General features: G+C 47.9%; 6 protein-coding genes, 1 long non-coding RNA gene, 1 other non-coding gene and 1 pseudogene across 10 annotated transcripts in view; 6 read left to right on the top strand and 3 right to left on the bottom strand.

Moving 5' to 3' along the window:
• Window positions 1-7,130, bottom strand: part of LOC144158912 (uncharacterized) — a 19,057-nt gene extending 11,927 nt beyond the window's left edge. Inside the window, exons 1-2 of the long non-coding RNA XR_013320200.1 lie at window positions 6,849-7,130; window positions 6,720-6,755 (exon numbers count right to left, since the gene is read on the bottom strand). This is a non-coding gene — a long non-coding RNA (uncharacterized LOC144158912). The remainder of the gene's footprint in view (window positions 1-6,719; window positions 6,756-6,848) is intronic.
• Window positions 7,131-7,449: 319 nt separating this feature from the next.
• On the top strand, window positions 7,450-22,793 carry LOC144158909 (uncharacterized). Of its 2 annotated transcripts, XM_077690097.1 has the most exons (3): window positions 7,450-7,508; window positions 15,443-15,647; window positions 21,304-22,793. In XM_077690097.1, exon 3 carries the CDS (start codon window positions 21,349-21,351, stop codon window positions 22,555-22,557), a length of 1,209 nt encoding a protein of 402 aa, XP_077546223.1. In that variant the 5' UTR covers window positions 7,450-7,508; window positions 15,443-15,647; window positions 21,304-21,348; the 3' UTR covers window positions 22,558-22,793. The 2 variants fall into 2 exon arrangements, with proteins under 2 accessions (XP_077546223.1, XP_077546222.1); XM_077690096.1 differs by lacking the exon at window positions 7,450-7,508 and having other exon boundaries at window positions 15,434-15,647.
• A 12,656-nt stretch (window positions 22,794-35,449) lies between these two features.
• Window positions 35,450-35,531, top strand: Trnas-cga (transfer RNA serine (anticodon CGA)). The gene has a single exon. It is a non-coding gene; the product is annotated as a tRNA-Ser (tRNA).
• Window positions 35,532-42,781: 7,250 nt separating this feature from the next.
• On the top strand, window positions 42,782-141,083 carry Grip163 (gamma-tubulin complex component 6). Of its 2 annotated transcripts, XM_077690092.1 has the most exons (28): window positions 42,782-43,470; window positions 46,613-46,756; window positions 54,246-54,364; window positions 57,681-57,736; window positions 60,124-60,193; window positions 61,311-61,462; window positions 63,590-63,629; window positions 66,332-66,501; window positions 69,265-69,469; window positions 71,624-71,777; window positions 73,168-73,312; window positions 74,329-74,383; window positions 75,892-76,001; window positions 76,986-77,077; window positions 80,578-80,723; window positions 82,289-82,460; window positions 84,576-84,648; window positions 92,430-93,340; window positions 94,896-95,070; window positions 98,088-98,229; window positions 103,131-103,287; window positions 113,215-113,252; window positions 118,169-118,301; window positions 121,415-121,469; window positions 122,092-122,253; window positions 129,014-129,210; window positions 131,726-131,756; window positions 140,170-141,083. In XM_077690092.1, the coding sequence occupies exons 1-28, from the start codon at window positions 43,320-43,322 to the stop codon at window positions 140,255-140,257; spliced, it is 4,143 nt and encodes a 1,380-aa protein (XP_077546218.1). In that variant the 5' UTR covers window positions 42,782-43,319; the 3' UTR covers window positions 140,258-141,083. The 2 variants fall into 2 exon arrangements, with proteins under 2 accessions (XP_077546218.1, XP_077546217.1); XM_077690091.1 differs by lacking the exon at window positions 131,726-131,756.
• A 92-nt stretch (window positions 141,084-141,175) lies between these two features.
• Bisc (TM2 domain-containing protein 1 biscotti) lies at window positions 141,176-142,184 on the bottom strand. Its single transcript, XM_077690099.1, has one exon. The coding sequence runs from the start codon at window positions 141,962-141,964 to the stop codon at window positions 141,416-141,418; it is 549 nt and encodes a 182-aa protein (XP_077546225.1). The 5' UTR covers window positions 141,965-142,184; the 3' UTR covers window positions 141,176-141,415.
• Window positions 142,185-142,337: 153 nt separating this feature from the next.
• On the top strand, window positions 142,338-161,506 carry LOC144158905 (speckle-type POZ protein-like). Its single transcript, XM_077690093.1, has 3 exons — window positions 142,338-143,141; window positions 160,092-160,160; window positions 160,226-161,506. The coding sequence occupies exons 1-3, from the start codon at window positions 142,457-142,459 to the stop codon at window positions 161,437-161,439; spliced, it is 1,968 nt and encodes a 655-aa protein (XP_077546219.1). The 5' UTR covers window positions 142,338-142,456; the 3' UTR covers window positions 161,440-161,506.
• Window positions 161,507-174,612: 13,106 nt separating this feature from the next.
• LOC144158906 (uncharacterized) lies at window positions 174,613-198,833 on the top strand. Its single transcript, XM_077690094.1, has 6 exons — window positions 174,613-175,028; window positions 178,325-178,571; window positions 181,017-181,142; window positions 183,053-183,121; window positions 185,922-186,017; window positions 198,157-198,833. The coding sequence occupies exons 1-6, from the start codon at window positions 174,770-174,772 to the stop codon at window positions 198,605-198,607; spliced, it is 1,248 nt and encodes a 415-aa protein (XP_077546220.1). The 5' UTR covers window positions 174,613-174,769; the 3' UTR covers window positions 198,608-198,833.
• Window positions 198,834-211,615: 12,782 nt separating this feature from the next.
• LOC144159949 (speckle-type POZ protein pseudogene) lies at window positions 211,616-212,077 on the top strand (annotated as a pseudogene).
• Window positions 212,078-247,621: 35,544 nt separating this feature from the next.
• LOC144157845 (uncharacterized) lies at window positions 247,622-251,232 on the bottom strand. Its single transcript, XM_077688578.1, has one exon. It carries the CDS (start codon window positions 250,772-250,774, stop codon window positions 248,927-248,929), a length of 1,848 nt encoding a protein of 615 aa, XP_077544704.1. The 5' UTR covers window positions 250,775-251,232; the 3' UTR covers window positions 247,622-248,926.
• Window positions 251,233-268,040: the final 16,808 nt, after the last annotated feature.

The raw sequence follows: 268,040 nt of genomic DNA, 5'->3' as shown, positions 1-268,040 counted from the left end.
CTTGTCTTGAGAGAGAGAGAGAGAGAAACTTTATTTGAGCCCCATGGGGCTAGTCTGGGTGGCGGGTGACCGGCGGTGGTAACCGGCCGGTGACCATTGCAGCTCGCTGAATGACCTTAGCCTGGACCTCACGGTCCGAGCTGCACAACGCCTTCGTCCAGTGCTCTCCGTCTGTGAAAGGGGGGAATGGGTTTTGGGGGAACTGCCACATGCAGTGGTCTTGGGTATCGAGGGACCCGGAGTCGGGACACAAAGGGGTCGGGTACAAAGAAGGGTAGATTAGGTGAAGCCGATATCGGCAGGGGAGTGCGTGTGTCTGGGTGAGTCGCCATAGGCGTTCCTCTTCGTTGGAGAAGGTCTGAGCGGCTGGGGGTAGTTGGCGGCGGGAGAGGCGGTAATGCGAGGTTATGTCGTTGAATGTAACAAGTCTGTCGTGGGCTGATAGGGCTCCGTGGAAGGGCTCAAGGCCAGGACCAGCTCGGACGGTGAGCTCTCGAGCGGCCCTGTATGCTGCCTCGTTGCCCCCCACACCCATGTGGGCTGGAGTCCATACCAGCTCGACTGGGGTGGTGGGAGAATTTTGAAGAAGGATTTTGAGGGCCAAAGGCGAGATCATTTCTTTGGCGAACTTTTGAACGGCCGTTTTGGAATCGGAGATTACGATGGAGGGGGGCGGCCTGAGGGTGAAGGCTAGGGCTACTGCCGCCTCTTCCGCGGTCGCCGGGGAGTTAGTGTACAGAGTAAGCGAAGCAAGCGAAGGGGCGTCAGGGCCATTAATAAGCGCTACCGCATAAGCTTCACGGCTCCTGTATCTCGCAGCGTCGACGTAGACGGTGGAGGGGGTGATTGGGTACCGCTTGGTTAGCGTCCTCGCCCTGTGCTCCCTGCGCGCTCGATGAAACGTCGGGTGCATATTGCGCAGTATTGGGTCTCACGGTTATTAGCTCATGAATGTGGCTGGGAAGGGGAATGGGCACGTCGATAAGGAATAGGCTGTCAAGGCGCAGCCATCGGAGAAGCATTCTGCCTGAAAGCGTGGCTGTGAGAGCTGACTCAAGAGATGCGCCTCAATCAACTCTTCGACCCCAAGTGATTCAAGGCGGGCAGTGGATGTGCTCAGAGGTACCTGCCGCGCTGTTTTATAAATTTTTCTAACTAGACAATTAATTTTAGCTAATTCGGTGGGCGAAGGGAGCAAGTAGGGAAGAGAGTGAGTGATGCGACTGATAATGAAAGCCTGTATCAGCCGAAGGCGCTCTGCCTCTTTGAGCCCCTGATTTCGGGTAGCTATACGACGTTTGAGATTGATAGTTTGATTCACCTGAGAAATGAGGTGTGCTATGAACGTGGTGTTAGCACGGTTGCTCTGTATGTATAGGGCTAAGATCTTCTGGCATTGCACCTGGGGAATGGGTTGTTCGTGAACTCGGATTGTAATGTCCGGAGGAGAAGTGTCTCTGCTGGTACGTTTAGCAGGAAGGATTAGTAGCTGCGTTTTCTCCGGTGAGCATTCAAGTCCAATGCCACGAGCGTAGGCAGCGACGACATCTGCTCCCTGTTGAAGGGTATCCTCAATGTGCCCATCACTGCCCCCGGTCGTCCACAAGGCGATGTCGTCGGCATAAAGACTGTGATGAAGGGATGGTATGTTATTCAAGTACTGGGGGAGATTAATCATCACTATATTGAATAACAGTGGTGACAGGACAGCGCCCTGCGGGGTATCTATTGAGGGTAGGTGTATGATGTCAGAGCGTAGGTCGTTGATCTGAAGGACTGCAGTGCGATCGGTAAGGGAATCGCGAATGTAATTGTAAGCACGAGCCCCTGGGGCTAGGGCTGTCAGGTTTTGCAGAATGGCTTTGTGGGAGACTCGGTCGAAAGCCTTTCGCAAATCGAGGGCGAGTATCGCTGCAGAGTCTACACGAGACTGGGGAGTTATAATGTCGTGCTTTAGTTGGAGGTGAACGTCCTGAGTGGAGAGTCCGGCCCGAAAGACGAACATGGTGTGGGGGAATTGTCCTGTGTGGGTGAGATGCTGTACCAAGCGTGCGTGAATGACATGTTCAAGGACTTTTCCTACACAAGAGGTGAGGGAGATGGGCCGGAGATGCGTGAGGTCGAGAGGCTTGCCGGGTTTAGGAATGAGCGAGACCTTTGCGTGCTTCCATTCGAGGGGGATGGTACCGGCTTCCCAGTGATGATTGTAATAGCGCGTTAAGATCTCGATGGATTGATCATCCAGGTTGCGAAGGAGCTTGTTGGTAACACCGTCTTCCCCAGGTGCCGAGCCCGGGTGAATTTTGATTATGCGGCCCGAACCTCCGAAACCGTGATTGCGCGGTCCATGTCTGAGTTTTCAGAGCCCCCGTAAACAGGGAGGGGCTCCTGAGTCCCCTGTGCTTGGTATAGGTCCCGAAGTCTTGATAGAAGTTGCTCGTTAGTTCCGTCAAATTTGTGTGCGATTGTAGTTATACGATTTCCGCTAGTCGTCTTAGAGTGGGTTGGGTCGAGCATGTTCCTTAAAATAGCCCATGTACGACGCATGCCGAGGTTACCTCTCATGCTGTCGCAAAATTGCCCCCACTGAGCTCGGGCGAATTCGGCTGTGTTAGTCTCAATCGTTTTATTTAGGCGGGCTAGTTTTAGTCGTAGAGGGCGATTGTGTTTTTGTCGGCGCCATCGCGTTTTGAGGCTTGTGTAACCCTCCCATAGATGTTGCAAACGCGTGTCGACTGTTTCTGATGGAATGTCTGGGTCCAAAGGGACGTCATGAGTTTTCTTAATATCTATAAGGCGACTAAGCCAACTCTGGACCGACATGTCATCGTCGGGTGGCTCCTGCCCCTGACAGGTCTCCCTGAATGCTGTCCAGTGGGTGATGTGGGTCTGCCGTAACCGTGGGGCGAGTGATGTATCGAGTTGGAGAGTGGACTGAATAATAAAATGGCCACTGCCCAAAGTGTGAGGAGTGCAGTGCCATTTCAGTTCTTTGACTCGGTGCGAGAGCGTCACGTCCGGGGAGGTATCGTTTTGGGCACTGCTACCGATCCGAGTGGGGATGATGGGATCAGCTTCGACTGCGAGCCTTCGACTGCGGGGCAGACAACGGGGAATACATATATTCACCCTGAAGAAATTCAGTAACTTTGCGTATATTCTATAGATGCGTATATAAAAAAATCTTGAAGAAAGATAATCGCCCTTTTTTGCTCTGTTATACACCTGTCACACGCGTTAAATCACGATTGAATAAATTGGGATCAAGCTCAACCGGAATTTGGTGCAGCTACACGACACGTTTCATTCGCAATCAAGCCCGATGCCACCCGAACTGAATCCTATTGTCCCGAGCGTGATTGAAATTAACTTCAAGCGCAATCAGCAGGAAGCAGTGATAGTCTCGTCTCCGCTTAGTAACGCTATAGAAGGTGGCAACTTCAAATAACGCCACAAATTGTATCATATATCTTACCTCACATAGGCGTGCGATAAGTTTTATATAGTTAAGTATGCATACTTAAAAATTGCATTTCTGCACTCTCAACATGAAAACAAAATTGGCGTCGCCATGGCGGTATCGAGTACAGCAGTTTTCGGTTGTTCCCCTTGCAGTTTCGTGCGAATATGAAGAAAAAATGACTGCGGCTTAGCTCCGCTAACCTTGGATATGCAAAGCAAAAGCTTGGCTTAGTCTGATTGAGTCTTGGTTTCGCTTGGTTCACCTTCGATTTAGCTGTGTTGCCGACCACGTCTCAAAGCCGTTCGGTTCCGTGCAACGCTCACAGAAGGAGGCCGGGCGAACGCGTCGTTCAATAACGGCGAACGCACCGTTCCTCTTCCCCGGGCGTGAGACGAGTCACGTTGCCCGAAACGACCCAGCGCCGCATGGGAGGCTGCGGGGGTGGTTGGCTGCCTCGGCCGCAGCGACGGTGGCGACCGCTGTCGGCGCCCGCAGGCGCCAATAGCGGGCCCGACGAATCACGCGATGCGCTTCGAGGGGTGTGTCGCCGAGGGTGTGCCTCCGGTCAAAAGGTCACCTTGCGCCTCCTCCACGAAATCGCTGGACGAAAGTAGTAAGGCTGCCCTACCAAAAAACACCATATATGGGATCTTATGGGGCCCATATATATGGCATTATTGGATATGGGTATATGGTGATATGGGGGGAAACATATAGGGCTTCTTTCATATAGGGATTTCATATGGTGTCACAGACCCGTATATTTTACATCCCCATATAAAAAGCTCAAATAACTTTTGTTTCACTTGTTTACACGTGTGAACACAAATATTTGCTGTGGTGAATGTCCTAGCCGCGTTTTCCGGCTTCTCTTTGCAAGGAGACAGTGGGGTTTCTGCTTTGTAAGGCATTTATTGCCACATTTGTGTACAAAAACACACATGCAGAGCTGAATGATGAACAAATTTATTGCAGAGATGCGCTTTCATTTCAAGTCTTTACGCATCTCTGCAATAAACCAGTTCATCTTCAAGCGTCGGGTTTTTGCCGGCACGTCGGTGTCCACTTGACCTATGAAGTGGTCGAATGCACCTGAAAGTGTACCATGTTCACATTAATTTGGTAAGCTTAATTGCAATGAGGTGAAAACTGGTTAATATGCACTTAGCAAAAACAAGTATCCCAGCAAAGACACTCACTACCAACGGCGTGCAGCTGTGGTCGCTTAGGAATTACTACAGGCGCTAAGCGGACACTACAATGTCCGCACGTGCGCGCCGGTCGGCTAACGCACGGCGTTAACTAGACCGTTGACAACCAAACAAAAAACATTACACCATGGGGTAATACAGAGACACAGGGGCTTACATCCTAACACTATGCAACACAACAACAACAACAAAAAAGAAAAAAAACCTAGCAGCTAGGTCTGATCAAAAGCTGGGCGCGACACAGGAAAAACCAGGAGGAGGCATACGTGTTAACGCTAAGCGTGTCTATGGGTTACCGCGAGTCCAAGGACGGAAAGTCACGGTGAAGTCGAGTCGGCTTCGCCGGGAAGCCGCTTACGTTTTTCGGGGATCCGGTGTGCGAGGTCTGGTCGGCCTGATACCCACGACGACGAGGCGAACTCCTTCCCGTAGATTAGACGCTGGTCGTCCCGCCGTGGGCCTAACGACGGACAGCCGCGCCACCGCCGGACCCTTCCCAGCGTCTAGCACCTTGAAAAATCTCCAGCCCGACTGCCCCTAGCCCCCGCCGAGCCGCTCGCACCCCGATAAACTTCGCCCGATCGCCCGCGGCGGTGCCGCACCTTTGTCCCCCTTGTCCGGCACCTTTGTTTCCCTCTCTCCCTGGGCCCCCGCGACTCCGCCGCGTGCCCTCTTCGGAGCAGCGCCAACGAAAGGCAGGAGAAAGAAACAAACAAACAAACGCGGGAAAAGCGGACGGGGTGACTCGGGTCCAGAAGCGCGACGAAAAATGGCCGCTTCCGCTGAGGAAGCCGTCATGTTGGCCGCCCGAACGAGAAAATTGAGGGCCTGGCCGGCCGTTTGTGACAGGGAATCAGTTGGGTACGGTGCACATATTTAATGCGCTGTTTGCAATATCATTATGACAGTGAACAAAAATAAATGTATACTTTTAGTCCACAATTAATGCCCATGTAGAACAAGAATTTTAATTTGTGTTAAAACATTTACAACCTTACGGGCCCGATCTGCAACAGTGTGGTAACAACGTGGGTCTGTGTATAGCTTTATATCCCTCACAGAAAGTTCCACAGAAAGCTGCATGGTGCCCCGTATGCCCCCACATGAGTTCGCGAACCACATATAAACCTGAATGGTGGTTGAAACAAGCCCGTATAATTCGTATAGAGATCGATCCCTTATGGGACCATATAATATATGCCCGTAAGAATTCATATGGAGATTTCATATGGGCCCATAAGAATTCATATGGGGTTAGACTTCTTATGGGTCCGTATCATATGTGCCCGTAAGATGCCATATGGGAATCTAATATGGGCCCATAAGAATTCATATGTGGTTAGACTTCTTATGGGTCCGTATCATATGGGCCCATAAAAATTCATATGGGTCTCTATATGAATTCTTACGGGCCCATATGAATTTTATGGGGCCCATATAAAAATCATAAGGGTTTTTTCGATAGGGTGTGCTTTAAAAACATCGTGGAAGCCAGCCTTCGCAGCAAAAGGGCTTACAGAATGCCACACAAGGCGTTGAACACGTTGACACGAACAACCTCCCCGCAATGGATGGCCTTGGCACGGATGATAATTCCGCTGATTACGGCTGCGGCTGCGAAGAATTGCAACGCTGCCACCACAAAATTTCTTTTTTTTTTTGCACTTGTGGCGTACGTGCGCACCGCTACTGTAACTACTTAATCGGGATATAAACTTGCTGTGTAGCAGCACCAATGCATCGAGTGCACTAAAAAAACTCAGTAACGCTTCGCTTCAATACGGTTCGAAGATGCCATTGTGGCAGCGGTAATTACAAAAACAACGTATTTCAGTAATAGTTTTGATGCTTCGGGGATCAAGTGTATTTTAGAATTTTAGTGCTAAAAAAAAGATAGAGCAAATTTACAATATCAGACTTTTGCCTGCCACATATCCAATGATTTTTTTTAACTATAAAGATTATGTTTTAGTATTAGGTTTAATATCTCCCGGCTTAAGTGTATTTAATGAAAAAAGCGCAAAAATGGAGCAGAGTAAGCTTACCATTCACTGGCATCCACGCATCGTTGGCGTCTTGTTCTGTTCGCATGAACAATCAGTTTTAGTGGTGGGTTTGATATCTCAGAGCCTTAGTGCAATTTAAACATTTTTTTTAGTTGTAAAACCACTTACGGGATACTTCGCTTTCTCTTGGCGGCGATTTTGGTGAACCTTTAGAATCGCCCGCTTCAATTCCGAGAAGAGTTGAAAGGCCACAGGTAGCGAACACACACTGAAATATCCAGAATTGCATTGTTGCCACACGGAGATAATTTATGCCAAGTCAGTCTTTTATATACTGAAAACGTAGAAATTCAAATCAGGCTAATACACAGTGATAGCAAGTATCTGGTATGATGGCGGTCACTGCCTTCACCCTGACGTATCTTGGAACAAATCCTTAATATAAGTAAGAAGCCAACACAGGGTTCACATATGGCGGAGACTATAAAAACGGAAACGCCTTTGTGCGCCCAAAACAGTGCAAATCTATCACCTCAACTGACAGGCTTCAACCTATGCAACATTCAAACTTTTTTGTTGTTGTATCTCTTTCAAAGCCCGTGTGGCTCACTTGCGGGTTTATTTTAGTCCAGCGGGAATCTTGAATAGGCTAGCCAGCAGTCTTGCGCAATCTCTTTCTTCTAAGGCTCAACCGTGCCTATTGTTTTGATGTGTCAAAAACAAAAGAATCGAAGTGATGGATTACTACTGTCCCTTTCAAACTGCTGTCGTTCATTACAAATACATCGGTGCGCTGAGACGCTAACACGTCATGATTTAGTTTCCGAGGTAAGCAAACATTTCCTGTAAAAGGCTGAAAGAAACTAACTGCAAAATATCTGTAAGATAATAATATCTCGTTTAATTGATCACGTATATGTAATCAACAAGATATACCCACAGGTAGGCAACAATACTACACCTGCGTGTCGGCAAGCATCGTTTAGGCGTAAATCAGTCGGTTGCAACTCAGAAACCTAAACACGCTATTTACACAGCTATATGATTAATTGGAAACACCGCTCGACCGGGAAGTTAGGTGGGGAAAAAGGGGGAAAAAAAACAGTTGCCGCTTCATTTAACAGCTCATAGTAGTCTGACTGTTACCCCTGGAGAGACAATGCTGCCATACTTATCTTACGCTCTAAAAAGTCGCCTTAGTGTTTCTTCACCACACTGCTGCAGAATCACCAATCGGGGTGGCCCAGTGTGCGAATACGGCAAATGACGTTCTAGAGCATTCGATTTCAGTGAAAAACAAAATCTCCGCATGGGCATTGCGAAATGCCATACACCATTCACGCCTTGCGCGTTGTCCCTACTCCCAGTCATTTTTTTTTCAGTCAAATCATAACTTGAACTTCGCCATTGGCTGAATTTGAAAAGTTGGCCAATTCGATTTGTCATTCTTGGCTGTGTGGGGAAGACGAATTAAGGGAACTTCTTAACTCTTCCGCGGCCACGGAAAAAGGCCGGCCTTGACTGCTTCCAGAATTTTTTTTTTGTTTTGAGATACTGGACACATTCAGCATTGCTATGCATGAAATTATAGCTTATAAATTTCTCCTTCAACCTCATAACAGCAGTTCTGTGAAAAGTGTACTTTTTGACTGTTTTTTGGTGAACGAAACAAACAAATGCACAAGAAAAAGTACACAGAAAACACAAATAGGCGATTTTACGGAGCCTAAGAATTATTTTAGGATTCTAATAAATAGGAAATGTTTCTAAGTTCCTAAGCTATGATTCAGTATAGACATCGACGCTGTACAGAAAGTTCTCGATTTTGCGGTCCTACCAACTTAACGGCCCTGACGGATGTGTTCCTCCGCGAAGCCACTCGAGAGTACTAAGTCGGTCTCTCTAAAATACTCATCAAAGCATACGTGCTTGTGTTCTGACGTGGGGCAGACGGAGGCAGCCCTCGCCGAGGCATCAGCAAGTCCTCGTGAACAGAGCACAGGAAGCAGCGCGGGAACGCGGCCTCCTGGACGAACGACGTTGGACACACGCCCCTACTCTACAGTTCATGCCAATAAGTGTTTATTAAGCCTACTACCCCGACCCAAACTCACACGGACCCTCTTCCCCTTTCATATTCGCATGCCCACTTAGGGGGATTGGCAATGGAAAGCTTGCCTATGAACGTTCAGTACATTTTATTACGGGACACAAAATTGGCTAGGAAGTTTTAGTTGTGGCACTATGGCGTTATCTATGCAGACTGACGATCTTTAGTGGCAACTACGGAAAATGAACAAAAAGATGAGCAAAGCATAGGGACACGCAGAGGGACACGCTGTTGTTAAAAGTAGCCTGCTTGTGCAGTTTTAACGTGGTGTGGCTGCACCTTTGCTATGAGGTGCGTCGTAGTGGAGAGCTACGGATTAATTTTCGCCACCTGCGGTAGTTGTTTAACGTGCTTCGCCGAAATCTCGCACACTGGCCTGTTCGCTTTTTTTTTCCATCAGTAAAGCAGCCACAGTGGGCGGGATAGAACCCGCGTTTTGGGCTCAGCAGCACAACGCCTTAGCCACTGAACCACCGCGGCGTGTGTGTTAATAGTAGCATGATACGTACCCACACGCCTGCACATATCCCCTGTAAATAATTGGAAAACGCTTTGCAATAGACAGGAATGTATGCTGCTGCGAGCTCTTGCTGCAGAAGCTGGATAGGCTCGCTCGCTCGCTCACTCACTCACTCACTCACTCACTCACTCACTCACTCACTCACTCACTCACTCACTCACTCACTCAATCAATCAATCAATCAATCAATCAATCAATCAATCAATCAATCAATCAATCAATCAATCAATCAATCAATCAGTCAGTCAGTCAGTCAGTCAGTCAGTCAGTCACTCAGTCAGTCAGTCAGTCAGTCAATCAATCAATCACAGCGCAAGGTGGACAACAGTAACAGTGGCCCGTAGTAAGTCTGAACCCGTATTCTGTGTCCTCTATAAATATACTGTTAATCCAAGCAAAGGGTTTCACGAGTCGCGCATACCCGTATAGAGTGCGGTACCCGTTGTATTAAACGCACTTCAGGCTTTCGGGGTTTACCGGATTTACCGAACAGTTGCTGGGGTTTTTTGTAGCGAACGGCCGCTCCTACTTCTTCCAGTATCCACCATAGAAAAACTGCCGGTGGAAAAGGAAATCCTCCGTCGCGCCACGCGTGCTTTACTTCCACCGCGTGGAACTGACCTCTCCAGTGTCTCGCTCTTTGGGAGGAGGTCGTGCTGCGGAAGCTCCGGGTTGGGATGGCGTTATCCCCGGCAGTTACCCATGCTTGGCCTGCCCGTTATCACGCGCCGTTTGCGGGCACCTGCCTTTTGTGTGTGCTTCGGTCCCCAGCACCGGTCTATTCTTGGATTTCTCCGTGTAAGGGGTGCAGTGTTGTTCCTATGAAAGCTTTACCATCTTCCCGTAGGGGAACCCTGAGTAGTATGCGAAGCAGCCATGGGGTCGACTGCAGTTCCCATTAGTTTTCAGTTGGTCCTTTACGTTGACGTTCAGCTTCGCGTGCCTTCGTTGTATCAGTAGCTTCTTGACGTAGTTTGAATGAGTGAAGAACATAAGGCGCGTTCGTAGCACATGCTCCCGTCTCGGTTTGTAGCGCAGTGGGAAGAGCGCCGCGTACCTCCCGTTGCGGCCAGAGTCGTGGGATCGAAACCGGGCGCCGCCTAACTATTTATTTTTATAGTGGACTGCGCTGACGTCAGCCCATACGCTGACGGGGCTGAAGAGACGCGCATGCGCAATAGAGTGCGGACGGCGGACAACGACAACGAGGGAAGGAGGGAGGGACACAGCCCTGAGCAAGAGATGCTTCGCATCTAAAAAAAAGACTATACCCATGTTGCACGTACCCTCAGGGATAATTGAACAACGCTTTATTGACAGCATAGTGCGCTGTTGCAGCACTTGTTGATAGGGATGCTGCATGCGCGTCTGCCAAGCAATCAATGAATTAATCCCTCACATATACAGCGCAAGCAACATGAGTGTTGACCTCGCGAAATCTGTGCCCGTCGTCTGAATACTGGATGCACGTACACTATGAAGCCTAGCCAAGTGATGCACAGACAGAGCAGAACATACCCTCCACTGGAGTATTGGCGAAAGCTTTTGAAGCCGGGGCTATTCTCTCTTAATATGCCTGGCCAGACCAATTCCCACTGGTTCCTAAGCAGCCCTGAACTGCTCTTGCAATAGAAGTTCTATGGGCAAATATAGTAGAATGCTGCTTTGGAGCAATTCTGAGCAGTAAAAAAAAAAGAAATAAAAGAGACCTTGTGCTCCTTTCACCCAATACTCCGTGGTGGGCGCAGCCAAGCCGTTTTAACCGTTTATTCGAAGCATTTTAAAGCATTCCACGCGCTGCCCCAGGAACTGGAAGGGTCTTCTTGCACGTCGTTCCACCGAATCATATGCTGCTTTCAGTGAAACAGTATTGTCACGGAGAGAATACAAAGACGACACCGCTGCGCGCGTTGTGCGTGGTGTTGCTGGGTGCTGTGATGGCCGACATCGTGTAAATATATCGCTTCGCATTCAGCCATCGTTCCTGTCATTCGTCCTGCCGCCACGTAACAACATCGAAACAAAAAACTCTCATTAGACTAGGCCAGGACAAGCGGTGGACCACTAGCGTAATAAGGCGGATCTGAGAGAGAGAGAGAGAGAGAGAGAGAGAGAGAGAGAGAGAGAGAGAAACTTTATTTGAGCACTAGTTGGACTAACGACGATTGGTGACCAGCGCTTGGAGGGTACCGGTGATCTGAGCTGCTCGTTCAGCAAGTCCTTGCTGGACTTGAGGGTCTGAGCTGCGTAACGCCGCCTCCCTGTGCTCTTCAGAAGAGATCAGAGGGAATGAGTTGTGGGGAATTGCCAAATGATATGAGAGACTGTTTCGGGGGCTCCGCAGTAGGGGCATTGAGGAGAAGGAAATATTGAGGGATAAATTGCATGTAGTCTGGCGCGACAAGGGAAGGTATTGGCTTGGAGAAGGCGCCAGTATCGTTCCTCTGCGATAGAAAGCGACCAGTGAGGTGGAGGGTAGCGCCGGCGAGAGAGGCGGTAGTGACAGGTAATTTCCTGGAAAGTTAACAGGCTGTCACGGGCTGATTGGGCTCCATGGGAAGGGCTGCGACGAGACGGGTCTAGAAAAAGGGGAACACCAATAAATCGATGGAGGGACGAAACATGCACCGCTCCGTCTAACGACGACGATGGTTTGAACGCGAAGCTTTCGCGTGGTAGATTCCTCGGTTGGCCAATCCCACAATCCGATTAAGTGCTCCTCTGGAGGTACTCACAGCCACTCTCTGGTGCGGCCTCCATAGGCCTTACGTTTGGGCCACGGATGTACGGTGCGAATGAGTACCTGCTGCTTGGCGTTCGCTTCGACCATGTAGACAGAGTTCGAGGCAAGGCCATCGAAGCTTTTTGCAGCCTTCGAAAGGGAGAACTCGGCACGGAAAACTATCACGGAGGTCAAACATCCTGCAGGCATGGCAAGAAGCAATGAGGAAGTCGCCAGAGCTTTCGCTGACTATTATGCAGAACTATTCTCTCGACGGTCAGTCCTAGATGCAATCCCAGCTGAAGTGCTAAATCAAATTCCCAAAATACCTGAAGAAACCAAAGAGTTGATCAACACCCCCATAACAGAAGCGGAAATAGAGCGTACTATCAAGAGCCTACCGCGGCACAAATCTCCTGGACTGGATGGTATCATCTCAGAGTTCTATATGGCCTTTAGAAAGGAACTGAGCCCCATCCTAGCCATGCTCTACGAAAAAATAAGAAAACAGAAGCTCCTGCCATCCTCCATGCGGACAAGCCACCTGGCCTTAATCCCCAAAAAAGTACCCACCGATTCTATCCCCGACGTCGCCGATTACCGTCCGATCAGCCTCCTCTCAACAGACTACAAGATCCTGGCCCGAGTTCTCGCCGGACGGCTGGAGAGTGCACTGAGCGCTGTAGTTGGTCCTCACCAGACGTGCGGTTTCAAAGGGCGGTCCATCAATTCCAACCTACATCGCATGAGGATAGCCGTCGAGGCGGCTGAATCAGGTCTGCTACCTTTGGCCGTTGTTCAACTGGACCTGAGGAAAGCTTTTGATCAGGTGGACCCCAATGTTCTACTGGATCACCTCCAACACTGCGGAATCGGTGACACAATGATCGATTGGATCAAAACTTGCTACGAGGACATCTCTACCTGCGTAGTAACAAATAGGTCTGTGGGAACGCCCATAGACATCCGCAGGTCGGTGCGCCAGGGCTGCCCCATTTCACCCATCCTATTCTCCCTCTGTCTTGAGCCACTTTGCCGTATGGCCCTTGCATCCGAGGTCATCAATGGCCTGAAGATGGGAGACGGGGAGCTCCGTGTTCTCGCCTATGCGGACGACGTGGCCTTCATTTGCACTCGTGGATCACAAGTGGGCGAGGTAATTAAACTGGCAAACCAGTTTTGCCGCTTTTCGGGAGCAGAGCTAAACCTACTTAAGTCGAGGGGAGCCTGGTCGGGTGATTGGGCCTCCAAACCAAGTTGCCTATTTGGAATGGCCTGGGAAGAGAAGATGTCCAATTACTTGGGCGTCAACCTCAACCAAAGCGCCGCAGTCAAAAATCGGTGGAAACCCAAGCTGTCAGCTGCGGAAAGAAAGCTGCAACCATGGAGAAATAGAAACATCGCTCTGTTCACGAGGGCTCGTGTGTGCAATGCGATTGCATACCCCGCAGTGCTGTACGGGGCCCGCATAACTTCCATCGACGCAGACACCTTGAATAGGCTGCACCGGTCCTGGGCGGTATTTCTCTGGCATTCCACATTCGAACCCATGCGCCGCTCAAACCTCTTCTGGAGCCTAGAAAAGGGCGGGTTTGGGCTCGTCAACGCGGAGCTCAAACTCACTATCCAACGATTCTTGTACTTTCTGGGTCTACGCGATCCGTTCCTAGTGGCAGCCACGCAGTGCCTGGGCACCAGACATTTGGCCCCGTGGTTTGCCACGACAGCATCTCTCTGCTTTGACACGCGCGGAACGAGGTTCTACAAAGAAATCTCCCTAGCCTTAGCCCTGCTCGAGCAGCATTTCTCTTGGTATTATCTGCTCAGAACAAAACCTAGAAAACTGTACTGGGACCTCGTGGAGAAGGTCCTGCCGCCCCCTCTCTACCGAAAACCCCCAATACCTAACGATGTCTTGAAACGAGTAAGACGACTCCCTGTGCCCACCGCCTCAAAGGACTTTTTCTTCCACCTCCACATGGGGATGCTGCCCGCAAAGGCACGTCTGGAGTGTAAAGGTTTCTTTCTCCATGGCGGCGCGGGTTGTCTCCTCTGAGGAAAACGGGAAACGGCAGAAAACGTGCTCACAGATTGTAACGCCGCGGCCATCTTCTGGGACGAGCTTCAGACCGCGTACACCAAGCAATGGGACCTGTCATGGTCAGGCCTCCGGCACCTGAGTGCGCTTACAGAGAACAAGGCGCTCCGGGACTGCGTGCTCGTCCTGGGGCTCCACTCGCTGTGGAGGGCTCGAGTGGATGCAGTGGAGTGCGCCAGGAACCCCAGGCCTACCTGGCGGCCCTTCACGGCAAAGGCCGAATAGACAGTGAGCGTGTTGGGGGCATCAGATTCTGACACGGAGCTCCGCAACGCACTGAAAAAAGGATGCCAAGCACTGCATCGCTTTAAAGAAAAAGAGATGCATCGCCGGAAACGGCTGTGATGTTGCCCCACTAGTACGTTGTAGAGACGCTTCTCCCCTCTGAACAGGCGTTGTACATCCTTGCCCAGAGTTTACACTCATATGGGAACATGTTACCTTCACACGATTCTCAGTTCATGTACTCTGATATTACAGTGCCTCAGGATGTCATATTTTCCTGCTTGGTTGTTCTTTGTTGTCACCGCAGTCCCACTGCGTTGCTTACTCTGCGGCTCAAGTGAAGGCATGCCTAAAGGTGGTTGGAGTTCCTGTGACGACAGTATGTACGCGTACCAGCGTTGGTCACCGCATCTAGCGTGCCAGTGCATTATGTATATATGTATATTCTTGTAAATAAAAATTGTGTTTGAAAAAAAAAAACAAAAAAAAATGTCGAAATGGATCAATCGGATAGACGCCAGCTTTGTAACGCGAGGGACCCAGATTCGATCCCGGCTACGGGAAGCGTTTTTTTTTTTTTTTTTACCCCACCAACGATCATTCATCATCGTCGTCCGTACAAATTTGGCTTTACTGCAGGGCGTATTGCCGTACAACAGCTTCGCTTTCATGACGAAATTCGTAGGCAGTGGAGGGACTCGAGCAGTGCAAGACAGGAGCGGTTAAAAGTCGATTGGAGAGCCCTTTGTCCTGCAGCGGATCTGGGGAGGCTGTTGACGATGATGGTGACATTGAGTTAGGTTTGGGAAAATTTTAGGTTGCGTTTAGGTTAGGTTAGTTTGAGGTATAGTTAGGTTAGGTTATGTTGCAACAGCCTTTTAATTTGTGTAATACTGGTGAAAGACCTGCCAACAGACTTTGCCCCATGGCCTGCGTACGTGAAGTTGAAAGTCGGTATATATTCGTCTCGGTGGGCGACACTACGAATTACTGCTGTTTTGCCCCAGGAATTCCAGCTATTTTAATAGGTAAATCCTTGACATAATACCAAACATCGTGCACATTTCCCGCATTCCACTTTTTTCAGTACCCGAAGCACGCGGCACGCGTGGCCAGTGCCGAGGAGTTCGACGACGAGGAGGAGGCAGGCGGCCCGAGCGCAGAACACCGCCGGCCTGCGCGCGGAGGGGCCACGGTCACCAGCCTCCCGCTTCCCAGGCGCAGCGCTCGGGCCCTCGCCGTCCCGCCCCTAGCCGCTGGGGACGTGCGCCGCCCGCCCGCCGACGACGCCGGTAAGCGCGCCCGGCGTCAGCCGCGACGTTGCCGCAACGCTTAGCGTGGTGATTCTTGGCTCGCGCAGACGCGCCGCCGAGGCAAGCCGAGTTCGATCTAACCACTCGCGATGTTTTCGGTTGTTGTTCCGTGCGGGAATGTCGGTACTTTAAGTCCGCAAACCGCACTTTCTAAACCTAAGCCTGCGCACTTGTTTTTAATTTTCGGTTTGTCTTTTTACGCGTCAACGCCGTTCTCAGCACTAACCACCCCCCCCCCCCCCCCAACCCCACCACCCACCGCCTTTACATCAACCTTGCTTGAGGAGTAGGGCTCAGAAGGACTGGGTGGAACTGTCGCTGGACGCGTGAATTAGGCGGGATTAAAACGCGCGATTTTAGGTTGGTTTTCTATACCGCTCTATCTTTAGCATAGTAAGTACACTTTGGTACTTAGTCGTGTTCGTAGTGACACGCACACCGGCCGCCGCACCTTCCCCACCTTCCCGTAGTTACTCGCCCACATTTATGCGAGTGCCGTGTTAGTACCGCTCACAGCGTGAGTTTTGTAACCAATTTTTGTCAGTCCAATGCACTTTCAGGTGTTTCTCCGTCATGGGGAGTGTCTTATGGCGGTTGAGAATGGGGCGCAATTTCTTTCGTCGGACGCGTGATGCGGAAACGTTGGTGCGAAGCGAAGCCGCGTCGCAATTTTCTAGCGCTGCTCGAAGCAGACAGTATTTAATTACGTTTACTGGAGTCGCGCCGCAGTAACCGTGTGCGCAGCAGTGAAGCTATATTCTCGGAAGTCTGAACGTTGCAACTCGACGAAAAACTAGATTAAACGAAATTTAGTTTCATAAGGGTTGTGTTTTTGGGGTGCAAGTTGGTTAATTTAGGTGACTTTAGGTGTAGGCCAGATGAAGAGTGGCTCACAGAGTTAACGGTAATTGCTTTGATAACGAGTTGCTCGTAGCACCGTGTCCCGTTTACTTAGTGTGTCCCGTTTAATTAATTCCACTGAAGTTGTTCTCTTGATGACCGAAAACGGGCAACTACACTGATAGCAGTTCCCTCACTGCGCTCATGTTGCTTTATTGTATAAGGTTTGATGTAAATTCTTTCTTGTTTTGTTTTCAAGCGTTATGCCAATAAGTCTTCTATTATAACAATTAAATTTCACTAACTTTTCGGTGTACTATATAGGTATCTGCCCCATGGCCAGAAATAGGTGCCCAAATTGTCTGGTCGCACCGGATGCATTGTAAAATCCACACCCAACTTGGATGCCAACTGGGCAAAATTCAAAACATGTACAGTCATAGACAAATGAAATGAGAATACGGTAAAATAAACCAGAACACGAAAAATAAAAATATGGATAGCGTAGATAAAATCATGGCTCGCTGGTGAAATATTTGGAAAGACACATTTTCAATCATATCATGGGGCCTGTCTTGCTAGTACAGCCAGGCGACAATTTCACTTCCACGGAAAGAAATGGCGCTGTTTGTGTGCTGTGGTCTATATTTTCATGTTTTGTACTCAATCCTTCCTCGATTTAACTGTTCTGGACTTGATGCAGTAATTCACCCCTTTCGTTGGCCCCGTTAAATCCAGGTTAGATGGTGACTTCATCGGTTGTCCAACTTTGTGTGGTGGTGTGAAGATCTGGTAATATCGGCTGCAGCCTACAGCTTCATATTCGCGTGTTTCCTTATTTTGCGCATTTGTTTTCATGCATTCCATAGACCCCGACATTTCACCGGTTCTGAGTGCGTACTGCTCAATGGTAAATATTATGCATTAATAAGATGGTGGGCGATCGCGCAACTCCTAGCTCCCTGCGGGAGCTATATACAGGAACTCTAGGTAACGGCGGTACAGCCCATTATGGCGAATCACTGCTCTGCACTTTCGACAGCTTTCACGTTGAGTGGAACGGCTTTAAATTTTTGAAAAGGGAGCCGTTGTTTCAAAATGGGGTACTTGTTTAAATAATAAAAAAATAAAAGCTGCAATTGGAGGCAACGTCGGCAAAACACCTACATTATCCAGGACACTCCTAGAGAGCGCCAAGTCGGCTGTGCAATTTAGTTATAGCATAGTTCCGGTCGCAGCAAGGTTAAAGTGAGAGAAAAAATCCTACGCGTGTGTATTGGCATGGAGGTATTTATTAAAGGAAAATAAGGCGGACGCCCGGTAATTCGCTGGAAAACGTGGCTTAGATTCAAAAGCATTTTTCTGGTTAAGCCTCTCAGAAGAGAGTGAAATGATTATAGCATTTTTGTCACAACTTGGGCGTTAGCACATTCAAACACAGCACCCCAAATGTCTTGTATAGGGCAAATGAAAGGTCCCCCTTGCTACTGTGATATGTAACCGAAGAATAGACAGGACCGATTTGTAAAGACTACAAAACGGATTTGATTTAAATGGACACTGAAGTGAATTTGTGAAGCTCCAATTTTTGCTTGCACTGCGTAGACTGGCTCACATTAACACAGTTTTCATCGTTTATCCGGTTGATAAGTCGGTAATTGTTTTATAAAGCGCGAAAGAAAAACTACCATGCGCGGTCTGCGGCGGCCGCACCAAATAAAGGCTGTGACGACGGGAGGAGATGCAGCCGTGATTGGACGATGTCCATGATTACCATTCAAACAAGTTTCGGTTTCGGTTCTGTAAAACATGCTTGACATCCGACGTTTTCTGATGGGCATTCTAGATATCTCAGTAATCATCATAGCGCGCTTCTGCCATGTTATCGGCTGTAAAATGCGTGAGATAAGCCTCCCAGGACGGCTGGGAATCGTAGCAATCACTAGCCGAGGCCTACGCAGTAGATGAACGCCCTCCGCGTCATCGCAAACGCTCAAATGCCATACGCTTTTCCCCCATATTCGAAGCTTGCCTGACTAATGCCTGTATCGTAAAAAGCGCCTTCGCACCAGGCCAAGGGTCTGCTGATTCTGGCCTGTGCCCACTGCCCGCAAGCAGTCGGTGCTTATGGCAGTAGCACGCCAACGAGAACTCGCAAGCGCGTCAGTGTCAGTCTGCGCGCGTTCTGCCAACTCGCTCGTGGAGGAGCGAACGTTACGGCCCAGAAAAGGTGAGCTCAGTACAGAAAACATCGGCCGAAAACGAAGAAAATCAACTTACAAAAACAACAAATAATGTAACCTCGGGGATTCGAACTTGCGACCTGCAAAATAATAAGCCTAGCGCTCCAGACCACTCGGGCACAGGCCAGCGCTGCGGAAGCTGAAAAAATAAGGTATATAAAGTGTGACCAGTTTAAACTTCTATTTAGTTTTAGCATTTCAAGCAGCTTAGGTGACTGTTGTATAGCGCTCGTGCAGTAACCGTCCCCGAAATTTCTACAATATCTCACGTCTAGCAATTGAATTTCTTAGACGGAAAAGTGTTCGCAGATGTGTGGTCGTGCTGCTGACCGCTGTGCTTGTGCACCCAGCGCAGAAACGTGCTTCCTGCTCCCTAGTTTTACGCTGTACGGTAAAAAATGTTACTTCCTGAGTACCTATATTGACTTTGCTAACTCTTCTCCCGCCTTCAAGTGGCCTTAGATTTTCCTACTAGCGTGCCAGTCAGCGAAGTGTCGCATGTGCGCTTGTGCAGCGCTTGCGTGGAGCGACCTGGACTTGGAGCTTGATACAGTGTACAAACTAAAGAAAGGCGCATTCTTCCATTCACAAACGTGTCGTGGCTTAGTATCAACTGAGCCATAGCCTCAGGAGGCTATAACTGAACGAAAGAATGGCTACGACTCGGCGGCGGCCGTCGGACTAAGCGCTGGGCCGACTGACTGTGTCGGAAGGTCGGCGAGCCGTACAGTAGCGCAGTCAAGCCAATTCATCTGCTTCTGACGTCACACGAAAACGCCACAGAAAATGGGCGAGGATGCAGAGAGGATAGCATTTTCGAATTGATTTTTCTACTAAATAAATTCGTGTAAACGGATGCACTCAGAGTGGTCTAAAAGTGGCCTATGGACTGCGGACTACGATTTGCGCTAGTAATCCCGCTATGTTTACGAATCACTTCAGTGTTCCTTTAAATACACGGCCGCCCGTAGTACAGGTTGGGGCATACGAGGTGCAACCAAAATCACGAGAAAACAGGATTGGCCATCACAAATACGGCGCTACTCGGAAGCGTACCAAATTGCTCATACCCAGAGAGTAAGTAGCGTGTCACCGCAGTGGTGTAGTGACAGGGCTTCCTAACAAGGAATGTCCTTGCGTAACTGCATGATACTCCGTAGTTGGCGCTGCAAAGCTTCTGCCAATTCTTAGACTATAGTCTGTCCTGAGCGAAAATTTTGATGTGAACGTATACCTGGTGCGATTCAGCCGTCCTCTCAACACTTAGAATGAATTCTTAAAACAAGAAGCTTATATAGGCAAGGAATTTTCAATACACTAAATACAGAAACATGATCCATATTTGTCTGAACGGTTCAGCAGAAAGAAAACATGAGGCATATCTGATAAAAATCGTCAATACACAGCTCTTACTTGCAGCGTTTATTTCTTACTGCGATAGAAAACAATAAAATGCGTCCAAAACAATGTTTTCACCACAAAATATAAAAAGGCTCGCGTGAGAGCCTCTAGCACGTTGAACAAGCGGCATGCCCCACAGTACCAAAGGTTCCCTACAGATGGTGCGGCAGTTGCGAGAACGCGCGAAATTTGAATTCCAGCAAACCTCCGTCGAGCTTATCAAGAACGATCCAGAAGGGTAACAACGTACGAGGTATGCGGGGTATAAAAAGAAGACAGTTACGAGGCAGCGGTGCCAGAAGACTATCGTCTTTCGACGACATTGGCAGCAATGCGGCACATACACGGTTCTTTTTTTTTTTTTTTTTTTTTGTAAACCACTCCTTTAGGGTGTTTTGTAGCAGTATCTCTGAGAGTCGTAACTCCATAGCCGCGGTGTCGGCTATCTGCGACCCGCAGGCCGCATGTGACCCGGGGGGAAGTATTACGCGGCCCCCGGCACGCCAGAACCTCCCTCCCCTTGTCATTACCTATCTACACGAAGGCTTACATGGCGATTTTATCCTCAAATGAGGTTAGACAGCAACAAATCAAGATCGCTTCCAGTTGGCCTCGACCCCAATGTGCACACTTAGCCAGATAACGGCTACCTTCCTTTCATTCCTTTCAAGTAAAAAAGCTCTACTCTCCTTCTCACCCCCCCCCCCCCCCCTTGCCCCAATCTGCTTTCCGACCCTTGCCGTGCCGGCTTTGCGCAACTCCGCCCTCCACCTCGAAAGCTTGCCTACCCCTGCCACAGCCGGCCATCATATAATTTACAAGGGTTGCGTACGACGTTTGTCGGGATGTGCAAGGAATACACCTTTTTAAAAGTGGCCCCATACCTTAAGAATTTTCCGCCAGCCAAAAGTATTCTACATGATCTGCTACGGGAAGCCTTCTGTTGCGCCGACTATCAAACCATGGGGTGTCGTTCGTTTTTATCGTCCCGATCAGTGATATCGCTAAGAGGCGCATTGCGTTTCGAAAAACGGCTTTGCACGCGTCATCTGGGCCTTTTTCTATAAGCTAGTGAATTCACAGCTCCGCCTTAGAGCTTCTTTACTGAGTGACGTCTTTTGCTTTTAATTCTTGCATCTTTCACTTTTCAGGCGTGGAGCTTCTGATCGAGGCCGCAACGAAGCGAAGCCACAAAGATGCCGGAGTTGGAAGACGACGACAAGAAAGGAAAAAAGGGCGACAAGAAAGGCGGAGGCAAGGAAGATTCTAAGAAAGGAAAAAAGGATGAAGGCAAAGGCGGCAAAGGTGGAAAGGACAAGGGTGGGAAGCCCGGCAAGGATGAAGACGGGAAGGGCAAGTCTCCTAAGGGGGCGAAGCCCGCCCTAGAAATCGAAAAGGGATCTCCCAGTGGCGTGTCCCTAGCCGAAGACAAGACCGAAAAATCCGATAAGTCTGAAAAATCCAAAAAATCTGAGAAGTCCGAGAAGTCTGAAGGCAGCGAGGGGGCACCAGCCAAGAAGGGTCCCATGAAGCCTTCTGATAAAGGGAAGAAGGGTCTTCAGAAGATACCTCCTCCGTCCGAGTCGATGCTGAAGGCAATCGCCGACGACGGTCCCGTGTATGCCGAGCGATATTACAACGACGAGTACGAGGACGACCAAGAGCAGCGCACCTACGTCGAGGTCGAAATGTTCGAGCATCGGCTCTCCAACACGGGCTTCGGAAGTCCGCGCGGTCGGGGCCGTGGACGAGGCCGGGGTGGGCCAGTCATCTCCGCTCGGGGCGGTCGCACCGGTTCTCCGCCCCCATTGCACCACGAGTCTCGGTCTGTCCACGACGAATACTACTACGAGCAGTGCGACCCAGAGGCTCAGCAGCAGCTGCAGGGTCATGACCAGCAGCAGTTCTACGGGCGGGAACGTGAGGACCAGCGGCAGCAGCCTATGCGCAGGAGTGTGACTCAGGTGGACGCGTACTACGACGAGAGCAGCGGCTCGCACCACTTCGAAGGTTCCTACTGCGAGATCGCGGACGACGCCCCGCAAGGGGGCCGTCCAGCCCTGCAGAGAGTCCAGGCAGTGCCACGTCAATGTTCCCCGCTCCGCCAGGAGCCCATTGTAGCCGAGTCTTCCTGCGTCGCCATGGCCATGAACGTTGGGCATGCGGGCCCGGTGCTGATGCAGCAGCAGCGATCGCGCTCGCGCGGTCAACTGCCTCCGGCGGGTCCCACGACGGGACAGCGGTCTCGGCCGTCCTCTCGTCAGTCGTCTCGGCAGGCCAGTGCGACGTCCATCATTGTCCCTGTGGCGGCCATCATCGTGGCCACGGATAACGCGGACAGCCCGCCGCCTGCTGGCCGCAGAAGCCCCCGTGGCCAGCGAAGCCGCGACTGGATTGATCCTTAGAAGCACCGAACGTATCCTCGCAGCAGTCACCCGGGCGGCTATCAGGAAAGCTTTTTTTTTTTTATCGCGGGACGTCGTGCGTGTGGCGGTGCTTCTTCGTTCGAAGAGAAAAAAAAAATCAGTGGTAAGATCCGCGTGAGCGAGCCGCAACGCAGCCAAAAATATTTCGAGAACTGCGTTCGGAAGTGCGTTTTAAGAAACCGTCAAAATTCGGGCAAAGGCAGCGCGTTGTTTTCCATATGAACGTTTTGGTGGATGAGAAATTTGCCTCTTTGGGGACGCCCTGTGAAATAAATTGCTTCAAGGGCCTGAATACGTATGTTTCCATTATGTCGAGTGCGTGACTGCCACGGTTCACTTGTGTACGTGCCATGAATGCGAAAGTGCGCGTTGAGTATGTGCAGGGCAAAATCAGAGGTCCCTGCCGCGAACGTGTTGTTAATCAAGTTTCACATATACTTAAAAGCTAAACTACGTTAGGACTAATCGCTTTATTACGACATGGTAGTTGAAACAAATGACGGGTGTCCGCGTAGTGCTCTAAGTAATCGCGTGCGCCTTCGCGACGCATATTGGTCATGTCTTTATTTCATCGAAATCATAAGTAGGTATAACAGCTAGATGAAGTGTGGAAGACATTTTCAGTTAAATCGGAGTTCTTTTTAGGCTGCGTGTAATCTCACGGCAGCCGTGAGTATTAACTGCGGGAAATCCACGCGGCAGTTTCCGTAAAAGCTCGCAGGCCTAACATTATCTGAATATTATTACATCACGACCAGGGTGTCGAACCGGAACCGAACCGAACTGAAAACCCGAACTGAACCGGTATTTTTGCCGGAACTGAACCCGAACCCGAACCGTTATTTTTCGAGCACGCTGAACCCGAACCGGAACTGAACCGAAAAAAGAAATAACGGCTACCGGTTCATGCCGAAACGGTTCGACCCTCCGTTGTTGATATTGCACAATCAATGCAATTCAGGCCTTTTTACCTCTCACGTTCCATCAACTTCGTACCCACTCGCGCACTTTCCCCTCTAGGCAATTGAACACTATCACGCTCTATGTAACAGGGGTAATGAATGAGCACCAATGTAGCAATGGTCTGTTGCTGCTGGAAGCGCGAGCGCAGTGCAAGCTGACCAAACGAAATGTCATTCTCGGCAGCTTGCAGGGAATATGAAACGACTTTGCCCTTCCCTAGCTGCGACTTTATTGGAGCAATCAGGCTGCAGGAGTGCTCCACTGCACAACAGCGAAATCCTACACCCCTTGAGTGCAAACTTTTTGCATTTCATAAATTGTTTAAAAGGTCCGACGCCTGCTAATTGTTAATACTTAACAAATGTGACCGCAGGAGCTGCTCAGTGGCTAAGCCGTTTGCTGCTGACCACAAGTGGCCTCGATCTCCCTTCCCCACGACCGTTTTTCTGAAGTAAATGGAAATCGAGAACGTCCGTGTATCGACATTTTGATCCATGTTTAATTACACCAGCTGGTTAAAAAAGTCTGCCGGCCTGCAACATAAGCTGCGCCTCGGCGCAGAGATATAGCACGGGGCATCAAATGCGTCAGTTTTTTTTTTAATGTGTTTACACGGAAAACAACAAAAAAGAAAAGGCAAATCACGTTGTTTTAAAATATTACGCAAAAAGTAAGTAAAACCGAATAAGTAAAAGCACCAAAACGGGGATATTGCTCTACTTTTCTTTGTCCTGCCTTTCACAACCAAGCGTGTCATCAATACGAAGGAAGTGAGTCCCGTGGTCAGTTTTTGGGGACAGTACAGTACACACAGTTTTTACAGATACAAATAACAGATTTGTCAGGGAAAACTGTTAAGGTGCGCACTTAATCCCCTGGCAAGAAACTGCAGCCCTCGACCTTTTGAGGAAGCAGAAACAGTAATAAAGAAGATGACACGTGCAGAAAGGCAGGTCGGTACCTCAGTGCCCCATTCGCCCAGCGATTATCTTTTCTGCTTGTTCTGCAGTTTTGTCTCTTTCAGATCTGCTTTTTTCGAAGGTGCACTTGTACTGATTGCCCAACTCGCTACATTACTTCTACTGCTACTCGTTCCGGAGGGTAGTAGCCTAGTACTGCTGTGGACGAATTAAAGAGCGTCTACCCAAAATAGTCCCCTCTCATGCTGCCCGCGTCAAATTTCCATTTCATTTTGTAACAGCATAAGACACCGCCATGTAGCACTCGGAGCGATGGCCGGGGGTCAGGCGGTGCGATGACAGTATGTCATCGTACCGCCTGACCCCCGTCCACACACATCCGGTACACATCCGGCACACACCCGGTATAGCTATCGCAAAAGGAATTGAAGGGGTCAGAGCAATATTGCAGTGACTGAGCGTTAAGTAAAGCTTACTTTTAACAAAAGTTTGGCTAACGCATTCGATAAGGTGACATCTAAAAATTATTCAGGGTGACGAAATAATCCAATTCATTGGTAGTATTTATGTGCCTGTTGTAGGATTTTTGTTTTGTTACAAATATAAAAAATGTGCGCCATTGGTATTAAGCGCTGGTATTTGAACGCGCCAGTATGCAAACCTAAATTTAAGGCTTCAAGGTTAGCGTGATGGGCGATTCCATGGCGACGATTGCGATTTCAACAAAAAAAAAGGGCAGAAAATATATCCCACCGTCATATCTCTTGGTGGTGGCTTTATATGAATAGTCGCTAGGAGAACATAAAGTCTGGGCGAGAAAGTAGGTGGTAAATCGTCGCCACTTTATCTGTTTTTCTCTCGTAATTGTTTAAAGTTTGCTTTGCAATTGCGCCCCTGTCCTTGGGGAACAGCAGCATTTTGAATTTTTGTTGTATTTTGATGTGACTGTCGTTTTAAACTACGAAGTGTTTTTTTTTCTAATTTCAGTGATAATTAAACTCATCGAACCGGTTCGCGAACTGGTTCAAGCTCCCGAACCGGTTCGCGAACCGGTTCGGTGTGTCATTTTGTTGAATTGGAACTGAACCGGAACGAAATGATTTCGCCTGAACCAGAACCGAACCGGCGTTTTTTTTTTCGGTTCGACACACTGCTCACAACGAAACCTAACTTAGCCGAACCTCCCTGAACCTAACCTAACCTAACGTAGTCTGAGCATATCATAACCTAACCAAATATAGCCGGACTGTGACAAACCTAACCTTTCCCAACGACACAGAACACAACCTATATTAAACATAATCCAACAATGAGTCCTGTGAGACAATCTCTTCATATAGTAACCAGAATAAAAAAAAGCATTAGGAAAATAGCGATGACCAACAAAACTTTCGTTTACGATCATAGGACTAACAAAGTCGTGCTGCGCCCTTTAAACACATAGGCCCCAGTAGTACTAATCCAATAAGGAAATAATTCTCCTTTACACTAACATCAGAAGCATTATTCCGAAAGTTGATGACTTACAAAACCTAATTAGCTCATCAGAGTCAGATTTATTCATAATAATAACCCTTCAATAGCAGACTCAGAGTTGCTACAATATTTCCCGGACTTCAACATTTTTCGGCGGGACCGTACTAACAAACATGGAGGTGGAGTGCTCATAGGCAGTCATAAAAGCCTTCAATGTACAGAAATTAGTGTATCCTCATGCTTAGAAATTACGTCCATTCTCTGCAATGCTTCCTATCCCCCACAATAATTGGAGTTCGTTACCGCCCTCCCGGTATTGGCCCTCTTTTTGTACCCAATTTCCACGAGGCTATTCACTCCGTAACTAAAACTTTCCGTCGTTATCCGATACTTCTCTTCGGTGATTTTAATTTTCCAGCAATATCGTGGAACAATCTGGCAAGCACAGCCGCCAAACTTGGTCCTGAAAGCGATTTCGTCAACTCGTGCTTAACATTTGGACTAACACAACTCGTCACTGAACCCACACGTCAAAACGCTATCTCCTCAATACTCTTGATCACTTCCAAGCTTGACAAGGTTTCCAAGATGACGTTCTTGCCTGGTTTAAGTGACCATTCAGTGATCCATGGTACCTACCTCTTTCAACTAACACGCTCGTCTAAAATAACAAAAACGATAACATTGTATAACAAAGGAAACTATTCCTCCCTAAACAATGAATTCGCAGAATTCGCTAGTTGCCTGCTAGCCGATTTTTCGCAGCGCTCTGTCGAGACTAATTGGTTGCTCTTCACAAATAAAATCCATGACCTGATCATAAAATGCGTGCCCATCATTACCGTGACCGAAATAGACATCCTCATGGTTCACTGCCATGTTAAAAGTATTCAACAATAAAAATAAAATACTTTTTAGATCAGCAAAACGATCTAATGACATTTGTGCATGGAACAACTACTACGCTGCGGAAAAAGCATTCAGTGCGCAGGCTATGAAAGAAAACGTTCTTTTTATTCACAGACTTGGCCGGCTATGTTGACAAATAACCCGAAAAAAGTTTGGAGCGTTATCAACCCTCACAATTCCCAAACAGTAGCATTGTAACCTCCCGATTCCCGACAATGAAGCCGCCGAACTCAATCATTTTTTTCTTTCATGTTCACTATATATATATATATATATATATATATATATATATATATATATATATATATATATATATATATATTGTCACGGGACGTGGCGGACAATCCCCGTGGCGCCATAGCCCACCACCAAGGATGGTGACGACGAAGAGTTGGTGCGCCGCGCTGCCAGGCCGGGCCCCGTTTTGGCATTATGTAAATAGTTCTTTGACCATTATGTAAATACATCGCTTCACCGCTACATGGTCCGTATCATCTGCCGCCACGTAACATTTGGTGGAGCGTGCGGGTTCGTCATCCCCATCCTGGTCCCAGCATCGCATCGCATCGGTATGGACGTCGCCGCCAGGGATATCGAAGCCGCGCCGGGCAGCCCCAGCCCAGCAGAGACCACCACACGACGATGTCCCCCGCCTCGTGTCCCCAGCCCGAAAGACCCAAGTGACGACAAGCCGAAATGAGCCGTGCCCATACAAGCCGAAGATGGATTCCCCCGCCCTTCCGTCCGACGTGGCCTTAGGACCTTTGGCGCTTCGTCACGGCTGAAGCCATTGCTGTTGCTGGGCCAGGCATCAATCAACACCATCATCGTCATTCGTGGCGGCAAGCGATTCGTCTGCATTTCTCATCGCACACTCATCCGCATTGATTCGCCAACTGGCATCGGCGTCGACCGGGACGGCCGTCTTCGACCGGCGGGGGGATGTCACGGGACGTGGCGGACAATCCCCGTGGCGCCATAGCCCACCACCAAGGATGGTGACGACGAAGAAGAGTTGGTGCGCCGCGCTGCCAGGCCGGGCCCCGTTTTGGCATTATGTAAATAGTTATTTGACCATTATGTAACATCGCTTCATCGCTACATGGTCCGTGTCATCTGCCGCCACGTAACAATATATATATATATATATATATATATATATATATATATATATATATATATATATATATATATATATATATATATATATATATATATATATATATATATATATATATATATAAAGGTTAGTAGAGAGAGACAGAGACAAACGAGAAAGACGTAGAAAATAGAAATAAGTTTACTGACGTTTCAGGGAGAGGAGGGACTCTCCCTGAAACGTCAGTAAACTTATTTCTATTTTCTACGTCTTTCTCGTTTGTCTCTGTCTCTACTAACCTTATTTTTTTCGCGCTCTGTGTGAGTTATCTTTTCAGACTATATATATATATATATATATATATATATATATATATATATATATATATATATATATATATAGCTACAACGTACCCTCAAAAAAGTGGTGCAAGCGTCCATTCTTGCTAAGAGATGAACAAGTGTGTTGTTCAAGGAAAGCAAGAGATAGACTAGTGTGTTGTTCAAGAATTTCACCTCCGTATTCTTCCAAGCTATAAATGAAGAAACTTTCTTTGTATATTTTTAGCTCCTATACTTTGTGATGACTGCCATTTCACTGCATTCCTGTATCTGCTTCTTGCGCTGATATTTATGTGCCCCCCGCATGTACAATCTGTACGCCCACCTGATATGGTCCCGGAGAGAGACTGGCAGTATTGAAAATCAAAGCACAGTGCTGTCGAGCGCTGCTCCTGGAACGCCTAGATAGACGTAACCGCGCAGGCAGCAGCGTCATGAAAAGCATACGAGACCTTATTTAGCATTTTTATCGGTAATAGAGGGCTACGTCGAACCCTTTTGCGTTACTTTTTATAAGTACTCTTAAAATATACACTCTCGAAATGAGAATCTGATCTCGTTTGCTGTTTAACTAAGACAGCTTTCCGGTTTTTGTGGGAACGAGTTCTACAACGACTGGAATTGCTGCTTGTCACATGATTATAGCGCACGCCCTGGAATAAACGCTATGCCCCCCCCCCCCCGCTCTTTATTCAAGACAGATAAATTATAAAGGGCACCAGTTTAAGGCTACCATTTAAAGATGGCGTCATAGAATTGTGGTGCGCTGCGGGGGCCGTACCTCGCAACAGATATAAGGTTTAGGCCATAGAGTGTCTTAGTAAGTATACTCAAGAGGAAACTGCGCCTGGGAATCCATGTCGGCGGGGAGGGAGGGGGGGTGGTTATGGCCTTGTGGGAAGACCACAGCTGATGGCTTGACATATCTATCGAATTCTTAAGCGTCTTCTTGGGTTTGCTTTCTTCCATATGCGGTGATATATCTACAATGTATATAGCCGTTCCGGTCAAAACGGCCGCAACTCGCTTCGCTCCTCTCGTTTCGCTTGGGAACTCGACATTCGCTCCATTTGTTCATGTTGAGACAGCTGTGCCTCAATGGAAGGACTAGGGCCAGCGAGCGACCATCAGTACATACTTACATAAGTACGAGCCCACAATGTAGACACGTTAGTTTGCGGTAAAAAAAAAGTATGCATCCCGGTTCTTTTTTGCAGTGGCCGTACATGTTAATAGCGCCCGGACATCTTGAGTGGCCGGGTAATTTGCCGCTGCAAAAGTTGTAGCAGGCAGTCGGCTACAAAAACACCAACGAAAACACCACGAATGCGACGTGTTTGTTTTCATAAGTACGCGCATAAAAGCTTTCTGAGCTTTTCAAAGCGCTTATTATTTGAAATGATGGCAAAATAAGAATCTTTAATGAGTTTCTCCCGAAATTATACAGTTAACTACCAGCTTGGTCTGCAGAACAGTAGCCATAACCGTTCTGGCTGAGACTCTCAGTAAAAAGAACACGCTTTATTTTTACTTATTTAGCTTTAAAACAGCGTGTTTTATTTTGCAAGTATAAAGTTACACACTCTTTGCATTTTTGTGGCATTGTATTTGAATTTACGGTCACTGAAACGTTTTAATTCAAGCCAATGATGAAGCTAAGGCGAGCGCATAGTGTAATGGCGGCCCATGGATGACCACAGAGACGGCCTTTGTGTGAGCCGCATTTGACGCTAGCGCCACATTTCCCTCTAGTGTATATAGTAAGAAACTGTATGGTTTAGGGGGCACTTCCTGCGGTTCGATGTACCGGTCCCGCTGTGCACGAGATAACATCAGGCGTGATAACTGAGATTGAAAGAGAAACGGTTCCTTAGCACAGCTTTCGTGCCCCAAAATAAAATAAATGGGCAGATTTACTCATTCACACTTTCCTTTATCAGAAAACTGCGCAAACTGCCCAATCATCCATAGGAAGCAGACACTCTTTATACTCGCATGGTTTGTTAATTAGCAGGAAACTAAAGCCCGAGGCACAACGGAATCATATTTATGCAGAGCGCGCATACTGTAAGTGGAATAAATTTCAACACTCTTCGACGCAACACAATTACCAGAATGCAGTTTGCAAGTGTCGGGAAATGAGCGAAGGGAGGCTGATTGCTTGTTACAGTCGGCCAAATCTTTAACTAGCGTGCGCGAGCAGCTATTTTTCTGTCTTATGTGACCCTCTTACGAAGGAACAGCCTAGCAGACAACAGGCCCAGCTGAGCGTGGGTTCTGAGCCTGCATTTGTTCTCGACCAGTTTGCAACTTGGCTTCCGTAATACGGCGCAGACGCATAAAAAGTCGCCCCTCGCAAACGCCAGTTAAAGATTTGACCGACTGTACATTTGTTCAGAGGTCGCAGGGCCAAACGTACGGCAAGAGGACCTCATACGTTGACCAACACCGCACGTGAATTTTTGCATCTGCAACTGATTGGCGTAAGCTTCAGTGGTCATGGAAGCGGTACGAAGGGAATGTGGAATTCAAAGTAGCAAATCCTTTCTCGTTACGCATGGTTCAGATAAACGAATGAGTGTTTTGACGGCATAACTACCGACCCCCACATAAACAACTATCCAAAGAGCAGCTAAGAACGGCAGCTCGTTGCCCATCAAACAGCTTCGTTCATCTCATTGAACACTCTATAGTGTTTCCCACCATACTCTGCTCCTTGTCCGGAGACCCGGACACTCTTGTATGACATGGGGTTGCGCCTGTAACTACACTCTTAGCCAAAATGGACCAACGGGGTTCTGGAAATAGTCTTGTTGGGAATAAATGTGTTTCCACTAGCATTAATCATTTTTTGAACTAATGGCAAGGGTATATTAACTTGTAGTGCCTGTACACTTAGTCCCTTCGCGGTTCATGTGTTGGTCAACCATGAAGACTACCTGTTGCTCCCTTGCAGATCAACTGTTTGTCTCCCTGTTACTCCACTGGGGACCAACTGTTGTTCCTGTGCGGAGAAATCGTTAATTTTTTTTCCATTACTCATTGTAGACCGATTGCTGCTGTCAAGACTAAACGTTCATCCTTGCAAATGCTCCCCTCCAAATTAACCGTTTACGCTAAAAGACGACGTGTTAGTCCAAGCAAATTCTCCAAGGGGAGTGAATGGTGTTCGGTTGGACCGACAATCCAGGAAGAAAAAGTAAACATAAAAGACCAGCAACGATATTGCTTAGCCACCTAAAATAATCGCGACAATGAAAACGTCACTTTCAATCTTTTGTTGCAGCAGTGTGTAATCAACATACACAACAGAAGGAAACCGTACTTCGCTTTGACGTCGGAAAGTCTGTAATTTGAAAGCCTATTGGGCACACCTCATAAAGGCAATGCCCCCAGTATTGGGCTATTCCGGGTAACCAGGGCGGCCACCTGGTTGCTGTCCTGTACGTCGCTGTCGGCAAGGGGCGCATGTCGTCACGCTCCTGTAAAAAAAGAAATAGGGCAACAAAAAGTGTTAGGGAGGCAAATACATTTTAGGCAAGCAGAGACCTCCTGGCACAAAGGCACGAATGGGTGATGTGCGAAGAAAGCACTTGAACACGGGTTTTAGAATGCGGGTAAAAGGCAGCAAAACAGAAGCTGTCCTTTGTAATCTACCTTGCGCAGTGCTGTTCTCAGCTTAGAAAATTAAGCATTTGCAATACTGCGCGCTTTTAAGCTCGCTCTCCCTTGCTATTCGAACGATTTTCGAAACGAGGTTATTCGTGGTAGGACGTAAAAATGAGAAAGACGCAGCTTACAGCAGTCGTATAACAAGCATCCGCAAAAAATGCCCCCAAAATCAAGAAGATAGAAGTAAAATTACAGCTTTATGTAGCGCAGCCAAACGTTGCCTGTGACGTGCACTGAGTACGAGACTACGGATTGAATGAGACCCTGGTCATGGTCGTTAACATGCGAGGGAATCTTCTAAATTTAGTCATTGTTGCTTTTTCGACCTCAGAAGTAAATCCGCGACTCAAATCAGCAATAGAACTCCGGACTGATGCTCACTAACACAACGCATTGAATCGCTGTAGTAGGTGCACACAAAACCAAGGCGCTATAAAGGGTGCTCATTATTCGCATCCAGGGTCGCTATCGTGCTCACAGGCTTACGTAGCACGATACAAAGGCCTCTTTTCTCTCATTCGCGAGACATGTAAGGAAACAGACGCTTCCTGTCAGCACAACATGGTGTGACCACAAACAGAAATAAAAACGAAAATAATTATTTAGTTACTGGAATCAAAGCTCATTTCCTGCGTTATAGGGCGCGGGTGTATAGAAAAAAGCTCATTATTGATTTGTGGCTGTGATATTGCAGGATGCGTTTTCATATTTACAAAATATAATAAATGCGAAATTTTCGCAATGTTTAACCAAGTTTATTTATCCGCATTTTTCAGTTGAGTACATGTATGCCGTTATGATGATAAAGCAAGTTTTCCAGTATTCGGCCTCAGAGTAGAGTCAGCGCAGCACGCTTAGACGGCGTATAAGATCATTTTCCTGTAATTTTCTGCCCAACGTCTCATAATTTCTATTGTAATTTGGTATCACTGCATGCCCCTCTTGAAGCTCACCATTTGGCCGCTGTTATTTTTGGCCATGCTCGTTTGATGAGTCAGCTATAGCGCTGCAAGGGTCTTGGCTACAAGTTGAGGGCGCCTTTCACATTATGGGGGTGAAATTAAATAACACTGTATTCTGAAAAAAAAAAACAAAACAAAAATAAACTAGCCGTGAGGTGCAGAAAGATACTCGGTTTCAAGCCCCGCTTCAAGTTTGTTTTGTAGGCGCGCCACGCAAAAGTACCGTTCTTTTATTACTCAGCCAGTCTACTCTTCCTAATATACTCTAAAATGTTTTCTGTCACATGGCGAAATTTTTGAACCGCCGCCAGCATTACTTAAGTAAGAAAAATGACCGAGGAATTACCAAACAACTTTTGTCCAATCTCGCATATCTTAGCTAAGTAGCCTGAACCCATGCTTCTGTTTGAACATCACGGCCACTGTCAACTAAGACTGTACATTAATTGTATTCATTACCGCTTCCTGTTTAAATACTGCAGTTTGTGGCATTTTAGGACGCCTTGCCCTGCATTGCGCATGTTTTCTTGGTGCACAACGGGGAGGAAAAAGCTGACTCGTTTCGAGCATCGACCATAGCTCGAAGCTCATATTGGCTCTGTGCAACTGCCTACTTCTCCCTGTTTCCTGGTTGACCAAAGACCAGCCCGAGAAATCTTCAATTTCTCGTGTCCCTAACGAAAACTAGGTTTCTATGCGCCCTGGCCCCTATCCACACGGGAACCCCCCCCAAGCTCAAACTCTGAAAAGGGCTGCTTTGTCGTCTATAGCTTTAAAACCAGCTCTATGTACTCGCTGAACAATGGCAGTGCCCGCATACGTTAAAAATATATCATTTTATAATGTTTCAAACCAAAATAATGGGGCCTTACTATACTTCCTTCGTCAGATCTCACGACAAAATTCCAAACACAGCAAGATTTTCGTTAACTACATACCCACAAGAGCATGTTCAGCTGCCGCCGTCTTTGCAAAAGCTCGTTCATTCGAAATCAGTTAATTTCAACTTATAAAGGTGAAATGTATTCCTCTTGAACGACTTAGCGAAGAAACCACCACATGGCTTAGAGCTCGGTTAAACCAGCTTTCTAGCACGGCTTGAAAGAGTCCAAAACTGGATAATTAGTTTTTTTTTTTTTCTGGAATAGGCATAACTGATCATCAGTCAATTCCCCGAAACAGGCCGTAGCAGGCGAACTCTGTCCATATGGACTTTCGAACAGGTAAGTGCTCGTTGGAGTACTGGTTAGCTGCAACAACTTTTTGTCTGCCCGGGTCCAACGTAAGAGTGCTCACGTTATGGTATAGTTGAGCTCCTCGTAAAGGTCGCCGCTTAAGCCTAACCATTAACAAAAGGGAAGCTGTCCTGGTAGAACATTTCAAAATATTTAATTGTTCCGATCTATCCCTTTCAATGTTGCACAGCAATCGCAGTGCGAAGAATGTAGCCGTTCTTTCATCATCATTATCATCAACATCCGAGTAAGGGCACTGCAGGACAAATGGCCTCTTCCATCCTAGAGTTTCATACAATAACTCTATGTCTTCCATCGTCGACCTTCAACCGCTCCAGTTCTCTGAACTGATTGAAAGACGAAACGTCCTCCCTAACTAAAAATTCTTCGGCCGCCGTTTGCTCTGTCGGTGTTATCTGAACACAACAAAATTCACTTGAATGGCTCAAGCGGTTACTATTTTATTTTTACATTTGGCGTGCGGCGTGTTTCCAACAGCTCGGCGGACTTCAGTTCTGGCACGTAATGACGGCAGAGCATCGGTTAGACGTTGAGCCTAGCCCGCCGTGTAGTACTCCGCATTTTTAGGAACGCGCACCCGACGCAACGCGTAGGACGTCAAGAGCGCATGGCGTGAGGCGAGGATGATGATGATGATGAAGATGATGATGATGATGATGTCCTCAAAGATTTTGGCACGTACCCACAAGGAGGGATTAGCCAGGGCTAAATTGGTTGTTGAAATACGTGAGGACCTCCAAATACTAAACTATTTCCGGAAAGAGGCCGTAAAAGGAAACTTAGTGCGCTGGGCAGCGTAGCTTCGTTGTCGTCTTTGCACTCCCAAAACTCTGCACGGGTCAGCCGAGCCTATTGTTCCTCGTACTGTACACGGTAGATTATGAACCAAAATCTGTTTCTATGTTCCCCGCCCACCACAGAGCCCACACAAAACGAGACCATGCAGTAGAGTATCATGCTATTAGATGCTAGAGGGAAATCTGCCGCTGAAACGGCTTGCTGACGCGAACGCCGCCATAGCAGCTGGAAGAGTTTTCATCCTACTTGGCTTGGCTTGCAATGTGACTTAATTTCGTTCCACAAGTTTATGAGCGAGGCCAAGTAACGATGGAACACTTGTGTTCCCGGTACATAACGGCATGCTCGCTGAACCGCGGCTCGCCTATGCACTGGCGCCTCTAGCATACATTAGTATAAAAACCTTCTATGCATGCATTGTGAGCCGCACAATAAATCTCGGATGTCATCGCTCGTGAATAACCCCCACCGTCAAGCAGCCGTGGCCGAGCGGTTAAGGCGATGGACTCGAAATCCATTGGGGTCTCCCCGCACAGGTTCGAATCCTGTCGGCTGCGCTGAACTTTTTGTTTTCCTTTCTCAATGTTCGTTTTAAATGCAGAGCATTTCCGTAACTCACGATGTCACCCGCGTTGACGTCCGTAGTCGTAGTCCACACCCCTCCCCCTACACTATATAAAAGAAATACTATCCGGCGCCTGGTTTCAATCCCTCGACCCTGCGGGCGGAACGCAATGTACATGGTGCTCTACCCACTGCGCCACAAAGCCGACACAGAATGGGAGGCTACGAACGCGCCTTATATCCTTGACTCATTCAAACTACGTCAAGAAGCTGCTGATACAACGCATTCACTACCACCAACTCCCCAAACACTAAATGTTAACGCAATACACCCAGACCCTATGCGACGCATTTACTCGAGTCCCCCTTTACTGCTGACGAGCGCTCTCTCGTCAGCAGTTGCCACAAGTGCAACAACATTAACGTAACGCAAACTACTTAACGTCGTGCGCCCCCGGAAATGCTCTGCATTTGATCGTGCCCCTCGCGAGGGGGATGTTTTTGTTTTACAATAAACGTTGTTTTAAAACTCACTTTCTTTATGCTTGTCGACTGTTTCCTCAAAACACAAACACAATACAGTGCTTGTATCTTGTGTCCAGTCCCTGACGCTGCTCTCATTCCTTCGGTCATGTACCAATCAGCCCAAGTTTCAGCACTTTACAAGCTATCAATCTGCTGCATTGGCAGCTGTGCATACCGTAAGTGGCCAAGTGTGCAGGAACAAACGGGGGTGCTGCCCCTGCGGCTAGACTGACCGGACTTTCGAAGGGCCCGTCGTCCCGACCACAAGGAAGGTGCACGTCAAGCCGTTCGAAAGAAATGGGGCTCAGAACCTCGCACCTAATACCTGCTGGAAGTGGAGGTTTTCGGGCATGTCAAGCTGCTTAGTGCAGTTTGAGCCCGGGAGAGCATTCAGTGTTGCACCTGTGTGTCTGTGGTAGTGTAGACTTGACCTGACCGCATTACTTAGCGACCGTGGACACGACGGCAACAGTAACGCTTGTTTATGATCGAAGGGGCCGGCATGAGCTTGCAAGGCTAAGTTTGGACAAAGGGCCTTGCAGTTGAGCTAAAGATTCACAAGAATTGAATTCCAAGGCGGTCGCTTTTAGCTCATATTTGGTAGCAATGCTTACAATTCACGCTGAAGTTCAGCGCAGCTTCACTTGAGTAAGAGCTGGGGACCCGCACTTCTATTAGGGATGGATCCATATGCTCAGCCTGAAATTTTCAAGGCTCGGCCAGTTCCGTTTCCCTAGCTTCCACGAAGGGATTAGGCAATGAAGAAGCATCTCAGTCAAAGTATTATCGTGCAAGTCTGGCGCTGAAGGTGGACTACGCTTGTAGTGCCGGCGTGAAAAGGGTGGCACAGTGGCTATTTGAGAAGACTACAGAGGCACCGTAAATACTGTTGTCGACTCGGAGGCCTGTTATTTGCCTGCACCAGTGCGCTCTCGCCAAATGAGCCGGTTTCATCTGCATTTCTTTATTGCATCGGGATAAACCCTGCCAGCAGCTATCTGTTGACCGTGCACAGATGATTTACAAATGATTAATACTCACCAAGGACTGTTAAACGTAATTCGTACAACATTTGGAGTCGCTGTTTTCTGTTTCGCGTGCAAATTGTCCATTTCTGCATACTGGATATCCGATTTTAAATCTATTCAGTCTGTAAAAGCTCCCAGGTCTAATTAAGGACTGCGAAAAAGTTTCACAGGGCACCCTGTGTTTAGGGCTTAAAATGTAATACGCGATAGTGTTACATCACTGTCCAGTGAGCGTGTTGGAACGGAGCTCCTGCATTCACCGGCCATGCTGTCCAAGCGTTGAGGGTCAACTCAGAGAGCGATACTAGCAGCAACGGTTTTACATTCAGGGGCAGACGGAAAGAACGACTCATCAGCGCGACTGGTCAAAAAGTGTTGAATCAACCAACCTGTGAAGGTGCGGTGCGTGCTGAAACCACGTGTCCCCTCTTTATCATGTGCTGCACTGTCGTTGTGGGGTGGTTGTGATTTATTAAAAAAGGAGGAAAGAGAAAAGAACTGGGGATATCGCTGAACTCAACGGTGAGTTCACCCTCATACAACCCATCCAAGGAAGGGAACCTCCGCCCAGACTGTGAGGGCGAACCAACTTGGTGTGCCCGCCACTTTCAGTCTACTATAGACTACGCGCTTGTATCCCCAAGACTGGCCGCCCGAATCACCCAAATGCACATTGACGAGGACAGGCACTGCAGCCTTGGAAGTGACCACAATCGCCGGCCACTATCGTTCTCGGTCTATGCTCACAAGACAAACCGGATGCAGCCCCAGCGGCGACCCCACTAGCGCCTGCCAATCCGTTCAGTAGGACGAGCTGCCCAGGAGTTCGAGGAGTTCCCCCAAAGGAGGAAGGCGCACACGTATTGCAAATTTGTACACACTTTGCGCTCAGTCATGCCCACCCACGTGGTGCTGGATAGACAAGCAGCACATAAATCATGGAACCCATGGTGGGACAAAGAGGTTAAGGCGGCATGGAGGGTGCGTCGCCAAGCCAACCTCGAACACCGGAGGGCTGTGAGAGGTCTAGACGCTAAGACCAGTGTGGTTGCATAGGCACTGTGTCTGGAAGAAAAGCATAAGGTGCAGGCACTTGTGCAGAGCAAGATTGCGGATCATAGCCTTTGGAGTATGCAATCCATAAGGAGTGAAGGCAAATCCGCGGCCCAAAAGTTCTGGACATACGTCTGGTCCTTGGACAGAGCTGCCTCCCAGCCACCTCCTCTCATGGATGTGACAACGGGGCGAGAGGTCACTGAGCTCCGCGAATACCTTACACAGCATTTTTGTCTGGTCTTCGGGTCCGCAGCCTCTACTGGTCATACCCCCTGGTCGTTGAGACGGACAACCCCAATGATCCGTCCGCATCCGAAGGATCGCAAAGCCAGGATGGTCCACGTGGAACCCTGTCGACGCGCTCGGTTGATAGGGCTCTGGCTCGGATCAGTGCTCGCACGGCCCCAGGCCCCGACGACATGCCCGCTAGACTACTCAAGTGCTCGGGTGCTGACTCGAGGGAGCAACTTGCAGAGCTGTTTAAGCCATTATTGAGGGTGCACCTGTCCCCGATGACTGGCATCTGGGCAGTGGGTCTGGATTTAAAGCGGGGTGAGATGCAAGGAAGATACAGGACGTAGGCCCATCACCGTCACCAGCGTGATCTACCGCCTGTTTGCGGGAGTAATCAAGGAGTGGATCTGTGCATGGGCTGAGGCCAAAGGCCTGCTGATAGACCTCCAAAACGGTTTTCGACAAGGTAGGCGCCTAGATGACAACCTGTTCGTCGTTACGCAATGTGCCGAAATAGCACGGAAGGAAGGACGAACGCTGTTGGGCGGCTTTTTCGATCTATAGAAGGCGTATGATAGTGTTCCACATGCGTCCCTCTTCTCCTGCTTGTCTGCTCTCGGCCTGCTACCGCAGCTCTTGTCGACCGTTCAACAACTTACAGACGTAATGTCGTCGCTGCGCAGCTCGGCATCGCAGTGCCTGACCTCATTGTGGTCACGAAAGAAACCAAACAGGGATGCCCGCTCTCACCCGTGCTGTGCATTCTGTATGCGTCCAGACAGGAGTGGGCACTGCTGAAGTCCAACCTTGGATTCAGCCTGCGGTTCAGTACGACCAGTGCGAGTGAAAATCATCGCGTGCCCGCCTTGGCGTTTGCAGACGACCTGGTGGTAGTGGCAGAGAACAGCCAAGACCTACAGGCTCTTCGTGACATCTGCCAGGTGGAAATATCGTGCTTTGGCCTGCGCTTCGATGCGCGCAAATCGGCGGTAGTGCGTCTCGCCGGAGATGATGCTGATTCTACTGCGCTGACTCTGGGTGGATAGCCCGTGACTTCTTACGATGAGTATATAGGTACCTTGGGGTTACCCTCTGCTCCGAGGAAGCAAAGTATACAGCAGGCATGAAAGCGCGCTTCGGAGAGCCGATCACGGCGGATCATCCGCCGGCGGTGCATGTGGGGCTGTAGCCGCTTCCTAATGATCCGCGATCTCTGGAAGCCGGTTCGCGTACCAGGCCTCACATTCGCTAATGCAGTTGTCTGCATACCTCGGCAAAACTGGGCGCCACTTTCTAACACTCACACAGAAAAATATATTTTTCACGCACTCACTCACACTCACGCTCACCAGTCGCCCTCACCACTCGCGCTCATGCTCACTACGCGCCCTTCACCACTCGCACTCTCACGCTCACCACTCGCCATCACCACTCGCACTCACTCACGCTCACCACTCGCCGTCGCCAATCGCACTCACTCGCGCTCGCGCTCAGCAGTCGTCGTCTCCGAACAGTATTAGGGCATTACGACGTCAAAATGCCATTCAAATCATATTCCTCAATGAACACGCCACCAGAGAATTAATTCTATATGGTGCTCCATAGCAGAAGCTCATTGGTGACATATTTCCGAAGCTAAAAGCAATACCGCCATTAACAACCATCACAGCAAGCGGCTTCTGCGAGTACAAGCGCAATAGTGGCGCTCACCGCGGTAAGCCCCACAAATAACAAATAGCGTGAGTTCACTCGCGAGTGGGGAGCGGGACTCGCCGCGAGTGGTGCTCGCACTCGCGAGTGGAGAGCGGGGCTCACTGCTTTTGGGTATGGAGCATAAGTCCACCCTAGACTTGTACCGTCATCGCAAGCAAGAAATCTCCACTGTCGACCAGGGCCGTATACCCAGAGGGGGAAGGGGGGGGGGGCTCCCCCCCCCCCCCCAGAAATCTTTTCCAGGCAGCACGTAAGCAATACATACTGTTGCTTTCAGCAAAACTACCCCCTTCCCAAAATCCATAACACCGCCCCCCCCCACCCCCCCCGAAAAAAATTTCTGGCTACGGCCCTAATATGACAACAGCGTGGCCAGCAGCCTCCTGTTCGAGACGAGGGCAGGAGCACTTCGCACCTTCGTCTACCACAGCCGCTTCGACAACACCATATTGCGTGCACCATGTGCCGACTCTGCGGAGCGGAGGCGGAGACTCGAGAACACCTGGTCCTCCATTGTGCGACTCTCTGGACCACCCCGGTGGATGGCGTCACATTTCCAAGGGCACTAGTAAAAGATGGTTAGGAAGCTTAGTAAGAAAGGGTATCAAAAGAAGGTTATAATTTTGATGGGAAAAAAGAGCAGAGAACAATCTGGGAAGGCATGCAAACATTGACTAGCACAGAAATTCCATAACGTTTATTGTGGGGAGGCGAGGTGATTGTATAGTGGCGTTACGACTAAGGTCGCCGTGCAACGCCACCCCGTTACAAAGGGGAAGCCACTGGGAATCATCATCACTCGGTTTCCCTAAACGCCCGATGGAGGTGGTGACGAGCTAGACGTGAGGGAGAGTGGTGGAGTGGCGGGGCACGTCGCGACTGTGCGGCTAACAGCCACCAAACAGCGACTGACTCATGGTAGACCACTGTGCGCCGGGCCTGATTCAGGCCAGCAGTTTGGGTTGGTCGGTTGGTTGGGCGAGCTCAGATTGGATCGTGAACTCTCTCTCTCTCTCTCTCTCTATATATATATATATATATATATATATATATATATATATATATATATATATATATATATATATATATATATATATATATATATATATATATATATTGTGAGCACATGAGTCATCGTTCTCTCGTAACTGTTAGTCGACTGGCCAATCCCACCTAGCAACTCATCATCAGTGTGGCGCACGCGAGCACCACACCATCTTCTTCATCTTTCATCCTCGCGCCTTCTTGACCATCGCTTTTCGCAACGGCCTCTCGGCGAGGTTGCGTCGTCATTAAACGCGTCCTTCGAGTCGCCCGTGTCCGAGTCTTGCAATATATATATATATATATATATATATATCTGCGTGCGTGTGTGCGAATCGCGCACACACGCACGATCGCGATCACCGCGCGTTCACCGTGGAACACCTCCTTTCGATAACATTCTTGTTTTATGGTGTTAATATAGGCTAAAACCCCACTCCGGTGTCCACCCGCTACATAGGGCAAGCCACTACATCATCATCCTCATCATCATCATCATCAGCAGCAGCAGCAGCACATGAGCACCCTTGCGTGACTGAAGATGGCTTGCGTAACCAAAAGTACATTGACCAGAAGGAGAAGGAAGGGTGAATAAATGCCAGCAAGCACGTACTTTCAATAAAATGAATGCTGGCAGGCACCTGGCTACGCAGTATGAGCCCTCCTACTTTATCACTGAATGTTCACCGATGCGCTCACCCGCGCGCGCGAGGAATTTATGATTATGATATGAATTTTTTCTTGGATTTTTCGTAAGGCTGTATTTTCATTTTTTTTTTCACCTTCCGTTGCTCAACAGTGATAAACAGCGCGAAATTTCAATTGCGCAATAAGTTCAGCTTAATTTGTCGTAAACGGCGAACCATTGCTTAAAAGCCGACTAGCTAATGGAGAGAGAAAGAATAAATGTTTATTGAAAAGGAGAAGAGGTCGGCCTGAGAAATTGATCTTGGGCATGCTACTTCCCTCTGGGGGACCCGGTACTGGGGACAGAAAGATAAAGGAATGAATATGGAAGGTATGGGAATTGACAATAAAAGCGACAAATGAACTATGAACAAGCAGTAAAACCAGTAAACGTCTCACGTACAACGGGCGTTGAATCAGATAACTACAGTTCACTTTTCAGCTAATGGTTACAGTGTACTAGAATTGGATTCTAGTACACTGTATAATGGTTGTTATTCGGCACTTGTATGGCCGCCATTTGCTGTTCGTTTCTGTAGTTCAGACTGAAGTACACGCTCCTGGAAACTCCTCAAACTTGCAATGAAACGTGTTAGTTTTGTTTTGTGCGGTAATAGCTGAACACTTGTCACGTTTAACCTATGTGCGGCAATGTCACCTAATCTAAAAACGTTGGGCAATGTGTAAGGGGCCCCGCTCTGTTGCTTGAGGTGTCGCGCCACTAGAGCGTTTTGTTTTTCCCGCCAGGAAGAATGGTTGTCAGAGGAGAGAAATGGGCGTAACTGGCAGTGTTTTTGTGTAAAATGCCAAACAAACATTTTTTGAGCTCCACATTAGAATAATTCGTACTTATTTAGGCAAAGAAAACATTATCAACGTGCCTGTTATATTTAACTAAACGCACGCCGTAACTAGAACTGCTAGAACTATGCGAAAACAGATCCTGGCAACAGAGATGTCAACATGGCGGCAACTCAAAACCGAAGTGCCAAAAAGGGTGATCGCTTAGCACCTTTTTCGACATAAATTGCCAATTTCCCGTTCTCTACGAAGAATAACTCAAAGCTTCAGCGTATAACAGAGTCTACTGAGAAAAAAACACAAAAGTTTGTGCTGCGCATGCCACTGTCGGCGAACAGGAAGCTCGTTGTGACGGTGACGCGTGAGCGATGATGCGCGAAGCGAAAAATCGATGCACTTTCGGGAACCACGGTCAGGTCGCATGCTTGCGCAAATCCAGGCCATTGTCAGGCGTGATCGAAATTTTTGCGTGCGCAAAATGAGACTCTGGCGCTGTCCGCAACTCGGGTCGTAACACCGTAACCGCGCTGAACAAGAAACGGCCCCTGTGCGAGTGTTTACCGCCGGAATGCCAAGGAGTCTCTCTGAACTTCCGATGTTCTCCGGCGTTGTGTGTTCGTCGTGGAACTACTAGAGCGTGTGTTGTTTTGCGCCAGTGCCGCGCTGTGTGGTGAAACGCCCAAGTCGTGCGCTATGGAAGACGCGGACGATGTTCCGTCGCTCGTGACGAAACTGTGCGTGCTCGTGGCGAGTGGTGCGAAGTCGGATGTACCCGTCAAGAAGTTGAGAGGGCTGGCTTTTTCAATCTTGCTCAAGCTCGACAACCGACCGAAAACACCCAGTGGTTGGTTATTTTGCCTACCGCCGTTTACCAAAAAACGCATGTGTGCAACGGGCTGTACAGGTGCATGCCCCCAAAAGTAAACGGAGCACGGCTTCGTGAAACTAGAATAATTTCTATTTTATGCGGCATCTAGCATGAATAGAATATGTGTGGCCCGATTTTATTCTACGAAGACCTCCTTAAAAATCACTTAAGGCCCGTTCACACTCGCGACGAAAGCGACGGGAATTCCGTTGCATTGTCGCGCGACGATCGTTTTTGTCGAATGGTCTGGACCAATTGTTGTCGCCGCGCGACTGATCTTCTCCAAACGTTCTCCGTTTACTTTTTGGGGCACCTTTACTTCGTGTGTCGTGTGCCTGCATAAAAACTTATCCAGCTTAGCGCAGAGCTTGTCTGCATTACGCAGTCACCGGCATGATTTGTGTAACCTTGCAAAGTACTTCGTCTTGACTATATTCTCCTCTGAAAACCATGGTCTGGCGAAATTTTGGTTGTGATTGTTGTTACACTAAAAGCTATCTGTGACAGATGCTGACATTTTGATTTGACACTAAGAACTAGCTACGTTAGCATGTCAAGGGACTACCAAATCCAAATTCGAGCTTGGTTCATTTAAAAGGGTGCTTCGTTGAATAAAACCCACACCCTTTTTCGAAGCAAACTTCACTGATATAAGCTATTATGTTACAGCCCTGAGGACCATAACAATATTGCTCTAACCCGCCATCTTGCCTTGCGGGCCCTTTGTAAATAAACGCGCTTCTTGCCAACTCCACCCCCCTTATTTTACCATAACAATATGAGGAGAAAAACAGAGAATAGGCATGCAACCCACCAGCCACTTTCTCATGCCAGAATTATTGTGCAATACAGCACACTTGTGGGATTGGCCGAGGCCGACAAAATCAAATACAAATTAAACGGGGATTATAGGCTTACAGGCCAGCTATCAGTGCTCAAAATTCAGTGCATACCTTGGTAGCAGTCAGAAAAAGGGGTGAACAATAGAATTTCCAAGCGGACCGTATACTGAACTACCGTTGTCAAATGTTGTGAAATGCCACCATCGTGCAGACAATGTTCGGGCATACTGGGCACGTCTGGCACAGTACTGGCCAACTGCCATAAGTGAGCCTGTGGGAGCCTGTTTGTTGAGCCATGCCTAGCGTTTTATAAAGCAGTTGCTAAAACCATAACAAAAATATGGCAAGTACAGACCCGATCACAAGTAAACTGAGCACGGGTGCGGTGGGTGAGCGGCATCACTGCGCCACCTAAGCAGGCCAACAAAACCCGAGCGCATTTTGGCGTGGCCTCCTGTCAACCTAAGTTCCGGTTCCTGTTGCACTGCTGTGTTCTGGACACTACATGGAGTCCGAATACTAACCATCCATTTTATGCATCTCCCTCTAATGAATGATTGCTGATGTCGAGAAGCGTGATGCAGAGGGAGAATCAAAACTTTAAGTTAGACTGATTAATTTCTCAGTGTAAAAAGCATCGTTTGCTGCCAGACAAGCGTTGGGGGCCGTATTAAACACCCCTTTAACCCTCTCGGCCCTGGTATCCTGTATTTACGACATTAGGCGAAATTCTTCTAGCTATCTGAGAACAAAACCAAAACAGCTAGTTTTCTGGAAAATAGTTCTTCAAAAATTCCTCTTTCTATACTGGGTGCGCGAGGTATTTGAGAACGCTATTCCTTATCGCCATACACACCAGCAGCCTCATCGTATATATCTAAACGTACGGCTTCTTGTTCGTCGACCCCTTATCATTCATACTGCCCAGTTTGTTTAATTAAAGATGGAAGTGTACAAGTTGAAGCAGGAAATGAAACGCCATGCAGTCCTCGTTGCCCTGGCCGCGCACCACAGTGACTTGGAAGTCGGCAACTTTCTGAAAGTAGCGAAATTTTTCGTTTAATAGGTGCGGACCGAGCTGATATGTTGGGGCGGTGACGTGGCATCTATGGCGAAAAAGAAAAAGCACAGTCAGCAGTCAGACATCGTCAGAACCCCTTAATTTCTCCGGCGGTGGTGTTATCTGTTGTCCGCAATGAGGGTGTCGTCATGGCGCCACACATTTTTGCAGGACTCCGCATTAATGCTGCCACTGTTGTAAAGCCATAGATAGAGAGTGTTTCTAAAGGAAGACCATATGTCTTTCAGCAAGATTTGGTTCCTGCCCACACCGCCTGCGTCACCCAATAGTGGCATGGCTGACAACTTGTGTGACCCCATCACTGCCAACTTGTGGCCTCCTAGATCCCCAGGTTTAAATTCGCCAACTACTATGTCGGGGGTGTGAGAGAGACCGCCTTTCTCACTCATAGGCCAACATCTCTAAGGAGCACCTGATCCATGCATGCAGTCGTTTGCAAAGCCGAATCGAATCGCTTATTGCTGCCTATGGCAAATTCATTGAGTAGTCATGAAAATAAACCACATGAGAGGTACGTCGCAAAGTTTGGTGAAAATATGTCTGATTTTGCTGCAGATATTTTGTTGTGCCTGATGCCAACGTTCTGTTCTCAAATACCTCGCGCACCCGGTACATATCACCATTGTTCGTTTTTTGCAACAGCTGAATTCTAGAGAGAGGAAGGCATTGCAGTGAAGACCAAACTGACATCGGGGTGACCTCGGGGACCGAAGTCCTACTTTGATCACATGGCTGCAACTCAAAAAATACTGTCAACAGCAGCTTTATTTTTTGTATGTGGGCTCACTGATTTTTAAAATTTAAGCAAAGAAGCGATAAGCTTTTGTTGGATTTTAAAATTTAAAGTGCCTAATGACCTAATTAGATGTAGTGCCTCTAAATCGCTAGTTACTTGCACCACAAGCTCAATATTTCGTTTGTGAGTGTATAGGATCACAATAATAAGGAACGCAAAAAATCTTTTTGCTAAAAATAAAAAGTCAGGGTCTGCAGTACAACCAGGAAACAAAATATGTTTTCCCCTGGCTTTACACATTTTATATCAAAGTTGGGAATGTTGGGAAGTTGGTCAAACGTCTTCATTTGCAACAGCAAAACAATTTGGATGACTTTTTTGACAGGCGGCTTCGCTGCGTGTTTGTTTGGGTCTGCTACTCTCCTACCAGCCTGAAATTGAAATATCTTTGCACCACAGGGAGGGATGAAATCTGGAATGCAGCCATCGAAGATCGGGTTCTGGCCAAGGCCTTCGAAATGCAGCTGCATTCGAGGCACTACGAGGCATCGAGGCTCAGAGAGTGCCTCAGCCAGCTCACGGGACAGGACCAGCGTTGCTCACGTGAGTGCCATGCACGTACATCTACCAAATTGCCGTATTTTAGCGCATATAACCCGCCCCTGCATATGATCTGCACCCCCACTTTCAGCCCGCCGGAAAAGAAAAAAAAATCCTTGCGTATTGCCCGCACATTTGATACAGGAAAGGCTGCACCAAAGCTATATACTGCTCAAGCAACACATCACATACTATGTAGGCAGAAAAAGGGTATATTTAGCAAGTAGAATACACAAACTGCGAGGTGAAAGTCACAGTTCACTAATAAAATTCAGTTAGAGCGTGCTCGTCCTTGTTTTTTCTTCCTTGTCTTGTATGATTTGCGCAATCGCTGCCGTGGAAGGCTTAGTCAGTGTTACTGCGTAGGAGCTTCACGGCACAACGCGCATTGCCATGAAGCTGCACCAAAGAAAAAATCTAGTGTATTTTCCGCACCCCTACTTTGCGACTGAAATTTTCGCATTCCTGGTTCTGGTTATACGTGCGAAAATACGGTAATGTCTGAATTGTGGCCAGTTGGTGCATGCTGATCACGAAAACAGCACAAGGCGAAATGAAATTAACTGAATGAAATGAACCGAATTGACGTCGGAAGAGTTCATTTCATGCTAGCGGGGCTCTGTGTTTTCCTGCATCATCCTTAAAGGGAAGGTGAAGCGGTTTTAGAATTAAAAGAAAAGTTGACTAGCCGCAAGTACACATTGAATAGTTCATGTGTACGAAATATTTTCGCAATACATGCAATAGAAGCGGCGCAATGAGCAAACAAAAGTGGCCCGATGCCCCGCCCCCATCTCGCCGCGCGATGCCGGAAGACCGAAGAGCGCGGGCGAAAACCGCCTGAAAAACGTCATACCTGGACTTCCGGCCGGATCGGCCGCCTCGGCCATGCTCTTTTCGCCGTGTTTGCTTGTGAATGATACTTGTTGTTGTTGTCGTTGATAGCACTCATTTGTACAATTTTCGTGTTCAAAAAGTATGCACGAACGCCAAACGAGGCATACGTTATCATGCCGTATTCCTAAGCAGAATAATGCCACGCCGGGATGCTTGATAACATACGGAAGCGACAGCCGAGGTGGCTGTGCTTGATGACAGAGAATATACTATACTACGTTAAAGACTTTGTAAACCGCTCCAATGCGGGTTTTTTTTTTTTTTTTATGCGACGGACGTGAATGTTCACATTAGATTCTAGATTTAAGAAGGATGGGGAATACTGCTGAACTTTGGCCGGGGTTGTTTCGTTCCATTCCAGAAACCAAGTCACATTTGTTCAGGAAATACTTGTTTCGTTAAACGCGTCGGTTTTCTTTCCCTATGGGCTCAGGACAGTGTTAAAAAAAACAATTTTTTGGCGAAACTAAAACAAAGGGCCAATCCTGATAGAAGTTCTCTCCCGGCTAAGAGGTAATTAAACAGTATTCTTACAAAGTAAAAGAACCAAAACAACCAGATTACTTATTTTGCAAGTATGCATGTCACGATAAGGTGATGTTTGTCTGGAATTAAAAAAAAAAACACCACTCCGAACCACCACCGTGCCATAATTTGTGTTGACTGCGGGGGCCTAATTTTTCGTCCAAGATTCCGTGTGGCTGCATATTATAACCTGGCAAGCACTTGTTGTCACTGAACCTCAAGTGTGCTCCAGTGATAGTCGGTGATATATATATATATAATGATGATACTAAAAAAATTGGGAGCGAAGAGTAAATATACGGCCTCTGTCCGACTAGCGCGGTAAATGCTTAAATCTAGTAATGCTGAAACAGGCCAACGATTCATTATCACAAACGTTTGGTGATTGTTACATAAAGTAACGTAACTACAACGTAACTGCCTTGTCCGACTGGTCTGTTAATTATAACGAGGTGGCCGTAATATTGTAGCAGAATCCCAGCTGAAAAAAACCATTGGCCGACCAATTGGGCCAATTTGCCACCCAATGGGTCCAAATGGAAACCCAATTGGAGCGATCCGAAATGGGCCCATTGGCTCGATTAGGATGGCCAGTTGGCCCAATTGGACCCATTGGCTCCAACTATAAAGTTAATACTACTGACTGCTCCAACATGATGACCCCATCGGGGAGCCATTTTGGATAGTATCTGGATAGTATTCAATTACGACATCAATTGGCTGAAATTTAATTCTCTCTCTCACTCTTAATTTGAAACCTTCAGAAATGTTCAGAACTTCAACCTTTACAAATGTATATTTATGAGGCAATTAATTTTGATATTACAATCAGCCATTCAAGATAAAGTCCTTAAAAAAACATAACAAACAAACACTAATGAAAACTTTCCGACACGAGTAGCAAAATTGTTTTGAAATAAAACCCCGATCCGATCCAATCCAATCGAATCCAATCCATAGACGGACAGTGGACAAGTTGTATTCAACGTGGTGTTGGCGGTGTAGGTTGTAGGCGTGTTGGTCGGTTGCACATGCAGTCTTCTCTGACTGCATTGGAAATGTAGGGTGGTCTGCAAGAGTGTGAGAAGTGGCACGATGATGTCGCACACCCATAGCAGTGTGCTTCAAGATGCATCTTTACGCTGAACGCCGCTAAGCCTCGCACCGAAGGAAGCGTGTCTCTTTGTGAGTATACTGTTTATATGTGAGTTTTCCTTACCATTTTCACTCCTCATAGCGTGAGCGGTGTTATTAAGAATTAATTTGTCTGCCTAAATATATTTCAGGGCTGTTCATGTTACGATTGACGACATCGCCGCGCAACGCAGTTCGCCATGCACGGGACGTTGTTGAAGAGGTGAGCTCACGCCACGCAACATTTCAGTGCCTTGTTGTTTTAATGCGCGAAACTGCGGTTTATTATAAAGTTAACCCATTGTTCGCTTTTGCCACTCACTTTGTGAAGGTCCAGCCAGCCTGCGGCGAGCGGAGCGCGGCATGGACAATGGCCTGTGAAAAATTGCTTAAACGACGAACTGTCTGCATGCTGTGTATACAAACAGAGCAATAAAGATATTCATTCATTCCAAGAGTTCTTGTATTTGTGATACAGGTAACCAGCGCACTGCAGCGGCAGCTCAGATGGAGTGGCTGCGGCAGTGGGATGAACCAACTAAAAGTGCAACAAGTTGGCGGCCAATGGGAAGACCTATTGGCGTTCCAATAGGTCGGCCAATAGGTCGCCTAATTGGCCGGCCAATGGGTCGCCCAATTGGACGGCCAATGGGTACGCCAATGGGTGCCTAAAACATCATTGGCCGACCAAATGGTCGACCAACTGGCCGACCAATTGGTCGACCTATTGGAACGCCAATAGGTCGGCCAATGGTTTTTTTCGGCTGGGATGCGCAACGCACAAGCGAAAATCAAGCCCTGCTACAGCCAGTAATGCTGAGCAGGCACTAGTATGCTGCAGTGTTTTCAGAATAAATGCATGTGAAGCAGTAAGACGCCACTCATCGAAGTGCAGCTAGCAATCGCGGAGGCGCCGTAGCGCCGCTGCCGAAATGGCGCGCGCGTGTGGGTCTGTGTACGGGGATGAGTATGGTGGGCGACAACGAACAAAGGAAATGCGGAAGCAGAGTCTGCTTGTTGGTTTATGCGTGTACCGGCAAGATGTGTCTCGCATATACGTTTACAGCGCATGAACGCTATTTTTTCGCGCAGTGCAAGTACGTGCTTTTCGCTGGTACATTGTTTAGAAAACGCCCATTAATCTTCGGCATAAATGGTTTTGTGTATAATAAGAAACAGTTAAGGCAGTACCTAATATTAACATAAGGTATAAAATCCCCCCTATGCTGGTTGCCTAATTCAAAAATATTTTGATGGAACCCACTAGTCGACGTCACAGTCACTTCTTTGGGGTTGTCTGTCGTGTAAAGCAAATTTAAGCTCCAAGATAATTGAACCAACAGCACGGGAAAATATAAAACAAACTTCCAGTCATGTGCGAAAATTAAACTGCAAGCTAAACTGCTGCAAAGGCAACCGTGCGATCGTTCGCAATGCTTCTGACAACCCGCGCGGCCGAAGGGTGTCCTCCTCTGACGTCATGACTGGCGCAACCAATCAGGGGCGTCAAAAGACGAAAAGCGCGCGTCTTTCAAACGGGGCCGCGCTTTTTGCAAGATAAATGCCACTTGGACTCATGTACGATAAATTTAAATGTGATATTCGGAATCAGCGCGCAAGAAACTATATAACTGTTAATCTAACTCAAATTTTTTGGAAAGCGCTTCAGCTTCCCTTTAACCTCTGCTTTTGTGCCAGTGCTCGTCTCGCCGCTTTCCTGTTCATGTACTGGCGACCTAGCTTCACTCAGTGGCCAAAACTTGGCGCCTATGTTTTCATATGGAAGAGGGAAAGAAGCAATGGTTGTGGGTGAGCTTTTGGTTTGTTATGAGGAGCCTTATGGCAGATGATAAGTTTAAGCATAGTAGCCTGTTTATCGTTGCTGTCTTTTTGCCCCAGGATTACAGTAAGCCTCAGTCAGTTGCTGGCTATCGTGTGTTTTGGGAATATAGAAATGTGGCAGTCCAAGCCGGTGGTGGAGTCAAAAGTGCATTCGAGGGTTGGGGGGGGGGGGGGGGGGGGTGCTGAAATAGAAGCTGGGTAAGTGGGCAAGGTAGTAATCTTTTTGAAGAAAGGAGGAGGGCACTTCAGGAATCGTCGTTTCCTCTTAACAAAACAAAACAGAGTAATGCTGTTGGAATAAGTGTCCAATTAAAAATGCATTTGTGAGGTACCGAAGCACTCTTTTTTTTTTCCTTTTGGCAGAAAAAGGTGAATTCTGCCTGGTAGATTACGACAAAATATTGGCAGTCTCAACTGGCAGACAGTTGGTGGACAGTGACATTATGTCGGTATGCAACCCCACTAAGCCAGCAACTATCCAGTGAGGTTTGCACGAGCTTACACATAGATTGCAGTCTTTTTTTTGTCTTCGTTCCCCTTCGTTCCCCCGCATAAAGCTGTCGAGGATTGCTGGTGATAAAATCAGCACGAGATTTTTTTAAAGTCCGGGCTTGCTTCTGAGGGAAAGAACGCTGTTCAGCTGCCGCACTCCTTCGTATAACACCTCTGGTTAAAGGAGCCATGAAAACAAAATACAAGTTTGTGTTATTCGAACGATTTCGTTTTTGGTAGTGCCCCCAGCGCTTGTCTGTATGCAAACGATGCTTCATTCACTGAGAAATACTTAATTCAAGTTAGCATTTTGATTTTCCCGCTAAATCACGCGTTTTCGTGGTCTGCAATGACATCACGGCAACCGACCGCTCTGCAGCCGATTGGGAAGCCTTGTTTACCGTTAGTAAACCTAGATGGTGCCACCATACGGCAGCAAGCCGTTTTCTGTCTTTGGTTTGTTTTTGACCGTATTTAAACCTGGCTTGTTTTTGTTCAAGGAGAAAATAATCGTTTCGTGAAACATAGTGCTCGCTCGACAAATATGGTCACGTAAGACACTGTTGCTTGCGTCAATCGGCCAGCGTCGTCCTAGACAACACCGAAGCCCCACACTCCTGTGCAGCTAAACCAAGCATAGTGCGCGCAGTACCAACAGCAGTACGCATCGGTACTTGTATGTTTACGTGTGCTTTCGTAACTTCCACTATTTGTCCCACCATTCTTACGGCTTTAAAAAGAATGTGCCCTAAATTTAAGTGCAAATAGCTCGTTCGGCAGGCTTATAAGCTCTGCCTAATTTGCGTTTGCTTTTGCCGCCCTCCGCCAATCGCAGAGCTGGCTGGTACGACATCATAGGTTCCGTTGCGGGAAATGAGCTAGTGGGTCGCATGGCCATTCATTTTTTTTCTTAATTTAATTATGTAGCTTATTTGAGAGAAGTTTTCATTAAAAGTGGTGTCAGTATGATTCTAATGAGGCAATTTTTTGAATGAACCAAACTTGTGTTTTCTCTTCATTGCTCCTTTAAGGGGGGAGGTTGGAATTGGAGCAAAATTTTTTGCTTTTTGACATAGATTAATGAAACTTGGTAGGCACTTTGAAAAGCACTCTAAATGGTGAAATTTAGAATTTAATAATGATACCTTCAATAGTTTTTGTTACGAAGGTTTACATGTTGCCCGCTGGTGGAAAGCCTAGCAAGGTATTGGCACATGGCAGGAAGTTCGGAATACTTACCAGTTGTAGTCAAAGAACACTGCAGGGCCTGACATTCTTTGATTTTTTTTTTACACCCTTCATTTTTTTTACAGAGAACATTATTTTCACCCGTACCCAGTAGTATACAACTGACTTGGCCATAAATATCACATAACTGGGCCCTAAAATGAAAATCTGAGACTGTCATGCCCGCAGAACTCTTCAAGGATTGAAATAAAAAAAAAGGGTCAAAATCCCCAGTGGTTGCATGATATCCTTTCCACGAGCAACGAAGAACTCATAAAATGCACTTCTGAGAAAACGGCTCTTGAAGGTTACACAGACTTCGTAATTTTAAACCGCGCCAGCAGCATATTCCTTGCTGTCCTTGCTTGTGGGCAACCTCACAGACCTTTGCCCTTTGATTTGGTGCATCTGGGATGCCTTCCTGGCCCATTGGAAGTTTTCATGTGCAGGCCTTCAGATGGCAGAAGCACCAGTTTTACGCTTAAACTGTTTTCACCGGTTAGGTCGGCTCAGTGACAGTACAATCACGGTGTTAGATGTGCCACTTGCGAAGGGCTTGCGCTCAAGTGTCGAGAATACCTGTTACACCGGAGTCCTAGCCCCAAACAGCTCTTTGTTGAAACATGATACGTGTGGAAATATTACCCAAAATCATTTCACTCATTGCCCAGAACACTTGGTGAGCCCAAGGATGCGGGTTCGATTCCCGGCTGTGCCGGCCGCTTTTCTGATGGAGGCGAAAAGCGCAAGCGCCTGTGTGTTCGAGATTTTGGTGCACGTTAAAGATTTTCAGGCGGTCAAAATTAATCCGGAGCTCTCCACTACGGCGCGCCTCATCGCCTGTGTAGCATTGGCGCGTTAAACCCCAGAATCAATCAATCAATCACCCGCCGCGGTGGCTCAGTGGCTAAGGCGTTGCGCTGCTGAGCACGAGGTCGCGGGTTCGATTCCTGGCCGCGGCGGCCGCTTTTCTGATGGAGGCGAAAAGCAAAAACACCCGTGTGTACGAGATTTCGGTGCACGTTAAAGATCCCCAGGGGTCAAAATTAATCCGGAGCCCTCCACTACGGCGTGCCTCATCGGCTGGGTTGCGTCGGCGCGTTAAACTCTACAATCAATCAATCAATCAATCAATCAATCAATCAATCAGTCAGCCCAGAACAGTTTCACACTGTTACTACACGTAAGCAGTCAGTCTCAACTCTCTCTGCCGAATTTTTTTTTTTTTTTGTCCAGTTCTTCGTAATCATTGAGTCTTTCATGCCTATGTGTCAGCTGCTGCACCCTTGTACACCCACGTGGTGCCACTAATTCAACCACGAAGTCCATGGGGCTTACTCCTCTTTTGTGTTTCTTTTCCTCGTTTGACTTGCAGCGGAGGTGCGGGCATGCCTCGAATTCCTGCTCCACATGGCAGACAGTGGTCCCCCGCGCAGGCCACTGGAGAGGCCGCGGCTTTTCGAGCTCCCACCGATTGTGCCAGGGAGCACGCAGGTGAGGGTACAAGTGCACCATCTTGTTATTCTCAATGTGACCTTGCCTGATTCATGTCCGGAGGATGCTTAAAGGGGCCGTGCAGACAAAGTATGTTTTATTCCAAAGATTTGGTGTTTTTTACTGCCCCCAGCACTTGTCCGGTAGCAAACGATGATTTATTCACTGAGAAATTAATCAATTTAAGTTAAAATTTTGATTCTCCTGCCAAATGGTGTGTTTCGTGACGTTTGCAATGATGCAACAAGGACAGGTCCTCAAGCGAACGTTAGTCCGCCATTTAGTCTGCAGCGGTCTGCGGAAGGCCTTGTTTACCGTCAGTCCTCCTAGATGGCGCCACCATGCTGTGCAGGCCTGCTGTCCGCCCTCACTTTGTTTCTGACTGTGTTTGCACCTGGCTTGTTTTTGTTACGGTAGGTAGTAATCGTTTCATGAAACATGGAATATCCTCGACAAACAGGGTCACGTGAGACAGTGTCGCTTACACCAATCGGCCAGTGTTGTGGGAGGCAACCCCAAACCGACAGACTTCTGTGCAGTTAAAAAAGCATAGTGCGCGCAGCACCAACAGCAGTGCACACTGGTACTTCTATGTTTAGGTGTACTTTCATAGCTTCTATTGTTTGCCTTACTATTCTTACAGCTACAAAATGAATACGCGTTACATTCAAGCACAAAGAGCTCGTTCGGCAAGCTTATAAGGCCTGCCTAACTAGCATTTGCTTTTGCCGCCCTCAAGCACAGCTGTGCATGTTACGTCATAGGTTCTGTTGCGGGAAATGAGAAATTTCCCCGCATTTCCCCGAGGGGAAGAATGTGAAAGTGCGAATGCATGAGTTGAATTTGCGCGGTTCGGTAATGTTCGCGAAAGAGAGATCACACACACACACACAACTACAAAGAAAGAAAGATGCATTTATTCACAGACACCTATTTGTGTTGTCGTTGTACTTGATTGCTAGAGCGGATCTCAGCTTTGAAATTTCGTGTCAGTACTCCTTTAAGCGGGTGCATTAGCCCTTCTCACGCCCGATTCCTGGCCAATCCCCCACGTGGGTATGTGTCATGCACAGACACCTATTTGTGTTGTCGTTGTACTTGATTGCTAGAGCGGATCTCAGCTTTGAAATTTCGTGTCAGTACTCCTTTAAGCGGGTGCATTAGCCCTTCTCACGCCCGATTCCTGGCCAATCCCCCACGTGGGTATGTGCCATGTCAGCGGCCAGGCAGCGCGCGCCCATCTCCCCCCGTTGCCAAGGAAGACGAGGAGATTCCTGGCCAATCCCCCACGTGGGTATGTGCCATGTCAGCGACCAGGCAGCCAGGCCCATCTCCCCCCGTTGCCAAGGAAGACGAGGAGCGCGCGCACCCGCAGCTGTTGCTATGTGGACGGACGGCGGTCACCGGAATTCAGGGTCGCTTATAAAGTGCATTCGCACTTAATAGTGGGTCCCATGGCCATTCCCCTTTTTTCCTCATTATATGGCCTATTTGAGCGAAGTTTACCTTCAAAGTGGTGTCAGTATGATTCTAACGAGGCAATCGTTTGAATGACCCAAACTTGTGTTTTCTCTGCATAGCTCCTTTAATTAAGCAGCACGCCTTTTTGGGCAATTGCTGTCAAGTGCCAAGAGAATTCTCATTGGAACTGCGGAGGTAACAAGTCAAAAACACGGAATAAGGGAATTTAGGGTCAAGCTCTAAAGCTTCAAGAAAGTAGCCGCTTTGGACACATGAGTGGTACATGTGCGTGCATTTCCCCACTCGTCATCACTGAACCCATTAAAAGATGTGTTACTGCAGCTGGCGTAGACAAATAATCCAACACAATGATTTACTCTAGAGTTAAAATCGGAAGTCGCGGGGGGCACATTCATTCCTGAGCACCTCGCACTTCTAACCAGTAATTGCATCGTTTATTTATGCATCATCGTGCGCGCCTTGGATGCAGTTTTCATCAGAGTTCTTCAGTATAATACTGCAGTTTTAAAACTCCGCTTCAGAATCTGGGCCGCGCGAGCACTCCTGCTTCACTGAAGCTGAGGAGCAAAAGTATTGGTGCGCCACCTAGGGGACAAAAACCAAACTTTGCTAAACATGTACTGAATCATACGACTCAGTAGAATAAATAAAACAAAGCTTGCTTTTCAAAAGAGATAACATCAAATTAGGTATTGTTTACTTATGTTGCCGCGGTTTCCCTTTTACGAATTACAGCAGTAGCCCCAAGCACTTGGGTACTAGTTCAACTCTCGGTCAACAGATGGCAATGTGCCCTGTGCTTGCCCCTGCTTGCCCCAGTGCAGAGGGTGGTGTATGTTGAGCAACTCTGGTTGCTGTGCCATGTGTGATGCCATAGTAAAGAGCTGGCCGGCTTTGGCATAGGCCACAGCTGAGTGGCTTTGATACGCATTAATGCGTCATTCGTCACTGAAGAACAAAGTGTATGACAACCACATCTCACCGGTACTCACCTACGGGGCAGAAACTTGGGGGCTCACTAAGAGGGTGCTACTTAAATTGAGGATGACTCGGCGCGCAATGGAACGGAAGATGACAGGTGTAACATTAAGGGACAAGAAGAGAGCGGAGTGGGTCAGGGAACAAACGTGTATTAAGGACATATTAGTAGAGATTAAGAAGAAGAAATGGACGTGGGCAGGGCATGTAATGCGAAGGCAAGATAACCGTTGGTCATTAGGGGTAACAGAATGGATCCCCAGAGAAGGCAAGCGTGGCAGGGGGTGGCAGAAAGTTAGATGGGCAAATGAGATCAAGAAGCTTGCGGGGATAAATTGGTCGCAGTTAGCACAGGACCGGGGCAATTGGAGATCCATGGGAGAGGCCTTTTGCCTTGCAGTGGGCATAGATAGGATGATGATGATGACGGCAATGATGATGATGATGAATGCGTCATGAGTGTTAGAGTGTCGTTATTCCAACCTTGTCAGAGACCAACCAACCAGGCTCTTGTCGAACGCATCTCGTACTGTTTAAGTGAAGGCAAATTGACGTGGAATGTAGCTTGATATGAACACTCACATTGTGTTCCAAACAGTTTTGGCTCATTTGTGTGTGAAGTGCATTGCAGTTAGCCATCAGTGAAGTGCTCGTAGAGGTTCCCCTTACAAAAAAAAGGGGCACTTTTTTAGCTAAGAGTTATAATTCACAGCACCAGGCCAGTAACACTTGAGGTTGAGCATCCGTTATTACACATTCTCAGGGATGGCATTGAAAAAAAAGAAAAGAGGCCTTGCAAAAAGGTTCCTTAACAGCAATCACGCTCAGGATTTTTTTTTTGATCCACTGATTGCAGGCCCCAAAGCCAGTTTGCCTTGTGCCAGGCATCCCTGCATTTCCAGAATTCTCAAGGTAAGTTTTTTTTTTCTTTTTTAAAGATAACATGAGTCTCTGGGCCATTTGTTTTTTGTAAGGGCATTTGGGCCCTAAATTAGATATGTTCTAATTAGGTGCCAAGTATTAGTATTTAGCTTGTAGTTTGTAAGATTTTCGTCCAACCTTGCATGACTATTCAGGTTGTTGTCCAGAGAAAAAGAAGTGAAGAGACTGAGGTCTAGCATGCCAAACGGTTCTCTACCCTTCAGCGACAAGGAAGCAGGTCGCAGAAAAGTAGATTAGCCAGCAGAACTACAGTGTGTACCAAATGTGTCGCTCAGTGGCAAAAGGCATCATTGTGCTTCTGAGCACAACAACGCAGCACAGCGCTACAACCGAAGAACACAAAAAGCCCGATGTATAAGAAATGAAGCTCGCTAGTACGGATCCTTGAGCAAGTTGGTGTGGCGATTTTGACGAATTCATAGCTCAAAGAACGAGGACAAGAAAGAGGGCACTTAACACAGCGTTTTGCGCTGTGTCGTGTGTCCTCTTGTGCATTTTCTTTGCGCAATGAATTCGTCAAAATCGCCACACCAACTTGCCCAAGGATCCGTACAACAACGTAGGTTCAATCTTGTCTGTGGTGGCTGTTTTCCTGATGGAAAGGAAAAAAGTCTGTGCATATGTCTGTGTGTATGAGATTTTTGCACTAAAAAACTGGTGAATGTTAATTAAAGGGACCATGATGACAAAATACAAGTTTGATACATTAAAAGGACTGCTTTGTCCCGACAACAGTGATACCAATTTTATCGCAAACCTCAAACAGGTAAGGGAGATACATATTGAAGAAAAAGTGAAGGAAGCTCACACTAATGCGTAAGACTTGAAGGTAGTGAAGCGGTACGCAACCTTCACGGCCATCACGAAGGTTGAAGTTCGCGATTGTAGCTGATTTTCATTATCGCTGCTGCAACGACCTTTACTTCATTATTGTTTTTGTAAGTGTGAGCGTGTTTCATTTTTTGTGAAGTGATAATCATTGGACATCACCTTGAAGGGGCGGACGCTGTGACGTGTTACTCTCGTTCCGAGTAAGTGTTGGCACGATTACGGCAAACGCTCGAGTTTTTCTTTTTTATTTTTGGCCTGTCCAATCTCCCTAAGTGGGTATGCTTGGCTTGACAAACGGGCACTGGGGACGCAGGGCGGTCGTCACGAGGCACACACACTCAGTCACTCAGCATTTTCTTGGTTTTGTCAACTGCTGGGCGGCCGCCGCGAGGTGTGCACTCACAGGCACGCACTCGGCAATTACTTGGTATAAACTGCGGACACAAAAAATTACGATCTGCTAAACAGCTTCGCTGCTAAAACAAACGAAGCAGCGTCGTCCCCTAGCCACTTTCCGGCCATTTCTTTGTGACGTCATGTGATCTTGTTTATGCGACTGCCAGCGGCTGACCTATGCCACCGCCAAGAGACGTGACTGGGCGATTGTAGTGGGACGTTTCGTTCCTTTTGATTGTATCGTTTGAATGGTAACATGCAGTTAGCACACTGGGAACTATGCCTCTAGTGCTGTTACATTATTACATCACTGTAGCGGGAAATTTGAAATATTTACAACATTTCTTCAAGTTCTTCATTTAGAAAAAAAAAATCCCGGGCCATCTTCACTAACGCGGAACATAGGCAGGGGGCGAAGCATGCAGTGTATGAATGCATGCTTGGCACCTTGGCGTTTTTTTGCCCTCGGAGATGAAACCATTGGAGGGTAGAGGTATACAGCTTTGCTGTAAAAGTCTCGTATCTTTGACGTGCGCAGCTCTCTAGCGCGAGGCGTAGACGAGTGTGGCGGTGTTTTTCTAGTATGCATTGTATTGTAGCGCAAGGCGTAAACAAGTTTCCCGGTGTTTTAGAACCGTGACTACATGTGACGACGACGACGACGACAGGAGACACCAACAGCCCCAGCCCCGAAGGGGTTTCACCCCTAAAAAGCATCTTTTGTAACTGGAAAGGGAGCTGAATGGGTTACCAAAGGCTGGTTGTATTTTGTCTTCATGTCCCCTTAAACCAATGCTATGCAAATATCTAACAAGTATAGTGCATAGCTAGTTTTCGGGTAACTAGTAAATATGTACCCACTTATAAGACCGATTTTCTAGTTGTCTTGCGTCTGGCCCAAAGCCTCCTTTGGAGCAGTGGATAGAGAGAGAGACACGTTTTATTGAGCCTTTAACAAAGGCTCCGGAGGGGCTTGGCGACCGGCGTACTGGTGATCAAGATGTGATGGTAGCAACTCTTGCCATTTCTTATCCCACTGTCCGCAGTTGGTACGCTGCATTGCTGCACTCTCAAGTGCTTGTCTCCAAATAAAATTCACCCTCTCTCTCCCTCTCTTTTCACCGTCACAGGGAGCATTTCGAGCTGCTGGATGATGACCTGGAAAGCGCTGACAACCAAAACAGTTTTGTTCGTCCCAATGTGAGTGGTTTCTTCTTTTGTCAGATTATGGTTTGCTCCCAGGTCCACGTAGAGATATGTCTATTTATGTGTATGTACGCTCATATGGGCAATGCATGCACAAAAAACAAAAGCAGCTGATTGAGGAGGTGTACGTGCATACTAATTTTTATTTTGTAAGCAAAGCTTTTAATGTCGTCGTGATGGCGTCTGTGGACACCACAAACCGCATTGGAGGAGAGCCACCCTTCTGTAATGATGATGATGTTGGTGGGTGTAGTGAAGAAGACAACGTTCCTTGTGGTCGGAATTGAACCTGGGTCTCTCGCATTATGAAGCCACTGTCTATCTGATTGTGCCATTATGGCACGGTCGAAGAGAGGTCGAATTTGGAGAGGGGTGCGTGCTCATGCAAAATGCGACAAAGAAACCATGCACCCCTCCGTGTCACGACGACGATGGTTGAACGTGAAGCTTTCTTCATGCGAAATCAAATGGCGAAAGGTCAGAGTCAGAGTCGCTGCAGTCTACAGTCCGAACTGTGTGCGAGTCACAGAGTCACAAAGCTCAATGTCTCAAAGTCCAAACTGCCTGCGAGTCAGTCTAAACTCAGACGGCAACCAAGGATTCCTGCGAAAAAGCTTTGCATTCAACCGTCGTCGTCGTTAGAGGGAGGAGTGAATGATTTTTTATAGGCTGCATGATATGACACTGTATGTCAAGCTTTCTCTTTTCTTTTCTTTTTTTCATTTATATTTTTATGGCACATCAGAAGGCAGGGTCAGGGTTGTGGCTTGTTTCTACATGTTAGTGGTCGAAAAAGAAGTGCTTATGAATGGCTTTTTTTTTTTTTTTTCAGGCGTCGGTTTTTGTGCACATTTTGCAAATATGTACCCTACTATGGCACGCCCAAAATTCTTTCTGCAGTCAATTTGGGTAAAATGTTACGAGTTAAAAAGCTGCTGCGACATTGAGGTGTTTTGCTGCGCCCCCCTGAATGCTCCCCAGAGCATTGGTCTGAATGCCTGTACTTTTGGAAAAGACAAAAAAAGAACAGCAGAGGGCCCAGTTCTGGGCCTTGGCTTTCCTCTAGAAAACCGATGTGAACGAGTGACGATGCCATGTTTCGCCCTACCAGCGTTTCGCGTCGCAACCTGGATTCGACCCGAACGGCAATCCGTTGTTCAGCCTGAATGGCCAGAGGGGTCGGGGTGGCTCCGTGCCCCAACGTCCACTGTCCGCCGACATTTCGCTCAGGATTCCCCCACTCACTCCGTTCACAAGGGACCGGTAAGTCGGCCACTGTCACCCAGAAGATTTGAAAAATGCAGGTTTGGTATTTTTCAAAACTAATAGTATGGGGTGAATAACAATTTTGTCCTAATCATTTTGTTTAACGAGTACTACACTGATTTTCTTGTTGTTGTTGTTGTTGAGATGAACATATCACACGTGCAAAGGCCACGAGTAACCAAACTGCTAATGTCTGTAGATGCTTTCCTGAAAAAGAAAGAATTTGGTAGAGGTATTCTTCAAATAAACCATCTAGTAAGCACTGACAGTGCTCCTACACAAAGTTAGAGTTTTTAAAAAATGAATTGTACGGCAGGGCACGTAGTTACTTGCAGCGAAAAATAACGTCAGTGGCCAGTGGGCACTCACTTGTAGTATTGTTAGATTTAGTACCAGCTGTGGTAGATTTAGTTAAAATGCATTTTTCATTAAGCTAGGTTGCATATTTTTAATGCTGCGCTCACCCTCCCCCAGCACTGCTGCCACCATCTTGATGTGCGGGTCGGAGCACTGCACACGCCACGATTTCTAGGCCAAACCTGACCCGGCCTGGCATGGGCCTGACAAATTTTGAAAATGGGAGCCCGCGTCCGGCCAATCTTTAAAATTTCAGCCCAAGCCCGACCCGAGCCCGACCCGAGCCCGACCCAAGCCCGGCAGAATTCAATAAAATACGCCCGAGCCCGCAAGACTGTTGTTAAATATCATCCCTAGTCCAACAGGCTATAAACATGAACTCAAAAAAGTTTGCTGTTAACCTAAATATCATCCCTAGTCCAACAGGCTATAAATATGAACTCAAAAAAGTTTGCTGTTAACCTAAAAAGCATAAGCACGGAGCAACTATGACTACTTTGGATTTAAATTTACTTTAAACTTGGACCGAACTTTGTGCAACTTAAATATCCTGACTTTAGAAGCTGTATTTTCGGGAGTCGTGGAACTTCATTTGCCACTTCATTTGCCATCCTTTGAAATCGAGGCGCACCGAGGATACCTTAAATTATTCTGAGTAAGTGGTTAATTTTTTTTTTATTGTTGCAATTCTTCAACAGATATAGCACCTTTCGTCGTTCCATTCCTCGCTGAAATTTGAGCCGACGATGCATCCGGTTTCACTACTTCATTTTTGCCTTTCCCTCTAGTTGCGTTGGCAGCATTATTTTATCTGCGTATCTTTTCTTTCTTGCCTTTATTCGTGTTTTTGAAAAAAATTCTTACCCAAAAAAATCACGGGCTCTGCTTCGAAACTTGTTCCTTCGAACTCTGCACACAGTGCAGTGTCCAGGTCACATTTGTTCTGTTCATTTTAGTTCGAACAGCAGAGGGAGAAGACAATCATGTTGTACTCTGTGGTTGGAGTGCCCTCGTTTTCTGGCCCACTCTCTCCCACTATGTCGACGGGGCCCAGACGTTTTTTTTATTGATGTGAAGGTTTTCTAAGTGCAATCGTCTTTTTACCACATCTTTTAACAGTGCCACAGGGACTTTGCACTTTACTTTTTTTGTTTTCACTTAACCTGAAAGATCAACGAGAAAACTTTTTTGTTGTCAACAATTTAGGATTTGCGGCACACGATTTGGTTCAAGCCCAAACCCGGCCTAGGCCCAAGATAATGCGTGCTACCCGGCCAGAGCCTGGCCCGGCATTCGGGTTGGCCCGGAATCCATGCGGTGCACTAGTTTGGGTAGTTCCATTTGCAAATGCAAAAACCACAAATTTAGCTCGCTCTTTTTTCTTCTTTTCTTTTTAGCCTTGAAAACTTTCAGTGATGATTGTTTCCTTGCTCCACTTTTGCTACCTTATTTCTAGTTCCTGCATATTTCCTTTATTAAAAAATGTGGTCATGATGGTAACTAGATTACGTCCTAATGTTAACGGTGGTAACTAAATGGGGGTGAAGCGACCCACAGTGCAAAAAAAAATGCATATTGGATGAAATGTGACCAGATGGTGCTTGAAGTCTTCCCTTCAGTGGGGCTGTACAGACACAGTGCTCTTCAAAACCATTCCCCAAGCATCGACAGGCATGATAGCACTGAAGGGGTAACCTTGCCACACCTGATGTTGTTGAAAATTTTGGGGGTAATAAATGTGTGTGTTCTTACTTTTTGCCATGACAGGGTCCTGAACAAGTTCTCGAAGGGGGCGGCCAGGCTTGAGGTCAGTAGTGCAACCTTTGAGTTTGGGTGACTTATACCCCGGCTACACTAGCTTCCGAATGTCATTTGAACCAAATGTCATTCGACTCAAATGCCAATTTGTGCTGCTACACTAGGTTTTGAAATGCCATTCGGCTCAAACGAGCCAAACTGAGCACTGAGAGAGACATTTGGAATTTCAAATGCCATTTCTAGCACTCTCGCACTCGCATCTTCGATCGGCAATAAAAAATGTAATATTTACGTACGTAAAACAAATGAAATATTTTTGTTTGTGGAACTTTGTTCAGTGTTCATTTACTTAAAATATGAAATCAACATATTTAATTTTCATACTCTCAAAACCACTGGGTCAGTCGAAAAAAAAAAAAAAAAAAAACTACTCAAGACAGTCGTCACATTACAGTCAAAACTGGTGTCTCTTCTAGTTTGATATCATTTTACTGCCTTCGACTGCTCCTAAATTTGATTGTTGTGTTATTGTACGAAAACGGAACGGGGCGACAACAGTGCCACTGCAGCACGGCGAGCAGTTGTGAAAGCTTTCAAATACCATCAAAATTGTAGTGTAGCACGCGGATTCTGAATGTCATTCGAAGCACCCCATTTGAGTCAAATGGCATTTGGTTCAAATGACATTCGGACCCTAGTGTAGCCAGGGTATTAGCTTAGTCGCTTGCGCCAGATAAAAGCATTTCCCCTCCATTGTCCTTTTTATGTCATGAATTTCATGGGAATACCACCAGAACTCGTTAGCTTGGTGATCAAAACCTGAAATTACTACTGATCTGCCTTTGACTTCAAACGTATGGCCCCCCCTCCCTCCTCTTTGATCTTTTTCTTTTAAAGGGGCCACGCAGACTAAACACAAGTTTGGTTCATTCGAAAGATTGCCTCGCTAAAATCATACTGACACCACTTTTAATGCACACTTCGCTCAAATAAACTATGCAATTAGGAAAAAAGAGAATGGCCATGCGACCCAATAGCTCATTTCCCGCAACAGAACCTGTGATGTCATATGTGCCCAGCTGTGAGATTGGTTGAGGCCGGCAGAAGCAGACGGAAAATTAGGGAGGGCTTATAAGCTTGCCAAATGAGCTATTTGCGCTTAAATGTGATGCATATTCTTTTTATAGCAGTAAGAATGGTGCGGTAAGCAATGAAAGTTAACATATAAGTACCGATGCGCACTGCTGTTGGTACTGCGCGCACTATGCTTGTTTTAGCTTCACAGCGGTCTGCCACTTTGGAGTTGTCTTACACAACACTGGCCGGTTGGTGTAAGTGACGTTGTGTTATGGGACGCTGTCTGTCGAGGATACCCCATGTTTCACGAAATGATTAGTTTTTACAGTAACAAAAACAAGCTAGGTGCAGATACGGTCAAAAACAAGGCAATGGTGGGCAATGGACTGCGGCTGCCTACGGTAGCGCCATCTGGGAGGACTGATGGTAAGCAAGGCTGCAGAGCCTAATGACGCACTGGAAGTTCGTTTGAATACCCACCCTCATGACTTCATGGCAGACATCACGAAAACACTCGATATTGTGGGAGAATCACAATTTTAACCTAAATTGATTAAGGGGGGACATCTCAAGTAAAATGACTTTTTGATTTATGGACAAAATTGAATCAAATTAGGAGCATTTATGTAGCTAACCATTCTAACGGAAATACTGAAATCAGATTAAAGATACCTTCTATAATTCTAAGTTAGAAGACTAATTACCTCAAGCTTGCAATAAGCATAATTAACTAATTAGGCAAGAAGTCAACTAGATCTTTAAGTCAGTGTGATCAGGAAGGTCTGTTCTGTGCAAGGAGGCTATTAGATAATTGCATTATATCCTTTAGGAATAAATAAAGAACAAGAAAAGTTTCACCTTCCTTTCAAAATCGGAAAAATTCTCATGTGAAAAAGAAAGTGAATCTTCTGTCTTTATTTTTGGATACCTAAAGGAAATACAGCAATAATCAAATAGCTTTCTTGCACAGAATGGACCTTCCTGGTGATGCTGACATGAAAATCTTGTTGAGTTCTTGCCTAATTAGTTAATTAATCTTGCGATAGCTCTGTGAAGGTAATTAGTCTGGTAACTCAAAAAGTATAGAAGATATTTTCAAACTGATTTGAGTTTTGTTATAAGGTTAGTTAACTACATAAAATCTCCCAATATGGCTAAATTTGGTCCATAATTAACAAAAGTAGTTTTACTTGCCACGTTCCCCCTTAATTTCTTAGTGAATATGGCATCAATTGCTGCCGTACAAGCTCTGGGGGAACTTTCAAACGAATTGTTTTTAATAAAACAAATTTGTATTTTGTCTGCTTGGCCCCATTAAAGAACAGTGAATCTCCTGGCTACATTTCGCCTACTCTAAAATTGGCTAAGACGGTTCATAGTGCAGTTCTACGTCTTTGCTAGGTTAAAAACTGCGGTAAACCAGACGTGCTACCAAGGCAATACAGCGAAAAACGGGTCATAATTAATTGCAATATTGGCCGCTATTTGTCCAACATAGTGTTCAAACGTGCACGTAACAAACTTTTATTTTGATTTTGCCGTACATGGGATAATACAGTGTTTCGTCTCTTATTTTCCCCCATTCGTCCGACAATTTTTTCACTGCCACATGACTATTGCCAGCTTGGGATTCATCTTCGAGAGCGATCGACTTTGGATTTTGGTTTGTTTCAGCCTTTAACGGTGCCTCCGACAACTCAGGCGTCGAGGACAGTTCAGTCGCAAGCGCCCCATTCACAGCCGCAAAGCACGGCGCCAACTCATGTCGCACCGACGGCGGAAGACTGGGAGTACGCCATCCACGCAGAAAAGAGGAAACACTTCACGTGGGAAAGCGTGGGGTGGTGAGTTGAGTTGCTACCGTTTTCTTCTCCGTACCTTAAGCTTCCATTCCTGGAATGGCAACTGAGAAAATCAGTCATCGTCGCGTTGGGCTAGTTCTGCATACGAGGATGTTAAACGGTCAGCCAACCAATTCTTGTGGTTTGTATGCTGTCTGTAACAAACGAAAGGGCATCACTTAAAGCACCTTGAACCAAAACTGTTTCTCTGATGGGGCCCCTAGTACGTCTCAGAGCAGAATTTTCACATCTACCAGCCTTTTGTGTGCTGCCTAAATGAATTTTGGCAATCATCACAGGGAGCCGCACAGTAATATACATTTAACTGTACCAAGGGTGAAAGCAGGTAGTTAAAAAACTTTTCCCCAGATAAAACAATAATAATATGCAGTCTTTCTTATTAATGCGTTTGTTGGACCCCACATTGAAAGCAATGGAGTTGTTTATATGGTAGTGTCACATTCAGATGCTACACGGCGCCGCCTAGGAAATTTCAGAAAGCTTGGGCACCAAATTAAAGTTATTTCCACCAATTTATTTAGAAATTACTTCTGGTCACCCACTACGTCAAACGCTGGCTTTCGTATGAGCTAGAGGGCATGCATTCCGCAAAAATCGGCTGTCTGTTTTTTCAAGGCGGAAATGCCTTGTGGCACTGTGAAGATGGAGGAAGCTGGGGTTGTCGTGTCCTCTAGTAGCCATTCTGCCCACCATACTTGCCGTACTCACCAATTTCTCCCCAGAGGGCACTCTTTGCAGTGTTACAATGCGAGGGTATCCATCCAAATCTACATGCAGGAAATATTCGGCTTCCCGAAGCCCTAGGATTTAAGGGTAGCACAGAGGAAGTTAACTTCAAGGCTGTCGAGGCGACGAAAAGAAGTTTAGAATGCTGGTGGACGAAAAGCAGAGAGGGGAATGTTGCCAAGGACAGCTACCACCTGTAACAGGAAAAGAAAAGGTATTTTGTGCCTAATAAGCTTTTTGTGCCTGCCCTAAGCAGCGCTAGTATTAAACCAAGAGTATAAAACATGGGTATATTAGTCCTTTTTGGTTAGATGACATGTCATCACCCCGCTAGAAAGGGGAAACTATATCAATCATCATCACCATCATCAGGCAAGAAGCTTAGGCGTTGCACTCGCTGAATCGTTTGATCGGGTCATTGGACTGTTCATTCCACCACTCGTGCGTTATCACACACCAATTCAGCACTCGTTCTTCCTAAAATCTGTTTTCAAATGCAGACCTTTATACCAAATAGGGCATGAAAAGTCATTACGTAGAGATTTTTGCAAACCAAGACTCCATGAGATCGAGGTCAAAAATATGCGGCATGCATGCACTTGAAGGTGGAAAGATTTGTTTATTTCGTTACAATGGGGTTTTGGTACATAGAAGTTTGCTACATTGGGGGTTGACTAGATCAAGCAAAAATCCCTTTTTTAATTGAAGCGACGCTTTACAGTTGTTTGGTCCAGAAATAAGGGATGCCAACAAAAGAAAAGTCTTGGTGAACATAACTATATATCCGGGCAAGATTCAGGCCCCTTCATCCAAATAAAATGACGCCCTGTTGTTTATAACTGATGCTGTAGTCCTTACAAACGTCCCGTATCGGGTTTTAAACATTTCCACACCCCTCTGTCACTTCTTTTCTCGTTCCATTTAAACTCAACTATCAGGATGCATTCAATACGAACAATGGAGCGCATGTCTTTCAGCACTTGCTGCACATCCCTGCAACAGGCCACCTGTGCGCAGTAGAAATTCAAGGTAACGAGAGCTCATGTCCAACCTTGGTATGGAAAGACAGTCGTTTGGCATGTTAAAGTTCTGACTTGGACAACTGCTACATTTGGTGCCCATTCATGCTGCCATTGTAATCTTAACCTTGTCGCTGCGTAGGTTGAAAACTGCACGCCTTTATATTCTTTCAATTTCCAACTTCATGCCGAGAGTCCGACCAAAACGAAGCATCCTGGAACGTTCGCATGTTTGCCTGTGCAAGCGACAGTGTTGGTTTCTTGTCTTGGCAGTGAAGTTAGACAACAGATGCTGCGGTGGGCCAAATTGAAATTCTCACACACGGAGTGGTGCTTGCTCCATACCAAGGTTAGACACAACTCTTGTAACATCGGCCAGATTGGGGGGAAATCCCCAAGGTGGAGTAAGATTCTGCGAAGAAAAGTTTGATATCCACCTCAATGCAGCCAAACGGCTACAAAGGAAAGCTGTACAGCTTCCTTAGAAACTTCGCAGCTGAAGAAAAATTCATCCTTATCCAGGATTCGAACCCGTCGTTTGTACCGCGAGAGCGAATCGATCAACAATTCGAAGTAATGGACAGGTGTTAATCGACCAGATTTAGAGGAAGTCCCCAAGGTAGAGTAAGTTTCGGTGAAGGAAGTGAGTTGTTGATCAATTCGCTCTCGCGCTACAAACAGCTCGCCTCCTGGTTAGCTCAGTTGGAAGAGCGACTGCCCCGGTTAGGGCGGTGGTCACGGGTTTGAATCCTGGACCAGGATGAATTTTTCTTCAGCTGCGAAGTTTCTGAGGAAGCTGTACAGCTTTCCTTTGTAGCCATTTGGCTGCATTGAGGTGGATGTCAAATTTTCCTTTGCAGACTCTTGTAACATTGTCCTGTTGTGCACACACGGCCCGTCACCAGGATGCACCGTAAGCCGTGCACTCCATTGTTCGTATTTCAGTGCATCTCTGCTCTATTTTTATGTTTCCGTATTGTTGCTTTGGGTTGGCGTGCAGCATATCAAGCTCAAAGGAAAAGCCATTTCTGACAGAAGCCAGTACGGATGCTGCCGAGGCAGTGATCCAGTACCAGCTCACGAGCCTGGCGTCCCTGACCGACAGCGAGGTGGTGGGCTCTGCATTCGTTGAAGAGAGAGACCTGGTTCGCAAGACTTTGCTGCTGCTCACCGGCGTGCCATCGGACTGTTTTCCCTACGACGAGGCAAGTGGCACCGTGTCGTTTGACCCTTTGACTCTTTTTCTTTTTTACTTTTAAAGCACTGATGTCGAGGAAGGTCTAATAAACAAGCGCAGTTTGTGTTTAGCAACTTTTTGGGGAGTTTTGCTAAGGTAGTTTTTTGGGAGCTTTTGGGGGAGAGTTTTGGGGGAGTTTACTAAGGTAGTTTTGGGGAGTTTTTCTAAGGTAGTGGGACTGATTGATGGGTGATGGTGCCACAACTGGTGAAAATGGACTTGTTGAAGTAAAAAGCGGTTTCCTCAAACCTCCATCTCTCCCTTTTTTTTTGCATTGATACCCGTGCTCTGCTGGTGTTTCGAACACATCCTGAATGGGCATCACCATCAGACTTTAATGATAAACTTTGTATGCGTTCGGAATCCGCCACGCTCCACTACAATATTGTTAGCAGTTGGAAGGTTAATCATTCACTCACTATGGCGCTGCTGCCGAAAAGTTGTGTTTTCACACCACAGGGCAGCGTTTTAGATCAGAGGTGCACTGTAGCCCACTTATAGCGAACCCGCTTTTAACAAAATCCTGGAAAAAAAAGTTTGCATGCGAATCTGAGCACCCGTTTCTCTAAGCAGCCATAGCAAGGTGGATTTCCGACGTGTGGAAGCGGGTCCAAGTCGATGTTGTGGCCAAGTCATTTAGGAAGTGTTCAATGACAAGCCACTTTGACAGAACTGAAGAAGACCTGCTGTGGGATGCTGAGAGGGGCAGCTGTAGTAATGCGGTGTACTCGAGTGGTAGTGAGAGGGATTGAGTATCACATGTAAGCGGCTCACTCACTTTCTGTGCCTCTTGATCTTTTGAATGTCGGCCAAATAAAGCATTATTCCTTGCGTCCGTTTTGTCCAGGTACTGCCGCAAGAAAAGGTGGGAGGGGGGTGTTAATTTAGGTTTTTAGAGTCTAAGCACCCGCCCCCCTCACCTTAGGTGCCGCGACCGTGGAAAAAGGGGGTGCTTAGAATTAATATTAATTCATTGATTAATTTATTCATTAAATATTAATTCATTATTAATTAATTAATTTATTATTCTAATACGTAACACGCAAACCTCGCCAAAATGACTTGAGCCTCAAAAAGAGACAGGAGAATGCCTTTACAGCTAAACCTGGATGTAAGGAACCTCTATGTAACGAATTCCTGGATTTAACGAAGTTTTTCGATTCCCCATTTCGACCTTCATTGAAGCCCATGTGTTTGCGGTCTCTACGTAACGAAGGAGTTGCGACGGTTAACCTGGATGCAACGAATTTGTTACGCTGATGAGTCAAGGTTTCTTGCCCCTTTTTCTGAGAAATCGGCTGGCGAAATGCACTAATTTAGGGAATTTCGTCCGCACCGCAACCTCTCGGGCATTTCCACGTGTGAGTGCGGGGTCGGTTAGGTGCTAGGCCTGCCTGTCGGCGTGTAGTCGCGTGTGTCCCCTGATAGCTGTGGCGTGGGTTCGTGGATGATTTCTGCTGCCTGAATACGAAAAGATTTGTCTTTTCAAGACCAGCTCGCAATTTTAAATGCCGTCTCCACTGGCGAGAAAGAAGAACGTCACGGCCCGGTACAGTGTCCCAGCTAGCATCCCTTCAACAATTTTGACTGCAGAAAAGAGCATGAAGTTCGCCAAAAGGCACCCTTTCAGCATAAGTTTGGTTCTTGAAACGCGTTAAGGCACCGAAAAGCATCAAAAAGCAGAAGTGATACTTAGTTACGTTTGTGAATTCATCCCCTTGTTTTGTCAATCTCCTTGCATGGGTGCGCAGCAAACAAAGGGCTTCGCTGCATTTTCTTGCATGGCCATTGGCCATCGAGGTGTTGTTAGTCTGTTAGTTACCCCTTTATAAATGCCCCTGATTACTAAACAGATTTGCTTAACCCCCTGTTTTTTTAGCATGTTAAAAACTTGTGACTATCACAACGCATGGGCTAATAGTATTGACTGCAAAAGGCGTGTGATTTCTGGCGCTTTGCAGCTGAAGTTGCAGTATCGCCGTTTCTCAATTGTCTTTGTCGGCCAATTTTCAGAATTCATTCTGCCATGGGGGGGAGAGTGTAGTTTGGACTTTCTCTCTCTCTCTCTCACACATAGTGCTTACCCTTCCTGGTTTAAAAAAGCCTGTGAAAATCTTTTCAGGTGGAACGCAAGTTTAGCATCAAGGCTGGAACACGACTGAAGGGCTGTTCGTCCAAGGCACTCGCCACATCTCTGTCGGGTTTCATCCAGTGTGGGGAGGACGTCCGCTTCTTGGAAGACCTTGTCTCCCCCTCAACGCACATCATGCCCAGCAGTGAGTCCCTTCGGCGGGGCTGCACAATTCAATCTTGGAGGGAGAGTGGTAGTGCAGTAAAACTTGGTTGCATTAGACACTTAAGGGATCCCCAAAATGTGTCACTTGTCACTTGTAACCAAGGCCTCTTGTAACCAAAAAAATTTTAAAAACAAAAAAAAGTCAGGCTAGATTACTTTGTATTCACCAGCATCAAAGTGTGTTTGAACATGTCTGCGCGAAATTGCGCAGGATGTCCTGAAGAAGTCATTCATGCCAGTTTTAGTGTGTTCAGAGTGTATTAGCTTTTAGCTTCCATCTTAAATTTGGAGGTAAATCACTTCAATTTTCAAGCCTTGCTGTTGCTCCCAACATTGTTAAAGTGCTCTTAAATGTTCGTCAGCACCAACTGCCAACAACGTCTGCCCTGCAATGTCCCTGCTGTTGTCGTCCAGCTCTGGTTCATCGTGTAGGCACCATTTACTTGTGCAAGAATGACATAATCGCTAAGCTCTTCGAACCACATAAGGGTCCACATCTGTAGGGACAGACTCTTCACAAGATTCTCGAACTTCGGCAGTCTCCTGAATGCCAGTTACAGCTTCATCTTCAAAGCATTTTTCTGCATGGTCTGCCATATAATGCTCCTCAATCACCGTGTCTTTTCTTAATAGTGAAGAACGTACCGTATTTTCGCGCGTATGACCTGCCCGTGCATATAATTCGCACCCCCACTTTCAACCCACCGGATAAGAAAAAAAAAATCCTCGTGTATTGCCCGCACATTTGATATAGGAAAGGCTGCACCAAAGCTACTGCTCAAGCAACACATCACACACTGCGTAGACAGAAAAAGCGTATATTTAGCAAGTAGAATATACTGACTGCAAGGCGAAAGTCACAGTTCACTAATAAAATTCAGTTGTTAGAGCGCGCTCGTCCTTGTCTCTTTTGCGCAATCGCTGCCATGGAAGGCTTAGTCTGTGTTACTGCGTATGAGTTTAAACGGCACAACACGTATTGCCGTGAAGCTGCACTAAAGGAAAAACTCCGCGTATTATCCGCACCCCTACTTGGCTACTGAAATTTTTGCATTTTTGGTATGGGTTATACACGCAAAACTGCGGCGCTTGGGAACCTAAAAAAGTTGTTCTTAGTAACAGAGTGTCTCTTGTAACCATGTCTCTTGAATGCGATGTTGCTAACGTGGTGAACATAGGAAAACTAACCAAACTATATTCGATTGTCTCTTACAACCAAGTGTCTCTTGTAACAGTGTCTTTGTAATGAGGTTTCACTGCATTCCATTTCACTGACCAAAAGTCCTTTTCCATGTAAAGGGTGCAAACTTTATTAGGAAAGGAGTTGGAGGAGGGCATGAGCAACTTGGCTTTTGTCTCGTTTCTTCCAGCCCTGACGTGGCAGGCCTTTGTCGGTGGGCTGAGGCGCTACCTGCACTTCTTTTATGGCAACGTAATCCGCCTGGGAAATTCTGCCAACACGCTGACTGTTCTTCAGTTGGTGCACGCCGCAACTCATCTGATGGAACACATCAGGCAAGCACTGTTCCCTCTCTCTCTCTTTTTTTGTGATATGCACCAAATTGAAACAGTAACGAAAGAAAAAATGAAGGAAGCTCCCACTCACATGCAAGACTTGAAGGTAGCGAAACTGTACGCAACCTTCATGACCATCACGAAGGTTTCAGTCCACGATTGCAACCGATTTCTTCTTCTTCGCTGCCGCAACGACCTTTATTGCATCGTTGTTGCTACAAGTGTGAACTCCTTTCATTGTTTTTGAGGTATTAATCATTGGAGGTCACCTTAGAGGGGCGTACACTATGACATGTATTTCTTGTGCCGAGCAAGTATTGCCACAGTAATAATGAATGCTAGAGGCGTTTTGTGTGATTTCTTTTTTCTTTTTTTTGCCGTTCTTGGCCAATTTCTCTAAATGGGTATGCTTGGCTTGACAAATGTGGGCCAGGGACAGTGGGCGGTCATCGTGAGGCACGCACGCACGAGCGCTAGGCATTTTCTTGGTTTTGTTAACTGCCATACGGCCACTGCAACGCCTGCGCTCACATGTGCGTGCTCACGTGCACGCGCTCAGCAATTTCTGGGCATTTTTAACTGCGGACATGAAAAATACAATTTGCTAAATAGCTTCGCTGGTAAAAATAACTTTGGTTTGAACCCCCGCTTTTGCTACAACAGAGCTAGGAGCTAGAACTAGGGGCCCCACCACGATCACGCAGCCATGTTTCTGGCAGTACCTTTGGTTGGCGGTCACCAACCACACAAACAAAGTTCTGTTACATCCTAGAGACGTTGCCCAAAAGTGGCCTGGGAGTCGCTACTGCTTGGTGTGTTTTCTTTAATATCTTCCTTATTTGTTCAACGTTTGCAATGAAATTTGGATCATTCTAATTGGGACAAGGCAGTCTTTTTAATGATCCACAGTTGTATTTGGACTTTGTGGCCCCCTCGAGGTGTTTTGTGGATATGTCATTGTCTTGCAGCGTCGCATATAGCCAAACTGTCGTTGGTGACCTCTTTTGCCTGTGCAGGGGTGTAGCCAACTTTTGCCAAAGCCTGGTACGGAGCACCGCGGAAGGACTGCAGGTGCGTTGGGCGGCAAAGAAATCATTGCACAATATTTACTAACACAATCCTCAGAATCTTTGAACGTTAGCCAAGTTAGGATTTTTGGGTTGTAGTGTTGGGGGAAATGGGTTGGATACACTTGGAAGGTTGGATACACTTGGAAGGTTGGATACACTTTTAGTGAAAGTTTCGACGTACTTTTGATGCCTAATAGGTCAAAGCGTTTCATGCACAAGCTTATCTAAAGCAGGGATTTTCAGGCATGAACGTTGTCAGGAACAAAATATGAGCTTGTGTAACGAATGCGAAATTAATGCCTAGGGCAGACTGAGATGCGACATACCGTATTTGTTTGATTATAAGGCGAGGGTGCAGTTCGGAGAGTAAAAAAAATTGCCATATATATAGCGAATCAGAATAGGAAATGAGGGGCTCGTTGAAATAAGACAGAAAATAATAGTTGGCAGTCAAGAAAACCTCGGAAAGCAAAGGGGAGGATGTGGTAGGTCACTGAAACAGACAAGGAATTTGGAAAGAAAGAAGGAAAGTGGAGAAAAAATGCCCACTGGGTGGGATCCGAACCCACGACCTCCAGAATAGGTCTGGTGCGATCGCACCAGACCGGTATTTTGGAGGTCATGGAGTGTAAGGAAAAGGGGCGATGATGCAAGGAGCTGAGAAGCAGGTGTGGGGAGTTTGTGCCTCAAGAAAAAAATGAAGGAAGCTCACACTAACGCATAAAACTTGAAGGTAGCGAAGCTGTACGCAGCAGTAGCGTGTTTCCTCTTATTCGCCTCACGGCATTGTTTAAGCCTCACCACTGTATGAGCGACTGCAGCTGGATGTCTGTCTTCCTCTGGATGGATGTCTGTGTGTTTGTGCGCCGCACGTGACCTCCTGGCCTTCCTTGATGGCGTGCGCTTATTCTGTCGGGGTGGCCTCCTCGCCTTCTTTTGCCAGGTGGAGGCACGGGTCCCGTGCACGTCCCCGTTCCCTCCTCATCTCGCCCCAACATAGGGCCACTGCTTCGTGCCAGGCGTTTGCGGGAGGGGGTGTGGTTTGACCTCTAGCTCTCAAGGACAAAACTGGTCACCCCGCGAACACTGCCCGAGGTAGCGTAGTGTAGCTTGCGGTACAAAAAAAAAAAAAGAAAAAGAACGCTTCACATGGTCAGAATCGAACCTGGGTTTCTCACGTTACAAAACCGGCATCCATTCGATTGCGCTAATCGCATTCAGGGCACTCAGCATTTCCTTCGGGTTCGTAGCGCCGGCACTCGCTTCGGACTTTGTCAGTTTTTATTTTGAACTTTTAGAGGGTGGATTGTAGACTTTGACTTACTCATTTTACACAAAGAAAGCTTTGCTTTTTAACCGTCTTTGTCTTAAGAAAAAGGCAGGCCTAAGAAAAGCCAAGTTAAAGCTAGAGGGGGCCACCAGCTCCGCTGTTTACTCAGTCTTCGCATCTCAGTTGCAAAGGTGGCTGAATTTTTTTTTTTGGTTTGTTTGTTTCTGTTTCGTCTTCAGAGCATGCAACTTCTGTGCCATCTCCGTCGACACGTTGAAAGCTGCTGGGGACAGGAGCAGTCCTTTGTCATGGCGTCGCTGCTTCAAGAAGCCAGCAAGCCGTACCTGAGGTACGTATGTCACTGTTCGAACGTAACGAAGTCATTGTCGTGATACACGGGCACTTGAATAATCTTTAATTGGGTGCAGCAGAATGTCGATAATACAGTCACTTCCAGTACGGCTTTCAGGATGATATGAATTCGACAGAGGTTTCTCATTGAAGCGCATTGTGTTTGTTGGGTTGACTTTAAGGTTTTCGGAATGCATTTTGACACTGAAACAGTTGATACCACAATAAAACCTCATTATAAGAAATACTCAGGGGACCCGGGAAAGTTGTCTCTTGTAACCGAGGTCTCTTGTATGCGAAGTTGCTAACATGGCGATCTTTGGAAAAATCAACCAAATCGTTTTCATTCAAACGTCTCTTATAACCAGTTGTCTCTTGTAACAGTGTCGCTTGTAATGAGGTTTTACTGTAATCTGATGGGGCTTCAGTGGCAGTAAGGTGGTCTGAAAAAATTGCTTCGACACATGTTCTAGTTCTGGGGCCTCAAAATAAATTGCACTGCGTTTGATGGCTAAGGTAACTCTATGATGTCATTCGTCACCGTGGGCAATTATCCATCAATGTTTCAAAAAACGAATAATGTGACGTCACGACGTCCGTAGCATGACCGATGACCTGATTCGGAGCCTAATTTTTGCTAAACTATGTGGGTAGGAAAGTTGTTCTTCGAATATTCCCGATATAAAACTAGCGAATGTAGTACGATATCGCAGCGCCTTTGGTACTATATGAAAGCGGCAAGCGCAAGGCGGTACAAAGCAGCCACTGTTTTATGGCATGGGCACTTTGCAGCGTAAAACCGCAGAATGGCGCACAATGTAGTAACCATAGCCTACAACAGCGGTGCTGCACAAAATTGTGAAGAGAGCCCCAAAGCACCACTGGTGGTGCACTAGTGCATTTTTCTGATGCACCTAGTGCCATAGCAGTGCACTTTCAAGCCCCTGGTGCATTGTCTTTCGCTCTATTCCGCTTGTTGCAGGTTTCTGAAGGAATGGCTCTACGACGGGCGTTACAATGACCCCTATGGCGAGTTCCCTATGCGGCTGAATGAGAGGGAGGTGCAGATGCGTGGTAAGTGACGACGTGTGTGGTTGCGCATTATGGTAGATGAAACTGGCTCAGAGGGGCAGTTGTGATGTCACTTTACATTACCCATTACATTTTTTTTATAACTTGACGTTTGTTGTCATGCCGGACTTGTATTCAGCTCGCTGAGTGGTTTGAAGTGGGATTTTAGAGGGTCTTGTGGTATGAGCATTAGTTGTGAGTAGGGGCGTGCAAATACCGAATACTTTCAAATCGAATTTCGAATTTAATTGGGAAAAAAAGGCGAATATCGAATCGAATATCAAATATCAATTTTTTTACAGGCCTTGATTTTTCATAGGTTTTCACGCAAGAACTGAAGCTAGTTTGCATGTTCAGGAGTCATGACATTCTTTTTCAACCCAGAGAACACGCTTTTTCAACTCTCATTCGCAGCAGTCCAGTCACCAAACCACTGCAGTTAAACATGGACGTAACGAAGTTGATAAAAATTTGCAATTTTTTGTTACATGCAAGAGGCGAGATGGCGTTGAGTGGCTAGCGATGATGGGAAAGTCACATCCTCGAATCTAAGCCGACCCCCGACTTTCATAAACGACTTTTTAAAAAAAAGTATCGGCCTAGAGTCGAGTAAATATGGTAGTTGCTGTGCTGCAATCATAGGCAATGACTAGACGGCGCCTTGTAACTTCGAAGCGAGCACTTTCACCACAATCACAGAGCACAGTAAATCACTTCTTCGGAAGCACATGGGGAGCGTGAAGCGTGAACGATACTTTGTGGAAGGAAAGCTCGCACTACAGTCGCCATGTACCAGCCTACGCTAGCCCCTGAAGTCTAAAAAGCAGCAACAAAGAAATCATACACCAACTGCATTAACAAAAGCCAGAACCACCTTTGATTTTAAATTAACGAAAACACTGTCACAAACACAACAAAAGCAATGCCACTTGCGTTACCAGAAGCTGCCCTGACATGTAAACATCTGGTCGCCAAAGTTGAAATGGCGGCAAGGAAAGATCTTATTCACGCAATCGCAAATTACTTTGTGCTGTGGGATAAAATTTACGGCCTGTGCAAGGCACGCTCGTCGAAAGCGCGACTTGGGTGAAACTTGCAAAGCAGACGATGTACCAATAGTGTGTTAGTGTGAATGGATACCTCTCGCTTTTGCAGAGCCGGGCACGTTCGAAATACTGGACTATTCGAAAAATCGAATAGTGGACATTGGAATTGTGAATCAAATTATTTGCGGAGGTACTATTCGATTGGTATTCGAATATTCCCAGTATTCGCACACCACTAGTTGTGAGCACTAAAAAAAAGCCTGCTTTGACAAAATATTGATCTTATGTGATGGCCGTTCGCACAGCAGGTTTTACACTTACATTTGCCATGCAACAGTGGTCTTATACCCCTGTCACATGCAAATCTAACATCATTCGGAACAAATGACATTACTTAGCTTTAAATGACATTTGGTTTAGCTTTGCAGGCCTACACAGTGAAGAAAATGTCATTTGATGATAGCAGGGATAATTCGCAAACTCGTGGAATTGCACGATACTAATTTAAATACATCTAAACTGCTTTTACACCTTTTAAATACTTGTAAAACAAAACAAATCAAACTTTTTTATGTGTAACAAAGGCTGTGAATAGTGACACCAGTAGGCATCACAAGCTGAGGCATTGTATTTAAGTAACAACATGTTGGAGCTTTGCAAAGGTGTTTGCTGCCTCCTTTTCAATGTAAAATAACAGTCAAAGGAAAATGCTGATTTTGTGGCAGTTTTTACTCACATTGTTCTTCAGTTTATCATTAACCTTCCTTGCTTGGTGACTTGCCGCTGCTGTCAAGGCCACTCACTCAGCTCGGAAGCTAATGCAAATGTGTTCCCCAAACTCAATCACCCGAGAAATGCCACTTGCATTGAACGTCATTCGATGTTCCTGCATGTGTAGCACCGACCTAATTATGTTCATTTGATTTGCCGTGTCACAGGGGTATTGGTTACTACTACAGTGGAACCCCGATAATACGACTTTCAAGAGACCGTGAGAAAGCATCGTATGACCAGGGTGTCGTATGACCAGGGTGTGGGTAAATGCCGGCATAGTAGACGGTCTCACGCGACAGGTGGGCCAACAACTTATTTAAGCTGCTATATTTAGCGCGTTCTCGTGTGATATGCGAACCTTTACCCCAAGTTTAAAATAAAGCAACGCCTATGTTGCACCCCCCTCCCCTATGGCGTCTGGCTAGCCCGTTCGGCAATTGCAGCGGGCTACATGACACCCGTGCGGTCCGGAGCTATTCATAGCCTGCCAGCCCCACGCCTTGCGCACACGAGAGAAGGCCGACGGTGTCGAGCAAATGGAGAGGGGAAAAAGCGAGTGCGAAACTCTTAAGGCCAAGTGAAACGAATGATAGTACAAGGCAGAGATGAACAAAAAACGGCATTGCAATATGTGGTGGAGACACCCTTTGAACGGTCCCGTGCTGTCGCTGTTGGGTCATAGTGGTCAACACATAGCTGTTTTCGTTTCCCACCAGACCCAGCAATGCGAAATAGATAAGATGATTCAAACTTCGCGAGTAAACTGTATTCCGGCGAAAATTATGCTGCAGTCTTGCTACAGTGACTTGCTGCGGCGGCCAGCAAGTGACTCGAAATGGCGGTGCCAACGGGTGTGTGTCTCCACTTTCGCGGCAGATGCGCGGGAATAGAGGCACTCTAGCAAAGAAAGGGGCAGAGTGACAATCGGGTTTGAAAGACACTGATAAGCAGAGGGCAGAGATATAGGGAGAAAGAGTGACGTGAGAGGAGAAACTTGGATCAAGCGGGCGGGGAAAGCGGCTGTTCGGTCATTGCCGTGGGTTTGCGTCATATGTGTTTTCGCGTTCGTCAACAGCTAGACGGAAGCTTCAAATTCACGGTCCACCTGCCACCTGAACTTCAACTTCTCACGGTTGGCGCATTGGCATACTGTTGCAGCGTGGGGCCGTTGCAGGTTAACTCCCGCTCCCTGCTTGCTTGCTTGCATCTGATCAGTAAGTGGTCTGGCCCGCCTGTGGACCTTAGACATCAAGCAGCGTGAAACGAGGGTTAAGAATAAAGAAGGTCGGGGCGAGGCACCGAAGCGGTGTAAAAGATGAGAAAAGCGCCGATTTATCTCCCCTAGGGTACGTCGTATGAAGCGGTTCGCGTGCACCCGAGCTTCATATCATCGGGGGTTGTAACGCATTGTTTCAATGAGGAGTTTGCTGGAACTGCGGTGATCCGTCGTAAGAAGCGGGTCGTCGTAAGTGCGGGGGACGTATCAGCGGGGTTCCACTGTATTTCAAAAGATTCACTTTGGGCAAAGTTAGTCCTAGTGCTCAAAGTTAGTCCTAGTACTCAATCGTCCGTGACAGGAGCTAGGGTGTAAAGCGTGCTTTGCGGCGCTTGTCTCGACCATCCCAGTTTTTTCTTTCAAAACATCCTCCCTTTTCGTTTTCTTTTCTTTTTTTTTCCCCCAAGACGAGGGTTTCTGGGAGCACGGCTTCACGCTCCTGTCTGTGGGAGACAGTGGCACCGCCTCGGAGGCTCCCTTCCTGGGCGAGTTTTTGGCCGACATCTTCACCAGTGCCAAGGCGGCCATGTTGCTCAAGGTCTGCAAGCCACAGGTGAGCAAAAGCTCTTTCTTTCAGTTCAGCTCTGCTGAGTCCAGTTGGTTCAATCCCGTGGGCGTCAATTTCCGCTTTTTAATTAAAGAGTTTCGTGATTGATGAAAACCTATTTCATACTGTTGAAGCTTCCCAGCTTGTTTTTTTATATCGTCTGTGGAGACAAAATACAGCCTTGTTCATTTCGACAGAACTAGCTTTTGATAACTCACGAAAGACGTTTTGCGATGGAAGTGTAGATTTTGTTCATGTGCAGTAAAACATCAATTTTTGACACTATCTCATCTTCTGTGTTCTGTGGTTCGCTTTGGGACGATGACTGCTGTCGCTTCTTCTTGGCTGTGTCGCCAGTGTTGTGTGAGACAACCCCAAACCTCCAGACTGCTTTGCAGTTAAAAAAAGCATAGTGTGCGCAGTACCAACAACAGTACGCACTGGTACTTCTATGTTTAGGTGTACTTTCATAACTTCCATTGTTTTCCTTACTATTCTGACAGCTATAAAACGAATATGCGTTACATTCAAGCTCAAAGAGCTCGTTCGGCAAGCTTATAAGGCCTGCCTAACTAGCGTTTGCTTTTGCCGCCCTCAAGCACAGCTGTGCATGTTACGTCATAGGTTCTGTTGCGGGAAATGAGCTAGTGGGTCGCATGGCCATTCCCTTTTTTCCTAATTATATAGCTTATTTGAGCGAAGTGTGTGTTAAAAGGTGTGTCAGTATGGTTCTAACGAGGCAATCTTTCGAATGAACCAAACTTGTGTTTTGTCTGCATGGCCCCTTTAATACCTCCATTGCAAATTGTTTGAAGTTTGTGAAAAAAAATTGGTCACATTGCTACTGGGACAAAGCAGACTTTTTAACGAACTGCGCATCTACTTTGTATCCATGGGCACTTTAAAGGGCAGGACGAGAATGTGTGAGAAAGTGAGATTAGGCCATCCATGTTTCTGCTTTTCTTTTTTTTGCTCGATATAGTGGCTCACCTTGCTCTGACATGCATTTAAAAGAAAAAGTGGGTTTTTTGTCACATCCTAAACTTGTGCAATGTGCAATATTGTGTTCATTCACGCAACTTCATTAACTTCTCTTTACTAAAAGTGGGAACATTGCAAATTCATTTTTATTTTTAATAATCTCCAGTTAGTACTTTTAAATTAACCACACGTGTAAAAAAAATTATATCGCTGCTCTCATCTTCTTACCCGAAGCACGTCACTATGTGCCACCGTAAAATGAAAATCCATTCCCTGCACTTTCTTCCTGTGTAATAAGGACCAGTGTAGCTGCCATGACTGTAGACTTGCTGGAGACTTTAAAACATTCAGCATAATTGTGAAGGCGTTTCGTAAGGGAGTTGCAACTTTAAAGGCTTGTAAAAAGCGTGCTGTATACCCTGAACAAAGTTTTGACCAGTGCTTGTCTGAGATAAGCTGAAGCCTCTACTGCTTCAAATGCACAGCCATTTCAGTGTGCTGCGAGTGCAAGTTTCAAATGGGTGCTAAAAAAATTGGCACTGGCTTTGGCTGTGGCTGTCTTTTTGCTTATTACTGCACCGTGGTGGCAGAGCCCAGTGCTGTGGGCGAAGCAGCCGCGTCCTACGCTGACCCTGGCCTTCGACCGGCAACAACTGGATGAGGTCAAAGCCTCGTCCGAGCGCTACGCCGACGCCATGGAGAAAGAGCTGGACTTGGGCCCTCTGCCCGAACTCTGCCTTGGACTTATCCCCAGCGTCGAAGGTGAGCACAGATTGGAGATTCCTCTGAAAGCAAGAATAGAGCGTGTGGGGATCCGCGTGATCCCCTTTCCTCCTCCCGCGAGCGCGATGTTCCCGTAGCTAGGCCCATTATGCCCACAAGCGCAAACAATCTACGAGCCAAGACCAACTCAGCCAGCACAGAATTCTATTGCAGATTGATTTGTATACACGGTTACAAGCTAAGAACAGCAACGGAGGTCGCCCCTGCGCCTTATCTATGCAACAGGTCCTTTGAAGCGCGCAAAGAGCCCGTTAGTGTAACTATTCTGGGAAGCACAAAGTAAAAGCACATGCAGAAAGGAAACTAGTGCCCACAATGTTCTTGCAACCGTAAATTTTTTAAGTCGAATTGAGAGAAGCTGATAATCTCACCCATTAGACACAACCTTCTTTGAAAGGCTGCGTATGTTGGCGTCACCGATTCATGCTTCAGTGTACTGTGGTACACTACATGTGGTATTGCTGCTCTCCGCTTGTACCCAACTATATATATGCTGTTGGGCCTAAGGACGCGAGCTCGATTTCCAGCCGCGGCGGCCGCTTTTCTGATGGAGGCGAAAAGCAAGAACGCCTGTGGGTTGGAGATTTCAGTGCGTGTTGAAGATCCCCAGGTGGTCAAAATTAGTCCGGAGCCGTCCACCACGGCGCTTCATCGCCTGTGAAGTGTCGGCGCGTTAAACCCCATAATCAATCAATACCGAACCATATATCTATCAATAACTGTCGGCTGTTTGTAAGGTATAGCGGACACTGACGGTGACTATCGTTTCGTAGCATCAGTGTCTTGGAGCACTTGCAGAATCCAGGGTAGCCATCGGGCCGTTTGCACAAAGTCATAATTTGTCTACACTTGTAGAGGGAAGAATGGTAAAAACAGCTGGCTTTTGGATGGTGGCAGGAACCGTGGAGTTGCTCGCGAAAATTTGCTCGACAGGAAACTGGCGCTGCAATTACCTGCCATCGTAGGAATTGCAGCAAGAGCAACGGATTCGGATTAGATTTGTGATTTGTTCGGCTTGGAACTCATTGGGAGATTGTTGCACAGTGGCTTTCAATGGGCTGATAAAAATGGCGGTGGTTATGGTATCAGATGATGGTGGTGGTGATGATGATGATGATTTGGCAGGCCTGGCTGAAAATTTCAAGAGCCTTTAGTCAATGGTTTTTAAAAGTGGCTAGAAGCCAAAATGGTCAAGTGTGAGACCGTAAACTGCGACGGTTCTAAGTGCAGTTCTGACTGGTCGACACACTTTATGTGCTGAATTACACCTCGATTGTCTGAATTTGCTGCACCCTGCATTTTTCTTTTTTGTAGGAATTTTGGTTAATTGTGTATTGCACCTAAGTGTCTAGGCAACATATTATTTTATATTTCAGCCAGTTGCTTTAGGTGTGTGGTAATGCTTATCATTCACCGTCATAGATCTTGAACGATGTTTCGAGACGTCTTAGAAGTTCGCTTCCCCTTTAAGAGTGATGGGCTTCAAGTGCCTTGAAACTTGCTGACAGAATTTTTGTCAGTAACTTCCCCTGGGCTGTCCTTGGTTAGTTTCTTCTCTATTTTATTCCGTGGCATTTATCAATGCTGGCGTACCACCCCAAAAAATAATAATAAGCAATCACGCTTAGAATCACTTTTTTAGGAATTAGAAATTTTTGCCAGCCCTTGCTGGCACAATCAGCACTTCATAGCTGCTTACATCATAAAGTAAAAAAACAATGCACAGCCAAAATGTGCAGTAATGTGAACATCTTCAACAGAACTCTGTCTGGTTGGGTTAAATTTGAGGAAGAGGCAAATACCCCAACCAAGGGCGTTTATTAAAAGCGGTCCCGCTTTTAATAAGCGCCCTTGGTTGGTGTATTTGGTTGGTGGTTGGTGTAATAAATAAACAGGAACTGCTTTTCATAAACGCCCTTGGTTGGTGTACTTCCCCCTTCCTTGATATGTACATTAGATTGCACTGCACAGATCGTACAGTTCAGACGTGGGGCTAAAACCTGTGCCGCTGCTTTGATTGTCTATTCAGAAAATCTGGTGACTTGCATTCTGTATGCTGAGTGATACTTTGTCCTCCTTTCCCTTTTTTACCAGTGCCGGACGAATGGATCAAGGCTCAAGAGGACCGAGCGGACGCCAAGAGCCGCCTCCTATACGCCATTCCTCGGTAAGCATCCCCACAGATCGAACCAGAAGGAAAAACCGGAGCTCTCATTACTGGTCCCGGTAGCACTTTTGCTTACCACTGTCTATTATAAAACCGAAAGCTTTCTCATTGGGACCAATGGCGTCCTGTCAAAAAACTACTGCATTTCCCCAGAGACAAATTCGCCGACCGAAAAGCTCTGATAAGGTCTCTACCCACGGCGCGCGCCTGGAAAATGTGCTTTCATTGCGCCAAAAAGGTTTGCTTGAAAGTCACGAAAAAGGGATTGTGCTAGATAAGACAATACACGCATCGATCATGAAGGAGTACAGTAGTATACCTTCGTCTCGTAAACCACTTATCGGTATACATTTAGATCGTTTGTAGATGCGTATACTACTTAGTGCAGGAAAAAGTCGTACGTGTTCGTTCTTCGTTTGCGATTTGGATGTTTGAATCAGGTTTGACAATTGATTGGACGCACTTTGAGCGAAAGTTGAATTGGACGCACTTTTAGCGAACGTTTTGACGCACCTTTGACAGTTTTGGTGTGGGAAAGCTTTCGCGCTTCTGTCAACTTTCTTTAGGTAGTGATGGTAAATTTATTTTTCTCATGGGAGGGAAGAGAATAAATGCGTTTATTTTCTGCTAGCCGTGTTCACCATTAGCTTCACTGCTTAAAGGGGAGCCATGAAGAGAAAATACAACTTCGTTTAATTTGGAAGAACTAGGATTCAGTATCTCACTCAGCTCCATTACAGCCCCAAAAGATGTTTTCTAAAAAAAAAAAAGCAAGAAGTATTTAAAAACTTTCAAATTTTGCGCCACAGGGACGTGTTATGAGCAAGAATGACGTCATACGGGCCAACAATAAAACATAATTTTCAGTGCATTAACTGCACGTTAGCATTCAAGTGATGCGGTCAAATGGACCTAGAGGCCCCATTACAGACGTCCAGTCATGTGTCGTCGCGACACGTCAGTTAGGCGGCCGCCAATCACGCAAAGAAGGTTCCGTGACGTCATAGAAAAGTTGCGGGAAATTGGCTAGGGGGTCGCGACGGCTTCACACGTTTTCTTTAATATCTCCGTTATTTGTTCGAAGATTGTGATGATATTGGTATCATTGTTATCGGGACTAAGCAGTCTTTCTAATAAACCCAACTTGCATTTTGTCTTCATGGCTTCTTTAAGCGGAAGCGATGTCAGAAAGGTTGGTCTCTTTTCTGCACTGTTTGAGCAAAGGTGGTGGTGACATTGTACATGCTGTGCATAACTGTGCAACTGTTTTCAAAGTTTAACATATCACACTTGATTTACGTCCTCTGTTTAATGCCAGTTTCAATCACTTGTTTGAAGCAAACATCACCTGCGATATGATAACGAGTTTAAAGCAGGTCCACCAAAATTGTGCGAGAAATTTAACCAATCAAGCTATGGTGAACAGATGGCAGAAAAGCTGGAATTGCTATTGGCCAGAAATTTGATGTGGCAATTTATTTTTCGCTGTTTCTTTTTTTTTTTTTTTTTTTTTTTGTCTAGAACAACTAATCGAACAAAAATATTCACTTTCCTGCTTCTGTTGTTTTGTTTTTTTTTTTTTAATGAAAGACCCAAGTTATGTATTTGATGCAAATAACTGCCATGAATTATTTTAAGTCAGCATTTTACAAGTGACTCCTCGTTTTTGGATCTTTTTAGCTGAACCACATTGCTTGCTGTAAAGACAATTTTCATGATGACGTACTTGTATTCTGCAAATCGCTCTCATCTCACAAAAACAAGTCTCGCAAAAAAATTTGTAGAATCTCGCAATAAGAAGGGTGCAAAAATGTAGCAGGTCACCCCCGTGAAACCTGATTTTCCCTATCGTATCATAGCAACCTGCTCACTTCACATTGTGTCTTTACATTTCTCAAGGAACTTCGCATAAGCTCAGAAGCTCACTTTTTTTACAGTTCCTTTTGTGGGGCCTTTCACAGTCTCCTCTGCCTTTTAGGGGGAAAGCTAATCTTAAGCTACAAAAACTTTTTGTTGTAGTTATGATGATTAAAACTGGGAGGCATATGTGGTTTGGCTTTCCGATTGTAGATATGAATTTGTTTTTGTGTAGAACAACCATTTTCGAATTTAATCATATTTTCAGATTTAATTCTGCGTCAGCTTTTTTGGGCCCGTAGAGACATAGCTGAACATGGTACCAGTGAACTGTGCACACGTCAAAGAGTGCGAGTGCAATAAGTCTAACGTAGTCCTTCTTTCAGTGTTGCAGCAGAAGTTAGGGCCATTTGAAATTCAGGTTTGAAAGACAGAACCAGTTTTCCCGTTTACCACTTTTCTAGTGCGAAAGTTCCAGGGGTTTCCCCAGGCATCGAATCAAGGGGGGGTGTCTCAATGGCTCTGGGGAGGGGGGGGGGGGTTCATGCACTAGAAAAGCTGTTTTTTTATCCCACTAGTTAAATAATAGACGTCTGTTAACCAAACACTCATCCCCGTGACGTACGTTTTTCCTTTTCTATATATATATATATATATATATATATATATATATATATATATATATATATATACAGAAATAAGGATTGGCAGTCAAGAAGACCTCGGAAAGCAAAGGGGAGGTTGTGGTAGGCCATTGAAACAGATCAAGAATTTGGAAAGAAAGAAAGAAAGCGAAGAAAAAATGCCCGCCAGGTGGGATCCGAACCCACGACCTCCAGAATACCGGTCTGGTGCGATAACCACTACGCTACCGGCGGGGCGATTTTCTCCCCCGCTTTCTGGGGTATTTATGTCAATGTAATTTTGCTCCTGTGCTTGGGGGTGGTAGCCAGCGCCACTCTGACTTCTCGGGGTGAAGGGGACCTTCTTTTTAATCCCCGCGCCGTGACTCGAGTGTCTACGACATGTCGAGAGTGGTCAACCAGCGTTGAACCCTCTTAAGCTTCCTATGGCACCAAGACTGCCAGAACAGAGGCCCTCGCTATGCATGTAGCGAATCAGAATAGGAAATGAGGGACTCGTAGAAACAACACAGAAATAAGGATTGGCAGTCAAGAAGACCTCGGAAAGCAAAGGGGAGGTTGTGGTAGGCCATTGAAACAGATCAAGAATTTGGAAAGAAAGAAAGAAAGCGAAGAAAAAATGCCCGCCAGGTGGGATCCGAACCCACGACCTCCAGAATACCGGTCTGGTGCGATAACCACTACGCTACCGGCGGGGCGATTTTCTCCCCCGCTTTCTGGGGTATTTATGTCAATGTAATTTTGCTCCTGTGCTTGGGGGTGGTAGCCAGCGCCACTCTGACTTCTCGGGGTGAAGGGGACCTTCTTTTTAATCCCCGCGCCGTGACTCGAGTGTCTACGACATGTCGAGAGTGGTCAACCAGCGTTGAACCCTCTTAAGCTTCCTATGGCACCAAGACTGCCAGAACAGAGGCCCTCGCTATGCATGTAGCGAATCAGAATAGGAAATGAGGGACTCGTAGAAACAACACAGAAATAAGGATTGGCAGTCAAGAAGACCTCGGAAAGCAAAGGGGAGGTTGTGGTAGGCCATTGAAACAGATCAAGAATTTGGAAAGAAAGAAAGAAAGCGAAGAAAAAATGCCCGCCAGGTGGGATCCGAACCCACGACCTCCAGAATACCGGTCTGGTGGGTTCGGTTCGGATCGTGGGTTCGGATCCCACCTGGCGGGCATTTTTTCTTCGCTTTCTTTCTTTCTTTCCAAATTCTTGATCTGTTTCAATGGCCTACCACAACCTCCCCTTTGCTTTCCGAGGTCTTCTTGACTGCCAATCCTTATTTCTGTGTTGTTTCTACGAGTCCCTCATTTCCTATTCTGATTCGCTATATATATATATATATATATATATATATATATATATATATATATATACACACACACACACACACACACACACACACACACACACACACACACACACCTGAGAGGCGGTGCTTTCTATTCAATCTAAGAAAAAAACAAATTTAGAGAAATTCATTTTTTACAATGAAAGGTCCGCATTCCGTTTTTTTTTTTTAATTTCTCGCCATTTTTCAACGTATGAGGACATTTTGAATTTGTTACCAGGGCCAGTGACGAAATTTGAGTTCTTGAAACAATGTTGAGGTAGTACACGAATTATGCAGCACTTATAAATCAGGCACCGATTGTACGCTCCCGATTTATTAAAACGCCAGGATTAGCTTCCGTAGCGCTTTTCGCTACTCCCTGGCTGGTAGCAATGTGCTCGCAGCAAGGTCAGCCTCAAACCACTTTTCCCCTTTCCTTTAAAAGGCTTTTTTGTGTGCACATACGAACTTGCCACGAGCTGTCTCAAAAAAGGAAATAAATACGTGCAACGCTAACAGCAAGCTTGGGGGGCGCACTTTTGTTTATTTTGCCCGAGGCTACTGCCAAGAGTAGCAGACGGGCAGCCCGCGCATGCGCAGATCGATACTGAAAAAGGTCCATACAAGGACTGACAAGAGTGAAATTTGGGGATTCAAGGGGGGGTGTCCAGAAAAACTAGGGGGGGTCTACACACCCCCTAGGGGGGGTGTAGGGAAATCACTGTGCGAAACTCAAACGAATGTAACAGCATGTAACAAAATATTGGGAACACCGGGCTTTCGTTATAACTGCGGCCGTTATAAGTGGGCTCGACTGTACCAAGAGCCGTGTGAACTGCCGTCTTTACTTGTACAGTAGAACCCCGATAATGCAGCTTTCAAGGGACCATGTGAAAGCGTTGTGTGACCGAGGTGTTGTATGATCGGGGCACGGTTAAATGCCGACCTAGTAGATGGTCTTACGCGACAGCTGGGCTAACAACTTATTTAACCTACTATATTTAGTGCGTTTTCGTGGAATATGCAATCTCCTGACTGAAATTTAAAGTTTCTGAAAATAAATTGCCTATTTTGTGCCCCCTCCCCTCTACGGGAGTCTACACTAACCCGCCAGCCTTGCACCGCGCACTACGCGACACCCGTGCCATCCGGCGCTATTTATAGCCCGCCAGCTCTGCACCCCGTGCACACGAGATAAGGTCAGGCAAATTGAGAGGGGAGAAGGTGAGAGTGTGAAACTGCCAAAGCTAAGCAAAATGAATAAGGCGGCGATGGAAAAGAGTTAACGAAGAAAGGAGCGAAGCGACTGCTGGAGCAACAATGCAGCTTTTAAAAGCATTGATGAGCTGAGAACAGAGAGAGGGGGGGAGAGAACGCCACAAAAGGAAGAAACTCGAATCGAGCGGGTGAGGAAAGCGGGTGTTGGGTTGCGTCGTATGTGTTTTCACGTTAATGGGCTCGATGGTAGCTTCGAATTCGTGGCTCCATGAAGCACTTTTATGGACTTTGATTTCTCGCGGTTGGCGCGTTAGCGTCCTGCTGCGGACCTTTGCACATAAAGCAGCGTCAAACGAAGGTTAAAAATAAAAAGAACACTGGTTTATCTCCGCCAGGGTCCATCGTATGAAGCAGGGCACGTTCACCCAAGCGTCGTATCATCAGGGTTTTTTATGCATTGTTACTATGGGGAGGTTGCCGGCACCCCGGTGATCTGTTGTAAGAAGCGGATCGTCAAAGTGGGTCATCGGGTCGGCGGGGGTCTTATCAGCAGGGTTCCACTGTATTAATAAACGAGAAGACGGTCTTTTAAAAATTGTGTGAGATTTCAATTTCGTTCTATTCAAGGGTGTCTGTAAATACTATCTCCTCTTACATTTGTTCGTGGCATATTTTGTGACGAAAAACACGGTTCATTAAAAAGAACACACTGAAATGCTTTCTTGAAACTGCTTTTTTTGTTCCACCACTTGTGTGATTTGTAGCTGTAAGTATCCCAAACTACTTCTTATTGTTTTTGTTTTTCATTTAATAACAGGGTACCAAAACAAAACTTATGGTAGTCAGAGCATTATTCTGCTCCTCAGCATGCTAGTTGATAATTTTAGTGCTTGAATTGTGCACAGAATAAATGATTTCCAAGGATTAGCGGATATAATCGAAACTGGTTAAATGTCATATTTTGAATCAACTATTTCAACAATTAAAACTTTTTATATTACCCTGAAACCTTCCCCAGATTAGTGTTTTGAGATTTGTATTTTATGTTGCTTTTTGCAATATGTGAAAAATGCTCCGCCCAACAGTGATTACATATTCATTGTCTAATTTACAGCCTAGTGACATCCCTTTTTCATTTTCTTAGGGTTAAATAATCTGCAAATACTCCTCGCTTCTTTTACCTTTTTTTTTTAATTAAGGTTTCTGTAAGTACTTTTTGCTCTCATATGTATTTTTATGTCAAAAATCGTGGGAAAACAAAACTATGGGCATAACATGACCGTACTGTAACGGTGCTCTTGGCACTGTTGACTGCATTGTTAATCAAAAAGTTGGTTTAAGGTTGAAAGCAGTGAGGTAATTGTAAGAACATTTCTAAAGTTAAATGTTTAAAAAAGCACAAAGGACATGAATATAACGAAATAATCACTTTTCATAATCACTTTTCGATAAGCGCATGGAGAGTGATGTGTATGACTAGCTTCAACCCAGAATTTGTTCTTACCAACTTACTACATTGCCATTTCTCATCATAATAGCAATGCTAGTTTTGTGCTATTTACCAGTTTCTCATTATAAAGACAAAAAAACTCTTTGTGCTAAACAAAAACAAAGAATATAGAATGTTTTTCATAGTTCAGTGAAGTAAAATGAGCAAAAAACTATCACAGCAGTCTGGAATTTACTGCTTTCTCATCACAAAGTACAAAACTACAAGCAGGGCACTGAAGAAATTCTCATCAGATGAACACAGGACTTTGTGACAACGAAACGCAAACATGATAAAGCGATAGCATTCTTTACGGACTCTCATTGTTACCACAGCGGTGAGGACCACTTAAAGGAGTACTGACTCGAAATTTGCGTGTTACGTTTTTTTTTTGCTGCTATGGGTGCCTATTAGCACACTAATCGTAGAATGACACATTAGATGGTCGATCGCAGCGTAAAAAATCATTTACGGCGTCATTTATTCGTGTCAGTTTCGGTTTCGACAAAACAAATGCCGAGCGGCCGCCATGACAGGAGGGTGCACGTGACGTCACCAGTTTTGCCGCACGCGCGCGCCCAGATCGGCCGAGGTGTTCACCATCCCGACATGCCCGGGCAGCTTGACGTCAGTCCAAAAACCATGACGTGATATACATAGCGTAGCAGCGCGTGCCGACCGCAGCCAGTGCGTCGGCTACGTCACGGGAGCCCCGATGTTGGCGGTTTCGGGCAAGGAGCAGATGATGTCATGCTGGCCTGCTCTGGGCTTTCTCGTGCGGGCAAGGATTAAAATGGATTTAAAATATGTTATACTGAACGGTTACTGTTGAAACTTGCTGGGAGATACCGCCTGATAAGAGGGAAGTGCTTTACATAGTTATCTCAGCTTTGAAATTTCGTGTCACTACTCCTTTAATAAGGGCCATAAACCATACAAACTGACGGAAGAAAGCGAAAACAGTTGTTTTTTTTAAGGTCCTCAAACTCGCCCCAAAAAACCAGTTTCCTTTCCTCACTCCAAGCACTAATTGGTCCATTCATACACAGCACACACAAACCATGAGGTGTCGTAACCACCATCATCATCATTACTTGCTCCTAACTTACATGACTGGATTGACGAGTGGGATCATGGTTCCGTCTCTTGTATCATCATGTTTTGCATCCTCGCTGATTCCTTCAAAGGAGGCACTAACCCTAAATTCTTCCATCTCTTTCTTCACACCCACTTTGCCGTTCAGGTCACCAAGTTCAAGCGGCGCCAAGTCGCTGCCTTCGCCTAGCACAGCCACTGCTCCCCGACTCGAAAGTTCAACCACGAGGACGACCGCACCCGACGAAACCAACAACAGGGAGCAGCGGGATGACTTGCTGTACTCGATTCCAACCGACACACACATGAAGATGAGTGGGAAGTCGACGGGGCGCGTGGTCGAAGAGACGGAGCAGATCTCCGGCCTGGGTCTCTTCTGCGAGGCGTCCGGAACGTACGGCAAGACCACCCAACGCAACCTCTTCGGTCATGCCTCTGACTCCCAGCTTCAAGGTATCCTTTACCCTGGAGTTCCTAGTCAGTCGTCGAGCGAGAAGCTTGAAGCAGAAGCAGAAACGGAGGCTGCAGGAGACGGGAAAGTCGAGGTCCCGCAAACAGTTGGTGAAGGCAAGTTGCATCCAGATTCAGCAGTCGAGTCGGCCTTAAACCCAAACAAGAGCAAAGGTGCGACGTCGGAGGATGTCAATGAAGTGGCGTCGGTGACAGTTTCTGACGTTTTGTTGGCACAAAGCGGACAACGGGAGAACTTATTTGCTCAGGAAGCGTCGTCTGCCGCTGGTGGCGATCACTTGTCTGCTCTCGCGGCAGGGCGGCTTTCTGATAAGGATGAAGAGGAAGATGATGGTGGAAGTGATGAAAGCGAAGCAGAGGGGGCAGGGGACAAGTCCCAAGAACTGTTGGACTGTGGTGACATGGGAGACGCGCTTGAAAACTGGATTGCACGGCGCCGCTCCAGCATTCTGCCGATAGTTGAGGAGGGTGGCGGAGATGTCAGCATCGTTGCTGATGAAGAAGGAGCAGAACTTCCCGTTTCTGCAGACCAGCCCTCTGGGTCCCAGTACATTGCTGAGCCTTACCCCACGTACTACGGCGTGATGAGTAAGTTTCCCCAAGCAACCTGGTCTTGCACTGGCTAAGGGGGAACACTGGTCTTGAGGACCTTTTTTTTTATTTTTAACCTATGTGCTTGATATTCGCACATTGAGTGTATTTTAACATCCTGAGCACAAATATGCAGTCAGTTTTCGTCTATGGGGTGTAAGTGTAGAGTCGTGCAACATGTTAATGCACTCCGTTTCGGGCAATTTCGTCATTATGTACCTACAGAATACTCGAATAGCTTTTATCCCTTCACGCTGTAGAAGGACCAGGGAGTGCAACTATACCACAGCAGTAATTTTAGCGTTGTTTCTGCGAACGCTGTAAACTCCATAAATGTCGGGTCATCAATTGCCAATGTTTTTGTAAAACTAGGTGCATAAAATCTTGTGCCAGGAAAAAGAAATTCTGTATTTTTGTAGTTTTATTGCACTGTTCTGTTCGTAAGCTTTCAAATGCAGCAAAAATGATACAAATCTGACCAGTACATCCCAAGATATTGTACCCGACAGCTGACCTCGTGGGAAAAAAAAATGGTTCTGAGAAAGCAGGGTACGAAGTGTGGAAACTTAGGCAAAAATGGTCATTTAGGCGACTTCAAAGGGTGACAGCTTTGTAAATACGTATGGTGCAGCAGGGTACGAAGTGTGGAAACTTAGGCAAAAATGGTCATTTAGGCGACTTCAAAGGGTGACAGCTTTGTAAATACTTATGGTGCAGCTATGATATTTTGCAGGTACATTCTTTGGGACGTGTAGACTGAAAATACAAGAAATTGATACAAGAAATTGACTTTTTGGCGAATCTTCAGTCCTCAAGACCAGTGTCCCTCCTTAAGTGTCTTAACATCTTTTGTGCAAACCTTGTTTGTTGGAGAGTCGTCTGTGCCACTCCTTGGCTCACTCCTGGAATAAGTATAATCGGTGCGACGCTTAACGGTAAAAAGTGAGACTAGTGGATTAGAAGAACAGGTCTGTCCGGGAAAATTTTCTGGCTAAAACATTTAAAACGAAAAAAAATGAAAATTGGGCCATACATGTTATGTGGAAGGTGGAACAGTAGGGGCAGGCAATCATGCAGTGAAGAACTAGCGTACAAGTATGCGCTGCCGAAGAATGACTTTGGATAGCAAAGGATTAGAATGGTTAGTGGGCACTGGGTAATCACGGTGGCAATGACGGTGGTTATCACAAAGGCGGCAGCAGCAACCACAGTGATGGTGACAAAGAAGCAAGATAATCCACTCTGCCCCACTGGAACCACAGTCTTCAGTGCACGCTGCCGTTGTATTGCTCATCTTATATCACAGGCTCTCTTTGAAATCAAATCCCCACTGGCACAGTTACTGCATCACATTAAACAAAAGAAAAAATATCTCTCCCATTGCCTAGTGTAGATGCAAAGTAGATTGCATGCAAATCGCCTCTATGGCGTAGCGCTTGTTCTAGTTTAGATCAAACGATGCAGTTGTATATAATAGCAGCTGTCAATGACATGTGCAACATTGCGTTGCAGTACATTCAAGACGTGCATCTGTTTCGGCTTTCTGTTTTAGCGCAAGAGCCACTGGCGTCTTCAAGACTGGCGTTTTTCTCACCTGGAAACTGCGACGGTAGCAGTGGTGACAGTGACAGCAATTACTCGTGGGACTGGAATAAGGTCAACGGACTGTGCCAATATCCTCTGGAAGTCGTCTTGAAGCGCTCCCTGCTTCCACCATTGATGGCTCAGTGAGTTCCACCTTGTCTCATCATAGCATTGGGCTGAATCGACATGCTTTCTTTTAACAAGGTGTTCACAGGATCGAAAACGCATGTTAGGTCATTAATGCGACGCATTATGTGCCCCATAAGGTGAAAACCTTCGCGTTATAGCACCAGATGGCCACAAATTTTGTGTACCTGTAATTAAAATGAAAAAAAAAGTCAAACCTTCTTTTTTAAGAGGAAGCTGTTTAAAATGCAAAGTTTTCTCTCATACAACTTAAGTCAAAGTCCAAAATCCAAACTGCTTCGTCTTTGTTGGAAGGGCGCAGTCGGATAGGTGTCGGTTACATTACGCGAGGTACCCAGGTTCAATTCCGACCACGGGAAGCGTTTTTTTTTCTTAATTAAGGTGCTTGGTGTGCCGTTGTGGAAACCCATAGTGTAAGTTGGCATTTCTGCGGTGCATTTTGGGCGTAACTATTGGATTTTGGACCTTGACTTTGGACTTTGAAGACGTCTTTCAACCACCTTTCGCTTCACCCACAATCATTGTCATCATCATCAGAGAAAGTTGGCTTTCCTGCAGTGCATTTTGGGCGTAACAATTTGGATTTTGGACTTTGACGTTGGACTTAAGAGACTTTGGCTTTCAACTACCTTTCACTTAGCCTTATTCGCGCTAAAAAACAGCGCAGAGACGAGGACGGAAGAATTGACAAACGAGAGCGCTGACGAACAACTGAAGTACGATTTATTACACGACATTAAATACACGGAGAACCACTAGCTGCAAGCATGCACCCATTCAAGGATAAGATATCACTCCAAATATGTAACAGAAGCTTACATCAAGGATAAAACAATCAGACTTGAAGTGTCAAGCTTGCTGTCTAGTACAAGTTAGATTCGACTGGCTAGATATGCTACACCTCTCGTTCCAAAAGGGCAATCGATGGCGTGCTCACCCATTGTTCCCCCCGAATGCCAATCAGTGAGGCCTCCAACATTTCCCGGGAGCGAGCGTCTGGATAGCACTTCGTCTTTCAATTTTGGGTGGCAATCACTTTTCTCGCATTTCTTGCAATGTATTTCTTACAAAAAAGGCATACTGCCATTCAACTCGGCCCACTCAAAAGTGGTAAAACGTGGCATTGCTGTTGCGGCTATAACGAACTCAGTAGTAAGATCCTGTCCACACACCATGACGAAGAGCTTAGGCACCCAAATCAAGAGACTTAGTGAAGCAGGATACCCAGTTCCTATGTTGCGTAGCTCCGCAGGAAACGTTCTGCAAAGAGTCAACACTAACATGGTAAAAAAACCGGTCCCAAGAAGAAAGATCCAAGAACCGCTTAAGCATCATACCCTACGTGCATGGGGTATCACATCCTTTGAAGAAGATCGGGGATAAGGCAGGAGTAAGGATGGTTTCTTCAACAACAGCCCAAGCAAACTACAACGACAGCCCAAGAGCCTTATGTGAGAAGAAGCATGAAACCCAGTTTGTGAAATGTGCGGAAAATGCGGTGTACGAAATCCTACTTTCATGCGGATGAGTTTGCATAGGCCAGACTGGTACTATATGCCTAAATGATCGCCTTAGAGAACATGCTTACACCATGCGCACAGGTACAGGCAGCAATCTTGTAGTACATTGCAAAAAATGTGAGAAAAGTGATTGCCACCCAAAGTTGAAAGAAACGCAAGTTTTGAAACGCTATTGAGACACTCGCTCCCGGGAAATATTGTAGGCCTCACTGATTGGCATTCGGGGGGGAACAATGGGTGAGCATGCCATCAATTGCCCTTTTGGAATGAGAGGTAGCATATCTAGCCAGTTGAATCTGACTTGTACTAGATAGCAAGCTTGACACTTCAAGTCTGATTGTTTTATCCTTGATGTAAGCTTCTGTTGCATATTTGGAGGGATATCTTATCCTTGAACGGGCACATGCTTGCAGCTAGTGATTTTCCATGTATTTAATGTCGTGTAATAAATCGTATTTCAGTTGTTCGTCAGCGCTCTCGTTTGCCACTTCTTCCGTCCTCGTCTCTGCACTGTTTTTTAGCATAAATAATGTGAACCCAACTAGCCCAACGTCAAGCCTTAGTAAATTACACTTCACCCACGACGATCGTCATTATCAGAGAAAGTTGGCTTTCCTGCAGTGCATTTTGGGCGTAACAATTTGGATTTTGGACCTTGACTTTGGACTTTGAAGACGTCTTTCAACCACCCTTCATTTCACCCACGATCATCGTCATCATCAGAGAAAGTTGGCTTTCCTGCAGTGTGTCTTGGGGCAATGTCGCCATCAGTGAAGTACACGAAGCTTCGCTTTAGAACGTGTCAGAAGCAGGAATCAAGCCGAGGCACAAGCAGTGATAGTCAAGTGCCATTAACCACTACTGTACAAATGCGTAAGATTTGATGACTAGCGAAACTGTAACAAGGACAAAAAAAAAAGACACTTGACGGTGCTAGACTTCTATTAAATATTATTGCATGAACACATAAACATACAACCCACTCACCTATTCACACTTGCACACTATAACACATTAGTATTGTGCGCAAAAATCACACTCAATGTGCCAGCCTACTTTGAGATAATCAAGATCCTTGTCTGATAGGACCAGTGAATGTGTGCTAATTCGGGCAGCCGCATATTGTTTTTTTTTTTTTTTTTTTTTTAATTGAAGTGGCTTCGAAGATTTTGCCCTCATTGCATTGCAAACCAGCAAAGCACTCTGGTCTTTTCACGGGGCTCTTTGGGGAGTGCTATGAAACTATGGGTTTCTACAGTATCACATCGCTTACACAAATGAAGAACCTAATGTCGAAAGCATTACAAAGTCATTGCACTGTTGGGATGAGAGCAATGTTTGAAAAGCATGGGCGCAAGTAGTGGACCTTGGGGAACGCCATAGTTGGCAGCCTCTTACCCTCTGCTGATGTCCCACATGCAGACGCGACACAGATGTTGCAGTGGACCAAGCTTTCTGTTTGTCACCAATTTTTTTCACAAATTTGCTTGCAGGATGGCACTGGTGAACCGTGTGTGCGTGTCGTACCTGGTGACAGAGATGCGACTCTACGACCACCTGGAGGCCCTGACCAACTACTTCTGCTTCCAAGATGGCGAGTTCGGACAGGCCCTCTGCGACGCCGTCTGCCACAAGGTGTGCATGGCCCTCCGGGGGTGTTAATCAACTCGTTCCGTCGTTAGAAATAGAGGTCTGCGGCTGCAGCCTCGAGGAAAGGAGATAAAAGAGGAGGTTGGCAGGAAGCACAATCTCGTGAAAAATTTCATTTTACAAAAAAGTGTTCTCGAAAAGCTGAGAGACAGGACCGTAATCAGCCAGTTGATAATGTCGTTTGCTTACAGTTCAGCATCCCATAAGCACATAAATGCTTTCTCTTTGGTGAGATCTGAACACTGGAGCTTTGAGCGACTACATGTTGTGTCAGTTTGACGCCTTGTCAAACATTTTGTTATTACTGTTATTATCTTTTTTTTTTTTTTTGTTCTAGGGGGTACAAGATAGAAAGTAGTCATTGTATAAATGTGTGTAAGACCACTGTTATGCGGACACTTGCAATGGCCGTAGGCACTGAACAGTGGTGGCTGTACTCACATGGCACCTTCCATATATAGTTCTGCTTGGATAAATTATCATTTCTCTTAAAGGGGTCCTGAAATACCTTCCGCCGATGCGTGGATGTACATGTAACCAAATAAAGCAATGTATTAGCAATCTCCTCCTGCAAGAATTTTGTTAAAGCGATGAGTATTAGCTGAGAAATCGTAAATCAAAAACCGCGCATTATCGCCGAGCCGCGTTTCCTCCTCGTTTCAACGTACTCTCCCCTGTTGACGGCGCGCGAGGCTTCCCTCCCATGATGCTGCGCTCCTCGGCGGTGACGTACTTCCGCTATTGCGCTGCTCACACTGCATGCCGTCTGCTACGGGCAAGCTTTGTTGACACCATGAATCCCGTACTACGCTAAAGGCTGGAAAAGCGAACGAAAAATCTGGCCGCATGTGTGCGGCGGCCTGGCCTTGCCCTTTCGCGGTGTACGTTGCTGCAGAACTTTACTATCGGCGGCACGTGACTTTTTATCGGCGGCGAACTCGCAGCCGCACGGGGGGATCGTGCGCTCGCTCCCTTGGATGCACAGCGCACTGTTTATCCAAAAAGCGTCGTATCAGATGTGGCCCCGCTGGTGCCGGGTCTTATTTTGTGGCGGCGGTAATTCCTGACGGCGGCATGTGAAAAAGACATTTTAACCCGATACAGAACCCGTGCACAAAACGCCAGTTCAGCTTGGGGCGACGCGTGGTGGAGAGCGGCAACGTTGGCAAAACATGCTCTGCCGCAGCTCTGAGCTTTTTAGCGCTGGAGCGAGCGCCATTTCTTTGACAATATCAAACATCGGTTGCCCTGGCAACAAGGCACAAATCGCTCTAGAAGTCAGTTACGGTTGCGTGATCCCGGTTCAGCTTGCGGCACCACCTCGCGGCATATGGGCACTGCAGGCATACTACTCACTCTCATTTGGAAGTGCGAGATGCGTTTGGCATTACAGGAGGCGATGGTGTGTGTGTTGTGGACGCCTTTGTTTCGCGATGAAATGCGACGTTGTGCTTCTGCGGGTGGATAGTGCTTCCCATGGTTTGGATTATCTTTCTCGAGCGGCGTACGACTCAACCTCCTATGTAGTATGTGCAGTGTGCGTGGCTAAAAGCCATCTCGGCTTCGTCCCCGCAAACCGCGCGCGAGGTGAGTGCCGAATTTACGACGGGCAGGAGGAGGCAACCTATCGTCTGTCAATCGCGGTTCAGACTAGCAACGCATGTTGTGACGTTGTGTTCGTTCGAAACACATCTCTGGATTGTTTTGAAGTGGAATAAAATGTATCCGTCAAACCCGGGCATCCGGCTCAGAGCGTTCTCTGCGATTGCACGAAAGAAGTGCCACGGGGCTTCAACGCTTTCTTTACGGAACGTACTCAGGTAAGAGAATATCCATGTCGTGTTATGGCCGTGTTGCATTCAATACGAACGGTTAAGCGTTTGTTTACACTTGTTTCGTTTGTCGTAAAATGCCCAAGCACTCCGACACTCCGCTGGCAGATCAGCCAGCGAGCCGACGCTGAGCAGACGACTCATCTCTTTGCCGGAAGTGCGTGAAAAAGCCGCCCAATAGCAGGATGTCTAGCTCATGACGAACATCTGGGAATCGATGATGTAGACATGTGAAGATGGCGGTGTCCAAAAACACGAAGGAAAGGGTGAGAAAAAAGCGACAAACTTTGCAACGAAAGTGTGAGCTTTCCACTGCGCGTAAAAGAGTAATACTTGGCCCAGATGACCTTGACGACCCAATCTAACGATTGCGCTACTTCATTTAGTGTGCTCAAAATGCCTTTCAGGGCCCCTTTAAAATTTCACCTCGCGAGCACCGAAAAAAAATTCTTTTTCTAATTAGTTTTTGCGCTGCATGGGGCACAGTGTATTCCTTTTATTCTTCACAAAAATTTTTTGTAACAGCAACTGTAACTGGAGAATCTCATTCAGCCAATCCAATCAGGTTCATGGTGTTGCAAATGGTTGCATTTGTTGTGGTTTCAGGTGAAGCATGGCATTTCACGATCCATCGCTTGTTCTATATGCAGCACCACTGTCCTGCAACAAGTTAATTAGCAAATGTGTTAGCAACAATGTCCACATGAAGCGTTTTTGCAGCAGTGTGCTCGCCTGCAGCAGGGACATGTTGTTGCCGGGGGCAGCCATCTTGCCTACCTGCCGATGGAACGGGTGGAAACAGCGGCGGAACAGAGACCTCCGTTTTCCGGAGACTAACGGCCTCCATTGGCGCCGATCGCCGTTGGGTTTCCAACGACACTCGCGCAGTGACTTTAGCTCGCGCTGCCTTGTAACTCTGCCTAACGGCCGTTAAGGCCAGCTGCCGTTTTTCTTAACTGCCGTTGAAGTGCCAGTGTAAAGGTATAAGGGCCACACCCTTTAAATTTTGGACTCGATATGTAAAAAAAAAATTACGCCCACCTCCCCTCGCGGGAACCCTGGTGTGATGCGACGCTGAAGGGGGTTCCATTATGCGTTTCCGTTGGGTCGATTACTCGAATTGCGTGAGCAATCGTCTGGTAATGAGAGAGAGAGAGAGAGAGCGCAAGCGTAGCGCGGACGACCGTCGACTGAGGGACCGGCCGGAGCGCGGCACTCCACTTATATGCGCAGCGCGCCCGAAGGAGAGGAGACCGCGGAGAAAGAGGGCGCTGCACATGCGCACAGCGCGCTTGGGTCGACCGTCGACTGAGGGACCGGCCGGAGCGCGGCACTCCGCTTATATGCGCAGCGCGCCCGAAGGAGAGGAGACCGCGGAGAAAGAGGGCGCTGCACATGCGCACAGCGTGCTTGGGTCGATTACTCGAATTGCGTGAGCAATCGTCGGGTAATGAGAGAGAGAGAGAGAGAGCGCAAGCGTAGCGCGGACGACCGTCGACTGAGGGACCGGCCGGAGCGCGGCACTCCCCTTATATGCGCAGCGCGCCCGAAGGAGAGGAGACCGCGGAGAAAGAGGGCGCTGCACATGCGCACAGCGTGCTTGCGCCGCGCGCAGCGCCACCCACCAGCGGAGTGAGAGAGCGCGGCGCACTGTGCGCGCCACAGATGTTGGGGGGGAGGGCGCGCTATCACGGCGAGAGGAGAGGGGGTGAGCGGAGGAGAGACGCAGCTGTGCGGACGCGGACAACGACGACGCAGGAAGGACAGGGCCGCCGGCAAGAGATGCTCCTCTCAGCGTCGCATCTAAAAAAGCATATAAAGAAATATTCCTGTATAGGTTGCACTCCAAGTTTAAAGGCATGCTGACCGCTCACTGGGCACTTTTGAAACCTTCCAGAACCTGCCTTGAAACATTTAATCTTCATAAAAAAGGGAGTACTGCATATTTAGTTGCGTTTATTTAGGTAACGAATGTACCATTTTTCTAATAAAGAAAATGCCGCCTAGCAGGCATACTGTTGTACGACGAGGCACATTCTGAGCTGATTGCTTGTAGATAACTGCTAAGTATGGCAAGTGCACTGGTGGTAAAGGTCGGCAACGCCGTGACCTAGAATGAACATTACAACTTTGCTTCTTTTTGCATCTAACATTGCACTGGCCAAAAAATCCAATGCTAGCTGTTGCAATGCATGCATCCCGGCGTGGCAGGCATTGTGGTGAAGTTGCACTTTGGGGCGAAGTCTGCGTGTCACCATCACATCAGCGTACTTTTTTAAATTTATCAGTATTAGTGCAGGTTACACACGTGAAAATACGGCATGCTCATTTACCACATCCACAATGCTGGTAATACGCAGGAAATTCGCGCCCTGTATTTTCGTCATCTTTACCCTGGAACACTGTAGGAGCGCTTCAGGCCGGAACTTGGATGTCGACGATAAATGTGTCCGTTGTTGCTGCAGCAGTGGTACACTTGATGTCATACACAACTAGAAGAAGGGCCCCCCTCAACAACCACCGGTTTTTAAAGCGACAGCTTTATTAGTGGGACCAATGGTGTCCCATCAAAAAATCGAAGGCATTTCCCCATAAACCGGTTGGTCGACCGGAAAGCCCTGATAAGATATCTGGACACACGGTGTGTGTGTGAAACCGGGTTTCCAGTGTGCCAAAACGGTTACTTGGAAATCGCGAAAAAGGAACCGTTCTAGATAAAACAATGCACTCATCGATCATGAAGAGGGAGTGCAATTGTATGCCCTTATCTCACGAACCACGTGTCGGTGTCCATTTAGACCACTCGTAGATGCGTTAGTGCGCGAAAAGTCGTCGCATGGGTTCATTCTCCGTTTTCAATTTGGGTCTTTGAAAGTTTGACGATCGATTCGACGCCCCTTCAGCGAAAGTTGGACGCACTTTTAACTTTCGTGCTTCTCTCAACGTTCTCTAAAAAGAGATGGTGGAGTTTCTTTCTCCTAAGCGCACTCTTTTCTTCCATCCGTGCTGTGGTCTTAGAGGGGCGTGACGTGTGTTCCCTGTTGTCTTGTGCAGCTGAAGGCACCCATGCGTTCCCCTGCGGACTTTCTCAACGTGCGGACGCTGAACTGGATCCTGGCTCAGGCCCTGAGCTCCTCTCTGCGGGGAGAGTGCCCCGAAGCATCCAACCTGACCCTCGACGCTCGCCGCATTCCATCGGAAATCCTCCCCGGTACGCAGGCGCTTCGTTTTGCCAAACTCTGGCGCCTTTTCTGCAGGCTTCATGTGGGTCCTTATAAAAACCTTGAAAACCCTCGAATTCAAAACGATTGTTTTCGAGGCCTTGAAAGTCATGGAATGCTTACGGACCCTTGAAGGTCCTTGAATTTCTTAAATTTGCCTCTTTAATAAGCACAAAATAAACGTGAAGCTATATAAAGACTGAGGGGATGTTTGTTGCTTGGTTGTTCTTTTTTAGAAAGTGAAAGTTTGCACTTTGCTGCACCCTAAAAGTGTTTATTCGTGTGACTCTTAGGATAAATTGTCGAAAAAGGAGTTGGACAAAATTGCTAAAAGTTGCTAAAAAATTGGCAAAAGTTTGCCATTACTACGAAAAGGAGTCTTGCTTGGCAACTAGCCCCCTTGTCGAGCACCAGAAATGTTGGCTCCAGCAAGTTAGGTATTTTCTTTACGATTTCTAATCATTTCGAGCCTCCATCTTTGCCTGAACATCGTTCTTAATTAGATTTCTCACAGTGTGGTCCTGATAAGTGTACACACAGAGCCCTGAAAGTCCTTGAAAATCATTGGAATATTTGTCGTATAAACGAGCGTGGACCCTGTACTAGTGAATATCCCAGAACCTTCTCCCGACTGCCTTTTTTGTGAGCGCCTGTCAGCAACTCGACGAGGGTTGTTGAGCTTGACTCGGGCCATAAATAGTATACCGCAATACTGTGACTTTGATTTTAACGCGCACCAGTCTCTGCAACTGTATTTTTAGAAACTGTCAGACAGTTGGTGCGCGTAGCAAGCAGGGTTTAAGCTTGAACGTTCTCTTGTTTGGAATAGTAGAAACGTCCGTAAGTAACAAGGTGTATCACCATCTCATCTTCCTTACCATTCATTGTTTGTTGAAGGCCTGATGTGGCATGACAGACAGGATTTCATCTTTATTTCTTTCTTTCTTTCTTTTTATTTTTTTTTTACTCGGTGCTGTATCCGTGAAAAGGTTTTCAAGTGCCAGAAGTTGTGCACTGTGCATTTTTCTCGTGATGTGCATTTTTTGCCTGTTCTTGGTTTGATCAGATTTGCTTAGACGAGTGAAAAAGTACACCTCGCAAAGTCGCCAAAACACTGCAGAGACTGGTTGTTTGGTTTCCAAATTTCCGTAGTCACCTTAAAAGACCCCTGCAATGCTTTTTTTAAAGTACTTTTTGGGCTTTACGTCCGTGCTTCATGTCATGCAGAAATCAACACAAAAATAATTATCAAGGAAGGTCAGAAAAATAATTACAGTAGAATCTCGATGATACTGTCACGAAGCCAAGGACGACGCAGTTGTCTTGCAGGAGAAACAAGTTTATTGGAGCGAACTTGTGCTCCCCTAACAACTCAAAAGAATACAGAGGCGGCGAAGCAGCGGTCAACAAAGTGACTTGCGTCAGCGAGCGTCGCAGAATCGAATGCTCCGGCGTCCGCACTGCAGGCTTTTTATCTTTCGGCGCGCGTGGTTCTCGAAACGTCGATTCGCATCGAGAACATAGTAGATCCAAGAAGATTATTCTGGGCTGTTCACGTTAGATCGGAATGCTCTCCCTATCACGACAGATAACACATGCGGCACAGAAAGAAAGAATGGAACACGCGCTTCCCTTGGCGCAGAGATAACACAGACCGGCGCAGCCGGGCGGTAAAAGCAAAACACAAATAAACAAACCCAATGTATGGTTCGCGGCATTACCCCCCCTCTAAGAGTGCATCGACCCGATGCTAACATAAGCGACAGTCCGAACAAATGAAAATAAAAGTTCGTCATCGTCCGTAGAAAGGTTTTAAGCGAACCACGTGGACGACTTCAGGCCGCGTGCGTCGTCGTGATGTGCCGGAGTCACCATCGGGGATCACTTCGTAGGTAAGTTGGCCAACACGTCGTAGAATCTTGTAGGGTCCAAAATACCGTCGCAGGAGCTTCTCACTGAGTCCGCGTCGTCGGATGGGAGTCCAAACCCACACACGATCCCCTGGTTGGTACTCGGCGTCTCGGCGTCGGAGGTTGTAGCGGCCCGCATCCACCAGCTGCTGGTCCGTTATACGAACTCGAGCGAGCTGGCGGGCCTCCTCCGCACGTTGAAGATATCCGTGGACGTCGGCGTTGAGGTCGTCGTCTTCTACGTGCAGAAGCATGGCGTCGAGCATCGTAGTTGGCCTTCTACCGTAGACAAGCTCGAACGGCGTCAGCTGCGTCGTCTCCTGGATAGCCGTGTTGTACGCAAACGTGACATACGGGAGCACTTCGTCCCAAGTCTTATGTTCAACGTCAACGTACATTGACAGCATATCTGCGATTGTCTTGTTCAGACGTTCTGTAAGTCCGTTCGTTTGGGGGTGGTACGCCGTCGTTCTTCGGTGATCCGTGTTGCTGTAGCGTAATACTCCTTGCATCAGCTCCGCAGTAAATGCCGTTCCGCGGTCGGTGATTAGGACTTCCGGGGCTCCGTGTCGCAGCACAACTTGGCTTATAAAGAACTTTGCCACTTCTTGTGCAGTCCCCCTCGGAAGAGCGGCGGTCTCTGCGTAGCGCGTCATGTAGTCTGTCGCTACGACAATCCACTTGTTCTGTGATCGTGACGTAGGGAACGGGCCTAAAAGGTCCATTCCAATCTGTTGAAATGGTCTCGATGGGACGGCGATCGGTTGCAGAAGTCCGGCGGGTCTTGTCGGCGGCGTTTTTCGTCGCTGGCAGTCACGGCAGCTCCGGACGTAGTGGGTGACGTCAGAGGTAAGGCCGGGCCAGTAGTACCTCGCCTTGATTTTTCCAATAGTGCGGGCTGTGCCGAGATGTCCGGAAGACGGGTCGTCGTGGCACGCTTCCAAAATTTCGTCACGAAGGTCCGCGGGGATGACGAGAAGGTAATTCGCTCTTGTTCCGGGGCTGAAATTCTTCTTCACGAGGACGGAGTTTCTCAGGCTGAATGCTGGTAAGCTGCGTTTGAAGGTCCTAGGAACGGCAACGTTGCATCCCTCGAGGTACTCGATTATGACGCGTAAGTCGGGGTCGGCACGCTGCTGGGCGGCTAGGTCGCTCTCCGTCACGATCCCGAAGAACGCGCTGTCTTCGTCAGCGTCTTGTGGTGGTGGGTCGACGGGGGCGCGGGACAGGCAGTCGGCGTCGGAGTGTTTCCTGCCGGATTTATAAACGACTGTAACGTCGAACTCCTGCAGGCGCAAGCTCCACCGCGCAAGACGGCCAGAGGGGTCCTTCAAATTGGCGAGCCAACACAGCGCATGGTGGTCTGTTACAACCTTGAATGGCCTTCCATACACGTATGGGCGAAATTTTGAAATCGCCCATATAATAGCCAGGCACTCTTTCTCAGAGGCAGAATAGTTTTTCTCCTCCTTCGACAGACCCCGGCTGGCATAGGCGATTACCCTTTCGCAGCCGCTTTGCTTTTGGACAAGGACGGCACCCAAGCCTATATCACTGGCGTCCGTGTGCATTTCCGTTTCGGCATTTTCGTCGAAATGAGCGAGCACGGGCGGTCTTTGCAGGCGTTTTTGCAGCTCGCAGAATGCTTTTTCTTGGTCGTTTTCCCAGCTAAAAGGGGTGCTATCTTTCGTCAAGCGCGTGAGTGGCTCTGCAATGCGTGCGAAGTTTGCGACGAAGCGCCGGTAGTATGCGCACAGCCCGAGAAATCTTCGCACGCCCTTCTTGTCTTTCGGCCTTGGGAAGTTCGCAATGGCTGACGTTTTTGCCGGGTCAGGTAGGACTCCCGCGGCGTTGACGACGTGGCCCAAGAACTTGAGTTCCCCGTATGCGAAACGGCACTTTTCAGGCTTCAGTGTCAACCCCGACGTCCGAATGGCCTCGAGTACAGACTCCAACCTTGCAAGGTGTTCGTCGAAAGTCCGGGCGAATACCACTACGTCGTCGAGGTATACGAGGCAGGTGTGCCACTTAAGGCCAGCTAGCACAGTGTCCATGACTCTTTGAAACGTCGCTGGTGCTGTGCAGAGCCCAAACGGCATCACCTTGAACTCGTATAGGCCGTCTGGGGTTATAAATGCAGTCTTCTCTCGATCTCTCTCGTCCACTTCAATTTGCCAGTAGCCGGTCTTCAGGTCCATCGATGAGAAGTACTTCGCGTGGCAGAGGTGGTCGAGGGCGTCGTCGATTCGGGGGAGAGGGTACACGTCCTTTTTCGTGATTTTGTTCAGTCGCCGGTAGTCAACACAAAACCTTAATGTGCCGTCTTTTTTCTTTACGAGTACGACGGGCGCAGCCCAGGGGCTTTTCGAGGGCTGTATAATGTCGTCGCTGAGCATGTCGTCGACTTGAGTCCGGATGGCTTCCCGTTCGTGTGAAGAGACGCGGTACGGTGACTGTCGGGTGGGTCGGGCTCCATCTTCGGTTATTATTCGGTGCTTCGCTAGAGGGGTCTGACGTAGTTTTGCGCTCGACGAAAAACATTCGCTATAGCGACGCAGCAAAGCCGATAACTTGTTCCGTTGTTCTTGCGGTAGCGCCGGATTCACGTCGAAAGGCTGCGGGAGCTTGAAGGTTTCAACGGGTGTGCGCTCAAAGTCGGCGACCGCGATCATGTCACTTGCTTCTTGCGCTTCTTCGAGGAATGCAATTGCCGCGCCCTTGTTTAAATGCTGGTACTCCTCGGTGAAATTCGTAACCAAAATGTGGGATTGGTGTTCCTTGAAGCGCGCAATGCCTCTTGCGACCGACACACCACGGTTGAGAAGCACCCTTTGATCGGTGTCTACGATAGCGTCGACGTCAGGAGCAGCATCTTCACAGTAGACTGCGACCATCAAGCTTGCGCGGGGTGGCAGGGTGACGTGATCATCGGCGATCCTTACAGCTGCACGGATTTCGGGGTTCGATTCCGGCGTCATGGAGTGGTCGGAGGAAAAAGTTATCGACTTCGTCTGCAGATCGATTATTGCGCCGTTGTCCGTCAAAAAGTCCATTCCGAGAATTACGTCGCGGGAGCAGTTGGGCAAAACGACGAACACCGCAGGGTACGTCGTGCCGTCTATGGTGACGCGCGATGTGCACGTTCCACTTGGCGTCACGAGGTGGCCTCCTGCTGTGCGTATGTGCGGACCGTCCCATCTGGTCATAACTTTCTTCAGTTTAGACGCAAATGGTCCGCTCAACACGGAGTAGTCGGCTCCCGTGTCTACGAGGGCGACTACATCAAAGCCGTCGATGGACACCTTGACGTCGGATGCCGCCTTCCTCGAGTTCCGGGTGCGTCGGGGCGTCGCATCTCGGCTTGTGCGTGTTGACGGTCGGGCACTGTGCGTCGTCGTTGTCATCGTCTTCTCAGCGGACGTCTCGGTCCGGTCGGGTGCGCGTCGCGGCGTATAGCTGTCGTCGTGTACGGGAGTCTCGTCAGGTCTGGGTCGGGTCGTCGGGATGAGGGCATGTTGTGAGGCGAGTCGTTGCGTCGTTGGAGGGTTTTCATTTTTCCGCGATCGTGCAACTTTACCTCCAGAAGTTGCATCTTTTAGTTTCCCCCGCGTGGGCTGGGGGACCTTCCACGTGAGAACTCAGCATTGCTACGGCGGTTCGGCGACTGGTATGGGTAGGGTGACGGCGAACGGTTGAAACGGGCTGGTCGACGGCTGGTGTTGGACAGGTACTCTTCGATCTCCGATGGGCGCTGGCCAGTTCGGGGGCGGGGTGCGTCGACGGAGAACCCTCGCAAACCGAGCCTCCTGTAGGGGCAGCGACGGTAGACGTGGTCGGCCTCTCCGCAGTGGTAGCACAGCGGACGATTGTCGGACGTTCGCCACACGTCGGTCTTCCTTGGGGCAGGGGGTTGCGCCGCAGGTGGTCGGGCCGGCGAGAGGGGACGACGGTACGGAGCCTCGTGACGATAGGGTGCAGGTGGGCGAGGGCGATGTACAGCAGCCGCGTAGGTCATGGCTTGCGGCTCGCGAGGTGCTACTGGCGTCGTTGAAGTTCCCAGCGCTTGCTGCACTTCTTCTCTAATGACGTCGGTAAGAGAAGCGACTTGTGGTTGCGGCGGCGTCGGGAGCAGTTTCCGCAGCTCCTCCCTCACTATTTCGCGGATAGTGTCGCGTAGTGAGTCGGAGTTGATAGCGCTGGCACCAAGCGTCTCCGAAACCAGCGCATTGATTGGGCGGTCGTACTGCCTCGTTCGGATTTCGAGCGTCTTCTCCATCGCGGCGGCCTCAGACGCGAATTCGGACACGGTCTTGGGGGGGTTGCGAACAAGGCACGCGAAGAGCTCTTGCTTCACACCTCGCATCAGAAACCGTAGTTTCTTTTCTTCCGTCATTCCTGGGTCCGCACGGCGGAAAAGTCGCTTCATTTCCTCGACGAAGATTACGACTCCTTCGTTCGGGTGTTGCGTTCGAGTTTCCAGTAAAATCGCAGCTCGTTCTTTTCTCACCACGGTCGTGAAGGTCTTAAGGAACTCGCTTTTGAATTGCGTCCAGTCGGTCAAGGCGCTCTCGTGGTTTTCAAACCAAGTTCGGGCTGCATCCTCCAAGTAAAAGAAAACATGCCGGAAGGTTTCTTCATCGTCCCACCTGTTGAAGATCCGCACGCGCTCCAGCTTCTCCAACCATTCCTCTGGATCTTCAGCGGGGGCTCCCCGGAACGATGGCGGTTCCCGGGGCTGCTGCAGCATGATTGGCGACGTTGTTTCTTGTACCATGGTGTTGGTAGCAGCGTTCCTTTTCTTGGGCCCTTCTGGCATCAAACCGAACTCGGGCGGTAAATCTTGCAGGCGGGGGCTGGCTCTTGTTGGACTGGCTTGGCGGCTTTTCGAGGTTGTAGTGGGCATGAAGGGTGCGTACCCAGCACCTCCACCAGATGTCACGAAGCCAAGGACGACGCAGTTGTCTTGCAGGAGAAACAAGTTTATTGGAGCGAACTTGTGCTCCCCTAACAACTCAAAAGAATACAGAGGCGGCGAAGCAGCGGTCAACAAAGTGACTTGCGTCAGCGAGCGTCGCAGAATCGAATGCTCCGGCGTCCGCACTGCAGGCTTTTTATCTTTCGGCGCGCGTGGTTCTCGAAACGTCGATTCGCATCGAGAACATAGTAGATCCAAGAAGATTATTCTGGGCTGTTCACGTTAGATCGGAATGCTCTCCCTATCACGACAGATAACACATGCGGCACAGAAAGAAAGAATGGAACACGCGCTTCCCTTGGCGCAGAGATAACACAGACCGGCGCAGCCGGGCGGTAAAAGCAAAACACAAATAAACAAACCCAATGTATGGTTCGCGGCAATACGATTCTGGGTGATACGAATTTCGGGATGATACGAATTTCTGAAAAGTCCCGGCAAAATTGCATTGTTTGCAATGGGAAAAATTTCGGCTGTTACGAACGGACCTGTGCGGCCCGGCGGATGATACGAACGAGCCGGCGAGGCGCCCGACTGCCGAACAAGCAAGTGACGGCTCTCTCTCTCCATTTGTAACTCTTTTTTCTCCAGAAACGGCCGGGCTGTTGTTTTCTGCTCGCGAAAACGCGCCCCGCACGCCCCATGCGCGCCGCGAAACCTCTCGCACGCTGCGCGCGCCGCGGCTGGCGGCGGCAACATGGCGGCGGCTTCGGCCGTGAAGTGGCACGGCCGCTTGAGCGACTGCTTCTAGCCGCTCTTTAAAATGCTGCTCAAGGCAGACACAAAGTTTCTTGTGCAGTAAAGGAGCTGATCACGTTGGCGAAAACGGTACTATAAAACACCATCCGCGCCGCTAGTGAAAGCGCCCATAAAATATCTGCCGGAGTGCTAAGCCTAAACATCTCGGGCGGAGCCAGCGGGCTGTCTCGAGCGTTTCGCAAGTCATAGCGTCAGCGTCTTTTTCCGACCGAGGTAGGAGATACCGCGGGCGCGAAATCGTCAATGTGGCCGTGAAAATACAGCGCGCGCAAAGCCGAGGCGTGCGAATCGCGTGCAAAAAAGCACCATGCGGTTCACGCTTGACTGTTGCGGCGTGTAGCGAGCTTGGACACTGGGAGTGAGGAGACAAGCGCGAAGCTAGGCGAAGCGTTACGCGCGCCAGAAAGGACTGCTTTGTGACGTGGGGGTTTAAAAAAAGCAGAAAAAATCACAGATTTGTTCACGCGAAAGTAAGAAAAGAAATAAACGAAAACTTTTTTCAGCGCTCAATTTTTTGGTCTGTGTTGGTTCATACGAATTTCGGATGATACGAATATTTTTCGCGGTCCCGCGAGATTCGTATCATCGAGATTCTACTGTATCAAAATCGGAAATAATTATCAACAGAAGTAGGGCACAAAAAGTACCTATAAGAAAAGCATTGTGGAAGTCCTTAAAGTTGAGGGCCAACCGTCAATGCTAAGTGTGAGATCATGTGTATTTTCCCATTTGTTCAGCTTTATCATTCATCCAGCACCCCACTAGGACTGGACGTCAGATCTCTTGACTCATTCTGTGCTCCACTTGCGAGCTCGTAATCACTTAAGCTCTAAGCTGGCCGACAACAAATAGCCTTCTCTGTTTCAGCGTGGAATCATTTTCAAGGTTATTTTTCGAGCTTCACGGATTGGCACAACACTGGCCCCCTAGTCCATGAGTGACCACAAAGTGGAGAGTTTTCTTTTTTCACATTTCATGTTATCTTTGCTATCAACATTTAAAGCTAGCAGCAGGCAAACGGGGGAGGGGGGGGGGGGGGGAATTTATACATTTATGGTACCAGCATGGGCCTCCAGAAAAACTATCCAAGTAAGGAGGTCGCCTGAAAACTTAACACTAAGAATTCCACAGCTTTAAAGGGGCCATGAGGACAAAATACAAGTTTGTTTTATTCGAAAGATTTCGTGTATTATAGTGCCCCTAGCACTTGTCCGGCAGCAAGTGATGCCGTATTCACTGAGAAATTGATCAACTTAGGTTCAAATTTTGATTCTCCCGCCTAATCGTGCGTTTTTGAGACGTCAGCAATGAAGTCATAAGGGCACGTATACAAACGAACTTGCACTGTGTGATTTAGCTTCAGCGCTGCTTGCTGTCAGCCTTTCCAGATGGTGCTACCATACTCATGCACGGTCCATTGTCTGCCGTTGCTTTGTTTTCTGACCGTATTTGCACCTGGCTTGTTTTTTTTACTGTAGAAAGTGATCGTTTCGTGAAACATGGAATATCCTCGACAAACAGGGTCACATAAGACATTGCTACTTACGCCAATCGGCCAGTGCATGTAAGACAACTCAAAGCAGCAAACTGCTGTGCACCTAAAACAAGCGTAGTGCGCGCAGTACCAGCAACAGTACGCATCGGTACTTCTATGTTTACGCGTGCTTTCGTAACTTCCACTGTTTATCCTCCCATTCTTAGGGCTTTAAAAATAATGTGCCCTAAATTGAAGCGCAAATACCTCGTTTGGCAAGCTTATAAGCTGTGCCTAAATTGCGTTTGCTTTCACCGGCCTCCGCCTATCGCAGGGCTGGCAGGTATGGCATCATAGGTTCTGTTGCGGGAAATGAGCTAGTGGGTTGCATAGCCATTCCCTTTTTTCCTAATTATACAGCTTATTTGAGCGAAGTGTGCATTAAATGTGGTGTCAGTATGATTCTATCAAAGCAATCTTTCGAATGAACTAAACATATGTTCGGTCTTCATGGCCCCTTTAAGGCGTGTTCAAAACACAGCTAACATTCGATCAGTGTCTGCGCTGATCTTAATGGGAAAGCTAAAGTTCCTTATAGCTTTGAATATGAGACCTACGAAGGGTTGGGATTGTCCCTTTGGTGCCCTCCTGCGGACGTCGTCACTTTCAAAACCTTAAATAGAGGTCTGGCTCATGGTTTAATTATTCCCGCCGGAAATGTAGTTGCACTTCACAATAATCGGTATTTACAGCACACCCATTTTATCCATATTTTTTCTGTCTTTGTTCTCTCACACAGGCCAGAACATCCTGAGCTGCGTTATACTAACCTACAAGGTAAGCATTGATTAAGGGGCCCTTTTTATATTGGGCCTCCTCGATTTAGCAGTCCTGGACGATCCGCGGGCAGTCCGAGGACTGCGTTTGGATCGGAAGTCCCATAGGAATACACGGGGAAATCGAGCACCTGATCGCGTCTCGGGCAGTCTCGGGCAAAAGGATGTATCCTCGGGGATTCAAACTTGCAACTTGCAAAATAACATACCCAGTGGTCCAGACCACTTGGCTACAAGCCAGCGCTATATAATATATAACCAGCCTACATTTTTATTTAGTTTTAGCATTTCAAGATGCTTAGATGACTATTTGCTGTATAGCACTCGTGCAGTAAGCGTCCCCCAAATTTCCACAATATCTCTCGTCTAACAATTGCATTTCTTTGACGGAAAAGCGTTCGCAGATGTGCGGTCGTGCTGCTAACCGCTGTGCTTGTTCACCCAGCGCAAAAAAGTGCTTCCTGCTCCCTAGTTTTGTGCTGTACGGTAAAAGTTTCAGTTTATTTTATTTCCTTAGTACCAATATAGGTGACCGGTAAAAAGCACAAAGGCTCATGGGTACATTGCCTGCTGCCGTGGAGCACCGCCACTTCCGGTTCGAGAGCTCTCCTGGCCCCCCGTAGGTTGGCGGCTTTCACGTGCGCGTTCGCGTGTTGTTTGCCTGTTTCCACCTAAAAAATGAACGCTCATGCATCGCACATTCAATGAATAACAAGGATGAATCCTACTAGGGACTCCTCTGAAAGGTAAGCACTCTGTGACAAATAAACAAAACGCAAACACGCGCGTGAAAGCCGCCAGCTTACGGGAGGCCAGGCGAGATCTCGAACCGGAAGTTGCGGGAGCAGACGACGTACCCATGGGCCTTTGCGCTTTTTACCGGTCACGTATTGACTTCGTTGACTCTTCTCCCGCCTTCAAGTGGCCTTAGATTTTCCTACTAGCGTAAAGTCAGCGAAGCGTCCCGTGTGCCCTTGTGCAGCGCTTGTGTGAGGCGACCTTGACTCGACTTGAAGCTAGATACAGTGTACAAACTAAAAAACTAAAGAAAGGCACATTCTTCCATTCACAAACGTGTCATGGCTTAGTTTCAACTGAGTGAATGAAATTGACGACCGGTCGGTTCCCGGCGGACTAAATGCTGAGTCGACTGACTCTGTCGGAAGGTCAACGAGCCGTGCAGTAGCACAGTCAAGCGAAGCCATTTTTTTTTCTGACATCATACAAAACGCCACCGAAAATGGCCGAGGACGCAGAGAGAAAGACAGCATGTTCGAATTGATTTTTCTGGTGAATAATGTCGCGTAAACGCAGCGAGAGCGGTCGAAACATGGCCTACAGACTCCGAACTACAACTTGCGCTCGTAATCCCCCAATGTTTATAACTAGGGGTGTGCGAATATCAATTTTTTTAATTTCGAAGCGAATTCGAATAATAAAAACAAAGTTCGAATCGAATCGAATATTTTTCGAATATTTTTCGAATACGAATACTTATTGTTTTTTGTAAAATCGAAGTTTTCACCATCTAGAGACACAATAACTGCAACTTTATTGCACAACAAATCACACAAAGTAAAATTAGGAATTACACAATACCATTGTACTCAACAGGTTAAGGTCTGCACTCACTTAAATGTGAACATGGAGAAAGGTTAACTGCTCGACATGTCCGGGGAGCAGTGGCAACCTCCTGCTCGTCACGACTCCACCAGATACCGCAAACAGCCGCTCACTTGAGACACTAGTGGCTGGCATGCCCGAGCCCGTGCACATTGCCGGGCGCTGATACAGTAAAATCTCGATGATACTAATCTCGTGGGACGGCGAAAAATATTCTTATCATCCGAAATTCGTATAAACTAACACAGAACAAAAAATTGAGCGCTGGAAAAAGTTTTCGTTTATTTCTTTTCTTACTTTCGCGTGAAAAAATTCGCGATTTTTTCTTCTTTTTTTTAACCCCCGTGTCGCAAAGCAGTCCTTTCTGGAGCACGTAAAGCCGTAAAGCTTCGTGCTCGTCTCCTCACTCGCTGTGCCCAAGCTCACTACACGCCGCAACAGCCAAGCGTGAAACGCATGGTGCGTTTTTGCACGCGATTCCCTCACCTCGGCTCTGCGAGCGCTGTATTTTTACGCCCGCATTGACGATTTCGCGCCCGCGGTAGCGCCTACCTCGGTCAGAAAATGACGCACGACGCACGCAGCAGAATGGAGGTGCCCGACTACTTGCGATGGAATCGAGACAGCCGGCCAGCTTGGCTCCGCCGGAGATGGTTAGGCTTAGCACCCCGGCAAATATTTTATGGGCGCTTTCACTAGCGGCGCGGATGATATTTTATAGTATCGTTTTCGCATGCATTATCAGCTCCTTTACCGCACAAGCAACTTCGTGTCACCATTGAGCTGCATTTTAAAGAGCGGTTAGAAGCGGTCGCTCGAGTGCCCGCGCCACTTCGCGGCTGGAGCCGACGCCATATTGACGCCGCCGGCCGCGCCGCGCGCAGCGGGGGGGTGATTTCGCGGCGGTGTCAGCGCGCCTTAGGCGTGCGCAGAGCGTTTTCGCGAGCAGAAAACAACAGCCCGGCCGTTTCTGGAGAAAGAGTGACAAACGGGAGCGAGAGCCGTCACTTGCTCGCTCGGCAGTTTGGTGCCTCGCCGGCTCGTTCGTTTCTTCCGCCGGGCCGCGCAGGTCCGTTCGTAACAGCCGAAATTTTTCCCATTGCAAACAATGCAATTTCACCGGGGCTTTTCGGAAATTCGTATCATCCCGAAATTCGCACCCCCAGAATCGTATCATCGAGAGTCCACTGTAACTACGAATAAACACCGATACAGTCTGCGAATGCACGTACCGTTCGCCGTGTATATGCTCCGCGACTTTGCTGCTGAGACACGCTCTGAATTTTTTTTTTTTTTAGTTTTGGGTGGTTCGAATATTTCGAACAATAAAAGTGTCGTTCGAATCGAATCGAATACAAAAAATTCGAATCGAATATTCGAAGTTTCGAATATTCGCACACCCCTACACATCAGCGTCCCTTTAAGAAGTGCTCCATAAGAAATTTCCCAGACTGCAGCAAGAATGACTTGCTGGTGTGGGAGCCAGACTGAGGCAGTCGTCCAACAAGATTTCATGTTGAATTCCAATGGCAGATCACTTTCAGGAGCACTTTCAGGGCAATTTTTTGCTCTGTTTGGAGCAAACACATTTCCAAAGCCAGTTCGGGAGCAACTAAACCCTATTCCAATGGCAGATTGAGAGCGCCGATGCAGCTGAGATTGCTCCGTGGAGCAAGAAAAGTTGCTCCGCCGAAATCGGCAGGGGTGGGCAGAACGTGCGGGGGGCGTTGTCTTCTCTCGTGACATCGTCGCCGTCTGCTTCCGCTGTACTCCTTTTTTCGAATCGCCGTGGCGCCCGCTCTGGGAAATACGTGCAACAGCCACAGTCACAACGGAAAAATAAATACCGCATGCCGTGTCGCATTCATGCTTGTTACTTAAAGAAAGTAAGTGCGAGAGCTGAAACTCGGAATAAAGTGGCGAGGAGCCCAGCTCGAACGACGACTGGGTAAACACGCGCCTTTGGCTTTTCTTTTTTTCGCCTGCCTGCAAAAAAAACGACGAAACTTTCATCACGGCTGCCATTGGACACTGTTGAGGCTACGGAAGTCCCTTCCTCAGCAAGAAAGAAAGGCGAAGAAGGGACTTTAGCTGAGACCCAACAACAACAAAAAAAAAACACTTGCAGCAAAGCAGACGTTTTTGGGAGGGCCCGACATAGAGGCTGCCAGGAAATTCCTATCCCCGTCATGCTTCGGCACTTGCTTAAAGGCAGTTCTGGGGCACCTGATCTTCGAGGGAGAGGCGTGCTCTGCAATGGAGCCCAGTGACTGCTCCCAATCTTCCATTTGAATTCAACTTCTGACAGCTGTAATGAGTAACCTTAGACAAAACAAGTTCTTATGACCTTGATAAAACTGTATAATGTACCCTTTTTTTTTTTTTCTATTTCTCGGGAGCAAGGTAAGGGACCCATATTCCAACTTCTGCGGTATACCTCTATCTCATAAACAATGTATCGGTAAACATTTAGATTGTTCGTAGATGCATTTACCTAGTGCGCTAAAAATCATCGCATGAGTTCGTTTTTCCTTTGCGATTTGGCTGTTTGGACGTTTGACAATCGATCGGATGCACTTTCAGTCAAGCTTTGGCGCACTGTTGATGCAGTGCTGATGCCAGAAAGCCTTCACGCCTCTCTCACCTTTTTTTCAGAAGGGATAGTAGAGTTTTCCTGCTCAAAATTACTGCAGCCACATCTATGGGTATTGCGAACTCAGTAGCCAAGTCTAGACTCCACGTAGCAGCTGCAGTTAGTGTATCCTCTCACCCGCCGCGGTGGCTCAGTGGCTAGGGCGTTGTGCTGCTGAGCCCAAGGACGCGGGTTTGATTCCCGGCTGCGGCGGCTGCTTTTCTGATGGAGGCGAAAAGCAAAAACACCCGTGTGTTCAAGATTTGGGCGCACTTTTTGAAGATCCGCTGGTGGTCAAAATTGATCCGGAGCCCTCCACTACGGCACACCTCATCGCCTGCGTTGCATCAGTGCGTTAACCCTCATAACCAATCAATAGTGTATCTTCTCATTATATTAAGACAGAACACCTTTCCAGCAAAAGTGGGCACAATTTCTTCCTGGTCACACGTAAAGCGCTGCATTTCGGTCACGCTGCCGAGTTTTGTTGTGAGGGCTTATAATCTAGGTAAGGTTGCAAAAAGTCCCAGGTATTGGGAGCAAGCTATTTTCCGTATGCCTTCGGAGCATTGCTGGCTTCGGCTGTTCTCCTGTGCTTGCAAAGTGAGCAGCGCATTCCACTGGATCTGTGCCCTGCATTGTTGCCCTGTATTACATCGCAGGTGGAGTGGCCCCTGAACGTGGTGATAACATCAGCGTGCCTTCAGCGCTACAACAAGATCTTTGGCTTTATCCTCTCTCTCAGGCGGGCCCTCTGGGCTCTCTCAGACATCTGGAGTCGGCTCAAGCCGTCTGGTATGTATCCTGCTCCAGAGGCTGTCCCCCCTACTGCTTTTAAGGGCGATAGTCTTTCTTCGGCTACTTAAACGCAAAAATTTTGGTCTGTCTGTCTGTGACTCGATTTAGCCAGCCGGCCAAAATGAAGCAGAGTTTGCGCAAGCCGGCCAAAATGAAGCGGAGTTTGCGCAATAGTTTTATATACCCACAGTCAAATCTAGGCGTCTAAGTCCGGTGGCAGTGTTCATACTTGTCAAAGCTGTTGAACAAGAACAAGACATTACGCAAATATAAGGCAGAAAATCAATACATGAATGATATTTGCAGTGTTCCTTTATTAAAACATTCATAGATGCTTCGTTTTTGCGATAGCAAATGAAATACTACATCAACTGCAGAAAACCATTGCCTGCTGTTGCCTGCGCTACTATAGATCATGGCGGCGCTGAAGAAATCAAATTGCAACAGCAACGAAAGGTTCCACTAGATAGGTTCCACATTCCGCTTGGGAAGCTTGTAAAATAGGGCAGCGTGGTTCTATAAACATTGTAATAGGGCGCCTTGATTCACTCGCGTCTCCGCCATACGGCAGCAGCGCTGGCATCGAGGCACCCGACTTGGAGCAGTGGAACGCGGCATATTTAAATTTTCTTGAGCAAACCTCTAGCGTGTTCATCTTGGGAGGAACGAGATGGGAGAGGAATAGGATAAGAGGTGGGCGGGAAAGCGAAGTGAGGCATTTAACTGGCAAATATCGACGAAAAACTATCGTCTTTTTCGACATTTGCAATGAAAGGAGGAGATATACGGCCAATTTTTTTTTTTTTCGGTAAAACATTTAGGCGATACAGTTGAACCCCACTACAACAAACTCCGCTTCAACAAAATTTCCGCTTCAACGAAACATTTCAGATTCCCCGCCAGCTAGCCATACAAGTCAATGCAACATAGTCCTCGCCACAACGAACCGTTTGCCTGGCTTGCTTTCGCTTCAATGAAATTTTCGCTCAGTGTAGCTGGGTTTGAACATTTATTTTAAGGGAGGACACTTGATCTTGAAGACATTTTTGTTATTTTTTAACCTATGTGCTTGAGATTTACACATTGAGTGTATTTCAACATCCTGAGCACAAATATGCAGTCAGTTTTCGTCTATGGGGTGTAAGTTTAGAGTTGTGCGACATGCTATGTCACTCCGTTTCGGGCAATTTTTTCATTATGTACCTATGAAGTACTCAAATAGCTTTTATCCCTTTGTGCCCTAGAAGGACTAGGGAGTGCAACTATACCACTACAGTAATTTTAGCATGGTTTCTGCAAATGCTGTAAAATTCATAAATGTCAGGTCATCAATTTACAATGTTTTTTTAAAACTAACTGCATAAAATCTTGTGCCAGCAAAAAGAAATTCTGTAATTTTGTAGTTTTATTGCACTGTTCATTTTATAAGCTTTCGAATGCAGCAAAAATGATGTAAATCGAACCAGTACATCCCAAGATATTGCACCCAACAGCTGACCATGTGGGAAAAAAATTGGTCCTGAGAAAACAGGGCACGAAGTTTGCAAAAATAGGCAAAAATGGTCATTTAGGCGACTTCAAAGGGCCACAGCTTTGTGAATACTTATGATACAGCTATGATATTTTGCAGGTACATTCTTTGGGACCTGTAGACTGCAAATAAAATTAATACAGAAAATTGATTTTTTGGCAAATTTTTGATCCTCAAGACCAGTGTCCCCCCTTAAGATAAAATAAGCATAATGCTAGCTATCTAGTCTCATAAACAAAAACAAACTTGTAGATAGATGCCATTGTTTGGTGGGAATAACGATCTGGCCGTCTTTACATGAGTTGCAGGCCCGATTTGCCAAGCCGGAGCTACAGCCAATCCGTATCCAGTTGAATCGCGTGAATGTGCCAAAGTCCAAAGCAGACATATTGTTTTCATGTTTAGTCTTTAGCCTGCATCACCATACCTTAATCGTGTGTGCGTGGGCACGATAAATGCAAGCGCGCCTAGATTTCCTGCCAAGGTCAGTCGCTGGCGTGCCCAGTGAGAGGATCAGATAATGGCACCGGCTTTGCTACAAGTGAGAGGGGGGCTTTCGACGGCCTAGCAGCTATGTGCAACTACCTAATCAGCTTAGTAGATACCCCTTGTTGTAGAGCAGAATGTTTTGCGACTGCATTTCTTCCCCCCCCCCCCCCCCCCCCTTTTAGATAACCGTTGGTACGGTTGTTATCCGTATAAACACGGCATAATTGCACGCCACTCATTTTTCTAAACATTGTAATATGTGGTCAATGATGCAGATAATATCCTGAGCTATTTTTTCTTGCCCTCCCAGGGTGTGTTAGGGCAGATTTTGCCTCAACAAATTTCTGCTTCAAAGATATCTTTCACACATCCCGTCAATTTTGTTGTAGCAAGGCTCGACTGTACTTCCTTTGAAACAAGCACAAATGTTTTAGCTTGAAACCTTTATCACAAGTTTGTCACAAAAGAAGTTGTTGCTGTGGTTTATTTGCTGCGTGTTCAACACTCCAAAGGTTGCTGTCACGTGCTTTATTTAATTTAAGCCGTGCGTGGTATGCGTGCAAATTGTGTGTGAGGAGGGACATAGAAATTTATTACTTTGAATGCCAGTGGGTCTTGATTGTTCCTGTCTGCCTACAAAAGTACCTTTGTCCACACCGAAAATCTAGCCAAATTACCCTTCCTTCAGGTCTGAAAAATTATTTATTGCGCAGTTTGGTGCAATTGCGAAGCCTTTCGTTGATGAAGTCTCTGTGTCAACACTGCAAATTCTGGCTATAAAACTTGCGCGGCAGTGCTTCATCATGCATTCTTCTGGGTAATCTTCGTTGTATTGTTCTTCGTTTTCTTCTGTCTTCTCTCTTTCTCTCATTCTGAGCATAATGGTGTATGGGCATGCACAGTAAACTGCGAACACACTTCAGTTATCGCTGCTTTTTACGTTTCCACAAAAAAAGAGAAAAAAAGAAATGTACATTCAAGGTTGGAAGCTTCTCCCGGAAAAGTATGCAATAATGTTTTGTTATTGTCATGGTGTGGTTGTTCAGAAATTCAGTACTCATATTCTCTTTTTTTTTTTTTTGTTAACCAGCACTGCCTAGGAAGCCAGACGCATCGCCCGAGTTCAGACTGCTTCAACTCATGAGGTGAGCTCTCCACAAGTTACCAACCAATCGTTTCGTGTGGAAGTTTAGAATTTTGTTTTAAAAAAATGGAGGTTACAGTTATCAACGTGGTGGCACACTTAACACTAAAATTTTTGCTCGGAGGGAGGTGCAAGTCATATTCTGCAACAAAGCAAAGATCGCCATGCTTTAGGTCTTCACTTTTTGATCACCAAGTTGTGCCGAGCTTAATGTTGCATTGATGCTGTTTTTTTTTTTTCCAGTACACGACGTGTTTCTTTTCTGTGCACGCCTGTTCTCTCATCTGTTGCGCGTGCTGCAAGTTTGTATTGCGCGAGTTCCACCTATGTAATCCCCCTTGGGGCCTCTAGGGCATGTAAATAAATAAATCACTGAAATGAACCAATGAATTCATTTGAAGAAAACACAAACAGTCTGTCTCTCCCAACTCTCACTGCCGTAACTATACAGTGGTAAAAATCTGGGTTGAAGCACTTTTACCCTTCGTCGAGTCGTAATCAACTAGCTCGGCACCAGGAACTGCTTTTGAGTGCTCAGCTGTAGGGGTAGTGAAATTACCCTTCCTCCTCCCTCCCTCCCTCTCCTCCTCCTCCTCCTCTCTTCTTCAACGGTGATGTTGCAGGCACGAGATGCTGCACTTTGTGCAGTTGGTGCAGTCGTACGTGTGCGACCAGGTGATGCAAACGTCGTTGGCCGAGCTGAGGGCCGAGCTCGGCGGCAAGGCCTGCACCGTCGACGGCCTGCGCAACGCTCACATGGCGTTCCTCAAACGACTCTGCCAGCGGTAACGCTCCAACGCGCGTCAGACATTGTGGGAAAAGACACCGCCGCATCGCCAAAATCATGTTTGTTCACAGAGCAGTAGGGACCAGGATTCTCACACGCACCCCTTTGAAAGCAGTCGAGTACAGTAAAACCTCGTTACAAGAGACACTCAAGGGACCCAGAAAGACACGTCTCTTGTCACCAAGGTCTCTTGTAGGCAAAGTTGCTAATACCCCTGTCACACGGGCACTTTCGATCGCGGTTGAAGTGAATCGCGATCGAGTTTTCGAGCGCGCTTGACGCACTGCCACTGCTACACGGCACGTTTCAATCGCGATCGCAAGTTGCACCGGTTGCACTCGTGTACGCCAGATGGCGCTAACGATGTACTTGCGGCCAGCGTCTGGTAACTTCGCGCGGTCGTAGGTATACATAACTATGTAAATATTACCTCACGCTTATGTGGGTCAAGTTATTTGACACAATTTGTGGCGTTAGTTGAAGTTGTCACCTTCTGTGCCATTACTGAGCGGGGACGAGAGTATCGCCGCTTTCGTTCGATCGCGCTTGGAAGCCTCGATCGCGCTTGAAAAACCAGGATTGAGTTCGAGTGGGATACAGCTCGATCGCGATTGAAACTGCCGTGTAGCAGCGCCCGATCCGGATTGAGCTGGGTCCGGATCAACTCAATCGCGATTGAAAGTGCCCGTGTGACAGGGGTATAACATGGCGAACATAGGAAAGCCAACCAAACAGTTTTCATTCGAATGTCTCTTATAACCAAGTGTCTCTTGTAAACGAGGTTTTACTGTCTCTGGTACTTAGTCACAGTTTGATGGGGCCCTTGAAACTACCCAAGTGGGTAACGCTCACTTTTACCAAGGTGTACTGATTTGATGTTTGCATTTTCGTTGCTCACTGAGTATAGTATGCAAGCATGCTGGTGACAGTTAGAGTGCTTGGCTTGGCGGATGGCAAAGTTTATATGGGACATGCTAAAAGTGCAGTTATTATCATGGTAATTAGCAGCACTATCAAAGCTGTTTGCCGCTAAACCCTGTACGCGTCCCCCGCATGCATTCCCAGAAGGGTACCAGAGCTCGAAAATGTTTGCGAACAGTAATTTGGATAGGGAGAGATACAGTCGAACACGGATATATCGAACACGGGTATATCGAATTATTGTCTATATCGAACTCATAAATTATCCCCTTGAAAATTCTGTGTAAAAGTATAGGAATTCGTACTTCTATATCGAACCGCATTTTCCCCGACATTGGTTATATCGAACGCCGTGTGAGCTGGAAGGTGCTCTTCGGCGGTCGCTGCACCCCCGATTGAGGTTGAGGAGGATATAAAGGAATGCGCGGGCATGGCAAAGGCTGGCTCGCAAAACTAATCCCCCCTACCGGAACGAATTTGTGCTTGCCCAGTCGGCCGCCGTAGCGTTAGCGGACGGAGCCCGGCATGCTAAATCTCTCTAGACACACAAGCCCGAACGCTCGGAAAATGTGACAGTGCGAGGTAGGGATGCCCCGAATGCGCACGTCCTTTTTTTTTTTTTTTTGCGGCTGCGTACGTTCCCCGGCTTGCCGAAAAAGAGTTTTATCTCTCTCTCTGGGTCTGTCTTCCCCCAACACCGTATCTAGTCGGTGTTGCTTCCCCCGATGTCGTCTCGGGAAAGGGAAGAGGGAACGAAGGCGCTGGCGGCCTCCTCCTTCTTTTGCATTTTGCTGCTGTTGCTGCTGTTTGGCGAGTTGTCCCGCACTTTTCGGAGATCACTGTTTCTCTCGGAGATGACCATCGCGAGCGCTTGGAATTGTTACCTTCAAAGTTCTTGTGGTACGTGCACGCTGTTCTTCTTTTGCGTGCGTGTTGTGCGTGGTGTGCGAAGGCGCAGCGTACTGCTGGAATTTTCTAGTTGTGCCGCCTCGAGAAGATCGAGACCAGCGTCTTTAATTTCATTTCCAGGACGAAGAAACAGGCGATTTTTTTTCACGGAAATAAAGCGTCCTGTTGCGTCCTGAGTGCGGAATTAGTTGTCATTCTTGAATGCGACGATCGGCAAGTGATCGTCCGCCATAGGTGAGGTCTCAGAGCCCATATTTTTTATATCGAATTTTTCATATATCGAACTATTTCGCGATCCCCTTGGAGTTCGATATATCCGTGTTCGACTGTAGTCCAGCAAGAAGGTACAATGCATTCTGTGGTGCAAGCCACCACTCGGCAGTAGTGAGAGGTGGTAGCAACTGTGGGAAAATTATAGGGGCACACTGGTAAACCAAAGATGTTTATTTTTACAGTTATGATGATAAATATTGGAGGACTTGCGTAATTTTTCATTCCGATTGCAGATATAAAATTTATTTTTGTGTGTAAAACAACTGCATTAAAATTTATTTAGATTTTTATATTTGATTTTTTGACAGCATTTGTAAAAAAACTGCTGGAGGGATGCAGCTGAACAAGGTACTAGTGATTTGTGCACAAATCAAGGAGTGCAATAAGGCTAACATCATCATTCTGTGTGGTCTGTAGGAGAAGTTACGACCATTTGAAGTTTGGGCTTGGAAGGCAAAGGCAGTTTTTCTGGTTCCCACCTTCCAAGCCCAATTGTCAAATGGTCATAACTTCTGCTACAGACCACATAGAATGATACTGTTAGTGTTATTGCACTCCTTTATTTGTGCACAGTTCACTCGTACCTTGTTTAGCTGCATCCCTCCAGCAGTTTTTTACAAAAGCTGTCAAAAAATCTAATAAAAAGTCCGAGTCAATTCGAATGTAGTCGTTTTACACAAAAACAAATTTTATATCTACAATCAGGATGAAAAACTACGTATGTCCTCCAATTTTTATTATCATAACTAAAAATAAAGTTTGTGATCAAAGACCCATGTGCCCCCCCCCCCCCCCCCCCCCCCCTAAACCATACTAAGTGAATGAAGGCCAGGTGTGCACCTAATCTTCATATAAAGCAGGGTGTGAAAGTTTTGTTGGTTTGTGCGCAGTGTTGCCAGTCTTGTTACCTTCCTGTCACACCCCATACTGTAAGGGGAAGGTGAGCTCTTTTTGAAGTCTTCGCTTATGAGAACATCCTTGGCTTTCAACTGAGACACATTGGTCAATGTACACATCGGTTGCCATTGAGAGATTCGTTATGATTATTGCCATTATTCTCTCGAGCGACCGCTATTCACAGCGAGCTCGACATGTAGGTGGCGACAGCGTCGCGCTGCTAGTGTGGATGCTCCGCTGAGCGGCCCGTAAGAATGCACACTGTGGGCGCGCTTCGTGCCGTTTTCCCGCCGTATGTGTGCACGAAAGGTGCAAACAAGAGTGGTATGCTGTAGTTCGGTTCCTCAACGTTCAATGTATAGCATGGAAGCGGCAGTCAGTTTTCATTACTACGCCAAAAAAAGCAACGACTCATCGGGAATCTCAGAATGGCCGTAATTGTGACAATGAACTTGTACACTGTGGCGCGTAGCAAGCTCGATCTTTCCAGACTACGGCTTTGAGCATTCAATAAAAGCATACATAGAAACAAATCAGGAAGCATCGATCTCTGAAATTCAGTTTACAACGGCAATCTCAATCGCTTTCACTGGTAGCATGACGTATTCTTGCATTTGTGGGATGCCCTGAAATGGTAACACTACTTAACTGCCCCGAAATTCTTTCTAAGAGCTTACGATATTTTGTGTGTGTTGAAAAGGCAACATAAAATTACTGAATTTTGACCAGCGCAGAAATATACATGTAACCGCTCTAACGGGTCTTTTAAATGAAATTTTAACGACTCTGAAGGAAGGTTTGATGAATAACGGTTTCGGATCACCTATTTAAAGCTTTCGTCGCAAGTGAACTTGCGAATTGAATTGTCAACGCACGTATTACAATCAACATCTCATGTTTAGCTAGGTTTTCGCAAAGTGACAAGCAGGTTTACAGTGTGCAAACCAAGCTTCTGGGACCTCACAGTGAGCACAAGTTTCCTGTTACGGCGGCTCTGTTGAGGTGCCTGCAACAGGTGCCTGCAACAGCCAGATGTGTTTGCATTCTTGCGTATAAGGTCGCTTACGAACCCTAAAGATGGAAATAAATGAAGTTGCGCTGTTGCAGATGTAGTAAAATATTTCCTTTTTATTTCTCGTTGCGAATCAGCGCAACGGGTTCCTGGTAACTACTTTGTTTTGTAAACTGAATATCGCCTTTGTCTTGGCATTTAATTCTTGAGAATTGGTTAAAAAATGAGATTCTGTGCGTCTAGTTTTTTTTTTTTTTTTTTTTTTCGCGAAAGGGGGGGGGGGGGGGGGGGGGGGGGGGGTGGGGGGGGGGGTAGGGGGTCCTGCCAATGTTGCAAGAGCAGCGAGAAGAGAACGCATGTAACACGAAAAGCCAAACTATGGTTATCAGTATTACTTACAATCGAAACTACACTAGGCGTCGTGTTCTGTAGCGGTGAAAAAGCAGTACGTATTTCAAAACTGATTAATCCCCCTTTGGTCCGGGATTGTCCAGGAATTGTGGCTCGCCTTTTTCAAAATTGTATTGAAAGCAAGCATTGTGGTAAAAAAATTTAAAAAAAAAACAGCGAGTCATGGCGTACACTCCTCACACATGTGGGCAACAACGTGCATTATATATTACGCGTTTTCTCCTCTTTCTTTAAACTTAGGTCCACCTTAAGAGGTTAAGACGTGACCAAATTAGGCATTTGGTTATGCTGAGTGAGACACGTTTCTGGACAAGGTGATTCATTCATGTCGGATTTGAAAATGATATATATGAAAATGCCACACGAAATGCCACACGACAGACGCAAACTCACAACTGCTTAATTTTACCGAAAAATCCCCCCTAAATACTCTTGCGCATCCATAGAAACGTATTTTAAATAATACGTAAAGTTAGCAACTCGATACAGTTGAATACATGTTTATTCCTCCTCCTCAATATAAACAACGACTGTCCAAAAATGGTATTTATTTTAGAAAAGGTACGGGAAGGACACGATCACACAGGCGCTTGCGGGTGTAAAATACGTGTCTGGTAATGTATGGGCGATAGCGCACGGGTCGTGTGTAGAGTAAATGTTTTTGTGTGTTTCTTCTTTCTATAAAGACACAGCGCAATTTTACAAGGGTGTAGAATTTGCACGCGTATGCACAGATCTTGCCGCTTCTTACCCATTTCGCGTACTAAACTTTTATCCTTTAAATAATCACCACGCCACCTTCAAAAAGCACCCTTCGACGTTCCCGAAACGGCAGACGACTGCACTCAATAAAATAAGAAAAGTGCAATGTGTGGAAGCAATGTTTATAACACGTTTCACCCTCAAGCGGTGACCACAGCGAAGATGTTTTCTGGAATTAAACCAGCGCATTAACCCGCAACGGCCGCTGATTATTGCGTTTCTAGAAGAAATGCGCACGCAGAGCTAACTATGTCATTGCTTACTGCCAAACGAGCACACATATTGGTTGTTTTGTCGTGTGCAGCACGCGTCTTGCGCCGCACGCAACGTGAAAAAGCAGACGACGCGAGAGCCCCATCCACACTAGGAGCGGTTCGTCCCGCCGCCGCCAGGGGCCGACTGTGTTCGCGCTCGGGGCGAATAACGGACTTTCCGCACAGCCCCTATGGCTTGGGGCGTACAGTCTGCAAATCCAGCGCTTCGTCATAAATTCCCCACAAAGTTTAGGTTTCTTTTTTTGGTCAGATGACCCACCGCAGTGGCTCAGTGGCTAAGGCATTGTGCTGCTGAGCACGAGGTCGCGGGTTCAATTCCCGGTCATGGCGGCCGCTTTTCTGATGGAGTCGAAAAACAAAAACGACCGCGCAAACGAGATTTCGGCGCACGTTAAAGATCATCAAGTGGTCAAAATTGATCCGGAGCCCTCCACTACGGCACGCCTCATCGCCTGCATTGCGTTGGCGCGTTAAACCCTACAAACAATCAATCAATCAATCAATCTTTGGTCAGACCTTCCTTTTGATGAAGATGTTCTCCTGCATTGATTCGACACATTTGTCCGTAAATAAGGATGGTTCAGTATCTTTTAGCCTATTTTAGGCACAGCATACATTCATCTCACATCGTTGTAAAAGTTTTTCGCTGTGCCGGAAATGTCAGTTCTGAACAGTCCCAAACATGTTCTCTCGCTGCGGTTCATTCCCTATCCCACATTGTATTCTGTCCTTTTCTTGTGCCTGCTGTCACTTTCCTGGTTTTTGTCGCCCTTTTTCTTCACGGTCTTTCACCCAAGGTCTTTATCCTGCAATAACGCTGCCATCAATCATGCAGCAACTTATGTACTAGAACTGCTGCTATGTGCTGCAATCAGAGAAAAGGGGTGTTAACTTAGATCTACCTGCTGGCCGTTCCTCCCCACTCTCAGGATACATTTGCACATGATGATGTTGCCACCGTATCAACTCCTTCATTGATTGATTGATTGTAGGGTTTAACGCGCCGACGCAATGGTGGCGATGAGGCGTGCCGTAGTGGGGGGCTCTGGATTAATTTTGACCACCTGGGGATCTTTAACGTGCGCCAAAATCTTGTACATGCGGGCGTTTTTGCTTTTCGCCTTCATCAGAAAAGCGGCTGCCACGGCCGGGAATCAAACCCGCATCCTCGTGCTCAACAGCACAACGCCTTAGCCACTGAGCCACCGCGGCGAGGGTACCAACTATGTCAGGCCCCCTTTGAGTTTCTGCGAAATGGTTGCTCTCATTACAGTTCTTTACCTTGTCGATGTCTGCAGGTTGCTTCTGGGACGCAGAGCGGTGCCTGTCTACAAGCTGCTGCGCGAAGCGCTCAAGACGGTGCTGTTCTTCCAAGCCGAGCTCGCGGGGTACTCGTGGCGTGTTGAGGCGGACGGCCAGCTGAGCCACCCGTCTTTCGCCAAGCTGGCCAACGCTCATGCCAAGTTTCACCAGACTGTGGCCACCCTGTGCACAGGTATAACCTTTTCCACGTTCGCTGTGGGTTTTCTTTGTTTTGTTTTTTGAGGAATTCAATCTTTCGTCTATCTACTGAACTTTATTGGAAGCGAATCAAGTACAGTGGAACCCCGATAATACAACTTTCAAGGGAACGTGAAAAAGCATCGTATGGCCAACGTGTCGTACGATCATATGTCACATGATACAGTCCCACGCGAAGCATGGGCTAAGAACATATTTAAATTGCTATATTTAATGCATTCTCGCATAATTTTCTGACTCCTAACTGAAGTCCCGAGTTTCTAAAAAAAAGTCCCGGGCCATCTCTACTAACTTGAAACCTGGGCAGGGGCGAAGCATGCAGCGTAAAAATGTATTCTTGGCGCCTTGGCGTTTTTTCCAGCGGAGATGAAACCATTGGGAAGTACAGGTATACAGCTTTGCTGTAAAAGTATCTTGTCTTTGAAGTACACAGTGCTCAACGCGAGGCGTAAACGAGTGTCCCGGTGCTTTAGTACCGTGACTACATGAGACGAATGACGATTACGACGACGATGACGACAGGAGACGCCAACAGCCCCAGCCCCTAAAGGGCTTCGCCCCTAAAACCACCTATTTTCCGACCTCCTCACCCCTGCAGCGTCTGCACTAGCCTGCAAGCTTTGCGCCTCGCGTGAGAGATATGCTGGGAAGGCAGATGCAGCCAAGCAAATTGAGAAGGGGTGAAGTCGAGAGTGTGAAACTGCCAAGGCCGCAAGCGAGACAAATGATAGTATGGGGCGGCGATGGAAGAAAATACGGGAAAGAGGAACGAAGCTATGATCTCTGTGGAATACGTACGTGTTCTCACGTTCGGCGGCTCGATGAGAGCTTCAAATTGGCGGTCCGCCAGCCACCTAGACTTCGACTTCTCGCTGTTGACGCGTTGCACTGCCGCGTGGGGCCATCGAAGGTTAGCTCCCACCCACCAGTACCCCCCTGCTTGCTTGAGACTGTTCAGCAAGTGTTCAGGCCCACTGCGGACTGTTCACTGTTGCACATCAAGCAGCGTCAAATGGGGTTTAAGAAATAATAAAGGTTGCAATGAGGTGGCGAAGCAGCGTAAAAGGTGGAGAAAAGGCCAGTATATCCCTGCCAGCATTTATCGTATGAAGTGGACCACATGGCACCTGCAAGCCTCGCATAATCGGGGTTCTTAGTGCATTGTTTCTATGGAGAGTTTGCCGGGACCTCAGTGGTCTGGCGTAAGAAGCAGGTCGTCGTAAAACTGGGGGAGCATAGTCGGGGTTTCCTCTGTATCTGAAAAAGACCTGATGTAAACGAGCTCTGGAAACGTAAGTGCACTTCGTCTGTAGCTGTGCTAGGCTTAGCAAGTTGATGGATTTTGCGTTAGTTTACAAATACTAGAATGGTGGAGGCAAAGCTATGAACAGGATTTTATTTCCAAAGGAAAGGCTTTATTCAAAACAGAGTGATCGGGAACCATGCATTGAGCAGCGGCACTTGTAGTGTGCTATAATACTCGGCCTAGTTGGGCAGAGCAGTAAAATGAACCCACAGTACATTTATATTTGTTCTGAGCATTAGATGGGAACATGTAATGTGCGCCACTCAACAGGGACTGCGGTCGAATTTCAGCTTCTTTGCCGCCCTGACATTAAGGGGACACAGTGGTCTTAAACCAAAAATTTTTATTTTTACCGTTATCATAATGAAAATTAGGGGCCATACGTAGTTTTTTCATTCTGATTGTAGATATAAAATTTGTTTTTGTTTAAAACGACCACATTCAGATTTATTTGGATTTTTATATTTGACTTTCTGGCAGCTTTTGTAAAAAAACTGCTGGAGGGATGCATATGAACAAGGTACCAGTGAACTGTGCACGAATCAAGGAGTGCAATTAGACTAACATCATCATTCTATCTGGTCCGTAGCAGAAGTTACAACCGTTTGAAGTATGGGCCTGGAAGGTGGGAACCAGAAAAACCGGTTTTGCCTTCCAAACCCAAACTTCAAATGCATTATTCACAGTTAATGCATTGTTCTCCTAACGATAAACACACATGGAGATACATTCCAAAAAAGGGTGACTGTGCCATGGTAGAGTGCTTGCCTTACTGTTTATAGCATGTAATCTTGTCATAAATAATGGCTATGTTCAAATTAATGTTAATCCCATAATTACGATATAATGGATTAATTACCTGGTACTTAATTTCTATGGCACACAGGTAAGCATCCCTTTTTTTCAAGCTGTGCATTTCTTTATGTCATCACTAATCCCATGTCACTAACAACTTTCCACCTCTCTCTGTGTTTTGTTTCTCTTTTGTCTGCTCTGACACTTCTCCTCTTCTTCCGCCTTTCCACCTCCTCTTTTATTCCCCCCTCCCTCCTTTCACTTCCCTTTCTGGTCTCTCTCTCTCTCTCTCTTGTGGATTGAACCCCTGCTGGAAAAAAAAAAACAATAAACCCACGCAATCTGCACCGCAACAATCGCACACACTCTCGTCTGCCCACCGTTGCAGCCTGGCTGTCTGATGCCATGGGAGCCCCAAGGTATACAGCTTTTTCCTTTGGTTTTGCTTTCCTTTTTGCTTGGAATGCCTTTGTCTGCTTTTTGTTTGTTTGTTTGTTTGTTTGCTTTTGCTTCGCATCCTGTCTCACGCTTTCACACCCTGCCGTCCCTATTTGCCGTCGCAGATGTCTTCTTTCTGCCTTCACTTTTGCCTCGCTACGAAAACCGTGCTGTATCGGCATGGTAGCACATGACGCTTTCTCCACACCTTACTAACATCTTCAGAGCAACGTTAGCCGCTGCCAAGTTTAGGGCGAGTGCATTCTTCGTAGGCACTTGGCGGCCAATTTTCATTCTAACAAAGGTGGCAACAAATCTGTGAAATTCTACTTTTAGCAGTAGCAGGCGGTTCTATGCCAGTACTAGTAAACTTTCGACCATTGTTGCTTCTATCCTTTCGTAACAAAGCAACCTTTCATAACAAAGCAACCAAGTTTCCGCTGCTTTGTTTCGCCGGCTTAGAGCCGTAAGTGAAATGAACGTCACTGTCGTCTACTCAGAAATGTGATAGTAGAGGACTTTTCTTATGCGTTCTCCTACTTATGCTATCTACCCAGACAGCCTTGTTTGGTTGTAACGAAAGTGATGGCTAACATTTGGGATAAACTGCGTGCAGCAGTGTTTGCTATTTTGCTTGCCTCTGCTTAGGTTATGTGGCCAGCATAGCTTCATCACCACTGTGGCTATAATACCCCTGTCACATGGCAGATGTAATGACATTTCGAGCAAATGTCATTTGCTCTAAATGTCACTAGTTTGGTGCTACATGGGAATAGCGAATGACATTCGAGGGAAATGGCATTTAGCGGCCAAATGAGGTTGGGGAGCTCATTCAGTGGCCAAATGAGTGGCCTCAACAGCAGTGGCATGTCACTACACAAGAAAGGTTAGTTAGGAGGAGGAGGAATAAAGTTTTATTGAATCCCAGTCCGACTCTGTATGTGAAGGCAGACCAGTGAGGGAACTCCTCAGTTCAGGAGTCCCTGGCTCTGGCTGGCCATCTGGCCATCCAGGCTGGCCAGAGCTGGACTGTGAAGGGGAAGGGTGGGGATTGGGAGGCAGGTCAGGTGTGTGGGAGCATTCCCATACGATGTGGTAAAGGGTACCTCTTTCGGGGCAAAACTTGCACAGGGGGAGTCAGAGGTGGGGGAGATCAAATGCCAAAGTGTATTGTGAGGGAAGGTCCGGGTTTGAAGTTGGCGGAGAGCGATTTCGTCAGCCTTTGTTAGAGAGGGGTGAGGTGTCGGGAAGTTGCGGCGAGACAGCTTATAATGTGTGAGAATGTCGTTGTAGGTGAGTAGGGGGTGGGCATCCAGGGTGGGAGGAGGGGGGTCTGGGGCAATGACCCGGTGTATCACTTCTCGGGCTGCGTCGTGCGCCGCTTCATTGCCTGCCAACCCACAATGGCCAGGAGTCCATAGAATGTGGCACTCCTCGGAGAAATAAGTGGAGTGTTCGATGATGTGTAGGGCAGTGCGAGGAAACAGACCTTTTTGAAGATGCTGACAGGCTTCCTGTGAAGGAAAGTTTGACATCCACCTGTATGCAGCCGTACGGCTACAAAGGATAGCTATACAGCTTTCTCAGAAACTTCGCAGTTGAAGGAAAATTCATCCTGGTCCAGGACGATGTTGGTAGAGCGACTGCTGGTAGAGCGACTGCTCCAGTTAAGCAGTGGTCCCGGGTTCGAATCCTGGACCAGGACGAATTTTTCTTCAACTGCGAAGTTTGTGAGAAAGCTGTATAGCTTTCCTTTGTAGCCGTACGGCTGCATACAGGTGGATGTCAAACTTTCCTTCACAGAAACTTGCTCCACCTTGGGGATTTCCCCTAAATCTGGTCGATTAACACAGGCTTCCTGCGAGTCCGTGATTACTGTCACGTAGTCGCGACAGTAATAAACCAAAGAATACTGCATCTAAAAAGCGCCAGCAAACGTATGTTTTCCCCTACATATTTTTTTTTTTTTCAAACAAAGAAAGACAAACAAGTACTTACAAAACAAAATCTCGTCCCCAATGCGCACGCTACCCTGACACGGATTTTTTGCAGACTTGTTTCGACTTGCGATGTCTACATATGGCACCTAAAAACAGCGCCTTCTTTTTAATTTAAAAAAAAAATAATTATTCTTTGTTTTGTTTTAGAAAAATATTGTGTATGAAAAGATTCTACACGCACTTGGGACTGTAATTTTGTGAGCTTGCTAATTGTCACCGCTATCAATATCAAATGACATTAGTTTCGCCGTGTGGACGTGCACGGCCAAACTGAATGTCATTAGCAGCTAATGTCATTCACTCTGAATGACATTAGATTTGCCGTGTGACAGGGGTATAAAGGACCTACACTACAAGCAGAACTGATCATCCTGTCCGCATTGTTTTATGGTTTAAGGGGTCACGAAGGAAACATAATACGTAGGTTGGTTCATGAAAAAGACTCTTTTGTCCCAATAACAGTAACTCCAATTTTATCAGAAACTTGAAAGAAATAATTGAGATATTTCAGAAAACAGATGTCGCAGTGGCAACTCTGTGGCCTCTCTACGGCGAAATCTCCATGTCGTCACAGGATCTTGTTTGAGCGATTAGCTGCAGGCGACTTAAGAAGGACTGAATTGTTATGAGACTTACCACTTTATGACTTGTGGACTTAAAAACCACCATGCACCGATATGAAAAGCTTTACAGATACATATCAATGCTCACTATGGCCTAGTTTGCTTATTTCAGAGATGTGTCGCTTCTCAGGACTTTAATAAATAATAAAACTCTTGCTTGCTAGACAGCTAGTGACATCCAGTGGAATCAGGATAAACCAAAATGCATTTCTTGTTTATTCTTTATCTCAGTAAAGAAGTGATACATTTCTAAACGAAGCGAACTAGGCCATTAGGAATGTTTCTACGAATTTGTAGGCCCTTTCATATCTGCACGCTATTCTTTTTAAAAGCCCGTTGGTCACGAATTAGCAAGTCCTATAGCAATGTGATCACGTGATTAAAGGAGCCACGAAGAAAAAATGCAAGTTTGGTTCATTCAAAAGATTGTCTCATTAGAATTATACTGACGCCTCTTTTAACGTAAACTTCGCTTAAATAAGCTATGCAATTAAGAATAAAGGGCAAGGCCATGTGACCCACTCGCTCATTTCCCGCCTCAGAACCTATGATGTCATACCAGCCAGCTCTGCAATTGGCGGTGGCCGGCGAAAGCAAACGCAAATTAGGCAGAGCTTATATAAGCTTGCCGAACGAGCTATTTTTGCTTAAATTTAGGGCACATTCTTTTTATAGCAGTAAGAATGGCTGGGCAAACAATGGAAGTTATGAAAGCACACATAAACATAGAAGTACCGATGCGTACTGCTGTTGGTACTATGCGCACTATGCTTGTTTTAGCTGCACAGCGGGCCTTTGGTGTTGTCTTTGACGACACTGGCCGATTGATGCAAGCAACGGTGTCTTACGTGACCATATTTGTCGAGCGAGTACACTGTTTCACGAAATGATTATTTTCCTCCTGAACAAAAACAAGCCAGGTTTAAATACGGTCAAAAACAAACCAAAGGCAGAAAACAGCTTGCCACAGTATGGTGGCACCATCTAGGTTCACTAACGGTAAACAAGGCTTCCCAATCGGCTGCAGAGCGGCTGGTTCCTGTGACGTCATTCCAGAACTTGAAAACGCACGATTTAGTGGGAAAATCAAAATTTTAACTTAAATTAATTAATTTCTCACTGAATAAAGCATCGTTTGCATTCAGACAAGTGCTGGGGGCACTGTAAAACACAAATTTTTTCGAATAACACCAACTTGTATTTTGTGTTCATGACTCCTTTAAGCCACTGCTGGGAAGCATGAGTGGGCAATTGTAGTGAAGCCTCTAGCTATGGTTCATCGTATCACTTGAATGCTGACGTGCACTTCACACACTGATCAAAATGTTTTTAGTGCTGGGCCATATCACTTCACTCCTGCCCATATTATGTTGCTGTCAATTAAAAAATGTTCACTATTTTTCTTTTCTTTTTTCGGTTTAAAAAATATCTTTTGTGGCTAGAATGGAGCTGAGTGAGTTTGGCCACCAAGGGCTAGTTCTCTGAAATTGAATGAAGTTTTATTAGTCTTCACAGTCCCCTTAAAAATTATTGGATTTATTTACTTTATTTGCCCTCCGTGTGAAAGGAATTACAAAGGGGAGTGGTTATAAAATGAAATAAAAACTAAAAATTGCAGTGTAATGTTAAGGGCACAGGGTAAGCCCTATACTTCCCATGCATTTTTGGCCATATTGAGGTACATTTTTCTCGGGATCTAATAAAGGTATCTACATAACTTATATATCATTTTCTTTCAAATGTTGTGCTCTTTTAACTGTACTAGGAGTGTGAACATTCTTAAAAAATTCAATTTTTTATAATTTTTTGTCCGTTAGTACCTAAATTTTGGCATTATTTTAGTATTAAAATTTGTGTACCAAAAAAACTGTTACGTGCATATTTTCAATTCTAGTACAGCATGTGTGAAAAGTTATGTAGATGACAGGAAAAAAAAATCAGCTCGTTGTCTTGGAAGATATAGGAAATAATGGTACCTATGTAAGAAAAAACGTTGTTTTGAGATAATTGAGTTTAAAGTAAAAAAAGAGGTGAAAAACCATACTTTTTTGCCATAAACACCACTGGAGCCATTTATTTAAAAAGCACCAGCTTCATAATCACTGTCAAAGTCATTTTTTTGCTTTTCACCCGGTCGTCTGTCCTTCCTTGACTATTTTGTGCACCATCGTACAGATCTGTTCACAAAGTATTTTGCTTGTGGTCAACCTCTTTATGCTACTTGATGGTGGTATTGCGCCCAGGTTTTGGTCTAAATGATTTCAAAATGCCAGCTCATGTATTGCTTCTTCATTTAATGAAAGAACAGCATCTAATGTTGCAATCATTAGAGTGTGAAGCCCAAAAAAGATGTTTTTTGTGCGCAGCTTCGGAGGGCAAATGTGGAAAAAACGTGCAACAGGGTCTTTGGATTGCCCTCACTAAAAAATCAGCTATGCAATGGCTGCTAAGCAATTTCCTAATACAGCTGGTTCCAGAAAAGCATTTTGATCTGAAACTGGAAGTTTTTTGATGAAAAAAAATGACAATAAACCCTGAGAACATTCTTAAGAGGATGTGGGCACTTATCACTTGCTTACGGGAAAACTGCTTTTTAGTGAGAAATAAGACTTTTTAAGGCAAGTGTGAATATGGAAAATGTTCACAAGGAATTGAACTTTCCTAATTGCAAAGAAAAACAAAAAGTCATTTTTTTCAAAATTTCGCCTTACCCTGTGCCCTTAAGGTAGGTAAATAAAATACATAATATTGTTCTGGAACATGCAGGGTTATGCAAATTTGTGCATAATGGTTGGTCTCTAATTGTCCCAATTGTCATAATACATATAATGCAAAATACATAATATTGTTCTGGAACATGCATGGTTATGCAAATTTGTGCATAATGGTTGGTCTCTAATTGTCCCAATTTACAATTGTCCCAATAAAGACAACTGTGTGTTACTTGGATGGGAGCTTTATGGCAGCGGTCGGTGCTATTGAAAACTGCAGAACTTGAGGACTAGTTCATTGCACGCATGTCGATGGTGACGAGGTGTAAGAAACAATTATGAGTAAAAACAATCTTGCAACAGGATGATAGGGGTAGGAAACAATTTTCGCTTTATAGCGGTTATTCTTGAACCTCGGTTGTAGCAATGCAAAAGAGACAAAGTTTTTTCCCCACTATTCATATGTTTTAAGTAAATTTTTGTAATTAGGGCCCCAAACAGGTTTAGCATGCTCCAGTTCCAACTGTTTATAATGTTTTTTGAGGGACTAATTCTAACAGTAACAGCCTGTTAGAAAGGTTTCATCATACGTACGCTAGCGTAAGCCGTTCGTGTTGTTGATTAGTACATGTTGAATGTGAAGTTCAGGTTGGTCGTTATGTGGACTCATGTAAGTAATCGTGTGTGGACAAGAAACGCTATTTAATTTAAGTAGATGTTTAGTTTCATGAGCCACGGATTACACCACGTAGGAATGACTTCAAAAGCACACTACAGAGCGTTAGCTGCTTCCCAAGCAGCTGCTGCTTTCCAACAGCTTGCTGAAGTTTGTGGGTACACGCGCACAAAAAAAAAGCTCACAAAGAAAAGGGGCAAAGCTTACAAAACAAAGGAAAGTTGCTGCCCACGCTGCAAGCACACAGTACTGGTGAGCGCGTCACAAAAATGGGAAAAATGGCGCTTAAAAAACGGCACCTCACCCACTGCAGATTTTAGTTAGTCACGGTAATGTGAATGCGCTTTCTTGGCTTTCATGCGAAAGAAACGGGTGGGTGGCGGAGGGATGCTAGGGCGGTGATTTTCCTCTGCAAGATGTGTGGTCATACTAGGATGCTTCGAATAGCAAGGACTTCTCTCCGCAACACTGTAACACATCATTGCTGTGCTCTCTATTTGTTTAGCTCAAAGCTCTCTCTCTCTCTCTAGCTCAAAGCTCTCTCTCTAGCTCTCTCTATTTGTTTAGCTCAAAGAATTTTGAGCATACCTGGCTGACCATCATTATGCTTCACCTACCACTGCCATGAACTTTGAACTTCCCATGGTATTTTGAGGTCACGCCAAGCTGTAGCAGGTAGCATACCGTCTGCTGGCATGTGCACCACAGATAGTACCGGCTGATAGCGTCAAGTCATGCTGCATGCCCAGAAACATTTTTTTCGTTGTTTTTGGCTCGGAAGTGCAGCAAGCGATGTATTCAGCTTGCGTAATTTCATTTGTCAACTCAATTTTATCCAGTCGCGTTTTTTTTTAAGTGTGAAAGCAGTAGATGCCCCATTATGTCACAGTCCAGCGTTGGTATGACCAGAGTCGTTCAATGCTTCTCTGGTCATGAAACTCCCGGCCAAGTTGCGTTTGGGGACAAAGGCTACCGCGAGTGGCGCCACCGCAGATCAGAGGGCATCGGGCGGCCGCCGCTGCTCTGTAGCCAGACCGGCAGGCAGGAACACAGTAGCAGCATGCCCGTTCGCACCAAATTTTTTCGCCACTTACAAAATGATAAGTCCCTTTGAGCGGCCCACGACACGTAAAGCGAAAGCGCTCTGCTGATAAGGCGGCGAGCGTCTGTTTTATCTTACTCCGTGCTCCGTTCCCTGCCAAACACGCTCTCTGTCCACGCCCCCGGCTGCCCTCCGATCAACACCAGCGCCACGGCGCGGCAGCGTACGAAGCTCTCCCATAGCGTGATGGTGAAGTTTCATGACCAGAAAGGCATTGAAGGACTCTGGTATGACCAAGCAGTGGTTCTAAAAACGGCCAACAGCACAAAGAGAATACAAGTAAAGAAAACAAAATGAGGTGAATTTGCGCCTCAGTGAGCAGCTTTTAATGCGCATTGTTGTGATGTTACGACTTTTGTTGTAATACGTTTGCTTTGTTGCTTGTCGCGTTTGATATGCGACTATATAGTTCGCCTCCCTCTCGCTGGGGTTGTTTGAGTGGCCTTTGCTTCCTTCTAATAAAAAAAAAGCACCACGGCTACTCCTTGGCTTTAGCTTACTAAACGGGGACCTAGTGAATGCATTGTGGCATTCAACAGAAAGACGAATGTGCATTGACACCTTCGTAATGATGCAAGCGCTTCCCTGGAGGCTTCAAAACTTTTTAGGGGGAAAGCCTTATGTGCCCCATTTTGCACAAAAAACGACGATGTCCAGTCAAGAAAATGACTGCCGCCGTAAATAGTAAAATAACAAACACGCGTGATCTGACAGAATATGAACTGAGGTCTTTGCAACAGAAGCATGCAGTAGCCCAATGCGCTGACACTGCAATTTCTAGCATTACACGGTAGTTTTGCTTCAACTTGCAGTGCAAAAAAGAAAAGTGCACTACAAAGTATCCCCCATGGTGTGTTGCCTGCAATTACGATCATTTTGCTTAGGGAAGCAGTTTACTCAAAACAAAAAGCTTGATGATGCTCATTTATTGCCTTAACACCTCGTGCAGCCTTAATGCAGAGCTGCTTCTGACTTGCATGACCACGGCCGTGACAGTTTTTTTTTTCGATGCAGCATGTGTATTCAGTGAAGTCTTTCCCTCCCATTTGAACGTGGAGTAAATCAGGTACTGGTCCATTATTCATATCGTAAATCAACTCAGCTCACCTTTATTAAAATTTTTATTGGAAGGTCCACTCTCTCCCAATCCCGTCCCCAGTTGATAGTGACCGAAATCGGTCATTTTGCATAATACGACCACTGCATTATGCGTTCCTTTGATACCAGTTTTTCTGAAGCCTTGTGTATTTCTTCTGTATTTCCTCTTTGCTTTTCATTTCAGTGTCGAGGAATGTGCCTCTGTCCAAGTACCAGATGAACTGTCCCAAGCTCTGCGAGGCGCTAGACTTCAACGCTTTCCACTGGCCTGACCCGACCCAAGATGAACTCCGGAAGAGCCGTGCATCTTCCAAGTTCAGTAGCCGAAGCAGCGTTACAAGCGATACTTCGGCGGATACCTCAGGAACCTAAGCAATCTGACCTAACCTAGCACAACAGCTGCAGGTTTCAAAATGCCAAACCCACTCGTGCACTCCTGTTCAGATCTCGCTTAACTGTTAAACCAGGTTGGTTTAATAGTTAAATCTAGGTTGTTTCAGGCCCGGTTAATAATTCAGGCAGTGTGAAAGGCATTTGTTACGTTCAGCTGGGTCAGAAATGGCATTTTTTACTGTTCCGTGCCCTGTAAACAAGTTATTCTTTTTATTATCTTGTTATTTATCATTGCTCTGTAGTTACTGCTGTGTCAGCTCACAGAATTCAAAGTTTGACCATGCATTTCAAGTTAAAGCCCCAGCCAAATGGGTTATGTTTATCTTTGTGAGTATTTTTGTAATCTACTGCTTTGCGTGGTTGCCTGCGTCGGTGAGAAGGAACCATACTATTGCATTTGAAGTGCAAGCTTATTGCGAGCGTTGAATGTTATAAGAAAAGCAGTCGTCTTCCACTTGTAAACATTGCCTGCCAATGGGAGAGCAGATGTTATTAAAACGTGTCCCTTTTTTGCATAGTGGAGCTTTGTTTCTACGTCACCACATCGTTGCGGGTTTCCTGGTCGGTGATATGACTGTCACTTTGCTAGCATTTGTTGCGCAAATACAAATTGATGTTAAGGATGCTTTAAAGGGAAGAAATAGTGTGTGGCGACATCTGTACTCAAGACATCGTTTCTGCTATGAATAAACTGCGGCAAAGCAAGTGTTTGTTACTCCACTTTCTTAGTTACGGTTACATCCATAATAGGAGGTATGTCAAAACAAAAAATATCAATGCTTAATTTATGCCACGAATAAATGAGACTGAAAGAACACCTCTCTTTTATTCTGAGCACTGAAGACTGAATATAATCAAAACTACACTACGTAGAACAACACAGTTGTAGCGGAACATTTACCGATGGCACCAGTAGTAACAACCTAAACTAACATACAGGTCGTCCAACAGATCTACGACACGGCATCAGTTCTCGTCGCATTATTAACCGTCCCTCGCGAAGACCACAGGTGGCGTAGATTCCGGCCGTTGTGGATTTACCAATCCTCCTGCGGCAAAACAAAGGTCTCGTTGTCGATTCCGAGAAATCGGAGGCCGGGACCGAAGTAACTGATCACGTAGTGCGAACCATCGGCGGGTCCCACGACTTGCATTGAGATCAAGATGATGTCCACTAGCTGGCCGAGGAACATGAAGCCCAGGGTGCAAAACTTGGCCAGCCCTAGGGCGGGGTATCCCAAATAAAAGCGGTCTACGCCGAACATGCCCAGAAACACGGAAAGCAGGAGAGCCGTCTCGAAGGAGTAGCCATTGGTGTATCGGCACGGAATCGGCCTCTCGAAGGTGTCCCGACCGATGCCGGTGCCGTTCTTGCAAACGATGCCTTCGGCCGTGGTGCACACGACGCGAGCTTGGTCGTCGGGACCGCAGGTCTTGGGCTGCTGAGTGGCCGGGTCGATCTCGGGGGCCGCGCACCAGTACTGGCCCATCAGGAGGTTGCTGCAGTTCGCTTCGTAGGTGGCCAACGCCGAGCATGTTGCAGCGACGCTCAGGAGAGCGACGAGCGTTGCCCTCGGCTGGCGCATTATCGTGTGGAAACCGGGTTTCACGGTGTTCTCCGCAACACCCGAGTTCGTCCGCGCAACACAGATTGGACTCTCATTGCCGACACTTTCTGACGCGACGGAAAAGTTCAACTACGATTTCTAGCTACCATAGTTTGGGATGATACAATCGGAAGCAGTCGGAAGCGTAAATTAGCGTAAACTGCGTAAACGCGTAAACATCAACTTCGCATCATCATCGGTAGTAGCTGCAGCATTCATAAACTGTAAATGGCAAACTATCAAATCAAATGGCATTATAAAATATAATTATAATACCACGGAGAGCTTTTGTTATTTATATTTTCCCATTGACCCGCTTATTGTGGTAATTGAGAAGATACCGTTCTTGTTTCTGCTTCTCACAAGTGCCGTGACGAGGCAGCAGATGTCTTATGGCCGCCCGCTTGTAAGCGCGCCGGAACGAGCGCATTTTGAGTTTTTGGTGACTGTCTCTAGATTTCGTTTACAAATATGGGCAAGAAGTGCTTCGTGCCGCGCTGCAACACCGGCTACGACTCATGCCAAGAAAAACTTTCCCTGTTCAGCGTCCCGAAGAACCCAGCGCGCCTGCAGGCGTGGCGAGACGCCATACCTCGCAAGGATCGCGTCTTGAAACCCACGGACTACGTGTGCGAGAAGCACTTCGAGCCGGCGTACGTGATAAAGACGTGGACCGCAATTCACAACGGCGTAGTGTTGGCCAGTACGTTCAGGCGGGCGCAACTGTCGGCCGATGCTGTGCCGACGATTTTCCCGAAGGGCCCGTGCAATCGGTCCGAAGAAAGCAAAACAGCGTCGGTCTCTCGCAGGCCGTACGTTATCTCTATGCGCGCAGCAAGAAACGATCCTCGCGAGACTACAGTTTCCAAAAGCGGCGAGAAAATGGGTCCCGAGCCAGCTGCGCTTGACTCTGACGACAGCGTTGACGCCGCCCAAGGGCTCGTCATCGCCTGCGAAAGTGAGCACGGATTGTCTGCGGACGAAGACCATGCGCGCATCGATTTCGACCGCCTGTTCCATCACCCGTGCCTCGCAAAGTTGCCGTCACTGTATTGGTCGTGGAGCAGAGTGGCCGTCTGTGAGGCGAGAGTGCTAGCTTTCCATCGAATGCAAGCGACGTCAACTGTTCCCAACGAGCCGACAGGTCTATACGTGAGTAAGTGTCTCGAACTTGACGAGCGCTTGAACGCTAGAGCGGTCGTTACGGGCAGAAAAATAGCCTTGGAACAACTGGGACTTCCTAGCCAGTTGTTAACGTTGGAAGAACTCCGAAATGCTTTGCAGAGGCTCGACAACGTTGTTGTGACTGGACTGGAACCCGAAGACGCTGCCCTGTTTTTGCGGAGTGACCGTCAAAATGACAGCCATTGCGCTGGTTTTTTGTGAGTGCGATTTTCTGTCAGCGCCTTGTGTTTTACGGGTTGAGGTAATGAAAACACTTGCTCTTTTACTTTTTAAGTCTTTCTGTTCGCTGTTGCTAAGAGGCTTCTGACTCCCATAAGCCCCGGGTACATGGTTTCAATGAGAAAGGGTCGAGTCGACTGGTGGGTTCTGCTTACCTCGACCCGTCCGATGTTTATACGAATTTCATAAAAAGAATCGTGGTGAGGGAACCGGAGGGGTTCCCACAAAAGGAGCTATTCAGCGCCTTACGGCCCACTGACTCAGCACAATGAGCGAATGAATCCACCCTCTGCCTGCAAGTGAAATGGACTCATTGCGTTTAATCATGGATAGATGCGGGTCGAAAAAATCTGTTTTCCATGTGTAGGAGGCTATCGAAGCACAATGCTGTCACGTACTATTCACTTGTAAGGAACAGTGATGACTCGAGTGCACTTTCGTTTCCTTTTTGTTTACTTTTTTGACACGCCAGCTGACGCGAAAGAGCACTGCACGAGCGACACTAAGAGCTTCACTGTTACGTCCTTCCACATTGAGCCGAAGATATGGTCTCTCATCGACCAACTCGCCTGTCACTAATACAATCGTGGCAGTTCCTAACAATTGTGCAGGGCACTCGAGTCTGCTAACGTTGTTTGAACGCATCAGCTTCATAGCTTCCCCTGGCAATACTTATCAGACTACTTTACAGCTACGCTGTGTGTGCATCTTTATCTTCGCTTTCTTTTCATTGCCTTCATTGGTTACCAGACCAAAGACTATGCTGTACCTAGTATCTACGAACTTGTATTATGGTAGCTTCGTTGAGCTATTCGCACAACACACACAGTGCGTAGAAGTAAGGTATCACCAAGGGAAGTCAATTTTGCACTCAAGCAGATACATTTACTTAAGTACCCTGAGGAACTGTTTAGTTCGTAGTTACAGTACCTAGAAAATGGTGTTCTACGTGGCGTCGGCCTAGAGTACTTGTGAAAAGGGCCAAGAAGACAATATACAAGTTTGGGCAATTAAAAGCCCTGCTTTGTCGTGATAATACGGTCAATTTTATAACAAATTTCAAACAAATAATTGCGAACTTGAGGAAGTCGGACGATGCATTGGCCAGGCCCTTTCTGGCAACGCCTTTTAATGTTTCAGAATCTTGTTTATGTGGCGAGTGGCTACCGGTCAAAATCACCGCCAAGAAATGTTACTGATCTGCTGTTACGATTGGTCGTATCACTTTAATGCTAGTGTGCAGTTAACATGCAGATAACTACCGCATTTGCACGATTCTAACGCGCACCTTTTTTTGCTAAGAATAGCCTTCCAATTGGTAGCCTTCCCATAGCCTTCACCTATCAGGCTCAAAGCCGAAATCGGTGCATAAGCGGCCAGCAGCATTGCCATTGACACGAACTCCTCCCAAAATCCAACACAATCCAATCCAAATTGACCGATCTAAATTTTATTAATTGTCTTCAGTTGCCTGCGCGTGGATTTTTAGCCGTAATACTACAGTTAAACCTGGGTATAATGAAGTTGACAAGAATTCGCAATTTTTCGTTACATGCAGGTTTTCGTTACACGCAGAATGAAGTAGAAGCGAAACCAAAATGCTAGACATCAGTGCTGGTAAACTCACCCTTCAAGTATTTATTTCACAGTTGAAAATCTGCGCGATTTCCTTCTGCTGCTTTCCCACGAGTCTAATCGCTGCACGGCACTTCCAAGGAAGCAACGTCACTCACCACCGTATTAACGAACGCAACTTATGCATCACTAGTGCTTTCGACACTTTAATTCCGGCGCTCTAAAGCGTTTGAAGCACCAAACTTAGCCCGAAAGGACGCCTTTTCGCAAACTTGATGCTCTTTTCCGAACTCGACCTTGGTGAGAGGGTGCTATACTCGGTTACAACTCAAGAACAGCACCACCTCATGTAATGTATCACTCCGCCAAAGCGCCGGACCCGTGACGTCAGTAAGCGCGCGTTTTTAAAGGGGTTTGCTATGAATGCGTGATATCGTCTGCCTTGTCTCACGCAGTTTGTTTGTCGTCACTGGAGTCGTTTAAAAGCATATTAAGTCCAAAAAATCACGGGAACGGCTCACCCCATGTTCAAAACATTCCCAGTAACGCCCTACTTGCGCCGCGCAGAGAAACATCCGGCTACGGTGATAAGGCACAGCGGCAACTTCTGGTGCTGTTCTTATAGTTGCAATACTGTACCGGGCGGCGACGTTCTTCTTTCTCGCCCGTGGAGACGCCATTTAAAATTGCAAGCTTGTCTTGGAAAGACAAAACTTTGCGTTTTCTGGCAGCAGAAATCATCACCGACGAACCGACACCACAGATAACAGTGGAGACGCGCAACTACGCGCCGACAGGCAGGCCTAGCACCTAATCGACACCGCACTATACGCCTCGAGCTTTGCGATCGCTGCGCCGCCTGCCGCCGCTTCTCCGCGGCGTTGACGGGATGTGCGCGTCTGCGTGGCTGATAGGGGCTCGTGCAGTGTTTTGGTTCTCTTTCGCTTCTCTTTGCCTTTCCGCGCAATAAACAACTTGTTATGGTGACGTCTGTAAGCTAACTGCACGTATAGGGCACTTAAAAAAAACAGCTGCGTCTTGGTAGAGCGCTCTAACGCCAACAAGAGCTACCCGCGGGGAGGCGGTTCTGCGCGCTTCTTGGCCGCTCTTGCGGGCGTCGGCGACGGCAGCAGCATATCACCCATGTCACCTTCGAACACGTCAGCACAAGTGAATTCTATTTATTGTCGCCTCGTTTAGACATCATATTGGCACTGTAAGAGGTTGGTTCGTTTTGCAGCTCAGACAACAATGCGGCTTTGCTTCTATGTACGTCGTAGAAAAATATGATTCGGGGATGTGATAACCCAATAGCTGACAAAAACTTGTGCCTTTTATGGGAATATAAGCCACGCGAAAATGTTAAGTACACTCAAAGGATGTGCAGTGTCATATATGTGCCCCCTCATGCCTTATAGTAAGAACCAAGGTATATGTTAATGAAACCACGGGAAAATGAATGGTCTGCAAGTCAGGAATAAATATAATAGTCGTACGGGAATGAAAAAAAAAAAAACCGAGTGCAGCTTCTGACATGCTAAAGACGTTTGTTTGAGCAAGCTAGTATTCACCAGACCAACTAGATGCGAAATGCAGTGATATATCGCTAGACGTGTGGGGTGGGGGGGGGGGGGGGGGTTGAGGAGGAGGACGCTCAACTATCGTTGTTTAAAAATGCGGAGCGAAATCAACGAATGAACGTTTTAGTAATCACACACACAATTGCTGCCTTTTCACTTTTCGTTTGTTTTTCGCCTTCAACGAACGGCTGATCACTCGGCGGACGCATTTTTTGAAGAATACAGGGTAGGCAGTTCACAAGCGATACGAGGTGTCGTTGGAAGAGTTGATTGATTGATTGCAGGGTTTAACGCGCCGACGAAACGGAGACGATGAGTCATGCCGTAGTGGAGGGCTCCGGATTAATTTTGACCACCTAGAGATCCTTAACGTGCGCCGAAATCTCGTACACACGGGCTTGTTGGAAGAGTGTCGTATCTGATAAGGGTTCTGATTTCGGTTTATGCTAGATTCTGCAGTCTCCCTGTGTCATATGACGATGTTTCGAAGAGTTTGGTCGGGGACGCGGATTACTCTATAAACCCGTCTTCGCGCTTCTCGTGGAGGATAAATGTAACAGATGAATCTTTGCGAGCGCTCACCTCGGGACAAGACGATCCACATTAAATTTGTCGTCGTGTGCTGACTCCGGAGTGTAATTTTCCATTATCCATCGTACTTCTTTGGTACAATGTTTGTGAAATTTATGCCGCATTGGCTTTTTCATGGTACTGATCAATATCTGCTATGTGATATCGGCAGGAGTAACTTGCGTGCTGTCAGGCATGAGTGTTCCGCTGGATTTTGTAAGTGCACACACAAAGTCGATTTACATCATAGTGTGTATGGCCGCAACATGACCATCGGAGGAAACACTGCTTACGGAGACACTGCCACTAAATTTCAGGGCTGCGGAATTGCAATCAGCTGCATGCAAATGCTGGCTTCGGGACGCGGGCCTGTGACACACGCCCGGCGCTTATATAGATCTCACTAAGATCGCGTCATAAACGTTTATCCTCTCGTGAACACACCACGCTTGCAAACAGAGTGCCTGCTCCACGTTATTCGGTATTTGTAACGCGGACAAACGGTAAATCGCTGTCTTGAACGAGCCCCAAAAGCAACGGCGACAGGGGGGACCGAGCCGGGGACTCCCGCGCCTGCTTTCGAAACGGGCCGCTAGGGGGATTTCAGTGGCGCCCCTACAGGCCGCGCTCGAGGCGTATACGCCTCGAGCTTTGCGATCGCTGCGCCGCCTGCCGCCGCTTCTCCGCGGCGTTGACGGGATGTGCGCGTCTGCGTGGCTGATAGGGGCTCGTGCAGTGTTTTGGTTCTGTTTCGCTTCTTTTCGCCTTTCCGCGCCCTAAAAGAAACTTATGGTGATGTCTGTAAGCAAAGAGTACGTTTAGGTCACTTAAAAAGCAGCTGCATCTTCGTAGAGCACGCGATCGCCTGCAAGAGCTACGGGAGGACGCGGTTCTGCGCGCATCGTCGCCGCTCTTCCGGTCGTCGGCGACGGCAGCAACATATCACCCATGTCACCTCGAAAATATCAGGCACAAATGAATTCTACTGTCGCCTCGTTTAGACCTGATACTGGCACCGGGAGAGGTTGACTTCATTTTGCAGCGTGGACAACGAATGCGGCTTCGTTTCGAATATATACGTCGCATAAAAATATTTTTCGGGGATGTGATTAGCCAACCCCGAACAATAACTTATACCTTTTTTAAGAATATAAACCATGCAAAACTATTAAGTATATTCCAAGCCTGTAAGTCGTTAAATACGTGCCCACACACGCCTTATAGCAAGAACCAAGGCAATCTAATATGAAACCACAGAAAAATACATGCTGTGCAAGTGCGGAAGAAACATAATAGCTCTAACGGAAATGAAAAAAAAAAAAATACGGTGCAGCTTCCTACATGCTAATGACGTCTGTCGAAACTTAAGCCAGGTAGGGCTCACCAGACCAACTATACGCAAAATGCACTGATATTTCGCGAGACATAGAGGGGGGGGGGGGTAGGGGAGGCGGACGCTGTGTACAAATGTGGGGCGGAATCAAGCAATGAACGTTTGAGTAATCACACACACAAATCTCGCGTTCACTGTTGTTTTGTTTTTCGACTTCAACAAACAGCTGATCGTTCGGCGGACGCATTTTTTTGAAGTATACAGGGTAGGCAGTTCACAAGCGATGAAAGCTGTGGTTGGAAGAGTGTGGTACGTAATAAGGCCGTCTGATTTCAGCTTCTCCTTTATTCTGCAGGCTCCTTGTGCCATGTGACGATATTTCGAAGAGGCGTTTAGTTGCGGACTCCGATTATATTCTAAGTTCGTCTGCGCGCTGCTCGCAGAGGATATATGTAGCAGATGAATGTTTGCGGGCGCTCACCTCACGACAAGACGACTACTCTTTGTCTTGTGCTGATTCCCGAGTATAATCCTGCATTATCCGTCGTACTTACGTTGAATATTCCTGAAATTAACACACACTGGCTTGTAAATGGTGGTGATCGTAATGTAAGGTATATTATTGGCAAAAGTAACTGGCGTGCTGTCAGGTATGAGTGTTCCGCTGAATATGTAAGCGCACGAAACTGATTTACATGGTAGTGTATACCCGTAGCATGAACATCTGAGGAACCGGTGGTTACGGAGGCGCTGCTAGTAAATTCAGGGCAGTGTAACTACAATCAGGTCCATGCATACGCCGGTTCCGCGACGCTGGCCTGTGAAACACACCTTGCGCTTATACAGACCAAATATACCACACTAAGATCGCGTCAGAAACCTTTACACTCTCGGAAAGACACCCCATTTGCGAACGGAGTGACTGCGCCACATAAACATGGAGTTCCAACGCCCGCAAACGCTAAATCTCAGTCGTGAACATGCCGCAAAAGCAGCGGCGACAGTGGGGAGCAGGACGGAGACTCCCGCGCCTGCTTTCGAAACGGGCCACTAGGGGGATTTCAGTGGCGCCCCTACAGGCCGCGCTCGAGGCGTATAGTGAACTAGTAACCGCACTCACACATGGAAACGCACGGTTTCGCAGTGTGGGTAGAATTGGCTAAATTATTGCCTTTCTCTAGCCGATTTTTCATAAAAAGGGTAAAAAAACAATGGCTCATCAGTGTACTTAATTCGTTGCATCAGCGTTAACCGCCGTGACGCCTTCGTTACAGAGAGATTAAAAGCATGGGTTTCAATGGGCTGACAATGGGGAATTGAAAAAGTTTGTTAAATCCAGGAATTCGTTGCATAGAGGTTCGTTTCATCCAGGTTTAACTGTACTGTGTTTGTAGTGATTCCCTGAAACGACTTCTAGATACTACAGATTTTCTAACCGAGCGCCGGTGGCTACTACACTGCCTTCACAAGTAGTCCGGGCTGACCCTGTGGTCGGGTTCTTTGTGCTTCATACGCGAAGCGGCGGGCTCAAACGAATACGGTGGTGCCCCATGCGAGTTCCTGATTCATTAATATAAGGGGCTTAGAAAATTTAGGGCACCGCAATGCTCTTGGTTCCCAAACGTCTTGCTCATTTTCCCGATCAACATTGTGGGCTACAACGATAGTGTAGTGAAGTATGTAGATTTTGCGCGTCTTTAGCAAGCAATCAATGAAGTTGGAACGCATGAAGTGTTTTCCGCACGTACGCCGGCTGTGCATGCCCGTTCAAGTATTCTAGTTTACTATACCTGTACGGCCCATGAAGCGGATTGGTCCGGGTCAGGCCGTGGCTGCAACCGTTTGTCTCTGCTGGCCAGAATCACGAAAAAAAAAAGGCAAACATCAAGAGAGTGGGTGAAAGCACGGTAAACAGTTGTGCTAGGGATTGTCATCCGAGGTGATTTTGAAAGTGGTGATTTAATTTGCGCCGCGATGCGAAGCCTACACTTCTCTACGCCGGGCGGCTGCAAATGCCGGTGGGTGACGTGTGATGGCCGCAGCAGTGCACGATGATGCGAGGGGCCGAATGATGGCCCTGCCTGCGGGCAAGACTCAACACAGCACCGATCACTAAAATGGCGATCACCGAGAAAATAAAGTTCCACATGCGAGAAAGGGGATGATAGTGTGGTGAAAAACGGTGTTCAGTACTCATTCGCAATTGTAGTGATAGCAGTGACAAAAATTCCCCCGCACCTCCCCGAGGGGGATTGTGAGGATGCAGAAATGCGAACGTCGAACGCAACGTCCTCGGGTACCATGCGAGGAAGGCACCGCATAACCTTCGATACGTCGATGGGCACGTTCACCGCCTGTCCCTTGATTCCAAACTGCCCGTTGCCTCGAGTCAGCCGCCTGATGCTCATGAAGGGGAGTCGAGGCGCGATGAGCCGCTCTTCGACCGGGTTCAGATCGGGAAGATGCGCCGGCCGAGGAGGATAACGGTAGCCAAAAGCCAAAACTCACGCAGCCCTCCTCTTCGCAGCTTTGTCTTCTTCTCCTTCTTCTTCTTCAGCAGTTCCCTTACGGGAAGATGACGATGGTGGTTGAACGCGAAGCTATCTCGTGATGGATTGTTTGGTTGGCCAATCCCTAGGAGCATCATGCCACAATCATCATCAGACGCGCTGCGGACGCCGGCCAAGGGACGCACGACAACCCCCACTATAATGCATTTCTGCATAAAATATCTGCCTCGATGCTAAGCCTCAAGTTCCCAACATCCGATCCGTTGAGGAGGACGATCTTCTATGCCGCAGTGCCAATCCTAACGTTCTACGCTAACCGCCCATGGAGCGACTTGCCACCTCCGCACGACGCGGCGACCGGCAGCCTGATTGCTGCTGCCAGTGTGCATAAATCGACGCAGGCTGCTGGCTGCACACAGCTTGTGGCCCCCTTCCAAATGTGAATACAAAGTTACACATGCGGGAAAGGGGATGATGCTGAGGGTTTATCCGGAATTTTGATTTTGGAGGGTGCTGGAGTCCTCCTGCGGGGGAGGGGGGGGGGGGGGTTATAAATCCCTGGATGATGGGGTTCTGAAAAATTGTGCTAGAAATTGTGATTAGCGCTGGTAGTGAAGGCGCCGATCCAATATCTTTACAAGTTAATCCGAGAAACTCAAGTCGGCCGCGAGTCGTTGCGGGAAAATCCCTGGGCTTCCTAAAGCTCGCAGCAAGCAGACCAGTGTCGTTTATGCTTCCCCCAAGCTCTCCTATTTCAGGAGGAAACGTGCGCGCCTTCCATTCTCCAGAATAATTTCTGTCCGTGCCTGAGCGGGGAGAAAATCAGCGCTTCAGGCCGGAAGCGGCCACCGAAGCGCCGGCACTTCCGAATATGACGTCATCTAGCTGCTGCCGGCCAATCGCGAAAGGCAGAGCCCTCGGACAGCGGTCGCTTGTTTTGGCACGGCCGGACTCGACACTCCCGTCTCGCGCTCTTCGGCCTCTTGCTGCCTGCCGCCGCCGCCAAGCGCGTTCACAGGCGCAGTGTGCAGCCCACATGTGTGGCAATTTGTGACGCGGAAGGTACATGGTTGACATCCTCCGATGAATATGCACTGTTTGTCTGGCAAGCTGCCAGCATCTAACCTATAGTAACGTTGGCCAGCAATGCTGGCGCCATGAAAAGATGTCCTGAAGATCGACCGCATTGTTGGTGTTTTGCAGGTTCAATTCAAGGGCCTAAATCGCTCATTGACATAGTGACCGCTGTATGGTAGTGCTGTTGCCTTTAAACTAGGAACTCTGCTTCAAACAAGCTAGCATTATTTGGTCAGTTGAAGCCTCATCGTTGAACTTCTATCCACTCAACAATCGGATTTACGGTTTGCCAAGGAGGAATGCTGCAGGCTTCAATTTTCCCGAGAAATCAACCGGAAAAACTCGCACAGCGGGGTAGGAACACAGGTCACAAGGAATATATTTTTTTTGAATCTGTAAACGACAGCTGGAATCATTATAGTTGCAGCAAACTGGACAACTAGTCTGCCTTTGTATTTTCCGACCCTGTTTAATTTGGTGTTTCATACTTCGCAGCCCGATGGACTGCATTGTGCATATTTGGGCGGACTTCTGGGAAAGATTGTATTGCATCGTAGACCTACCATGCTACAAATACGTAGGGCAGACATCGCGATGGTGAACGTGCGCTTGCGCGAGCACCTGCGGGACATGAAGAATGCGCACACTGCCACTCAGTACACATTGCCGGAAATGCGCATGCACGCCTCTCTTTACCGACAATTTTGTCGCCTGACAGCTGGTTATATATATACACTGCGGAAACTAATTTGCGCATTTTTCTTTTTATAATATATGAGCGTTTTTACGAATAAATGCTGACTGGTTGATTGTGAGGTTAAATGCACCGATTCTACACAGGCGATTAGGCGCACCGGAGTGGATAAGCTCCGGATTAATTTTGACCACCTAGGTATCTTAAACGCCCGCCGAAATCTCAAACACCGACGGTTTCGCTTTTCGCCTCCATCAGAAAAGCAGCCGCCGTGGCCGGAAATCGAACCCCCATCCCTGAGCTACGAATAAATGCAAGTTGGAAGTAGGGCTTAATTGTTCCTGTCGTCCTCCTTTGTCCTTGGTGTAATTTTTTGCGTTTTACACGTCTACATTATGCAGTTCTTGTGGGGTTTGTTGCTTTATTGTTATTCAGGTATAGTCATACGGGACATGCTTCTTTCCCAAAATTGTATAAAGCTGGGCATCGGAATACAAACTATGTGTTACAGTGTACTAGAACTAGTACACTGTATATGTGTCATGGTGAGCCTGAAGTCAGGAATGCTGCACGCAAATATAGTATATACGCGAACAACTTTCGCTCTGATCTTATGGCGTAAACAATTATACCAGAACAAAAAAAAATCTGGGCCATGTCAGATGTCAAAACGGGGACCAACTGCCCCGTTTCATGCGGAAATGCCACCGCGAAAGCTCACTGGTTATGTTGTCCACGCTCAAGCTGCCTTGCTCTTGCCTTGCGCGGCGACGCGGAGCTTGCGGGGAGGTGGTGCTGCCCTCGTGCAGTCAGCCCCCCCCCCCCCAACTACGCGTCAGAAAAAATCCCATGCGCCGAGCCGATTCACACGACGGAGAAACCCTCTCTTTCTGACCCGGGACCCGCTCACGTGACCGGTTTTAGGCTCCGTCCCTCGGTGGGGATCGCCCGCGGATGCTCCGGGAAAGAAAATGCCTCCACATGTTTTCGCTTGGAGGCGGCGGCCTTCCGCAGGGAATGGAACCTGTTTTTCGCACATAGGCCGGCACTGAGTCTGGCAGCGCGTGGTCATTGCGGTCACGTGGTTTTATGTCGAAGCGGGTGGAAGGGCGGTTTTTTCGACGTGGTGTGGTCGACTCGTGGTGAAGTGACAGGTGCGGGCACCGCTTGTAATATCGCTATTACTGCAGGCTGTTGTCGGGAAAACAGGGAGAAGAAGGCAAAAAAAAAACGGTCCCGCAGGGTGCCTCGCCGAGAATCCCCTCGCTTCCTCCGCGCTGTCGTCTGCTAGTCACTCCGCGTAGCTCTGCACGTGTGGATGCGCCGCCAAGCCGGAATATCCGGTCACGCCTCCTCCCCCGCCGCTCTAGTCGTGTGAATCCCGGATGAGGAGGCGGACGGATATGTGACGTCAACAGCACGTGACCGGACTGTCCGGCTTTGCGGGTGCATCCACACGTGCGGAGCTACGCGGAGTGACTATACTCGGTTACAACTCAAGAACGGCACCACCTCATGTAGTGTATCACTCCGCCAAAGCGCTGGACCTGTGACGTCAGTGCGCGCGCGTTTTGAAAGGGGTTTGCTATGAATGCGTGATATCGTCTGCCTTGTCTCACGCAGTTTGTTTGTCGTCACTGGAGTCGTTCATAAGCATATTAAGTCCAAAAAATAACGGTAACGACTCACGCCATGTTCAAAATATTCCAAGTAACGCCCTACTTGCGCCGCGCGGAGAAACATCCGGCTACGGTGATAAGGCACAGCGGCAACTTCTGGTGCCGTTCTTAAGTTGTCACCGAGTATAGCAGACGACAGCGCGGAGGAAGCGAGGGGATTCTCGGCGAGGCACCCTGCGGGACCGTTTTTTTCCCCTTGCTCTCGTTCGCCCATAGCGCCCCCAAACGCCACGGCTCTCTTCTCCAGCTAGGCCTGTTTTGCCGATAACAGCACCGCGCCCGCACCTGTCACTTCACCACGTGTCGACCACATCACGTCGAGAAAAAATTACACCATCTTCCCACGTGGGAACCCTGAGGGGATGCAAAGCCGTGGAGTAGTAGCGTGTTAATTGGTTCTTAGAGTAAAGACACGTGTAGTAGCGTATTAAATGTCTTCTTTATTTATCGAGTAGTGGGGAACGTTTTGTGGCGTCTCGTTCTCCAAGCGAGGAATCCGCTGTTCGACGCTGGCGTTTCGAAGCGTTGTCACGTTGCCGAACGCCATCTCGATCAGCTACTCGCCGCTGGCGTTTCAAAGCGGCTTCTCGTTCTCGAAGCGAGGAATCCGCTGCTCGACGCTGCCGTTTACGTTCGGCGTCGCGAGCTCTCCTCTGTGCAGCCTTGTCTTCGGAGGTGCTCGCGGTTCTGACAGTGTGCTGGCTGGCGCTAGTTGAAGGCGTGCCAGCCAGTTCGCTGACGGAATCGTTGGCGTCCATTTGCAGTCATCGGACGGCGCAGTACCGAAGAAGCAACTGAGTGGAGCGCGGACGGGTTTATTAGATGCAGAGCATCTGATTCACTCGCCTTGTCCCTCCGGCGTCGCCGTCGTCGTTGTCCACCCCTCCCCCATTCTCCTCGCCGCGCCAGCTGCGCTCTCCGCCGCTCACCCCCTCTCCTCTCCTATAGCGAACACTCTCTCGCGAGGGGTATTGGATTCGATTCGATTGGCTTGGATCGGATTGGCTTGGATTGTGTTGCGTCATAGCCGCGGCAGACGCGCTGGGGCCGGCGCATGTGCAGTACTACACTGTAGCAGTACTCTCTTCCGCGGTTTCCTCTCCTTCGGGCGCGCTGCGCATATAACCGTTGTGCTGTTCTCCGGCGAAGCAACATCCACGCTTGGCTCAAACACCTACAGTCCACGCCGCTTTACAAGTATGCCAACGTCGTCGACTGGGACCGGCTTACGCAGTCCCCTCAACGTTATGCGCGCTATAAAACGCGGTCCCTTCGCCGCTGGGTTCCCGGGTTCCCACAGGGGTTCCCGCGAGGGGAGGTGGGAGTTTTTTGCAGAGCAGAGGGAGTGAAGAGGAGGAGCAGCGCGCGCCAGCGTACAGGTGGTGTGGAGAGGAGAAGGGAGAGAGAGCGGCGTTATCACGGCTGTTGTGGAGAGGAGGAGAGGTGCGGACGACGGAGGGTCGAGAGGCTTTGCATCTAAAAGCCACCCTTCCACCCGCTTCGACATAAAACTACGTGACCGCAATGACCACGCGCTGCCAGACTCATTGCCGGCCTATGTGCGAAAAACAGGTTCCAATCCCTGCTGAGGGCCGCCGCCTCCAAGCGAAAACATGCGGAGGCATTTTCTTTCCCGGAGCATCCGCGGGCGATCCCCACCGAGGGGTGGAGCCTAAACCGGCCGTGCTTTTGGCAAGAAAGAGTGGTTTGGGTGTGTTTACACAAGAAACAGACATGTTTTTGTAACGCCCCCGACAAACTTCTTTAAAGGTCTTTCCACTTTTCGCTTTGATAGCATCTACGAACTTGCATGACTGCATCTACGAACAAAACTCATTCGCACAAGTATACTGTTTTTCCAAAATATTTGGGATGTCTTATTTATAAGGGCATAAATTATTCCCTCTTTACCATAGCAATAAAAAATACAGAAACCAAGGGAGAACTGTTTGCTTCACCTCTCATAAAATAAATATTACAAGGCCCCTTCCTCACACTACACTACCTCCAAGAACAATCCTATCGAAACAGCTGAACATTTCTAGCCTTTAGCACCCACATTTAAGTACAATGTGAATACAACCATGCCGTTATTCTAAATTGATATAGATTTCGGACTAGCATTTAAACGAAAATCGACAGATGACTTACCAATCCAAGGGTTGATGCGGTTTGCACACTTTTATTGCATTTTGCACCTGATGCAACGACCGCAGCAATTGACAACGAATAACGACATTTGAAGTAGAACAATGATTCAATGCTGCAACGCCTAGCGTTCATTTTGTTCAGGCTTAAGGATTGCCACTGTCGGCCACAAGCGCACAGAAAGAAGGCTTCTGCGACGAGGTGCGGATTCTCGTCTGCCATCACCTCCTAGCCGTACGTCTCCACGACACCAGAACCACGAACCTTGATGAACCAAAGCGCGTTAGCCTTTAGCTGGTCAGTATTGTGCGTGTCGGCGAGTACTAACATATCGGCAGCCGTTCCCACGGAAAGCCTCGAGCACATCACGTTTTCGCACACCGCTTTCAGCCTCGCCAGATCGTACTTGTTGGCTGCGACGAGGACTTCGGCCATCTCATTCAGTTTGGGCGCGCGTCCAGTGTACATGAACTCGACCACCTCCCGGAAGACCTCGAAGTCGCAGTCCGTAATCTCCACTCGACCTTGAGCACTCTCCTTCATGTTATGCTCGAACGTGCGCGCGAATCTCATGTCCTTCAATCCTCAAGATGACGTCAGACGATACTCCGGATTCCAGCAGATGGCCGAAGTCTTGCGATAGGCGGCATTCTGGAACTTTCACTGCGACTGCTCCCATACGCTGCGAAACGTTCATAGAGTCGACAAAAGCAAGCATCACGCAATGTATGGTGAGTATGTCGTTCGGCAGCAGGAACGAACAACACCGCAGCAAGGCGTCTCTTTTGATGAATTTTGCGAAGCCCCAAGTGCCGCTTGGAGGAAAGCGAGAAGTCTTTTGTCGCGGGTTCATTTCCTGGTTTTCGCCATCAAGAACGGCGAATTTGTACTCGGCAAGGAAATCGGACTTCTCGTTGGAGACACGTCGCAGGAAAATGGACACGTAGTCGTAATTGCTCTCCTCGGGCAGGCACCAGATGACCTTGCTCCGCACCGGCGTCGAAAACGTCGAACTCTCAATCTTTCTTCCGGGCTCTTCGCGACGCAGGCTGAAGTCGTGAAGGATCCACGTGTAGGAGAGTTAGTTGAAGCTTTTATTTGAAAGGAAGGTCATAGCCAATGAGGGGGTGGGAAGGGGGATATATGGAATATGATCTTAGTTCGCACTCACAGTTCACACTTAGTTCACACTCAGTTCACATTTCACACTTAATTCACATTTCAAACTTATTCACACTTCACAGTTTTTGAGTCAGTGTGACGGATTAGGCGTCGCCCTGCTAGACGACTCGCGCCAGACCACTCTTAATTGCGAAGCTAGCAAGCTCCGAAAGAAGCTCACCGCGGTCTATGTTGTCTGATATATCGGGGAGGGAAGGTAAACGGGGTGTGACGTGATAGCAGCTGAGTTCGATGCTTTTGGAAGTATACGCATGACCAAATTAGATGGTGTAAATCAGATTTGACGCCCATATTGCAATAAGGGCAATGTTCCCGTTCTTCAGGTCTGCGCGGGTCTGCGGGTCCATTTCTGAATTATATGTGGAGTATACGCAGCGTCAGCACAAAACTTATTTATGAACACTTCAGCCGCCCTTGGTTGCGTGCCGACAACGGATGGCCTCCCCGACGGATGGCCTCCCCGACAGGGGAGGCCATCCGTTGTTCCTCTTGTCGGGCCATCTTAAGTCGGAGCAGGAGAAGGGGACGTGGAAGAGGACAACGAGGAGTTCGGTGGAGAGGAACGAGCGATGCTCTCCTGCGCTGCCTCGATGGCAGCCCGATTTCCTGTGTTCGTGTCCTCATGGCCCGGCGTCCAGTCAATTCGGCCTTGTACACCCTGTCCTCTGAGGAGTTCCATTTGCAGCAAAATAGAGTTGACTATTGGGTTGGATGAGAAAGGCTTCCGGAGTTCTTGTACAGTCTCAAACGAATCTGTAATGATACGCACGTGTCCAGGGGGCCGGGTGTCGAGATCGTAGCATAGATTACTAAGTGCATTATTTATAGCGTACAATTCACCTTCCAGACTTGTGGCATTATTATATTTGAGTGCAGAGCTGCCATTTAAAGATGTTTGTTCCGGGCATATCCATGCAGTGCCAACAGTACTCGGTGTAATGCTTGCTGGTAAACGAAGCGCCGTCGCTTCTGGTGCTCTCTGCTGCGGGTTCGGGTCCTTCTTTTTTAGTTTTTAGGTTTTCGATGTGTATTTACACGCGGTGCCCCAAAAAATTCCTCACGTCCTCACCCAACATTATCTACAAGAGTGACGACTTGCATAAACATCACGGTAGGTTTTTTTTTTTTCTGCCGCGGTTTTTTAATGCAGATTAAACCGCACCGGTGCACACCAGGGCACACCGGTGCGCACCATCTGTCCTTGATAAACTGGGGCGCACCGTCGCGGGGCAGTTTTTCGTTGTCCCGTCGCGTACCATGAGAGTCGACGGTGCGACGCAGTGCAATCCCGAGATGCATCGCGGACGACGCCGGCGCAGCGGCTTCCTCCGCCGTCTGCTGCAGCGACGGGTAGCCTCGGCGCACTCGTGTGAAGGCGGAACGGGCTGTATATTGTTGCTGACAAGCATGAATTGCTTGCGAATTCATCAGACAACGATGCGACGGGCTCATAACAGGTGTTAATAACGGCCGGAGATTGGAAATGAGGACGCGAACTGCACAGAAGGCTGAATGCATGGCCAGCCAGTTAGAGCTTTGCATATCGTTTCGTTAGATTGAATTACACGAACATTAACTGGAGTGCCTAGACCACGAAGACCGACATGCTTTAATTGCTGTAGCGGAAGGGCGGAACATAACAGACACTCGCGTTATGGCCCTCAGAACGATGAGAAGCAGCTTGTAGGTATAGCTGCTTACTGGAAGCATGTACGTTGTCGCGCATGTGTGGAGGATATGGCTTGTGTGCACATATGATCATTGGCTTTCAATAAATATCACTTTATTGGGGCGCTGTGTCATGTTACGCTGCTTTTTAGCCACTTGTGAGCGTTTTAATGAGTTGTTGTCGAAGCTTAAGAGATGGCGCTAGGGTTGAACCGCTCATAGGGTGCCTTGATGCTCGCGCGCTCCGCGCGCATCGAGGCACTCTAACCGCTCAGTTTGTCCGTGATCAACGCTCCGGCTCCGTACCGGTGCGTACCGTCGTGGGGCACTGTGCACCGCGTCTGTTTTGTGGGCAACACCGGTGCGTGTTTATCGAGGTCACTATTAGAAAATCGTAAGTATGCAATTCCGACCCCCTGTCCATTAAAGTTCCTCTATAAAGCTCCCTGCGAAACTCTAGTGTCCATTGCAGTGCAGTGCCAATGAGTATTTGCGAGCAATTTGCGAACTAAAAATTATAGTGCATATGCGTGGTAGTTAAAAAAAGCTACTCATGGTCTGTAAACACTACACGTACGATACATCATACCATATGAAGTTGCACAATTATCGCGTGATGTGCGACTTATTTGTCAGTGTTTGCCATTGAGAATGCTCTTTGCAATTGTTGCGATACTGACCTGCAGGTGGCGCCACTTCACGGCATGCCGGCGTTAGGCGCGCCGTACCAGCCGCCGTACTAGCGACCAGTGCTGGTGAGTCAGAGCAGGTGACGGGTGGCTGCACGACTGCGCGTTCGCATGGTGATTATTTGTCGCAGACGAGCACTCCCTGGAACTGGAACGCTACTATCGAGGCCTGTCGCCGCCTGCAGCTCATCGCAGGCACAGCCACACTTCGCGAGCTCACAAGTCTGCTGCATTCGGCACCGAACGTCCCCCCGCACGTGTTGTGAGATTCGTCCCCGCAATGGCGGCGCCTTCCATGTGCGAAGAAAACTTGGTGACGGACGGCGTTGTGTGCGAAACGCGTCCAAAGGTGATCAAGGCCACCTTCACGTGGATAGTGCACGACTTCAGCCTGCGCCGGGAAGAGACTGGGCAGGCCATGGAAAGTTCGGCCTTTCGTGCGTCAGACCACAACGGCACCCAGTGGTGTCTGGTTCTCTACCCGAATGGCGAGAGTGAGAGGTGCAAGGACTACGTCTCCGTCTTCCTGCGACGTATGTATAGCAACTGTAGTAGCTTCCTTGCTCAGTACGAAATCGCAGTGCTTGCTGAAGGAGGGCAGAAGGTCGGCGCCGTACGAGCACCACCTTCCCGCTTTACTTGCAGCAGTGCTTGCAGCGGCTTTCACTCGTTTATCAAGCGAGATCGGCTTTTGAAGGGTACGGAGCACCTCCTGCCAAACGACAGACTCACCATCCGGTGTGAGGTGCTTGCTTTCGTGGACTCCGTGAACATTGTGCCTGCGGTGAATGTTCCCGATTGTAGGCTCTCGCAAGACCTTGGCCGTTTGCTGGAATCCCGCCGGTGCTGTGACGTCATCATACGCGCCGCCGGGCGAGAGATACACGCACACAAAGGTATTTTGGCTGCCCGTAGCTCTGTTTTCGCCGCCATGTTCGAGCATGAAATGACCGAGCGGAAGGAAGGTCGAGTGGAGGTGACCGACTGTGACTTCGAGGTCCTCCGGGAAGTGGTGGAGTACATCTACACTGGCCGTGCGCGCAAGCTACACAAGATGGCGGAAAAAGTCCTCGTCGCAGCGGACAAGTACGACCTATCGAGGCTGAAATCGATGTGCGAAAGCGTCCTGTGCGCGAAGCTGTCTGTGAAAACTGCGCCCGAGATGTTGGCCCTTGCCGACATGCACAACGCGGGCCAACTTAGAGCCAAGGCAGTCCGATGCATCAAAGAGAATGCCACGCGTGTGTTGGAGAGTGACGACTGGATGGCGGTGGCGCGCACCAAACCGCACCTCGTCGCAGAAGTCATGCGTGCTCTGGAGGCGAAAAAAAATGGCAGCAAATGAACAGTACACGAAATGACGCGCCGCTGCATGCACCTGTGTTCCTCAAGGTGTCTGCATTCTCCACAGCAAGTGTCGTTGTTTCCAATTAAATAAAATTTGTAAAAAAAAAGTAAATCGTTTTCCTTGCTTTTTCTTAACTTGCAAATCACGATGAAGTCGTTTTAGGCTAAAGCAAGTGCATGCGTTTGCGTTTGGTCCTCCTCTTGTTTTGCAGGCATTAACTCGCCATTTTCTTCTCTACTGAACTTGCAGTTATAATGCACGGACTGCCACCGTTTATTGAGAAATAACACTAAGAATAGTTTCGGGACACCGAGGTCTGGTTGCATGCTTTGAATGCGAAAGTAACGTGGAAATTGATTGTAGGGTTTAAAGGCCCGTTCGCACTTGCGACGGAAATTTCTGTCGCTTTCGTCGCGCGACGAGAGAGATCGGTCTCGACCAATTTCTTTCGCCTCCGTCGGACCGTCGCTTTTGAAGCGGAAGCCGGAGGCGGGACTTCCTTACGTCATATCCTGCCAGAGCACCCGGATGCTGTGTCTCTACAAGCGGCGAAACCATAGCCTCCTTTATACTTTATGGCGAAACTCCCGTGAAGTCTCACTTCGAGCGCGAGACAATAACAAGAAAAGCAAAAGATCGCCGTCGCTCGATGTAGCGTGCTAGTGTGAACAGCAAGGGTGGCGATCGCTTTCACCCACGACCGAAGCCGGTTGTGCTTTCGCCTTCGTCGCAAGTGTGAACGGGCCTTCACGCGCCGACGCAACGCAGGCGATGAGGCGCGCCGTAGTGGAGGGCTCCGGATTTATTTCGACCACCCGGGAATCTTTGACGTGCGCCGAAATCTCGTACACACGGGCGTTTTTGCTTTTCGCCTACACCAGAAAAGCGGCCGCCGCTGCCGGGAATGCGCAAATCGAAGGATCGACCTTGCGCCGCTGACGTCAGCCTTATTTTCACTGGCTAATTTCCCTGAGCAACATGGGAATTCTGGTTAGGTACGTCAATGGCGCAGCTGAATGGGAATTGGCCTTGTGCTTCTCACGAAAGCACCATAACATCGGTACACATTCCCACACGTTACCACGAATGAACCTTCCTTAGCGATCAGCAAATGTGCGAGCTGCCGGTCCGCCATTCTGTCAGGTCGCCCCGGGGCAAAAGAAACACTTGGCGCATTATCGCCGTGCTCCTGGGAGAGTATTTGTCAATGCATAAATGTGGGCTAGTTGGTTGGTGCCGTGAAACATTTGAAAACAGCGCTTGTCTTTACCGCTCTGTTTTTAACAGGTGTCAGGGATGGTATGGGAGTTACTAATTTCTAGCGCTGCAGCCCTTTTGGACAGTTCACGGTGAGTTTGACGTACACGCACAAAAAAAAAAAAACGTAAACACATGGCTGCCAGTGTGGGAGCCATAAAAACTAAAAAAAAATTCCCGCGCCTTCCCGCGAGGGGAACACGAGTAAATGCAGAGCATTGGGGCCTCAGTACTGATTGAAGGCAGTGTTGCTTCCATCGCTTCTTCCGTGATGCTGGAGTAGCAGACACGAGTAAACGTGGGCACGAGCGTCAACCAAGGAAGGAAGGAGCAACGCAGTGACTGAAACACGAGCGACCGCTAGCCGCTTATTTGCAGCGCGCGCAGTAGAGGGAGAGCAGTACGGGGGGGGAGAGCGCGCATGCGCAAGCAGCGCGCGCCCTTCCACGACCCACCGCGCTGCTATCACGCACCTGTTACGCCGAGACCGCGACGGAGCGAACGGGCTGACTACGACGCATGCGCGCGCCAGCTGCTGTTGAGAGAGAGGAGGGAAGGAGAGGCGCACCTGCTGCGGACGCGGAGCTGTTGACACCGTCCGACGCAGGAATAGGCGAGGCTAAGAAATGCTCTGCATTTAAAAAAGTTAACGAAACGGCTGTTCGCCCACTGCAGGTTCACTGCCCGTTCACACTTGCGACGAAAGCGACGGGAATTCCGTCGCTTTGTCGCGCGAGCTCGTTTTTGGCGAATGGTCGGGACCAGTTTTCGTGGCGCGACAGAATTCCCGTCGCTCTCGCTCCCTTTCGTCGCAAGTGGGAACGCCAGTCGCGAAGCAAGAATAGTTCTTTCTCCGTGGTCTCAGTAATGTGCAGCCTGCGTCCCTGCCTTTCGTCGAAAAGGAACGAGTGACGGGTGAGGGGGCGTAGCGGGCGACGAGGATGTTTCGTGCACAAGTAAATTTTGACACCGGGAGCTTTCCTGCCGAATGCTTAGTTCGCCGCGGAGGCCGTCTGGGCGACCTGTATAAAAAAGGCTCCGAGAGAAACCTGAGAACCATATGCATGATAAGCGGCGATACATTTATCCCACGGATGACTACGTCCTCCCAGAAAGCAAAGGGTTGCCAACGACGAGACATTCCGCCTTGCCAACAGTATCGGTTGGTTTCACGCTTGTGCACATAGAGAGAGAGAGAAAGAGATAAACGTTTAGTTATCTTAAAGGGAAAGGAGTAAGAGCGGAAGCGGTCAGCCTCCCAAAGTCCAGGGGGCCGCGAGCCCGCGCTGATTTCAGTGCCCGGTCACGGTCGCTCGATGGAAACAATCCATCGAGCGGCCGTGGCCATGTCGACCAGAGCTTGTTGTTGCTCCGAGCTGCTCAGCGCAAACTCCCCCTGCTAAGGTTATGGGTTGAAGGCACATATGATTTTTTTTTTTCATTTGTGCTGTAGGATATTTGTTCGGAATGACGAATTATATCATTGCTTGTTGCGGTGTCCTTGAGGTGATCATCCCCGGTCTCTAGTACGGGATGCCATCATCACCTCTCTCCCTCACCTATTGGGGACAAATGAACCTACTTGCAGCGACGCCGCGCAGAAAGACGTCAGCCCAGTCGGTGCGCGTATGAAGGAGCGTTCCCATGCGCTGTGTGAATGTCCCAATTACCCCCTCTCCCCTCACTTCACCTCTGGGGGCAGTGGTTGAACGCCACGTAGAGTAGGCGCACCAGTCAAGAGCCCTGGCCAACGCCTCAGGAGCCCTGGCGGTCGCGGATACCCTCTGGGTCTCCGCCGCCAAAGGTCATAATAAAGTCTCTCTCTCTCTCTCTCTCTCTCTCTCTCTCTCTCTCTCTCTCTCTCTCTCTCTCTCTCTCTCAGTGATGATGATCAGCTGATGGCCGGCCGGTGCACTTTGGTCAGAAGCTCGTGGGCGTTGGACGTATCGCTTGCTCCGTTTACCGCTCATGCCTTTGCATCCTTCCCATTTCACGTTGGTTGTTGTTGTTCCTCTTATAGTGGCACATACCCACGTGGGGGATTGGCCAAAAAACGGGGTGGCTTTTTGGGGCTAAAGCGCCCACCTCATGGCCCTATATAATCAGCCTGTAGGAATTGGAGAAACGGTTACGGAATTATGAGTGAATGATGTCATTTTTGGGAGAAAGGCTAAAAAATTTTGACCGGGTTAGCAGGACAAGCGTCTGGATATATGTACGCGTGAATGACCGCAATAATCCCTCTATGACAAAACCCCAGGGATGTGGCCCCGAACGAAAGAAGCACCGGCATCGAGTGGCCCACATGCGTCTGGTCTCTGATATGTACGCGTGAATGGCCGCAATAATCCCTCTATGACAAAACCCCAGGGATGTGGCCCCGAACGAAAGAAGCACCGGCATCGAGTGGCCCAAAGCGCGCGTGCTCGTTAGGCTGATGATTACGAAATACGAAAACAACGTAGTTACCCATCGTAGTTTTATACTGGTGTTGGCACACCATTCGCCGCGAGTGCGCGACCTGAGCGACAGATTCGCTTGCCTTGCACCGGAATCTCGGATACCTGTGAATTTCGCTTTTATATATTAAAGAAACACCGCAAGTAAAAGCAGCGACCGTATGCTGGGCGTCGCATTCATCCACCACTAGAGTTATATAGAGACACTCTATCCGCTCCGCCTTGACTGCAGGCCTCCTGTTAACCTAGACCGCCTATAGGGATCTGTAACACGCGCCCAAATTTCCCCAGACTGACGTTTTCGCTTTTCGCCTCCATCTGAAAAGCATGCCACCGCGGCCGGGTTCGAACCCGCGTCCTTTGGCTCAGCAGTAAAATGCCATTGAGCCACCGCATTCAGTGGTTGGAACTAAAGCGCCTCCATAATGCTCTCGTCGCGGCCCTGTCCGCGATGGAGAGGCTTTAGTTGCAACCAATTACGTTAATATGCAACGCGTCAGCGCGCCGCTGTTGCTTGAGAAAGAGGCAATAATCAATCAATCAATCAATCAATCAATCAATCAATCAATCAATCAATCAATCAATCAATCAATCAATCAATCAATCAATCAATAATTAATCAATCAATCAATATTAGTGTGCCCAGGAACAGCCAGCCGGGCCTTTGTGCTGGCGCGCGAGAAAAAACAAAAGAGAACAGGCGACGCAAGACGAGCATATCTCACACACACAAAAAAGAAAATACCATGGGTTACACTGAACAATTAGATGCTTTGACACACACACACACACACACACACACACATATATATATGTGTATATATTTATATATATATATATACGCACAAAGTAGGAGTACGCTCTTCGCAGACTTTATTTCCAACGTTTCGACCTGAGACAGGTCTTCCTCAGCAATGAAAGATTTGGGTGAAATCGTACGAACTCAGAGTGGGGGCGGCGCCCCGAAACACAAGCCACATGGGAAACAAACACACAAACGACCACACACACCATGCAGAGCTTATTCTGCCAAAGTCAAGCGACAAACAGCAAAAAAAAAAAAGAAGTTCCTCCCAAGGTTCTTGTTCCACCTTGTTCCTCCCTCTTCCTTTCGTATTTTTTTTTCTTTTTTTTTGCTGTTTGTCGCTTGACTTTGGCAGAATAAGCTCTGCATGGTGTGCGTGGTCGGTTGTGTGTTTGTTTCCCATGTGGCTTGTGTTTCGGGGCGCCGCCCCCACTCTGAGTTCGTACGATTTCACCCAAATCTTTCATTGCTGAGGAAGACCTGTCTCAGGTCGAAACGTTGGAAATAAAGTCTGCGAAGAGCGTACTCCTACTTTGTGCGTATTCCTGCAGCAACTAAGGACTCTACTTCACGACTATGATGATGATGGTTAGTATTTAATGGCGCAAGGCCAACGAGGGCAAAGAGCGCCAGAGAAGACGTTATTTAATGAAGAGAAGTGATTACCATACAAAGGTAGGTATAAAAAAGTTTAAACCGAACATAGTAAAATCAATTAAAGAAAATGGTGATGGCTGGTGTATAGGGCCAGATTTTATTATGCGTGATAGGAAATGAGGTTTAAAAACTTGACCTTTGACAAATACTCAAACACACGTTTCATGGAAACCATGGCATCGTCACCTAGAAACAACGATAGATGTAGGGGAATATGTTGTCTGTAGAGTTCTCTGAAGTGTTTGTGCCGTGTTGTGTGAAGTGCCTTGCATGTGATTAGGATGTGCGCTACGGATAGGGTCTCTCCGCACCTGCTGCACTGGGGTCTAGAAGATCCCGTCAGCAGATACGAGTGCGTCGTATGGGTGTGCCCTATCCGCAGCCTACACAAGGCGACTTCCGTGTGTCTGTTGTGTGAGTCAGCTGTGTACCGTCCCAAGTGTGGAGTTTGTTGTCTGTCTGTTCGTCCCAGTGTGTTTGCCATGTTCTGCGCAGGTGTTGTCTTATGTGTGGCTTGAGGTCTGTGTAGGGTATCGTTGTAATGTCTACAGTGTTCCTGAGTGCAGCAGCAGTGGCCCTCTCGTCTGCCAACTTATTCCCAGCGATCCCTGCGTGTCCTGGGACCCAGCAGAGGACCAGCTCATGCTTTTGTGCATACACGGACATGATAGTGTTGAATACAAGATTAACTATGTGGTTTTTGGGGGGGCTTGAGCGATGACAGTGCGCGAACAACACTCAAAGAATCTGTATAGATGATGGAATTGGGAATTTGAGTTTCAAGAATGTGTCGTACAATCAGTAAAATTCCATACGCTTCTGCTGAAAAAATTGTTGTGTGCACGCTCATGGTTCTGGCTGCATTGAAATTTGGACCATGAGCAGCGCACGACACCATAGTGGAGGTTTTAGAAGCGTCACTATAAAATTCTGCACATGTGTATTTAAACTGCAAAGACAGAAAGTGCTGCAGTATTGCAGCTCGTGGTACACGATTTTTGTCAAGTCTCATAAAAGAAAGTACGCACGACACAGGGCGAACTTGCCAAGGCGGTAAACTGTTAGAAAACGATGACCTGTACACATCTAAAAACAAAGCACTGAGATCCGAGGCTCGCTCTCTCACTCTAAGTGAAAAGGGCAGAGGAAGGGATGGGCGATTTACAAAGAGCAGAGATGTTGATGTATCGTTAAAGACAGGATAAAAGGATGATTATTCAGCGACGAAATTTTAAAAGCATAAAGCAAGTCCATGTACGTTCGTTGGTTCTCAAGGCTCCACTTATCACACTCGACATAAAGACTCTCGGCAGGGCTAGTGCGAAAAGCACCCGAAGCAAGACGAAGGCCCAAGTGTAGCACTGGGTCCAGAATTCGCAAGGCTGTCCTGGTCGCCGACCCATACACCACACTGCCATAGTCTAAACGAGACCCAACCAAAGCAGTATACAAGCGAAGCAGGAGTTCTTTGTCGGAACCGTAGGATTGGTGGGAGAGAACCTTAAGTATATTCATTGTTTTGAGACATTTATTTTTAAGTTCCTTGATGTGGGGAATGAATGTGAGTTTGTGGTCAAACACAACACTTAAGAACTTGTGCTCCTTGTTCACAGGAAGCGACACGCCATTAAGATGAATGTCTGGGTCCGGATGGACCCCGCGCTTCCTGGAGAACACAACGCAGGAGATTTTTACAAGATTCAATTTAAAACCATTCCTGTCTGCCCAGCCGGCAAGTTTCTTTATACCAAGCTGGACTTGACGTTCGCAGATTGACATATTGCATGATTTATAGGATACCTGGACATCATCTACATACATGGAATAAGAGATTGTAGATGGCAGTGCCTTACCAAGAAAGTTCATTTTTACTATGAAGAGAGTGCAGCTCAACACGCCACCTTGTGGCACGCCATTTTCTTGCACGTGAACCTTTGAGAGTGCACCACCGACTCTTACTCGGAACGTTCTGTCTGACAAGTAACTGACAAGAGCGTTCAACATGTTACCCGAAACACCGAATGACTTGGGGTCACTAAGGATCCCATAACGCCAAGCGGTGTCGTATGCCTTCTCAAGGTCGAAAAACACAGTTAAACAATACTGCTTATGTGCGAAGGCATCCTTGATGTACGAGTCAAGAGCTAACAGTTGATCGTTCGTCGATCGCCCCACCCTGAAGCCTGCCTGGCAGCTCTCGAGAAGACCGTTGTACTCAAGGAAGTACACGAGCCTGCGATTTATCATCTTCTCGAAGAGCTTGCACAGGCAGCTCGTCAGGGCAATAGGACGGTAACTTGAGGGGGATGATGGGTCCTTTCCCTCCTTCAGGAAAGCTACAACTATAGCCTCCTTCCAAGAGTTTGGAATGTGCCCCGAAAGCCATATCTTGTTATATAGGTGTAAGAGTGTTAGAAGAGTGTCTGCGTGCAGGTGTTGTATCATTGTGTATGTGATGTTGTCTGAGCCTGGAGCTGAGGGTTTACACGTGCTCAAAGCAGCCCTCACCTCATGCAGTGAAAACTCTGAGTTATAAGAAGATGTTGACCTATTGTTATCTAGTATGGGCTTCTTTTCGGCCATTTGCTTGTGTTTCATGAAAGTGTTTGTGTAGTGTGCTGAACTAGAAGCGTGTTGGAAGTGTTGCGCAAGTGTGTCAGCTTGGTCTTCGAGTGTGTCCCCTGTAGTGCTGACCAGAGGCAGGCTGTGTGTTTGTTGTCCCTTGAGTTTGCGTATTCGTGTCCATACTTTCCGTGTGTCTGTGTAGGAGTTTATTGATGTTATGAATGTACGCCAACTCTCTCGTTTTGCCTCACGGCGCACACGTTTTCCTAATGCCTTGGCCCGTTTGAACAAGACGAGGTTTCCCGTCGTGGGGTACCGACGAAGGATACCCCACGCCTTGTTCTGGGCCTCTCGCGCCCGCCTACAGTCCTCATTCCACCACGGTCTCCGCTGGTTGCGCGGGGCACCAGAGGCGTAGGGAATGGACTTTTCGGCGGCGTCGAGGATGTGCGCCGTGAGGAGTTGGGTAGCTTCTTCAACGTGTAGGTGTCCTATGGATGTGTGGTGTAGTTTGGATGTTTCTGTAAATGTATTCCAGTTAGCTCGTGCTTCATTGAACCTATTATGGGAAGATGAACTGCTTGGGCCTTTACCTATATATGTAAGTGAGGTGGGGAAGTGGTCACTGCCGTATGGGTCAGTTCCCACACCCCACTCGAGAAGAGGAAAGAGAACTGCGGTGCCAATATCCAAGTCAAGACATGAGTATGTGTTGTGTCCTATGTTATGATATGTAGGCTGTTTATTGTTGAAAAGGCATGCTCCAGAGGATGTAAGAAACCTCTCTATCAGGCGAGCCCGGGCATCCATACGAGAAGAGCCACAAAGAGAATTGTGAGCATTAAGGTCGCCTGTTAGAATGTACGGTTCGGGCAGCTGGTCAACCAGCGCCTCGAAGTCAGAGCTCAAAAGTGTAACATCAGGAGGAATGTATATGGAACATACCGTTATCAACCTATTAAATATTATTAAGCGTATTGCTACAGCCTCAAGGACGGTATTCAAGGTGACAGGGTGGCATGCTAAGGATTTTCGGGCGATTATGGCCACACCGCCAGAAGAGTGTGTGCAGCCATCCCTATCTTTCCTGCATACGAGGTAACTATTCAAGAAATTTGTGTGTTTAGAATTCAAATGTGTTTCCTGAACACACATTACACTAGGCTGATTGGTATGCAGAATCTCATACACGTCATCAAGATTACTCAGAAGGCCTCTGCAGAACAATATTTTCTCTTCCCATTATTTAGTGTGAGAGCTACTGGAGTGTATATGTTTATGTGTCGTCTTTCGGGGCTGTGACTCTTGGATTGGGCTTTCTGGGCCTTTCTGTAGGCTTGGACGTCGGAGGCCGATCCTTGCGCTGCGTTTCAGGCAAGAATGGCACGACGTCCATCTCGTCGTCCGATGTCCTGGGTGTGCCCGTCGAACCGGGCCCCCCGGACTTGGCTCCCCTTCGAGGGCCCTTCGTTTGACCCGCCACCGCCGCAGGTATCGGGAGGCACCAGAGGTGGCGCGGGCGGTGCGGTGGCGGTGGGAGCCGATGCGGGGCCCGTGGTGTCCATGGCACCCTCCAACGCACTGGACGATGGGGAGGCAGGGACGGGAGCGGCACCGGTCCCGACGGAAGAGGTTGCCACCACAACCGCTGCTGGCTCAGCGAGCGGTGCGGAAGCGGGTTGGGCTGCCAGAGGCAACCCAGGGGGGGGGGGGGGGGGGGCGGGACCAAGTCCGACTCGCGGTACTGGGTCCCCGCCGAAACCAGACGCCGCTCCGCCCCCCGGCGAGCTGCGTCGGCGTACCTCCCCAGGGGGAAAGAGGCGAACCTCTTTCGCGCCTCTGGGAAGGTAAGGTTCTCAGTGACTTTCACCCTGATGATTTCCTTCTCCTGCTTGAATTTCTCGCATGTTCTAGAGTAGGCCCCGTGGGGTCCCTGGCAGTTAGCACAGATGAGGGTTTGCGATGGGCAGTTGTCAGATGCATGATCATGTTGTGCACACTTGGCGCATGTTAGTTGACCACGGCAGGCGGTAGTGCCATGCCCGAACCGTTGGCACTTGAAACAGCGCCGCGGGTTCGGGATGTACGGCTGGACAGAACAATGAATGAAACCCGCTTTGATGGATTCGGGGAGTGTGGAACGGTCAAATGTCAAGATTATATGCTTTGTCATGATTTGCTTATCATCTCGCCGCATGGTGATGCGCCTCACTGCCGTCACGCCCTCGCCTTTCAGACCTTGGAGCAGATCGGCTTCCGTCTCATTTATCAGATCTGGCTCAGAAATCACACCCTGAGAGCTATTGAGGCTACGGTGGGGTGTGACTCTGATGTCCAGATCTGCCATGCGATTCTGGGTAAGGAGGCTTGTGGCTTGCTGGTGAGTGTTCAGCTCGACCAGAACTTCGCCGGTTCTCAGTTTCTTGGCTTGGAAAGACTTGCCTAGGATGCCTTCAAGGAATTTGGTGATAAGGAACACTGACTGGGACGAGATAGGATTTGACTTGTCAAGAGATTCAACAATCAAGAAGCGCGGATAGTTATCTGGCTTTTGGGATGCGATTGTTGGCAAGGGTGGGAATGAAGCTTCGGTGCGGCCCCTTTTCTGGGGCCGATCACGTTTGGGGGGGGGGGGGGGGGGGTTTGGAAAATGCCATATGATACATTGGAAAGCAGGGAGACGGGGGTACTTTCTCCTTTGACCTTACCCTGGTAGTCAGAGAGGTCCCGGAGCTCCCTGCCTGGTAGACAGACAGGGAGCCCATCGGCCGGAGCTTGACCAAGGCTCCGACGGCCACCGTTAGAGGTTTCTACCCTTCACCTTAAAAACACATCACCACGGTAGGTCACAGCTTATGTTGGGAGGCTCGGGGTCCGCGGTATCGCCAGTACCGTCACCAAGATTACTCAAGGTGCCCCGTGCGGGGTACTTCACGACTATATATCCATATATATATATATATATATATATATATATATATATATATATATATATATATATATATATATATAATGGGAAATGAGGGGCTCGGTTAAATAAGACAGAAAATAAGAGTTTGCAGTCAAGAAAACCTCGGAAAGCAAAGAGGAGGTTGTGGTGGGTCATAGAAACAGAAAACGAATTTTTTGAGTCAGAAAGAAAGTGGGGAAAAAATGCCCGCCAAGTGGGATCCAACCCACGACCTCCAGAATACCGCACGAGACCGGTATCGCACCAGCCCGGTATTCTGGAGGTCGTGGGTTCGGATCCCACCCGGCGGACATTTTTTTCACAACCTCCTCTTTGCTTTCCGAGGTTTTCTTGACTGCCAACCTTTATTTCCTCTCTCTCTCTCTCTCTCTCTCTCTATATATATATATATATATATATATATATATATATATATATATATATATATATATATAAAGACAGAAAATAAGGGTTGGCAGTCAAGAAAACCTCAGAAAGCAAAGGGGAGGTTGTGGTGGGTCATAGAACGAGATGAAGAATTTTTTGAGTCAGAAAGAAAGTGGTGAAAAAATGCCCGCCGGGTGGGGTCCGAACCCACGACCCCGCACCAGACCGGTATTCTGGAGGTCGTGGGTTCGGATCCCACCCGGCGGGCATTTTTTCACCACTTTCTTTCTGACTAAAAAAAATTCTTCATCTCGTTCTATGACCCACGACAACCTCCCCTTTGCTTTCTGAGGTTTTCTTGACTGCCAACCCTTATTTTCTGTCTTATTTCACCGAGCCCCTCATTTTCAATTTTCTCATTCGCTATATATATAAATATATACGTATGAGAGAGAGAGAGAGAGAGAGAGAGAGAGAGAGAGAGAGAGAGAGAGAGAGAGAGAGAGAGAGAGAGAGAGAGAGAGAGAGAGAGAGATAAATTGTAGTGTCACCCGAACGGTTATTGGGCATGCACACATGTTGGCAAGAGAAATATGCAGAATATAGTACAAAAACGGAGTGATCTAAGATGGATTCCACTTGAGATAAACAGCATAAAACGAATGTTTACATTGAAAGATACGGGAAAATAAAAAGAAGCAATTGATAAGAGAGAAGGAAAAAGGAAAAAGATGGATAATAATTAGTAGTAATAATAATAATAATAACAATAACAATAGTAATAATGACAACAACATCCGCACCACGTTTGTCCTTTCTTCCACGATTTTTTCAAGCGCGCTTTCATAAGCGGTGAAGGCATTCCCGCCCAACCACTAAAACAACAACAAATAAACGCTTTCGCAGTCCACACGGTTGCACCCATTGCAAAGAGACACACAGAGAGAGGGAAAACATGACGGACAACGAAATGAACATGACCGCGTCCTTTTGTTTTTCCGCCCCGATTTTTTTTTTTGCTTCGTGTTTTTGCCATGCGGCATATGAGAGGAAATTAAAAGAAAGGAAGAGCGAAGAAAGTAGGAAAGCAAGAAAGAGGGGCTGCAAAAGGCACAGTAGTCACGAAACCGATAAGTTTTCGAGTGTAGAGGTATGCATGAAGTCCTGTTACGTGCAGCAAGTCCACATAAGCGACCTGCGCGGTATCCATCTTCCTGCACCCAGCGGTTGTAGTCACACAGTTTGTATTCTCACTCAGCCATCACTAATCTGCCACCAATGAAGCCCATTTGTATTGTTTGTATTCGAAGTCAACCGTCAATGCGTTACGTGCATAACGGAGCGTTACACAAACATGAATGTCCTCTCAAACATCATGAACTCTTACGCAAGTGCCGTCTTTTCCGCTCATCAGGGCCACTGAAACAAACAAACAAAAAACTTTGATTTTCATCAAAATATTACACGCTTTTCCAGCTTTCCGGACGTGCACTGCCGTTGGCGAGATCCTACAGAAACCATTGCACATGATTCGGCGTTTTGTCAATGTGGAGCCCATAACCGCTAGCGATCTAGCGATAACGCAGCCTACAGGGACGAAGAAACCGTTATGAGACGCTGCAACGAAACAATCTCTACCGATCGAGGGCAACTAGGGTTACTACATGAGGTTTTGTTTTGTTTCGTCTTGACTGCGCAGCGCGAGAGTTACCGCGTACGGTAACTTGCTGGCACAGGCTTCACCGTCGCCAGCGGCTTCCGGTAACACGGTAAACGGTAACGCAAACACGGTAACGATATGCTAAAACTGCCGGGACAACGTTTTTGGACGCCGACGAATAACGTCACTTCAAATTTAGCGCCTTCACCAGTCTAGGGACAGTTCGGTTAAACGAAGGACGCCCCTAGGGAAAATTCCTCCCTGCTTCGGATACGACAGACGCACAAAGAAGGATTCCCACCGTAAAAAAAACGTTTTCAGAAAAATCACAAATGTTGCGCCGCGAATCTGCGCGCACCGGACATTTTAGTTGTTTTGCATATTATTTTCCGACTTCGCCCAAGAATTCGGAGTTGCGAATAGTCGCCCTGCGACTCGCCGCAGTGAGACGAAAGCGCGGGGGAGGGAAACCGGTTGAGAGTGTACGAACGGTCGCGGCCGCGCACGCGTCGTGCCGCGTTCACGCGTTCACTCCGGCCCGCCGCACAGCTGATGCGCGTTCGGTCGTCGTCGCATTCGCCGCCATCATGTTGCAACCGCTACAGCCGCTGCAACCGGGAAATTACACCGTCATCTTCACCAATGATGCGATGACAACGGTGCCGCGAGTTGTGCCGCAGCAGGAGCCGCAGCGCCGCTACCGCGAATTCAAGTTTCCCGCGGACGAGTTCATCGAAGCCGTGCGGGAGCACAAGTTCCTCTACGACCACAACGAGCCCGATTTCAAGAACACTGCCAAGAAAGAGGCCCTCTGGGAAGTCATCGGGGACCAGTTCGGCTTGTCAGGTATACCCCGCGTCGCGTCGCGGCACAGCCACAGAACAGGGGCACAGCTCACCGACGCGGCGGTGGCTGACGCAGGAGGCCGCGCTTTGCGAAGACGGCGGTGACTCCGCCATTGCGGAAGTTTTTTTTCCGACCGCCGCCACCGCAATCTATAGTTCATCTCACAAGCTACCTGCAGCACTGTGGAGGCTACATTGTTATCAATAGTGCGCCCACTGAGGGCGCCTAATCCGCCGTGAAGGGGGCCCTGAAAGGACACTCCCTTCTCCCCTCTCGGCAAGTGGCACCGCACGGCCCCAGCGCCTTTTGTCGCTTCCTTCGCGGTGAGTTAGGCGACCAGAGGGGGACAACAATGTAGCCTCCACAGTGCTGCAGCTAGCTTCTGAGATGAACTATAGTAACGTTGGCCACCGCCGCCTCGCCGCCTGCCTGGCTCGCGCCTTCCTCCTCTCAGCTTCATCCGCTCTCTCCTCTCGAGCAGGAAAGGGACGGGTCGCATCTGCCCTCCTCGTGTGCGAACGGACGTACCCGCTCCACTGTGTGACCGCTGCTCCGTTTTAGCGTTTTTTTTTAGGGCGACGCCCCTTAGGGGCTTAGGCTGTTGGTGTCTCCTGTCGTCGTCGAGCGTCGTCTCATGTAGTCACGGCACTAAATCACCGAAAAACTCGTTTACGCTTCGCGTTAGGACGTAATGCGTACTAAAACAACGCCGGGACACTCGTTTACGCGCCTCGCGCTAGAGAGCTTCGTGCTTCAAAGACTTTTACAGCAAAGCTGTATACCTCTACCCCCCCAATGGATCTCAGTTGGAAGCAGTCACTTATACACTGCATGCTTCGCCCCTCCCAGGTTTCTGTTAGTAGACATGGCCCGGAATTTTTTTTTGCTAAGAGACCGTTATCCCCGCGTTCTTTCCTCTTTGTCTGTACTTTTAACAACAGCGGAGCTGTTGTTACTGGCCGTAAGGTCAGTGTTGCAGGGAAGGAACGTCGGAAGGAAGGATGTAGAAGAAAGGCAGGAAAGTTAACCTGGCTAGAGCCTAGTTTGCTATCCTGCACATGGGATATGAAAAATGGGCAAAAAAGAGAAAGCAGAGAATGGAGAAAAGTTGGAGCATGCAGGTATGCCCCGCTATGAAGCACTAAAACATAACAAGTTCTGTGATTGTCACGGCAGTCTTTCAGTCTATAGTCTGGTGTTAAAGTTCATCACCCGTAGGAAGCGTAAAGCAGTAACCACATGGAGCGATTTTTGCGAGTGACGCGATGAGTGATGCAACAAGGACCCACAATCGCTCGTCCCAATCGCTCGCTAAGGCAGCCACATGAAAGCGATCGCGCGAGCGACGCGACGAGCGATCCTAATATTGCCGCACAGCGCCCAATAGAATTATTGGGCCTTCAATAGAAGTTGAAGGCCGCAAGGTTTTTTTATGTGTGCATTTGTCACAACTACTGGAAATGAACGTATTTCAGTGAGCAGAGGGTCATACTTTTCTAGAATGCACTGTGCCGCCACTCGCCCCTGCTCCTTTGTTCTCTCCCTAAGCCAGAAGCTGCACCCCTTAAGGCTCTCCTATTGGCTTGTCGCTCAGGCCACTTCCGGGAGGTGAGAGACTTATTCTGGCGACCCAGAACTGAGTGATTCGATGAGCAATTTGGTCCGTGGTGAAAAGTAGTTCGTCGCTGGTCGCGTCGCTCCCCAAATCGCTTGCAAAATCGCTCCATGTGGTTAGTGCTTAAGAGTTCCTTAGTCGCCTTGTGAGCTGATGACAGAGAAGGCCAGTGACATGATAAAATGGTAGCTGAGAGTCCAGGTTCCGTAGTGCTGACGACAGCTTCTTTCTTTCAGGCGAGTGGCGGGGGCACTCGCATAAAACGTAGCGTGTCGTCTCCGGCGCGCTGCACGTTTCACACGCCTCACTTGCTGCCATTCGTATCAAATATGTGTAAGCATTTGTGAATGCCACCCCCAGCCAGAGATGGCAAGGAAGATATGTGTCACACGGTGGGAGGCTTAGTGGAAGGGGACGCTGCAGAAAGAAATACCAAAAAAATGCCGAGCGCTCGTGAGCGCGCGCGCCTCGCGGTGACCACCGGGTCCTCGGGTTGCGCAGTGGCTTTAGCAAAAAAAAAAAAAAAAAAAACAATACAAAACAAAACAAAAAACAGCGTTTGTTATTGTAGCAGCACTTGCTTGGAACGAGAAAGACTTGTCATAGCATACGCCTCTCTTTCGTTCATCCTGGTGTCGTGTGCGTGCGCTCAGTACCGTAGAAGAGCCCTTGCGCACGGCAGTGTCTCAAAGACACCCTGGTTGGGAGAAGTCACTGCGTTTCGCCCGTCATCCAGCTTCACAGAGTGGAGTGGCTCCTTATTTCATCGAGGTAGAACTACCCTGTGTTTGTACCTGTAATCGTTGCTAATTTATAAGATTTATAAGAGGTGTGTAAGTATCGAGTCTGGGAACATAGTGTTGGTGAGGCCTTTAGTGTGCCTTCAATACATCTGAGAATGTTTAGGAGTTTATATAGTTGATCCAGTTGATTTTTTAAAAGATGTTAGAAATGAAAGGCAAAAATTAAAATGTTCTTGAAAAAAACATTCCAAACTATCGAAAAGCAAGAAAAAAAACCACAGACATTTTATTTTCTGTGAGGCGGTGGTTTCAAAGAGCAGGTTTTTTATTGCTTCCCCAAAAAGGGGAAGAAAAGGCTATGGTTGCTCTGTCTTTCGATGAAATCTGTGAAAGCAGAATAGTATGACAAGGGCTGAATGCACACACACTGAATGCATTCGTGACATGAGCTGAACGACATCGCTGTCTCACTTTGAGAGGTATCGCTGCACCTTTCGTCAAGAGGGATGATGTCCACATAATTCTACAGTACAGTGGGTTCTGTTCCCATTCAACCAATTCTCGTTCCGCAAATTTCTCCTTTGCCATCTTTTATCATGTCATGTAGCTTCCAGCTTCTTTGACTAAGGCCCAATGCTGGCCGAACTGTCAGTAAACCTTGTTCAGCATAAACCTAGTCGAAGAGAGGTTGAAAGAGAGAGGGTAGAGATTAGCGTCTACGTTGCATCAGAATTTACAGACAGGTGCAGTTAAGGTTACTGGTCTACAGACTGTACATGCAAGCCAACCTCACGCTATTGCATTTGACGGAAGCAAGCAAAGTTTCTAGAACCTCTTTGATTCTGTAGAATTGTATTGTGGAACGGCCTAGCCCGTTGTATCATTTCTCACAGCTGTCATTCGTAAAATTTTCTGTCAATGCTGTGTCGTACGTGCAGGCAGCAAGGCGATGAGCAAGTGGCGGAACTTGCGCGACACGTACTTCAAGATCCACAGGCAGAAGATGGTCGACCGGCGCCTGAAGGTGACACCGCAGACCGGCAGGCCGGTCAAGGTGTGGGCCTTGTACCACAAGATGCGCCAGATCTTCGGGGTGAAGCAGACCGCATCGTCTAGTGCCTCGGCAGCCAGTGGCGCCACCGGTGGCGAACCGCCTTCTTCTGAAAGCGTACCGCTTGACTCGCAGTAAGTCTGTCATCGACACCCATCTTCTTCCGATGCTATATACAGTGGCAGCCGCATTGGCAATGTCTTGCAGCACTGGCAGTGATGCAGTCATGCGCACACATAGATGCGGAGTTTTAGGCAAAGCTTATACGGCTATCGTTTTATGTATTTTTAATGCATGGGAACTAAAAGTTATGCATCTTTGAAGTGTGAGGCATCCGATACCATGGCGCATCGGGAAAGGCCCGTCCTGGTGTGCAATCTGTAAGCACACTGTCACCATTAAAGTTGCATGCCATTCGAAACATTGATTCAAACTTCAAGCTAGAAGCCTCCTGGTTACGCCGTGACAACAGAACGCTGTGTGGCTGTACTTGGGTCCAGCAAGCGAGCTACGATGACAAGGCGAGCCCCTGAAGTGCTCTGCACTTAAAATCGCAGGGCCGGCCATATGACACAATTACGAAGGCAACATTACTGTACATTGGACAGTGAACGCAGTATTTAGGTACATTAGACGAAGGATGGCCTAGACAAACAGGGAGTTAAGAGACTCTGATTAGGCCCAGGGCACAAGCAGTCATCAGTGTCCTGGGAATAAGTGCGAAAAAGACGACACGTAGAAAGGAACACACACAACAGTGCACTTATGCGCTCCAACGTTGTCAATTTCGTTGAAAAAATTTGAAATCATCACCGTTATGTTGTAACGCCGTTTAATGAACGCTGCCATCATCGAACAAGATTTGGCAGGTCTCTTCCTCCGACACAAGAAATTTGCGCCACTTAGCAGCCGTCATCCTGCGAGCCTAAAGCTGCAGTTTGAAAAGACAAGAGGGCTAACTCACCTAAACGCACAGAAAAAGACGAAACTACCATTCAATTTTTTTCTCAGCATTTTTTAAGCCTCTTTTAGCACGTATTCCCGGAATGTATCGCCAACTTTCCCAACTTTTAATTGTGTTAAACTCATCAGTGGCTGTCTGCCAATTGTAATGTCCAGTCATGTCCAGTGCACACCTCCGTGCCAGTAGTCGAAGAAGTGAGTCGAAATATAAATGCAGTTTTCATTGCTTGGGAAGGCTTCACCAACATGTGCAGCTAGGAGGATGTGTGGAACAGCTGCGTTGGACTCTCGGTATTTGAAACATTTTGCCTTGGCACACCCAAATGACGCCGTTTTTTTTAAGCATGAAATATACTTGGACCTATTGGTGACACTGACCTTCATCGACTAGTTGTTCTGCTGCTAACTGCAGCAATAATAGAGTGCAAATAATGTGTAATACGCAACCATGGTCAAGTGCGGAAGATAACGTCTGCACTGTCAATGAAGAAGCCAACCCAAATAGTGCAGGTATATGCACTCTATACGTCAGTTGCTGCTCCACCAACACCACCACCACCAGCCTATCTACGCCCACTGCAGGGCAAATACCTCTCCTGTTAATCTCCAGTTACCCCGGTCCTCTGCCAACTGTGACCAATTTATCCCCGCAAACTTCTAGATCTCATCGGCCCATCTAACTTTCTGCCGCCCCCTGCCACGCTTGCCTTCTCTAGGGATCCACTCTGTTACCCTTGACCAACGGTTATCTTGCTTTCGCATTACATGCCCTGCCCGCATCCATTTCTTCTTCTTTATCTCTACTAATACGTCCTTAACACGCGCTTGTTAGCTGACCCACTCCGCTCTCTTCTTTTGCCTTAATGTTATGCCTATCATCTTCCGTTCCATTGCTCGCTGAGTCTTCCCCAATTTATGCTGAACCCCCTTAGTGAGCTTTCAAGTATCTGCCCCGTGGGTGAGTACCGGTAAGATGCAGCTGTCATACACATTCTTCTTCAGGGACAATGGTAGGCTGCCATTCATTATCTGAGAATGCCTGCCGAGTGCACTCCACCCCATTCTTATCCTTCTCATTATCTCTGCCTCATGCTGCTCACGACTGGGCTAAGTTGGGACTAAAGGTCTGCTGTTATTCTCTCGCTCTACTACCCAAAACATTCAACACTCGTTCCCCACCTCTTGTGTGAATGAGTTATACTGCAAATGCTCCTACATCGCATCAAGTTTTTGTTTTTTTAATTTGACATTTATTTCAAGGTAAGGCAACTGTTGGTCAGCACTCCCCATGGGGCATACATTTTTTTCCCGGGGTTTATTTCGTAAAATATAGCTCTTCAGAGCTTGACGTAAAAGTGTGTTTTTGTCACAGTGTCGGTAGCAGGGTGCAAAGCTATGTATGAAAGTTATTGTGCTAGCAAAAATTGAACAGGACTAAGCAAAGAAGAGACGAAACACACTGCACCTATTCGTTTGACAAAACTCACTTCATTTAGTCCTGTTCAATGTTCGCTAGCACGATGAATTCCTTAGTTGGCTACCAACTTGCCCGCCTTTCTGCCTTAGCTATCTGTGGAATGAGATGTGCGGCTTTTTTGGCTTGTTGCACTTTGTAGGGGTGCGGCCTCCAGCCAGAAGGAAGTGGTGACTCTCACCTGGACGCCAACCACCAATGGTGCTGAGGTGCTTGGTCCGGAACTTCCATTGAACAATGTGGATGCCACACTGCACTTGGACAACAGGTAGTAAAAATGTCCACAGCTTACTTGAACATCTTTTTCAAGGTCTGCTCTATGCTTCTAGGTGAATACTCTTCTGTCTAGCGGACCGATGACTGATGAAAAAGAGAACTGATTTTGAGCACATTTATCTTCTTGTCTTTATCCACTTCATTCATATCAATCAGTTAAATGTTTGACACAAGCACTTGTCAGGCCTACCATGCTCATTTTGGATTCAAGACAGCCAAGAATCAGGTTCATCCAAAAATTCTGGAACCGGTTAAAAATAAAACAAAAACATAGGTGGTAATTCGTAGTGCTACTGTTAGCAGCATCCACTGCAGGTGATTTGTTCATCCCTGTATTGCAAACAATGTTTCTAGATGAAACAGTTAGTCTCTGGTATCTCCGTACCCAATGAAATTCACAAATTTTCAGAGACTTTGATTGGGCCCAGGGTACAAACACTCATCAGTGGCTGATGAGTGTTTGTGCCCTGTGTCCAAGGTCAAACAAAGTGCAGATGGCGAGACTAGCACCGTAACAATCTTCTTTTAAATTGAAGCTTTCTCTGTTTCACTAGCGGCATATTTCGCGTCGAAAACGCACTGCAGAAAAGCCAACTTTTTATGACAATGATGATAATCATGGGGGAAAGTGAAAGAAGAGAATGTTTCCCGTAGTTGGAATCGAATCTGGGTCCCTTGCGTTATGAAGCCGACATATATGTGACTGCACCATTCTGTCATAGCTGAAGCAGTCTGGATTTGGAGAGGGGTACAGGAACACGCAAAATTAGACTGAAAAATCATGCACCCCTCCCTCTAACGATGGTGATGGTTGAGCACCAAGCTTTCTTCACGCGAAATCAAATGGTGAAAGATCGAAGTCAAAGCCGGTGCAATGAAAAGACCAAAGATCCGAGTCAAAGTCAAAGTTCAGCAAAGTTCCCGGCCGCGGCGGCCGCTTTTCTGATGGAGGCGAAAAGCAAAAACGCCCGTGCGTACGAGATTTCGGCGCACGTTAAAGATCCCCGGGTGGTCAAAATTAATCCAGAGCCCTCCACTACGGCGGGCCTCATCGCCTGCCTTGCGTCGGCGCGTTAAACCCTACAATCAATCAATCAATCAATCAATCAAAGTTCAGCAAGTCAAAGACCAAACCCAGACGACAACCAAGGAATCCCTCACGAGAAAGCTTCACGTTCCAGCATCGTCGTCGTTAGACGGTGGTGTGCATAATTTTTTTTGGAGCTGCGGACTCCGATCGCATGTGCTGCTGCTGTGAAAGGAGGGGGCCTTTTCAGTTTTGCATAAGCAGTCTCACGGCACCTGCTTAGATAGTTCTCAGATTTGGGGAACCAACGAATCACTCGCCGTCGCTTTTTTAAAGCCAGCACAGTGGAATGTGAATTGATTGCTCATTCTTGAGAAAGACAACTGACATCTGTTTGCTGGCTTGCATTTGCGCGTAATAAGCACTCGCTAGCACTCCAGACTGCACTCTTCTCCGCGTGGACAGATTACCTTTGGCGAAGCCGTCTGGGGCAAGGCAGTAAGCAAGGCAGTGAGCAAGGCAGTAAGCGTGCTTCTCTCCTTTATATGTAATCTCCAGCCGCAGAATGCCTACGCACATTTCCCGGCACAATTGCGGTAAAGCCATCGCATCCGGGTTTGTTAATCAAATACAACCACGTTGGCTATGATGTTCTCTTGACTTGCATCTAATGCAGTCTCCTAGGAAAAGGGGGGAGTCATTTATTTCATGTTTTTTGTGCCCACACTTGAGGATTGGTAGAGTTATCTTATTTGTGTAATGACGTGCTGCAATCTGGGAAGCTTGGAAAAATCCTTACAACGATGTTTCTTGTCATGCACCCGTATTGATTAGGAATGTGTGTTTTTTGATTTCACTGTGATCGATCTGCGCAGCCCCGCAGTTTCTGTTAAACAAGAGCCCACGGAGGAGATGGAGATTACCATATCGGAGCACGAAGCGAGGTGAGCAATCTGTCAAATCTTCGTCTGCTTTTATAATTACTAGTCAAACACCTAAGTTTTTTCCCCCTCTCTTATTGCATAGAACTTCGTTAAACCCAGTCCTAAAGTACTTTCACTGCATGGGAATGGGGAATAGGCGGGGCTATCCTTGTTCAAGAAGAACCATTCATAACAGAACAAATCTTTCGTACGCTGAAAACACCCATTCAAAACAGGTAACTAAGCTGGTCATTAAAGGCCCTGATGTGTGTCGTAGCGGATGGCTGCAGATTTAGCTGGAATGAATTACCGGAGCAGTTGCATTAATTTTTTTGTGTTTTTTTTTTCTTTGCTTATTTTTATCGTGTACCTATCTTTTGCCTGAAGCTTCCCAAGGCCTGTGCATTGGGAAAAGCATGTATAAACCTCATCACTGACAATTGTGCGTGTGATAACTCGGCTGTTACAATTTGAGGTGCACTTTGACCGAAAATGTGATGATGACTGAAAGCCTTGGAACGGGGTTGGCTTGCTTACAAATGTTTCACTCAGGGTCCTTCTTCACAAGCTGTTTGTTATTGCAAAGGCTATATATGGCCCAGTGAGTGAAAAGGGTGCAGTCTGGCGTCTGCAGCGGAATAACTGCTTCCAACGCGACATTCGGTTCTCAGAATAAGTACAAGCCTCGCACTCCTTGCATGCCCAGTGCTCAGAAGAATCCTTGTATCCTTTTGCACAAGCTGATGAAAAAAACTCCGATGTTTGTGCCAGTAGCTTAGGGGTAGAGTCATAAGTTTTGAAGTGAACAGCGTGCATTGAAGCCCCAGCAGTTGAAAAATTTGTTTTCTAGGACTGCAGAATTTTTTTTGTACTATATTCTCTTGGCTCAATTCTGCATGTTCTTTTCATAAATAAAAGTAATTTAGTATTTGTTATGTTGCCTGAGAGGTGAGATAACGGAATATTGCATCTCGCTGATAGGACAGTGTTACGAACCCACGGAGAAGCTCGTATGTGCAGAGGTAGATTGGTCAACCAATGGGACCCTCAGCCGAGTGGAGACGCACAGCGCAGTGCTTAGAACTACGGCCACTGCCTCACCAAGTGGCGCAGCAGTCACAAGCAAAGGCTAGGGGCTCAGCTTAGAATGCCCGTTTTGCAATCACGCAGTGACGCTTTTGCATTGACAGCTCATAAAAAGTGCTGAGGTGTCCTTGGAGTTTTTTGTGAGCGCAGAGCCCTTTAGGGGCTTGTCTCGTCATTGTAGCTCGCTCGCTGGACCCAAGTAGAGCCACATGGCGTTCCGTCATAGCGGCTGTCGTCGCGGTGTAACTCAAAGGCTTTGAAAGCCAAGCAGTTTACATAGTCATAAGCGTTCGAAACTCGTGAACCACTGGCGCTTGTCATACATCTCCCCATGGTTTAGTGCAAAGAAAACTGTAGGTACACTTGAGGCAAAATATACGTAATTAACCGGCAGCGCCCGCGTTGATTTAGTTGGGAGCGCTTGTTGGGTTGGTTTTCACGATAGTAAGCAAAAAAGAAATTGGAGTAGAACGCCGGCACGTGCGGGAGAAAAAGCAAGCACAAAAAGAAAAGAACTCCTGCTGGCGCAGTTTCAGGCAGGGGGCGTGCGAGCACTGCGAAGGCGGGAAATTCGAATTGCACTGGGTGGTAGAAGTGAGCGGATAATGGCGTTACAGCCCATTATGGCAAATCACTGCTCTGCGCTTCCGACAGCTTTCACATTGAGCGGAACGGCTTTAATTTTTTAACAAGCTCCAACAATTCGCTTACCCAGTCCACGAAGTCTCAAATTCGAGTCCTGAGAATTGCATGCCCTAAGCTTTCTGAACTTAATCGAATAGCAGCAGTGCAGGTGAGTGTGGTATTGTACGATGCACTTGGTTGTCGCTAGATTGCTGTGAGCAGTTTTCTCGTCGCTGTTGCTGACTTTTAACTTGCAATGAGCGCTCTCCGTGCGTGCCATGGCCAGGTGTGCTATGGTAACCACAGCCCTAATTGCAACAGATTTGTAGAAACTGCCATTTGGGAATTGACAGGTAGTGCAGAAGCGTCTTTTTCAGAGTCTCCCTTCCAACACACACCTCGTTGCAGGTTTTTCTGGAGGGGCTAGGGCCTTTCGTTAAAAGGTCGTTTAATTTATTAAATGCCCTAGGGCCGTTCCTCAAACAGCCTATGTTGCCCATGCCTCATAAAGTGCATCGTATTGTGAGTTGCGGACAGGCTGACAGATAGACTCCAGGGGGAGTCACCAAAGAATGCTTATGCAAAAATAACCCCAGAAGAAAATGAAGTCATGCCTCCAAGTCACATAGACGCAACATGCCTGACAGGACTGAGCGCAGATGGATGGAGTCACGAAACTATTTATCACTTGGTCTGGTCCTGGTTGGCCCCTAAGGGGACATTGAAGTTAGTTGGTGACATCATACAATACTCTGTCAGGTTCAAGCTTTGAGTGTATCGCCAGCATTCTCAACTTTTTCAACTGATTTTCGGAACAGTACGCCCAATGTAGGCGAGGCAACATATCTGCACAAATTTGGCCTGAGCAGGAGCAATTTCCGCCGTAATCAAAACGAAACCTCAACAAACTTACTTTAGTTTCTTTCTGTGATAACTGTTCTAAGTTTTCTCGACAATGTGCCTTCGAACAGCCAATCGTCCACTAGGCATAACTGACAAGAGCTTCCTGTGCTTTGTGGTGGGGACCTGCATTGTGCCTACTCACATGCATTGTGCCTACTCACATGGGTGCGGCGTGAAGTGACGTGACGAGTTTCATGTGCGTTTGCAGTGATGCGTCTGACTGCGAGAACTCGGAGCACGAGGATGAAACCACGATAGCGTCGATGCAGCACAGCATAAGCGTGGCCCGGTCCCTCTTTAAATTGTGAGTCCTTGCTCTACTATGTACGCGCATGCATTTGTGGGAGATGGGACCGTGCACATTACTTGAACTGTAGTGGGGTTTTCGCTTGGGAAAAAGTTGCAGGTGCCTTGATGCTGGGTGCTTCCCATGTGCTACACAGTGCCATGAATAGACCATAAAGAGCTAGAGCTGAGTAGAGAACTGGTTTGGTGCTACACCTGGTACACAATCAGCACACCTGCACATGTGCACCAGTGCTGGCTATAGGAAATTTCGGGGCCCTGGGCTGTGATGATTTACGATGTGATTCTCTATAAGCTCACGTGCACACTCAGTAATCAGTGATAAAATAGACATCATTCTCTTGGGTTTTGAAGCTCATTCCTTAACTTTATTTCTAATACCTATTGGATGGTCATTACCTGACATACACCTTGGCATGCTTTAATTGGCCTTGTCCTGTTGTAAACACCGTTACGTCAAGAAATGTGTGTGCGCGACTGGGGTGCCCATTGGCATCCGCGAAATGAGGTGATGGTTGGCAAAACGAGCCTGCGCCGATGGCCCGCCCAGCTATTCACCGCCTGAAAGGAACGATGTGCTGTTGTTCGGACCGTCGCTGGCCGCCTAAATGAAAAGAGAGTGAGTCTAGCTAGCCTAGCTGCTACGGCAGCACCTGCATATGGCTTTCTGCAGTTAAAACCTCTACAACAGCACCGTGTACCATATACAGTCAACTGACGACTGGGGTATACACACTATCGAATAATGAGTGCGTGAACGGAATAGCCTAAGTGGGTCATTATGAAGGTTGCTTCTCTCGCAAAGCGTTCAGAAATGTTTTTGAGGGTGCTTTGCGTCGGCTACATACCAAGGGATGCTCATTTATTTTTGTTTTCGACGTCTGCTCAGGCTGTGTGCTGCTTTTGACCATTGTTTGGCCTTTGCGTCACCCGGAGACCGTGGCGCACATATCAAAAGGGAAAACACGAAGTGAGAAAAAAGTAAAAGAAAACAACAGGAAAAACAAAAAATAAAAAGTCGAAGCAGAAAAAAAAATTATGCCCACCTCCCCTCGCGGAAACCCTGGTGTGATGCGACGCTGAAGGGGGTTCCATTGTGCGTTTCCGTTGGGTCGATTACTCGAATTGCGTGAGCAATCGTCGGGTAATGCGAGAGAGAGAGAGAGAGAGAGAGAGAGAGAGAGCAAGCGTAGCGCAGACGACCGTCGACTGGGAGACCGGCCGGAGCGCGGCACTCCGCGTATATGCGCAGCGCACCCGAAGGAGAGGAGATCGCGGGAGAGAGAGTACTGCACATGCGCACAGCGCCGCCCACCGGTGAAGTGAGAGTGCACTGTGCCACGCGCCCGCAGATTTTGAGAGAGAGAGCGTTCGCTATCGGAGAGAGCAGAGGGGGGGAGCGGAGGAGAGACGCAGCTGTGCGGACGCGGATGCCGACGCACGCAGGACAGGGCCGCTGGCAAGAGATGCTCCTCTCAGTGTCGCATCTAAAAGCTGATGGTTACTGTACTCCCTAATGCGAAATTTGTGCGCAGTGCAAACTGCAGCCTTCTCAGTCATGGCGCATAGTTGCTGTGTCTCAGCAAGTGATCGTGGGATCAGCGAATTCACATCAATGTGCATAACCCTGCCATTATCTTGCAGGGCATTGCCGTCGCTGAGCATGTTTCTGTAAATCGTGTTTGAACCTCCCGCACATTTGTCACGTGTTTCGAATGACCCACGCAACGAGGAGGACGTGAAAAACATCCACCGGTTGCCTCACTCGTTGTTCAATACTCACTCCAAAGTGCTGTGGTGGGCTGAGGCAGCACTTACTCGTGGGTTCTGTCAATGGCAGCGATAGTAAGCCTCTGCGTCGGCGGTGCGAACTGCGTCTCAGGGAGGGACCGCAAACTGCGTCTCAGAAAGTTGAAGGACCCTCCTTCCAGTGGGAAAGGTTCGCGAGCTTGACCCCGCCCGAGGAAGCGACGCCGACACACAAGGAATAGAAATCACCGGTTTATTCCGGGCAACAGAAAGACATGTGGGAAAAACACCCACATAGAAAGAATGGTCATGGGAGCATCGCGACATAGGAAAGCCAGCTGCCGCCACTGTGCAAAAAATAAGGCGTGGCTCCCCCAACACTCACAAATCATGTTTCCGAGTACATTGTCCTAAGCCACACCATCCACGCTCACCAGATGCGCTGCTTAGTCCCGGATGGCCAAGGGTCGTGGTTGCAGTTCACAACCTCGTTCCGCTCCCATCCCGACGATCCGCCACGGTCGGGATTCATCGTCCAACTCCCCCCCCACTGCTCTTGTAAGCAGTGCTTTTAAGCCACTGGGTTGGTTGTGCGCATGTTCCTGGTTTTACGCGCACTGCACGTGTTTGTTGCGGCTCACTATTCGTCGCACACGAGTGCACGAGCACATGGCACACTGACGTCACTATCGGCATTCGACACACGCTCACTGCACCGTAAATTACGGTGATTACGGTAATCACCCTTTGCGGGCGCACGTAGGGGCTGCATCCCTACAAAGTGAACGAATGTTATCATTGAACTCACGATGGCGCCTTCTGCTATGGTGTCATCTCAGAGCGCACCACGACTGCCCAGTTTGTCTCACTGCCTCCCCCTCACACTTTCGCCAAGCATCGCCGCTGAGGAGCATCCCATGCAGGCTCAGAATGCTGCCCTCCCGCTCACACTTTTGCCACACTTTCCTCCGCCGTTTCCTTTCTGTCTTCGTTCGCTCGGTTACGACGCTGATGCCGATGTCAAACCACCGTAGCAGCCACCAAAGTGCTGCACACTAAAAGTTACTCAAACAAAAAATAAACAAGCTATCATGATGATGTCACACCCTGCACAAGTTTCTGATTCTTTGTTAATTTTTTTCCCCAGTGAAATCGCAAAATGGTTCATCGCCTGGGTGAGAGTACACATAGCAGCCACATACGGTTAGTGCGTAGCTAGCGACCCTAAAACAATTATCGGTAGTCATTATTTTGTGACAGTCAAAGTGGCTTTGTCTGTCTGTTTGTCCCTCCCTGCCTTCCCTTCCGGGGACGCCGGTGCCTGGAGACCATGACAGAAGGATGCATTCGCTTAGCTCGTTCGCTTACAGCGAACTCATTTTTCGAGCTGAGTGTGCAGAAACACAGACGCATAAGTAGCCAATTTCGTCCTGAATAGGCACGATGCTGAGTGCGGGCGTGGAAAGCATCGCTTCATCGTGGTTTCAAGGAATAATATTATTTACCAAGCTCCGCCAATAAGTTTGTTGCACTTCAAGTGTGCGTTCCTCTTGAACAGATTTCTTCTGCTTTCCATACGACCTAATTATTTGCGGTCAATCTGGTGATAGGCTGTTATCGCGGATTGCTCCATTAAATATTTATTACATGTCGTCTGTGCAGGTTAGACATGCAGTGTATTTTTAATAGTGAAGGAAAGTTTGGCATCCACCTCAATGCCGCCATACGGCTACAAAGGAAAGCTAAACAGCTTTCTCAGCAACTTCACAGTTGAAAAACAATTCGCGCTGGTCCAGGATTCGAACCCAGGACCACCGCTTAACCGGAGAAGTTGCTCTGCCAACTGAGCTAACCAGGAGGGTAGTCGTTTGTAGCGTGAGAGCAAATTGATCGACAACTCGAAGTGAGGACAGGTGTTAATCGACCAGATTTAAGGGAAATCCCCAAGGTGGAGTAAGTTTTTGTGAAGGAAAGTTTGGCATCCACCTCAATGCAGCCATACAACTACAAAGGAAAGCTAAACAGCTTTCTCAGAAACTTCAGTTCAAGAAAAAAAAAATACTGCGTTTTTTCAGCCGCCCCTTTCCATAGGGGCGATTTCCCGTGCAAGCCGGGTGAACTTCCCAAGTGTTGTAGTCCCACACAAGGGCCGAGCGGCAGGCCGTGGAGTCACTTGTACCTATTTTACCGGTAGGTTCCCGGCGCCACCAAGGCACACGAATGCACATGGTGCCTTCCGCAGCCACGGTGGACGCTCAGCTCGCAACTGCCTGTGACAGGACATGCCGCCACTCTTTTACCCCCGGCAATGGCGCAGCTCGGCATGATGGCCGGGAGTCCCGCTAGAGGGACAAGGGTCAGGGGCCCCTCGCAAGGGTAAAGGAAGCTTTCCAGATGTGAATTCCCCTTTCAAGGGTCCACACTCAACCAGGGATGCCTGTACCCATTAAAGAAACTGGTGGGTGCCCGGCGGTACACGCATTCGAACCCGTTACCTTCCGCATATGAGGCGAGTGCTGTACCTCTGAGCCATCGCTGCGGTACGTGTCCAGGACGAATTTTTCTTCAACTGCAAAGTTTCTGAGAAAGCTGTTTAGCTTTCCTTTGTAGCTATACGGCTGCACTGAGGTGGATGTCAAACTATCCTTGCGCCAACGGACTCCCACTCTAACCCCAAATACCAATCCTACATATGAGCAGTGGGTGGAGCAGCTGACCAGCTCCGAGCTCTCGGACCAGCGCTGACTGGTGGAACGGGCCCGGACGGCCAGCCAGCGCCAAGGCATCTTGGAATAAGGATGCCTCTCACTGGGTGGATGCCCTAAGAACATCCTCCTGCTCATTACTAAAATAAATGTTTGTCTCTCTCTCTCTCTCGCAGAAACCTACTCCACCTTGGGGATTTCTCCTAAATCTGGTCGAATTTTAATTGTGCACTCTACCTAGCCCAAACACGGGAATATTTGCAGCACGAAAATAACTTCCCTTCCTCCCCGCACAATTTTCATTTAACGTTCAATACTGCCCTATTTCATGGGACAAAATTTCTACTTGTGGTGATTACACGGGATGAACAAACAAGGTTGTTTTGTGGCACCTAATCGGCACGGACCGCCAATGTAGAGGTTGCACCTGTGCTTCGAGAAACAGCGGAAGTTCGACAATGGATAATATTACTCTGAGCTAAAGCAGCCAATGTCGTTTCTTTGGCGGCCATCCTTTGTGGTGCTCTGTGCGCATCCACAATGCCCAGCGAATTTCCCTTTTTTGGGAAGTGAAAGAGGCCGATGTGGCTGCCTCTCCTCGCACGATTTGAGTATCTGAGTCCGCAGCAGCCCATTGCCATCAGAAAGCTTACAGGCGACATAAAAACTCCACTTTTGCACGTGTCCAGAGCAGCCACACTGCATATGCATCGAATGTTGATCTGGATGTTTTGTCAACCACGTGCTTGGCCGCAGTGAGCATGTGCGCTGGCTGTGACGTCTGGACCACTGTGTGACACGCCGCCCCGGGAGCGATCCATTTTCACTTCATCATAAATTCACAGTCAATTGAAGTTCCTCATCGGCACACTGCAGAGGGCGAGGAACAGAGTAGCGTTTTCTTGAAAACAAGGAGCACATTTTACTAAGTATTTTAGCTTCATGTTATGAATGCATAAAATCCAGCGAAACAAATGTACAGTTGCAACCTATAAACATTAGAATAACCATACCAAACGGAATATGAAATGAGGTCACTCTTAAAGGAGTACTGACACCAATTTTCGGCGCTAATATTATTGTACAGTTCGCTTCCTTTACTCAACAGAAGGGCGATTCCACGAGAGAACGAACATGCGTGTACACGACCATTTTTTGTTCATTCTGGTTTTTTTATTATATATGCGCGCAATATGGAAACCCCCGAAAATCAAGTTTGTTTTCTCCTTAGGTGCGTAGTTCGGGAGAAAAAAATGTTTGAATGTGCCCGGAGCGCAGCGGTGGTTTCGGCAACTGCAGATTTTTCCAAGTTTGCGTCTCTGTGTACGTCAAGGAGTACAAGGGGTGTGTATAAAATGTTTCGGGCCATAAACTAGACCAGAATGCTAATCTGTATAACGCAAAATCAGCGTCCTGCAGCGAACAAAAAATTAAAAAAAAAAATCGTGAAATCGGCCCAGACGATAATTTGTTAGTGTTTTTGACGCCCCCTATCTACATTTCTTCTTTTCTGAAAAACTTGTAAGTCGGCCATTTTATTGGCCATACGTATCTGAACGCATAAACAAAAGATAGTGTTTGTAGAAAATTTAGAAGTACTAAAAAAAATTGAATAACTTCGGCTCTTTTTCAGAAATTGCGCAAATTCAAAACTCAATATAAAAAAAACCCCATACTCGATTTTCTCCAAAATTGCGAAAATAAGACTCCTTTACTTGGACAACAAAACTGTGGAAAAACATGTTGCATCATTTTGTTGAGAACAAAGTTATAAGGGGCCAAACTTGGGGCTCGCGCGACGCGTCTTGGCGCGCCGCGGTAAGTTCCGGCCGCTGTTGCCGGACGTTGCGCGGGTGTACACGGGCGGTAATTCATATTCCACTGCCACATGCCGGCACGGTCAATCTCTCTCCAGTATTCCCAAACGAAAAAAACTATTCTGGAGATTCTTGTTTTTTTTTTTGTTTTTTTTGCCCGCCTCTGTTTCCCTAATTTGTTCTTTAACGAGCTGACTTTCTGGCCGATACCAGCTCGAAAGCGCTCCTTTGCGAACGACACTCTTCTTATAGGGAAAGGAAAGAAGGATTCGAAACAACAGGAAAAGTTTTTCCGGTGGTTATATCGGGTAGAAGTGGTAGGAGTGGTCGAAATTTTCTATTATTATGGCGCTTCGGTCACAGCACGAGTAAATTACTGAAGGTATTTCAGTTTTTTCTCAAGAATATTTATTCAAGCAAAAAGACACAAGTTTGGAAATTGGCTGTCAGACTATCGTGATTAATTATTTACAGTCAGGAACACAGCAAAAGGCATACGTGTGGGAATACAACTCAAGTAAAATATTTATAATATCTGCACCACAGCTTCCTCGGGCGCTCATACAGTCAAGCACAGCCACTTCGCAGACGTGTAGTTTGCTCTGGAACGTTCGTACAGCTGATATTTCTTCTTGAAATGGCTGGCTGCACCGTCACTAACGTAAACAACGTAGCTGTACACAGGGGCACTTTCTTCCAGGCATTCGTGCACCTTGTGGAGCGAGCGCATAGCATGCATGTGCGGTATCGTGTTGCATGTGATCGCTAACTACTGCGAAGCTCTGAACTGATTTTCTTGTAGTTACAACGCACGTAAACAGTGAAACATGTGTTTTGTGCCAGTGGTACGACTGGACTTCATTTGGCAGAATAACTGTCCAATTTTCAGAGAAGTCGAAGTGCAGTACAATGCTTGATCGCCGTTCGCATCTTTTCGCTTCGTTTATGGCAATGGCCTGGGTCCGCCTAATAGAGTCATGGGAAATCCACTTGGTGACCCATTTGCCTAGCTCCTTCACGAATGCAGCTGGCGGTAGACTCTTTTTTATCAGAGAAACAATTTCCCATACAGCGTATGTGACGTCTTCTTCGTCCGAAACGCTCAAAGCGGACATGGTAAGGTTGTCGGACATTGGGAATTGCCGGCACGCGCCCAAGAAACACTGCGTCGATGGTGAGGTGCAAAGACAAAGCTCCTTTAAGTTGCTCATTCTTCGGTCAACCCCTGTAACATTTTGCAGGGCCAAAGCAGACAGGTCGGCATTCGCACAATAAACGCAGACGCACACTTCATGCTGGGGTGAGTGCAAGACTTGGGCGGGAATGAACTGTGGGTGGGTGAACGGGTCACACTTTTTTTTTTCAGAACAACATCCGCTAGGCTTCCCCTGCCACATCTATCAGGATAAGAGTGTGCGGGTAGTCGAGCAAGCAAACACGCGCACAAATCCACGTGCAAACACTTAGGCACAAACGAAAGCATCCACCCATGAAAAAAAAAAAAAAAACTTTTAAGGGGAGGAGTCAAAAGCAAACAAAAATATGGCAAGAGTAAAGCAAAGGGAAGCATCCGTTGAGGGCCCATCAACCAGTGAGTTGAAGGACAGAAAAGGACGGGGCAGTAGCCTCCCCTTACTGCAATTTTCGTACGCAAGCGTATCAAAATCGCTAGTAATACTGTAATGTACGCTTTGCCTTTGTGATATGTGACTAATACGGCAATAATATGACAACAGACCGGAATTTAATAATACGTCAAGAAGCCAGGTACCCGACCGCACCTGATTCTCATTCCAGTAAAATAGGTTCGCGTGCACGTGGCGTCTCCGAAGAGCCTCCTACGGCCTCGTAAGCCGTGGTGCAGGTGTTTGTTTCCTGGTTAGTTATTTTTAAGGTCGTTCTCTCATGTTTGCCTCAAAGAATGCGGTGGGATACCCTGTACTGACGCCAGCGCACCATGCACCACCAGCGGAAATGCGCCCGTCGTGGTGGGGAACTGATTAGGGTCTGAAGGTCAATCCATTCCCTCCCTTGTAACCGCCCGAGCGCCATCTGTTTCGGTTGCCTGCGCATCGGAGGAAGCTTTGTTTTTTTTTTTTTGTTTTGCATCCCGCAAAATACTGGCGCCGCAAAGGAGCGCTTTCGAGCTGATATCGGCCAGAAAGTTAGCTCGTTAAAGAACACATTAGGGAAACGGGCGGAAAAAAAACAAAAAAAAAACAGAAGAATCTCCAGAATAGTTTTTTTCGTTTGGGAATACTGGAGAGAGATTGACCGTGCCGGCATGTGGCAGTGGAATATGAATTACCGCCCGTGTACACCCGCGCAACGTCCGGCAACAGCGGCCGGAACTTACCGCGGCGCGCCAGGACGCGTCGCGCGAGCCCCAAGTTTGGCCCCTTATAACTTTGTTCTCAACAAAATGATGCAACATGTTTTTCCACAGTTTTGTTGTCCAAGTAAAGGAGTCTTATTTTCGCAATTTTGAAGAAAATCGAGTATGGGGTTTTTTTTATATTGAGTTTGGAATTTGCGCAATTTCTGAAAAAGAGCCGAAGTTATTCAATTTTTTTTAGTACTTCTAAATTTTCTACAAACACCATCTTTACTTTATGCGTTCAGATACGTATGGCCAATAAAATGGCCGACTTACAAGTTTTTCAGAAAAGATGAAATGTAGATAGGGGGCGTCAAAAACACTAACAAATTATCGTCTGGGCCGATTTCACGATTTTTTTTTTAATTTTTTGTTCGCTGCAGGACGCTGATTTTGAGTTATACAGATTAGCATTCTGGTCTAGTTTATGGCCCGAAACATTTTATACACTCCCCTTGTACTCCTTGACGTACACAGAGACGCAAACTTGGAAAAATCTGCAGTTGCCGAAACCACCGCTGCGCTCCGGGCACATTCAAACATTTTTTTCTCCCGAACTACGCACCTCAGGAGAAAACAAACTTGACTTTCGGGGTTTCCATATTGCGCGCATATATAATAAAAAAACCAGAATGAACAAAAAATGGTCGTGTACACGCATGTTCGTTCTCTCGTGGAATCGCCCAGAATACCCTGGCGGAAATATGAGCGGCCTGCGACGCGAAGAACATACTTCAATTGGATCTCATTTATCGTGCTGACGGAGCAGCCCGCTGAGCGGCACTCAGCAAATGGACATCAGCGTGACATCATCCCGTGATACGTAAAAGAAGTGACGCGACAGTGTTCATCAAAAACTCGTGACGTCACTTCACGCGCGGTGCCCTGCGAGCGGCGAGCAGGTGCCGGCGCATTCACAAACGGGTGGATGTAGCCAGAGCTACAGGCATAACCGCTTCCCAGAAAGGCACTGTTGGCAAAAATAAAGTTCCACACTAGGGAAAGGAAGTGATAATATAGATCGCAATAGAAGTCGCCATCACGACTTTTATTGAAAGCGGTCATCGAATTTCCACCGCAGTGGTAGGCCTAGCACCTTCAGGCAGCACAGCCGTTCAGCTCCGGTGGCGGCGCGGTCGAAAGAACGCCCCCACCGGCCTCTGCAGTGTTTTGACGTCCGCACAAAGCGGTGAAGTCATGCCGGGATTCTGTCATATGCGCCTTTTGGGATGAAAGCGCAGGAATTTGAAACAAATGATTTTCAGGCCGTTCAATGTAATTAATCATCGCGCGATGAAGTATTTAAAGTTATGTTTCGGCTTCGCCAGACCATTAAGCATCGATAAAAGCAATAAAAGTGGAACATAAAATTTTTGTGTCAGTACTCCTTTAAAACAATATGGAGATTCTTGCAATAAGGAGAAGCAGTCATGTTGTGACAAAATTAGAATGACTTCTTTCACGCTGTACATTGATAAAAAAAATCGAATGAGAGATGCCGCTTAAGGGGGGACATGGGTCTTAAAACAACTTCTTTTAATTTTCAAGTAAACTTTGTGAAACTTCTCAGTCTTGCTACTTCTTTCCCACTGATTTCAAATATGGCATTATTTTTTTACTTGGTAAATTAGTTCCGAAGATAATTAGAGATCATTAGCCATTTTTGGAGGAACAATGGACAAAACAGTGTCAGTCATAAAACTGTAATCATATTTTCCAATACTTTGAACCCTGGTGAGTGCAATAATCAAACCAGTTTTCTGATGCACCGCTTAAACTAATTTTACAGCTGTATTGTTCAAATTAAATGTGGCACGGGCAGTAGTGTTCAAATTAACCGTGGCATGCGTTTCAAGTTCGAATTAGTGAGGGTTTTCCCTCGTTCAAATACATGTCACATTGCTGCGACCAATGAACCAGTTGGAATTATCCAGATGTTGGTTCGAATTAGGCGACTTCGATTTAGCGAGGTTCGACTGTATACTGTAAGCTGATAACTGTGTGGATTGAGAGATACACGGCAAAATGCAATCGCTCTAAGTTTTGAGATTGTCCAGCCATAAGAATACTCTACAAGCCGATGACTACAATGAATTTTTAAAATTTTTGACGGGTACAGTGACAATCTGTGGTTACAGACCACCCAAAGTTACTGCATGTTTGCCAGTGCACTTGATTAGGCTGGAAATATTGCCACAATGCTACAAAACTTCCATGCCCAGCATGGTAAGGGCTGGTTCAAGCTGCAAGCACAACCTTTTCTCCTTAGCTCTGTGGCTGTCTTTGCAATGGTTCGCAAAGGGCTGTGCAGCGGGTGGCACATTCCAAGCAGCTGACATGGATGTTTAGAAAAAGGTATTCTTTTACGTGCTAATTGACAAGAATAATAGAAACAGGTAATCATTCATACATAGTTAAGCAAATATATTTAAAGAACACTGAAGTGTTCTTGGCTAGGCTGCGGATAAACCACACACATGTAATGCACTCCCACCTGCTCACTGGATCTTTGCGACTAATGTGTAGTCCACATACTAATCACATGCAAGGCACTTGACACAACACGACACAAACATATCCCTGAATTATATAGACGACACATTCCACTGCACCCATCATACTTTTTAGCCGACGAAGCAATGTTTTCTAGTCAACGTGTTCAAATGTTTGTAGCCGAGATAAAATTTCTGCTGCTCTTGTCATAGTATTTCGCGTAATCATCCTGGCCCTATACACCAGTCATCGGAATCGTCTTTTGTTTCGTTCCACTTTGTTTAGACACAAGTTTTAGTATTTACGCTTGTATTACTTATTAAATAACTTGTTCTTTGGCGCTCTTTGCCCATGTTGGCCTTTGCCATTAAAAATCAACCACCACCACCACCACCACCACCACCATCATCATCATCATCATCAGATTGAAAGAACACCTTATATTCGGCTACACGACTGCCAAAAACACACGGCTGGCGAGAGTTCTTAGTTTTTTTTTTTTTTTTTTTTTTCAAACATGTTTTATTCTGCATGACACTATCCCTCGTGAAAACAGGAAGAGCATTTCTAGCAAGAAATTATAATTTGCAGCTTAATTTCTGACTAGATTTTAGATTCTAGCTAGAATTGACAGCTTCTAACTAGAAAATTTCTCAGTCTAGCTAGAGACGATTATTTCCAGCTTGCTGGTTTTTTTTTCTTCCAGTTGGACTGACAAATGCTAGCTGGGAGTAAATCTCAATTCAGCTAGACGTGAGCTAGAAACTGAATTTCTAGCTAGAAATTCTGCTATTTCTAGCTAGAAGAAATTTCTGGTTCAAGAATCCAGCTGGAAAAAACGTATATTTTCACCTGGGATGAACGCACATGTGTACACAGCTTTTTTGCCGCCATCTAAACCACAGCAAAGAACCACTCTCACTAGGGCCCATCTGCAATCTGAGCACGCAGATAAACATACAGAGACTTGGTAAAGCAACATCGATCTTCTTGCAGGCGACGCAAGGAGTTCAAAAACGCAGTCAAGGACTTCGAAGCACTGCAGCAGCACCCCACTGTCATCATGTGCTCATCATCGTTACCCTCTGAAGCATCATCTATACCGCTAAGTGAGCCGGGAAATATGTGCACCATTGCTAAAGTGACACCTCCAGCAGAAATGGTGAACACAAACCCTGTGCGCTGTGAAGCAGAGACGCAGACTTCACACCAACAGGATCAGGTTGGTAGCAGTTCTGGAAGTGCCAGTGATGTTACCAAGCCCACCCCTTCCCCTTCGCCGGCACCCACGAGACTCTCTACGCCGTCTGCGACAGTTGGAAATGCAGACGGCCTTGACAACTTCGGCCTGTTCGTGGCACAGAGACTGCGGATGACAGACGCCGCTACCCAAGCACGTCTCATGTCCACCATTTTGAATATAGTCCTGGAGACACCTTCTGGGTAAAAGTTTCCGTGCCGCTGGCCTGCGTGGAGTGCTCTGTTTGTTATTACGTTGCCAGACAATGAATTCTCTGCTCGGTTTCTGACTGAAAAGAACAGTGTGCATAAGGTTATGTATGTGTGTGTGTGTGGGTTGGTGCTTTGCAGCCAAAGATGTGGCTGTTTTGTTACCGTTCAAATGAACAACAATGCAAAGATTGCTGTAAATAAAAGATCAATTACTGCCGTGTCTTCTGCCTGTCAGTAGCTCCTGCTGCTTCCTCGGGCTGTGCTAAACATGCACAGACATGCACAAGCACGCCTCTACACCCACCGAACCTATTTCTCCAACTTTCCTAGAAAAGAGGTGCTAGTGTTAAATGTGACAACTGAGTGCGATGATGTTAAGCAATGCTGCACAGCAACATACAAAATACTACACCACTTGCAATGCAAGAACGAGCACAGGGGCTCCTAGAGATCTCAGACAATCGGCATGTGCACATGTGTTTGCTGTCTTCAAGCTCTCTCAAGCAAAACCAATGTAGGCAAGATGTGTGGAGCGCAACTTCCGATAGAAATAGTGTATTATTTTTTGACAGTAAAGTTTCGCTACCCAATGCATGTGGCGGCAATTGTAGAGAAGTTGTGCTCAAAGTAAATGAATATTTAATTGCTGTATATGTAAAATGCAACCTGTGACCAGCCAAACGTGCGACTTGGGGTTCTGCCCTACTACGAAGCGCCTCGTATGGGAGTTCCCGGGTCTTGAGGGTCTGTACACGCAGTGCCCAAGTGCGAGGACTGGATAATGCCACCATAGTGCAGCAATGCCGCCCGTGTTGTGCGTCCCCTGTGGGATTTCGCCCGCAGGGCTAACATCGTGAGATGGACTTACTTTGACCCCTCCTCTTCCCTCTCCACCATCCCTCTAGGCCTGTGCACCACCCCTTCCTAATAGTTTCATCTGTCTAATTGTTGTTCAGTGTAATCTCGTTAAACCGTACCCGCATAAGCCGTAGTTCCTTTTTATACGTAGTTTAAGCCGAATCCCTGACTCGGTTCCTTTTTAACCTAATGCATTCAGATAAGCTGTAGTGCCGGTAGTGTGTACTTTCTTCACGTCCCCGTCAGGTATGGTTTAACGAGGTTTCACTGTATCCTTCTCTTCTCTTGAATTTACCTATGTTATAGAATTATGTTTGTACCCCCCGCAGTGGCTCAGTGGCTAAGGCATTGCGCTGCTGAGCACGAGGTCGCGGATTCGATTCCTAGCCGCGGTGGCCGCTTTTCTGATGGAGGCGAAAAGCAAGAACGCCCGTGTGTACGAGATTTCGACACACGTTAAAGATCCCCAGGTGGTCAAAATTAATCCGGGGCCCTCCACTACGGCGCACCTCATCGCCTGCGTTGCATCGGCGCATTAAACCCTACAATCAATAAATCAATCAATCAATCAATCAGAATTATGATTTTGCTATATGGCAACTTTCAATTGGCAGTCGAACACTCACTTACTGTAGGCCCTATGTTCTGAGGGGGGGGATTCAATAGACAAATGGTTCAATGGCCTTCAGACGGCATTTGAAATGGCCGTGTAGCACAGGTATTAGTTTTGAATCGCGCTGTCCAAATTTCGTCTTTAGCCCTTGCAAGCTAGTATTTCAGATCCAGGGCCGTATTCTTGACTTTCATAACATTTTCGCAATTCAGCATATTGCTAAATATAACATCAGTGACGTCATGCAATTTGATGCTTACTTTACCAAAATTATGCTGAAGCACTTTGATATTGTGCACAAAAAATATGAAACTGGTTCATGTGTGTTCTGATAATTAAAGGCAGATATTAAACTAACAAAATAAACACTTTTTAGTTGACGTAAGCATGAATACCGCAAGTTGATCCGTTAATGCAGGCCAAGACGCGAGCAAAAGCCTCTTGGTGGACTTAGAATCTCGCAATCATTTTATTTGTAGCCATTTATTTTAATTGCTTTTTTGGAGCTCAGTGTTTCGAGGTTTACTTGAAATTGTATTTGCGTTACACTTTATTAGCCATTACCGACTTCACACTGATTGGGTGCTGATGTCCGTGATGCGACATCAGCTTTGTGATGCGGAACTGAGGGCGAACGTTTTTGCAGAAACGAAAGTTATATTAATGGAGCTGATTCACTCTGCAAGCTCCAATTTATCCGGCATGGTGATACATAAAATCATGTTTTTTTATTTTTCTTGTTCTCGAGCATATGACACAACATTTAAAGGGGCCATTAATATAAAATAGAAGTTTGTTTTATTCAAAAGATTGTTTTTTTATATCACCCTAAACGCTTTTCCAGCGACAAGCATTGCTTCATTCACTGAGAAATAGACCATCGAAAACAGAATTTCAATTCTCCCACTAAATCGTAGAGTTCGCTACGTCAGTGATGACATAATGTAGGGAGGTACCTAGAACGATAGTTTAGTGCATTGACTAAGGCTATCTGCAAACTGTGTTTTTGGCAACTTTAATTACATTCTCCCGTCCTAGAGGGCGCAGCACTACCTTTCAAGGACCGCTGTTTGGACTTGATTTGCTCCTGACCTGCCGTCTTTTTGTTACAGGTAGCAGTATTTGTGTAGTAAAACATTAGCTATGTTTTGATAAACAGGGTAACATAAGTAGCAGTGTCACTCAGGTCAGTTGGCCAATGTTGTGTCAGAAAAGCCCAGCATGATCGAACTACTGGGTTAGGAAGCAGCAGCTGGCATATTGTTCCATACTCACTGTTTCTGTGTTTACGTACTTCTTGGCAACTTCAAAAATAGTTTGCACTAAAAACAGCACAAATAGCCCGTTCTGAAAACTTACAATGTCTGTTAAATATGCGTTTCATTTAGTTGGCCTCAGTCAGTCGCAAGAGGCGGCCCATACCACGTCATGAGTTCAGTGCGAAAAAGCCGCTCGTGAGTTGATTGTGCATTCTCTGTTTTCTTCTTTACATAGCTTATTAATTAAAGTTTACGTTGAAAGTGGCGTTAGTGTTATTCTAATGGGCAATCTTTTGACTGAAGCAAACTTGAATTTTGTATGGAAAATACAAATTCTGTGTATAAAGTACAAGTTTCTTTTTTTAGAAAGATTTGGTGTTTTGTACAAGTGCACCCAGCGCTTGTCCGGCAGGAAATGGTGCTTTACCCGCAGAAATTAGACAATTTGAGCCAAAATTTTAATTCTCCTACTGCATTGTGTGTTTTGTGACGTCAGCGATGACGCATCCAGGCCACGTAACTAAATCAAGTGTTAGTTTGTTCACTAAGGCAGCAGCAAACAGTGAAACATCATTTGTTGCCTTGTTTACCGCCCGTTCATGGCATTATACAGTCGAACACGGGTATATCGAATTATTGTCTATATCGAACTCATAAATTATCCCCTTGAAAATTCTGTGTAAAAGTATAGGCATTCGTACGTTTATATCGAACCGTATTTTTCCCGAGATTGGGTATATCGAACGCCGCGCGAGCTGGAAGGTGCTCTTCGGCGGTCGCTGCACCCCCGATTGAGGTTGAGGAGGATGTGGAGGAATGCGCGGGCATGGCGAAGACTGGCTCGCGGAACTAATCCCCCCTACCGGAACGAATTTGCGCTTGCCCAGTCGGGCCCCGCTACCGGCCGCCGTAGCGTTAGCGGACGGAGCCCGGTATGCTAAATCTCTCTAGGCACACAAGCCCGAACGCTCAGAAAATGTGACAGTGCGAGGTAGGGATGCCCCGACCGCGCACGTCCTTTTTTTTTTTCGGCTGCGTACGTTCCCGGCTTGCCGAAAAAGAGTTTTTTTTTTCTCTCTCTCTGGGTCTGTCTTGCCCCGATGTCGTCTCGGGAAAGGGAAGAGGGAACGAAGGCGCTGACGGCATCCTCCTTCTTTTGCATTTTGCTGCTGTTGCTGCTGTTTGGCGAGTTGTCCCGCACCTTTCGGAGATCACTGTTTCTCTCGGAGATGACCATCGCGAGCGCTTTGTTGGTGTCCGTTCAGAGAGCCTTGGAATTGTTACCTTCAAAGTTCTTGTGGTACGTGCGCGCTGTTCTTCTTTTGCGTGCGTGTTGTGCATGCTGTGCGAAGGCGCAGCGTACTGCTGGAATTTTCTAGTTGTGCAGCCTCGAGAAGATCGAGACCAGCGTCTTTAATTTCATTTCCAGGACGAAGAAGCAGGCCAAGATCAGCGATTTTTTTTCACGCGGAAATAAAGCGTCCTGTTGCGTCGTGAGTGCAGAATTAGTTGTCATTCTTGAATGCGATGATCGGTAAGTGATCGTCCGCCATAGGTGAGGTCTCAGAGCCCATATTTTTATATCGAATTTTTCATATATCGAACTATTTCGCGATCCCCTTGGAGTTCGATATATCTGTGTTCGACTGTATACGATTCCGCTCAGTGCCGCCGTCCGCACTTGCTTTGTTGTTGACTGAATTTCTGGGCCTTAGTTTTGTTACGATTGATACCAATCGTTTCGTGGAACGTTGGGTATAAACCTGGCCACTCAAGACAATGTTGCTTATGCCAGTTGGCCACGGTCGTGTCAGACAAGCCCAACGCACTGGACGGCTGTGCAGCTATGGGCAGCATAATGCTCACCGTTTGTACTGTGCTTCAATGTTTACATGGTCGCTCTAATTTCCATTATTTACCCCAATGCTCTTACTGCTATAGGGAGGCGAAGCTAAAGTTTGCCGGGCGAGGGCAGCGCTGATTCTATCGCGAAGCGGCGTCCTTTTCGTTGCGGGGGAGTGAGGGGCGTTCCCGCCGCCCTTTGTACGTGCTGGCTTAAAGGGACCCCGAAAAGCTTTGTGAAGGTGGCAATCAAATGCATTCAGGTGGTAGAACACACAACGGGGGATTTTTGAGCCAAGTGTGAGCCCCATACGTTGTACGGATAATTTGTAAACAACTTTTGAAGATCGCCTGTCTCAGCCGATGAGCGCGACGCCGCAGCGAGCCGACCGCGGCTGACGCAACGACGAAGGCGCCCCCTGATTCGCCCAATCGCCGGCGAGGTCGGCCGCCGGCGGCGTCACTGCCATTGGCTTGCGGCTGCTCTTCCTCCTTCCTGCGCGATCCCGAGGCAAAGGCGGCAAAGGCGGGTCCACAGCGATTGACGCGTGCCAGGAGCAGGAATGTAGCTAGCACAGAACGGAAGTCGAGCGTCGTGATGTCACATGGCTATTCCCAGCGTTTCCAGCTGCTTTGAAGGAAGCAGAGAGGGAGGAGGAGTCGATCGGCAAGTGGGGAGAGGCGCATTTAATTGCTTCTGGCGCAGCTAATACTGAACGTAGATCAATAATTCCAACGGCATTGCATCGCTATATTGGTGCTACGCGACAATACAGGCCTTTTGTAACTTTTACAAAAGGCTTTTCTGGGTCCCTTTAAGTGGCTCGTGCAGCCGGCGATCGCTTTGTTCGCATTCCGGAGTAGGGGGGATGGGTACTTCGAGTGGTCGGGGAAGGCGGAAATGGATCCGGGAGTGCGACAGCGTGCACAGCGAGCTAGCTGTACGTGCGGTTGTAAGACGGACCGCGCGGGCCGGCGAGCGTCTCTCTCGGATCGGTTGCGCGGGGCGAAAGAGCGGACGCTCCCGCAGTCGTTTCGCGATGTCTAAGGTGGTAAAACTGAAAGCCAAGCAAACTCCTGATATTGTTGCACGGTCAGCTGCCACGACATTAACAAGAAGGCGAAAGAAAAGAATCCATCCGTTAAATTCAACGAATTCCCGGCGAAAGCGCGCCAAAAGGAAAGACGGTAAGCACTGCGTGGTTCGAAAGGTGAAATAAATTGGCCCATTTTTGTTTGTATGTGTGCACTTTCAGTTTACATTTCCCGGATTTGAAAATGCGAACTAGTGTTCAAACGAGTCCTCCCCTCAACTATTTTTTTAGATGCGTGTTGCCAATGATTGTTTTCCGCTATAATAAAACAACTTGGGATTTGTTTAGCTGGTGCCGTTCGATACCGTCCATATATGGCACAATAGGTTGATATTTTGCATGGGTGAAAAAGAAAAATAGTTTCTAGCAATTTGACTGGCTGTAGTAGCTCCGTTCATTCTTGTTGTTATAATTTCTGTTCTCGACGGGACTGCGTGTTGTTCGTTTTTTTGGTTTCTCCCACATTTACAAATACTGGTAATTAAGAGTTATACACCAAATTCTGCGTATTAATAGTAATTAAAAGTTATACACCACAAGCTGTTCTGTTGTTTCCGCGAACTGTTACTCTAACCCATAGTTGTACTCCAAGCGGGTGACAAACATTGCATCAGGGACAACTGAAATGGAAATGCGCCCCTTAATTAGCATGTGCCTTTTTAATGCATTTTTATAAGATGCAGCTGATTGTTTCAAGAGTAAGAAATAACCTATTAACCATAATCATTCACGTTTACCTTACATTTCTTGCGAGCCTCAGTGTTGCTGCAGTCCATAAAATCCGAATGTCCGAAGCGCGAACACGCGAAAAAAGTAACAATCAAGAGAAAACTACGCTGTGACAAGCTGAACAGCTGTCGCCTTGCAGACGAAAAGACAGCAGCCGCCGAACAACGCGCTTCCCCCTTTGAAATCGTCGGGGCAGTCTGCCGGTCGAGCGGCGGGTAGCAGACGACAAGACAAACGCCGACAAAAATGAACTCACTATATACTCTACGTTTAAACCGAACTTTCTGGACATGTGCCGACGCGTACGGTTTCATAAGTCGAAAGAAAATTTTACCCAGCCCTCTTCCTAGCGCGAGAAATGCAGCACGCGCGCAGCGAAAAAAGCACGTGCCGAAACGGCGGCCGCCCCGGCGTACTCCCGCGGAGGGTAGAGTTCCTGTATATAGCTGGAGCTATATAGAGGAACTCTAGCGGAGGGGAGAGTGCAGCGCCAGCCGGCGATCGTTCCGGAGCCTATAAGAAGAGTATGCTCTATATGAAAGCACAAAGAGCTCGTTTTGCAAGCGTATATTCTCTTTTCTATTTGCATTGGATTTTTATGCAAGTTTTCCCCCGCACACGGCGCGAAAAAAAGAGGACCCATCTGTAGCGATCGTGATCTGTCCGTGTTGCTTTAATCAAGTCTGTCCTTCCTTGACCAGCCGAAACAGTGTTCAACAACCAACATGAAACATTCACTCTGTGTGCACTGTAACAAATTTAACCTTCGTTCCTATTTCGTAACGAGTTCATGGTGAGCCTGTCCAAAAGTTCCGAAATTTAAACCGTGTTTTTTAGTTGCGGAGTACCTTAAGGCCGCACAATGTCCGTCCGCGTCCGCACGCACAGCATTTACAATCGCAAAAAAACACACAGGCGCCGGCAGGATTCGAGCCTGTGTTTGGTAGACCAGACAGAGTTAGTGTCAGTCGTCTTACCAATTGAGCTACGACCGTGAGTTTAGTGCCCGAGAGTCAAACGGCTTACTCCCTCACCTGTAACGGTGCGGATTACCTTAGGACCGCCCAATGTTTGTCTGCGTCCATCCGTGCGCACACCACCATCAAGCAAAAATCAAGCGAAATTCGATTGGAGCCGTGAGTTGCAGTTTCATTTAAGGAATAATCAAGGTGCAACTCACAGCTCAAATCGAATGACGGTCGGGGATGTCAATCGGATGTCACTCGGGGCTCAACTTGGATGTCATTTCGCGTTCCCGTACTCTGCACCCTTGCCATCATACACGAAGTGGAGATGCTGCCATTTTTGTTTTCTTTTTTTATCATATTTTTGTTGGGAGTATTGATGACTAGAGATGGGCGGCCAGAGTGCTACGGTATCTTTACATGAAAAGCGTGAACCAGAGCTGAAAAATAGAATAAGAAGGCCCAGAACAAAGTATATGAAACTGGGAAGCACAAGGGAAACGACCAAGGCAATAAAAAAAAAAAACGTGAAAGCATCACAGGGCATTGAAAATTAGTACGGACGAAAAGATGTCCTTAGACATCTACAGAATCGGGAAGCGGGAGATCGCGAGGGAAAAGTTCTTTGATACCAAAACGAGCGCATTGCTCTGAAAGCCCGGGCGTGTTGCTTGCGAACAAAAATGCTTATACGCAAACAGGTGCAGGTAGAACTGCGCGCGGGTTGCAGCAGGTCGTCAGAAACCATGCAACTATTAATATATATTGTAATGGCGTGGAAAGGTATCCGCCTAGTCCTTGGTGAGGGAGACATCCAGCTTCAGGAAGCCCTTGGCTTTAAGGTTAACGGAAAATTGAATTGTACATGTAGACGTTGGCAAAAGGAGGTTAGAATGTCGGTTGGAAAAGAGCAGAGAACAATCTGGGCAGACATAGTTCAAGTTTATTCAAGGCAATATTACAAAACATTGCCTTGGGGGGCATGGCTAGAGGCAAACCAATTTAGCGAACAAAGTCAGTTTAGCGAGAAAGTTCCATAAAAAGGCTTCCTTTTTTCGTGGCGAGGTCATTGTACAGTGGCGTTAAGACTAGGTCGCTGTGCCACGCCACTCCGTTACTGGAGGAGAAGCAAGCCACTTAGCATCATCAGCATCACCATGGATGCGAGTGGGGCACCAACGAAGCGCGGGTGACCAGTAGCGACACAATGAATCCAGTTGGCACTACGAAGCGTCGACTGGATGAAAGAAAGCTTAAGAGAAATGCACCAGGATGCTGGCCACCGGCGCATTGGGACAAGTGTGGAAGAAGTTTACGTAAATTTTTCATGTCAATTGGAGACCGCTGGCAACCGCGTCCTAGGAACGGCGCCGAAGGCCGCAGGTGCTAAACAGACGACATTGGAGCGAACGAAAGCGGAGGAGGTGGTGCGAGCGCGCAAAATACAAGCAAAAAAAGGGCGTCCTACAAAAATGGCGTTTCTGGTTTCAGCAGAAGTGACGTCAGGGCCTGTCCTGAGCTTTTCTTTCTTCCATGGCTGGAGGAATGGTGAAGACGCGCACGTTATAGTGACGACGAGCAACGACGAACAAAACTCTTGCTACTAGGACGTCCTGGCTATTATAAATATCCAGGGGCGTCCCCCCGTTACAAAGGGGCAGCCGCCGAGGCATCATCATCATCACCACCTCGCCTATCGGCGGCGTTCGCCGCTTTATGTTGCATTAGGGTCCCTAGAAATTGTGCTAGTCTGCCGTCCGCCGGCCGCGAAGGGGGCTCCTCCGTGATGCATGCAGCGGCGGCGCTGCGGTCAATCGGAGCGCGGTGGCCGGCCGGCGCGATGGGCAGCGGCGGACGGCGCTCTGCCGTGCCGCTGCTGCCTTCGTAGTTCTGCCGTATTTCTGGGCGGGTTCAGCCCATTTTAACTGCCCCCTTTCGAACCCTATCCGTTTCTGTCGACAAACCAGATTAGCCAAATAAGTTGGTTCTTACCAGTACGAAGTGTTTTAACCGGAGCGTGAAGTGACAGGAGTACGTTTTCGCGTATTATGAAGGATCGAGCCTTGTAAAAACCGCGGAATCGTGTCGCTATGCTAGCCCCCGAGTATGTGTCGAACCGATTTCGACACATACTCGGGGGCTTCGTGAACACTGCCGGCAAGGCATCGTTTTCCAGCTTGGAAATATCATGCGGGACTTCAGCTAGCAAACAACCGTTCTTTGTGAATACCCCCGCCGTTGTTAACTGATGGATTAGACAGCGCGTGAAAATGTGTGTGGTGTGTGGCGGCGCCCCGATTTTTTCTATGGCTCTTTGGAACCGTCTTTCTTTGCAAGTTTCCCAAGATGTTGTCCCCTGTACGTGTCTGTAAATAAAGCAGCTCAAACCGGTGCCTCCTGACCTTTCGCATCGTTGATCTGGATACTGGAGGCCCTTAAGCGCACGTCTTCGCGGCCCCCTCAGTTACGTCCAGTCAGCTGGGAATCTGTTAAATGTAAATGCCGAATAAAAAAAACAAGACGTGTGCACATGCATACGAAGTTTTATCACCTTCAGTCATCAGATACAGTGATTTCTCCATAACTCGAACTCGGATATCTCGAAATATCGGTTAAGTCGAAACCTTTTTTTGCCGTGCATATACCTGCCATAGGCGACATTTTCCACCCTTTGTCTCGAAACGTCTTTTCGGGGATCGCGGATATCTCGAAATGTTGACAATAGGACGCAATGCAACATCCGCTGCAGGCAGCTGATAAGCTCTCGGTTAAAGCTTAGCTCCCATTACGCGCCGAACACCGTCGCGAACGGCAAATTTGCACGGGGTACGCACTGTGCGCGGCCGATGTCCCGTTAGCGGAGTGCTGTCCGGCGCCTACATCGTTGATATAGCTGGGGAAGACGCTTCTGATCATGTGGACGACGACGTGTCTCAAAAAGTCCCAAAAACGGCAGGAACAAGAAAAACATATGCTTTGCCTGCTTCACAGCAAAGATAGAATATAGCTTTGGCGACCAACAGTTGATGCGGCATTGAGAAGCTCGAGAACACTTTTTTGGGACCAGATGCGAACGCGAAACAGGCGAGCATCACGCAGTTCTTTTTCCGCAATACCTAAAAAAAATGTTTTTTCTGCAAATTATTTTTGCCTGTATTCCGGAAGCGTCCCTGTGCATTGGAGCGTTTGTTACCAGCACTAGCTCTTATTCCAGTGATCTGGCCATACATTTTTCGCATTTCGCTTAACCCAACACTCCGCTTACCTCGAAATTTTCAAAAATTTGGGTACTATCAAACCTCTTCTGCGTGCCGTGAATACCGTGAATACCGTGAATTTTCGTGAATACCACGATTTGCAACATTCGCCAGCATTGGGTACGTGAAACTGATTTTTAATAAAACCCGGCTGCAAATCAGTAACTTCGCTTGCAAGTCATTACACAGGTTCTTTTTGATCACCCACACACTCGGAGAGAATTGCGAGACGCACGCGGGGAAAGCAAAACGGGAGAATATTTGTGTTATGGCCAATCATATAATCGTGGCTGTTTGAAACCAAGGAGTAAAAATATTGAGGTTTATTTATGCTGTCATGACCATATATACCTTGCTTTATCCCCCCTCCCCCCGCACTCTGCCCAAAGTATATAGGAACAAGTTTTTGCTTGCACAACATTTTACTCAAGCTTTCGCTTCTCTTCTTGTCAGCCTACCAGCCGGCTGCGTGCTTGTCACCGTCAATGACGTTCGGGAATGACCCGGTAGTTTCGATGCGGAACAAACACAGCTTCTGGTGCCGCAGGGAGTTCTTTTTGAACGGGATCTCACTGTCTGAACATTGGTGGTTGAACGCGAAGCTTTCTTGTGAGCGCTTCCTTGTCGTCTGAGTTTTGACTTTGACTCATTGAGCTTTCACTTTGACTCGCACGCATTTTGGACTTATGATCGCGCCGGATTTGAAATCGACCCTTTGCCGTTTGATTTCACGCGAAGAAAGCTTCGTGTTCAACCATCGTTGCGGAGTGGAGGAGTGGATAATTTTTCTGACTAATTACATGTGCACGTCCATGCACTGCTCTCCAAATCCAAATTGCTTTGACCATGTTGGAATTGCGCATTGAGATAGACGTCGGCTTCAAAACGCGATGGAGCCAGCTTCGATTCTGATCACGGGAAGCGTTTTTTTTTCCCCTCTCACTTTACTCACAAACATCACCGTCGTCAGAGACAGTTGGCTTTCCCGCAGTGCTTTTTCGAGGCGAAATAGGCCATCAGTGAGACATAGAAAGCTTTACTTTAATAATGGTCCAAGCGGTGGTAGTGAAACGGCTACGCTGGTTGCTGCGGTTTCATCCTTCGGTCTCACTCGCGAAATTCAACGGCCGCAAAGACGCTCCGTAGCCCAATTCGCGAAAAACTCGGGGCGTGAAACTAAAAGGTCTTATAGTACTATCGTACCTTCAATTGTGAGCTGATGTACCTCGTACCATTCCATTTCACCGCTCTAAGTGGCCGACAAACCCCGATGCGCGCTCGCGTATAGCGCGCGGCACAGGCCGGCCTGCGGCCGCTCTTGCTCCGGCCGCTCGGGCGCTCCGATTGCTCGCAGCGCCCTCTGCGCAGCGCTGTGCGTGCATCAGCGGCGCGGACACGCTTTCCCATAGAGAAAGCGCGCGGACGGCAGACTAGCACAATTTCTAGGGACCCTAGTTGCATAGAGGTTGGGGTCGACGTAAAATATGGGACGCGTCGATCCTCGGCGGCCGCGGCCAGAAGTTCGCCGTCAAATTCCGCTCCATGAAGCTTGGCGTTCAATCAACTGTTCGCGGCAGGCAAGCTCGTTTTTGAAGTCAAGGCGGTAGGCAGAGCTGGGACGCCCGTCGCCCTTCGTGCTTCACCGGCGCAGCAACACTTGGTGAGGTTACAAGTTGGCTCTCGGTTGCATTCTCCGCCAATCGTCGTCCATGTGGTGTACGTTTCGCGCTCAGCATTGCTCGGAATGGGGTCCTCGTCAAGTCGTGAAGAGCGCTTTGTAAGCGACGGCATTTTGCACGAAACGCACTTAAATGTCACCAAGACTTCCTATACCTGGATAATTCACAAGTTCAGCCAGCGCCGAGATATGGTGGGAGACATAATAGAAAGCTCGATCTTTTCATCTTCGGGGCAGGACAACAGCAAGTGGAGTCTAGTTCTCTATCCGGGAGGTCTAAAATACCGTTCATCGCTGGGCCTTTTCCTGCGATGCGTCTCCACCGACTGCAGCAGCGTCCTCGCTGAGTTCGAATTCTCTTTGCTTGGTAAAGGAGGACTCAAAGCCGAGAACAGGAAAGCAACTGGTCGCTTCACTCCTAACATAACGCATGGCTTTCCTAAGTACATCGACCGAGACAGTCTCCTGGAACACGCTAATCGATTTCTACCAAACGACAAGCTCACCATACACTGCGAGGTGTCTGCTTTCTTGGACACGCCGCCGGGCGGGTCGGTTGCGGTAAATGTTCCCGAGTGCCGCCTGTCGCAAGACCTTGGTGATTTGCTGCAATCCCGTCGGTGCTGCGACGTCGTTCTGAGCGCTGCGGGACAAGAGGTACACGCGCACAAGATTATATTAGCAGCCCGTTGCCCCGTTTTCGCCGCCATGTTCGTGCACGAAATGAAGGAGGAGCGAAAAGGCCGAGTGGAGGTAACGGACTGTGACTTCGAGGTCTTGCGTGAGGTGGTCGAGTTCATCTACACGGGACGTGCACCCAGAGTGAACGAGATGGCCGAGAAAGTCCTCGCCGCAGCCAACAAGTACGACTTGGGCAGGCTGAAAGCGATGTGCGAAGACGTGCTGTGTCCGAAGCTTTCCGTGGAAACGGCTGCCGAGATGTTGGTGCTCGCCGACACCCACAACGGCGACCAGTTGAAGGCGAACGCCCTCCGGTTCATCAAAGCGAATACCACCGACGTGATGGACACAGACGGCTGGAAGGCGATGGCGGGCGACAAACCAGACCTCGTCGCACTAGTCTTGCGTGCGCTGTGGTTGGAGAATGAAGCTCTAAAGGCTGAATTTGTGAGCAAATCAAGAGAAGCAAATCAAGAGCAAATCAAGTAGCCCGCAATGGCGGTGTGCCACCCCAAATTCGTCAATTGTCATGTTCGCTGCAAGAAAAGTTGGATTGCCAACGAAGAGTTAAAAAAAAGGACATTACATTACGTTACATTTTCCATGTAGTTGAAAATATATTTAGTCGATATATACTTAAATAAATCTTGAAATCCTATTGTGTACTTATATCTTTTGATTGTATACTTTTATTCGTATTTAACTTCAAATTTTTGGCTGATCTCGATTTGATGATTGCTTACAATTTTATGGGTTATTGTGCTATCACCTAATTCTGATACGTTGATGTTTGCAATCTGATTCTACAATTTTTATTTTTATTATCATTCTTCAAGTGTTATATACTCTCCAATTTTATGACTCTTCCTCGCATATAAATATACAGTGTTGTTATTGAATAGAAATATTTTTTGTCGCCTGATTCTGACACGCTAGTGATGTTAATTACTTTCCGTGTGTTCCGTTTTCTCTGCCATGATAATATCTATGTCGGGTGCATTTAGAACCCAGAGATACCCCTTACAGTTTTTACGCCGGAACCTCCAATTACGCATTGTGTACTGTAAACATTTGTTGAATGAACCTTCAAACCTTGAAACCGTTTCCCTCTTTCGTTAACGTCAAATTCACGAGCGCGTTGTTGACGCTATTGTTGCGAGTTGTTGATGCTATTTTCGTAGCATTAATTATCTGGTCAGTCAGGTGCATGTTTACATTTGGTGCTGTTATGCATTGAACAGATATCAACTCCATGTTTTTCGTTCCACCACGCTTCCGGTTTTTACGCGTGATTCTTGTTGTCCGCCCATGGAAACTGAGTTGGTCCATATAGTGAGGTCGTTGGCAAATACTAAAGCATGGTTTGGGGGATGGGACTGTGTGCAATAGTGGAGGTTGATCTTTGAGAGCTATGTTGAAAAGTAATGGAGAAGTGACGGAGCCTTGTAGTGTTCCTCGGGAGGAGCGCTGGGAAGGGGGTGTGCGTAAGTGGGCGATCCTTACTGTAGCCGTGTGGTTAATTGATAAGAAAAGCTCTCGCATAGTTGTATAGTCGTGCCCCACCATGGAGAGTGGCCAGGCTGTGTAGTAAGGCTTTGTGGGAAACGTTATCAAATGCGCCCTTGATGTCGAGAGCGAACATACAGGGCTTGTAGTGTTACGGAAGGTTGGTGAGTAGGTCTTCCTTGAGCTGTAGGAAGACGTCTTGGGCACACAGTAAATGTCGGAAGCCGTATACGTCGTCGTTAGGAGATTGTTATCTTCTGTGTACGCATTAAGGCGATTGTGAACCACGTGTTCAAGCAGCTTCCCGAGGCACGAAGTCCGGGAGATAGGACGCAGGTTGGATATGTCGATCGGTTTGCCTGGTTTGTGGATCACTGAGATGTCAGCGTGTTCCCACGCAGCAGGAGGCTCCCTTGTGGCCAATGATCATTGGTAAGATTCGCGAGTTGGTCGAGGCTGGCAAAAGGAAGGTTGCGTATTAGAAGCTTGCGTGATTTTGTCATGGCATGGTGCTGTGTTGCGCTTCGCACGAAATGTTGGCCATTCGCCAGTTTTGTTCAGACTGACCGCGACGCCCCTCTGCGTGAGCGTCGACCTCACACGAAGTGCGGAACGTTTCACGGAAGACTCTACTGACGGGGCCATCTTGAGAACTCACCAACTGCGGTTGTGCCGGTGACACAGTAACGGTGAGAGGCTTCGTAGCGGCGGTGTCGCTTTGAGTATCAAGTAATTCCACCTTTCAACAAATACTTGTTCAATACCATCAGAACACGCAGTCGTTTACCGACCGACAGCATCCTTGGTGTACAAAGACTTCAACGAGTGGAGTTTACCACGGCAGGACTGCAGTATGCTTTCTTCCATAACAGTATGTCGAAGTGGCTACACCTGTGTAGGGGCCTCTGGCCACTCTGACACGTGCGAGCGAGAGCGCCTGACGTGGAGCGCGTTCTCCGGGGCTGTCTGGATAAAGAGTTCCATTCTTGCTGCTGAACGGGTCAGTCGTCTCTCTCGTGGGCTCCGAACATGGTGTCAGAAGTGTTCAGCCATGCCTAGCGACCCAGATGTTCCCGTCGTCCGCGTGGGCGCCTCCGGACTACAAGCGCCGGCCCCATTTGTGTTCACAAATCCGAGAGAATGGCCTACGTGGATCGCCACATTCGAAGATTATGTCTTCGCGTCTGGCCTCGACTCTGCGGGCGATGAACGAAAGGTTCGAACGTTACTCTACGTCATGGGACCGCAGACGCGAACCTTGCTTACTTCACTGGGACTATCGGCACCGGAGTCGCAACCCTTCGCCACAGTCAAGCAGACATTGACCCGTCATTTTGTTCATCCCGTCAACGAGAGTAGACGCTTCCACCGCCGAACGCAGCAGCCGGGTGAGTCAGTAGATGCTTTCTACGCGGAGCTTCAGTACCTGGTCAGGCAGTGCGGCTACAGCAACTCAGAGGTGGAAAGCCGCTTGGTTCGAGACAGATTTGTTGTCGGCCTGTTAGACGAACAACTTTCAGACCAGCTTTGCCGAAGCACGAAGCTGACAGCAGAAGAGGCGTTATATCAGGCTCGCTTGCACGAGGACGCCCAAAAGGAACGTGCGGCGTGGTCACTTAGCACGTCAGAAAACCTGAATGTCGACGCAGCTAAGAAGGGCAAGCATCGCCGCGCGACACCCTCCTCCTCACTCGCTCAGCACGAGGAACGCCGGCTTTACTGCGGTCGCCAGCCTCACCCTCGAGAAAAGTGCCTGGCGCGGCGGGCCACGTGCAACTACTGTAAGAGGCAGGGTCACTTCGCCGATGTCTGCCGAGCAAAGAAAGGAAAAGCCAAGCTGGGCTCGGTGGAACTCCACGCGGTCGGCACGCGCTGTGCAAGGTACGCTGACGTGCGCGTGAATGGCATACCCGCCAAATTCAAAATAGACTCTGGCGCCGAAGTGACAGTTGTCCCTTCAACTTTTCCTGCCGTTCCCAAAGTTCTTGATCGAGCAGAAGCGGAGCTCACAGGCCCAAGCAACCAGCGCCTGCCAGTGCTCGGGACGTTTTCCGCGACCCTCAAGTGGAAAGACAAGTCGACCACTCAACGACTTTACGTCATGCGAGGTCAGAACACCCCGCTACTTGTGCTTCCCGCCATAGAAGACCTGGGTGTCGTGAAGTTCGTCGACGCGACATCTACGATGCCTCCTCCGCAGCCTCGAATCTTTCAAGGGTTGGGTGTACTTCCAGAACCGTACAAGATCCGCCTTGTACCGGATGCACAGCCCTTCGCTTGGTGCACCCCACGGAGGATTCCAATTCCACTACTTCCAGTGGTCAAAACTCAACTCGACGAGATGGAGAGTCAAGGCGTCATCCGCAAGGTATGCAAACCAACGCCGAGGTGCGCCGGTCTCGTTGTTGTACCAAAGTCGACAGGTGGCTACAGGATTTGTGTAGACCTCACCAAGCTAAACCAGTATGTCCAACGTGAACGCTACGTTCTTCCTACTGTGGTCTCTGTGTTAGGTCAGCTGAAGGACGCACACGTCTTCTCTAAGACGCCACATCGGGATTCCATCAGGTGAAGCTTTGCCCTGAAAGTGAAGAGCTGGCTACCTTCATCACACCCTTCGGTCGGTATTGCTATCATCGCCTTCCTTTCGGTATCGCTTCCGCTCCGGAATTCTTTCAGCGCCTGATGTCTCAAATCATGGAGGGTCTTCCGGGAGTTGTCAACATGATCGACGACATGTTAGTATTCGGGAAGGACCGTCAGGAACATGACAAAAGACTTGAAGCCACCATGAAACGCCTAGACGAGGCCGGGGTCACGCTCAACAGGAAGAAATGTGAGTTCGGAGTCAAGTCTCTCCGTTTCCTCGGGGTTGTCGTCAACGAGAACGGAGTGTCACCAGACCCAGACAAAGTCAAGGCAATCCAAAGTCTTCCGCCACCAACGGATACCAGCGGAGTACGCAGGCTACTCGGTATGGTCAATCACGTTGGTCGCTTCCTTCCGCACCTCGCAAGCGTGACTGCGCCCATCCGAGCTTTGCTTAACAAAAACAGTCACTGGATCTGGGGTGTGGATCAAGATGCAGCCAGATGCAGCGTTTAAGAAGGTCAAGGAGATGCTCAGCTCAGACTGTTGCATAGCTGTATATGACCCGTCGTTTCCAACCGTGGTCTCTGCGGATGCAAGTTCGTATGGTATCGGCACCGTGCTTCTCCAAAGTCAACCCTGTGGTGCTCGACGCGCTGTCGCCTTCGCTTCGAGATCTTTGACTCCAACAGAAGCCCTCTACAGCCAGACAGAGAAGGAGACACTGGCGATAACATGGGCTATAACGCGGTTCGACCAGTATCTGCGTGGTCTCTTCTTCACGGTGGAGTCTGACCCCCAACCCCTTGTAGCTCTTCTCGGACATGAAGACCTCGATCAGCTGCCACCAAGGATTCAGCGCATGTGCATAAAGTTGATGCGATACCAATTTCAGGTAAAGTATGTGCCGGGGAAGTTGCTGGCAACTGCAGACACGCTGTCCAGATCTCCCTGCGATACCGCTCCACCCAAATTAGTAAATGCTGTTGAACTCTTTATTGGGGATGTCTACAAAGGCTTCGCAGCACCAGTAGCAAGCCGCCTTGAAGAGATTCGACAAGCCCAGCTCCACGACGAGGAATGCCTCGCAGTCAGTGGTTTCATAGAAGATGGCTGGCCAGACAAGAGCAAGGTTCCAGTTCACCTCATGCCATTTTGGAAGGAAAGGGCAAGATTGAGCACTTTCAATGGAATTATACTCTTGGACCGCCGCCTAGTTATACCTCGGCCGGTGCGAGCCAATTTGCTGGCCCTCCTTCATGACGGACATCAACGACTTCGCCGGTGCAAGGAACGAGCAAGAGAAAGTGTCTGGTGGCCTGGGTGCAACATGCACATTGAACATATGGTTACAAGCGAACAGTGCGCAACCAACAGAGTGGTGAACCCCGAACCACTCATGCCTACAGCGACACCGGATCGTCCGTGGCAGCATCTTGCAATCGACCTATTCCACTGCAAAGGCCGTGAACACGTTGTCGTTGTAGATTACTACTCGCGGTTTCCCGAAGTAGTGTCCCTCACTTCCACGACTAGCGTAACAGTAATAAACGCGGTAAAGAGTTGCTTCGCGCGGCACGGGATCTCTGATGTCGTTCGGACGGACAATGAACCCCAATTTTCATCAAACGAGTTTGCCAAGTTTGCTCGAACGTACGGTTTTCGCCATGAAACCAGCAGCCCGCGGTACCCGCAAAGCAATGGGGAGGCGGAACGCATGGTACGGACGGTAAAGAACCTTCTGGAAAAAAGCGATGACCCGTACCTGCCACTCCTGTCCTATCGTGACACACCGGGACCATCCGGATTTTCCCCAGCCCAGCTTCTGATGGGACGCAATCTTCAGACGCGACTTCCGAGTCTTCCAGAACGCCTGAGTCCACATACCCCAAGTCCTAGCCCAACAAGCCAAGGCGTTCAATTCTCGACACCGCGCTAGTCCGTTGCCGCCTTTAACAGCCGGCGACCGTGTATGGGTGAAGGACCTAAACTGCCCTGTGACACTCCTCAGCCCAGCTCAAAGGCCTCGCTCATTCGTGGTCGAAACACCAAGGGGCGTCGTGCAAAGAAACCGCCACCACTTGGTACGGTTCCAGCCCAACGCGACGCAGTACGGGAGGATCGCCAACTTCGCCAACTTCTGGGACAGTTTCTGTTCTTGATTCGGCGCGGTCTCCAGGCAGCTATCGCACGAGATCTGGCCGAGTGGTCCGGCCCCCGCAAAGACTGAACTTATAGCGTTCGTGTGTACCCCTTTGTTAGAGTCTAAGAGGGGAGATGTAGGGGCCGCTGGCCACACTGACACGTGTGAGCGAGAGCGCGAGAGCGCCTGACGTGGAGCGCGTGCTCCGGGGCTGTCTGGAATAAAGAGTTCCATTCTTGCTGCTGAACGGGTCAGTCGTCTCTCTCGTGGGCTCCGAACCAAGGAGGTTGCTCCGAACAAGCTGCAGGTCATTAACCTCAAGCGGAACTGAAGAAACGACGAAGAGGTGTGGGCAGAGTTAATACAATAATTGAAGAAAAAAGCTAATAAGGCCCCGCTGGCCACCGACGCATTGAGAGAAATGTGGAGGAAGTAATGTAATTTTTTCACGTCTGTTGGAGGCAACTGGCAACCGCGTCCTAGCAACCAAGGTATATATCTATAAACGTTGCTAGCAATGGAGGCTTCCCGTCACTGCTCAGCCCAGCCGGTAGCCAATGATGGGCAGGCGGGGACGAAGCAGACGACAGTGGAGCGAGCGAAGGCGGATGAGGGGACGCGTGCGTGTAAAATACAAGCAAAAAATGAAGGACGCTCACACTAACGCATAAAACTTGTCGGTATCGAAGCTGTACGCAACCTTCACGACCATCACAAAGGTAATGATGATGATGATGCCCTCAAAGTTCTTACGTACCCAAAAGGGGATATAGGCCAGGGCTAACTCGTTAAAATTTGTGAGGACTTCAAAATGCTAATTTATTTCCGAAAAAACAGGAGCCGTAAAATGAAACTTCGTTATGATTAAATCCATGATTGCGGCCGATTAGCTTCTTATTCGCTGCCGCAACGACCTTCACTCCAGCATTGTTTAGAGCTTGTTTCACTGTTTTGGAAGTGATAATCACTAGATGTCGCCTTAGAGGGGCGTACGACATTACGTGTCGTTCTCGTTCCGAGCTAGTGTTGCCACTATTTGGCAAACGCTTCCTTCTGGTTCCGACCAAGTGTTTCTACGATTGCGGCGAACGCTGGAGGTTTTTATGGCCAATCTTGGCCAATCTCCTTGAATGTGTACGCTTGGCTTGACAAACATGCGCCGGGGACGCTGGGCGGTCGCCGCAAGGCACGCACACATGAGCGCTCGGCATTTTCTTGGTTTTTTAACTGCCAGGCGGCCCCGCAATCTTGGCCAATATCCCTTAGTGGGCATGCTTGGCTTGACGAAAGTGTGCAGAGGGCGCTGGGCGGTCGTCGCCATGCACGCACACACGAGAGCAGGGCATTTTCTTGGTTTTGTTAACTGCCGGCCGGTCGTTGCGAGGCCCACGCTCACGTGCACACGCTCGCCAACCCCTTGGTATTTTTAACTGCGCGCTCGAAAAATTACGATTTGCTAAACAGCTTGGCTGGTAAAAGGGCGAACTTCAAAAATGGCGTTTCCGCCTTCAGTAGAAGTATGGTCCCTCATATTCTAGGGACCATAGTAGAAGCGACATCAGGGCCTCTCCTAAGCTTTTCTTTGCTCCATGGTGAATATACACTGGTGTAATGATGATGATGATGGTTGGGTTTTTATGGAGCAATGCCGAATAAGGATAAAGAGCGTCAAGGAAAAGTTGTTTTATGAGGACGAAGTGAAAGCAAGTGTGAGACATTTAACTAAAATATATGTGAAATGACATAAAAGACAATAAAGATGGCTGGTGTAACGGGCCAGGGTTTCAACATGCATGGTAAGTAATCAGGTGTAAAAACTTGACATCGCTAACAAACTTAAAAGTACGCTTGCGGGTGATTATAGGGTCGTCCCCTAAAAAGTACGGTGGGTGTAGTGGAGTGTGTTGTCTGTATAGTTGTGCAAAGTGTTTATGTCGTGTTGTTTCTGGTGCCTTGCATTGTATGAGTATATAGATTACGGATAGGCCCTCTCCACACCCGCTGCGCATGGGTCTTGGAGATCCAGTGAGCAGGTGCGAGTGTGTTGCATGTGTGTGGCCTATTCTTAACATTGCTAAGGCAACTTCAGTGTGTCTGTTGTGTGAATCAGTTGTGTATGGTCCCAAGATCGGCTTTATTATGTGTAGTTTTTTGTCTGTGTTCATTCCAGTAGGCTTGCTATGTTTTGCGAAGGTGTTGCCTGATGTAAGGCTTGAGGTCAGTGTAGGGTACTGATGTTATATCCAATGTATGTGTAAGTGCAGCAGCAGCGGCCATCTGATTCGCAGTGTCATTCCCAGCGATCCCAGTGTGGCCTGGAACACAAAACACGATCACCTCGACATTTAACGCATACGCTGACATAATGGCTTTATATTAGAGCATGGTTTTTACAAGACTTATTGAATGATAATGCATGTACAACACTCAGCGAACCCGTGAAAACGATAGACTTGGGTATTTCATGCTGGACCATGTGATTTAAAACAAGCAAACCTCCATAGGCTTCCGCCGCAAAAATGCTGCTTTTCGAGTTCAGGGTCTTAGAGACCCTAAAATCGGAACCGTCCGTGGCACATGACATGGTAAGGGCATTTTTTGATGCGTCACTAAAAAATTATGCACACTTGTACTTCTCTCGCAGAAACAAGAAGTGCAGCAGAATTGCCGTTGTTGCTACTCGTTTTCTATCCAGAGCTACAAACGACAAGTCACACAACACAGCGCCAAGCTTCCACGGCGGTAAAAGGTCAGAAAGAGATGATTTGCAGGTGTCTGACAAGGTGACACCAAGATTAGACGCTTCATCTCTCACTCGGTGTGAGAACAGAGGAACATTAGATGGACGGTTTAAAAGAAGTTCGGGCATGCTTGTATCAGAGATGACAGGTTTAAGAGAATGGCGGGTCAATGATGAAACTTTAAACAAGTATAAAAGGTCCATGTATGTTCGTTGGTGGTCTAGCGACCACTTGTCGCATTCTACATACAGGCTCTCTACAGGACTCGTGCGAAATCCACCCGACGCAAGGCGAAGCCCTAAGTGTAGCACTGGGTCAAGCATTCGAAATGCTGTTTTAGTCGCTGACCAATACACCACACTGCCATAGCCCAAACGAGACCCAACCAAAGGAGTATACAGGTGCAGCAGCAGTTCTTTGTCAGTACCATATACGATTAGTGTGAGAGGACCTTAAGGATATTCATTGTTTTGAGACACTTATGCTTGGGTTGCTTGATTTGAGGAATGCATGTGAGTTGGTGGTCAAACACAACACCTAAAAACTTGTGCTCCTTGTTCACAGGAAGCGACCCGCCATTAATACTAATGTCTGGGTCCGGATGGACACCACGCTTCCTGGAGAACACGACACGAGAGCTTTTCGCAGGATTCATGTCCGCCCATCCGCCAAGTTTCTTGACTCTAAGCTGGGCTTGACGTTCGCAGATTGGTATTTTACGTGATTTAAAAGATATCTGCACGTCGTCTACATACATGGAATAAGAAATTGTAGGTGGCAATGCCTTCCCAAGACAGTTCATCTTGACTATGAAGAGGGTGCAGCTCAACAATCCACCTTGAGGCACGCCGTTTTCTTGCGCGTGAGCCCTTGAGAGTGCACTACCGACTCTCACCAGAAAGGTTCTCTCCGACAAGTAACTGTCAAGGGTATTTAACATGTTACCCGAGACACCGAATGGCTTGAGAGGTCACTAAGAATGCCGTAACGCCAAGCGGTGTCACAGGCCTTCTCGATGTCGAAAAACACAGTAAAACAAGTGTTTATGCACGAAGGCATCCTTGATATATGATTCAAGTGCCACGAGTTGGTCGTTCATGGATCGCCCCGCCCTGAAGCCTGCCTGGCAGCTCTCGAGAAGACCATTGTACTCAAGGAAGTACACGAGCCTGCGGTTTATCATCTTCTCGAGGAGCTTGCGCAGGCAGCTGGTCAGGGCTATGGAACGGTAACTTGCGTGGCACGACGGGTCCTTTCCCTCCTTCAAGAAAGCCACTACTATGGCCTCCCTCCAAGAGCGTGGAATGTGCCCCGAAAGCCACATTTTATTGTCTAGATGAAGGAGTGTTTCAAGTGTGTCTGCGTGTAAGTGTTGTATCATTGTATATGTGATGTTGTCTGGGCCTTGAACTGAGGGTTTACACTTGATCAGAGCACCCCTCAGCTCATGAAGCAAAAACTCGGAGTTATAGGAAGTGGTTGATCTGTCATTGTCATGTAACGGCTTCTTTTCGGCTGAGAGTTTGTGTTTCCTGAAAGTGTTTGTGTAGTGTGCTGAACTGGACACAAGTTGGAAGTGTTGTAAAAGTGTTTCAGCCTGGTCTTCGAGTGTGCCCCCTGTTGTGTTGACCAGAGGCAGGCTGCGTGTTTGTTGTCCTTTGAGTTCACGTGTCCATACCTTGCGTGTGTCGGTGTATGAGTTTATTGGTGTTATGAATGAGCGCCAACTATCTCGTTTTGCCTCACGTCTTACACGTTTTCCCATCGTTTTGCCTTTTTGAACAACAGGAGGTTACCCGACGTGGGGTAACGACGGACACCCCATGCCTTGTTCTGGGCCTCTCGTGCTCGCCTGCAGTCCTAGTTCCACAAGGGCCTCCTTGGGTTGCGCGGGGCACTGGAGGCCTGGGGAGTGGACTTTGTGGCAGCATCGAGGATGTGCGCCGTGAGGAGTTGGGCGGCTTCCTCTACGTCTAAGTGTGCTATGGCTGTGTGCTGTAGTTTAGATGTATCTGTGAATATATTCCAGTTTGCTTTTGATTCATTAAACATGGTGTGGGAAGAAGGACTGCTTGGGCCTTTAGGGGAGTGGTCACTACCACATGAGTTAGTGTCAACATCCCACTCAAGAGATGGATAGAGAACTGAGGAACCAATAGCCAAGTCAAGATGTAAGAAAATGTTGTGTCCCATATTATGGAATGTAGGCTGTTGCTTATTAAAAAGGCATGCTCCCGAAGATGTTACGAACTTTTTAAGTAAGCGACCACGGGCATCCGTGCGCGAAGAGCCCGAAAGTGGATTATGCGCATTTAAGTCACCAATAAGGATGAAGGGTTCTGGAAGCTGATCTACCAGCGCCTCGAAGTCGGAACTGGATAGCTGGAAATCAGAAGAGATGTAAATAGAGCACATCGTAATTAATCCATTAAATATTATTGTACGAATGGCAACAGCCTCAAGGATTGTGCGTAATTGGATTGTGACACGCCAAGGATTTTCGGGCAATGATGGCCACACCACCTGAGATGTGCCGCCAGCATCCCTGTCTTTCCTAAATACCAATTAACTATTCAAGAAATTGCTATGTTTCGAGTTTAAATGGGTTTCTTGAAGACACATCACACTTCGCTGATTGGAATTCAATAACTCATGGATATCATCAAGATTTTTAAGGCCTCTGCAGTGCCATTGCGTGATATTTTATCTTCGCATTATTTCGGCTCAGAGCAACTGGAATATGTGAGTGTTTAGGTATCGTCTTTCGGGGCTTGAACACTTGGAAGGTTTTTTTTTTTTCACTTTCTCAAGTGACCTGGACGCCACAGCCCATTCCTTTCGCTATGATGTTAGCCGGAACGGCTCGACGGCCATGTCGTCATCCGTAAGCAAGGGGCTGCCCAGCGGACTGGTCCCCCTGGACCCACCCTCTCGGGTGTTCTTTGCCTGCTCTGCCAGTGCCGAGGGCGTGAGGAGCACCACAAATGGCACAGGCAGTGAGGCGGGGAAGGGAGTCGCTGCGGGTCCCTCCACGTCCATTCCCTCAGAGCCCTCAGGTGTACTGGGGGCCGCGGAGGCAGAGACAAGAGGAGCCGCATTGGCCCCATCGGTGCTGGTTGCTACCGCAACCGCTACCTATTTAGGGGGGGGGGGGGGGGGGCGGACCAGGCTAGACTCGCTGAACTGGGTCCCCGTGGACACCACACGCCGCTCCGCCCCCCGGCGAGCTGCGTCGGCGTACCTCCCCAGGGGGAAAGAGGCGAACCTCTTTCGTGCCTCTGGGAAGGTGATGTTCTCTGTTACCTTGACATTGATGACTTTCTTTCCCATTTGAAATTTCGCGCAGGTCTGGGAGTATACCGCGTGCGGTCCCCGGCAGTTAGGACAGTGCAGTGGACGGCCAGTTATCAGTGGGGTGGTCCTGTGCAGCAGTTTGCACAGGTCGTTCTTTCACGGCAAGAATTAATACCGTGTCCGAACCGCTGGAACTTGGAGCAGCGGCGCGGGTTTGGTATGTAGGGACGGACTGCATATCGGATAAAGCCTGCATTGATGTGTTCAGGAAGTTCGGATCGGTTCATAATCAAGATTATGTGTTTCGTTGGGATTACCTTATCATATCTTCGGATATAGCGATGCGCCTGACGGCCGTAACGCCCTGCTTGCTCAGGCCTTAAAGCAGGTCGGCATCAGCTTCGGTCAGCAGGTCTGGCTTAGATATTACTCCCCGGGAGCTGTTCAGGCTCCGGTGGGGTGTGATCCTGATGTCCAGATCGAGGATGCGGGTTTGGGTAAGGAGGTTGGCGGCCTGTTTTTAAATGCAGAGCATTTCAGTAACTCACGATGTCACCCGCGTTGACGTCCGTCGTAGTCCGCACCGTCGTTGTCCGCACCCCTCCTACACTATATAAAAAAAATACTATCCGGCGCCTGGTTTCGATCCCTCGACCCTGCGGGCGGAACGCAATGTACATGGTGCTCTACCCACTGCGCCACAAAGCCGACATAGAATGGGACGCTACGAACGCGCCTTATATCCTTGACTCATTCAAACTACGTCAAGGAGCTGCTGATACAACGCATTCACTACCACCAACTCCCCAAACACTAAACGTTAACGCAATACGCCCACCCCCTATGCGACGCATTTACTCGAGTCCCCCTCGCGGGGAGATGGGCCCAATTTTTTCCTGTTGACCTCAACAAGGATTTCTCCCGTCTTGAGTTTTTAGCCTCATACTTATCACCGAGGAGGCTGTGCAGGAACTTTGAAATCAAGAATACATAGACGCTACGTCTTGCTGAGTCAGCTGACTCAATCACCAAACAAAAAACGAGAACAGTTATCGGGCTTGGAAAAGATGGTTGTTGAGAGTGGTGGAAAAGATGCTTCGGTGCAGCCCCTTTTCGGGGGCCGATTGGGTTTGGAGGGGGGTTTAGAAGATACCATACAGCATGTATTAGAAGTAGGGAGAGCTTTCTTCTCAAACCTTACCCTCATAGCTTGAAAGGTACCGGAGCTCTCTGCCTGGTAAACAGACAGGGAGCCCATCCGGCGGAGCTTGACCTGGGCTCTGACGGCCACCGCTTATGGTTTCTGTACTTCACCTTAAAACTCCTAGCCACGGTAGATTACAGCGTGAGTATGGGGGCTCGGGGTCCGCAGTGTCGCCAATGCCGTCACCAAGATTACTCAAGGTGCCCCGTGCGGGGAGCATGACGGGGTACCTCGTGGGTTTGAAACAGTGAAGGCATGCCCATTGAGTAGCATGTTAGTCGGCATCAGCACAAGCAGGGTGCCCTTCTCGCCCTGGCATGGTAGTGCGGGCAGCACCACACACTTCGCGACAAAAACTGTGACAACATCCACGAACGCAATCACAGGTCAGAGCGGAGGAGGCTGTTTGGAGATGGTGGTCGGCTCCCCGTGAGCAGTTGTGCAGGTGGGCGTATGTACCCGCTCATTGTCTGTAAACCATCGTCGCCAAGTGCACAGAGAGCAGAGGATATGAGCGTCATGTTGCCGAGTGCGTCTTGGATAAGGTGCGCTGGGTGAAGGTGTAGATCGTTCTGAATTAATTATTCACATGTTGCTTGCGAGTCTTTGTCGATGGCTCTGGGAGTAAGTGAATGCTCTATGCGAGCGTTCATCGAGTTCATACTTCTGAGGTGCATATGGAACAATGGTGGGCAGGTGTAAAAGCTCAAAGTATGCAGGGGGTTGAGGCAGGTAGGTACAGGCGAAGAGAATTCAGTTTATCAACGCAAATCTGTCACAAAGCCGGAAAAACACGGCCAGTACAGACTTCATGGGAAAGTCCTCGAAAAGTTCACCTTGCAACTAAATTCCTCCAGGCGGTACAAGCATAAACACAAGAACGCGTGTGTAGGACGACCTTCGTTACCGACACTTGACTAGTGGTAACAGCGTCGCCTGGGAATCCATGTTGTCATGGGGGGTCATTGGAAGACCCCCGCTTTTGAATTGGGCTTGGCATGACAATTGGATTCTTAAGAGGTTTTCGGGATTTGCTTTCTTCACTATGCATTAACACGACTACGAGATACGAGGAAGCCGAAATCCTCCCTGTTCTGTGGTAGCCGTGTTCGGTGAAACAGTAGGCAGTGCGTGATCGTACCTGAAGTTGGTCATGCCGCAGTCGATGGACGTATGACTGAGCGGAATATGCCGCCGCGAAATTTGTAGCTGACGAAAAGAAGAAACAAAACGTTCTTCGACGAAGACAGGGTACGACAGGCACGGGTGCCTGCGGCCATCCATATCTTGTATTCGCCCACGATTGCTTAACGCCACGTTTGCTTTATTCTTCAAGTATGAACCAACTCGCTCAGCAGCAAGTTTTGTTAAACTGTAGCTGATAATCGGTTCACCGGTTCGCCACGAAGGCGACGTTTTCACAGGCACGCTCAAAAAAAATTCCCCCGCATTTCCCCGAGGGGGAGAATGTGAAAGTGCGAATGCACGGTTGTCGGCCCGCTTGCGGCGCTTGCGCTCGGCCCCCGCAGCCCACCGCCTCGCCGCCTTCTCTTCCATCTCTTCCATCAGGTTTGTAGTATCACGTGTACACCACGCAGTTATCAAGCCGCTATAACGCCGCTGAGTCGCCAACGCACGCCGCTGACGACGTAGTTTGAATGCGTTAAAGATATAAGGCGCGTCACTAACACTGATATCAGCGTCGCGTCCGTGGCTTGGTCGGTAGAGCGTCGCGCTGCGGCGGCAAAGTCCTCGGATCGAAACCTGGCGCCGGATGCTGTTTCTTTTTTAAATATAGAGGAGCACTGCGGACGCCGCCGCCGCCGCCGCCGGCGGTGGATGGTTTGGGGTCGCTTATAAAGTGCATTCGCACTTAAAACATTCCCAAGTGCAGTCCGGTGGAGCATCGAACGGAGCTGAGACTGTTCTTTTCTGTTTCTAGCCTGACGTCCGCTTGGCCTACCGTTGTCACCTTGCTGCCTATTTTCCTGCTGATCGTCCATCCCTGCCTTCGGACCGGGTTCAAAGTGGGCGGCAAGCAACGGTCTGCACAGCCATGAACACCGGCCTGCAGAAATGAAAGATAGCAGCAGCGTTGGTGCACGAGGCGGTGTGACGTCACGGCCGGGAAGCTACAAAAGCAACTCAAGGAATCGCCGCCTTCGCAGTCCGGTGGAGCATCGAACGGAGCTGAGACTGTTCCTTTCTGTTTCTAGGTAAGAAACGTCTGTGATACTTTCATAGACTGCACTGTTTTGCCGTTAAATATGCCGTCGGAAAAGTGTTTGTCTTGTTCCAAAAGTTTCGAAAATGATGCACAGCATCTCGTTTGTAGCTCGTGCAAAAAGTGGTTTCATGTTGGAAAATGTTCAGGTGTTCCCAAAAAGAAGCTAAAAACCATGGCTTCAACCGCTGTTCGTGGTTGGAAATGTGAAAGATGTACAAACGAAGAGTTAGAGGCGTCATCTGAATCCGAAGAAACCGATGAAGAGAACGCTAAGCCAGCTAAAGACAGTGGTGCTTGTGATTTGAGTAAGCAGATATCTGAAATTAGCAAGATGCTAGCAACAGCTTTAAGTAAACTAGAAAGTTTGGAAAAGAAAGTCGATAGGCAATGTACAACAACGGAGGCTATTGAAAAGTCAATGGAACTCTTAGCCTCTAAGTATGACGAACTTCTGGTGAAGAACGCCGAGCATGAAAAGCAAATTGACTCCTTAAACAAGGAGTTAGCCGAACTTTCCACAAAGCTTGCGGAAAAAGACGCGGAAATAACGCAGGTAAAGGCTACAGTCGATAATGTTAAACAGTATTTCAGGCGAAAGAACGTTGAGATACACGGTGTAGCCCAGCTGCCAGAAGAGGATTTATATCAGGTTCTTGTAGATCTTAGCCGTAAGCTGGAAATAAAGGCACCCGAAAAGCAATCTGTCGAAGGGATACACAGGCTCAAGGCGAAGCAAGATAACATTCCAGCTATCATTGTTCGCTTCAGAGACCGAGACTAACGCGACCTATGGTTATCTTAAAAAAGACACCCAGGAAAGAAAAAATCTTCATCAATGAAAACTTGACAACAGCGCAAAAACAGCTGTTCTGGCAATGCCGTCAAGTTGGCAAGCAAAAAAACTACAAGTTCGTGTGGATGATTAACGGCAAAATTTTCGCGCGGAAAATTGAGGGAGCGACTGGAATCAGAATCAACACTGAAAACGATCTTGCAAAACTTGTTTAATGACCTCTTGTGATTCATTTTGCGAATGGGAGGACTGTCTCCAATCAGTGATGGTTGAGGACTCCCTTCAACTAGACGTCGCCGTTTTGCACATTAACATCCGAAGCATTACTAAAAACTGGGATCAGTTATGCGCGCATCTGAATGAAAGAAAGATTGCTGTCGATGCAATTGTTTTAACTGAAGTGAACATTGATGCGCAACGACAGTTTTCTTTTTCACTTAATGGGTATTCCAGAGCGGCGCTGTGTCGTGAAAATCGAAAAGGTGGAGGAATCTTCGTATTCGTAAAGGAAAACTGGCTGTTAGGTTCCACTGAGCTAAACTCTGAATATGCAGAGGCATTGCTGATTTCGATCAGTAAGAAAAACGTGACGTACACGATATGTGCAATTTACAGGCCACCTAACATGAATGTTAACTTGTTTTTAGTTGAAATGAAACAAATGCTAAACCGTCAGATGAATGAAAAGAACCTTATAATAATAGGAGACATTAAAGGGACACTGAAGTGAATTTGTCAAGCTCCCGTTTTTGCTTGCACTGCGTAGACTGGCTCAAATTAGCACACTTTTCATCGTTTATTCGGTTGACAAATCGGTAATTATTTTACAAAGCGCGAAAGAAGAAAAACTACCATGCGCGGTTTGCGGCGGCCGCACCAACTAAAGCTGTGACGTTAGGAGGAGCGGGCACCGTGATTGGACGATGCCCAAGGTGAGCAACCAAACAAGTTTCGGTTTCGGTTCTGTAAAACACAACCGTTGGCGTTGTTGGATGGGCATTCTCAATAACTCAGTAATCATCGTACCGCGCTTCTGCCATGTTGTCAGCTGTAAAAATGCATAAAGATAAGCCTCCTAGGACGGATTGGAATCGTAGCATTCACTAGCCGAAACCTACGCAGTGCATGAACGCCCTCCGCGTACCCGCAGACGCCCAAATGTCATGCGCTTTTCCCCCATATTTGGAGCTTGCCTCCCTCATGCCTGTGTCGTAAAAAGCGTGTTCGCACCAGGCCAAGGGTCTGTTCATTCTGACCTGTGCCCACTGCCTGCAAGCAGTCGGTGCTTATGGCAACAGCACGCCAACGAGAACTCGCTAGCGCGCCAGTGCCAGCCTGCGCGCGTTTTGTGAACTAGTTCGTGGAGCCATGAACATTGTGGCCCAAAAAAAGGTGAACTCAATAAGAAAACATCGGCGGAAAACGAAAAAGTTAACTTACAAAAAAAAAAAGCACGTACCCGCGGGGATTCGAACTCGTGACTTGCAAAATACTTGCGGTGGCACGCCTAGCAACCCAGACCGCTCGGCCACGAAGCGGGCTCGGCTGGCATCGGTAATATAGGGTATATATTGTACAACAGTTTACACTTTTCTTGAGTTTTGACATTTCAAGCAGCTTAGGTGACTATTTGTTGTATTGCGCTCGTGCAGTAAGCGTCGCCCGAGTTTCCACAATAGCTCACGTCTAGCAATTGCATTTCGTAGACGGAAAAGCGTTCGCAGATGCGTAGTCGTGCTGCTGACCGCTGTGCTTGTTCGCCCAGCGCAAAAAAGTGCTTCCCGCACCCTAGTTTTACGCTGTACGGTAAAAATATCAGTTGATTTTATTTCCTTAGTACCTATATTGACTTCGCTGACTCTTCTCCCGCCTTCAAGATGCCTTATATTTTCCTACTGGCATACCAGTCAGCGAAGCGTCGCATGTGCGCTTGTGCAGCGCTTGTGTGAAGCGACCTTGACTTGGAGCTAGATACAGTGTACAAACTAACCAAGTAAAGAAAGGCAAATTCTACCATTCACAAACGTGTCCTGGCTTCGTTTCAACTGAGCGAACGAATTGCGACGACCCGTCGGCGGCCGGCGGACGAAACGCTGGGACGACTGACTCTGTCTGAAGGCCGGGGAGCCGTGCAGTAGCGTAGCCAATTGCCAGCTTATCCCCTCCTGACGTCACACGAAAACGCCGCAGAAAATGGGCGAGCGTAAAGAGAGGAGGACAGCATTTTCGAATTAATTTTTCTACTAAATAAAATCGCGTAAACGCGCCCAGGGTGGTCGTAACATGGCCTGGGGACTCCGGACTACAATTTGCGCTAGTAATCCCGCAATGTTTACATATCACTTCAGTGTCCCTTTAACATTGATGTTATACAAGAATCAAAAATTGCAGTAATGGACTACCTCAACTTATTATGAGAATTCGGGCTTTCAGTGGTCATCGGTGACTACACAAGGGAAGAATACTTAAGGGACCAAATCACCAGATCATGCATAGATCATATTATAACACGTAGAACGGAGCAAAGACATCAGTCTGGAGTGATTACGCTAAAGTTGGCTGACCATTACTTTATAGCAATAGCGATCTATTCTAAGGCAGCGAGTGAAAATGTTGAGCATTTCACAATAAAAAAAATTTTGGACGATAAGAAAGTTGATGCCTACATAAGTGAGACTAATTGGAACACCTTGCTGTCTCTGGATCACGTAAGCTTGTACATTAGGGTAACTGAAATTTTTCGTGACATCTACGAGCGTTCCAGTAGGTGTGTAAAATTAAAACAAAGACAATTGAACAACCGATGGATCACAACTGAAATAATGGAACTTTGTTATTTGAAAGATAAAGCATGGCAAAGATGCCGGAAAGAACCGCAGGATACGCTAAAGAGGCAAGAGTTTCGGACTTAGCGGAATTCGGTAACAGCCAAAATACGCCTGGCTAAAAGCAAATATCTTTTGTCCCAATTTTCCCAACATAAGAAAAACAGTAAGAAAATGTGGAAGATGGCGAACGAATTAATGGGAAGAATTAAACAAGCGAGCGTAGATGACACAATCAGAAAGAACTTTCCGAAAGAAAACACGCGTGAGTTGTGCAATAAATTTAACGACACGTTTATACAAGCCGCTGAGGCATTGATGGAAAAGGGGGGCGACGATGGAACGCGCACGGAAGAGTACAAGCCACTACGCGCGTGCGCTAGCACAGCTTATCTGCCGATGATTACCGAAGCAGAGCTTTGGAACATCATCCGCGGAATGAAACCGTTTAAACCGCCCGGATTTGACAACATTAGACTAAGAGACTTGTTGTGTCACTACAGCAGATTAAAACACGTGCTTTTAAAGATTCTTAATGGAATATTTGAAACGGGAAACATACCCAAAGAAATGAAAGTTTCCATTGTGAGGCCGATTTACAAACACGGAAAAAAAATTCACAGCATATCCACGGGGTGAATGATGATGAGTGGGCGAAGCTCCTGAGGGGAAATCATCGGTAAAACCGTGACTCTTCAGTGAAAGTTCGCCCACTACATCTGTGTCCGAACGTAACGTCTAGAAAGTCTCGCTTAAACCGCGCGTCGGCACCTTGGGGATGAGCTCGCCTGATGCGTTTTGCAGACGCCTCACGAGCTCTCACTGCATCGGGGTCTGCCTGCCGATACGCGCGCTTTCTCGCCGCTTCCCGTTCTCTGACGTTTTGGAGATCCTCTTCGCGCCGCAGCCGTGCCGCTTCGCGTACGGCAGGGTCCTCGCGCCGTTGCCGTGACGCTTGGGCCTCTCGTTCTCGAACGCTGGGATCTTGGCGGCGTCGTCGCGCAGCCAGACGACACGCTTCGGCCTCCCGCTCTCGTACGGCAGGATCTTGGCGGCGGCGCGTCGCGCAGCTTCACGGAGCGCTTCTGCCTCGCGGGCTCGCACATCTGCAGCCTTATCCATCGGGCGACTTCGAGCGCGCGCCACCAGCGAACGGATTTGACTGACTGCATAAACTTTATTGAAGGAAAGATGAAGGAAAGGGGAAGGGGAGAAAAAGATGAAAGAATCATAGGTGGAACCCTTTGTCCAGGGCTCCAGTGGCTTCTGCTCCCGTCTTCGCCCGGCTGATTAGGTCCTTTTGGATCTGTAAGTCGGGGCTGGCGAGGGTGGCCTCCCATGATTCACGGGAAGTCAGTGGCGGGTTCTTTTGGTGTTCGGCCCCTGCCCAGATGTGTGGGCAGGCCCACGTGGCATGGAAGAGGGTAGCAGTCTCTCCGCATAGCCTGCAGTCTTCCGTGTAGTCAGGGTGCCGTTGTTGGAAAATCTTCGCCCAGCGAGATTTATGTATGAAGGTGTTTGTTTGAATCTTACGTAGCATCTGGGCTTCACTTGCTGTTAGTTCGCGATGCGGGATTGGATATGTAGCCCGCTCTTTTCTGGTATTTTGTAGATATTCCCCGTACGTAGTGGTGCTAGGGTATCGTAAGGCGTCAGTCACAGGGGGGTGGTGAGTGAAGTCGCACGCTCGCCTGTTCGCCGCCTCGTTACCCGGCAGTCCCTCGTGTCCGGGGGTCCACGTAATGTTGTGAACTTTCTCGAGGGATTCCGGAAGTACCTTTCTAAGTACAAGTGGTATTCTTCCTGCCGCTAGCATTCGCACAGCCGCTTGCGAATCGGTGATGATGTTGAGGCCGCGGCCATTTCGTTCTCCCCAGCGAATCGCGAGAAGGAGGGCTCCGGTCTCCGCGTGCTTTGTGGTGGTGTTTCGCATGGTGATGCAGTCTATGATGTCCCCTTCACGGGTGGTCACCACTAATGCCGCCGTTTCTTCGTCATACTTCGCTGCATCAACGTGCACCGTATTATCGTGATGTTCGATTTTTTTGTGCAGGAAATTGACCCTGGCCTTTCTTCTTTCTACGTGGATATTCGGATGCATGTTTTTTGGAAGGGGCAGCGCTTTGATGTGGGATCGTTGTGCAGGGTTTAGGTCTGTTTCCTGCTCTTGGCGTCTGCGATCGGGTGGATCGCCTACTTGCCATAGGATCGCCCTCCCCGTGCCGGACTTTTCTAGTCGTGTTCGTTGTGCTTGAAGGGTGGCGTGTTTTATCTCTTCCATGGTGTTCGTGAGCCCAAGGTGAGTGAGCTTCTCATTGGAGGTGAACTGGGGTAGGTTGAGGGCAGCTTTGAACGCTGTGGGTATTATGGCGTTGATGTGCTCTTCGTCCGACTTTGTGAGATTTTGAAATGGTAGACTGTAGCCGATACGAGGGATAATCATTGCTTGTACTATTCGGACGGTGTCTTCTTCCCTCATTCCATTCCGGTTGTTTGTTAGCCGCTTGATTATGCGTGCCAGTTGGGAAGATTTAGCGCGCAGTTGCGTTATGGTGGTGTCCGCTCGAGCATTTCCTTGCAGGTGCATCCCGAGTATTCTTATTTGCCTCCTCTCTGGTATGGGCGCTGTTCCTATATATAGTTGAACTGGGGTGTTTTTGGACATTTCTGTGGTGCAGTGGATTCGTAGGAATTCCGACTTTTCTGGAGCGCATTTTAGGCCGTTCTCCAAAGCAAGCTTAGATATCCAATTCACTGCATTTTGAAGATTTTGCGCCTTTTCTTGTAGGGAGCCTCGGTTTGCCCAGAGTGTAATGTCGTCTGCGTAGATCACGTGTCCGACATTTTGGAGTCCCTGTAGTTGTTTGGCGATTTTAATCATGGTGACGTTGAATAAGAGGGGGGATATGATAGATCCCTGTGGGGTACCGATGTTTCCCTGCTGGAACGGATCTGTTCGTAGTTCCCCCAGGCCGATCGTCGCTGTCCTGTTTTCAAGGAAGGCCGCGACGTAATTGTAGATTCTTTCGCCACAGCCTATTTTGGTCAGAGAATCTAGTATGGCTCGGTGGGTGACATTATCAAAAGCCCCCTTTAAGTCGAGGGCTAGTACCAGGTTTTCCCCAGGGACTTTTTTGTCCAGTACTTCTTTTTTGAGTAAAAGGAAGGCATCTTGCGTTGAGAGATGTCGTCTGAAGCCGATCATGCTGTTCGGGAAAATATCGTTGTCCTCCATGTAATTGGTGAGTCGGTTGGCCACAACTCGTTCGTACACCTTACCTAGGCACGAGGTTAAGGAGATAGGGCGTAAATTTTCGATTGTGGGGGGTTTGCCTGGCTTGGGAATGATGGTGATGTCGGAGTGTTTCCACTCTGGTGGTGCCTTGCCCTGCTGCCATAGTTCTTCGTTTATATATTGAGCGAGGGCTCGGATATGACCGTCACTTAGGTTTCGAAGCATTTTATACGTGATGTTGTCTCGGCTGGGCGCGCTGTTCCTGGTCATACTTGCCAGCGCATGAGAGATCTCCTCCTGCGTGATGTCCCGGTCTAGTGTGTCATTTTTTACACCTCCATACGTTTTCTTTGGTTGTTCTGTTGTTCTTCCCAGGGCCCCGTATCTGTGCTGTAAGGCTTGCAATAGGTCAATGTCCGTGCCGGGGTAACTTCGTGCGGCTCTTGTTAGGTGGTGCGTCGTAGCACGTTTCGTGGACATGGGGTCCATCATTCCACGTATGAGTTTCCAGGTCTTGGATGTACTGAGGGTGCCCCGTAAGCGCTCACAGAATGAATTCCAATTTTGCCTAGACAGATCACGGGCATGATTCTGGGCGCGTTTGGTGAGTTGCTTTATGCGTGCTTTTAATCTCTTGTTGTGCCTTTGCTTCTTCCACCGCTTGACTAATTTGCTGCGCTGTGCCCAGATTTTTTTCAAGTATATGTCGACGTCCGGTGTTGCTTCCGTCCTGGTGATGTGCTTGGTGCAGGACTCGTGAAGCTGTTTTATTCCTTTAGTCCACTCTTCTAGGCTTTGAATGGGTTCGTTGTTTGGTTCGTTGGCTCCCTTTTGTCGGAATTCTGTCCAGTCGGTGAGTCGCGCCTGCCCCAGGGGTTTACTGAGCGAAGATGCTTGTACTGTAACCCGTATGATGCAGTGGTCGCTGCTTAATGTTTCCATGGTGTTTTGCCAGAAGATGCTCCGGTCAGATTCCCATGTGAGGGCTAGGTCGGGGCAAGTGTCGCGTTGCCCCCTTTAGCCATAGCGCGTGGGGTACATAGGGTTATTAATGAATTTGAGCCCGAAATATTCCGTTGCTGCGATGAGCTTGTTTCCTTTCTTTGAGTCGAAATTGTATGCCCAGTGGGTATGTGGGGCGTTAAAGTCCCCCACTATCACTAGCTTATTCTTCCCAGCCGCGCGAGTGGCCTCCCAGAAGACGTCTTCGAATTCCTCCTGGGTATTGCGTGGGGAGCGGTAGACGTTAAGAAGGAATATACTTGGCTCCGAACGGCGATAGGGGAGTAATTCCGTGAGAAGCGCCGATGGGTGCTCTGTGTCCAGTCGGTGTGTGGCGGTTACAATGTCGTTTCTGGTATATGTCGCTACTTGTGTGGTACTGGAGGCCTGTTGGTAGCCATGTAGATTGACTGCGTGACCAGCTTCCTGCAGGCATATTGCAATGGGTTTGGACGACAGCGTGGCAATGTGTTGTTCTAGGATGTGTTTCTTCGTACTGAGGCTCCGACAGTTCCATTGCCAGATGTCGTAGCCGGTCGGGTTTGCGCGCTTCTTACTCCTCCGTCTGGTCAGCGTCGGAAGTGTCGGTGTCAGTTAGGTGGGAGTCTTCTTCTAGGGCCATGGATTTCTCGTGTTGCTGATCCGGTGTTTGCTGCTTTCGTTTCCCCGAGGTCAGTCTTTTAAGGGGTCGCATGGCTAAGTTATTCTGTATATACGCCATCCTCGTCAGGAGCGTTTTTTGCATTTGGAGCAAGTACTCGCGTAGTCCACTGGGGTCTTGCAGTGCCGATTGAGTTATAACGGGGAGTGCCAGCACCTGTTCCTGTCGGCGTTCTTTGGCCTGTGCAGCCAGAAGTTGGTGTTTCAGTCGCTTTATTTCTAGGTTTTGTTGCGCCACCTGTTCGCGAAGTTCTTGAATTATTCGAGCTTGATGTGCTTGGACTTGGTCGATTTTGCTGTTTGTTACTTGAAGTGTTGTGGCAACAGCTGCCCATGTTTGTTCCTGTGTTGACTTTGCCTTTTGTTTGGTGTTCGTCCTGTCGGGTTGTTGGTCAGAAGAGGGCTTCTCTGGTCTTTTTTGTCTGCCTTTGCCTTGGTTTTCGGCAATTTTGGCCTCATCTTTTCGAGGTTGGCGCGATTGGCTTCTCTTCCGTTGTTGACCGGTTCCTGCAGCCTCCTCTGGGGTAGGCCAATCACTGCTGAACCAGCGTGGTCTGAGTTGTTTTCTGCTTTGATGGCCCGGTGGTATCCGGGCCTTCCGCAGTTTTTGGCGGCATTCTTTTGCTCCGGTGACGTGGCTTTCCTTGCAAAGAGCACATTTTGGTGTGCAGGGGTGGTTTTCGATTGGGTTCACTATTCCGCACGTTCGACATTTGCGTGTATTTGGCGTTGGGCAGACGTCGGCTCTGTGCCCTGCCGTCATGCAGATCTGGCAGTATTGTCGAGTCGATCGGTAAAGGTAGCAGGGCATCTCTCCTCCGTAAAAGTAAACCGCCCGTGGTACTGTTGTTCCTTCGAAGGTAAGCAGAGCTGTTTTTGTTTGGCCCAACATTCGGGCGTGAATGAGCTTAGTATCGAGCGTGCGGATTCGGATGCCTCGCATCAACTCTTCCGAGGAAGCATTTGGCGGGAATCCATGCACCACGCCTCTCACTTCGTTTTCCGAGAAGGCCACATATGCAGTGACTTCATACTCGGCCTCTCTAAGCGTTATGCTTCGTATTTTTCGTAGCTCGTTGGCCGCCTCCATGTTGGAGGTACTGAGTATAAGAATATTCGATCCTAGGCGTGGTCTGATAATTAGGTCATGCAGGCTTTGCGTCTTATTTCCACATGCTCTTGCTATTGCTTGGGTAATTTCTACCGTTGAGTGGTCTTTTATTGACAGTCCTTGCTTCGGCCTGATAATTATTTTTACATCTTCCTTTGGCAGTGGGGGCAGCCTCGTGCGTGGTCTGCTCTGCCGATCGGTAGGTTTAATGGGCAACGTACCGAGGGTACTTGCCTTCGTGGCGTTTCCGATGGTAGCGTTGGTTACGGTGCGGAGACGGGTTTCTTTTAGCAGCCTCTGTTTGGTACGACGGCTGATGGCTTGGGTCCAGCTTGCGTCGTCGTTCGGCTCTACAGGCTGGCCAGTAGCATTCGCTGTGTCACCAGGGTACGTCGCTTTGGTTGATGCCACGTGTTCCTGGAAGTCCATGTTATTTTCTTCGAGTTGTTCTTCCCGGTCCGAACCCAGCGGGCGACCGTTTGAGCTTGGTGGGCGTCGTGTGTCGGTGGGTTTCATTGTTGTCGGCGGGGGCTGGCTGGGGGCTGACGGGGCAGCCACGGCGGCCGGCCGCGCCGAGGCAATGCGTTAGGCTTAGCAGTGTTCCTCCGTGTGACGACTTCGTCGGTATGAATAGTCCATAAAGAGGTCGCACACTCACTCGACGCACACGTTGGGGTCTTCGAGGTGTCGGGTGTGGGGGCCACAGCATGTGAGGACTACTCTGCCGTTGATAGGCGCTGGGCTTCCACGGATCGAGCGACGAGCACCGTTCCTCAATGAGCCGTATGCAAAATGCAAAAACGTGCAACACCGCGAACGGATTTTATTACAACGCTCCCCGCCATCTAGTAAACAATCCAAGAACTAAACTAGAGGTAGCCACGCCATCTAGTAAACAATCCAAGCGCATCTTTTCATCATATACAAGTACCGCCATCTAGTAAACAATCCAAGAACTAAACTAGAGGTAGCCACGCCATCTAGTAAACAATCCAAGAACTAAACTAGAGGTGGCTACATACATACGTCGAGGATGGACAGACCCACGCCCTAAGGAGCTTCGCCCCTAAAAAAGGGGCGTAGCCCAATCCCCCACTTCCACTACCCCGCTTCCAGCCAATGGTGTCGCTCTACCAACGTGACGTCGCGGCCGACCGCCTTGCACCTGCACGCAGCGCTCGGAGCCAAGCTTTTCTGAGCGAGTCCGCGCCGAAACGTAGTTCTTCAGGACGCCTATATTTTGAGCCAAGATAAGAACCTTAGCTAAAAATTCTTTTTTTGCCAATATAATGCAACACGTTAAAAAACTTATTCGTCAGCAGGAGTAGTGAGTTTCAATTTTATTGCTGGTGGTAAATTTCTGCTCTTTCGGGTTTTACCTCAACCGCTTGCTTCTGGTTTTATGCATTGCCTGTTCCCTTTTCCGGTTTGGAGCCCGAAGAAGCCGCGTGTGAGTCTGGGTTATCGTTCTCGACTGAGGATTCGGAGTTGAATGATGATGGTTGAATGAGTTTTGCTGCTCAGGGGTGCGGCACTTTGGTGCCAATCCCTCCACCATCTGACAACGGTAGGATTGTGGTGCGTTCCCATCCACGCCACGCCGATGGTACAAGAAAAACTAAAGCTCCGTGTCATCTGCAGCTGCGGGCGGGAGATGATCCGGAACGCGTACTTTCGCTTGCGGCGCAGCTACACCCGGAGTGCAACGTTGAAGAAACGGTCGCGACAATGAGCGATCTTCTTGGAATCAGCGTGAGTTTGGTGATGGACGTGAAGAAGGAGATGAAAAATAACGATGGCAATCTTGCGACGCCCTCCCGAAAGTGCCCGCGAAGCGGTGGAAAGAGACGATGCTCAGAAGTGTACGACGACTTCACGAAGTGCGCATTGCGGTCTTCCGTGCATCGCCTTTTTCGCCGCAGTAGGATCCCGACAGTGAAGGCAATTGCTGCGGATGTCAACGCTAGCGGCGATGTTACTCCTCTCAAGCCATGGACTGTGCGCCGGCTGCTGAATGACATCGGGTTCAGGTATGAGAAGAGGGGCCGGAACTCGCTGCTGATCGAGCGGCACGACACTGTCGCGTGGAAGCAGAAGTACCTGTACGACATCGCCAGGTACAGGATTGAAGATCAAAAAATATTTTACTTTGATGAAACCTGAGTGAATGCGGGACACACGATATCGACTGTTTGACGGACACTGGTTGCTTCCCACCACGACGCCTTCATGCATGGTCTGACGACAGGTTTGAAGCAGCCGTCAGGGAAATGATAGCGCCTGATTGTAACGCACAGCGAGGGCGGCTTCGTCGGTGGGTGCCTGGACATCTTTCGGAGTACGAAAGCAGGCAACTACCACGAGGAGACGGACGACATCCGCTTCGAAAGGTGGTTTGGGGCCGTTTTGCTACAACTGCCACTCGGTAGTGTAATTGTCATGGACAATGCCTCGTACCACTCGTGGCTGGAAGAAGCAGTGCCTACAACGACTTCGCGCAAAAATGTTGTTCAGGACTGGGTGACGTCCGAAGGACTTGCTTGGGATGAAAAAATGCTTAAAAAGGAGTTCCTCAGCCTTGTGGCCTCTGTTAAGACACGGTAAATCAGGTAACGCATTGACGGTGCAGCTGAACGGACAGGATGTATTAGGGAGTACTGCCATTGTGAGCTCAGTCCTACTGAGCGCATATGGGCACAGATGAAGCGAGGCGTCGCAGCAATAAACGCCACATTTAAGCTGCCACATGTAGAGGTGCTCTGAGGGAAGAAGTTGCCAAGATAACAGCTCAGCTCTGGGCAAACACTGTTCAGCATGTGATCAGCATTGAAACAAAGTTCAGAGGAGACGATGGAGCAAGTGCGCATGTTCAACCTATTATAATACATCTGGGTGAAGACATGGACTCCGACAGTGACCTATCTGCTATCGAGTCCTTTCAAGATGTGTAAGGCTGCGACCTATTCGCCAGTGCTTCCTTTGCCTCGTTCAGTTAGTGTGAAGTGCGGCGTTTAGCTTAAATACCTGTGTTTCCATAGCTGCAGAACCAAGAAACTCCTCCAGACAGCAGAGAATACCAGATATGCTGTTTGTGTGCTTTATTTATTTCTGGAGTTAACTGAGCAGCCTGTGTGTGGTGCATAACTTGCTTAGGGTTGATTGGTTTGAGATGTAGCTATGAGAATAAGAAGAGACCATTGCAATGTCTGGTTTTTAATCTCACTTGCCATTACTCAGTGTTGTCTGCTGTGTCGTAGACTCAACAGTGATCTTCCAGTATAACAGTGAGCGCGGCAGAAGCTATTTCAATAATCGGGTTATGATCTCATTTGCTGTAGTGAACGGAGCGGTGTTTTATGTGGTGCTGGCTCATGTTTATTGCCTTGATATGTAGCTATGAGAATAAGAAAAGGCTGTTGCAGTGCTTCGTTTCTGATCTCATGTGTTGTAAGTGTGGTGCAGGAATTAAGCTGAATAAGTTAAGTCATGACAGGATTCTGCGTGGCAGATGTATTCATAACAGGAAACCGTATATCTTGAGCTAGAGAAAACCCGCACTGTTCCAAACTATTTTCTGGAAGTAAAGCCACGCTTACACTGTGTGATTGTTTTCGCTGCACAAGGAGGGTGACTATTCGCATGTATAGCATGAGGTGTGTACAAAGCGAGTCCAGCGAGTTCACAAATTCACTTTAAGCAGAATCACTTCTGCGGTGTGTGGCGTTGGGGCTCCTTGTGCGACACTGTAAATGGTGATAAAGGCAAGTTTCACCTACAGGACAAGACACTAGTTTGAGTTTTCACTGCAAGTTTTTTACATTGTTTGGACATGTGCACTTACGCACGTATGGGATGCAGAAACAGTTGCAAATAAAATGCCTACATGAAAGCATGTAACTGAACATTGTCTGCTTGTGTAGCTGGCTGAGCCAAGTTGTCTTTTGATTGAGCGTTAATAACTAATGAATCTGCTTCAGTCTCTTATTGCTGATTTCATTTGCTCTGCATAATTCAGCAGTGTGTCTGTTTAGCTGTCTGAGCCAAATCTGACATGATAACAGCAGTGAGGATCAGAAAAGTTGCTTCGGTGTTTTATTTCTACTTTGATTCTGTTTAGCTGCTATCTGCTGTCTAAGCAGGAATTAGGATAAATGGGCTTTATCTGTCTAAGCCACTGGATAAAATGCAGAAGCACAACGTTAATGAAGACAATTGCCAAAGCTTTGGGAAGAGGAAAGTACGTTGGCTTCAATCGATCCTCCCATGTATGGGAATAATTTCATGTAGTGCATTTTTGGCAAGATAATAAATTTCTTCCTGAGCATATGATCCGATTCTGGCTCTTGCGTAACAAGAAAAGTATGATATCCATTGACCAGTTTCAGTGGAGCGATATGTACCATATGTGTGTTTTCATGCGTCCACTCAACCGACATGTCATACATCAACCAGTGCAGATAGCTTTTTATGGTACAGATCACTAAGTAACCCTTCAAACATACTTCATTGCCCGTGTTATGAATTTGGCATCAATTGATGTGCTGTCATTGTGATTTACACTCGTAATATATGCATAGTGCACGTGTTGCGTTGTGAACAGCGCTGCAGCAAGCAGCAGCTTACTGTTCGACTTGGCATCCACGATGTTGAGCACTGCTGGAGCAGCGAGCTTCTCGCTCAAGCAGCCACTTGTGATGCAACAGGGAGAATGGGTGAAATGCTCACTTTTTCCACCCTGAATGCTGTATCTCGAATTTACAGCACATGCATGCAAATGACCATTACAGCAGCAGATTCTTACTTAAGTGACAAACACAAGGCCAGCAGTGCCTATATAGCTTCAATAATGCACATCTCTGATGCAAGAATTTGATTTGGTGGAGAATATACATGCGCATACGTAGGAAAAGCTGAAAGGTGGGTTATTTGATTTCAGTGCTGTGTTTCACGTCTTCACATGCATTGTTGCAGCTAATCATACCGGTGAAATCTAGCTCATGAAATTTCACTATCGCGAAGCACAGCTCATTTGCGAAGCCTAAGCAAGACAATGGAATTGAACTTACAGTGGTAATACTCATGTATAATATTTATTATCATAGACAATGCAAACTCAACGCAGAACCCTATTCGTATTTAATTCACAAAGGTTTTTGTCAAAAACAACTCAAAGCGCTCCAAAATAAAACAGGCGAAGAAAACATATCAGCTTGAAATAACACATTTAACAATGGAATCTCAGCGTAACCGAGAATCAAAATAGAAAAGGTGGCATATTAAATCACATCACGCAGCTAAGCTACAGCTCGGAGGCATTCACGTTCAAAAAACGCGATAATTCAGCTTCTTGTATTTGGTGACTTGATCACAATTTGGACGAATACGCTTGCCCCCGGCATGGACTTGGGACACACGGCTCGACATATGCTCTAACGAAATGCAGCGCGCGACGTCGCGCTCTTTGCGTTTCGCCCTGTGCATAGCTCTCCATGGCGTTAACGTCGTGCGCTATGCACAGCAGTAATATTTACGACTGGCGTAATCTACGAGAAATTAACAAGGAGCTATCGCCCCCTGTCGCAGTCACTGGTGCGATAACGTGGGTAGCACAGACACAAACGGTAGAACGAGAAGCACTTCACGCTCAAGACGAAACGCCCGCACAGGATGACGACGACCGCTTTGTATCACACAGCGTACACAGAATCCAGTACCTGCAGCGGCGGCTATTTCCCGGCAACGCCGGTCGCCCACAAAACAGAAGAAAACACCATAGCGATTGTCGTTACCGAGCATGTTAAGAACACTGCACACAACACGCAAACAAGGAATACGACTGAACGGCACTCAAAATCATTCTCAGAGCCGGACGCCGCCGGTGGATTGACGCGAACAGCGGAGGTGGCCATTTTGGTAGAAGCAAGAGGCGTTGGTAGAAGTCGGTAAGCGCGGAAGAACATGCTCTGTGATTTCTTTCGTGAACGCGGCGATACCATGACGTCACGTTGATGCGGTGACACCATTGGCTGGAGGGGGGTCCTTTGATGAGGAAAAGCCGCATTTTTCTTGAGTTGTATCCGACTGTAGTGCATATTGTACGAAACCCTATGGGTGCAATGGCTCCCATTACGCACCCACCACGGCCACCAATACAATTCTAAGGCATTTACTTAGGCAAAAAAGAAGGCCATATCGAACAAGCTGCAAAAAAAGGACGGGACAAAAGAAGAGTGAACGACGACACAGCGCTGAACTCTCATATGAATCTTATTACAAAAAACACACATATATATACTCCACTCTGAGGAGCCACGTGTCTTCATATCTTGTCATCCGCGATTACATCACAAGTAAAGCATTGTCAGACTGCACGTGCCAAATACCTCACAATGCGCACCGCGACCAGACAGCAAGACAAGTTCACACTATCACCTTGGCAAACGCGATTACAACACCGACAAAATTCACGTGCCAAGGAACACACTAATGCGCACCGCGACCAATCAAGAACACAAATTCTCTATCAGCTAACAACACTGAAGGAACGCTGACCTACCTGTCTCCATTTTTTCTAATGTGATACTCTTATATTATTTCCCGTACACGTTGATCCTTGTGTTTAGCAATTACCAGAGTGTCCTGAAAGACAGGGACACACCCACACTTCGCACTGTGCTGAGCAACATGGGAATACTTGTCTCCTTGCAACTTGTCTCTTTGTATTCCCATGTTGCTCAGCATTGTGCGCAGTATGCGTGTGTCCCTGTATTCACCGGCTTTCGGCGCCGTGAAATCCCCGTTAATTTGCAGCAGGCGTAGCTTCGCACGACGTGCGTTTAAATACTGTTTCCAAGCGAAATAAATAATAGTTTTGACCAGCTCAGCGAAAACGAAGCATAAAAATAACGTTCCGTGTTATGTTTTTATGTTTATCAATAAAATCGTAATTATTTGTTTGACGTAAAAGACACACGAAGGCAGTAAAAGCGTCTGTATTACAAAGAAACCAACGCATGGCATTCGTCCACACTCCTCCTAGCATTCCTCCATGCCTCCTAGTAAGCTGGTGGGTCACGGTAGAGACAATTTTGTTTACCTGAACTGGCTGCACTGGTGCAAGCAGTGCTGCATATGTTCATTTTTTTACTAATTGATATCCTCAGTAGCACTCTGCACTGTTCTGCACGACACTGCACTAATTTGCACCAGTTCAGGTAAAAAAAAATGCCCCTATTGTCGAGTTTAGGAAGAAAATAACTAATAAATATGACTGTCTTATTTATTACGGCGCTGACTGAGTTCGAGCTAGACGAATGAGTGAACCGGCGGCGTCGGTACGCTCCGCCGTTATCAGGCATAGCGTTTCGCTGTCCTTACCGCGTCATACAGCCGACGGTCACGTCTGTCTTATTCTGTGAACACGCCATAAAGTTGTAACGTAGCCACAAATAAATATAGCGTGGCGGCGATGACGGCCGAGGAGGTGATAACGCAACAAAGCTCGCATTCAAGCAGAAAGCTCAACACGCCGGACCTATATCGCTAACCAAAAACGCCAGAAACACTCAATGGCTCAACCTACAAGAAGACTTAGGCAGTGATCATTGCATAGTCGCAACCACAATAACAACCACCTCAAGTAATGTAAAAGCAAGAATGACTAGAATAACCGAGTGGGACAAGTTTCGACAGATCCGCAACAATGGAAGGGAGACCGTCAATGAAATCACAGACATCCATAGCTGGGTGCGCCAAACTACTGACGACGTCAACACCGCCACAGAGGAGATTCCCAGGGGAGAGGAAGAACCAACAGATGTGGATGTGAAACTCGCTCACATGTGCTGGCAAAGAAACGTTTGCAACGGAGTCTCCAAACGCACAAACACCTCCGCAGTCTGCTGAGGAGAATAGCCAAGCTAAGTAGGAGATACAAGATTATACCCGACAACTGGCCAATCAGTCTTGGAACTCACTGTGCGAAGCAATGGATCGACACATGTATGCATGTATGTATTTATTGTTCATTGGAAAGGGAAGATCCGCCAACAGGCGTAAATTGTCTCGCCTAGGGGGCGGATACCGGAACGCCTACTGGTGCAGGGGGGGGGGGGGGGGATAGGGAGGAAAGAATACATAGGAATAGGAGGATAGGGTAGAAGGTTGACATTATCATGCATATAACACACTGGGCAAGTTGGCAAGGATAAATACAAAACAGGAAAGAAAAAAAGAAGTTAAACATTGAGGAAATTGGCATTACAGTGGAACACTACAGATATAGACAGCACGTATATCTACAGAGGACAATGTTTAACACACATGTAAAAGGGGACACACACGCACACACATGTAGAGAAGTTGCATCAGCAACTTCTTCAACACATCGATAATAAGAAAGCGTGGAACCTCCTTCGTTATCTTAACGATCCAGAGAAAAATAGAACAACCCAATTGCACAATCTAGCAAAACTCATACATACATACCCCTGCACAGAGCAACAACTTATCCAGGAACTATGTCATAAATACTTCAAGACAGAACTACACATCCCCCACGCAAGGTATGCTGGGGTGGATAACCAGGCGTTGGACGCCCCTATAACGCTAGCAGAGGTTAATTGCGCAATACAAACCCTTCGAGTCAACTCTGCACCTGGACCGGATGGAATCACAAATAAAATGATCCGAAAGTTAGACGACACCTCAGTGGAGGTGCTGACAAAATACTTCAACAAATACTGGGAAAGTGGCAACATACCAGGTCAATGGATGGTAGCCGAAATCAAACTGATCCCAGAACCAGGAAAGAAACTAAATCTGAAAAACCTTAGACCGATATCCCTCACGTCATGCCCAGGAAAGCTTCTGGGACACGTCGTACTCAACAGACTCAATCGATATATGGAAGAAAAAGATCTATACCCCTTCACCGTGGTGGGTTTCAGAAAAAAGCTCTCCACTCAAGACACCATGCTTAGATTGAAGAAGCGGATTCTCGAGGGGCACGACGGTTCTCCTCTGCACACAACAGCCGTACTTTGGTTAGATCTAGCCAAAGCATTTGATTCCGTGAGGCACGAAGCTATTCTCCAGACTCTCCACAAGATAGGGGTAGGAACGCGAATCTATCCCTACATCCGCAACTTTCTAAGCGCCAGGACAGACACACTTACTCTTGGTTGCATCCAAAGCGAAAATATCAACCTCGGTAGCAAAGGAACGCTGCAAGGAAGTAGCAAGGAACGCTGTTATATCCCGACCTTTTCAATATGGCTCTACTGGATCTACCCAAGAAACTATAGAAGATGAAGGACCTGAAATTCAGTTTTTATGCAGGCGATATCACGCCCTGGACTGACGGCGATATCACGCTCTGGAGTGACGGACGAATACAAGAAGGACTACAACGCGCCGTAGATACGATAAACGCATTCATATCTCCTAACGGTCTGACATGCTCCACAGAGAAATCGGCACTACTTATCATCCGCCCTGAACACCGTACGCGACGGTCAATGTCCACTGATGATCCCCAGATTGAGCTGCATCACGGGGGAAAAACCATATCTACTTTAAACTCAATTCGAATCCTGGGTTTAAATATGCGCGCCACAGGAAGTAACACGCAAATCATAAAGGCATTGCACAAGCAAACTACACAGACCGTATACGCCTTATCTCTGGCATAACCAACCAAAAAGGGGAAATGAAAGAAGAAAGCACCATAAAACTCGCTCAGGCTTTCATCATAAGCCGGAACATCTACATCACCCGTTACCTTATTATCAAGAAGGGGAAAAAAATAAACAATATGATTAAAAGGCCACATAAATAGATACGGTAAAAAAGATACGGTAAAAAAGTGTGATGTTCCTTAGTTCAACGCCTAGCCTTTCGCTCGCTTCTGAATCAACGTTACTTGATCGCCTTGTGGTGTTTACGCCAATTTTAAAATGAAGAGATGCGTTTCTCTATCCACCCTCAGATGCCATCCTAATTTTTATTAAAGCCCAGTATTTTTATATATTTTATGCATAATACTTCATATCCTGATTGTGGTCTTTATGAGCTAAGCCTCAAATTGCACTGCATGTCGTCATAGGTATACGTGGACCCCGTCCCTGATTGATTAAGTTTTGCTTGCGCAGAAAACACGGCGAATTCTCCGTGAATTCATGTAGTTGAGAATAGGGCCCCAAGCTGCGAAGACTCGGGATTTATCACTCGCGCTAAGCTGCTGCGGAATATTTGATGCATAGGTGGCGAGCGCCGGGGTGCGGCGAAAGACGCGGCCACGCCCGTTTTACCAATGCTCTCTCTCCCCGGCCGATTGGGGCGGCCGGAGCAAAACGTGCGTGGATTGACCTCGGAACAGGGGTTCATCCACAGTTTCAATTGCGGGGGGTGTCGAAATCTTTCGGGGGTGTATATAAATTCCTGGAAAGGGTGCTCGCCGCGGTTGCGGAATATTTTTTGGGGGGCTGTGGAAGTCCCCTTGGGGGGGGGGGGGGGGGGGTGTTGGGGGGTGTATATAAATTCTCGGAGGTCAGCACCAACCGTAAAATTTGCGCGGTGATGGCGCTGCCATTCTCCGGCGGGCGCACGTTGACCCTCGAGCTGACCCAAGAGCACCGCTGTTTCACAGTTGGTGGAAAAAGGTTATTTTTTTTATTCCACTAAAACACGGGTAAAAGCCGCACGACATCTCAATTTACAATTTGTTTTTGTTGTAACGGTAAGCTATACCACATGCAAGCGATTGCAGAACTTTTCACACTTCGGTAAACAGCAGGCCGTAAAATGCGCACTTGGCGCTACACCCTCAACACCACCAAACAAGACATTACACGGCATCTTCCACGACAGTATAAAAGTGTTATTGAATGAGAATCTGTCCACGTATAAGTGTACATTCGTGCCAAAATAGTGGCGACATTTTCACGAAAGTGGCACGGACATATCGGCCACGCGTGTCAAAAACTACGACAGCGTACTAAACTGCGACTGCGACACCGCGCGAGTTTTTTACTCCTCTGTCGCCCGTTTAGTTTGCTTTGGTTAATCATTACGTACTAAAGGAAGGTCTTCATTTGTATAAAACAAAACAAACTATATATTGTCACGAAGCCAAGGACGACGCAGTTGTCTTGAAAGAGAAACAAGTTTATTGGAGCGAACTTGTGCTCCCCTAACAACTCAAAAGAATACAGAGGCAGGCGGCGAAGCAGCGGTCAACAAAGTGACTTGCGTCGGCGAGCGTCGCAGAATCGAATGCCGAGGCGTCTGCTCTGCAGGCTTTTTATCTTTCGGCGCGAGTGTTCCTGAAACCGTCGATTCACATCCAGAACATTTTACCCGCCGCGGTGGCTCAGTGGCTAAGGCGTTGCGCTGCTGAGCACAAGGTCGCGGGTTCGATTCCCGGCCGCGGCGGCCGCTTTTCTGATGGAGGCGAAAAGCAAAAACGCCCGTGTGTACGAGATTTCGGCGCACGATAAAGATCCCCAGGTGGTCAAAATTAATCCGGAGCCCTCCACTACGGCGCGCCTCATCGCCTGCGTTGCGTCGGCGCATTAAACCCCACAATCAATCAAACATCCAGAACATTTTAGATCAGACGATTATTCTGGGCTAGCGACGTTAGGGCGAAACAGTCTGCGTATCTCAATGTGATAGCCCGTGCGGCATAAAAATAAAGAATGGAAGACGCGCTTTGCTTGGAACGCAGATAACACAGCCGGGCGTGGCCCGGCAGTAAAAACAAACGATAAATAAGCAAGCCCATGCATGGTTCGCGGCAATATGCAGCACACTGCAAACCTAACATAACTGGTGTGCATTTGAACAAGCCCAATGACGCGAGTGCAACGCACTAACCACAGCTCCCGTATATTCACAAAGTTGTCAAAATGCTAAACAAAATGCTAAACGATGCTAAAAACAAGATTTACATGCTGTACAACGTGAGGATAAAAGCCGTTCGAAGAATGCTAAACCGCCAGAATGATCTACAAGAAGTTATTTCTGTGATGTCGAGGCTTGGCCAGGCCAATAAAAGTGGCCATCGAACAGCCGATGCACGGCCCGTCCGCAAGCAAAGCCCCCGGAGGCTGTCGATCTTTACAGTTTTCGCTGCACCAGGTTGGCTGCCGCAACCAAGTCAGTGTTCGCACGAACTTCTCGCCACTAGAGTAGTGCAAGTGCAGTGCCTTCAACACTGGAAGTTGAGCAGTCATGTGTTCATAAAACGACAACACTTCATTTTGCTCGGACGGCATGCTCACATCGAGGCTGAGGTGATTTAGGCCTGTGAGGGCTTCAAGTTCCTCCTGGTAGAACTCAAGGCCACGGAACAGCGCGCGGTCTCTCAGAACAAGGGATCGCAAATTGTCGTTGCAGCTGAGTAGATAGCCGATGTTACCTGTCACAGTGTCTGTGTGCCAAGCCATGAAGGAAAGCCGGAGCTCGGTCGGGCGGAGCTGGGCGATAAAGTTGAGGGATGTTACTTTCGGTACGTTGCATAGACTGAAGCGTTTCAGTGCACTGTGCTGCTGAAGAAGGGCCGCCTCTTCTTCACGCACTCGAAAAGGCTGACGACAGGAGGCGCAGTATAAGCTGACATTGTCAAAGTTCATCCTCACGTCCAGTTCCTCGAGCTTTGACGACACCTTTGCCAGATTTCTGAAAGAATGCGCTCGGTTGATGCCGCATGGCGCGAGTGACAGCGCTTTAAGCTTCATGGGGACCGCAGAAAGGACGTTGCAGCAGTCCACGCCGCCGGTGAAGTGAAACGAGTTCAGGTTCAGCTCTGTGATATGTCGGAAGGAACTGAGGAATGTCACAAGGGGCGTTTTGAACTTGGGGCCAGCGCAGGCAGCAGTGTCCGACTCGGCGTAAGGCAAGAAGGTGAGCGTGAGCGCTTCGACATGCGGCAAAGTCATTGCGATTGCCGCTTCCTGCAGTTTACTTTCAACATTGGCTTCGTTGCTCAGCGCCACGACGACTTGCTTGAAGCAAGGATGCATGGCGTGGGTATGCGAGGAACTGGCGCCGGCAGTGGAGGCTCTAAGGCATACCAGGTTGCCACACACGGTGGCGTCGGACAAGCAATTTGACGGCACCTCCAACACCCGCACGAAAGAGTTGAAAAGAGATCGCTGGCCCCGTACCGCGTCCAGCTCCGTCGAGTAAATCAAGGTGGTAATGGAGGCTGTGGCGAACGTTGTCATGCCGATACACATGGCCGTGGTTTCCGTGAACTCACCGTAAAGTGCATGGAGGTGCAAATTCTGCAGCACGACGCAACGATTCAGTAGGAAGCCGAGGAGGGCGTAGTTGTCTAATCCCTCGCAGGCCACTTCCACGTACGTGCTACGCAACTGCGGTATCGCCCTGTCGTTGTACGGGGCCGTGACACGGTGCGTGTAGTCGTCGCCGAAGTTCTCCCCGTAGAAAGACCAGTCTAGGCGCTGAAGATAAGGCAGCCATTCCATCAAGACAACCAGCAAAGCACTGTAGGGCAACGGACAGCTGACGCAGCGCAGCTCCGTGAGTGTGTGGCAGGTTCCGACCCAGGACAGGATGAAGTCCGGTGCGGCCACTATGCAGTTGGACACGTCCAGAACCTTCACATTGCGCATCACGCGCTTCGTGAAGAACTGCTGCAACGTCCTTTCGTCGGAACTTGGAGCACAGACTATCTTCGCCGCAAGGCGTTCATCCCTGACGATGTCGTTGAAGCGAGGCGCAGTGGCTTCGATGGCGAGCAGCGCATCCGTGTCCGCGTAGGACAGGATTCGGAGCCAGACAGCGTTCGGAAGATGGGCGTAGTCGTAGTTGCAATGCCCCACGGCCATCTTGAGCCGAGTACTTGAAGGCACAGCCTGGAAATTTCACGGTCCGCTTCGGCTGACGCTTCCAAGCGCATGTGAAGACACGGAGACGATATACGCAGGGGTCAGCAAGTTCACACGTGACACACTCAAACGCAGGCGCAGTGAACATTGAGGTGTTATTTCTAGTTTTTTAACGGCACACTGGGGCACTCCATTATTTCCGATTCGAAAATTGATGTGTAATGTATGGCGTACAGCGAATACAAAGAAATAAGAGCAACGGTCCGCACAACATCCGTTACATGTGCAGGGTCATGCGACTTTACAGTTCGGAATCTTCGCGCATCCGGAGTTCGGCACGTTTTGGAATACAGCGTGGTGTTAGGTACGCCGTCTCCTAGTTTAGCGACGCTACTTAATTATTTAGTTTGCATTTCAGCACCACTGCGCAGCCGCAGACCGCCCGCCCCTTCGCATCTGACCTGGGCGATTTGGTTGGCGACGTGAGCTTGGCCGTGTGGCTCGTTGTTATCGATATGTTGTGTGCGCGTATACTGCCATGCTGATGACGTGCATTTCAAAGCGGAATGCGACGACAAGCGGAAGGCTACAATTGATTTTTAAACTTCGGAATACTAACGCAATACATTTACGGAATGTAAGCTCCTGGCCTAAATTCGTTGCCCTTTTTCTGCGCAGCAGTGTTGAGCAACCGGCGGCGGAGACTCGTGAATAGCACTTGGCACGGCCGCAGATGTCGCCACCTGCTGTCAAGGCCCTCCGAGCCTACTTTGAGGTCGTCCCTCTGACCAGTCCGCGCTGGTTGTAACCATGACATATAAAAAGAACGCACACTAAACACGTTGATGGGCCATGAAACACCAGCAAAAGCCAGGCGATCTACGCAATCACAGGCACTCACAAATCCAGGTTGTGGAACTCTGAGCTTACGTTTCCTCACAGTTAAAATATAACGTCTACCTACCGGCCATTTCATTCGCTTAGATGATCGTTTGGTCAAGAATGGAGAAAATTTCGGACATGCGGCGCATACCAAGAAATAGATAACTTGATGCTGCTCAATGTAGAAATGAATGAACTGCTTGCATGAATGAATGAATATTTTGCTTGCACTCGAATGTGAGCAACAGTTCGCAGAAGAAATTGCGCATGACACACAAGTCCTTGCTCAGCTAGAAGTTCCGGCACGAGCAGTAAGTGCGACCACGTGGGCGCTAAGTTCCGCACGCTTCCGCTTGAACTTCCGCTATTTCGAGCCCGGAGATCAGGTGGGGCGGCGATCGAGGGCAAAGCGGTGCCGGTTGGGACGATCACGTTTTGAATTCTCTCTGCTGGAAACAGCGGATCTGTCCCATGCCAAGGTACTCAAGTTGTGCCATCTTTCGAGTCCGAAACCTACAAGGCCGTAGTTCCCCGTGCGGTAACACTTTTCCCAGCCGGCATGCTGACCGTGCTGGTAAGCCGCACCGTGCCCCGCACGTACCTGATGCTTCGCTCACCGCCCTTAAGATCAAGGACGCTATTTTTGCAGGTCACTTGTCGCTCGTCACTCCAGTCAACGGCGCAACCAAGTGCAAGCTAGTGCAACAAAGCGATCTCCTTGCCAAAGGCCGTAGGAGCTTGGTCACTGATCTATAGAGCTGAAGAACATAAAAAAAATGTTCGACTATCCCTGCACAAAGAGTGACGACGAACAGTAGGGGCGTTGGAGCCCTGCGGCGCACTTAAGTCCGTCACGAAGGAAATCCGATGTTGAGATGACATGGATGCAATGAACAACCTTTGCCTTCTTGGAAGCCATGTTGGCACTCCTAAATGACACTCCCACATGTACACAGAAAGCTGCTTGTGCGCGAGTAAATTATTTTTTTCTAATCATTTTGAGAAAAAACGGAAGTACGAAGACTGCTCTGTAGTTATTAAGGTCTTTAGCATTTCCACTTTCCAAGAAGAGACTCACTTTCGCCCTTTTAGTGGCACGTGGGAAAGAGCCAGAGCACGGAATTTGCTTAAATAAGCGCGCAAGGCATGGCGTGAGAATGTACATTACATGCTTAACGAGTTTTATTTCAATATCGTTGACATCTTTGGCCGTGCTGTTGGACTCTGTTTTTTAGTATGCTGTTTTAGTCCGCTTGAGTCCGCTTCGAATTACTATTTTCTCGTGGTGCTGCAACGTGAGTCCTGGGAGTTTAAGTTGATTACAACCAAGTCCTTTCTTGACAAAGATTACTGAGTACCCAGGTGTCCTGGTTGCGGAGTATCCGAGCTGGCTTGGTTTGCATGCGATTGCAGGGTCCGAGTATGTGACGTATACCCGGTAATCAAAGGTACGGTCCATGGTTATTGTAGAAATATAAAAAGCGGCTTGAGCTGCTGAAAATTTTGTAGCAGTATGGGTGACTTTTGAGAATACCTACGGCAGCTACAGTGTGGAATATATTAGGTTTTGGCACCATACATTTCCGGAATGACTGCGTGGTGGTACTTTACGTGGTGGTTCTTGAAGTGAGTCCGGGCTGAGGTAGGTGGTTAATGATTTTTTGCATCGTGGCCGGCTTTAAAGAAGAGCGCGTATTTTGCCAATGGCTCCTTGCTGGGCTGCACCTTCCTTTAGGATTTCCGGGCTATACTTCTTTTAGGATTTCAAATCATATAATTAATAGTAGTTGCACGAGTTCGGGATCGAGTTTGGATTGGGCGTGGGCGTAGTCTTAATGCTTGGGCTACCGCAGCGCCTTGCCGAGTTGATGGGCCTGGGGTGGTGCGAGGTGCGGGGTGTCTGTTAGCGCTTTCTTGAGTTCTTGCTTCTCTTTCCTCAAAGTTCAAGTTCTTCACGCATAGAAGCTTATTAGGAGACGATTTCCGCGTCGTCTGTTTCGGCTAAAGTCGATGATTGGTGATCTTGTTGAGGTGTGGTGGCAAAGTTTGTGGTTGCACCACTCTGCCAGCCCATGAGATTCCCCGAACCGCTTCCTTACTCGGCCTATTGGAGGGTGTTGGGATGCGACTGGGGCATTGCGGGCTAAGTGCTATGTGGACAATCTTCTTAAATGCAGAACAGAAGACTAACGGGCAATATTCCTGAGTTTCATCAGGGCTTTGCCGCATGTGGGACAGGCGGTGGTGTGCGGGCAGTAGTTTGCCATGTGGCCAATGTAGTGGCAGTTGTAGCCCAATATGCATATTGGATTATAGTCACCGACTTTTACTATTGCCATGTAATCTTGAGTACCTTTGGAAGTGTTGGAGTGTCAAAAATGAAGACCGCCCTATTTGTCTTGCCAATCCCATTCACATTGAGGACTTCAGGCTGCTCGCAACGCAACCGTTTCCGGATGTCTTTTATTCGACTCGTTGGGTTCGACACCGATGACTCCACGTGTCGTGTTGGTACGGGGATATGAACCCCTGATCTCGGCAGGTATTGTGGTGACGCGGCCGTTGTACATAGCTTGCATGGTTGTTGTTTGAGCTATTCGCTCAGCAGGCTCGTTGTCGTATACTTTGATGTGTATGCAGTTTCCCATTGCATCATGTCTGTGGGAGGAAATTCTGAGAGGTAGGCCAGAGGAGCTGTGATGCCAATCAGATGTGCGAATGAGCTTTTCGGGATGTCAAAGATGTTGATTTTCGTGAGTGGTCTGAACGGGAGTACCGAACGAGGGCGACTTCCGCGGTCTGTCTCGGTTATTGTTGGGGCCAAGGCCATTTAGTTCCGTTGCCACGATGGAAGGGGGTCCCTGGGTGTGTATTTGGTATGGTAGGCTCGTCAGGCCGGTCGTGGTCCATGAAGGTTCCATGTCCGAGAACTGGTGGATAGGCTGTGCTCCTAGGTGTGATAGATGCTCCTGGGTGGCGTAAGTCTGAGGTACTTGCTTGCGAACCGACCTGCGGCGCTTTGAGGTTGCGTTGAGGCACAGGTGCGTGACCTTGGACGGGCATTGTAGCTGCCATCCCTGCTGCAGACCGAACGTAGCGGGCCGCAGCGGCAGATGATGCAGCGACGGCGTGGTGCTGGTTAGGCCTAGATGATTCGAGAAATTCTTTCGCTCACAATAGGTTTAGCAATGGACCGACCAAGGTGGGACTGAACAAGAGTACACTGAGCACGTCACAAACACCTTGATGCAACTGGTCGGTCACTGCCGGTAGAAGATACTGCACTTACTGCTGTCGAAAAGTGAAGCCGATGTGGCATCCATGCGCATCCGGTCAGAGCACGCACCATTCGAACGAAGAAGGGCAGGCGCTGTTGCATATAGGGACAATATTCCGTTCCCTTCTGGGTAAGAGCAATTTCTCGTGCATACCCACCGCCGGGGCCCGCCTACTGCTTCAATTCGAACACTCCTTTTATTCTTTCATGCAACTGTTAAATGGAGCCCGCTATTGAGCCTCAGTAGCCTATAGAATTGTGGGATTTGGAATGAACGGCCCGGGTTCAGGGTCCAGCAATGCCAATATTTTCAATAGCGAGGCTGTCGTTGGTCGAGGCTTTCATGGGACGATTTGTAGTAACACGGGCGCAGCGATGTCCAGAAGGAATAGCCTAGTGGTGGGGAGAGTAAGCGCGAAGCAGACAAGCAGCGAGGTAATAGAATTCTTGAACAAGACTTTATTTAGGCAAAGCTTTTCTAAACTACTTAATCTCGTGGCAACGTTTATGCTTCTAAAAGTTGTAGAGCAAAAAAAAAAAAAAAACATCCTACATACTTGAGTGAAGATATCAATACATAAAGGACATCTGCATATTCCTTTTAGTTAAAAATACTTGGCTGCTCGATTTTTGCGATAGCAAGTAAGGAAATACACATTTCTACAAAACGCGCTCGTGGCGCTCCCTCGTGGTAGTGTCTGAAAGGTGGCGCCATTCATTGTTTAATCGTGACGCTACCGTACATGTCCAAACAACTCCGTCGGTTGCAACGCGCGAGATTCAAAATTCGCATAAGAGAATATGAAAGGTTCCACATTATTGTTGTTTTAGCCGGGGACAAGTATTTAAAAAATTCTACAGAAATTCAGGGAATTGTCTACTAATGCGTAGCTTTCTTATGCCTTGGGAGTCCATTACAGCCATTTTTTTGGTCTTTCTAAACACTGTCCGACCAATTATCTCTATTAAATGCAGAGCATTTCTTTAACTCACATGTCGCGTCTGCCGCCCGTCCGCAACAGCTCAGCGCGCAGGTGCGCCCTCTCCCCCACTCCTCCTCTCCCGCATCACGCTACCCTCCTCGCTCTCAACAACAGGTCCGCACCCCTCCCCCTACACTACAAAAAGAAATAACAGTTACCGGCGCCTGGTTTCGATCCCACGACCCTGCGGGCGGAACGCAAGGTACATGGTGCTCTACCCACTGCGCCACAAAGCCGACACAGAATGGAAGGCTACGAACGCGCCTTATATCCTTGACTCATTCAAACTACGTCAAGAAGCTGCTGATACAACGCATTCACTACCTGTGGGCGGAACGCGAGGTACATGGTGCTCTTCCCACTGCGCCACAAAACCGACACAGAATGAAAGGCTACGAACGCGCCTTATATCCTTGACTCATTCAAACTACGTCAAGAAGCTGCTGATACAACGCATTCACTACCACCAACTCTCCAAGCACTAAACGTTAACGCAATACACCCACCCCCTATGCGACCCATTTACTCGAGTCCCCCTCGCGGGGGGATGGGCCCAATTTTTTGACGCTATTATAACGATGGCGCGTGGAACTTCCGCAATATCTGCGTTTTTGTGGAAATGCAGGGCGTTACACTGTACTCGCTGTGGGGGTACTAGGCAAAGAATGCTACGCATTAATACCCCCTTTATTCTCGCGTGCAGTTAAAAGTGTGTTGCCGCACGGCTCACTGCCATGGTCGTCAGCATTCCTTTCGGCGGGTCCCGGATGGCTGGATAGATAGATGTGTAAAAATTCCGATTTCAAAAGTTCTAGGGTGCTATCAGCAAAACAATTTGTGGTTAAGGTCTTTTAAGTGATGCCCTTTCATTCGGGGTAAAATACGCGACAAAAATGGGTTATCTGTTTGTTTAACCTCAGCGTTCCTGACATAACCTGGGGTAATTTTGTATTTGCAAGACGTTCTGTTAGCTTAATTCTGCGTACTCTTCTCGTAATTAAAAGTGACTCGGTTCATTTAGGTCGGTTAGAGGGGAGCAGCATGCACACCGACACGCTTTATTTACCTTTTGCATCGCACGGAAGTGTCGGGCTTGCATCTGTCTTGAAACGAAATAACGCTGTGGGGGCTGCGAGCGAACGGACGACACGAGAGTGGTCTGTGATGCGCTGTCTAGATCTTCGGGCGGGTGACAGGCGAAGCAGTTGCTTTCGTTGCTTTCAATCACCTTATTTGGGGACGCTGCTTTACAATGCGCGCGGAGGCGCCGTCAGGTGGTATTTTTCATCGCGGGTTTCCTTTATCAGTCAGAATAAATGTGTGCGCAATTAGATCGTCGCTGAAAATACCGCAGTTATAGATGCCCCTCGTGGGTGCCTGCAAGTGCCTCATTGACACTTTAGTGATTAGGACAGTACTTTCGAGTAAGATAATTAATTACAATTAATTATTACAATTAATTACAAAAAAATGCTGCCCGCTTCTCCACAGTACTGCAAACATTATGCAGTAAGTTTTCCTCGAGTTACGCCATTACTATTTTTCAAATCTGGTGCATGATAGCTGGGACACCCTGTATAGTTCTTGTGCATTGTTGCTGTAGTAGGATAGCATTTAGACGTGTTTGTAACATGCTATAGCATGGGCGTCTGCAGAAGTTTGTCTTGAGGGGGCGGGGGGGGGGGCAAACCCACAGTATTGAGGGGGAAGGGAGAGAGAGCGAGGGGGCAGGCAATTGATTGATTGATTGATTGATTGTGGGTTTAACGCATCGACGCAACGCAGGCGATGAGGCGCGCCGTAGTGGAGGGCTCCGGGTAAATTTTGATCACCTGGGGATTTTTAACGTACGCCGAAATCTCGTACACACGGGCGTTTTTGCTTTTCGACTCCATCAGAAAAGCGGCCGCCGCGGCCGGGAATCGAACCCGCGACCTCGTGCTCAGCAGCGCAACGTCTTAGCCACTGAGCCACCGCGACGGGTGGATAAGAGCCCCTTTTGCACTCCCCTGCCGATGCCCATGCGCAACTTGTTCATGAGCTCTTTGTTCCTCACGCGTTATGTACTGCCCGTACTTCATGGGTCAGCATCTTGGCCTGCAGCATGAATAAATGAATGAAAGACTGAAACCCTTAAAGTACTATACATATCTGCAGTGGGCCATTAATCTTTCGCACAACATTCCATGCGTGCCTGGAGCCTAAGCCCATGCTGTCTTTATGATTGGATTCCGAATCATCACGTATCGTAAATTTTCAGCGAGAAAACTTTCATCGCTGCATACCATTCTCAACTTGTCCGCAGGAGGCCGCGGTACAATTCAGACCAAATAAAAAATAATGAGCCTTTCAACCCGTGCAGGACGAACCGGTAACCTGCGGCGTGTTTTACCTTAATCGACGCATTTATGAACGAAATAAAACACGCGTTTGTTGGTAAGTTACGATTGAGCATAGTTAATTAGCTGAATGAAACTGAAAAAAACAAGAGTTTTATTCTAGGGGAATATTATCAGGGCTGTACGTTTCACTCATATAGAAGCCCGTGTATTAAACAATATAGTCGCTAGGAGACTTGCCTGTCCAGCCTGGCTACGCACCCAGGCAGTAGCTGCTTAGCCTATGGCGATTACCATGGCTTGTGCAACGATCATCGTCATTTGGTGCAACGCCATCTTTGTTCAAACACTAGACCACAGGCTTGGCCTTCCAGAGCCTCCCATCTCTATCTTGCACCCAAGTTTTCTGGTCCAATCAAAGAGAGCGTCTCGTTGGCTTAGCAGTCTTGGTTCCTCTAAGAATGCTTGGCGGGGCCCGGTGCTGGTCTAGTTGTTCCTCCCCCGTTGTCCGGGACAAACCGCGGTGGGGGTCCTTACCCTTCACGCTCAACACATACACCGTCGAGGACAAATCTTTCTGCTTCGCTTCAATGGCTGACAGGTTGTTTTCCGTTGTAGTATCGTCGGGGCTTTTACCGAGATGAGGTAATGTGAACCTGTGGTGCGTAGATGACCTCGCTGGTTCACTGACGACGAAGGCGGCAGCAGCTGCGATGCCGGTAGCCACCATAAGCCATTTCTCGGCACTTAATTTTGCTGCCTTATAGGGGCATGGTATGGGATAATGAATGCGGTACTGAGTTCGTGGATTCTGCGAATAGCGGCTCCTCCGATGGGGTCGGTGCCGTTGTTTCCGCCGGCAACTCTTTCACCCTCCATGTCCAGTTCGATACCCGCGCTGCCGTCCTTTTGACCACGCCACTCTGCCTCGCGTAGGGAGCAGACCAGGGCGACGGACGCCGCCACCTGCAGCGTCACCCCGATTGGCCGAGACTTGAACGAACCACATGGTAGGCCTACCTACCTATCCTTTTATCACTCCCTTTCTCCTCTAATCTTTATATACCCCTCCTCCCCCCCCCCCCCGCACTGGGTTGTATGCAGGTGAGCCCCCAGCTGGGCTCAATAATATCCCCAGTGCATCTCCTTTCCTTTTCACTCGAACCACTTAGTAGTAGTAGTAGTGGCCGTGGGAAGCGAAGGCGTGCGTCGGAGCCGCATTGCGTCTCTGTTGGGCCGCTCGGCATGCAGCCGCTCTCCGGGAACGAAGGCCACATGGGAGGACGAAGGCGCGGCGCAGTGCGAGCCCAGGCTGTTCAGGGGTGATCCGACTTGCTCTTTCGTGCCCTGCGAGTCCTTGGTTTCCGGGATGCCCTTGGCACCAGAGCACACCGTCGTGCTCCTCGTGTTTCATCGCTGGTATTTCCTTCATTTGAGGTAGTCGGAGCTGGTGCAAGGGGTGGCCATGCGGTCGCTCATTCCACACCAAGAAGCAAGATGTATTTGGCGATGATCAAGCAGCTCTAGCTAGACAGTAGGTGGTGGTGGTGGTTCCAATGAAATGGCGCGTACCCACTCAGGGGGATTGGCCAGGAAATGGGCGCCTTACCGAAAGAAATTAGGTAATTTTTATTGGAAAGAAAATTTTTTAATTATTAGGATGGATTAGCAGTATATGTGTAGAGAAATAAAAGTAAGGAGATTAGAGAAAGAAAAAAAAAAGGTAAAAACGAACACCATTTAATGAAAATTGGAATTAAGAAACACGAAGAAAGGGGTACAGACGAAGCAGTGAGCTTGGCGCGCATATTCTTGACAAGAAAATCCAGTTAAGCTGAATGCTGTGTAGCACGGCAGACGGCCTGATTCCAGGATGAATGAGTGCAACGCACTGCAAAGATCCCCGTGGCAGAATCCCAGTTCCTTCGCCCCGAAAGACAAAATAACTGTAGCAGACAGCGGCAGGTTTAGCCGGTTGCATGTACTTTCTAAGTACCTTCGTCTTATCGAGGAGAACCGTCGGCAGGAGAAGAAGAAATGGTCGATAGTTTCTGGTTCTTTGCAAAAGGCGCATAACGGCGACAGGGCCAGATTAGAGCGGTGCAAGTAATAATTTAAATTTGGCACGCGACAGCGAAAGCTAGTGAGGGTTACTTCACAAGCTCGCGACTGGCTTATGCTGCACTTCCATGAGTACCGGAGGTGCTCGAGCTCCGAGTCGTCGTAAGTAGAATCAGGCAGACTTTGAAGTAAGCACAGCCTACGGAAGCGAGCCGAAGTTATGAGGGAAATGGGCGGCAGAACCTCCACTACTGGACCGCCCAATGCCATTCCCGCCAGAGCATCCGCCGATTCGTTAAGCCAGATACCTGCATGTCCAGGTACCCAGACCAAACGAAGTTCACGAAGGGAGGAAGGCGCTAAAGAAGCAAGGACTCGACGTAGGGGGGATGAAGTTGAAGAAGTAAGGGCAGAACAAACGGAAAATGAATCCGTGAGAATTATTGCCTGTCGTTTCGAGGAACCAAGCTTACGAAGGGCCAAGACTATTGCGAGGAGGAGGAGGAGGAGGAAAAAACGTTTATTGCTCCCATTGAACGGGAAGAAAGGAGCGCGGGATGGTTGTCGGTCATCCATGGTGGGTGGCGTCCCTAGTCCGGGATGCCATGGCCAGCTGCAGCTCGAATGGCCCTGGTCACCAGGCCACGCTGGTTTTCCAGGACATCGCTACTCAGCAGGACCTCCCACTGCTCCTGTGTCGGTGCGATGACTTCAGGTAGTTCGGTGACGCCTTTACACTCCCACACCATGTGGTACAGGGTGTTGGGTGTCCCAGAGCAGAAGTTGCAGTGGAAAGATGTAGTAAAGTTAGGCAGCAACTCGCGAGTCTCAGCCAAACACCGAGCTTCGTCTTCCTCTTCGCTGCTCCGGAATCACCAGACATGACGGCCAATCGCCTTAATTCGCCATAGGCTATGCAGCTACTTTAACAAAACTTGTTGGCTAGTTGGTTCATGATTCTTCAACATGTTTATCGCAAAAACAAATACGGTACACAAGAAAGGAGACAGGACAAGCGCTAACTTTCAACTGAACCTTAGTCATCGCCGGAGCCGGTAAATATAGAAAGAACTGGCGCATGCGCAGTATGCGCCACAGTAGGGCATCACAAGTACACAAATGTGTCAATCAACCAAAACGCTCGAAAAAAGATTTCTCTTGTCCTGTCTTCTTTCTTGTGTACCGTCTTTGTTTTTGCGCTAAACATTAAAGAAGTATGCAGCTACTGCCTCGGTGCGTAGCCAATGCTGGACAGGCAAGTATACCTACAATACATTGGGAGCTACAAAGCATTCGCTACCTGTGCCTACTGCCCATCCCCTGGCACCCTATACCACCTGGTATGGGAATGCCAGCAAACTCCTTCTTTACCTCCAATCACCAACCCTACTTACGAGTAGTGGGTGGACCGGCTGACCAGCTCGGACCTTGCGGCGCAACAAGAAGTCGTCGCTATAGAGCCCGGGCAGCCAGCCAGGACCAGGGCATCCCGCACTAAGGACGACCGCCACAGGGCTGGTGCCCCTGCCATCTAGCACCAAATCCGCTCGTTTTCATTAAACGTTTCTTTCTCTCTCTCTCTCTCGCGAAAAACTGGACACGAAAAGTTTTTCATGTCGACGCGGCGCGTAGACGGACGGACATCGGACACCGCCGGAGGGTACACCGTCGGCGGCAAAATAAGCCGAGGCATGCGAGCGCGTGGCAAAATGCACCGCCGCGCCATCTGACGTTGCACTTCTGGTGTCGAGACATCGATGTGCGCGTGCGCGTCCAACCCAAGGAGGATCCAACCATGCTCGCTATCCTGTCTTTTCCTTCACTTCAAGCAGAAAGCAATCACATTCAGCGTTTGGCGATAGGGGTCCCTGTGTTTGCTAACATGCCACGCTCGCAAACTCTCGGCGACGAAAGGCGAGGGTGAAGTGTGCTTGCTCGCTCTGCCCCAATACGACAGATAACATCTTTCCCGTCTCGGTGACGAACTTGTGCCACAGATATTCAATCGCGTCTTTGGATTTTTTCCCTAAATCATGCAGTAGGTTGGTAACCAAAAATGAGCGCCCCAAAACAGGAAGGAATAGAGGTAATTCAGTGAATAGCTTTTATTTGCCCCGATTTGTCGCTTAGGCGTCGGTCAGGAGCCGACGTCAGCGTTTGTACCAGTAAGCGTTTGTAAAGCGGGCTTCTCCTTTGAACGAGTAAGCTAAAGGCGGAGCATCCTTTGCAGGAAGCAGGCTGCTGCGCGGGGATTAGCTTTCATGGGATTGTCTTTAGATTGTCTTTCTTGGGCTACTTAAACGCGAAAATTTTGGCCTGCCTGTCTGTCTGTGACTCGATTCAGCCACCCCGCCAAATTGAATCAAAAGCTGCGCAATAGTCTTATATACCCACAGCCAAATCTAAACATTTAAGTCCGGCGTCAATGTTCATACTTTTCAACATCGTTGAACAAGAACAGGAGATTGCGCCCATATAAGGCCGAAAATCAATACATGATTGATATTTGCACTGTTCCTTTATTAAACAATTCACCGATGCTTGGTTTTCGCGATAGCAAATAAAATACTATATCAACCACAGAAAACCATCGCCTACCGTTGCCCGTGCTACTTGGCGGCATTTAAAAAAAATCGAACGGCAACAGCAACGAAAGCTTGCATTATATAGGTTCCACGTTCTGCTTGAAACGCGTGGAGTAGGGCAACGTGGTTCTATAAACATTGTAGTAGGATGCCTTAATTCACGCGCGTCTCCACCGCACGGCAGAGCTGGCATCGAGGCACCAACTTGGAGCAATGGAACGCGGTAAATTTAAATTGACTTGAGAAAACCTCTAGCGTGTTATCTTGGGAGGAAGGAGACGGGAGAGGAATAGCCTGAGAGGTGAGCGGAAAAGAGAAGGGAGGCGTTTGCTTGTCAGGGGCGCCAGTCTACTATCATCTCTCGCCGACATTTGCAACCAAAGGAGAAGATACGCGGCCATTTTTTTTCGTTTAGAATTCCCCAGGGCAGACATCGGGAAATCGTCACTTGGCTCCTGGACTACTGCTACTACATGACGCACTGCTTTAGCACCAATGTTTTGTCCTGGCTTTTCGCAACACCAGCTCTTGATGGTAGGGTTTCGGACATTGGTATATCTAACATCGTGAGCGAAAAAAAAAATCTGCAGAAATTCCGAGAATTGTTAACTAATTCGTAGCATTCTTATGCCGCTTTTCTAGTGTGTTAGTTCTTTGCAGCCAAATATGGCTATGAGTAGTGAAATACGCTGGAATATTTTATTCCTTTTAAGTTGTTTTTCGTTTCTCTTCGTCAATGGCGTAAATTTATACCGTTTAGCGTTGAAGCGCCTTTGCTTCGCTAATTATGTTTCTTTTTTTCCCCAAGATGCTAGGAGTACCGGAGAGTTTATTCATTTAAGCTATTTTTATTCATATTTTCAACGTTCCTTTCCGGACATTTTTTTAGTTTTCTGTTTTTTGGGGAGGTGTAAGGATTTGCATACTTTCGATTTTATCACATCATTTTTGTGAAAATATTTTTCCATTTTTTTGTTTCCGAAACCTGTATCTCCATTCACGCTATTACAATATATGATTACAGGCGTTTCCTTCCACCAAATCTGCACTCTTTGAAAAAATTCTGGGCGTTAAGTCCGCTCATCTTCGTTATTTTATTTATTCCTATTTCGAGCGTCTTTTTGCGGCCTTCACTCGTTTAATTTTCGGTTTTGGGGGAGATGTATCAGATGCATATTTTTGATTTTCCGACATCATTTTGTGAAATTTTATTCGTCTATTCAATTTTTTGACCATTTATCTTCATTTGCACTACTATAACGGTTAAATGTGTTGAAAATAATATATTGCTTTTTACAGTTTCATGCCGCACATGCGCCGCTGATTATTGCTAGAGCCACTAAATAAGCTACGCTTCACTTCATCTAGTGACTCTAAGTCGGCTGCAACTGGGCGCATGAAGCTGGCAACACTGACGACTGGCACCAAAATGGCCGCCGTCGCGCCCTGTTGACGTTACTCTGAAGCGTAGCTTATTTAGTGGTTCTAAGCGCTCACTACGAGGCCCGCGCTCACGAGCGCTCGGCATTTTTTCGCTATTTCTAACGATTTACGCGGCACACATTAAGGCCAGCTACAACAGCGCCGCTGTTAAAAACTTTTGGCATGGCTGCCCCAAGGAATACGACCACTCAGTTACTGCAATTCACTCACCGCACTAAAAAAGATAGCAATGGCCAAACGTGTACGTGTACAAATCTTTCTTGGATTTCCATTAATAGTTCAAAACTGTCCTACGGCAAAAAGAAAAGCTTCTTCCTCTTTTAAGGGGCACTGACACAAAATTTTGAAGGCGAGATAACTTCGGAGATAGATTGGTGTGAACACACATCATCTGCAAAATATATCAGCGGCGCATACAGCATAGAACATATTTAAAATCAATTTTAAAGTGTGCGAAACGCAACCGCGCAGCCAGCAGAGGACCACGCGCAATCGACATCCCGTGGATATTTTGTACATAAACAACATCCAAACACGTCACGAGTTTGTGTTTGCCGCTTCCGCACTGCCGGCGTTTTTCGCCGGCTCGCCCGGCTCGCCGCTCCAATCGGAGGGCCGGAGGGCGGAGCTTCTGCTCTCCGAACGACCCGATCGTTGGCGGCGGAGGCCGGTGCCGTGATTTCGTCAGCTCATCGGGCAGCAGGCCGCGACCAAAGTTCTACAGCTATTCCAGGCAATCTGTTTCTATCACTTTTTATTTACATTGGACGCGAAAACGCGCCGGAGACACGAAAAGCCCACTGAGCGAGCCACACGGTCGCTGTGCAGGCGGCGGCCACGGCCGCGAAGTGGCCCACGCCGGCGCAGGTAGCTCGAGTGATAGCTTAAGTGTTACCCCTGCACGAAATTGTACCCAAGCCCCAACCATGGCAGCTTATATGAGAAAGGAGTTAATGATGCGATGGCGGGTTGCATTAAAAATTGTCATCTGCACCACTTACGAGAGCGGCAATCGAATATCCGCCGCAGTGCTAAGCCGAACACATATGTAGGCGGACCTGTAGGCAGACCGGCCGGCTGCTCCCAGCGCGTCTTGCCACCCAATGCGTCCCGCGTCGTTCTTTAGCCGCGGTAGCATTTGCACTCGCAGCGCCTGCGTCACGTCCACGGTCGCTTTTAAATGCAGAGCATTTCTTTAACTCATGATGTCACCCGGCGTTGTCGGCGTGCCTCGGCGTCCGCAACAGCCGTTCCAGGTGCGCCCTCTCCCCCACTCCTCCTCTCCCGCATCACGCTACCCTCCTCGCTCTCAACAACAGGTCCGCACCCCTCCCCCTACACTATATAAAAAAATAATACTTACTCGCGCCTGGTTTCGATCCCACGACCCTGCGGGCGGAACGCAAGGTACATGGTGCTCTACCCACTGCGCCACAAAGCTGACACAGAATGGAAGGCTACGAATGCGCCTTATATCCTTGACTCATTCAAACTACGTCAAGACGCTGCTGATACAACGCATTCACTACCTGTGGGCGGAACGCGAGGTACATGGTGCTCTTCCCACTGCGCCACAAAACCGACACAGAATGAAAGGCTACGAACGCGCCTTATATCCTTGACTCATTCAAACTACGTCAAGAAGCTGCTGATACAACGCATTCACTACCACCAACTCCCCAAACACGAAACGTTAACGCAATACACCCACCCCCTATGCGACGCATTTACTCGAGTCTCCCTCGCGGGGAGATGGGCCCTTTTTTTTAATTAAGCGGCTCACGAGATCAGTACGTTGGGGCATTCGCAGAAACTGCCGGTGATGCGGATTCGACAGTGCTACGGCAGCTCTGCTCTGTGATATCCCTCCGACGGTCACATGGTCAGCTTTGTTCACACAAAATCCAGGGCAAAATCTATTGTTTCGCGGCACCCGCTGAAACCGAAACTGCGACTGGCCGCATTGAAAATGCCTCTAAATAAACAACCGCCGCACGCTGAAGCAAATGAGGTTTCTACAGGTGATAAGAAGGTCACTAGCTACTTATCGCAACCAAAAAAACAAGATGCAAAATTTTTGTGTCAGTGCCCCTTTAAATTCTAGTTGCATTTCTCCCAGGTTGAAAAGTAGAAGTTTGAAACGATTGGTGCCCGCTTTATCTATGATGAAAAGCCCAGCCTAGTAATGGTAGCAGGCTGGTTCAATGTGTTTACTAGTGTATCCACATAAAAAAAAAACACTAATCTTGAGTAAAATCAGCGTACAGGCAACTTTTAAACATTGCAGCACCATAAAAATTTGTTGTCTTATTATACTTGCATTCAAATCGTGTACAAGACCGTGTCCTACCTTTTGTTCTCACCCGTGTAGTCCACATTGTCCACAGACAATGCACCAGAATGTAATCTGCCGCACAGAATAAATAGACAGCTTAAATAAATGCAGTTGTGTCAGCCATCCACTGACTGTAGTTTTTGCTCTTGCTTCTGCATAAAATAAACCGAGTCACTTGTACCAAATATTTTATTGAAACTTTGGCAAGAGAATCCTCTAACAACAAAAAAAGTGAACAAAATATAGATGCAACATACGACCAGTTTTTTTCCTTCTTCACAGCGCAAAATGTTTGTTCTTTAGGCATTGACACGACTTCTCAAGCAGCTGTCGGATAAGTAGCAGTGCCCCCTATGACTTTGATCGAAGGGTCATCTGGTAAAGGTGCCTGTAGCTTTTCAGCGTCCTAAACTGCACGTGGCTCCACCAGGTGGCTGTACTTACAACTGTACAAAGCACGGTGGTTCGCAGACACAAGCGACATGCGTGAATGTAAAGCAGTGTTGGTGTGGCTGTGGTTTCGATTTCAAATGCACTTATTTGACGCCCTCACCAGCATTGCCAAATTTTAAAACGGCGAAGCAAGCACCGGACGAGTGAACCCTACCCCGAGGAAAATCAGCCCACACCAGAACTCATCACGGGAACACTTGACACCGCGCCGGAGACTTCGAATACACCATACTTCGTCTCCTAAAAGACTCGTGTACCAACTTAGCCAAGATGCGCAGTATCATTTGTGATCAAGAAGCATTAGCTAGCTGCATTAGTAAACAGCAATAAAATGCTGATGTGCTTACTCCTGGTTGCACCCCTGTGCACCAAAGCGAGTGCAGTACAGTAAACAAAGAAGCAGTTATGTACCCCTTGCATTTTGCAGACGGCAAGGAATGGCTGTGAAGTACCGTATCATACGTAATTATAATTTGCAATCCACTTATTAACTAGACATGCCAGTCACTAGTTCTTTCCCTACTCTGCGTGATGGCACTCCTAATCTGCTAAGCACATGCTACCAAGGAGTGTCACTCCTCCGTTTTTTATTTACTCATTTTTTCTTCCTTCCACATTGGCAGCACGAATAAGAATAAGTAGGTACATTCCCCTCTGCAAATTAAAACCCAAAATGATACGGGTATTGCTCTTTGTCACAGCTGTCATGTGCTAGCAACATGCACAGTTATGGTGCCACAGTTTGGTTCACGAGAGGTAAAGGCAAAAAAAATGACACATCATTCGACCTTTATTGCACATGACAGAGCTGTATTAAGCAAAGTGGGTGACACATGGCTTGGCTAAGTCTTCACAAGGCGTATGATTAAGTTACGAATTACTCTTAACCAGTTCATAGATTATCAATT

The sequence above is a fragment of the Haemaphysalis longicornis genome, unplaced genomic scaffold (assembly GCF_048455015.1).
Source record: "Haemaphysalis longicornis isolate Haplotype H1 unplaced genomic scaffold, Haemaphysalis longicornis Haplotype H1 scaffold_10, whole genome shotgun sequence".
Taxonomy (NCBI): domain Eukaryota; kingdom Metazoa; phylum Arthropoda; class Arachnida; order Ixodida; family Ixodidae; genus Haemaphysalis; species Haemaphysalis longicornis.
Note: the sequence above shows the minus strand (reverse complement) of the source record. Positions and strands in the feature narration are given on the sequence as shown.

What these genes read in the sequence shown, in the direction of transcription:
- LOC144158909 (XM_077690097.1), top strand. Translation starts at nt 21,349, where the DNA reads ATGCCGGAGTTGGAAGACGACGACAAGAAAGGAAAAAAGGGCGACAAG.
- Grip163 (XM_077690091.1), top strand. Translation starts at nt 43,320, where the DNA reads ATGGAAGACGCGGACGATGTTCCGTCGCTCGTGACGAAACTGTGCGTG. An exon ending in CCGACCGAAAACACCCAGTG is followed by an intron (nt 43,471 to 46,612) that starts GTTGGTTATTTT and finishes TTTGCACCACAG; the next exon opens with GGAGGGATGAAATCTGGAAT. An exon ending in CTCAAACGACTCTGCCAGCG is followed by an intron (nt 122,254 to 129,013) that starts GTAACGCTCCAA and finishes CGATGTCTGCAG; the next exon opens with GTTGCTTCTGGGACGCAGAG.
- Bisc (XM_077690099.1), bottom strand. Translation starts at nt 141,964, where the DNA reads ATGCGCCAGCCGAGGGCAACGCTCGTCGCTCTCCTGAGCGTCGCTGCA.
- LOC144158905 (XM_077690093.1), top strand. Translation starts at nt 142,457, where the DNA reads ATGGGCAAGAAGTGCTTCGTGCCGCGCTGCAACACCGGCTACGACTCA. An exon ending in GCCGACAGGTCTATACGTGA is followed by an intron (nt 143,142 to 160,091) that starts GTAAGTGTCTCG and finishes ACTGACCTGCAG; the next exon opens with GTGGCGCCACTTCACGGCAT. An exon ending in CGTACTAGCGACCAGTGCTG is followed by an intron (nt 160,161 to 160,225) that starts GTGAGTCAGAGC and finishes TATTTGTCGCAG; the next exon opens with ACGAGCACTCCCTGGAACTG.
- LOC144158906 (XM_077690094.1), top strand. Translation starts at nt 174,770, where the DNA reads ATGTTGCAACCGCTACAGCCGCTGCAACCGGGAAATTACACCGTCATC. An exon ending in ATATCGGAGCACGAAGCGAG is followed by an intron (nt 183,122 to 185,921) that starts GTGAGCAATCTG and finishes GTGCGTTTGCAG; the next exon opens with TGATGCGTCTGACTGCGAGA. An exon ending in GCCCGGTCCCTCTTTAAATT is followed by an intron (nt 186,018 to 198,156) that starts GTGAGTCCTTGC and finishes ATCTTCTTGCAG; the next exon opens with GCGACGCAAGGAGTTCAAAA.
- LOC144157845 (XM_077688578.1), bottom strand. Translation starts at nt 250,774, where the DNA reads ATGGCCGTGGGGCATTGCAACTACGACTACGCCCATCTTCCGAACGCT.